At 35.8% G+C, this 206260-nt stretch overlaps 15 protein-coding genes, 3 long non-coding RNA genes and 13 pseudogenes across 20 annotated transcripts; 14 read left to right on the top strand and 17 right to left on the bottom strand.

Moving 5' to 3' along the window:
- Positions 1-241: 241 nt before the first annotated feature.
- LOC120173054 lies at positions 242-17179 on the bottom strand. Of its 2 annotated transcripts, none has more exons than XM_039180347.1 (11): positions 17005-17179; positions 16523-16739; positions 16404-16445; positions 16272-16319; positions 15901-15930; positions 1949-2239; positions 1382-1603; positions 1268-1309; positions 1136-1183; positions 747-779; positions 242-640 (listed from the first exon to the last, which is right to left on the bottom strand). In XM_039180347.1, exons 2-11 carry the CDS (start codon positions 16649-16651, stop codon positions 593-595), a joined length of 933 nt encoding a protein of 310 aa, XP_039036278.1. In that variant the 5' UTR covers positions 16652-16739; positions 17005-17179; the 3' UTR covers positions 242-592. The 2 variants fall into 2 exon arrangements, with proteins under 2 accessions (XP_039036278.1, XP_039036279.1); XM_039180348.1 differs by having other exon boundaries at positions 1949-2194.
- A 2936-nt stretch (positions 17180-20115) lies between these two features.
- Positions 20116-22953, bottom strand: LOC120173048 (annotated as a pseudogene).
- Positions 22954-24428: 1475 nt separating this feature from the next.
- On the bottom strand, positions 24429-26049 carry LOC120173105 (60S ribosomal protein L24-like). The gene is made up of 5 exons (XM_039180385.1): positions 25953-26049; positions 25263-25338; positions 25073-25174; positions 24801-24949; positions 24429-24705 (listed from the first exon to the last, which is right to left on the bottom strand). Exons 1-5 carry the CDS (start codon positions 25961-25963, stop codon positions 24549-24551), a joined length of 495 nt encoding a protein of 164 aa, XP_039036316.1. The 5' UTR covers positions 25964-26049; the 3' UTR covers positions 24429-24548.
- A 9372-nt stretch (positions 26050-35421) lies between these two features.
- On the top strand, positions 35422-36673 carry LOC120173104 (probable sarcosine oxidase). The gene has a single exon (XM_039180384.1). It carries the CDS (start codon positions 35437-35439, stop codon positions 36670-36672), a length of 1236 nt encoding a protein of 411 aa, XP_039036315.1. The 5' UTR covers positions 35422-35436; the 3' UTR covers position 36673.
- LOC120173102 (disease resistance protein TAO1-like) lies at positions 36669-41001 on the bottom strand. The gene is made up of 6 exons (XM_039180383.1): positions 40929-41001; positions 40693-40848; positions 39294-39334; positions 38939-39179; positions 37977-38837; positions 36669-37886 (listed from the first exon to the last, which is right to left on the bottom strand). The coding sequence occupies exons 2-6, from the start codon at positions 40708-40710 to the stop codon at positions 37518-37520; spliced, it is 1530 nt and encodes a 509-aa protein (XP_039036314.1). The 5' UTR covers positions 40711-40848; positions 40929-41001; the 3' UTR covers positions 36669-37517.
- Positions 41002-42116: 1115 nt separating this feature from the next.
- On the bottom strand, positions 42117-44210 carry LOC120173036 (annotated as a pseudogene).
- A 1063-nt stretch (positions 44211-45273) lies between these two features.
- Positions 45274-47874, bottom strand: LOC120173064 (annotated as a pseudogene).
- A 1957-nt stretch (positions 47875-49831) lies between these two features.
- Positions 49832-53833, top strand: LOC120173193 (annotated as a pseudogene).
- A 6324-nt stretch (positions 53834-60157) lies between these two features.
- On the bottom strand, positions 60158-61139 carry LOC120173196. The gene is made up of 4 exons (XR_005521031.1): positions 61060-61139; positions 60730-60844; positions 60579-60651; positions 60158-60409 (listed from the first exon to the last, which is right to left on the bottom strand). It is a non-coding gene; the product is annotated as an uncharacterized LOC120173196 (long non-coding RNA).
- A 550-nt stretch (positions 61140-61689) lies between these two features.
- Positions 61690-62348, bottom strand: LOC120173195 (annotated as a pseudogene).
- A 574-nt stretch (positions 62349-62922) lies between these two features.
- LOC120173194 (phenylalanine ammonia-lyase-like) lies at positions 62923-65522 on the bottom strand. The gene is made up of 2 exons (XM_039180437.1): positions 64994-65522; positions 62923-64794 (listed from the first exon to the last, which is right to left on the bottom strand). The coding sequence occupies exons 1-2, from the start codon at positions 65395-65397 to the stop codon at positions 63045-63047; spliced, it is 2154 nt and encodes a 717-aa protein (XP_039036368.1). The 5' UTR covers positions 65398-65522; the 3' UTR covers positions 62923-63044.
- Positions 65523-70801: 5279 nt separating this feature from the next.
- Positions 70802-73184, bottom strand: LOC120173098. Its single transcript, XR_005521020.1, has 5 exons — positions 72986-73184; positions 72032-72145; positions 71802-71949; positions 71255-71374; positions 70802-71107 (listed from the first exon to the last, which is right to left on the bottom strand). It is a non-coding gene; the product is annotated as an uncharacterized LOC120173098 (long non-coding RNA).
- Positions 73185-75668: 2484 nt separating this feature from the next.
- Positions 75669-76427, top strand: LOC120173053 (annotated as a pseudogene).
- A 2248-nt stretch (positions 76428-78675) lies between these two features.
- LOC120173129 lies at positions 78676-88891 on the bottom strand (annotated as a pseudogene).
- On the top strand, positions 80963-81390 carry LOC120173137. The gene is made up of 2 exons (XR_005521029.1): positions 80963-81096; positions 81174-81390. It is a non-coding gene; the product is annotated as an uncharacterized LOC120173137 (long non-coding RNA).
- LOC120173130 (heat shock cognate 70 kDa protein 2-like) lies at positions 84496-115856 on the top strand. Its single transcript, XM_039180397.1, has 4 exons — positions 84496-84521; positions 100377-100386; positions 113267-113514; positions 114126-115856. Exons 3-4 carry the CDS (start codon positions 113301-113303, stop codon positions 115853-115855), a joined length of 1944 nt encoding a protein of 647 aa, XP_039036328.1. The 5' UTR covers positions 84496-84521; positions 100377-100386; positions 113267-113300; the 3' UTR covers position 115856.
- LOC120173145 (DEAD-box ATP-dependent RNA helicase 57-like) lies at positions 91566-93495 on the top strand. Its single transcript, XM_039180407.1, has 9 exons — positions 91566-91646; positions 91737-91854; positions 91945-91991; positions 92165-92256; positions 92348-92446; positions 92514-92521; positions 92618-92698; positions 92835-93012; positions 93303-93495. The coding sequence occupies exons 1-9, from the start codon at positions 91566-91568 to the stop codon at positions 93493-93495; spliced, it is 897 nt and encodes a 298-aa protein (XP_039036338.1).
- On the bottom strand, positions 101284-101985 carry LOC120173143. The gene has a single exon (XM_039180405.1). The coding sequence runs from the start codon at positions 101983-101985 to the stop codon at positions 101284-101286; it is 702 nt and encodes a 233-aa protein (XP_039036336.1).
- Positions 103824-104390, top strand: LOC120173135 (annotated as a pseudogene).
- LOC120173134 lies at positions 104775-106163 on the bottom strand. Its single transcript, XM_039180401.1, has 3 exons — positions 105627-106163; positions 105014-105494; positions 104775-104926 (listed from the first exon to the last, which is right to left on the bottom strand). The coding sequence occupies exons 1-2, from the start codon at positions 106050-106052 to the stop codon at positions 105105-105107; spliced, it is 816 nt and encodes a 271-aa protein (XP_039036332.1). The 5' UTR covers positions 106053-106163; the 3' UTR covers positions 104775-104926; positions 105014-105104.
- Positions 106305-107288, bottom strand: LOC120173136. The gene is made up of 3 exons (XM_039180402.1): positions 107098-107288; positions 106699-106733; positions 106305-106615 (listed from the first exon to the last, which is right to left on the bottom strand). The coding sequence occupies exons 1-3, from the start codon at positions 107102-107104 to the stop codon at positions 106352-106354; spliced, it is 306 nt and encodes a 101-aa protein (XP_039036333.1). The 5' UTR covers positions 107105-107288; the 3' UTR covers positions 106305-106351.
- Positions 108322-110723, bottom strand: LOC120173132 (annotated as a pseudogene).
- An 871-nt stretch (positions 115857-116727) lies between the features above and the next one.
- LOC120173131 (beta-glucuronosyltransferase GlcAT14C-like) lies at positions 116728-119381 on the top strand. 2 transcript variants are annotated; one of them, XM_039180400.1, is made up of 5 exons: positions 116728-117003; positions 117034-117338; positions 118011-118086; positions 118177-118292; positions 118796-119381. In XM_039180400.1, exons 1-5 carry the CDS (start codon positions 116795-116797, stop codon positions 119311-119313), a joined length of 1224 nt encoding a protein of 407 aa, XP_039036331.1. In that variant the 5' UTR covers positions 116728-116794; the 3' UTR covers positions 119314-119381. The 2 variants fall into 2 exon arrangements, with proteins under 2 accessions (XP_039036331.1, XP_039036330.1); XM_039180399.1 differs by having other exon boundaries at positions 116730-117338.
- Positions 119382-119639: 258 nt separating this feature from the next.
- Positions 119640-125690, top strand: LOC120173133 (annotated as a pseudogene).
- Positions 125691-127785: 2095 nt separating this feature from the next.
- On the top strand, positions 127786-130740 carry LOC120173142. The gene is made up of 4 exons (XM_039180404.1): positions 127786-128003; positions 128097-128191; positions 128278-129805; positions 129904-130740. Exons 1-4 carry the CDS (start codon positions 127844-127846, stop codon positions 130575-130577), a joined length of 2457 nt encoding a protein of 818 aa, XP_039036335.1. The 5' UTR covers positions 127786-127843; the 3' UTR covers positions 130578-130740.
- A 1707-nt stretch (positions 130741-132447) lies between these two features.
- LOC120173027 lies at positions 132448-135204 on the top strand (annotated as a pseudogene).
- A 227-nt stretch (positions 135205-135431) lies between these two features.
- Positions 135432-136640, bottom strand: LOC120173091. The gene is made up of 4 exons (XM_039180372.1): positions 136543-136640; positions 136311-136436; positions 135877-136209; positions 135432-135800 (listed from the first exon to the last, which is right to left on the bottom strand). Exons 1-4 carry the CDS (start codon positions 136633-136635, stop codon positions 135588-135590), a joined length of 765 nt encoding a protein of 254 aa, XP_039036303.1. The 5' UTR covers positions 136636-136640; the 3' UTR covers positions 135432-135587.
- Positions 136641-140951: 4311 nt separating this feature from the next.
- On the top strand, positions 140952-142131 carry LOC120173067 (zinc finger protein 10-like). The gene has a single exon (XM_039180354.1). The coding sequence runs from the start codon at positions 141211-141213 to the stop codon at positions 141976-141978; it is 768 nt and encodes a 255-aa protein (XP_039036285.1). The 5' UTR covers positions 140952-141210; the 3' UTR covers positions 141979-142131.
- A 2459-nt stretch (positions 142132-144590) lies between these two features.
- On the top strand, positions 144591-151133 carry LOC120173141 (annotated as a pseudogene).
- A 25556-nt stretch (positions 151134-176689) lies between these two features.
- On the bottom strand, positions 176690-181804 carry LOC120173063 (annotated as a pseudogene).
- Positions 181805-198530: 16726 nt separating this feature from the next.
- LOC120173128 lies at positions 198531-199705 on the top strand. The gene is made up of 5 exons (XM_039180396.1): positions 198531-198675; positions 198881-198959; positions 199215-199366; positions 199461-199521; positions 199594-199705. Exons 1-5 carry the CDS (start codon positions 198547-198549, stop codon positions 199608-199610), a joined length of 438 nt encoding a protein of 145 aa, XP_039036327.1. The 5' UTR covers positions 198531-198546; the 3' UTR covers positions 199611-199705.
- Positions 199706-206260: the final 6555 nt, after the last annotated feature.

Raw genomic sequence — 206260 nt, 5'->3', positions numbered from 1 at the left:
CTCTAGAACAGGTCTGCTTAAGGCAAATTTGGTATCCATTTTGGTCCAGAAATTTAAAGAGCATGATTCATTCGGTCCCAGTGTTCATAGAGATCTATATATGGATATCAGGACATGAACTACGGTGGAGCCTGAAGCTGCTACAAGTCCAAATATAACAAGATAGTTGTGCCTAGGAAGTTCGGTCATGGCAGTTTCTGGTTCTAGATTTTAGTAAGCGGTGTAAGTAATTGAAATCTGCTTCGAATAAGATACTAAAATCCATAAAAACACACCAATAAGATTACAATACAAATACGATTACAATACAACCCAATACACGAATAAGATTCGAATTACAGTCTTTTTTCTTTGAACAAAGGGCCTCGTTAAAAACCCCTTCTAAACCTATAAGGGGAAAAGAGTACCCAAAAGAAATTACGAATTAAAGAGTTCAGATACCGAAAACCACCACACATGCACTTAGGATAGAGAAACGTACGAGTTCAGATACCAAAATCCATAAACAACAGACAGAGGGAAGAAAATATGGAAACCAAGCCCCCGGCAATTTAGAGCGTAAATCAACCGGAGTTGATAAGCTTCCATGATCTTAATTTTGATCAAGTTCTTCGATATCAAATGGTAATACAGAAGCCAACTATAAAACAACAAACATGAAAACATGTCATCAAAACAATGATATATTAGTGCTATGTACACCGGAAATTATTAATAGTGTGTATGTATATATATATATATTGTACCTTTTCTCTTAGTTCCTCTGGGGTGGTGTGATCCTGAAATTTATGAGATAAATAAATAAATGATCAAGACGTAAGCGAAGGAAAGTCCAAGGTATGGATGGAGAACAAATTAATAGACACATTTGGATACAAGTATCAAATACGATTACGACTACATGTGAAAAAACTTCGAAAAAGTTGAACATACATGCTTCGGGAATGAATCATATTCATTATTCAACACTTGCACTCAAATTCAAGTAACAGCTGAAAATGACTTTCTAAAACGGATCTAAAACAGGGGAAAGATGATATGCTTTTAAAGTGATTTATAAACGAGAAATGTTCATCCTTTTTCAAGAATAATAGTACTACGTCGGTTAATATCAATGATTTAGGATCATGCATACCATGTTATCAATGAAGATTGGAACAAGGTTCTCTACTTTTTCCAGATCCTGAAAAGACAAGTTAGAAAGTTAAATTAGAGATTCAGGTCGTCAAATCTACCATGATAACTAGAATTGTCAACAATAGCGTACCCGGCATATTCGTTTTACCTCCTCCCTCGCGTTTTGCAATCTCTGAAAAACAAATTACAAAGTTAAGAGGTTTAGATGGAAATCGAACTTTTAGATCTATTTACACTAGCTTACCTGTAGGAAGCCTTCTAACCAATAGTGTGCATCCACCAACCTTTCCTTTGCCGCTTCTGCCGTTAAGCTATTGTTCTTGTAATCGTCCGCTTTCTTCCTCGTATATAGCTTAATTCCTTCACATTCAGCAATCATAGCTTTCACAACTCTCTCCAATTCTTCCGCTCTAGCTGTTGATGGCATGTTTTTGATGAGGTGTAATTCACCTAGCACGGCCAACACCTAAAAACATACAGACAGTGTCAATGCAAGGATTGAAGGTATTATTCCCTTCAAGAAAAGGCACTTCATGAGATAAGTATAGGTCCTTGCTTACAAAGACCATAGTTCAATCATGTCAATTACTAGTTGATAAACTTTAAGGTATTTTTCCCTTTGGAAGGGAGAACTGTCCTCACAGTAGTACCTAATAAGAAAAGGTGAGGGTAGAAATAACCCTTGCTTTATAAACAGAGTCCAATCCTTTCTAATTAATGGGGGAATTTTTACCGTCAACATATCTGTATATAATAAATAACAATTATGTGAATTGAATATGAAGTACTAAGTTCAGGTAAGAGAATTTACGCTCTCAATCCTTTTGAGGACTCGATCTGTCAAATTTTTCACACTTGTCTCCACAGATATCCCCTTGATATGCTCTTCATAACTCACTAGCACTGCTTTAATGGAAGGTGCTGATTTGCCGTTAACAATGGTCCTGCCCCTCGGCTGTTTCATTTTTCCTTTTCCTTTAGCTTTTGATGAGCCATCAGAAACTAATTCTCGGCCTCTTTTCTTGCTCCCACTCGGCATTGAGCCCAATGAGTTCACCTGGTTGTCACAGGGTGACAATTGCTGATTCACTCCATGTTGGTACTAAAATCCATAAAATCCATTAATAAGATTACAATACAAATACAAATACGATTACAATACAATAAAATCCATAAAATACACAAATAAGATTCTAATTAAAGAGTCTTTTTTACTTAAACAAAGGGCCTCGTTAAAAACCCTTTCTAAACCTATAGGGGAAAAAGAGTACCCAAAAGAAATTACGAATTAAAGAGTCTAGATACGGAAAACCACACACTTAGTGATACAATCCTATTCATGCATCTACTACTACTCTTCTTTGTTTCATCAAGCCACCCAAGGATGAAGGACAAGGGAGTTTTTGAATACACTATGCTATCATACATTATGTTATGCATTTTATGTTTAGGTTAATGATTATGTATGCTAACTATCATATTATGCATATTCACTAAGTATTTTAGCATGATAGTAGCCCCACATCCTTTTACTTAGCTTATACCATGCATATGCTATGTTACACATTCATTTCTAGCTCATTCTATGCATATACCATTTTTTTTTATAGGAATAGGAGGTCTCGTTAGGAACCTCCCTCATAGTTGACTCAGGATGACAACTAATTGAGGGAGGAAAAGAGCACCTCAGTATATTAATAAACCAGGATTACATAAGATACACCTAACATTCTGACCCTGAATAACACAGGATAGACATAACACTCTAACCCTCGAAAATAAAACATTACATTAATACAAATAGCGATGGGAAACAAAAACCCATCCGCCTAACCCAACATCAGCTAATTCCTGAAGTTCAACATTAAGCCTTCAACACTCAACCGATCCCCTGCTTAACTAACCTGTCGGCCTCCATATTGCAACTCCTAGAAACCCATCTAAGAACGACGCCCTTGGCAGTAGCAAAAACTCTAATTTCCTCCACCAATTGACTGAAAAGAGTAGGGGCAGTTTGCAGTTTTAAAATCCAATCCACTGCACATTTGCTATCACTTTCCAAAATAAGTCTCCCCTTATTGGCCCAATCGGAAGAAAAGAAGAAGACCAATCCTTTCATAATAGCTTTCAGTTCAGTCAGTATAGGGGGACCAGGCCCTACTGCAGAGGAAAAATTAGCTAAAGTGCAACTGAAGGAGTCTCTCAAAACCCCACCAATACCACCCTGCATCCCATCTCCCGTTACTGCCCCGTCAACATTGAGTTTGAACATATCCAATGGCGGTGGAGTCCAGCAAATAACCTTCTTAGTACTCATACTAGAGAGTAGTTTGTCCGCCCGTGTGGGATCTTCTACTAGAAGGTCAGTCTGAATCCGAACCCCAGGGTATTTAGCGAAGAACCATTTAGCCAATCTAAATCTAGTGATAAAGAACAGGACAGTAGAGTCACATTTGCCGTTTTCAAAAACAACCTGATTTCTAGCCTTCCAAATAGACCAAAAGATGACAGCCGGAATAAACCTCCAAATAATGGAATTATTCCTTAGGTTCGACCACGAGCACAAAATAGAAGAAGGGTCTTGAGGCAACACCGTAGAGATATTCCATAACCGTAGAAATTTGCTCCACAAATCCGAGGCAACAGTGCACGATAGGAACAGGTGTGCAATAGATTCATCCTGAGAATGACAAAAAGGACAAAGAAAATCCGAAATCTGAATTCCTCTTCTCTTCAATTCCACTCTCATTGCCACTTTCTGATGACAGATCTGCCATAAAAACGTTTGTACTCTAGGAGGTGCCAAACCATCCCAAACCCACTTCTTCCATTCAAAACTCCCTTCAGTCCTACCTTGTAACGACAATCTACATGATTTGACCTAGAAAATGCCATCCCCCTTTCCAGACCATCCCAAGAAGTCTTCCACACAATGTGACAGTGAAATCTTGTCAATCAATGACATAAAAGCGATCCACTTGTCCAATTCCCAATCACACAAATTTCTTCTAAGTTGAATATTCCAAACCCACACATCATCTTCATACTCACCAAAGTCAGACACCATCCCCCCTTTGTTCGTCGGCAAAGCAAAAATTCTCGGGAAAAGGCTTTTTAAAGGCAAATTAGAAATCCAAACATCATTCCAGAAAGCAATCGACCGCCCATTTCCAACATTGAACTTAGAATTTTGTCTCAAACAACCACCAATCTAATCATTCTTAGCATAGTTACTAAGGATACCTCTCCATATCCAAGAATCAGAAGGTGAATTCGCTTCTGAAATTGAAAGAGACATAGAGCTAACATTGTTTTTGCTGCAAATCAGATTCTTCCACAGACTATATTTTTCATTAGCAAATTTCCAAACCCATTTCCCAAGTAGGACCCTATTAATCAGCCTTAAGTCAAGTATTCCCAGACCACCCTCTTCAATTGGTTGACAAACCGAATTCCAATTCACCCAGTGGAGCATTTTTTATCAAGATCTTCACCCCAAAGGAAGTTGGCCATCAACGAGTTCAAGTTTTGAGACACTTTGTGAGGAATCTTGAAAATAGATAGAAAAAAAATGGGCAAGGATGAAAGTACTGATTTAACCAAAACAAGTCTGCCCGCCAACGACAGCGATTTGGCTTTCCACCCAGCTAATTTCTTATTAAAATTCTGGACAACCGGTTCCCACATACCTACTGAATTTTTCCTAGTTCCAATCGGTAAACCAAGATAAGACATTGGAAAAGACCCCACTCCACAGCTTGCTTTCCTAGCACAATCTTGAACCCTGTCAGCTTTCATATTAACCCCAAAAACAGAACACTTAGACAAGTTTAAGTGTAACCCAGACATAACACCGAAGACCCTCAATACTCTCCTAATATTTAGAATTTGCATTGGAGAATCTCTTCAGAAGAGGATTAAATCATCTGCAAACTGCAGGTGTGTCAACTGGAAGGAATTACCAACCCTCCCAATGCTGAACCCTTGAAACAGACCTATATCAGCAGTCTTAATCAACATAAGATTTAATAATTCCCCCACTAAATTGAATAGGAGAGGGGATAGGCTGCACCCTTGTCTCAACCCTTTGCTAATATTGAATTCCTCAGTAGGGGAACCATTAACTAACACCGAAATAGAGGCAGAGGAAACACAACATTTAATCCATGAGATCCATTTATCCCCAAAACCCATTACCTTCAAAATTCTGAATAATATAGGCCACTCAACCGAATCGTAGGCCCTACGGAAATCAGCTTTAAAGACAACTCCTTTTCTCCCTAGTTTTCTCCAATATTCGATTCCTTCATTTGCCAACAGAGCACAGTCTAACAATTGCCTGCCCGGAATAAATGCGATCTGTGATGGGCTTACCAAACCATAAATGACAGAGACTAACCTTTTCGAGAGTACTTTAGAAATAATCTTATAAAGACTGCCAACAAGACTAATAGGTCTGAAATCCTCAATTCCCTGTGGATTCACCTTCTTAGGAATTAACGTAATAAAGGAATGATTAACTCCATTTTCCCATATTTTCCCTCTGAAAATCTTGAACAAACTGCATGATAAGGTCCTTCAGTATAGTCCAGAATTTTTTAAAGAAACCCATAGTAAAGCCATTTGGACCAGGTGCCTTAGCATTGTCCGACTTAAATACAACATCCCACACTTCCTGTTCAGAAAAATCAGCCTCTAACCCAGCCTTTTGTTCCTCTGTCAATTTTGCAAAATTCAGGTTACATTCCTCCACCTCCAGAGATGTTATCTCATTATAATTGACTTTAAAATAATCAAAGATAGCTGCTCTAATCAACCTGGGATCAGAGATATCTATCCCAGCCACTTTCAAAGATGAAATAGCATTCATTCTGCTCCTATTAAGTGCACAAATGTGGTAAAATCTGGTATTTCTATCCAATTCCCCTATCCTGAGACTTTAGTTCCAAGTCATTTATCTTGTTTTCCATCTCTGATATCTGTTCTGAAATCCCCATATTGTTACTGTTTGGCCACTTTTTAATTGCTTTCTTTGTTCCTTGAAGAATACTCAACATACCCCTTCGTGCATTCTCCCTTTTTAAATCATACACAGCGTTTTGAACCAGCCCCTCAAACCCATCATCCTCTAGTAAATAGTTAAAAAACCGGAAAGGTTTAGGTCCCCAATTGTTGAGATCTTCTTCAAGTACTATAGGATTATGATCAGATAATGATTTCGGCAACAATTTCTGGATAACTTTTGGAAATACCTGAAAAAATGCACCACTTAATAGAAAACGATCTAATCTAATCCACGTGGAAGCTTCTCTATTATTGCACCAAGTAAATCTCCCTCCAACTAAAGGTAGATCCATCAGGTTTAGATGTAGGACAAAGTTGGAAAATAACTCCAATGAATGCCAATTCTGAGCAACTCCAATCTTCTCCTCGGGATCTAAATAAGCGTTGAAATCCCCCCCTAAGCATACAGGTAAATCAAGCTGTTGTGTAAAACACATAAGCTCTCTTAAAAACTCCTCTTTATCAGCCTCAACCGACGACCCATACACATTAATAACCACACAGTCGAAGTTAACACTCCTAAACTTTCCAAATAAAGCAATGAATCTATTGTGTTTAAACTCCCTGCTAACTTCAAACAGATTTTCATTCCACATACATATTAAACCCCTGGAGAACCAGTAGCTGGTTGAAAGCTAGAGCCTTTCAGGAAGTTACCCCCTAACTTCCTAAACAATCCCTTTTGGCATTTATTCAACTTAGTTTCCTGAAGAAACAGAATCATCGATTTGATATTCGAAACTAATCTAGCAACTGCTCTTGATTTTTCCCTTTTTCCCAGCCCCCTCATATTCCATGACATCAATTTGATTTGTGACATAATTACTACAAGCAACAAACCTTTAGTATCCTGCAAAAATCAGTCAAGAACTTCTAAGAGGCCCTCTTAGCTCCATCTTCAAGATCTCCTTTTCCAGAACATGATTACCCCCTTTGAAAGAGATCCCCAACATATCACAAACATCCCTAGTAGCAGCAGCCTCTAATCTAGCTTCGATAGATTTATTAGGGGACACAAAATTAACACTGATTTGATCCATATATTCCCTATCCAGACCTCTATCTAGTCTTTCATAAACTCGATCCTGGAAACAAAATGAAACTTCACCCTCCGAACCAGAACTACCAGACCAAGTTGGAACAATCCTTAGCTTCTTTTTCTTAAGAAAACCACTTTTTAGACCATAAGAAATAGACTCCTTGTTGGTGCTCCGCCTCTGGGAACCAGCCAGTATAAGAGGAATTTCAACCCTTTCCACCTCTGATCCCTCCTCAATGCCACCTCCTTTATCCCGAATTACTCTTTCCTCTACCCTATCCTCATTATTAAACTTATTCTGTAGACTGACGTTAGTATCACCAGCAAGCAAATTTGAGTTAAATTCAGGCGAAGCTCTATCCCGACCCAGCCTATTTGTGTCGACCATCACCGATTGCTGTAAGTCTCCTATTTCCTCCACCTGAGATTCTATAATTTTACCACAGCCCAGATGATTTAAAATGACAACAGGCCTAGCTGTTGATATTCTAATGGGCTCACTCAACTCCTCTGATTGGGCCTTATTATTATCATTAGAAAAATTACTCCTAATCCCAATACCCTGATAATTCCCTCTCAAATTCAAATCTTCTGCTGGAAAGTCTGACACCTTTACTCCACTAGGTTGACCTTCTCCCTCCTTCAACATTAAATTCTGACCCCCTTTGCTGCCTGCTACAGCTGTACTTACATCCCCTACTAACCATCTGTCTACACTGTCCCTAGTGTCCTCAGCTAGCAAGTCTGGTCTACCACCCCCAACAGAGCACCGGTCTTCTTCCTCCTCTGAAAATTCTTCATCTCTGAACATATCCTCACCGGCCACCGTTGATTTCCCTACTGAAAACTTTCCTGTTTAATAAAAACCGACCCCACATTAATTTTGACCTTGAAAGATCTCCCATACGAGCCCAAAATAACAGACTCCTGAACATCAAAGGGACTGGCCACCCTCAGCAAGGCCCTAGCCACCGCCATGTCCTCTCTTTTCACCGTCGAATCGTGGATACAGACTAGCTTCCCCCACCTTGATGCAAGTTTCTCCATAAAGAAAACATTCAAGCATAATAAGGGGATACCAACTAACTCAACCGAATAGAAAGCCATCGGTACCCCGTCATCATTCAAAAGGATATCAATCCAATCAAACCAGAAGGCCAATTCCTCTAATCTGCTCGACCACGCCTCTTTAAAATCTTCTCCCGAATCAAAGGTTAATATGCAAGAGTTCCATGCATAACCCCAACTAGCTCCCTTTACCTTGAACCCATCACTTGCCAATCCCTTCAGCACTAGCTCCAAATCAAACTGGGGTTTGACAATCCCAGTCAATGATCTCTTCACCCAATCCCTTTCATCAGGAGGAATATGCATCTCCCAAAGATTTCTCATTCCAGTATCTTTACAAGGGTGACCCTCCCTACCCTTTTCGTCCACCGGACCTATCCTCATCCCCTCCGACGAGGTTAAAGCAACCTTATAAGACCTATCATCCCTAAAACGACTGAAAGACTCAGATCCCACTTTACACCTCTGGTTCGCCCCCTTCATCGACTTATCTTCATTTTTTCTGGACTTTCTTCCACCCACTTGCATGGACCTCTGCCTCCGATATTTAGCTACACAGACCGAAACTTTATTCCTATCAATCCAAGTACCATTGACCTTCTCTATCGCCTTATTCATTCCATTCTCCTTCGCAAACTGAACGAACGCAAATGAATGATCTCTATAATTTGGCTTGTTAGAACTATTAGGAATATAAACTCTCAAAACACTCCCATGTTGGCTAAAAATTTCCTTTAATGTTCTCCAAGTGACTCTCTTGCTAAGATAATCTACAAACACCGTCCAATCTTCGCCGGAGGACGGACCTCCTAAGACTCTCTCTCTCATCGCTTAGACTTTTTTAGTAGTAGTCACTTTTGCCAACAACAAAGCAGTGCCGGAGCAACTGAAGTTGTCCTGTTGTATAGTCCTGTGCTACTATTCATATCTACACTTAGCTTATATCATGTTGATGGTGAGTTGTTGGTCGTGAAAAGACTCTTGAATACTGTTGTAGTTTGAGAGATTTAGAAAAGAACGTAGGAATGAGGTAATAGAAAAAGAGAGAATTTTAGAGAATAGAAAAGATACTTCATTCATAATCTGAGAATTCAATTACATCTCATCCAATCTTATTTAGTTACAGGGTTAAAAACGTAAATAGAAAAGGGTGCCAGCTGGCTGTCCTTGTAACAAAATATAACTGACTAATATTCTCTTCATTCATTTTGCAGGTACTTGGGCTATCTGACTTGGGTTGTTCTCTTTGTTCTGGGCTGAAGACTCAAGCTGCTCCATTTCAATTGATACAGGATATACAGGTTGATCTGCTTCAAGAGGTAAGTTCATCATTTCCCTTTTTCGATCTTCAATCCCTAATTCCCCTTTATCAATCCCCTCTCCTACCTTAATCCCTAACCCTTGACCTCCATTTCCTCCAATTTCTACTGCATCTCCACGCTCTTCTCCCCCAATTTCTACTGCATCTCCATGCTCTTCTCCCCAAACCATCACAGTACCCGCCGCTGGAAACGATCCTTGTCCCCAAGGATCAAAGCCTGGAAACTGACCTTTGAGTACTGTGTAATCCTCCCATGTATCACTATCTGCATCAAGGTTTTTCCATCGCACCGACAGCTGTTTGACAGGTTTGTTTTGTCGATTTATTATTCGTCTACCCAGAATCTTAGAAGGCTCTATCCGAATTTGACCCTCTTCGTCTATGGCAGGAAGCTCCGTTGAAGAAACGATTGAGTTACCCACGTGTTTCTTCAGAAGACTCACATGAAAAACCGGGTGTAAACGGGAGTTCTCAGGTAATTCCAGTTTATAAGCCACCTCACCAATTCTTTCAATAACTTTATAAGGTCCATAAAATCGTGTTGCTAACTTTAAATTCCTTCGCAGGGCAAGGGAAGTTTGTCTATACGGCTGTAATTTCAGGTAAACTGAATCTCCCACCTGAAAAGTTCTTTATGTTATGTTTTTATCTGCATGCTGCTTCATCCTATTACGAGCCTGTTCTAACTGAAACTTGACTAATTGCCTGATATCTTCTATGCTCTTCATTAATTCTGATATTGCTTGCACTGGACTGTCTGTTTGCCATACCATTGTAGGAGGCTTATAGCCATATAGAACTTCAAAAGGTGTTTTAGAGCAGTATGGTAGGTAGTATTATACCACCATTCAGCATGAGGCAACCACTTAGCCCACTTTTTAGGCTGGAAAAAACAAAGACCCCCTAGATATTGTTCTAAGCATTGGTTTACCCTTTCTGTCTGTCCATCAATCTCAGGATGGTAAGCAGTGCTAAATAAGGTCTGAGTCCCTAACTGCTTCATTAGCTCTCTCCAAAAGAGGCTAGTGAAAGTCTTATCCCTGTCTGAAATGGATATCTTAGGTTGACCATGCAATTATAGATCTGATCTAAGTATAATTTAGCCACCTCAGCTGCTGTATAAGGATGAGCTAATGCCAAAAAATGGCTATATTTAGTAAACTTATCAACCACTACAAAAATACAATTCTTTCTCAATGATGTAGGCAAACCCTCAATGAAGTCCATAGTAATCACTTCCCAAGCCTGTTGAGGAATAGGTAGGGGTTGTAATAGTCCAGGTTTGGCCACATGCTCCACCTTAGTCTGTTGACAGACTATACATGCTCTTACATAAGTAGCTACCATGGCCTTCAACCTAGGCCAATAAAAGTAAGACCTAATTCTTTGATAGGTAGCCTGACTTACAGAATGACCACCATAAGGTGAATCATGTAGTGGATGAAGTATATGTAATCTAAGAGACCCAGCAGTCCCAATATAAACTCTATCCTTATACCTAAGGATACCTCTGGAATACTTCCACTTAATATCAGCATTAGGATTAACAGATAATACTAAAATCCATTGCAGAGCTAAAGAATCTTCCTTATAACTTCCTTCCACATCTTGAACCCAACTAGGAATGATTAGTGTAGTACCCATAGCAAGAAACTGACCTTGATCTTCCCACTGCCTAGATAAGGAATCAACAACAATATTTGATTTGCCTTTCCTGTACTGAATACTGTAGTCCAGCCCCATTAACTTAGTCAATCCTTTCTTTTGAATGGCAATAGTCAGTTTCTGTTCCAATAGATATCTTAGTGATTCATGATCTGTTTTAATCACAAAAGATTTACTCTCTAAGTAATGCCTCCACTTAAAGACTGCCAAAAGTATAGCAAGATACTCTCTTTCATAAATAGAGAGTGTTGCATGTCTAGGACTTAGAGCCTTACTTAAATAGGCAATAGGCCTACCCTCTTGTGATAAGACTGCACCAATGCCCCCTGAACTGGAATCTGTCTCTAAATAAAAACTCTTACCAAAATCTGGTAAGGCTAAAACAGGAGCAACACACATAACCTTCTTCAACTCTTCAAAAGCAATTAAAGCTGCATCAGTCCACTTAAAACTGTCTTTTTTAAGCATCTGAGTTAGAGGCTTGCTGATTGAGCCATAATCCTTTATGAGCCATAATCCTTTATAAATCTTCTGTAATAACCTGTTAATCCCATAAATCCACGCAAAGACTTTAATGATTTAGGGACTGGCCAATTTCTCATGGCTTCTACCTTCTTAAATACTCCAGCAGCTGAAATAATATGACCCAAGTATTCAACTTAAGTCTGTCCAAAGAAGTATTTGGACAGCTTGGCAAAGAGCTGATTCTTTTGCAGTACTTCTAAAACCAGTTGTAAATGAGTAAGATGATCATTCATAGAAGTACTATAGACTAGTATATCATCAAAAAACACCAAAACAAATTTTCTAAGGAATGAACTAAATAATTCATTCATTAAGGCTTGAAATGTAGCAGGGGTATTAGTAAGCCCAAAAGGCATTACCTTAAATTCATAATGGCCTTGATGAGTTCTGAATGTTGTTTTGTATATGTCCTCATACTTAATTCTGATTTGCCAATACCCAGACCTTAGATCAATCTTTGAGAAATACACTGCTCCATGTAATTCATCTAATAGGTCTTCAACCACAGGTATAGGAAATTTATCCTTGATAATCATGCTATTTAATTTTCTGTAATCCACATAGAATCGCCAAGTACCATCCTTCTTTTTAATAAGAAGGCATGGAGAAGCAAATGGACTCCAGCTAGGCTGAATAATAGAGTTTGAAAGCATACTAGCAATTTGTTTTTCCACTTCCTCCTTCTGATTGTGTGGAAATCTATAAGGTCTCAAATTAATAGGAGTAGAATCATGCTTTAGAGGAATAGCATGGTCATGAGTCCTTGGAGGTGGTAAACCAGTAGGCTCAGCAAAAATAGATTGATACCTCTCTAAAAGAGGTTGAAGAGTTACTGGAATAGGTTTTGTTTCTTCAGACATAGTCAACAAAACCACATGTCCCAAGATAGATGAGTTTGAAGTTGTCATCTTTAATAAAGTAGCCCCTGAAATTTGTTGTAACAAATTAGATGGTTGTTGTCCCTGTATAGTAATATTTTCCCCTTGATGTTGAAAACTCAATGTCATCTGATTAAAATCCATTAAAATAGGACTGAATAATTTCATCCAATCCACCCCCATACCATATCACTACCACCTAGTTTCAGCAGTCTGAAATCATGTACAAAAGAATGCCCTTGCATTTGCCACTCCACCTTATTACACCTTGCTGAACTATAAAGTTGATGTCCATTGGCTACTGTAATGACCAAAGGATAAGGTGTACTTACATGTAAACCAGCATCAGCCCACTGTGGAGTCAGGAAACTGTGAGTACTCCCACTGTCAATCAAAATACTGAGTGGTTTACCTTGAATTGTTCCTTGAATCCTTAGTGTATTATGGCTAATGCAACCAGTAATAGCATTCATAGAGATTTCTAGACTCTCTTCTTCCTGCATCATTTGATCTGGTTCTATAGGTGCAGTGTCAGTAGGAACAGTAGAATACTCTTCAATCATCATATTTAAATTCCTTGTCTTACACTGATGCCTTGGCAGAAACTTCTCCCCACATTTGAAACAAAGATTGTTTTGTCTCCTATAATCCAAAAGGTTCTGTTTAGGGTTTGAAACTGTTGTGCTCTTGGTAATTACTGGCAATGAAACTGGTTTAGAATTAGTATTGGGGTTTGGGTAGGGTGGGTTTTTAAAAGAAGGTCTCCATCTTCTATTTTCAATGTCAACAGCTAACTCATAAAGTTTAGCTTGTTTGCATGCTTCAGGCAAATTTTTAGGATCTAAAGCCTTCACCCTGTTTTTAATATCCTCCCTGAGTCCACTGATAAAAAGTGACACAAAGAAATCCTCATTTAGTGTAGGATTTTGTAATAATATATAAGGTTGTAACTCCTCAAATTTTCTTGGTAAGCCTCAACAGTCCCCCTCTGAGTCAGCTTAGTAAATTCCTCTACTATATCAGAAAAAGACTTGTCACAAAATCTATGACAAAGATCTGCTTTAAATTCATGTCATGTGACATGGTGTTTCTGCATAATATACCCATCAAACCAAACCTCTGCTTTCCCAGTCAAGTACATAGTGGCTACTTCTACCCTCTGTTCTGTAGGAACATTACACAGAGAAAAATATTTAAGACATTTTTGAAGCCACCCCTAGGATTGACCCCTTCAAAGAATGGCAAATCAATTTTAGGCCTATGCCACATAGATCCTGAACTGATGAAAGAATTTTCTGGACCTTTTCTTTCTGTTTCAGACCCCAACAAAACATGTCTAGATTCATATTCTCACCTATCTGATTCCCATTTTTAAAGACCACACAATCATCAGGTTTAGCTTTTAATATCCCAGGTTCATCTGGTTTATAAGTAAATCTGGATTTGCCTTTTACCACTGTCACCAAAACAGGATTTTTCTCTCCATTTTTAGAACTTAGGAGTGTATACCTGATCCCCTGTAGACTGCTCTTGTTCACCATTTCTGCCAGTTAAGATCTTCAATATATCTTCCACATAACCGTGATTCGTGGTCATCCTTGCCTCCAGTGCCGTAATCCTGTTTTCCTGAGTCTCCCATCATTTAGGTGGATTAGTCTCATTTTAGCCTTGTTTCATCAGTGCAATAAGGTCTTCAATCTGTTTCTGAATCCCAGCTAAATCAGTTTCTGTCATAGATTGATTTTTCTTTGTCATGCCCTCAAAAATTTGCCAGAATCGTAGCTCTGAATACCAAATTGTTGTAGTTTGAGAGATTTAGAAAAGAACGTAGGAATGAGGTAATAGAAAAAGAGAGAATTTTAGAGAATAGAAAAGATACTTCATTCATAATCTGAGAATTCAATTACATCTCATCCAATCTTATTTAGTTACAAGGTTAAAAACGTAAATAGAAAAGGGTGCCAGCTGGTTGTCCTTGTAACAAAATATAACTGACTAATATTCTCTTCATTCATTTTGCAGGTACTTGGGCTATCTGACTTGGGTTGTTCTCTTTGTTCTGGGCTGAAGACTCAAGCTGCTCCATTTCAACTAATATAGGATATACGGGTTGATCTGCTACAAGAGGTAAGTTCATCATTTCCCTTTCTCGATCTTCAATCCCTAATTCCCCTTTATCAATCCCCTCTCCTGCCTTAATCCCTAACCCTTGACCTTCATTTCCCCCAATTTCTACTGCATCTCCACGCTCTTCTCCCCAAACCATCACAAATACAATGGTAAAATGTGCTTATAATTATAGAAGGTGGAAGTTGCACAAATGTGAAAGTGCCATCATGGTGGACAAGTTGGGTTTGGAAACTTTGAAGCATCCAATTCCGTACAAATTATAATGACTCAATGAAGGAGGCGAGTTGAACGTGACCAAACAAGTTCTAGTCCCATGTTCCATTAGAAGGTACAAGGATGAAGTGCTATGTGATGTGGTTCCTACGCACGCAAGTCATATTCTACTTAGGAGGCCAGACAATATGATAGGGAAACTATTCATCATTGCTATACCAACCAATACACATTCAAGCAAGAAGGACGCAAGGTTATCTTAGCACCATTATCGCCCAAAGAAGTGAAACATGATCAATTGCAAATGAAAAAGAGCCTTGAAGAAAGTTCAAACCGTTCCTAAATCAAAGGATGAAGAAACCACGAAGGCTAGAGGTGGTGAGATTAGAAGAGGACATGTAAACGCCATAAAACCTTGAGTGCAAACACGAGTGAATTGAGTGACATTCAAGTTACTTTGGGGTGTTTTTCTTTGAAACAAAGGGCCTCATTAAAAACCCCTTCTATTCTAAACCTATAAGGGGAAAAGAGTACTGAAAAGAAATTACAAATGAAAGAGTCCAGATACGGAAAACTACACAATTAGGATAGAGAAACGTATGAGTTCAGATATCAAAAACCATAAACATAAGACAGAGTCACAGAGGGAAGCAAATATGGAAACCAAATCCCTGGCAATTTAGAACGTAAATCAACCGGTGTTGATAAGCTTCCATGATCTTAATTTTGATCAAGTTCTTTGATTTCAAATGATATTAGAGAAGCCAGCAACAAACATGAAAACATGTCATCAAAACAATGATATATTAGTGCTATGTACACCAAAAATTATTAATAGTATATGTATATATATATCGTACCTTTTCTCTTAGATCCTCTGGGCTGTAATCCTGAAATTTACGAGATAAAAAATAAATGATCAAGACGCAAGAAAAGGAAAGTTTAAGGTATGAATGGAGAACAAATTAACAAACACATTTGGATATAAGTATCAAATATGACTACGACTACATGTGAATTTTTTTTGAAATGGTTGAACATACATGCTTCAGGAATGAATCCATATTCAACACTTGCACTCAAATTCAAGTAACAGCTGAAAATTACTTTCTAAAATGGATCTAGAACAGGGGGAAGCCGATATGCTTTTAATGTGATTTATAAACAAGAAATGTTCATATTTTTTCAAGAATAATAGTATTGTTAATATCAATGACAAGGAACAGCATACCATATTCTTAATGAAGACTTCATCAAGGTTCCTTGTGTTTTTCAGATCCTGAAACGCCAAGTTAAAAAGTTAAATTAGAGATTTAGGTCGTGAACTCTAACATGATAACCAGATTTGTCAACATTAGCGTACTTTGGAGATTTGTTTAACGTCCTCCCTTGAGTTTTCCAATCTCTGAAAAACAAAGTTCCAGAGTTAAATTAGAGGTTTAGATGGAAATCAAACTTTTAGATCTATGAACAGTAGCTTACTTGTAGGAAGCCATCTAACCAATTGTGTGCATTCACCAACCTCCCCTTTGCCACTTCTGGTAAGCTACCGTTGATATTTTTCGATATTTTCATTATATATAGCCTACATCCTTCAAATTCAGCTATCATAGCTTTCACAACTCTCTCCAATTTTTGGCTCTAGCTGTCAATGGCATCTTTTGAAGATGCGGTATAATTCATCTAGCACGGCCATCACCTAAAACATACAGACAGTGTCATGCAAGGATTGAAGGTATTATTCCCTTCAAGAAAAGGCACTTCATGAGAAAAGTTTAGGTCTTTGGTTACAAAGACCATAGTTCAATCATATCAATTACTAGTTGATAGACTTCAAGGTATTGTTCCCTTTGGAAGGGAGAACTGTCCTCACAGTTGTATCTAATAAGAAAAGGTGAGGGTAGAAATAACCCTTGCTTTATAAACAGAGTCCAATCCCTTCTAATTAATGTGGGAATTTTTACCGTCGGCATATATGATTCACTGTTAACGATGGTTCTCCGGCACGGGGATTGTTCCATTTTGCCTTTTCCTTTAGCATTTGATAAGTCATCAGAAACTAATTCCAGGCCACTTTTCTTGCTCCCACTCGGCATCGAGCTCAACGAGTTCACCTGGTAATCATTCGACAACAACATCGCTCCATGGTGGTCTCTTATGTTGTCTCCACTCGGCATCGGGATCAACTGGTTTCCTGGTTTTTCATCAGGCAGTTCTTGTGCTCGAAGTGACTGTACAAACTGGTTTACAGACAAAGCAGACACATTGTTGTTGTCGCTGTGCGGGTCAATGTCAGGGCTGCTGGTCATGGACCGGTCTGGGAAATTGAGCTTAGATTAGAGGAAATCATTGGGTATAAAACAGCCAAAAACACTAATGATTTTGCCCATTTGCAGCACAAAAATAGAAAGAAGCAAGTCAAGGACACTGAAATTTCTGTCAAACAATTAGACAAACTAACAAGATGATATGAAACAAGAAATCAGTAGTACTTATTGACACACACGCGCCCGCCCCCGCACGCACACGCGCACAAACACAAGCACATACACATACACATACACATACACATACACATACACATACATATATATATATATACACACACACGTGTAAACAGACGCAGGAAAGAACAAGGTTGCCTGCAAAAGGCCATACTTTCCTTGGCCATTGTGCCTTCTTCACTTACCATGTTGAAGGTTTGATCGATAACCAAAAAACGGAAGGTCGTCGAAATTATTCAAATCAGAGCCGCTCATCTTCTTGGACAGACTGGTAAATTAAAGGGAAATGACCAGCTTCAGAAGTGTAAAGAGAATGAAACGAAGGGATCTATTGACGAAGCATGGGTTTTAATTAAAGGGGAATTACCAGCGCGAGCTTACAAGTTTGGCTATATCATTTTTGTTTAAATTGATTTTATTTTAATATATTTAATATTGTAAATTTAAAAAAGTGTTATATATATATTAATATTATTTTAAATATTATGTAAAATTAAAAAATATTATTTTATAAAATCCTATTGAATCGCGATTGAATCCAGTTGAACCATGAATCAATACCTTCATCGGTTTAAGGTCCGATCCGATTTTAAAAACATTGCACTAAACTAGGCTTAACACCAAAGGCAATAATATAGGCTTAACACCAAACTAAGTGCCAAAAGTATATTATTTTTCTCAAATAGGTGGTTAAACTAATTTTTATTTCATTCAGGTGTCTAATCTTACAAACGCTATCCACTTAGGTGTTCGAGCCATTAACGGTATTAATTTCTCCCGTAAGTGACACGTTTCACAACTCGGTAATTTTAAAAATTTATTTAAAATTAAAAAATAAATTATATTTTTTTTTAAAGATAAAACATAAAATTTTTGAATAACACCAAAACTTTGAAAAACTTCACTTCAACCCCTAAACCTATGCCACCAACCATCCTTTCGTCGACGAAGCTCCACCTGACCTCATCTCTCCTTGGCGACCAAACCCCCATGAAATCATGACGATCAATAGTGATCGACGGTGAATTGATGTTTTATCTCACTAACCTAAGATGAAAATCGTGATCTCAAGCGATTTCGATGACAATCGAAGACAACTACAGTGGCTAGACTTGGAGGATGGTATGGACTACATCGGTAGTGGTGGTTGTGGCTGGAAAGGGCACCAGCGCGGACTAAAGTTAGGATTTTGAATTTTGGGATTGTATTATAATATAAGAAAAAATAGTTTTTTATATTTATCATACTATTATTTTAAAGAAATAAATTTCAAAATCACCAGATTGTGAGACGTGTCACTCAACGAGAGATTATAGAATATAAGTAATTGTACATTCGTTTTACTGTAAATTATATTTTAAAGTAATTTAATTATTAGTTCGATATAGAATGCAATATTTTAAATATTATTTTTAATTATTTAATTAAATATGATTTCATGCATATTATTTCAAAGTTAAAATTAAGCATGAACATCTTCTTAGTAGTTAAAGAATCATTGTTGTTTATAGAGGTCACGAGTTCGAGCAAGGTGATTGAACGTCCATTATCAAATGATTGATAATATTTTCGACGGATGCTACTTTGTAACTTCTAAATTTTAAAATATATTTATATAATTTAAAATAATTCAATAAATTTAGCTTATCGTATTTAAAATTTCTATCAATTTAATCCTTATTTTTTTTCTCAAAATAACTTGTTTTTTCTCCTTAAAAAGTTCAAAAATAATATATTACTTTCTCATTATTTGGAAATTCTCTCAATATATTATATAGTGTTGATTTATAAATAAAGCATTGTATTTATAGGATATCCACTTTCATGTTTTGTGTTTTTGAAACACTAAGAGATGATTTTGTCCGTCGTTTAATTAATCTTATCTTTTAATCATAAATTTTGTACACCAGTACAATGTAAAGATACAAATACAGATTTCTCACTTATATAATTAGTTAATATTCATTGATGATTTTTTTTTATAAATATATTTTGTTGTTCTATGTTATAATGCATTTATCTAACTACCACTTGACCCTATGTATACACTTGGTTCGATTGTATAGGGAAAAAATATTAAATAAACTTTTAAATATAAAAAGTTTTTTATTGAATTAGAATTAAATTTACATAATATAAGAGTGCGATCCTGATCGATTCAGATTAGTCAAGACGAAAACCTTAAGAACCGAGAGGACAACAAAAATAATAACCCTCCGATCCCCTCCTATAAATAGGTAAATTGATAGAAGAAAAAACACTTTATTTGTTATAAATTTCGGATACAATAGTAAGCTTGCTTATGACAACTTCCTACCCCTAAATCTAATCTACGAGTATTATCAGGGTATCACATTGTCTTCTTGTAAAACCGGTAATCAGCTTTGGGTAAAGTTGATACTACCTCTTATGCATTTAGGTACAATAAATATTGCCACCATACGAAATTACAGATTTCGATAAAGTTGGCATCGCAGGCGGAAAATTAAAAAACCTGGCCTCCGGATGTTGTTGGAAAATATGGACTGCAAAATCACACCGTTAGCACTGACAGATGTTATAGAGCACGGCGGCTGAACTACCGGGTACTACAGTAGCATTAACCATATCGGACCTAATAGCAATGGTCACAGCAACTGGAAATGAATCGGATCAGCTTATCCTTCCAGTTTGATCGATCAACGTACCAACTTGATCTCCACATAATGCTTTCGAGATGTTTCCAGGCTGAAGAAGATTAAAAACTGCAACTGTGCCAAAGTAAATTGATTTAATTCGTATGGGATCAATGTCCGGTGATGAAGAAAGAAACATAATCTTCGCTGTTCATCAAAGTTCAGAACATGGGAAACAAACATGAAGCAAGATTTCTGCAAGAATACCAACCAGGAATGCCATTTCTTCACAGAAGGTCAATGCCATCATGTCCATAGCTGTGGCGCCTCTCGAGACTAGATCTCGAAATGAGATGTGCTCAAATGTAGCATTGTTGTCCTGGAATGGCAGTCATAAACACCGTCTACATTCGTTCCTTTAATAACTGCCTCGGCTTGAACTGAAGAGAAATCAGTAGACACGTCAAATGTTGAGAAAAGAAAGAAAAATGTGTCATATAGTTTAAGAGATGAACTGTAGAAAACAGGAAGAGAGACGGTCATACTTTCCGAAGCTCGAAGCGCTGCAGCTGTGTCAGTAGAAAAGAGTGGATTTCCAGTGCCAGCACCAATGCCACCAAAAATTACAACTCTACCTTTTTCAAGATGACGTATGGCACGCTGCCGACTGTATGGTTCTGCAACTTCTTGCACAAAAAATGCCGTTTGCACACGGGTCTGAATACCCATCTTCAACGATGATTGCAGTAGTATAGAATTCATCATGGAAAATCTTGGAAAAAATTAAGCAGCCCGCGTGGGAGACAAACTCGTGTCTGATACTTGCACCTTAATCTAGCGATATGCAATTACAATCAGAGATATACATATACCACCCGAAACAGCCAAAAAGTATCGGCTTATGATCATGACCCGAGAACTATAAAACTATCAACCAGTTGCTTCAACATACAATATAATGACAACTATATATCAGAAAGCTTAGTCTTACAAGCCTCACCCAAGTTTTAAGTTTTATACTCTTCTATTATAGTTCAAAGTAAGCCAAATTTGGTATGGAATAAAAAAGAGTATCCCCCATCATGAGTCAAGCAGTGAACACATTACCCAATTGATATGCAGTACTTCTATCTAAACCTGTTGTGGTAACCCTGTGTCTCCGCAAAAGAAATTGCGACCTCCAACACGATTGCTACCTGAAAATCACCAAAAAGGAACGCTCTTAACAGATTGCAAACATATGCAGTCATAGAGATAAAGGAAGTAATGATTAGTGAATACCTCTACGCCAAGGCGGCATGCAATTGCAATTTCCCTAGCAATCAACATTCCTACTGATAATGAGAAAGAAAACATTTATGCGGGTGACAACAAAATTATCCAGTTCAAACTTTGTATAGCAAACTCATGGGCACCTTTGGGTCGATATTGAGAGGACCAGTTGCAAGCAAGAGCTGCACGCTAATTTTGAATACCACTCTGCGCCATTTAGGGCTTTTGGGTTTCAGGGTAATCTGTCCTACAGGGCTCGGTGTAGCTAAAGCATTTCTGCCAATCAAACAAAAGCAAAGCATCTATCGTTGTATAAAGAAAAAATACACTAAACACGACTTTAATCACAAACTAGGGCAGCAACACCATTGTAGACAGTCAAGAACTATCAAAGATAGATCGCTTCAGAGTTCGAATACAAATTCTGTGCAATGAACAATAAAATCAAACAGACTCTATTTCAACTGAAACAATCGAGAATATATTTGTTTCAAATGAACTCATAAAACAGTGAAACTGAGCACGTTTGCTCACATTTTTGGATTATTCATATGACAATGGATCTAATAATGGTTTAGCATTTGTTGGCAAACAAGTATAGGCAAAGATTTAAGAATAGAGTGCGGATTTGAAACTTTGGATATCCATTATCAGAATTCGCATTACTTATGCAGATGATTAACCTAATTATACATTCAGGTTAGCTTTACTTTTGCGGAACGAATTCGAATATCACATAATCATTTCAAGCTATTCCATGGCTACATTTGAAGCTAGTGAAACATCAGCAAATAATAATCAGAAGCGGAATGCCATCGAGATATACCTTTTGGATTGTCTACGGCAGTTCCAGGAGAAGCGCTACCCTCTTCATCAGCTACAGCCTTGCCGGCAGAGAATTTCCAACAATTTCTTCCATTTTCACAAACCAAGGCCAATTACTCGCCGTGATGCCGCCATCACTCATCCTGTGCCTCTCAAGCTTATACCTTTTCTTCAGATTATCAACCTTGTTCTTGCACTGCTCACACTCTTGCTCTGCTTCTCGCATCGCACGCTGACCGCGGCCGCCACCTCTTCCCAATCACGTCCTCTCAGATTCCCTCTGTCAGCTGCGCAGCTTATCCATAAGCCTCCAGCAAACATCCGATCGCGGCGTCGCTCCATTCTTCTCTGTCTTTCCGGTACTCCGCCGATGACGACTGCTTCGATCTCTTCAAAGCTCCGTCGTTTATCTCTTCCTGATCCCTCCTCTTCTCGATCCGCACATCAGACGGGGTACCGTTACTACTGTTGGTGGCGGTGTTACCGAAATTGGCCGGGAAAGCGGGGCGGAGTCATCGTCGGCGTTGTGACTATCGGGTGGTGGCGCATAAGAAGGGTGGTAGTGGTGACCGGGGTTAGTTTCGTGGTCGTCGATGAGGGAGAACTCGTCGTCAACTGAAGAGGCCATAGGCGGACGTTAGGGTTAAGGGAACGGTTGTCGAACGGAAGACGTTAGGGGATGGAGGGAGAAACGTGAGAGAGAGTAGAGGGATGGTTTGACGGAACTTGATGGGCCGTGACGGTTCCGTTAAGTAAACGATGGAAAGTAGGTAACGAATCGCAGGTGGGTGGGTCCGGTCGACGTCGGTTAAATTCGATAATTGACAAATTCGGGTTCAATATGGGCTTTTTTTTTTTAAGGCTAATACTCATATTCTCAACTGAAGAGGCCATAGGCGGACGTTAGGGTTAAGTGGAACGGTTGTCGAACGGAAGACGTTAGGGGATGGAGGAAGAAACGTTGCGGAGAGAGTCGAGGGATGATTTGACGGAACATGATGGGCCGTGACGGTTCCGTCAAGTAACGAGGGAAAGTAGGTAACGAATCCGCAGGTGGGTGGGTCCCGTGTGACGTATGGGTCGACGTCGGTTAAATTCCATAATGGACAAATTTGGGTTCAATATGGGCTTTTTTTTAAGGCTAATACTCATAAATTCTGCATAATTTACCGATGATAATTTGTCCAAATCTAACGTCTTTCAATTCGATCTAATAGAAACAATTTTTTATATATAAAAAATACGTCAAAATATATCAGAGATTCCGTAAAAATCAATATAATCCTTGTATTATTATTTTTAATGTGGCCCTCACCAACTTAAAAAATAAATTTAATATGTTTTTTTAACCAACGTTTTTTATCATTAATCGTTACGGTATTGACGTGACAATTCATTGTACTAATTTGACCGTCCACGATACTGACATGACAATCCATGATGATTGATAACATGACAAATGACATAACAGATAAATTAAATTGATAATTCAAATACGACAAATGCGTTGTCACGTCAGTACCATAAATCGTTATGTCAATACTATGAACTACAAAGTCAATACCGTAACGATTAACGACAGAAAACGTTGGTCAAAGAATCACGTTGAGTTCGTATTCTGAATTGGAGGGCTACATTGAGAGAGAAAAATAATACAAGCACTATATTGATTTTTTTTCAAAACTACATGAAACTTTAATACTTTTGCTTTAAAATATATATAAATTCAGGTTAAAAGTATCAAATTTTGTAAGAAGATAAAACTAAATTAAATTCGTGTTTAAGATAAAAAAATTAACCAATTCAAAATAATAATACAGTTTTCTTTTGTGAACTTAGACATAATTGATATAATATAATATTCTTTCTATTATTAAATTAGATTCTTATTTTATCAATAATAATAAATAATTTTATATTTATACTCAGTTAAATGCTAATTTTTATCTAAAAATAAAATTTCGCATGAAACCTCCCTAAAATCTCGTACTCTCGTTTTATTGTATCAAAAAATGAAATATTCAACATGTTGTCGATATGTTTTTTTTAATTAAAGAAATATTCAAAATCAAAGTTAAACAGACTATAGTGAACAATGAAAACTTTAATAAAAAATAATTATCCATAAAATCGCTTGATAACTTGACTTCAACACTGAGTTCACGATAAGCATAAGAGAAAAAACATAGCCAACATGACAATTCATACCATACAATAATGTCAATATAATGTCCGTTTGAGAATACTACTTATCTCTCGGGGCAGGGAAAAAAGAGTTAATAGCCTAGCATTTCAACGCTTTCCGCCACCGCCGCCGAGCTTGGGACCTTTTGGTGCACCACCCTTCGGAACATTACCCTTGCCCTGTGTCTTCTGTTGCTTCGCCGCTACTTCGGCCTTCTTCGCTTTCTTTTCGTCCTTAGTTTTCTTGATCCTTTCCTTGATTTCTCTGCACAACAGACGGTAATAAAGGTCGAAATATGGCAACGGCGAATATGAAAGAACAGATGAAATTTGTACGTCAAATGGAAAAACAACACACACCGGAGTGCAGCTTCCCGAGCAGCATCGCGGACTTCGGGTTTCTCGCTCCTCTTCTTCTGGATAACCTCTAAGGTGGCACCCACGATGGATCTGGAGTAAGGCTTCTTCGTGGTACGTCTCCTCTTCTTAACAGCCTCTTGAGCAATGTCCTACATGCAAGTACCCAATAGCAACCTTCTATTACAAATTTAATAAAACTTCTAAAGGTATATGATAGAAACACGACGAGAATCCGAAACATGGTTTTACTAGTAATCCAATATGACGCTCACCTTCTTATGTTGCTTCCTATACATGGCTGTCCATGTAAGTTTCGATGGCTTCAGGCGGTTGTGGAAGTACCTCTTGCATTTCGAGTTCGAAAAGAGGAAGACCTAAACAAATCGATGCAAAACACATTGTGTTAACCAGTGTCATAAAATAATATTGACCACTTCAATGCAGAATCCGATGGAACTTTACCTGAGAATCAGAACGAACAAATCTGATGCCTTTCCCCGGGTATATCTTGGCACCGCTAAACCGACAAAGCTCCGTCCTAACAAGCCGCCATAAATATAATAAGAGCAAAGTTTGGAAAATTCAAAATACAAAATTTTGGCACAATAAACGAATAACAGTAATTACAGAGAAACGTAATTTAAACCAAATCTTCATTTCAATCTATGTTGCTCCGTTCCTATTTTTGTTGATGCACCCAAGTTTCCGAACATTTTCCGGCAAGGATTCGATATTATTATCATCCAAAGGCTCTCCAAGTGAGAGGAAGAATTTAGGGAAAACAATAAGCATACCCAAACCAGCACATAGTATACTATTCAGCAAGCCAAACCAGACAAAGATCTATTTCATTAAGAAATTAATCGATTGCAGCATGCATTGGACTCTCGTTTTCGTTAATTCAGTGCTATTAACTTAATAAACTAGCCGAATCCAACATCACAGATACCAGATTCAAAATGAGAAGACTACGAAGACAAACTTTCAACACAAATTGGTTAACATGTAAATACATCCCAACAAAATCAAGAAGAAAAAGGCAACTCACATAAAGGAAAGGAAAATGAAAATGAAGGTAGATCCATTTTTTCAAATGGAGCAAACAATATATTCATCAAATCATGATTTATAAATAAATTTGATGGAGCTTACTTGAGAACCATGGCTGCTGCTCTGATATTTGTTCTTTTCACTGAGAAACCCTTGAAACCCTAGCAACGTTGTTATATATATATCGACATATATGAATCGGAACAAATTACTGAACGGGCCTTAAATCGGATCGTTTTTGCCCGTCTAAATGTTGACCTGGTAGCATGGATATGAGTTTTTTGGGCCAATAAGACAAAAGAAAATAATTATTTAACACATTATGACACTTTTAAGTTTATTCAAGGATTACGATAAATGTTACAGAATAAAAGAATTCATATTTTGATGTGATAAAATATAATAAAAATTATATTTTATTAAAATTTATTAAGTGATGAATTCCTATTATTTTGCAATATTTACTGTAGATTATAAAATAAAAGTGAACATACCCTTCTAGGGTAAATAATTTTTTTTTATCGTATGGAAAAAAAACCCATGGATATGGCCTTGAATTTCAGCTTTTGAAAATGATTTGTCCTGAAAATTCACAAAAGGTAAAAATGCATGAAAAGGTATTTGTATTTTTTAAAGAATTAATGTGAAATTAGTATTATATTTTCTTTTAATGTGGTGTTTTTTAACTCAGAAAATAAACTTAATATGGTCTTTTTATCAACGTTTTTTATTGTTAAATATTATGGTGCTGACAAGAAAGTTCATTGTGTTAATGTGACAGTCCACGGTGCAAGGGTGGATGTGCATGGCTCCGTAAGGGAGTCATTGCACACCTATTATTTTGAGAAACGTGTTAAATTTAGTTTAATTTGTTAATGGAGGTAGGAAAAAAATAAGGAAATTAGCATATCCAATTTTTTTAGAATATAATATTAAATTTTGGACCCCTATTTTTTAATTTCTAGATGGTTTATAACGTAGCGTATGACATGATAGATAAGCTAAATTGATAATTTAAACATGGTAGATGGACCGCCACATTAGCACCGTGAACATCATGTCAGTATCATGAACTGTCATGCCAATACCGTAATGATCAACAATGAAAAAACGTTGGTCAAAGGCTCATATTAGGTTTATTTTCTAAGTTAGAGGACCACGTTGGGAGAAAAGTATCTAATCTTTCATTTTTTTCAAAACCATACTTAAAATTTAGTTTTTATTTTATTTTAGTACCCCTACTAAAAATTTAACTTTAAATCAAAAAAATGATAGTTTAGGTGCAAAACGTGTCAAGTTTGGGTACTAAAATGAAACAAAAACTAAATATTATGTATGATTTGAAAAATTAAAAGTTTAGGTATTAAAATTGAACAAAACTTATAGTTTATGTACTACATGTGTAGTTTACCTAAACAATTATCCAAAACAACAAGCCAAGGCTTAAAGGGAACTATTTTTGGTAAAATTAGTTTTAAGTCCTTCTATTATAAGAACTACATCAATTTAGTCTCTCCTGTTAAATAGATCGATTTTATCTCTTCCTTATAGAAATTGGTTCAAATCCATCCTTCTTTATAAATCGATCGTAGAAAAATAAATTTAAATCAATCTTTATAAATGAACTAAATTGACCTCTTTAATGATAAGTGTACATAATTAATATGATTCTTGTAATAAAGGGGGTTTCTATATTTAATTTAAGTTTATGGAAATGGAATGTGTGAAAAAAATGAATTTTCTAAATCCATCATATTTTACTAAATTTTATTATAAATATTTTGCTAAATTACGCGTTTTGTACTCAAACTATCAATTTTGATCCGTTTTAGTACTTAATTTCGTACACTAGTTACATTATAAATATTTAAATTATGATTTATATTTTAAATTAGGGTTAAGTACACAAATAGTCCCCCGACTATAAAATACTATTTTATTAAGTCCTCCAACTATTAAAAGTTACAAAATGGTCACTCAACTTTTTATTATATTCCAAACTCGTCATTTTTCATTAAAAAATTGAAGGTATTTTGACCTGAATGTTAACATATTGATTGTGATATGATAAGATATGATCCAAAATCTTAAAGAACAACCATGTCCCAATCATCATGTTAACGTCTAACTTAGATAATCGTCAAATTTTTAACGAAAAAGTACGAGTTTGAAACATAATGAATAGTTAGGTAACCATTTTGTAACTTTTAATAGTCAATGACTTAATAAAACAACATTCTATAGTCGAATTATCATTTTATAACTTTTAATAGTCGAGAGATTTAATAGAGTAATATCATAGTTAGGGGATCATTTATGTACTTAACCATTTAAATTAATCTCTTAATTTTTAAATATTTTAATTCTATCTTTAAATTATAATCTCATTTTAAATTGTACCCTTGACTACTAATATTTCAAATTTGCTATTAAATTATGATCTTTTTTATATTGATCCTCAAAATTTTGAAATATTTAAATTTTATCCCTAATTTTGGATGATTTTGAGAATGTTACTAAAACAGCCAAAAGTTCATGATATCAATGATTAAACGTATGATTAAATTAACATCATTATTTAACAATATATTTTGATTGAATAATTCAGATCTAATTTATATATTAAGTACTACATAAACTTTTTATAAGGTAGCTCTCATAATAAAATTTTCTCCATTTATAATGTTATGATTCGAACTCTTGATTCTATTTAAAAATTTAGTGCCTTATTCTATCAATTCAGTTAATTGATATAATTTATTATATATTATAAATATATTTAAAATATTACACAATACGAATTAAGTTACCTAAGTGATTAATGAAATATTGTTATGGGCTCAATCTTAGATTTGAGTGCAAAGATGTTTAAACATTTATTGTAAGATGATTGAGAATCTTTTGAACAAATACTATCTTTTACTCTATTAATAAAAAAATAGGCTTTTGGGTCACTTTTACCCCTGTAGTAGACATAATTTATCATTTTTGTCCCTATCGTATTTGTGCATCAATTTAGCCCTCAAAGTTGTTTAATTGCATCAATTTTATACCCTACTTGTAACCCCCACAGACCGATAAGGGTAACCAGATCCGATCCGAGGTGTCACATTTGGGCCACCGGAGCGACCCACTGTAAAAATAACGAAAAATTTAAAACTTTTTACCAGAACAAGTAAACTTATAAAATCATTTGTCACTATTTAAAAATAAAACAGATTTTTGGACTCGTATATAAAACAAAATACAATTACATGTCCCCCTAATCACATGTATCATACTCTGCAAACGACGTCGGATGAACTCCCTTACTGATTTGATAGTTGTACTGGTACAATCTTTTAACCTGAAATGGTGAGTAATAGAGTGAGCTTCGAAAAGCTCAGTAATACAAAACTACCAGATGATGCTGATAAACGTGCAGATACAGATAAATATATATTTCCTTATTGTTTCTGAACATTTACTAAGTTCAGGAGATCAGAATAGGTTTTCTAGTGTGTTCCCGTAAAACCAGTATAGTTTTTTTTAAACATATATATATATACACCCCCATCCTTTCACAATCTATTTGTGTAGGTTCCCCGGAACCATACACCCCGCACAACCAGTGAGGCTCTGAGCACACAGCCGAGAAGCCTGCAGATAATCTTCCTCCAACAATAAACCCCCCAAATAAAACATTTATCCGTCGGTAACCAGAGATATCAGAAATCAAAACAGAATTCAGATCAGACATCAGAACAGAATCCATATCAGAAATCAGAACAAAATTCAGGTAATGTATCAGAACAGAATTCAAGTCGGAAATCAGATAAAATATTTATATGATTAGGGAACACACCATAGTTTACAGATATTATTCAGAGGTACTGGATAATCTTAACAGGTAAAGAAACATGAATCTTCAGTATACCGATAGGATATCGGAATTTAGAATCACTATTGGAATAGTTCAATAACTGACAGAATCATCAATTATTCAGAATAAGACTTGAGCTGATAGGGAAGAAATGAAGGTTCAGGATCTTTATAATCTATGTCGATTAATCAGTTTATCGAACAACTCCAGATGAGTAGCTCCCAGAAACACTACTTATCAACTCGTCAATTCATTAACTTTCCAGGGTATTTACTTTTTAATACCAAATATTATTATCCATAGATCATCTTCTGAGTCATCACTGAACAGATCTTAAGGAGACTAACAAATATTTCAATGTTCTTAATTTCATGTTCACGCTTTCACTATATCATGAACTGTGATGCTTAATTTGTAGTTCATGACCTATAAAAACATTACATCATGTATGTTCATTAACGTTTCCAGACTCATCCAAATCACTTACTTAATCCTTAGTCCTTGAGGTTACTTAGTTCATTTAGCATTCAAGTCCATTTCAACTACTTCGGGATTTTCCAGAGTAATTCAAACGTTCCTGAATTTCAGATACATGTTGTACTTCCGTTCCATTCAATTTGGTCTTCGTGGTTGATTTGTCGAATAAACGTCCAATTCTTAGTACTGAATGCGATCTAGAGATGAGCTGAGCTGAATACTTCCAAAATTTATCATCGAGCCAAACTTGAGAAGACGAATACGCATTCAAGTAATATCTATGTCATTCAGGTATTGACATAGCTTTAGGGTTGATATACTCACTTAAATTATTTTCCATTACTTTTTAAAAGTAGTCCAACACCTATGCTTATTTGGATTCCTTAATTAATCCAAGGCATTTACTTAGAATATGACACAAGGGTATTTTGGTGTTCATTTTTATTCCATTTATTTCAGAGCTCGAAGATATCCAATCATTCCTGAGCTTGGTGGTATTCTTGGGTCATTTCCATTATAGGGTTATTTTGGGTCATTTTACAGATCTACGGTATTTAAATCTTTTCCTTCCATCCGGTCTTATTATTTAATTCCAATTTATCATCTATTTCAGTCCCTTCAAACAATTCTGATAAAAGAGCACCCTCCGATAAATAGTTTTTCAGGTATTTACTCATAACTCGGATATTTTTAGGTCAAGTGCATTCTCATATTTTACAAACGGAATATCATAATTTTTTTGTATAAAGATAGGATCTTAACAATTAAATTCGTACTTAATCGAGTTAAGTACAAATCCTAAGAGTATTTTCTCATTCAGGGTTAACTCAGACTATTTTATCTCTCAAGGGCATTTTTGTAATTTCTTAACCAGATAATTTCGATATTAACTCTTAACGAAAATAATTATAATTTAAAGATCCAATGGTTAATTGCTTTCCCGAATATTCTCTGATCTTGAAATGATTCCTTCACAGACTTCTAGCATCTTGCTCAAACCCTATTGGGGTTAAAAACCGGTTATCCGCATTTCTTAAGCAAAACTAACATTTCTTATGCACATCAGTAATTTTTACCGGATCAATATGTCTTTTCAGAGTTATTAACCAACTTCCAGGGACAATTTTGTCATCTTACAACATAAGGGTATTTTCGTAATTTTACCCAACCAGAGTATTCTCATAATTTCTCATCTGAGTATCTTTCGTATTTAACCTTTGTTGATATAAAATATAAGCTACAAATCCAAGGTTCATTCATTTATCACTAATCACAAAACTTGTAATTTAATTATAACAATCTCTCAATCTCTTATAAAAGTCATCTGAACCATAATCAATTACTGAACCTTTTTACCGTATTCAGATCGAGTATAGAAATTAATCAACTTTACAAAAGTGACCAACATTATTTTATTCATGCATTTAGCAATATTCACATGTTCCATAAATCATAAAGAGATAGTAAAGTATTACCTCGATTTCTGTGCCATACTGATTGACCATATAATTTCCATTCGAGTGTCCTCGATCTTGAAATCAACTTTCAATATTTTCCTCATGATCCAGGCCATCAAAATTACTAACTCGTATCCAAATAATTTCCCTTGCCATAAAGATAGCTTATTAAAATTTAAATTAATAATCGAGGGACCTAATTGACAAAATTAGAATTTATGGGGTCAATTTAATACTTAGTTACCAAAGTTAGTGACCAAAATAATCTTATTAAAATCATTAAGCAATATTCATAACCATATGAAAACTAGGAGGTAAAGTTAAGTACTCACCAACTTTGGCGGACTTATGCTACGATTTACCCTTCATCCTTTATCACCATTTCCTAAACTCACGTGCTCTCTAATATTCCTACCTTTCTCACTTTCTTTTCTTCTTTCATGCATTTTTCCCCTTAACATAATGCTCTGAAGTAAAGCAAGAAAGCTTCACCGGTCCAGTAGAAATCAAACGCCGGTGACTACCGTGTCGGCCACCTCTCCGACCGTCGTTCGAAACACAAATACACTTCCTGAAGCACCTTATCTTCCTCTTCAAAAATATAACCTTCGTTTAGTTTGAAACTTTATAGATGGTTGTAGATCTACAAAAAACCCTTCAATTTTCTCTAAACAAAAGGCTTTTGTTCGCTGCTAGCAACAATTCGATGGTGCTAAGACCGAAAAATGTTGTTCCTCGCTTCTATTAAATGCTTCTCACCATTGGAATCTCCAAGACAAAGCCTTTAATGCCAAGAACAAAACTCTCGTCCTGTCTCCAGCGTTTATCTTCCTATTTATAGTATTTTACGCTGTTATGAGTCGATCGGTTTCTTGTTTACGATTTTATCGTACTGCTCACTAAGATCGATCGTCACTCGTCCTCTTCAGTGACCGATTAAAACTAAATGAACCACTTTGGCTATGGGCATGCTAGACAAGGGATGGCTCGGTGTTTTGATGGTCAACAAAAGTTATCCCTCTGGTGGCCGAAAACAAAGCTTGGTGAAGGATTGTTGCACCCATTGTTGGTGCTTTTGAGTACTGGTTTCGTCCCCCCAATGGAGAATATAATTTCATCCATCTATAGTTATAAAATAATTTTAATAGTTTAGTATAGCATAGTACCCTCCACTAGTTAACAAAGGCATGCTCCATTATTGTATAACACGTTTCAATTCCACTAAGCACTTGTTTATTATATTTTTTCATTATTATCATTAAAAGAGGGACAATATAATGCTTATATCTTTGAATTTTCAGGAATTTCAAAAATTACCATAAAATTTTGAGAATCATACAATTTGGTCTCTAAAAATTATTTACCCCAACTTCAGGGTGTGACATTACTTCTAACTTGAAACTCTAAATTATAAATTTTAAGTTGAGGTTTAAGATTTAGAGGTTGTGGGTCATGGTTTAGGGTTTATGGTTTAAAATTTTAAATTAGGGATGCAATATATAATGATACAATTAAACAAATTCAAAGATTAAATTGATGTGAAAATACGATAAGAACGAAAGTAATAAATTAGATCTACCACAATGGTAAAAACTACTTTTTCACCTAAAAAATATCATATATTGACTTTTTCAATCGAGACGGACATAATGATATATACAGTGTTAACGACAAACTGGCCAGCTATTATATATATATATAATAAGGATCACCGATCCTAGTATCAGAAAATCGCAGCCAAAAAGTTTGACTGAGGATAAAATAATGGTGAAAGATTGTTACAGAAATACCCAGAGCCGCCGCCATATTCTGGCATAAGGCGGCGGGGATCATGGATAAGGCCGTCTGCTGCCAGTGTTTGGTTTGTTTCCGAAGAAATTTGGGGCAGAATGCGGATCTGGGTCACATTTTTGGGGCCACATTTTGTGATACTCTACATTTCCGTCTCCTAGAAGGGCTTTGGATTTCATCACAATATACATATTGGCCCAATAGGTCAAACGAGAAAAAAATTTAATCTAATAGAATGAAAAATTATATTAAAATATTAAATTTCACGAGATCCACATATTTAAATCCATTAAAATATAATTTCAAGCAAATTCGTCAATTGGGCATAACGAGTTTTCTTAGTACTATAAAATTTGATGTAGAACTCGAAATATTTTTGGGTTGGACTTTTTTCCGCTTGACCTGTTGAGCCAATTTTACGGCGAGACGTTAATTTTTTAAATGTTTAATTTTTAAATAAAATAAATTAGACTAACGTTTTTTTACTGTTTACCGTTACGGTATTGATGTGATAGTTCACGGTACTGATATGATAGTATAGGGTTGAAGATTTACGCCCGGCCTCCGCATCTGTCTCAACACCCCTCGATTCGCCACCATCATCGACTGCGTCATTACGTCAGACCTCCGCATCTGTCTCCTCCACCTTCAATTCCCTGCAATCGAGTTGGAGAGTCACGTCAATACCGTAAACTGATACATCAATACTGTAACGATCAACGACAAAAACGTTGGTTAAAGGGTCACATTAGATTTATTTTCTAAGTTGGAGGATCACATTAAGAAGAAAAATTAACACGAGGACCACGTTGATTTTTCTTCAAAACCACATATACCTCTGATACCATTTTGCCTTCATTAATTGAAGTTTGATAATTACATATTCATATTTATTTTTCTATGTCTATGATAATAATAAGATGGGCCATTGAAGAAAGCGAAAGATCAAATTAATGATAGAATAGGATAAATGAAGGGAGACAGAATAGGATTAATTTGGGTCGGTAAAAATTATCCAAAGTTTATATACTTTAAAAAAAATAATGTAATACTCGTATTATTTTTTTCTCTCAATATAGTTCAACTCAAAAATAAACTTAATGTAGTATTTTGACCAACGTTTTTTTATCGTTGATCGTTACAGTGTTAACATGACAGTTTAATATACTAACGTGATAGTTCATGGTGTTGATGTGATAATCCAAATGATTGATAAGTGATAACGTGACAGTTGATCGTAATTGATAACTTAAACATGACATATAGATTGTTACATCAATACCATGAACCACCATGTCAGCACCGTGAACTAAGGATGGCAATTTTACTCGTATCCGACGGGTTCTGACCCAATCGGGTCTAATTTTTTTTTAAAAAAAATGGGTTCAGATCAGCTTCGACTGGAGGGTAAAAAACTCTCACCCGAGGATAATAATATAATTTTCTTTAAAATAAGTCGGGTCAAATTTATACTCTAAAAAATCGAGTCAGATTCATGTTGGATGGAAGATATATATTTTCACGACGAGTTGGATCGGATGTAAGATATAAAATTTTTCGATCAGATCAGATTAAAATAGATAGTACATATTTTCGAATCAAGTCGAGTTAACCAAAAAGTCAACCCTAACTTAATAGTTATCATCCTATCGTGAATTATAACATTAATACTAAGTTATCATATCTAATTAAAGTACACGTTGAACATATATTTTTTCTTCTAAAGTACAGGACCTGTAATATCTTTTTGGATCAGATATATAATGTGATCATTAACCTTTCAATTTTGGCAGTTTGTTATGGCATTGACATATATGAGCTTTCCGTATGTATTACGGAATATAGCAATCAAATGAGGAATAAAATATCAGAGCTGATGGCAATAATGAAATTTCCTACAGCACCTACTTGCTTACTATTATAAATGTCTGTCACTTCATGAAAATAATAATATCCACCCAAGCTGAAAGGAACTACTAAGACTTGTTGTCAGGCGGAGATGGGATATTCCGGTGACGAATTTGACGTTATTGTAGTAGGCGCCGGGATCATGGGGAGCTCCACGGCGTACCAGCTAGCCAAGAGAGGCCAGAAAACACTGCTTCTCGAGCAGTTTGACTTCCTGCACCACCGCGGTTCTTCCCACGGCGAGTCTCGAACCATACGAGCAACGTACTCCGAAGACTACTACTTCAGCCTGGTGATCGAGTCGTATCGGTTATGGGAGCTGGCTCAGACCGAAATCGGCTTCAGGGTGTACTTCAAGGCCCGACACTTGGACATGGGACCAGCCGATGCCAAGAGTTTGTTATCGGTCATCGCCTCGTGTCGGAAAAACGCCGTCCCGCACCAGGTTCTCAACCGCAGGCAAGTGGCCGAAAGATTCTCCGGCCGGATCGACATACCGGACGATTGGATAGGCGTGTCGTGTGAGCTCGGCGGTGTCATCAAGCCCACCAAGGCGGTGTCGATGTTTCAAATGCTTGCTCTGAAGAATGGTGCATTCCTTAGAGACAACATGCAAGTGATTAATATAGCCAAAGATGGAGACCGTGGAGTGACGGTAACCGCGAGCGGGGGCGAAAAGTTTCGCTGTAAAAAGTGTGTGGTGACCGCCGGTGCTTGGATGAGAAAGTTGGTTAAAACAGTCATTGGAATTGAACTGCCGATTCAACCATTGGAGACCAATGAATGCTACTGGAGGATAAAGGAAGGACACGAGGGAAAGTATGCAATCGGGACCGATTTCCCGACGTTCGTTAGCTATGGGCAGCCATACATATACGGCACACCATCGTTGGAGTATCCGGGGCTGATCAAAGCAGCGGTGCATGGGGGTTACCAATGTGACCCGGACAAAAGGTCATGGGGACCTGGACTTGTACCGGACACATTGAAGCAATGGATCGAGCAGAGGTTTAAAGGGTCAGTCGATTCGAGCAGCCCTGCCGCGACTCAACTGTGCGTGTACTCGATGACACCCGATGAAGATTTCGTGATAGATTTCCTGGGAGGGGAGTTTGGGAAAGATGTGGTGATTGGTGGTGGGTTTTCAGGCCATGGGTTCAAGATGTCACCTGCTGTGGGGAGGGTACTGGCTGATTTAGTGCTTACAGGAGAGGCAAAAGGCGTTGAGCTAAAGCACTTTAGGATAGCAAGATTCCAGGAGAATCCCAGAGGGAATATTAAAGATTATGAAGATCAAGTTGGGCTATTATTGAAAAGTACACTGTGAATTAGTAATATGTCTATCTCAACTTCATTTAATCTGTGAATTAGCTACCCCAAACTTGTTTTTGTATCACTTAATTTGATGTTCCAATGAATAATATGCAATTTTCATGGAATGACTTGCAGTGTTCTTTCTCTGGCACATGATAGACATCTATTTCCTCTCACAATCTGCAATGTTTTCCAGATTCCTCAGATTTCTCCCGGGTTTAACTTGTATCAAACAGATCAAATGGATCAATGAAAATCGCAGACACAGAAATGGGTAGACTGGGAAATCCGATCTTACTCGGGTCAGAGTCCTCCCAGCAGGGGTTGAATCAAAGAAAAGCATTGGAGCTTTGAAGATGGCATTGGTTAGACCAGAGAAGAAGGCTTTAGAAGCTATTAATCCCCAAAACATCTATGTCTACAGGTTTCATAGTTTGAAAACACAATTGTAGTACATGAATTATTATGGTTAAATCTTAGACCCTGCAATTAGACTAACCATATCTTAGAAGAGTTCCTCGAGTGACCTTGGTAGAGTCGAGTACCGAAAATTCTTTGTACTCAAAAGGAACAAGCCATTATTGATCATCCACAAGCTCTTCTTCGTCTGAGTCTTCATTGATAAGGGGACCGTTAGCCATCGATTCATCTCCGTCGGAGTCTTCATTGATATCTTCCAAATCTTTCTGATACACTATTCGAACCCCACATTTCTTCACCTTAACACATTTGGAACATTTATCAGATGTTATCGACAATTGAAGTTCATTGAATACCTGATTCGAGTAATCTGTTGTCGGTGAATCCTCAATTTCACTTTCACCACATTTGTCATCCGAATAAAATGGATATAATAAGTCACGCGGCCGGCAAGTAAGTATGATAAAAGTGGTCCTTTATTATGGGTTGGACATATTCTTTATTAAAAAACCAGCTTCTCCATATGACATGCTGAGGATTTTTAACCCAAGAAACAGATCCATCACAAGTAGCTTGTACAGATATTCTATGATGGATATCAAATTCACAAGTGAGTTCCTCATGCCTCGAAGCATCATCATCGACAAAAACGCAGGCGAAAGAAACTCCCATCCATTGACTATCATTTTGAATATTGTTAGGCAGTGGTATCTTGATTGACGAGTCAACGGCTTGATGGCTGAACCATTTTGGGATTTCACTTCCAGGCTTAACAGCATCAAACCCTTTTCTTGAAATTACATGTTGCTGCAAAATACAACTTATGTTACTTGGTGAGTAATACTAAAAATTATTCAAACAAGAGATTTCGTAAGTGCGAAAGAGAGATTAATCGACCTTTATATGTCTTCCCAGCAATGTATAAACATCGCTACTCTCAGCCAATCTATAGCAGTGAAGACCCCTTATCCGTGGTCCACCCACTGAATTGCATACCTTATTAGGAACTAGTTCTAGAGAAGAATAACCATCTATGTTTACACCTTCTGTACTTATAAACCCGGGAAAATGTTTAAGCTCCTTGCAATTTGACAATCCAAGATATTGAAGCTTGAAAAGTAGAAAAAAAGACAAAGGTGTGCTGACGAAATTGTTACCACTGAGATCAAGAGTTATCAAAGAGGATAGACAAAAAATATCACTGAGAATATCTCCTTGGCAAAGATTGCAGTCCTTTAGTTTCAAGCTAGTTAATGATGTCAAACCTGACAGTGAATGTAATATTAGAGGCAATGACTCCATACTTCTTTGGAAAACCTGGAAAAGAGAAGGTAGATTTGTTCCAAACTTAGATGATGATCCCTTGCACCCATTGAAAGACAGAGCCTTAAGATTTTTGAATCGGAAAATGAAGTATGGCGGTTTTGCAATGGCTGTTCCACTCAATTCAAGATCTTCCAGAGACTCTACTTGCTGCAAATTCTCAGGCAAATTTTCAACTTTATGACAACTAGAAAGATCAAGAGTTTTTAGAGAATTGCACCCTCCTATTTTGGTTGGAAGATTCCTAAGACTCTTGCAGCCTCTTAAGTTCAAAAGTTGAAGCCTCAAAAGAACTCCGATCGATGGATGAACATCTACTATTTTTATACAACCCTCCAATATCAAAATTTCCAGATTTGGGCTTGTTGTGAAGTCTGGTGTCTTGATCAGGTTTTGACAGCCTCTGAGGTTGAGCACTTTCAACTTGTACAAGAGCTGTTGAAAACGATGATGAATTAGAGATGAAAGAGAAAAGCTTGATCAAGAAACCAATCTGATAAAGCTAGAAAAGAACGATCGGGTGAATGAATCATTACAGTGTTTGCCTTCCATAGTTGTTCGATGCGACCGTATGGCAAGAGAAGAGCAACAAGGTTGTCGAGTTGGAAGCTTGGAGGCAAAAATCTTAAAGGATATCCTGTCCAATCTAAACGTCGTAGCTCACTAGAAAGATATTTGAGATCATCACAGTTTAAGAGGCAAAGGACTTTGAGCAATCTCAACTTCTTCATCTTCCACAAGGCATCCACATTCAAATTCAGCATCTTCTTCGATTCCCTGATATAGCCATAGGTAAAAGAACAAAAATTCGCTTCAAAAAGGACACCAAAGCAGTCCCTGGTAACAATATGAATATCATACATCAATACACGTGTATGTATGCTTTCCCACCTTTTATTGTCAATGATCATGCCTTCAATCCCTTCTGTAGCCTAAAAACAATCAAGAACAGAACATAAAAAAACACAAAATAGAAGGAATATGATCAAACTTGTGAAAATTTACATTTTTGTATATCATCTTGCCTTTAACATTATTATAGTCTTTCGGTTAAATATAGTAAAGCAATTTCTGTGGAATGACTTAAGTGTTTTTGGTTAGCACATCATAGACATCTTGTTCCTCCCACAATCTACAACGTTTTCCAGGTTCCTCAATACATTTTTCCCTAACAATTTTTCTTCCCATTTCTTGTAGCAGGTTATGCATCCACAATTTGTTGTCTTCATGAACTGTTAATTGAGACTTCTTAACAAGAACATCGATTCCGATATCCGGGAAAAACTCACAACCATCCAATACTTTGATTACAAAATCTTTCTCCTCCCCATTGAAGAAGCATGCTATGTCTAGAAATATATTCTTTTCCTTTTCTTCCAATCCATCAAAGCTTATTCGAAGCTTGTCGAGAATTTCTTTGTTAGAATCTTTTTCAAGCCTTTCGATTGCACTTCTCCATTGTGTTGCATCTCTTCCACACAAAAACGAACCCAAAACTTCAAGAGCTAAGGGAAGGCCACTCGCGTATTTTACAACATGTTTAGAGCTCAATGAAGACATTTTCTGGTATTGTCTCACTATCAAAAGCTTTCAAATTGAAAAGCCGAAGTGCATCATCGTCATTCAATGTTGTAGGCTTATACACATCATCGACTCGGTAAGATCTGAGCAAATGTTCATCTCTTGTTGTTCCAATGATTCTGCTTCCTAAACAGAACCAATTACGCCTTCCAACCAAGCATTTCAAGTGTTGTTCATTAACCACATCATCGATAACAACAAGAACCCTTTTGTGAGACAACCTGTGGCTAATTATGGCACTCCCTTCATGAACATTGAAAAAATGGAAACCTTCATCAGACAAGACCTGGAAAAGAAGTTGTTTCTGTAGAGAAACGAATCCGAGTTTTCCCGCAACTTCTCGAACATCAGCGATGAAGCCTTTACCTTCAAAATGAGATGACGTTTGGTCATAAACAACTCTTGCGAGTGTTGTTTTACCGATACCACCCATTCCGCATATTCCTATAATGCAGACATCATCTTCCCCGATCTCTATTTTCGAATACAACTCTTCCAAGTGTGAACTAATTTCAACAAACTCATCATGAACAATTGGATACTTTTGACATAATTTTGCGGATATTTTTCTAACAATGTCTGCAATAAACTCTGATTCATGCCTACAAAAGAAACAAAATTTAGTTCTTTTCCAACAATTAAACACATAAGATATATATAGATATAACTTGTGATCCAAGAAACAACAGTTTTGTAATCATTAAATCACCTGCCATTTAAATGCCATCCCTTGCTGTTTGCCACTTGAGTCAATGCATTTCGCCACCTTAAGATCTTGTCTTTATCTTCCTTGTATCTCTCTTAATGTTTGGCAAAAGCTTCCTCAACTTTCTCCTTCTGTTTTCTAAAATTAGATGGATCCACGCTGTAGAAAATTGGAAATACTTTTATTTCTTTTCTCGTTCTTTTGTTTAACAATCTCGGCAAGTTACTCCAGGCACCAACCTGAAAAGGCATAGGTTTCCGAGAAAACGATTACGGAGCACCACGATTGTTGGATGGCTCTGAAGAGTTACGGTGCAATCTCTTCACCGGCGTCCAGTTTTGAATCATCCCTGAAAGTTACAAGTCCACTCCGTTTTAGAGCATCATAGAGATGATCTGTGAAGTTTTTGCGGGTATCTTCGCCTCTAAAACTCAAGAAAACATTGTATTTCCTTGTAGGAATAGATGATGAGGATGACATGATTAAGTATGATAAGGAAACTATAAACAATCAAAGTATAGGAACAAAGAAAAAAACCTGAGCAAAACAGACCAATTTTCCAAGGAAACAAATTTGGGTTATAGACCAGAAATGATGTATTTGAGAAGGCTTCGTTCATCAGCAAGAAGCCGAGTTCGAAATAATATTGAATTGCTTTAGTGAATGAAATGAAAGAGGGAGACTTGTCAAGTAAACGTTGGATTCTATGCATGGTCACAATTATGAAGCACTACATTGACAATTACTGTTTAAATGATGAAACATCAAAACAAAGTCAAGAGTTGCCCAGTAATTTCTTTATGAAAAAAATGGGTTAACTTTCAGTTCAAGCCATGATCAAGATCAATCAGTGCCTACAGCTGGAAAAAAAAAGCATAATTAAACCTTCAAATATGGTCGAAACTCGAATCGAATTTGCACTTATATACCGAAGCTACTTCACAACAACTCACTGAGTAGAAATCAGAAATGAAAGATGCATAGCGTCTACCTTAGTTTCCTTGTAACTCAGTGCAGATTGGCAAAGAGCAGCAGCACGTCTACTTGCTATATAGCCTTCACAGTCACAGCTGCCTGGCCTTAGTAAGTTTGTTGCTTCTAATTTGCTTTGTAGTTGATCCCCGAACTATGACTATCATTTTAAATTAATCCTCAAATTTGTAAATTTTTTATTTTGCTATAAATCATCTATAAATTATCATGTTATCAATTGACGTCAATCATTCGGAATAGGATTATTTAATTTGATTCCGGTTGAAATTAAGCAATCTTATTCCGGATCGATGGATAATTTGAATTTGAATGCCATGATTCTTGTTTTTTAAATAAAAGTAAATATATTTTGCCTTATATTAAACCTAAAGTGTTATGAAATCTTTAGTTCAAATTGGTGAAGAAAACTCATAAAAGCTTCGATGTTATCATCCAATGTATCGGTCGTGACAGACTATTTCATGTGTACGGGCAGAACATAGCAAAAACAGTCACTCCTTGGTCTGTGCTGCATCGTCTTCATTGCAACAAAAACCCAAAATCCCGCCTATAAGCCCTTTTAGCTGCTCCCTCTTCTTTCAATAGCTTATAAAGCCGTTCGCGATCTATAAACGACTTATTCATGAGGTTGACGGCATCATCCATGAACTGCAATAACAGTAGTAAGTACATGAAATATTATCAGATGCATATACTTCACATCGATGGTCTTTTTGACCGATTGTTTGAGGGCTATGGACCTATGTTGCTCGGACTCTTCGTTTTCTCTTAAAGTATGCATGTCCAGTGTTCGTGATCAACACATGAATAGATATGACCTCCAAGGATCCTCTAAATAGATGAATTTAGAAAATATCTAACCTTACACGTGGAAGATACGTACCCGTATTTGACACTTACACCCGAGTATGATTATCATAGCTCGGGACAGCATTACAATCTAGAGGAACCCCATTTCCATCCAATCGACATCAATGTTAAAGACAAAAAAATACTATGAATCCCTTGGGCCTATTGGCTACAAAATAACACGTTTCTACTTCATCAAAAACATCTCCATCGCAATACTTAAAAGCTTTTCTTAATTATGTTGACTCATTTCGAATTGCAAATGCAACTACCCTGAAAATATGGTCATTAACATCATAAGTTCCTTATTACGGATGCAAGCGACACGATAAGTGGATCATTCCATGCGTGCTAGAAAGAGAACATAAAAAAATACAGATTTTTACCTTTCCAAGCAACTTTAGCTCTTTACCGACGGTTCCAAAAACTTTGCGTTAACTTCAATTGGCCACACCTGTCAATACCGAAAATAAGAAATAAATTTAAAAAAAAAACGTGTAGTAGGCAAGGTTTACACCCCAGAGATAAGCAAAGGAAGCTATTTGTAAAACAGATGCAATGCTTTGGGAAGACAAAGGAAGCAACAGTATCTAAGTTTCACTTTGAAGATGAAACGGCAAAGTATATCTTTCATGTTGTATTTCTGCGAAAATGCGCATTACTCCGGAAAATTACTTCAAAAGAAATTAACCATTAGACCAAACATCAAAATCACACGTTGTTATACCCTTCCAAAGGTTAAAAGTTTTAAAAAAAAAATTTAATCAAATGGTTAAATAGATACATCTAGAAAGACCTAATCACTAGAGGCTCCCAAAGCTAACTAGAAAGAGGAAGAGGACCATGAAACAGAGGGTTACAAATACAACATACAAACATGACACAAGTTTGTTTCGATAAAATCGAATGCAACAGTCAACAAGAGGTCTTCAACCGGTCTACCAGCATTCAAAATCTGCACAAACCCGAGATAAATCTCTTCATAGTAGAAGAAGATAATATGGAGTAAAATAAGTTGAACTTCCTGAAATATTTCATATCAAAATTCCAAACCAGAAGTCTCTTTAATTGTACTTAAGATACTAATGCTACTAGTTATAGCTTATGATAATAGACTGATAAAAAAAACTCCCATCTTGGCACTAAATTATCCCCGAAAAGAAGTAACATAAATCATATTTTCTCCAAAAGGAATGAAAACCAAAATACCTTAAGACCAAGTAATCTAATAGGTGTAATCTGGCCCGGCACGATGCATTCGGGTCCAGCTGCTTCCACAATAGCCTCTGTCGCTAACCCACTTCCTATAGGATCCCAGTGCTGCAAAAATCAGAACAAAAATATCAATTCATCATCATCTTCTTCTTTTTTTTAAAAGAAAATAAAATTGATTATAAAGGGATGACCTTCATGATGGCGATGCCATAATTGGAATTAGGGTTTTGACGTAGACGAATAACAGGGGAGTAGTGGATTCTAGGAATTGATTTTCCAGCTGAGGCCCGCCATGGCACATCCTTTTGCAACGAAGCTCCTCCTTTCTTCGACATGGTTTGGTTTTTAATTGTTTTAGTTAAGGATTGAAACGAATTCAACTCTGGGTTTTGAACGAATTCCTGATTGGAATTAAGATAATGATAAGAAATGAATGGAAATTAGTTCATTAGAGAGAAGCTGAGGAAATTGTTGCTCGTCTCACCTGGTTTTTAAACTGTGGTTTATCGAAGCTGTTTTTCTATTTAGGGTGAACCATAATGAAGGTCATTAAACTATAATGAAATAATTATTTTAATCACTACAATTTTAAACATTCTAAAATTATCATTAAATTTAGTAAAATCTTAAAATCTATTATATTTATTTTATATTTTTTCAAGAATTTAAAAATCAAAATAATTATTTAAATATGATTTAATAATCTCCATTATATTTATTTATTTTGTGAACATGAATGTGAATAGTATATCATCCCAAAATTTTCACTATTTTAACATATTATATATAATTATATATGTGTGTAAGTATATTAAAAGATGTATATATTTTAACATGAATGCAAAGGTTTCGGGTTCAAGTACTCTGAGTATTACGAGTGTGAGTATTTAATATCAAATGATTAATAGTTATATTTGAATAGATAATATCTTGTACTTACCTCAAATTAATATATATATATATATATTAATTCATGTTTAGATATGTGTCAAACATAAATGATAAACAAAGATAATTTTAATAAATATGAAAATAGCATAGGTTCAGGTTCGTCCATCAACAAGTGTGGCATGTGATACTTCACATGGCTTCAAAATTTGAAGAAGTCACGCTTTAGAAAAATATTATGATTCTAAGAACATTTAAAGGATGACATCTTTCAAATAATATCACAATCATAGAGTTGTTTTGTTTCTCTTAGTTTTATATGTTTGAAAAATATTATTTTATAGAAAACACTCGTAATACGATAATCTTTAATATTTTATAATTTAATCTTATTATAAAATATTTTCAGAGTTTTATTTTAAAAAAACTAGCATAGGACCTCTGTACTTTTTGAGAAGGGCGGCTTAGGTTATTATATACATTAACAAGGAAAATGTGTGTCAATTTTTAGTCTTTAAAGAATCATATCCTAAACTCTTGTTCCAATATGTAAATCAAACATAATTGAATTTGCAAAGAAGAAGAAAAAGATACAAGTTGTTCCTCAAGGATTAGCAGCCTGTAACTAACAAATTCCAGGCATTCTTAATTACCTTCCCCCCGCCGTCTCCGATCATCTTCTACGATCGAAATCCGACAAAAAGAATATATAAAATTCTGAAAAGAATAGTGACGAAGAGAAAAAGAAAACGTAGCATACCATCAAAACTGAGAAGGGAATAGCAGACTGCGAATCGTTTAGCCTCCTCCGCCTTTCTTAGCCGCCTCTTCTTCCAGCTTCTTCCATGCCATTTCACGCTGCTCTTCCATCTCGTCGGCTCTGGCCGCTTTCTCTTCGAGCTGCCTCTCGCACTCGTCGACTAACACGGGGTCCATTTCCGCGAACATCTTGCGCACATCGATGGTCAACCCGTGAACTTCTGGATTCCAATGACCTCGGATGTTCTTCTCCAACGCCTCGAACATGATCGGCAACACCACCTTCCGGTTCTGCGAGATTAATCCCACGATGTGCTCGCTGTTCCAGAAGAAAAGTGCTCGTTCCGCCACCTGCAACACAAAACCCTCACCTAGTAGGGCCACATTCAAACAAGCGTAGCTGGATGAAAACAAAATTAGACTCCACAAGAAAGAATTTCAATATTTCGATTCGACGTTAAAATATTTAACTCGATTTATAATTTTTAAATTTGATTTGATAAGAAAAAATTTAAATAAAATTTAAATTTTTAATAATTAATAATGCGTTTTCAAGAAATACATATGAAATATATATATATATTATATAAAATTATTTAAATTAAAATTTACTACTATAACATATAAATATTTGGGTAAAGTACACAAATGTTTTTCTGATTATAAAATATTATTTTATTAAGTTATTTGACTATTAAAAATTATAAAATGATCTTCTGATTATAGAATGTTGTTTTGTCAAGTCCTTCAACTATTAAAAGTTATAAAATAATCACTCGACTATTCATTATGTTCCAAACTCGTCCTTTTCTATTAAAAGATTTACGGTTGTTTAAGCTGGACGTTAACATGATGACTGAAATATGTTAATCGTTTGAAATTCTAAGAACAAATTTTATAATATCATAATCAATAGGTTAACACTCAGCTCAGAATATCGTCCAATTTTTAACAAAAGATATGAGTTTGGAACATAATAAATAGTCGAGTGACCGTTTTATAATTTTTAATAATCTATAGATTCAATAAAAAATCATTTTATAGTCTGAGAATCATTTCGTAACTTCTAATAATAGAGTAACTTAATAAAATAGTACCAAGAGTCAGATGAACATTTGTGTACTTTACCCTAAATATTTACTTAAATATAAATTTAAATAACTCTACAATTTTATAAATTTAATTTTAAAATATTTTAAATAAATTTTAAGTATAAAATATGATTCATCAACTTTATTAACGAAATTCTTAAGGTTATCGATTCCATCTAATACTCACCTTTAAACATATCTACAAAGATATTAACACAACGTTACCTGAAAATTGGGGCTATTAACACAACGTGCAACCCCGTCGGAAGAGAGGAACCGTACATCGCTGGAACTCGGCGAACTGCATGGCTTCGAGAACTTCCTCGAGTTCGCCGAGGAAGAGAACCTCCTTCTGACAATTAACCAATGGCCAATACTTCAGCAACCCTCTAACAACTACATCGGCCAGCTTATAATCCTTATCAACAAATTGGACGATACAATAAGATAACTGTTGATGATAAAGCGAGAGCTGCTTCAGCTTATGTAGAGGGATCAATGTTTTCGTGAGGAACAGCCTGTATTCTTCTTTGATCGGCACCGTGAAGCCATTGATGATACTTCCGAGGATCTCGAGAAGCTCACCGACGCCACAGTGCTCTCGGTTTCGTATATGAACCTATAGAATATGTTGTTTATGCCTTTCCTGATACACGGACGATGCACCACGAATTTACCGTAAATCCGATGGAGAACCATTTTTATGTACTCTCTTTCCCTCGAATCTTCGGAATCGAACAGATCGAGCAGCTTTAAGACGAAGGTGTGATCGATGTATCGCTTGGCGGACCTGGTTTCTGTATCGGAGGAGACGATGTACCTCAGGAGGAGCTCGTAAACGATCTGCAAATGCTGCCATGCCGGTTCCGAATAGTTCTCCTCGTCTTCGGGATCGCCGCCTTCCGGTCCGGTGGTCTCGTGATACCCCGGCGGAAGGGATCGGAAAATGTTGACTCTCACCATCTTGATCATCTCTCCGAGACACACGTCGGCGATCTTTCCCGTCCCGGACTGGATGAAATCGATGAGTTCCAGCAACGTCTGCCGCTTGATCTCCTTCTGCCGTACAGATTTCAAGGAGTCCGTGAAATCGAACTGGAAGCAACAAATCTGTAATTTCCGTAAGAACAGAGTCTGCCTCTCTGATTTGGGGACGTCTTTGAATAACGGCAGGGGTTCCACCTTCGTCATCGGAGGGAGGCTCGGTAGCGGGTCACGGGGGCTCGGTATTTGACCTGATCCGAGTGTACCGGATCCATTCACGGGTGCGTCCGTTTTAGTATGCTTCCGTTGTCCTCCTTTCCTGAAATTCTTAAACATTTTGGATTGGAAACAACTGAATCAATCAATCGGAATAGATGTTAAAATTCCGACACTAGTGATTCTTGAAGTTCCGATGACACTATCAATTCTCTATAACTAAGATTATTAAATTATAATCAAACAATGATGATGAGATTAAAAAGAAAAAAAATGAATTAACTTGTTTTATTTTTGTTTATTTTGACGTTGTCTTGATACACGTGGCTTAGAGCTAAGAATCGGCAAACTCCTGAGGCCACGATCGGGAGAATCAAATTTATTGGGTTAATTATGTTAGACGTCCTTTAATTATGATCCAAATTATTAATATGATTCAATGTTTTAATAGTTTGGGATAATGGACACATATCGCGTAGACGTAATTGCTCGAATTTAAAATCTCTATAAGAACAAATTTCTTTAACCATTAAGACTATTTGAAGGATTTGTTCTAAATTTTGATTAGTCGTGTTAAACAATATAAATAATTCTCCTTTAATTTTGTTTTTTATTATATTAGATTCAAATTATTATTTTTATTAAATTATGATGATTACAAAGTAGTATTTATTCTAAATACTCTCGATCATTTGATAATAGATGTTCAATTATTTATGTTGCGATCGTTGGTGCTCAAACTCAAAACTTTTAAAAATAACAATCATTCCTTCAATCATTTGAGCTTGCAGAGAAAAGGTGAGAGGAGCATCATTCTTTTTGCGCGACGACGAGAGGAAGAGGAGAGCCGAGTTTATTCTTAGACAAACTACATATTTATATTAAAGTTTAGGGTAAACTATAGAAATGGTGCATTAACTATAAAATGTTACTTTGTTGAGTCACCGACTATTAAAAGTTACAAAATAATCACTCGACTATTCATACGTTCAAAACTCATCATTTTATATTAAAATATTATGTTCGTTTGAGTTGGATGTTAATTTACTCACTTGGATATGATAAAAATATGATCCTATAACTGTTTGAGTTGTATTTTGTTAATTAAGTCTCTATTTATATTGTGTCGTTGAGTTAGTACTTGAAATAATGATTTCGAGTTAGTGCTTTAAAAGCAATGGTGATGCCAATAGACATCATTAAAATATGATTTTATCATATTCTAATTAGTAGATTAACGTCCATCTCAGACTCCCGTCAATTTTTTAACGAAAAATGACGAGTTTGGAACATATAAATAGTCATATAACAATTTGTTAACTTTTAATAGTCAAAGGACTAAACAAATAAGCATCCAATAATCAAATGATCACTTTATAATTTTTAATGGTCTAGTGATTCAACAAAGTAAAACTCTATAATCGGAGAACACTTGTATACTTTACCCTAGGGATGTGCAAAAAGATCGAATCGATCAATCTGATCCGTTGATTTTTTCTGAATTTTAGATACATTTAGCTTAATAAACAAGTAACCCACTAACCCATTAAAACTCTAACTCATTAAAACTCTAACTCAATAAAAATTAGAGTATTTAATTATTTATTGTGTGTAATAATTAAATAAATATATATATATATAATAGTAGAAGTATCAAATATATACCATTAAATCACAAAATTTAAAATTTTAAAATTAAATTTTTTGTCATATTAAATTTTATACCCGGATTCGGATATTTGATCAGAAAAATCAGATACTCGAATTTGAGATATTTGATTTTTTCGAATCAAATACAAATAACTATTTTAGATATCCGAAATTTTCAGATATCTAAATTTTCATATCAAATCAGATCTTATCTAATATCTAGTTTTGCACATCCTACTTTACCCTAAAGTTTATTGTATAACATATTTTTTTAAATATTTTAGTATCTAAATTTTTATTTAATTATTTAATTCTAAATAGTATTATGAAAAAAAAACCAATACTTCTCTTTCCGAACAAGGCACGGAGCTTCCTCTAGTTTCATCCTTAATAACAACTCTTCCTCCTTGTTTAAGTAACCCAACGCCCCCTTCTTCAGATCCCGCGCATTGTTCAAACACCCAAAGCCAATTTATTCTTTGTGCTTCTCTGTTCTTCGATCAACCAAAACTATGTCAAACCAAGCTGAATCATCCGACTCGTAAACACTCAGATCTCCTTTTCCCCCTTTTTCTTCAATGGGTTTGTTTTAGATTTCCATAATCTGATTTCGATTTTGTTTTTTCAGGAAAGGGACTAAGAGGGATTTCAGTACTGCGATCTGGAAAGAAAGAAGGCACCGAATCGGCTCGTTGTCGATGAGGCAGTCAACGATGATAACTCCGTTGTTGCTATTCATCCCAATACCATGGAAAAGCTCCAGCTGTTTCGCGGTGACACTATCCTCATCAAGGTTTCCATTTTAGGATTTGGGTTCTTTTGTTTTGTTTGTTTAATGGATATTTGTTTATGTTTGTCGTGGTTTCATGTGATTATTCTCACGGGCTTTCTATGTTGTTTTGAATTGATAATCGATTTGGGTCTCTCTTGCGCTAGGTTGGATTCATGATGAGAGTTTATTGTAGGTTGTTTTTGTTATTATTATTTGGTTAATGGAGATTTTTTATGCTAATTATTTGTTTTGTTTTAGATTTTGGGGTTTTGTTTGGCCAATTATGAGTCTCATTGGCTTTTTATGTTGTCTTGTAATTGACATCCGGATTGGGTTTCTCTTGCTGTAGATTGGAATTTTGATTATGTTGCTGGGTGGTCAATATTGTTTCTCTAGTTTGTGTTATTGGAATTGCAATTTTTTGTGTTTGAATTTAAGAAGTTCAATGTATTTAAGCTTATAAATAACTTGCAACCACTGTCGTTTATGTTTGATTTCGGTCCATAGGGAAAGAAGAGGAAAGATACTATCTGCATTGCTCTCGCCGATGAAACATGTGATGAACCGAAGATCAGAATGAATAAAGTTGTCAGGTCAAACTTGAGGGTTAGGCTCGGTGATGTTGTCTCTGTGCATCAGTGTCCTGATGTTAAGTATGGGAAAAGGGTGCACATCTTGCCCGTGGATGATACTATTGAAGGGGTCACTGGAAATCTCTTCGATGCTTACCTTAAACGTGAGTTTAGTCTTTATGCTTTATTCCCGACTTATATATGGATTTGTCTTTTGTGATTTATTAATGGTAGTTTTGGTGATCTCAGCAGTTAAAGGGTAAAATAGTTTCTTTGATTATTTTAATTGATCAAAGTCCATTGGTTCATTGAATAACATAAATTAGCCTACCAAGTGTGTTTTTTTCACATCATCGAGTACACTTGTATGCTGCGAAGGCAATTATTCTCGGCCTCAAGCATTTAAGGAGTTTGCCTTTCTTTCTCTTTATGTGTATGTATGATGTTAAAAGGTCATTTTATAAACTGCCTTTGTTGAGTGTTACTTTCTTTTCACTTGCTTTGTATCGATTGATCTATACATCCATGTGGACTCATATCATTACACATGCATCCTTGGTGACTCAATAATTAATCTTATTGAGGATTTGGTTTGATGTTAAATTACATATAATGTTTGACTGTAAATACTGATTACATTAGTTTTGCATTTACAGCATACTTTCTGGAAGCCTACCGCCCAGTGAGGAAGGGTGATTTCTTCCTTGCCAGAGGTGGAATGAGAAGTGTGGAATTCAAGGTTATTGAAACCGACCCTGCTGAGTACTGTGTAGTTGCACCAGACACAGAGATATTCTGTGAGGGAGAATCTGTTAAGAGGGAGGATGAGAATAGATTAGATGAGGTAGGTTATGATGATGTTGGTGGAGTGAGAAAACAGATGGCACAGATCCGTGAATTAGTGGAGCTTCCGTTGAGGCATCCACAGCTCTTTAAGTCGATTGGTGTGAAGCCACCTAAAGGAATTTTGCTTTACGGACCTCCTGGATCTGGAAAGACTTTGATTGCCCGTGCTGTTGCTAATGAAACCGGTGCTTTCTTTTTCTGCATCAATGGACCAGAGATCATGTCAAAATTAGCTGGAGAGAGTGAAAGCAATCTCAGAAAAGCATTTGAAGAAGCAGAGAAGAATGCACCATCCATTATCTTCATTGATGAAATTGATTCAATTGCTCCCAAACGAGAGAAGACAAATGGTGAAGTCGAGAGGAGGATTGTCTCTCAGCTCTTGACCCTGATGGATGGGCTTAAATCCCGTGCTCATGTTATTGTTATTGGAGCCACAAACCGTCCCAATAGCATTGATCCAGCTCTCAGAAGGTTTGGAAGATTCGATAGGGAGATTGATATTGGTGTCCCCGATGAAGTTGGCCGTCTTGAGGTGCTTCGTATCCACACAAAGAACATGAAGCTGGCTGAAGATGTAATGTCAAAAATCGTAACTTATTTTCTTTCCTCAAAGATCTTGTACCATTTTTTTCTGTCTAAACAAGTATTGAATCTAATTAAATTTCCCAACACAATGCAGGTTGATTTAGAAAAAATTTCAAAGGAAACCCATGGTTATGTCGGCGCTGATCTTGCAGCTCTCTGTACTGAGGCGGCATTACAGTGCATCCGAGAGAAGATGGATGTGATTGACTTGGAAGATGATTCAATAGACGCTGAGATATTAAACTCTATGGCAGTTTCAAATGAGCACTTTGCCACTGCTCTCGGAACAAGCAATCCATCGGCTCTGCGTGAAACAGTAATTATAATGAATATGTTTCGCTATCAATTATGATCTTTTCGGTTTAATTTGGTTATTAATATGTTTTTTCCTTTCACCTGATCAGGTTGTTGAAGTGCCCAATGTCAGTTGGGAAGATATCGGAGGTCTCGAGAATGTTAAAAGAGAGCTTCAAGAGGTAATACTGTTCACTGATTTTGGTTACTGCTTAGTTCACTGTCCTTTTTATCTTTTTCAAATTTCGTAAATACTGGGATTAATTTGTTGTGGCACGTAGACTGTTCAATATCCGGTGGAGCATCCTGAGAAGTTTGAGAAGTTTGGGATGTCGCCATCAAAGGGAGTATTATTCTATGGCCCTCCGGGATGTGGAAAAACTCTTCTGGCCAAAGCTATTGCCAATGAATGTCAGGCCAACTTCATTAGTGTCAAGGGTCCGGAGTTGCTTACAATGTGGTTTGGAGAGAGCGAGGCCAATGTCCGTGAAATTTTTGATAAGGCTCGCCAATCTGCTCCTTGTGTCCTCTTTTTTGATGAACTTGACTCGATTGCTACCCAGGTATGCTCAAGGTTTATTCATTTATCGGTTTCTGGCCTTTTGCCCACGGATTATTCTAGCAATGAATATATGCTTTGTGGTACACGGTGTTGGATTTTTTGTAAAATTCTTGATTCATACTTTTTGATGCAGAGAGGAAGCAGTGTCGGAGATGCAGGGGGTGCTGCTGATAGGGTTTTGAACCAGCTTCTTACGGAGATGGATGGCATGTCTGCCAAGAAAACTGTTTTCATCATCGGAGCCACCAATCGACCAGACATTATAGATCCTGCACTGTTGCGACCGGGTCGTCTTGATCAGTTGATCTATATCCCTCTCCCCGATGAGGATTCTCGCCATCAGATCTTTAAGGCTTGTTTGAGGAAATCACCGCTCGCAAAAGAGGTTGATCTCAGAGCTCTTGCCAAATATACTCAAGGCTTCAGTGGAGCTGATATTACCGAAATCTGTCAACGTGCATGTAAATATGCCATCAGAGAGAACATCGAGAAGGTACGGCAATGCGTGTTTCCTCCCGGTTTAATTTACTATTAGAATAAGATCGTAACATGGGATACCGTTGTGTTTTTCCAGGACATTGAGAGAGAGAGGAGAAGAAGTGAGAACCCTGAAGCTATGGAGGAAGACGTGGAGGACGAAGTGCCAGAAATCAAGGCGGCGCATTTCGAAGAATCAATGAAGTTTGCTCGAAGGAGCGTGAGCGATGCCGACATCCGCAAATACCAAGCATTTGCTCAAACATTGCAACAGTCGAGGGGATTCGGAAGTGAATTCAAGTTTGCCGAAACAGGTTCCAGGGCTGCAACATCCGATCCTTTTGCAACTTCGGCTGGTGGAGCTGATGAAGATGACCTTTACAGTTAATTTTTATATTTTTTCCAATTATGGCAAAGACCCTTTCTTAAACTTGCGATCTTTTATGCAATTGTTGAACAAAAGGGAGTCTTGCCTGGCTAATCCCTGGAGTTCAAAACAACAATTTTTTGACTTTATTTTATTTCCGGGACAAATTATCTATTTTATTTTATCATATGGCTTTAAGATTTTTAGTTCAGCAAGGCATGATTGCATTAATTATATAAAGTATCATTTAGAACAACATCACGTTGTATGAGAGGAGAGGCCACGTGTAACTTAATTAGCTAACGTCAGATGAATATTTATATTTCTTAATTTTTAGATTTAAATATTTAATAGAATCTTGTTTTTTTAATAATAAAACAATTTAATTCAATATTTGATCCTGATTTCCTGTGACTATCTATTCATCTCTCTACTTCAAATTTATATTAAAATATTAATGAATATTTAGTTAATTGAACAAGTCTATATTAATATGAACTGGAGTAGAGATGGAGATGATATTTTAGAAGATGATAGTTTAGAATCAAACAAGAGAGAGACAAAAGAAGTGACACATGGCAATCCAAGGTCCACCACTGATTTCTGTTACTGTTGTTAATGTCGAGTGATCAATTTATAACAAACGATAATATTAATAATTGATTTGTGACTTTTGAAACATCAGTGGTGAAAACGAAAATTTACTCAAACACTAGTAACCGTTTGCGTAGTTTACCCAAATAAAAAAAGCATTTACTTTGATATGGGTGGGAGTTATTGATTAGACAAAGCTACTTTATGTGAGACAAAGACATTTAGTGAAAATTAACATGTCTTAGGTTTGTCATCTCATACTATATAACATCACAACTATTCTCAATTTTGTCCGCTTTGACCCACTTTCATCATCCTTGTCTTCCACGCTTTATTTATTGTGATTATCATTGTCTAAATTTTTAGAATTTTATATAAAAATTTAAAATTATTATATTGTGACAAATGTCATTTAACAAGAAAAATTAATGTTGTTGATGGTTCGAACATTTAAATAAACAATTTATAATGTTAAACATCTAGATGAATCAAAAATATTATAAGTTTCTATTCGTAAATATATATATATATATATATATAGTTTGAATACTTATTTTATTCTTAAAGGCTTTTGTTGATGATCTTTATTTGAAGCAATAAATGTTAAATTTCATTTCACTTTATTTAGGTACATACACGTGCATTATATTTTCACATGAAATACGTTATGGAAAAAGTCAATTATAAGAAATAAACATGGGCAGCTGTTGTTATTGTCAACATGCCTGCCCGGGTACAAATTGTCAGATAATAATATGCACGTGTTGAGTCATCATTGGTCAATGCCCCCCTTTGCTATTTTAATTTTGAGATAATTGCATAGAATTCCCCCAAATTATGACTCATATTCTAGTTTAGTCTCTTGATGTTAAATCGTTTTATATTAGTCCCCAAGCTATGACCACATTTTGAATTAACCCCTAAGTTTTAAAATATTATGCACCAATACTCAAACTATCAGTTTTATTCTATTTTGATCCTTAGTTCTAAAATTTTAATATTTTTAATGGCGATCTTCTAAAAAAATTCTCAAACCTATAAAAAAATATAGATTAATTTTATTAGGTCACATGTTCAATTCATGCTACCTTCAAAAATAGATTATTTTTTGAAAAGGTTATGAGTTCAATTCTCGTGACCTTCGAAAACTAATAGAGTTAACAACATGATATCATAAGGATCAAGATAAAATAATATTTACAGTTTAAAATTTTTATTTTGGTCATGAAGGTTTAAAAAATCAATTTACTCATTGAACTTTCTAGTTGTTATTTTGGTCATTCTATTGTTAAATACTTAACAATGTTATGATTATATATTTGTCTCTTTAAAAAATATGAAAAACCCCAATTTTTTTTATGAAAAAACCCTAATTTCACATTCCATTTTAATTTCTCAACGATGGAACGTCTTCTTTCAAATCCTTACTATGGATAGGTGGAGAATGGGGAAGCAACATGTATATCTTGAGTTCACATTGATCGGATGGTGAAAATTATATATCAAAGTGATTTAGGGTTTCATGAGTGGTATATTTTAGGTTGAGTTTCACGAGTTTTAAAGTAAAATTGAAGAAAAATCTGAACTGATTGATTTGTAGGAGACGATGAAACGTTTGTTAAGATTTTGAGTGGTTAGAGAAGACAATGTCAAAATTTTAAAACTTTCATCTTTGGAATAATAAAAAAGAAAATGATGTGGATGTTATGTCAACAAAAAACAGATTATGTCTGAACGTGTGGCTGCCATGACACTTGTCCATTTTTAATCTAATGTTCGAGTGGTCACATATGAGCAACCCGAAAGTTCAGTGAGTACATTAAAAAAAAAGTTAAGTTAATGACTAAAATAAAAGTGAGAAAAATTGAATGATGATATTTATAATTTATCCAACAATTTAATGCTGAAAACAACGACAAAAAACAGTGTTCTCGTACCATGAAAATGTCCTAAATATCCTTCCGCATGCACTACAATAATGTGACGTTTGAAGTGGTAGCATGCTCTTTAGCAAGATCCTTTCCGTGAAAGGACCAGTATCACAGTTTGATCTCTCAGCTGAAAAATAAAAAAATAAAAAAATAAATTTCTGTAAATAAAGAAATATAAAATAAATTATATTTGTGACTGATAATAGCTTTTCTTTGTAATTACCCATTTTTTTATCATGCAATATTAATGAAATTATTATGAAATTGAATTTGGGGCTAATTTTTTGTTGATTATTCTCATTTTTTGTTTTTATTTTTGCACCTAAAATATATTACCCAACATAGAAAAATGATGAAATTTTTATTGAAGAAACCAATTTAAGGCATAATATAAGGACTATTTTTTGTTGTTTTATTAGTCCATGTAATGTAGTATTTGTAAATTGTGGATTTAATTTTTATATTTTAACTTTATCTTTTTTAGTTTTTATATTTATTAAAATTTTAAAATTTTGATCATGAACCAAAATAATGTTAAGTTTGTTAGGTTAAATTTTATTGCTAGTCCTTATATTATGTATAAGTTATAAATTTACTTTTTATCCTCCAATTTAATTATTTGAAGTCTAAGTAATTTAGTCATATTATTTTTATATTTTTGGGTCAAATTTGAAATTTCAAAATTTAAAAAGTAGTAACTAAATTGGAGCACATGAGCTAAAATCACAACTTATATGAACTATTAATAAAATTCGACATATTATTCAAAGTTGAACGCATGATTTTATATTAGGGTGTGAGAACTAAATTTAAAGGATACAAAATTCGATCATCAATAAAAAACAAAAAAATATCTAAATTATATTAGAACTTAATATTTTTTTAAAATATGACTGCATCCCGACATCCCTTGATTCATCCCGCTATTATCTATACATTATCAAATAATCAAATCATTTTATCGTTAAAATTAAATTACTTATATTTAAACGTAAGATATAAATCCAAATTCAAATATATAATTGATGCATGTACAAAAAAAAAAGGAAAAGAAAAGAAAAGAAAAAGATAAGTGTATTTTTTAAAATTTGTCTGTATATTTTTAAACCAGGTATAATCTATTTATCCATTTTCTTTAGAAGTCCCAATTTAAAGCGGATGTATTATATATACGCATGGTTAATGATTAAAAAAATTCTAATTAATGGGATTGGTCGAAGTGGTAAGCAGTTTGATATCACTTAAGTAAATCTCGAGATCGAGTCCTTGTATATACAGAAAATCCCCGTTGTGAGACTCATCCACCAAAACTAGGTGTATGATCTGGATCGGTTCGGATTAGTCAAGGCAAAACCTTGGAAACCGGAAGGAAAACAAAAAAAAAGATTATGAACATATACTACCTTTATGATAATCTCAGACTATTAAAAAAACCTTAAAAGTTGAAAGAGTAAGACTTAATTTGATTGAAACTTAAACTAACGGGGACCTATAATGTGATTAGACCAGAAATTTTAAACCAGTGCCCCTTCCACTCTCTACGTGGATCTGTCCCTGTATGTATATACATTCCTTACCTTTAGACTCAGTAACGAACACTACTTCATTTAACCTCACAACTAGAGATTATACATATGCATACATACATATATCTAAGAGTCGGAAGTTTCACGCCAGCAGACAAGCATAGCGATGCAACGGCGGAGGATGTAGAACTTGGCTCGCTGTGTCTTCACCAAATGGCTGCACTTTTTGCCGACGGATCTGCAAGCCTCGTCTGATCTGTACTTGTTATCCTCGCTAATATAACGTCTCGTCGGCGTCGCTATTTCTCTACTGTAGCCCATTGCTCCACCCACATTTGCCGCTAAAATAAGCTGCAAGCAAATATGAAAAAAGTGTTTTTTTTAATCCACGAGGGTTTAAGCCGTCATTTAAATAGAAGGTTGGAGATATTTTTTGAACTGTGGGGGAGATAGATAGAGACGGGTCTTTTAACTTTTACCCATCAATATATTTTGATTCAGAATGTTCATAGAATCTTTACAAGGGATAGAACCATATAGAGAGTAAATAAATTCTTGTACATATGTCTGTAAACGACCAGCCGAGTTAAATTATTGCTAAGTTCGACTCGAAAACTTAAAAATTGAGCTTGATTTGACTCGAACATTTACAAGCCTAAAATTTTTAAGTTCGACTCGAACTCGAAACCATGAATTAAAGTTCGAAAAAGCTCGAAATAAAATATCTTAAACTTGATTGAAACTCAAACTCGAACTTAAACATGAACCTTAAATACATGAAAATCTTATACTGCATTTTTTAAAATAACACATAAATGTTAATAGTATTAATAAGTTTTTTTAATAAAATAAAATCTTAATATATTATATTTTCGAGTTGCTCGCAAGTTTTTTTGAGTTGAGTATCAAGTAGTTTGCTTTGATTCGTTAACAACTCGAGTCGTGTCAAATTCATTCGAGTCGAGTATTTATTAAGTTTTGACCAAATCAATATCGAATAACTGATCACGATTGTTTCGTCCCACTTACAACCCTATTCTCCACGTTTATGAATGAAATAAAATGGTAGAGAGTACTTTGAGAATGTCATTGACCATGCAAAAGAGTGCTTTGTAGACATGCGGTGTTAGGTCTATTGAAAAGAAATGCAAAGTTTGAAGCTTTGATATTGTAAATGAAAAAAGGGTAAACTATGCAGATAGTCCCCTATGTTTAGAGTATGACCGAATTAGTCACTAATTTCAAAATTAAGGGAAAAAGATCATAATATTATCGATCCGTTCAGTTTTAGTCTCTCGGCCCATTAATTTCGTTAACCTCTTTTTGTTTAAATCCCTTTTGTTTAATTCTCTAACAAGGTTGAGGGACTAAAATCGAACAGGAGATAAGATTGATAATATTAGGGACCATTCCCCCTTAATTTTAAATTGGTGACCAAATTCGGTCAAACCGAAAACATAAGGGACCACATGAAAAAATGGATTGAGAAATAGTGGTATAATTCAATTTGAGTTTAAAAATATTTTTATTATCCTAAATGAGAAAAAAGGATAGATAAGGGGTCTAATTGTAGATTAAGCAACTTCATAACAGTAAATTACTACTTTCGAACAGATTTATGGGCCAGTAAAAAATTCGTAGCATCAAAACAGTGAAAAACAAATGGAATAAAATCTCTTATTTTGTTGGCTCATCATTGAATCAACAATTTACCTTTTTTACCAATCTCCAAGTTGACTCAATGAATGTTATAATAATGTATAATCATATGGGCTATGGATTTTTTATTCAAGGAACAACTTTTTAAAATATTAAAAATATAATATTGATGATATTTTTGTTAAAAAAAATAGTTGAAGACCAAAATAAGAGGCAAGTATTAGGTTGATGACTAATGGTGCAATTTACCGTTAAAAACCTTTCTTGATTTCAGTTGAAATTTGATAAATTTGAAAGGATTTTATGTATATTTCATACTTTATATTATATATTTGCAATTATTATTATTTCAATAATATCTAAATATGTATTAGACACAAATATTTTCAACCATTTAACAATAAACACTCAATCACTCTGCTACAGTCGTTAATACTAGTACCTGAGACCTCTAAAAATAATAATAATTCTTTTAACCACTGAGATAATTTGATTTGTGCAACTAACTATTCTTTTAAAAGATTATACTTTTTATGATCATATTCGGATACATTTAGGACATAAAAGAAAAATAAGAGACAGAGACGGGGAATGCTCATTTTTTCCAAGATATTCAAATCAATTGTCATTTAATGACTATATCTTCATTCCCATACTCGGATGCAAAATTCGAAATGGTACGAAGAAACAATATATAAGAGGTGGTCGGAGATTGCCTTAGTGAAATCAGCTGTTGCCGAAGAGCCGCCGAGGTCGGCGGTTCAATATTTTACCTCAGAAATTGTGCTACAAACGGCATTCTGAATACTTTCGGCCATGTCATGGAGATTCAAGTGTCGTAACATCGTAACCGCACTTGATAACAAAGCAGTAGGGTTTGCTAGATTCTGAAAAATATTCCGGCCGTGTAAATAATTAGCCAGTAACAACAGAAATATGGGTGTATGTGTATGCGTATGCAAATATTCTCAAGTGCTGCTTGTCCATGCAAGATGTATGACTCTAGAGAGAAATGAACAGGCAATTATAAGTCTTAAGATAGATTTGATGACAAACCTTTCTCGTGATAACCGGTGCTGAACCATGAACTGCTTCAGCAAGAGCTATTCCTCCCTCACCACTACTGCAACTGCTGTAAAAGTAAATGCTATTAAACCATATAGACGTTTGTTACATACGATTGTTAGGAAGGTTCGGTTTAGTTTACCTTGGTGTTAACTCATTCCCAAGCCACAGATCAATCCGGCACAAAGATCGCTCGTAATCTCACCATAGAGGTTAGGCATCACCAATACATCACAAAGTGCAGGATTCTTCACAAGCTGCAGTTGGAAAACTAGTTATAGTTCTAGATATCGGTTTCCGTTTCCATCAAAGATGATTTAGTAATTCGTTAGAAGTAGTTTCCCGGAAGTAGTACAGGCCGGAAAGTCGTGTCTATATGGTAGTTGATTAAAAATCCGACCACCCACCTCCGATCAAAAGTGGGATAAAAATGAAACCAATGTAATGTCTTATTGTAGGATATCTGTCATACCATCATACAACCATTGTCAATGACCACTTCCTCATACTTTATCTCCCGGTATTTCTCCGCAACCTCACGGCAACACTGCAAAACAAGTAAAACCAAAATTAATAAACAAGTACACGAAAAAATTACAAAAAACTAGGCATTTGAATCGACAACTTGAGGAAAAAGACTGCCGGTTTTCTGCATAATATTGGCTTTATGAATCGCAGAAACTCGTTCTCTTCCATGAGTCTTAGCATACTGAAAAGCATATTCGGCCACCCTCAAGCTTGCCTGCCGAGTGATAATCTTGAGACTTTCAACCATACCTCTCACCACCTAGCAACCAAACATAGGCTTAATATTCCATCGATAAAATTGCACATAAACTATAGATCGAACACAAACCTGCTTGACATTCGAGTCCACTTTGCTCGCCTTCGGTGTTTTCACGAATGGTGATGAGATTTACATCATTGTACCAAGTCTTATACACCGGGAGGCTATAACACGGCCTGACATTGGAATCATAGTACTAAATTTTGGTCACAACGTAACGTAACGGCTGTATCATAACGGTCTTTAAGATCATTGCAACTGCATCCGTAATCTAGAAACATTACTACTTCTGGGAAACAAAACACGATCACGACAACTGTTGCCTAACCTCTACAACTCCATCAATTGCATCCGCAATTTAGTACTATGATTGGCATAGAAATGAAGCTCTTTCTTTAGAGCCAGATTCAAAGACTATGAGCTTCACCGATGTTAGTAGCCATTGGACCTTTCAAGCCTTCACCATTCTTTCTTAGGGATTCTAAGCTTTCCCATGTTTGAAAACTCTGATTTCTTGGATCAATTTGGTCCCCAACATAATGTTCTTCCCATTCAATTGGTATTTCAGCTGTTCTAAAAACCTGAATCAATTAAAATCACTGAGTTTGTGCCTAAATCTAAAGCCTTTAAAAAAAAGCAATAGTTTAACTCTTAGGATTCAACTTCACTAATACAAGCATAGAGAAATAGGGACTTTCCGATTGAAAACTCGAAGCGAGCAAATTAAAGAAAAGTTAGAGAGATGGCGGAAACCTGTTTGACGGACTGCGCGATCTCGGGGCCGAAAGCGTCGCCGGGGAAGAGAGTGGCTCGGATGAGAACGGTGGAAAAAGAGAAAGCTCTGGTTAAGGAAAGTGGCAAGGTAGAGCTAGGGTTGGGTTGGGAAAGGATCTGATTGATTCGTTTCAGTAGCGGAGTTGCCATTGATGGTAGCTAGCTGAGTCTTTGAGTGCGTTTGAATAAAGACCAAAATTGTAAAGGGTAAAGTACACAAATGACCCTCCTACTATAAGATATTACTTTATTAAATCCCTTGATTATTAAAACTTACAAAATAGTCATTTGATAATAGAATGTTGCTTTATTGAATCCCTCTACTATTAAAAGTAACAAAATGATCACTCGACCATTCATTATGTTCTAAACTCGTCATTTTTTGTTAAAAAATTGACTATATTATGAGTTAAAAGTTAATCTACTAAATGTGATATGATAAAATCTAATCCCAGAATCTCGAACAACTATCTTATCTCAGTCATTATGTTAATATTCAACCTAGATAATCGTCAATTTTTAACAGAAGATGATAAATTTATAACATAATGAATAGTCGGGTGACTAATTTGTAACTTTTAATAGTCGAGAGACTTAACAAAACAACATTCTATCGTTGAAGAATCATTTATAACTTCTAATAGTTAAGGGACTTAATGAAGCAATACTCTATAGGCAGTTGAACATTTGTGTACTTTACCCAATTGTAAAACTAATCACTAAAAATCCTTAAACTAACGATTAGATTCTAATTAATCCCTAAACTTCAAAAAATTCCAACTGAAATCTCGATATTATCATTCGATTATTTTGAAGGTTATATTTTCACATGATCAACTTCTTTTACAAATAAACAATAACAAATTTACAAGGACCAAATTGAAAAGATTTTAAAACTAGCAGATCGGGAGAGGGGCACCATTCCATTCTTTAAGACATTCAAGCATAGGATCAATGATCTTCCCTTGGCACATAGCAACGAACACCTTATCAAATTCCTCACCAGGTGACTTCACTTTCTCCCCTGTTAGCAGCCCGGTTCCGAGCTCTTCCCTCACAAATTTATACAACGGATACGATCGGCAACCGACAATCTTGTTCAGTACCGCCGGGTTCCCGTCCTCGATCGAAACCCTCGAGTTCACGACCTCCTTTGGCAATACATCCTTTAATTCTTCTTCGAAAGCCTCTATCTTTTGGAATATTGATGTGCTCGTGTCGTTCTCATTGTCGCCGTTTCTCAATGCATGCTCGACGAGTACTTGCCGCAGCTTTTGCATCAATGGGTACGTAGCGCTGCAAGGGTCATCGATGTATGCAAAAACATATTCATGATCCACGGCTTTAAGTAAGTCCTTCTCGCAGAACCGCGAAGGATGAAGCTGGCCATTGGGGCCGGTCGTGAGGATCTTCTTAGCTACTTGGCTCACCGTGTTCTTCACCGTGTTCCTTAAGTTCTCTTCTAAATGCCTCAAATCAATAGCTTGGCAAAGGGCCACCAAAAACGTAGACGACATCAGCTTAAAGATTTCGATGGCTTCGGCGGTTTTCCGGGATGAAATTAGCCCCAAAGAGTTCACATATTGGTTGTGCTGCTCGGCACTTTGAACATGAGTCGTAACCGGATTACCCAAGTATTGGAGCTCGGAACAATAGGAAGCCATTGCAATTTCTGCACCCTTGAAACCATAATCGAGACTCGGGTTCGGACCACCAGAGAGGTTCGATGGGAGACCATTGTTGTAGAAATCATTAACCAGTTCCGAGAATTGGGCGAACATAAGCTTCCCTATAGCAGCAATAGCCAATCGAGCATTGTCCATCGAGACACCGATTGGGGTGCCTTGGAAGTTGCCACCATGTAAGGCCTTGTTCCTCGAAACATCGATCAGAGGGTTATCATTGACGGAGTTAATCTCTCTTTCGATCGATTTGGTTGCAAATCGGATCACTTCAACCTGTGGACCAAGCCATTGCGGAGAAGTCCGTAAGGCGTACCGATCTTGTTTCGGTTTCTGCAATGGATCCATTTCATGCAACTTCTTGGCTGATTTAACATAAGAGCTCCCTTCAAGGATATGTTCCATTATCGCAGCAGCCTCGATTTGTCCCGGATGATGCTTCAGTTTATGCGTCAAATGATCCGTAAACTCGGGTTTACCGTTCATTACTTCGGCAAAAATTGCAGACAAAACCTCAGACAAAACAGCAAGTATGTTAGCTTCAAAAAGAACCATGGAAGCCAAGCCAGAACCGACTGCAGTGCCATTGACAAGAGCCAGCCCTTCTTTAGGCTGCAACTCGAAGAAACCGGAATCAATACCGGCTACATGAAAGGCTTCCTCGGCATTAAGAGATTCTCCGTCAGGTCCGACGGCCTTGGAATTCAGCCTCCCGGTGAGCAATCCGGCAATGTAGGAAAGCGGAACGAGATCGCCGGATGCTGTAATGGTGCCACGAAGGGGCAAACATGGGGTGATGTTGCGGTTTAAAAGCTTAGTGATGGCTTCCAAAATCTCGAATCGAATACCAGAGTATCCCTGAAGGAGAGTGTTGATTCTAACGAGCATGGCTGCCCGAGTTGCTGAGTGAGGGAGCGTGTTGCATGACTCGGTTCCATTGCCGAAAATTCCAGCATTCAAGAACCTGCAGAGGAAGCACAAAAGTTTGCTCGAAATCACAAAACCCGTCGACCATAAGTTTTTTTTTTCTTTCTTTCATGCAGCAATGCTACGAGTTAAGAGCTGAATCAAAACGGGCGGTTCAGCTCAGTTTGAAACCAAAGTTGCATATTTGCATTGCTAATTAAGTATACGAAATTAAAAAGGAGTTCAATCTAACTCACCGAATCAACTCTTTTTGAAGCGCAGCGCCTTGTTTAGTTCTCCGATGAGAAGTGGCGCCAAATCCAGTGGTAACACCATAGCTATCAATACCTTTATTCATCCCGTCGAGCACCCAATCGGCGCTCGCCTTAACGCCGGCCCTCGCGTCGTCGGAAAGTTCAACCTTGACGCCAGAGTCACTCGAAGCTATTGCGGCGACCTGTGAAATCGTCAGCGTCTCACCGCCGAGCTTCACCGATGGCTTCCGATACTCGGCCACCATGCGTTTCACCTCGTCCAAATGACTCCCCTTCAGCGACTCCGCCGCGACGGCCCAGTTCAAAGGATCGGTGCCGCCTCCGTTGGAGGTGGCGGCGGTGCAAAAGCTCTCGGAAGAAGAACCGTTTTGAGCGATTGAAGCCATGTTAACAACAGGAATTGATTAAGAAATGAAGAATGATCCAACAAAAACAGATTTGTAAGCTGTTGAAATTATGAACGCTTGGTTTCAGAGGGGAAATGAGAAAGGATCAGCTCAAAGGAAGAATTTTTATTTTTGTTTTTGGATTTCGTTTAGCTACCTTCCTGGGGAGTAAGGAAGATAACAGCCGTTTAAATAGAGGAGATTAGATTAGAGGAAGGAGAAGGGATTCGTGGGAATAGGTAGGCAGAAGAATAAGTTAAATTTATTATTTAAAAATTAAACATATAATTAATAAATTTACGTAAAAATTATTTATCATTTTGTTATAATTCTTCGTCAATTAAATTTTACGGTAAAGTAAGTAAATAAATTCCAATTATAGGATATTGTTTAATTAAATCATTCTATTAAAAGATACAAATAAAAAATATTTCGACTATTCATTATGTTTTAAACTTATCATTTTCTGTTAAAATTTATGATTGTCTAAATTGAACATTAACACGATGACTAAAATATGATAGTCGTTTGAGATTCTAAGAGCATATTTTATCTTATCACAGTTAAAAGATTAACATTCAGCTTAAAATATCATCATTTTTAAACAGAAAATGACGAGTTTGAAACATAATAAATAGATGAGTAATCATTTTATAACTTTTAATAGTCGAGAGACTTAACAAAGCAACACTCTATAATCAGAAGATCATTTTGTAACTTTTAATAGTCGAGGGACTTAAGAAAATAATACCATGTAGTCGATGGATCATTTATATACTTTACCCTAAATTTTAAAAGATAAAAATAAAAATCATATTTAGAAAAATAAATATTTTTGATAGATTTAAAAAACGTCTCCATGTACTCATTTTTAATCACAATTTAACGAGGTTAAACAAAATTTTCAACTCTAATTTAAATCACAAATCTAATTTTTAATTACGTTGTATTTATCATAACTTATGAGCGTAATAAATATTATTATAATTAATTAAGATGAATATCAGTGATTAACTATTACAATTCAAAATCTGTTTTCGGAATTTTATAAATTTATTTTTTTTTTAAAAATTATAAATTCAAGTTCACCCCAACATAAGATATTGTATCCGTTAATGATTATACGAATATGAATAAGTAAACACAATTTTTTGGATGGATGTAGTTGGTGAGAATGAGTTGGACATATTACCATGCATGAATCGGTTGATGCTACGTTAAATATTTTACTCATAAGATAGAATTTTGCCAAATATGAAATGGTTTTCTCATATGCCACAAACTTGACCCAAAATGTCAATTTTGGACACATTTGGGACTTTTTTTTTAATATAAAAACATTTAGAACATGTTTTACAATAAAAACTGATTTCGAAATTTCTTTATTAGCGTTGGGTTGTTGAAACTTGAAACAGTCTTGTTGTTGTCAAACATTTAATATTCCTTAAATAAATATTTTAATGCCAAGTTGCATGTGTTTTAATGCATTAATTAATTAATGGATGTTGTAATTAATTTCTCTAAATCTTTTATATAAATAAAAACAAATTATTTTATTAAGAAGGTAAAATATTTAAAATTATATTAAAAAAATTATAATTATAAATGTAAACCAAACATATAATTTCAATATTTTTTTGTAATCATTTACGCAAACAAAATTGGTCATTAAAATCTTATAATGACCATATAAAGAAAAACTTTTAACACATCCAAAAAAATTCGAAAAAATATACACGAATAGATCTTATTGTATTGAAAAACAGGAGATTAAACTACTGAAAGACCATCGGCAACCGAAAATCTGAGTCAAGTGTCGTGAGAAACCTATTTACGAATGCAAACCGCCTATTCAAATCCAATACGACGATCTAAAGCAAGGAAGATTAACTTGATAACAAATTAAGACCATATTGATCACTATAGGTGACGTCAGATTCAACTCTTAAAAAATTAAGTTAATAAAATAGTCAAACGATCAATAAAAAAATAAAAAAATATGTCCAAAAAACATAAGAAAATGGGTCATAAAAGATAGTTATTAGAAATTAAAAAGATAAAAAAAATAAAGAATATTAATAATCGACAACCAACATTAAATTGATCGTTGTTCACAGTTAATCAGAGATAAAAAAAATGTAAAGGATTTTGAAAATTGGTTCATATTAGTGTTGTTATTTCAAGGTTACGAGTTTGAGTATGATTAAAAGTTGTAAAGGAGAAATCACGAAGCGATCGTAAATGTGTCAAACTCAAAGTCTAAAACATTGAAAGAATCAAAGAAGGTAGCAATATGTATTTGTTAAGCAAAAGTTAAATAATAGTTCAGGCCGCATACTCCACCTAACAACGTGGGTCGACAACCATAATTAATGTACCTACAAAATAGGGAAATTGGAACCAAAACAAATCGACCTTTTAACCTACTGTAGATTTTCCTTCGCTATTAAGCCGATTGAACAAGTGATCTGATCGGTATAATTATCGATTTGGTTCTTATGACGTTAATATTAATAAAATTGTATTGAACGGGACGATCTCTCGTCTTAAGGTATATATTATCATGGTGTTATATATATATATATATATATAGTATAGTATATGTATTATATTATATTATTATATTTATTATATATATTTATTTATTATTTTGATTTTATTTGTAGGTCCAAATCCAATCCAATTAAAAGTCCATCCCACAATCCAAAACCCAATCCAAAGTACAGATTTCTAGTAGCCCAACCATAATGGCGAGCCTGACCCAACAAGCCATGTAGAGGAGGTCCAACAAATGAGCTCGCCTGATCCAGCAGGTCGAATTTACCAAAAGGAGGTTCACATACACATTAAGGTTTCACCCTTAACTTTCGCGCCGCACAAATGAAGATCGTTAGATCAAGACGGAGATCAATGGCCAGGATCATAAGAGATAGGGTTTTTAAACCTTAAAATATCATCACAATGCAATCAATCTTGGGTCGTTGAATCTGCAATCAATCCAACAACCAAGATCAAATCCCAAAATGATTAACAGCACGTGAATACCATGTGTCGATGAAGACATCGAACAGAAGCAAACTCCATGCGATTTTCAAGCGATTTGATGAACCAAATCAACGCCAAAACACAAAACAAACCAGAATCAATGCCAAATCGAACCAAATCAATGGCCGAATCTCAAGGAACAAGCAACAATCAAATCGAAGCAAGAAATGACAAAATAGGAACAAACAAAAATAGAACCCATATTTCCCATGAATTTTGATGAGAGGGAAATATATCCCCAAATCTGAGCAAATAAAAAAAACAAGGGGAACAACCCCATATTTTTCGGCTAATCCATCACCTATTTCAGGGGAAGAAGCGATTCTCAAAGGCGCTATATAAAGCCTGTTAAACGAAGCATCAGGGGAAAAGCATCGGAAAAAAAAACCAAACATTAAGCTTACGAATACCCAAAGCTAATCATAAAAATCACGATGAGAGAAGAGAGAAAATTTAGCCTCGTCAGAGGAATGAGCGGTTGAAGAGACTCATCGGAAAAGGTAAAAAATCAAAAGGTTTTTTTAGATCTAGGCCGCGGGTTTCATTTTAAGGGTAAATTGTTTGTTGTTATCTTGTTTAAATCAACCTTGAATGTTTCTATATATTGTCTTTGAGAGGAAAGAAATAGGAGGGGTTTTGGTAATTTGCCGAAAGGAGAGGACAATATTTTGAGTTTTATCAAGAAAACCGTCCATTCTAAGGTTCATGTGATTAGGTTTGACAGAAATATGTATAGAAACTTGTGTATAGATTAGAGTTTAATCTAATTTAAATGACGGATTTTTATTTGATGCTCTTGTTTTTTTTTTATAGTAATTCGTTGCTTTTTATGAAATTGAAATGTTGATGCCCAGATCTTAAGTACTTAAAAAGTTCGCATATTATCTTTTTAATGTAATCGTTAGATATTATTTTATTAACCAATTAATTCAAATTAAATATTATAAAAATTCATTATAACAAGATGATTCCGATCAACACTAACATAAAACAAATCAATACAAATCCGTAACACAGAATCGAGTCTTATCATCCCTGAAATTACCTTATTAGAGTAAGAGAGGACAATTCCACTCCTTTTTAAACCCATTTTCTTTTAGGGTAAAGTATATAGGTGGTTCACGATTATAGGGTGTTGTTTTATTGAGTCTTTCGTCTATTAAAAGTTATGAAATAGTTCTTCGAGTATAGGGTGCTGCTTTGTTAAGCTCTCAACTATTAAAAGTTATAAAATTGTCCTTAATTATTCATATGTTCCAAACTCATCCTTTTATGTTAAAAATTTGACGATGGTATGAGCTGAACATTAACATGTTGATTGGGATACGATAATCTTTTGAGATTTGGGGATTATTTTTTATCGTATCTCAATCAACTAGTTAACATCCAACCCATGTTAAAAAAGGACGAGTTTGAAACATATGAATAATCAAGTGGCTATTTTATAACTTTTTAATAGTCAGAATACTCAACAAAGTATCGCCCTATAATCAAAGGAGCATTTGTGTACTTTACCCTTTCTTTGAATTCTTCAACAACTTCATACATCCATCAAACAACTTTAGTCATATGTATATATATAACATACAAGGAATGAACATCTATAGGTGAAACTTGTTGTACATAGTAAGGGTGTTTAAAAAATATTCGATTTGAATTATTTGACTCATTAACTTGTAGATTTGATTAAATAATTATAGAGTTATATCCAAATTTATTGATCGAGTACCTTATTTATTATTTTTCATGAGTTTCCACTACAGTAGAACTGGTCTATAACGGCGTTTTTTTGTCCTATAACGTTGTTTAAAAGCGCCGCTAAAAATGATGTCGACGCAAAAAAAAAAGCGCCGCAATAAACGCTGCTAATACAAACGCAACAACTTTTAATGACATTTTAGTATACAAACGCCGCAATAGGTTTGATATTTATAGGCGTTTTTCGCAACAAATTCACTATTTAGCAGTGTTTTTAGTCACAAACGTCACAACATATTTGATATTTAGCGGCGTTTCGATACAAACGCTACAATTGGTTGGTCATTTAGCGGTTTTTTTTCCTAAAAACGCCGCCAAATATGCACTCCGTTAGTGGCGTTTCCCCCCTAAAACGTGCTAATCGAAACTGATTTTCAACATATCTTCTTCCTATTTTGTATTACCCAAATTTAACCTGTAACAATATCAATAACCATCTTAAATTTAATTACGATTCGAATTAAGTAATAGTACATAAAAACATAAATAAATCAAAGTTTACAAACATCAAAGTTAAATATAATGTAGTTCAACATTTTTCAATAACATAAACAAAACATTAACCTAATAAAACACCTAGGATGATGAATTATTCGTTTGATTTTGCTGCTATCATCTGCTTCATAGCTTCAATTTGATTTTGAAGTTCTTCATATTTTTCTGAAATGTTGCTTCTCTCGCCGCTCTCATTGTTTCTCTCGCTTCAACTTCGGCTTTCATTTGAGCAATTTTTTCATCAACTTGACTCGCTGTTAGTTACAAAGAAATTGGATTTAGAATGATGATGCATAAAAGACACCTTAGCTTGTACAAATATAGGGCACCATCCTTCCCCAACAAGACATTTCTTTGTAACATTGAAATTCAACATATTCAGTGTATCATCCACAACTTTCTCCCTTCGTACCTAATTAAAACAAAACAGAAATCACAAGGGTCTTAGTTGATAATACTACAGCATCAAATTTATCCTACTTACAGGATTTTCATACGCTAGCTAAGTAGTTTATTTTCCCAGCAGAGGAAACAAATATACAAAACAAGGTGCACTCACTAGTACATCTAACCATGCTCATCCATTGTGTTAGATGGTATCCAATTGAAGTCGGAGCTTTATTTTGATGGCGAATCCGGCATCCAATGTGACCTCTAATTCAGAAAGACGTGACAAGACCTGTGACAAAAAAGCAAAATTTTAACCAGAAGAATACAGATTTCTATAATTCCGACTAATAACAAACATGTAAGAGACATTGATAGGCAAGTGAAAAGGTAAAAAGAGCCAAATTAATTTAAAGTTTGCATTTGCTCTTATATATTCCAGAACAAATTTTCAAAATCTTTGTTCTTGCCTATTCTCCGGAGAAAAAAAACTACAAACACTGTTTTCTCTACCTGCAACGATGAATAGAAATGGAAAATTGTAAAGTTGATATCAATAATGAATCAATGTAGCTAGCAAAAAGAAATACAATAAACCTCTATGGATGTAGACAATACAGATAAAGAACTTACCAAATAACACAACAACTTCCAAATGAAAAGATAACTGATATAAGATTTAGCAACACAATAGGTGATTATGAGTAGGAAAATGAAACCTTTTCAGCTGATAAAGGATCCATGATTTCTTCACCAGCCGGTGCCTGATTGAAAAGCACATTGCCTCTCGTAGCACGAAATAACATCCTCTCAAATCTAAGAGCCTTGGATTTAATCTCAACCCAGGTTGGTCTGCAGTCCCATTTCCTGTACGATGAATAATCATTTAGTAGATGGAACCATAAAATAGACTTGAAAAAAAGCAATTAATCATAGGGTCAACAACTACCTGTTCAATTAATGATGATGCCTCATCATAACTATGATTAGAGTGTACATTCTCACTTAATTTCCCTTCCTCAGCAACTGCATGGTTATTACTAGACACAAGAAAACTACCTGCCTGGATTTTGAGAAATATGTATCAGAAGGCATTCAATATTCAACACAAAAATTTGGTTAGCTAAATCTTTCATAAATGTGGTATCCAGAATGTAAACTGAAAAGAGTTAACACATATTTGACAAGCTTACATATAAATAGGATCATCAAAGAGCTTAATTTCTTGTAAACAGTGGCTTGAGTACAAACATGTTATGAAGTTTACAACTATGCACTGACACACAATGGCTTTAGAAATTCAACCATATGGTGGAATAATTAAGATTAAATGGCATATAATAGAGGAAGAAAAGAAAAACCTCAGATGACTGTTAGCAGTGAAGATGGGATAGAAATCATTAAAAAAATTGCAATAATGCTATGTTACTCTGGTAATTGTTTCCTGTTGAAGTACCTGTTTCCTATGGCCGATACACTAATAAGGAAAGAACTAGGGACAATTCCGACCTTCTCTATGGATGAGGAGGTTAACTGAAAGGATGGAAAGGGCCAGCAATAGGAGATAACAAAAACGTTGCCTTAGTCATTCTCCTCTCATGATTTAAAAGGAAGAGAGTAAGTAATAAAACTGATGCTCAATATGCACACAAAAAAAATTAAACCAACATTTGTTTATTCATCCCAACCATTCACTACAATCCGAAAGGGATCAAACACCAACAAGACATTTCTTTGTTTTATGCATCATCATTTAAGCTTGAATTTTCAGGGAAAAACACCAACAAACAACAGCAAGATTTAATTTCAAATCAGAATCCAATGAGTTTTTATGAAGGAAAAATAGGATTCTTCTTAGGGTTTTTATTAACATGGATTCCATGATAAGAGATTAAAAGTGTACCTGGATTTTGAGCCTTGAGGAGCGACTGGCAGTGTGACGGTGGTGACTGGCGGCGCGATGTTGGTGACTAGCGTGCCGATTTGATGAAGATGCTCGCTGAGGATGGAGGAAGAAAGGTTTAGGAAGAAACAAATTAGGAAGGGGAGGAGATTTATGTATCCCAAGGCGGTGTTGTAATAACAAAGGCCACTAACGTGCACCTCTACTGCAGCGATTCAACAACAAACGCCACTAAGTTTATTAAGACGTTTTAATAACAAACACCACTAAGGTTTGTCTCTATTATGGTGTTTTAGTAACAAACGCCACTAAGATACGGATCTATAATGGCATTTTATTGACAAACGTCGTTAATTTTGACATTCAATGGCATTTTTTGATAAAAAGTGCATTGTATGTGAAATTTTATTGGCGTTTGTACTATAAACGATGAGAAAAGCGTCGTTATAGACCCATTTTGCTGTAGTGTTCTCGGTCAACTATGGTTTACAAAATATCCTTTAACTAAGTCACAAAAAAAGATTCATGTACCATGTTACTTAGATTTGCGAGTATCCGAATTTTACGAGTACCCGATTATTATGGACCGGGGTATGGAACTGAATTCTAAAACAATAATCTCCGATACTAGTATTTCAAGTATTCGAAAAAGCTGATACTCATATATGAACACACCTGCCTGCAATCACTTTAAACTATCTAAATTTTAAGAAGTTAAATTCTAATTTTAGTACCATTATTGTGTTTAAATTTGAAATTTAGTATATATGTTTTAATTGAAATTGTTAATTGTGTTACTCATTTTGAGTAACGAATGATGTTATAAAAGTAGAGAAGTCAATTATGTCAAATAAAACAGGAGTTGATCTTAAATTCTTGTATAGTAAAAGGACTAAAACCAAAATTAAAACAGAAGTAAATCTTAGATTCGTGTATAGTAAAAGGACCAAAAAAATAATTTGACCCAATTTGGGGAAACATAGTATCGTTGCGAGTGGTGGAATTTGAACCCACGACCTTTCGGAGCAGAACTCGGCCATCTCAACATTTGTGATTTTGAAAGTCTTAATAATTTGTTGAAATATTTCAATGGGGGTTAAAATATGCTTAATTACCAAATTAAAGTAAATTTTGAGTAAATTGAAGGGTGACATTAACTACGGTTGGTTAGTAAAATATATGGAAATGATTTCTTATCATAAAACAATTGTAAATTATATAATGACCATTAATTTTTCAAACAATTACAAATTAGTCATTAAAATGATCAAACTGTTAAAAAATTATTATTCTTATCAAAATATTATAAAATAATCCCTAGTCTTAACAGAATTAATCAATATTTTACAACGTGCAATGATCGTTTTGTAACAATTCAATGAATGTAATAGTGCAATGATCATTTTGTAACAATTCAATGAATGTAATAATCATTTTGCAGCTTTTAAATTTTTTTAATAAAAAAAATCATTTTTAACATGTTAGAGTAGAGAGGAGAGTATAACTATATTATGAGGTTCAGAATAGGTTTGTTGGGGGGATAGAATTGAGTGGTGAAGTTTGTGTAAGGAAAAGACTTTGTTGTTTACAGAATGATTCTCGACTAGGATTAGGGTTTCATAATTTTGGAGTTTTAGTAATTTGAATTTGATCAGTTAAAGAGTTTACTCATCTAATTTCAGTCATTGAATAAGTGTTGATTAGATAAATATTAGTATGAGTTTGCCAGGATTAGGGATATGTATTTCATCTGGACTTATGAGTTAATGAGTTTTGATTTAACTTGAATTTATCTAACATGATCAAAATAATTTTTTATTTTAAAAATTTGAATTCGAGTAAGATCAAATTCAAAAGTAAGATGAAAATAATTAATTTGAACTAAATAATATTATAATTACTATTTATATATTTATAAATAATTATAATAAGATATTATTATTTTGCTTAATAAAAATAAAATTATATACAGGTCAAATTGAATTAGATGGAGTGTGAATTTCAACCTAAAAATTTGACTTGAATTTCAGGTTGAGCCACCTTTATAAACCTTTTGTCTTATTCGACATGTTATGACAAAAACGGGATTGCAGGCATTTTTGTCTTTACCTTTTGTGTTATTACATGTTTGCATGTATTAGTCTTAAGCAACAACCTTTACTTACACTTCTAATCATGAAAAGTGTTGTAATTTCAGTCATCACCTTTTGTTAATAGTCAATCCCCTTAACAAGACACAAGACATTCAACAAACTTTGCCACTTTAATCCCAAAATATATGAGGGTAAATCATTTAATGTATAAACTATTAATTTTGATTTATTTTAATATTTAAATTTAATTTTTTTTAAAAATTATATTTAAAGTTTAATTTTTATTTCATTTTAATACCATGATATTAAAAATTTAACATTTTAATACTTAAACTATCAGTTTTAATTCATTTTAATATCTAAATTTGTAAATTAGTTTTTGAAATAATAACAAAAGTTTATCCAAATCGAATCATTATCGAACTCAAGTTACATCTCAACAATTTCATATTGTTTTCTTTCTTTCTTGTAAAGCAATCTCCCCACATTAAATTGTACCTTTCCACCAAACATGTACATTAACAAACCATCTCCCATATATATATATATATATATATATCAGTCGAAGAAACAATAGCAAGGGGACAGGGAAGAGCCTGAAATGAGAAAGCAAATTGTGTATGCCCTTGTTTTCCTGATAGTCTTCTTCTTTTGTGATGAAACTTTAGCTCAAATAGCTCCGGCGCCGCCGGTAAAGGTGGACAACATCACTTCGATCCTCGAAAAAGGCGGTCAGTTCAACACTTTCATTAAGCTGCTACAAGCCACACAGGTGGCCGATCAACTAAACAACGAGCTGAGCACCCCCAACCCGAACGACGGGCTAACGATCTTCGCACCAAGCGACGACGCGTTCAGCGGACTCAAAACCGGGACGCTGAACTCGCTCTCCGACCGACAAAAACTCCACCTAATCCAGTTCCATATCCTCCCCACGTTGATGTCGACGTCGCAGTTCCAAACGGCGAGCAACCCTCTGCGCACTCAGGCGGTGATGTTAAGGGTGGGAAGTTTCCGCTCAACGTGACGGCGGCAGGGAACCAGGTTAATATAACGACCGGCGTGGTGAATGCGACGGTGGCGAACACCGTGTACTCCGATCGACGGATCGCGGTGTATCAAGTGGACCAGGTTCTTCTTCCGTTGCAGATATTCGGAACGACGCCGGTACCGGCGCCTGCACCGGATGTGCCGGACAAGGATGTTTTGGTTCCGACTCCGACTCCGAAAGCATCCAAGGGTGCTGACACTGATTCAGCTGGTGCAGTGTGCTTGGAATTCAGTTCCATGGCAATGGTTTCATTTGGATCTGCAGTTTTTGGGACAATTTTTTGGGGACTTTGAGGTTTGTTGTGTTTTTGGTATTTGCTGCATGGGATGCATGTGTTCTTTCGTTCTGTTTGTAATTTGAAGTCATTTCATATGATTAAATATTGATTCTTTGTAATACAATGCCTGCTCTTTATTTACTGATATTGAAGACGCAATGAAATAAGCATTGACCCGAGTTATAGAGATTCAGTATAGTTGAGGTACAACGAAATAAAGTATATATTACCGAAAACCAATTGATAACGAGACACTATATTTCTTGAATAAGGTCAGGTATTTAAACACTGAGCCTTTACGAATGAAGCAAAGGACATTGTATCTCTTTAAATTTGCGTGAAGGACACTGTCCAACTCCTATTCATCAAATTTCTTATATACTGCATGATGGTCGGCGATGCCAGCTCTTGCTTATTCCTCGAATACAGTCTGAATGTCTCTTGTTATATTCAATCCTTTACCTTCTTGTTGTTGGATATCTCGAAATAACCATCTAACTCAGTTGGTAGAGCACAAGGTTCTTAATCTTGAGGTTGTGGGATCGAGTTCCACGGAGGACATTTCATAATTTGGAGTATCTCACGGAAACCTAGCGTTGGGGGCAATCTACTATCTTATCTCCCCTTATTCCATTACATATGGGAACATGGTCAAACAAAATTCGAAAAGGTCAAATCTTTGATGATTCCATCATATATGATTGAGTTGCGGAAACTTCTAGATAAGTATCCTACATCTGAATTGAATTATTTCTAGTTAAAAATCTCTTTCTAATTACTCTGGCAAAGAAATATGGGATTATGCTTTTGGCGGCAACATCTTATGTGTCAAACATGCGTTAATCCTTCAAAAATCCTCATAATGATGTTAAGATATAAACGACTTAGTGACTAAAAAAACGAATTAAAAAATTTAAGTGTTATAATTTTAAAATTTAATGACTAAAACAGAATATGGTCAAAGTTTAACGATTAATAATATAATTTACTCTTTGAGAAAAAGACAATCATAAAACTAAGTATAATAAGGGGACTAAAATGACAATTCGGCCTTAATATTTATATCAAATTGGGAGGGAAAAAGTCGGTAAGGCGGTAAAAATAACAAATTCTGGAGCTCATCTATTTTTACCTTTCTCAAACTGGAAGTCTCGAACAGCCCGATGCTTCTCTTCCTTCCTCATCTTATCCTTTTGCGATTCTACAAATTCATAAAGGTTCGTTTATTTATCCAAATCTATCTCTGTTAGATGCTCGTTTTCCATCTTTTAAGAATTGTCTAGTGTCTGAATGGAATCGAGCTTTCCCTGATATGTTTCTGCGCATCGTTTGATTTAAAATGGAAGGTGCTTCACTTTTTTAATTCTTGGATTAGCTAACGTTTCTTTTTTTAATGTTTCCGTTTTAGTTGATTCGAGATTAGAGATATTTAGTAATCACGAGCAGGATTTTATTCAGGTTTAGCCAATTGTTTTGACTTTCGATTAGTAGATGTCTGAAGATGTTAGAAAATGGAGAAGTTGATGGAATTTTAAAGCGTCAATTCATTCATTCTTTCTTTTGAAGAACGTTATTGAATTTACAATTAAGGACTCCATGGTGTTAGTGATTGATTTTTGTTTCGTCATTTAGGAAAACTTATAGTTGGAGAATTTTATAAAGTGAGTCAAAGGCTGTAGTGATCAGCATCTTTGACCCACAAGGCCAAAATTGCAGTGAATGTGATATTCGATAATGTGATGAATAATTGTAAGCTATTTCAGTTTCCGGAGAATTCGTTCTTTCACTAAGAACGCTTAATTTCTAGGATTTTATCGTAAATCGGAGTTTATTTTATGGTTGGTTGTAAGGTAAATGTTAGCATCAGAAATTGTTTAATGTGATTTGAATTGATCCACTGGATCATCATGCAAATGGAATGCCTGTTTTTGATTTCCATGTGAAGTACAAATACATCAAATAATCAGGATATTGCTCATTTTCTTTAAGAAGATTCTCTCTCTCTCTCTCTCTTTTCTCTTTGATTTGTTTGAAATTACGATACTTTATAGTTTGCATAATCTCAACTGTTATTTTAGGGTTAACGGGTTTGCTTTGTTTCTACTTCATTCCTGTTTTTGCCACATTGCAATCACCCTGGCTTTATGAATCGTCTAGTAAGCACCGGCTATTTTTCTTTTAAACGTTTATTTCTTGTTATTTGTTAAGGTATTATTGTACATTGTAGAAAATTTTTATCAATGAGCACAGGACAGTTTTCTGAAGCTGATTTCTTAAAATTTTCTCTAAATTTGAGCATGAAACTAGGTAATTACAACCTTGTTAAACAGTACACAGTCCTACATGCCTTCTCATTATAGGTTATAGAAGGAATTTTACGTTTCCCTACAAGTCAAATCGGTGTTGTAAAATGCAAGTCCATTTCTTCATACACGGTTATTCGGTCAATGTTGACTTGTATGGATTTTATGAATGCTATCATTTACTCATCTTCTCCAGCAGCCTTGCCTTTTTCTTTGGTCAATCTGCTGGCTGGGAAATGTAATCTGGCCATTAGAGGACGGGGTCCTCGTGATTTCTGGTCAAATCCCCGTACACAAACATATCCTGCAATTTATCATCAGACATAATCTAAACAATTGAAGAATTTGTTATATGACTTGAATTCTATCAGAAATGACCGATCGTTTCCAAATTGTTCAGGAATTGGAAAACTAGGTGTAACTAGAGAAAAACAAAGAATTGGAATAAAAGAACAGGGTATGACAGGTATTCAATTGTTGAATGCTATGTTTGAGATAGTTTAGCTAATGTTTGCAATTTTGGTTAGTCAAAAATATTTTGAGTCTAGTCTATCTGATAGAGCTAACGCAATAGGTCTTCAATACTTACAAATGATAGTTAGGGGTCCAAGGGGAATATTTCAGGACAAAAGTGGGTGAGCCAGTTTGTTAATTATTTGATAACTATTTTGTCATGTTAATTGTTAAGCTAACTCATGAGTTGGTAACTCAAGGGATGACCTGTGCGTTGTTAACTTGTGGAAAATATCAAAGGGATTAGATTCTTGTGGAAGATAAAGGTTTGTGTTGCTAAAAGGGATAAATCGTGGTTGATGCAATATAAACTAGTTTGGTATCCATTTTGGTCCAGAAGCTGAAAGTGGCCTACAATGGCATGATAATTTATTCCCAGTGTTCATAGAGATCTTTATATGGGTAACAGGAAATGAACTATGATGGAGTTTGAAGCTGCTACAAGTCCAAATATAACAATATTTTTGTGCCGAGGAAGTTAAGTACTATTTGCATGGCAGTTTCTAGATCTAGATTTTATTAAGTGGTGTCAGGGAATGAACTTTATATGGATAACAGGCAATGAACTTATGTTTTGATGGAGTTTGAAGATGCTATAAGGCCAACTATAACAAAAATTTTGTGCCTAAGAAACTGGGTTCTACTTTTGTGTGTTTGCATGGCTGTTGCTAAATCTAGATCTTAGCACAGGTAGTGATTCTAAAGTGCTTTATCGTTCTTTTCAGCTTTCCTGTAATGAGATGTTATTCACTATTATGTTTAATAAGAAATCCCTAACGAGGAAGTTGTTCACTTTCTGAATATCTTTTAGGGCTTTACTCCTATGAACTAGTCCTTGGCAGTTGAGTTTGATTCCTTGAATTAGAAAAATTTTCTTAGGGAGTTGAGGTCAACTTAGAACTCACGGACTTGGCAACTTCTATCAACTCAAGAAAGTGCTGCCTATAAACATAATGATCTCTTTGTGATGCAATAAAAAGTTCAGTGCCATGGTATGATCGTTTCTTTTCTATGGCTAGATGAACACATGAACATGCTTTTATCTCAAGGCTATTCCTGTGTCCTTGATTCCCTTGGAACCAGGAATTCAAAGATGTCGAAGGGTTTATCAACTGTTGAATGTTTCTAAAAATTTCAAAGTTTGGAAGTTTTATGTACACCTAAAGTAGGATCAAGGTTGCTTATGGGTAGCTAATCAAATCAATGCAAACAGCTCGACATAAAATTACAATGGTTGATAATTCTCACCTCTCCAGAAGCAGTTTTGAATTCCCTCTGTTGTTAAGCCTGTTATCAGTGAACATAGTCATTTTTTTATCTTGGTAGATTTATCAGCACAATCCTTTCTATTGAAATCTTCTAACCTTTAAATATTGAAGGTATGGAGGTTCCAAAGTAGACCATTCTCCTGGCAGGTTCCATAGCCATTCCCTTGGAACAGCAATCGGGTTTAAACTAGAATCATGGTCAGCAAATACCTTCATAGAAATATTATTTTTTATCTTCGTTATTTCCTTAATAAAGAAGAAAACTATAAAGCTCAAAGGAACTAGTTCAACCAGAATGTTCAACTTACCTCGTTAACTTGGAAGTATGTGCCATTTAGGGGAAAGCTTCCTCTCATTGCTGTTCGACATGGTATCTATTTATGATGGGTTAGCATATAATATTCTGAATTAAGATCCTGAATGCAATATTTATTCATACTATTTAACAGGTCTATTTTATTACCAAAAGTGTTCCCCTGACAATATGCGATTCTGCTTCCCGAATACTGTTGCAAGAGAAACATGTCTCATCATCGCACAAGTTGCCATGCTCTTGGGAATTGCACCTTCTTTCGGGCACTTGAATGGAGTTTGCTGTTTCACCTGGTGTAAGCAAAATACTATGTCATCTCAAGAGGTTTAAGAGTTTATTATACCATGTTATTAAATGGTGTGCATACCAGGTGTCCATATGGCAAGAAGGTACTTGCACGGGTCATCAGGTTCTCTTTTATCCAACTGTAAGTTCACCGCAAGCAGCTTATATGAGAAAACACAGTTATAGAAATATGGAAAATATTCTTGTTCAAGTAGGTTGTCAAAAACAGCTAACCTCGTTTAGAAGAGGGTGTGAATCTGGAAGTTCATAGCTGTAGGATGGATTCAAGAAGTGGGGAAGGAGAAAAAAGGACAATTAGTATGAAATGACAATATTTCTGGTACCATTTTTAGCAGAACGTTTCTATTGTTGAAGGCTTTAGCATATTTAACTCTATTCATAGATTGGTTCATATAAGTACAATGGTATCATGACTATATTATAGTTTTAAACATTTTTGGACTTTTAAAAGTAGTTTAAGAGATAAGACTTGAATTTCTAACAGTTATAATTTAACCTCAACTCCAAACACTTATCTAGAACTAGTAATACTTATAGCAGATTTCATGAAATAGTTGACTTCAGTCTATGTTTCCAAGACTTCAGAGATATAGAAAGTGCCTACTTACACTTGGTGTTCTGTTCTTAGCCGGTTGACATTCTTAAGTTTGGGTGTTGGAATAGATGCAGCTTCTGCTGTTAAAGCAACTAAAGCCTTTGACATATCCCCTTCTTGAAGTTCCATGTTATTTTGCATATAATTCTGCAAAGTCTGGGTGAACTCTTCCATGTTAAGCTTGATTGTAGGAATTTCATCAGGGTCTTCAGAGAACATATCCTCAATGTCATTTTCTGCTACTTGTGTGCACTCAGGTTCTGGACTTGCTGGCTCTTCAATGATAGGGTTGCAATTATTAACCCCGGATACTGTTTGTAACTGTTGGTTCGCTTCTGACTGACAGTTCCTATCTGATAGTTCATTTGGTTGTGATAAGGGTAGAGCCAGTTGATCAATTGTTACAGCATGATTTGGATCAGATGTTCCATTTTTGGTAGCACTGACAATGCTTTTGTCCTCAGGTCCTGGCAGAGCAAGCCTTGCACTGCATTAATATTTTTATGGGTAAGTTAATTTGTCTCATGGAATGAATTTGGGGTTCTCTAAGTAGTCAGTGCTATTATCAGCAGAGCATGTTTAATGAAAATGACAAAATAGATAGGTTGACGATAGCCCTAGGGATGATAAATACTGCTTATCTAAGGACATCTTCCTGTCAAACTTAATCTCTGCATGATTTTATCAGCAGAGCATGCTAAAGGAAATAAATAGGTTGGCAATTGCCCTATTCATGGAACTGCAGCTTATTGAAAAACCCGCATATCTTGTGCTTGTCAAATTCTCATCTTTGTACGATGACTTTATATCTTGATTTCATATATTCAGTTGATTATTCGGCTTCCTAGGGCTTGATGTTTAGTCTAAATTTTAGGATGAGTACAGAAACTGTTCTAGTTGAATGCAGACTGACACAAGGGGATCTTGCAATACTGGAAGTACAATTAAAGTTAAATATTGAAATATTTTACAATCGAACCTTGCAAATGCACTGGCAAAATGTCTGCATTCTCCTCTCATTGGACATGCATTGCAGTTTGGTTTGCCTTTTGTACAGAAAACCTGCATTAATCTCAGACAATGTTTTTGCTGTCAGACTTAAGACAGTTGCTGGTCAGAAAAGGAAGTAAATTTCTGCATTTTGAGCACATATACAGCACACCTTTCCAAATGTGATCATCTGGTAATGTAGCTCATACCTGTTTAGTTGATAGTTTAATGAGTTAGCAAGCATGAAGCTCTATAATTTTTTTTTAATTTTTTTGGAAAAAATGTGTTTGCTCGAGTCAAGTAATAAAGTGAAGTGGCTCTTTACAATGTTCTTTGATCCAGCTTGCATAGTCGGGGCCATAGATATTTTTGGATAGATTCCAGGATGGGGTACCTAAGTAGGCAGAACAAATTCAACAGCTTTCTTGTAATTTTTTATGAATTTGTTGCTTGATAACTCATAATACTCACAGCTCTAGGAGATGCAATTGAAGGGACTCTGGCAGTGGTTGAAGGGGGACCCATCCCAATCTTACTGCTATGCGTCCAACATTTGTGTCAACCTGTCAAGCAAATACGGAAGTTGAACTCTGCTTTCTCTGCCATGGTTATTTACACAGTTGATTAACTTACTGGAAAAGCGAGATGGTGAAGTGTTAGAAGCCGCACACACTCTACACTTTTTAGCCCCAGTCCTCTTATACTTAGCAGGTACTCTCTACAACAAAGGAAAAAAATGTTTAAGCAACTTTCCATTTTGTTTAAAAGCATATAAAAAGGTTGACAAGTAATGTTCTTTGTTTTATATGCATGCAGCGTACTAATATGATACATGTCAAAATTGGTCTTGTGAATGCATTTAGGTACACTTTTTGGTCCCTTTGGCTTACTTTGCTTTGTCTGGCGGAACATCCCTCAGCCACTCCATGTTAATGCTTCCATGATCTCTAACCAGTCGGTTGAGGAAATCCTGTGTCCAACTCATTTACAATCAGCTGTTATGCATTATACTTACTGGTAAATTTGTTAACCTTACAATGTCATACTTTTTACCTTTATTCGCTGAGCAAGCACGTTATTCATCCCTCGTTCCTTAATTGTCTCAGCAATCTCATTAACTTCTGCATATCTCACTGCTTCCCAGTCCAGTGAATCCATTGTTTTCTCAGTACTTTCTCTTTTTCTTCCATTTGCTTCTGCCTGTTTTCTTAATCTATCCCAATCAAAATCATCCTTTTTCTCTTTCTTGACCTTTCTGCTTTCTGATTTTAATCCCCCAACCATCGAATTGAGCTCCTTATTAGATGAAGTGTCATGTATATGCAAATTTATATCTAAGGTTTCTTCTGAATGTTTTGACATATTTACATGCCTCAACATTTCTTTGTTTCGTGTATCGTCCAACGATTCCACAAGATTTATAGTGTCCTGATGCATCCCCTTCTGACAGTGTGAAACTGTCTTCTCATCTACTTGAATGTTGTTTGATTGATTATTTTCAAGGGAAGATTGTTGGGCCACCTGCACACACATGGTTTTGTCCTTTTGATCCATTGATTGACATGCAGATTCTTGTGTTGAGGGACTTTGCCTTTCTATCATGTTCTCTTCTTTTGTCTTAGAAGCCTCATACAATCTTGTTTCTTCTTTGAACATCTCAGAGTGCCCAGTTTCTCTGACTTTTGAGTTTAGACTAAGACATGGATGATAATTAGCTGATGGCATAAGGTCTTCCCCGTTGAAACTTGTAGGACCTTCCGAGTTGTCACAGTTTTCTCTCTGGTGATTCTGGGATTGACTTGTTTCTACCTTTGAGATCTCATTTGTAGACATGTTTTGATAACTGTAAACATCATGCAACCTGGCAGTTCCAACCATCTGTAAAAGCTTTACAAAAGAAGTAGATCTATTCAACACGTCAAACATAGGCCACTTAGTATGATCACCCGCTTCTGAGTTTCCCTCTGAGCATGATCCCGTTCTTTCAGTTTGAACCAATGAAAACTCCACAGAGGTTTCAGATGAAACCACAGAATTTTGAGATGAGAGGACATCATTTTCTTCTTCTTCTCCTTTGGAATATTCACTTTTTCCCCTGATAGTTTCCATATTCATTCTGTTTATAGTGAGTCAAATATGTGCTTAAACCACTTCCTGAAGAGTCCAGCAACTTACACTTCGGTTCATTTATTGAGCTTAACGTAGCAGTACTACTTCCAGACATTTCCTTGCTGTTGACTACCTCTTTTTCTTCAGAGTCTTGATACCCATCAACAATCATCGAACTTTGGTCTCCAACTGGTTGAATTGCTATACTGTCTTCTGGCTCCAAGATATAGAAATCTGCTCCGTTTACTAAGCTTGTTATCTCTTGATGATACTTGTCCTTGCCTTTTGATTTAAGAGGAAAACGAGCGGCAAGAGACATGAATGCAGAACTGTCAAAGGTTGAACAAAAATAGAATATTTCCTTTTACTTTTGTGGGTCATTAAAGGTTCTTAGGGGTCTTTAGCTTACCTAGAAAGATGGTCAGACACATTCTGAGTAAGAAAGACACCAACTACAGAGTCCAAGACTGATCCTTTCCATGGAGAGAAGCGTCTATCCCCTGCAGAAATGATATTGTACTCTCATGAAGGAAACAAAAGTAATAATTCAAGAAAGAGAGATAATGCCTTCTAAACTCTAATATATAAACATGAACAAGTTCACTGAGATACATGTCATGGCGGATCCCATTACATTTCGCTGTTTTACAGAAATAACTTTTGCAATTTATGTTTTTCTAGAGAAATTCCCCACCTTTGCTCCTCTGTTCCCTTTTTCTGATCACCTCTCTGTATAGAATACAATCCTTCTAGTTCTGTTTTTATAGGCATTGATAAGTGGGATAGAAAGGTTAAATAGTGTCTTTTATAGCAATAATATTTACTGGAACCTCATTTCATAGCATGATAAACACTATTATTCATTAAGATAATCTATCTAATTAAGTGTTTTCGCAAATGCTTGTAAAACATGTCCTCTAAGAGTGCTATCAAGGAAAATATTAGAACACTATGTTACCTTGTACAAGGTGCATGCGTGCAATAAATGAGTTTGCACGTCCACTGAATACTCTCCTTTCTTCTTCCCACCATTTTGCCTTCTCTTCATCAGTTCCATCAATACCTTCACTATTGATATTTTCTAAGAGAAGCTTCCAAACTCTACTTGTTTCTTCATCCAGGTTGACCTTAGGCCTTGGGCGTCGTTTTCTGGTTGGCATAAATGGTACAATGGTTCCATCTCTATAAACAAGTGCATTCTGCTCTTGGTATCTCATAATATAAGGGACAAGGGCATTCTGCTCTTGATATGCAATTGTGCTACCTTCGTTGTTAATGTCCAACTGGTTGAACTGTTCAAGAAGTGCATCAACAGAGAAAAACTGTTTCCATATTTCTTCTGGAGAGGAACCTGCATCAAGTTGATTATATGACTTAAAAGGCTTGGCAGATAGGGCAAATTACTCAAAGATTTAAAAAGTTTCTCAAAGAGATGAAGTTAGTACTTTGTTGAAATACCTAAAAGTTTGGAAGAAAACTGGTTTTGATTAGATGAGGCAAGTTTCTTGTGCATTTGTGCTTCACTCGTACCAGAAAATGCTGAATTTACAAAACAGTTTCTTTTCTTTGTTCGCTTTGTTTTTGCCAATTTTGCATGCATTTCCGTGGCAATGGCTTCTATGCTTGTATGAGACTTTCCTGTGTTTCCAACTTGTCTTATGTCATAATCAACAGGCGACTGACTGCTGCAGCCTTCTGGTGCAATTCCATTAAGTGAAGCCAAATCTCGAATCCATATGTTTCCTTTGGCTCTCTTTCTTTTTGGACTCTCTGTTTGATTTGGAGCTACGAGGCAATTAAAAGTTTGCAACTTATTCAGAGAAAAGTTTATTCCTGCTTCAAGTTTTGTTGAAACAACACCGTCGGTATTTAGTTCCCCCTTATCTTCCAGACGTGTGTATGCAGGAGTGAGATTTTCTGCAGCAGTGATGGATGATGATGCACTAGATGCGGCCAAATTTTGTTCTTTATCAGTTCTCTTTCTCCTGTGAATTTTTGGATATTGCATCCCTAGAATCATCTGGTATGCAGAAAAATTATTGTATTGACTCCCATATGAATTTACTGCACTGGTATGTGTTTGTTGAGTGGCTGCTGACTTATTTGCTTGTCCTCCCTCTGGTAGCAAGCTGCTTCTGTACTTAGTGTCAATCGGGCTTCTTGCTGGCAACTGAGCTTCGGATTCCAACACAGTTTGTTGGTTTACTTTTAGTCCATCATGGGCAGTGGCTTTATCTTTTCCTTCCTCATTATTGAGCTTCTGGGGATGAGTATTTCCTCTGCTATGGGCGGGAGTCTTCTTGGTTGGAACTGGTGTACCCGGTGCTTGATCTTCAGAAAAAGATGAGCAATCTTTCAGTGTTTGATTTACAGATTGGTTTAGTTCAAAGGCAATGCCTGTTTCTGTCTTTTTTGCTGTCACTTCAATTCTGCCAGAAAGCTGAATCATTGACTTTGATTGACTTCCTTCTTTCCACAGGTTTTCTGTCCCTGAACTAGAACTTAAATTACTGGCTGGCTTGCCTGCAGAAGTTTCATCTCTTCCTCGTCCTTCTGTGTCAAAATCTAAGACCCTTCTGCACGTTTTCTTAGTATGCTCGATGGTCTCTGGATGAGTAGTCCCCTTTCCACTTTCTTCTTGTGTGGGAACCATGGAGTCTTTGTTGAGTCCCTTTCTTCGCACATACTTCCTCTTTCCTGTTGGTTTCTCTGCATTTGCTTCTCCAGGGGGGGTTGATGTGTCCCTTTTTATTGTATTTTTTCGTACATATTTCCTCTTACCAGTTGGGGTTTCTTGAGGACCATCAGGCTTAGGAGTCACTGGCTTTCTAGGCTTTCTAGGTTTGCCCTCGGTAATTACCTTAGGCCTGTGCTTTCTGTTCCTTTGTTTCGGCTGCGGTATTGTAATCTCTAGTTCAGAAAGAAGGCTATCTCCATGTTCAGGATTCTGATTTTCCTTGCTCAGTATAGTTGTCAGGGATGACTCTGAAACAGGCATTTGGAGCTCTTTACTGCATGTAACTCCATCCACATCGACTCTAACATCAACCAGCTCATTTGCTTGCTCATCTATCTTCTCAGTTCTGATCTCTACATATAAATTTCCTATTTCTGAAACCTCTTTCGGTTCTGCTCTTGGGGCCTTTTCTGGTGTGATTGGGGCAAAATCAGAGATGCCCGTCGGAGAGAATGCTCCCCTCAACCCAGCAGGCAGATTAAAGTCATAACCGTATAGATTTTTCGGAGGAATGACATCTGTAAACAATGTAAGTTTAACCTCATTAATGTGATTTGACTACAAAATCCAAACTTTCAATATTTAATAACAAACAAGGCATTTAGTGTAGAAATTCTTGAAAAAAAGAATTGTTTGTTGAAGAAGTTACAGAAATGTTAAACATTTCCATTGTCATCCATCTTGCTAGACTTCCATTGTTAATTTGTTTATTTCGATTTCATATTTTCTCTCTAACACTATTTTTGACTCTCACACAACATATTGACAACTAGATGCTGTAATTGGAAATGAAAATAGCTTACATCGATGTTTTCTTGGCGTGCAATTGCCTTCAGTCCATGTTCTGTCTTGAGCTGAAAAATTTAAATGCACAGGAAAGAGTCCTGCAGAATCACATTCAGCATGGTGTCTTTCGATTCCCTCTGACGCTGCACTTGAAGATGCAGCAGATAGATCTGCAGAAGAAAAATTGGCGAGTGCAGTCAGGTTCAGGTGACATTGCCCAGGCACAGTAGTACCACCTGAAATACACTCACTCCCAACCGAAGCTGCCTTCAAATTGTAATCAATGCTTTCGTTCACTTCAACGAAACTATCGGAACATGCAATTACTCTATTTGTTTGAGATTCTTGAGCAAACCCAAAGGTGCATCTTTCGAGCTCCATACAATCTGCTCGAAACATCAGATTTTCCTCCATTCCAGCATGGTTCAGTGGTGGTTCTTGGCCTTGTTTGTTCATCCCGTTCACTCCTTGTTCAAGGTTTCAGCTATATTCCCTCACCGGAGAGGCAATTTGCTCGAGGTAATCTCCCTTTCACCGTTAACCTCATTTTATTGAACCTATTTCTGCCTGGTAAAATGAAAAAGTAATCAGCATATCTAATATAGGGCAGTAACAATAGTGTCTTGTTTGAGGTTTAAGCAGCACCTAAAAAACCCAGAATCCTTAAACCCCTATATATAATATATCTTTCAAGAAACAGCCCATTAAACTGATAGATCTCAAACAAATTTTCTAGAGCAAATGATTCACTGGCTATGAATTCTCTGTCTAGGGGATAAAAGATATCAGCAACAGAAAAAAGAAGAAATCTTAACAGATTCTTAGTGTAATCTGCATTTGATAGTTTTACTTAATATTTTTTTTGCTGGGTTATATATTTTTAACTTAAAAAATAAGAAAAAATCCAAACAAAAAAAATCCTTCGAAAATCTAAGAATTACCAGAAAAATGTTTTCACTGCTGGAGATCTGATTCAATTACTTGAAGCCTTTAAGAATTGAGAATAAATTCGTTCCTTGAAGTGAGAGAGAAAATAGGGGATGATAAAACCAGATAAGAGACCAGTTCATTTGTATAATATTAGGTACATAATAGCTTTGAAACTGATATCTCTTTTTCCCCGGTTGTTTACCGTTTTATTTCATGTTCTATTCTTTTAAATTTAAAATACGATAATAATATCAATCGAATTAAGACTCAATTGAAATTTTTTTAAAACATGATGTATAAACTGCCAGGGCTATAGATGTCATTTCAAGTTGAAAGTAATAAAATCTTGATTAAGAAACCCTTCTTCATTAAATGTGACCGAATGGGTAACGTGGATAAAGTTGGGTTCTTTGTTATTTGTGAAATTACACTCGTCTTTCATGTAATTTTATCCCTTAGTTGGATTCTTTGTTATTTGTGAAATTACACTCGTCTTTCATGTAATTTTATCCCTTTTATTTTTCCTTTTTCATTTTCCTGATAAGCCGAGACACTTGAAAGGAATAACATACGATGAATCACTGCTGCCATGCCAGCTAATTTTCTTATCGGGAGATTGACACCTGTTTTTACACATGGCTCTTCCTTGTCATGTGGTCTTGAAAATTTTCCATAATATATTTATTTGAGTCAACAAAACCTCATTTTTGAGTGTGGTTCTCTTCGTTTTGATCTTGTGGCTTTTATGTAAAGCACTAAAGCTTCTACTAAAAGTAATATATATATATATATATATTAGATAAAATTAATAACTTATTGAATCCCTATTAAAAAATAAATATAAATTTGGTATATTACATGTTGATAAGCAGTGAGGGTTAACGGGCCTTGGTCTGGTACCCGGAAGGAAGCAGGAGCATCGAGGTAACCTTGAACGAAGCTCGCAGCCTACTTGGCAAAGAGCACATACGTGGCAGCTGAAATGCGCCACAAAGTCACACCTCGGGGTTCAATTGATTGAATGTTAGAACACTCTTCGTAGTTGGAATGTTAAATATATTAGATGTAACATTTTAAGAACAACTGCATGAATTAATTGGTTTAAAACGGGGTTCAATTTATACCCCAGATATCCACATTTCCCTCTACATGAACAGTTTGCAGACGATGAAGAGATATAAATGTTAGGGTTCGAATCAGATCTTGTACTTTAGCGAGTTATTATATGAACTAATAGAATTAAGACTGTTTAATTTATAGGCACGAAACTAGAATTTAAAATCAGGAATTAAAATATAATTAACCATAAAATAAGAGGTAAAGTTCAAATGAACTAATAAAATTATTGATCAAAATATATACTTAAAACAAGCTTATTATTTTATTTAGTTAAGTTAGTGTATCTAAGGTAAAGTACGCAAATGGTCCCTCGGATATAGGGTATTACTTTATTTAGTCCATTGACTATTAAAAGTTATAAAATGATTTTCTAATTATAGAGTGTTGTTTTGTTAAGTTCTTTAATTATTCAAAGTTACAAAATGATCATTCGATTATTCATTATGTTCCAAACTTATTCCTTTTTGATAGAAAATGGACGATATTCTAAATGAATTAATTTGTTGATTGTGATATAATAAAACTTGTTCTCAAAATCTCAAAAGACTATTATATTTCTAATTATCATGTTAATGTTAAACAATTGTTAAATCTTTTTAACGAAAAAAGACGAGTTTGGAACATAATGAATAGTCAAGTTGTTGTTTTGTAACTTTTAATAATCGAAGGATTTAACAAAGCAACATTCTATAGTTAACTATTTTGTAATTTTTAATAGTTGAGGGATATAATAAAATAATATTCTATAATTGGATGACCATTTTTCTATTTTACCCTTGTATTTATTTTACACCTAAGTAAGTCTTTACTCTTTATTTGAAAACAAGTAATTCCTTATTTTAAAGGAAGTGTTTTTTTTGTGTTAAAGGGTTTAGGGTTTAGGTATACATTGACTAGATTAAAGCTAGAAGACTTATTTGGATATGTAAATCAAAGGTGAATAGGTGATGGACTTATCTGAATATAATTAAAAAAATTAGGGTACATTGTTGAAATATACAAAAATAACCCTCATTGTTAAAAAATACAAAAATAAAACATATCTAAAATTATTTCGCCCTTTTTTATGTACTTTTGCCGCCAAAACGAGAGATAATGTGCGAACTTAAATTGTTAAACCCCAAAACAAAAATAAAAACCCTCACTTCACCATAGCCGCCTTATTTGAAAGAGCTCTCACAGTTCCGATCATGGAAGACGGCGCTTCTTTCTTGTTCACCGGAACTAGCTTCAACAAAAAGAAGTACACCAGCGAGATCGCCCGGTTTAAGGTGTGTTTCTTCTTCACTTTTTTTCTTTCACAATTTTACTATGGAGTTCGGTTTGTATTCGAATATTTTATTCTCTTCGGTTTCGTTTAGGAGAAAAAAGAAACTGAAAACAAATTCGATTATTTGAGCTCGTTCGAACGTGCAAATCCAGATTCGGAGGAAGCTACGGTTTCTACCAAAAAACGAAAGCGTAAACAAGGAGCTTCCGGTATTTCTTTTCCTTTTACCTTTGCTTTTTTAGTTTATTAGCTGATATATTGAATCTCATATTCTGTTTTTTTTATTGATTGGAACATAGAAGCGGTGGAAGGATTTAATGTCTTTAAGAGTTCAATAAAAGCATCGGTATTAAGTAAAGTGAATAAAACAGATGAGGAAGAAGATATGATTTCCAAATAAAAGAAGAAATTAAACCGAAAATTGGAGGTTTGCTTCTAAAAATCCATGCATGAATCGCCTTTTTACGTAGTATCTTTGATATAGTTTTCATAATTTTGAATTTTTGATGTTGAGATTAGGCTGATTCGATTCTGCGGAAAAAGTATAATATTCATGTCTCTGGGAATAATGTTGCGACTCCACTGAAGAGTTTTGCGGAGTTAAGCTCAGTGTATGTGCTCCTCTGTATTCTTTTTAGAATATTAGTTGACATTGACCTTGTCTTTTGGTTGCATGAGTTGAGCTTTTCTTGAATTATGCAGATATGGATGTGAGTCTTACTTATTGCAGAATTTTGCTAAACTTGAATTTAAAGAGCCAACACCAATTCAACGGCAGGCTATCCCGATTCTCTTCTATCTGTATGTTCTTTTATTTACCTACTGCTACTTTTATTCTCTGCATTTTTAATTTTTTGTTGGCAATTAGGCTAAGCAGTAAAAATATCAGTATTTGGTTGTTTTTTCTTTATATATATTCAGTAAAGTCTCTTACTGGCTGAAAACTGAAACATTTTTTCATTGTTTGTGGAGGGCCGAGAATGCTTTGCTTGTGCTCCAACTGGATCTGGAAAAACCTTGGCTTTTGTATCACCCATGCTAATGAAACTCAAGGTATTTTTCCTTTGAGTACATTTTAGTAATTTTTTGCAAAAATCATTGCCAAGTTTTCTGATAAGTTTTCTTTTTCTATCAGCATGCGCCAACTGAAGGCATTAGAGCTTTCATTTTGTGTCCTACTCGTGAGTAGCTGCCCAGACAACCAGAGAGGGCAAAAAACTTGCAGAATACAATAAGTTTTATATCAAGTTATTGACTAAAAAACTCATAAGAAGTGGGGATTTATCAAAGCTGCACTGTGATATACTTATATCCACACCACTTCGCTTGCGTTCAGCTATCAAGAAAAAGAAACTTGATTTGAGCAGGTTTGGGTTATAAATTGTCTTGCCAGAACATTTATTTTCTCATTTTAGATTGTAGAGAGACCAATAGGATGAATATGTAGGTAAGTTGATCTTAAAAGCTCTTTCGACACTACTAATTTTTTGATTATTTCTGGTTTATTATAACTATTATTTGAATGTTTTTTAGTGCTCAACTATGCTTAGAACATTTTGTTTTTATCAGAATGGATAGAACAGTCTGAATGTTTCAAGGTTGAACATGAATTTTGAATCTAAGCTGCTTTCTTTATACAAATTTTATCTCTCTTCAGGGTTGAATATCTTGTCCTGGATGAGTCTGCCAAACTGTTTGAGCTTGGCTTGATAAAGCAGATTGATGCTGTGGTTAAAGCATGTTCCAATCCTTCAATAATATGCTCATTATTTAGTGCTACTTTACCTGATTCTGTTGAGGAACTTGCACGGACCATAATGCATGATGCTGTTCAAGTTATTATTGGCTGAAAGTAAGTACGCGATTATTATCTCCCAACAGTGAAGATGAATCCTCTTGATATACTTTAACTTTTTTATATTTATCCAGAATACAGCCTCTGATTCTGTTAATCAAAAGTTAGTTTTTGCTGGAACTGAATAAGGGAAACTCCTTGCACTGCGTCAGAGTTTTCAAGAGGTATGCCGCTTAAATGGATGTTGAGAAAGGTATTTCTCTTGCAATTATGATCACTTCCTATCATTCTGATGTTATACCATAGACAATCCACCTTATTTACCCTTAGAAATTGTGTTCGGTTGTTCATGGACTAGTTTCTGATGCATGGATGTGGGGATAAGGGTCCTTCAAATACATGGAAACCTAATAAAAGCCTAACCATACTGTCTTGTATACATGCCCGTTTATGACACTCACAAACGCCTTTGAGCAATATAAGTTGTACCAATATCCCTTATTTTATTTATTGCATTAGCAATATTTTGCTTGAAGTTGTGGAGGATATGAGCATAAAAAATCCATTTTCTTTTCTTGGTATCCATTTAGATGTTTTCCATCTGGAATGTCTTAACCATATTCTTGCTTTTGTATTCTAACTTGCTTGGCGGTAGAAATTGAATTCACCGGTTTTAATCTTTGTCCAAAGCAAAGAACGGGCGAAGGAACTGTATGAAGAGCTGAAATTTGATAATATTAGAGTTAGTGTCATCCATTCTGACTTATCTGAAATACAGGTAAGGGCTATTTCCTTGCTTATTAACTATGCTGGATTCGTTATTGTTTTGTTTTCCGCCTGCACCAACAAAAGAATTCTAATTTTTTAAATTTACTTGGTCCCGACATCTTATAATTTGAATGCAGCGTGAAAATGTTGATAATGACTTTCGGGCTGGCAAAACATGGGTTTTGATTGCCAGTGATGTCATTGTTGGTTTTTGGCAAAGTCCCACATTGGTTATGTATAAGAGGAGGGGAAATTCTTTTGTTATAAATAAAGCCATCATCCTCCTTAGTTAATCATCCCACAAATATAAGCCTTCTTCTATTTTAAAGGCTATTTGTATTCTTTATCTCTTTGTAATATTTCCTCTATTAGTGAAATATTTTGGTGTTCTCTTTTATGTCTATTTAATAGCTATTGTCGGGTATAGTTGTTGTCAATTATTGTCCTATTAAAATTATTTGTCTTGGTACTTCTGTCTAAGGAAAGTGGGTTTTAAGAGGGACCATTGTGACCCCTCCTCTTTCCTGGGAATCTACCTTGGGGTGATTTTTAGTACAATCGTTTTCACACTAGTCACTTAGATAATAGTTTTCAAGGTGAATTGTTCCCGAATTCCACAAAAATTGGTATCAACGCTCTTGGTTTATTTTAGTATGCTCTGTGGTTGCAGTTTAAGCTGATCTTCCACATCAGAAAAATTTCCTTGGGATAATTGACATTCCGCATTGGCAGCTATTAAATAGAATTTGTAGCAGAAATAGCAGACGCTTCTTCATCTTCAATTTTGGCAAGAAATGCTGTGACAAATGTTAGATTTGCAGTGGAGATTTTTGATGGCACCAGTCATTTCGGTATGTGGCAAAGCGAGATTCTAGATGCCCTATTTCAGCAGGGTCTAGACATTGCTATTGAAGGAGAGAAACCAGATGATGTTGAGGAGAAAGAATAGAAGAGGATCAATAGAATGACATGTGGTACTATTCGATCGTGTCTTTTTAGAGAGCAGAAGTATGTATTTTCTAAGGAAACTTCTGCAAGTAAATTGTGGAAGGCACTGGAGGAGAAATTTTTGAAGAAAAGCGGTCAGAACAAACTCTACATAAAAAAGAGATTGTTTCGCTTCAACTATGTACCAGGTACCACTATGAATGATCACATTACTAGCTTTAATCAGCTGGTGACTGATCTGATGAATATGGACGTGACTTTTGAAGATGAAGATCTGGCTCTGATGTTGATGGGATCACTTCTTGATGAGTTTGAGTATCTTGAAACTATTCTATTTCATGGGAAGGTTGATGTGTCTCTCAGTGAAATAATTGCTGCCTTATATAGTTATGAATTGAGAAAGAAAGACAAACAAGAAAACACAAGTGTCAAAGCAGAAGCTCTTGTTGTTAGAGGCCGTTCGAAGAGTCAGAATAAAGGAAGCAGAGGGAGATCGAAGTCAAAGTCCAAATTGAGCAAAGATAAATGTGCCTTTTGTCGAGAAAAAGGGCACTGAAGAAAGAATGTCCCAGGTAAAGAATAAAGGCAAACCTGAAAGGGGGAAGGCTGTCTCAGAATCAAATGTGGTTGAGTATGATGATGGAGATTCAGATTTCACATTCGCTGCTACGCCATCAACCAGCTGTTCCAGTTCATGGTTATTAGATTCAGCTTGTAGCCACCATATGACCCCCAATAGAAATGGTTCTTTGATTTTAAAGAACTAAAAGGTGGAATTGTCTACACATCAAATAATTCCCCTCTTGACACACTTGGATTGGTTCAATTCGCTTGAGGAATCAGATGGATCAATCAGAACCTTAACAGGTGTCCATTATGTACCAGATTTAATGAGAAATCTCATCTCTGTGGGAACCTTAGAGTCAAAAGGTTTAGAAGTGAGGGCAAAAGATGGGATTATGAGGATTATCTCTGGTGCACTGGTGATAATGAAGGGAATCCGAAAAAGAAACAATGTGTATTACTTTCTGGGTAGTACAATTGTTGGGACAGCAGCAGTGGCAGTTTCTACTGATGAACATGAGTCAGAAGCAACCATGTTATGGCATATGCTTTTGGGGCATGTTGGTGAAAAATCCTTGAAATTACTGATAGATCAAGGATTATTGAAGGGTGCTCGGGCTTGCAAATTAGCTTTTTGTGAGCATTGCATCAAAGAGAAGAAGACGAGGGTGAAATTTGGAACATCAATCCATGATACTAAAGGTATTTTGGATTATGTTCATTCAGATGTATGGGGCCTTCCAAGACAACTTCATTGGGAGGAACACACTATTATGTCACCTTTGTTGATGATTTTTCCCGGAGAGTTTGGGTGTATCCAATGAAGACAAAGGATGAGGATCTAGGATTTTTCCTTAAATGAAAAAAGATGATGGAGACTCAAACAGGCAGAAAAATCAAACGTCTCCGTACAAACAATGGTGGAGAGTACAAAAATGATCCATTTCTGAAAGTCTGTGAAGAGGAAGGTATTGTTAGGCACTTCACTGTCAGAGGTACACCACAACAGAATGGGGTGGCAGAGCGTATGAACCGGACATTAGTGGAGAAAGTTCGGTGTATGTTGTCTAATGTTGGGTTAGGCAAAGAATTTTGGGCTGAGGCTTTGGTCTATGCTTGTCACCTTGTCAACCGCTTACCATCGACTGCTATTGGTGGTAAAACACCATTAGAGAAATGGTTTGGAGTACCTGCTACAGATTATGATTCCTTACATGTATTTGGTTCCACTGCATACTACCATGTTAAGGAGTCAAAGCTGGATCCAAGAGCAAAGAAGGCGATCTTTATGGGGATCACCTCTGGTGTGAAAGGCTATCGTCTTTGGTATCCAGAAACAAAGAAAATAATCTTCAGCAGGGATGTTACCTTTGATGAATCTATCATGTTGAGAAATGTGACTTCAGAAAAATTGTAGCAGACAGATAGAACTCCCAAACAGGTGGAGTTTGAAGGAAGCAAATTTGTCCAACCAGTAAAGAAACTGATGTTGACTCTCCTATGGTAGAAGAAGAGTCAGATGAAGAAGAGGTTCAGACCCAAGAACCTCCACAACAACATGAATCAATTGCACTCAGAAAGGGAAAGAGGACCATTAGACAACCTGCTCATGCTGATATGGTCTCTTTTGCATCACCAATTGCAATTGATGACGTTCCTGCCACTTTTAATGAAGCAGTTCAAAGTTCAAAACATAAAAAGTGGAGGATCGCCATGAATGAAGAAATGCAATCCCTTCAAAAGAATCAGACGTGGAAACTAGCTAGTCTTCGAAGGGAAAGAAGGCAATTGGGTGCAAGTGGGTATATGCAAAGAAAGATGGATTTCCTGACAAGAATAACATCCGCTACAAAGCAAGATTGGTGCTAAAGGCTACGCTCAAACGGAGGAGTTGATTATAATGAAGTATTTTTCCAGTTGTAAAACATTCCTCCATCAGAATTTTGTTGGCTTTGGTAGCGCAGTTGGATTTGGAACTAGTTCAGATGGATGTAAAAACTGCATTTTACATGGAGACTTGGATGAGGAAATCTACATGACTCAGCCAGATGGATTCAAAGTTGCTGAAAAAAAGAGATGGTGTGCAAATTAGAAAAATCGCTGTACGGATTAAAGCAATCTCCAAGGCAGTGGTACAAGCGATTTGACAAGTTTATGATATGGCAGAAGTACACAAGAAGCAAATATGATCATTGTGTGTATTTACGCGAGCTAGAAGATGGATCCTATATATATCTTCTTCTTTATGTTGATGATATGCTGATAGCTTCTAGGAGTCAGACAGAAATTGCGAAACTAAAGACTCAATTGAACAGGGAGTTTGAGATGAAGATCTTGGTGAAGCGAAGAAGATTCTAGGCATGGAGATATCAAGGGATAAAAATTGGGGAGGCTTTGTTTGTCTCAAAGAATATCTGAGGAAGGTACTAAAACGTTTTGGCATAAATGAGATGTCAAAACCAGTTAGTACACCTCTTGCTCCTCATTTCAAGCTCGGTGCATCCATGTCACCTAAGGATGATGCAGAACGGGAATACATGTCAAAGGTTCCGTATGCAAGTGCTGTTGGTAGCTTGATGTATGCAATGGTGTGTACGAGACCCGATATTTCACAGGCAATTGGGTTGTGAGCAGGTATATGCATGATCCTGGAAAGGAGCATTGGCAAGCTGTGAAATGGATTCTGCGATATATTCTGAACACCGTAGATGTTGGTTTGGTCTTTCAGCAGGACAAACAAGATGGTCAGTGTGTATTTGGGTATTGTGATTCAGACTATGCAGGTGATTTGGACAAGCGTCGATCAACTACTGGTTATGTGTTTATATTTGCAAAGGCACCAGTCAGTTGGAAGTCCACCTTACAGTCAACAGTGGCTTTGTTACTACAGAGGCAGAGTATATGGCAGTTACAGAGGCTGTGAAGAGGCAATTTGGCTTCAAGGGTTGCTTGGTGAATTGGGAATGGAACAAAAGCACATCAAAGTGCACTGCGACAGTCAGAGTGCTATTCATTTAGCAAAGAACCAAGTTTACCATGCAAGGACGAAGCATATCTCTGTTCGATATCACTTTGTACGAGAGATTCTAGAAGAAGGTGGAGTCATAATCCAGAAGATTCGGACCACTGAGAATCCTGCTGATATGTTGACAAAAGGTGGTAACTGCGGTCAAGTTTAAACATTGTTTAGACTTGGTCAATATTGTTACAAATTAAAAGATTGTTTTTTAGAGATGTGTGTGGAATTTGCCAAGGTGGAGATTTGTTGGTTTTTGGCAAAGTCTCACATTGGTTGTTTATAAAGAGGAGGGGAAATTCTTTTGTTATAAATAAAGCCATCTTCCTCCTTAGTTAATCATCCCACAAATATAAGCCTTCTTCTATTTTAAAGGTTATTTGTATTCTTTCTCTTTTTATAATATTTCCTCTATTAGTGAAATATTTTGGTGTTCTCTTTTATGTCTATTTAATAGCTATTGTCGGGTATAGTTATTGTCAATTATTGTCCTATTAAAATTACTTGTCTTGGTAGTTCTGTCTAAGGAAAGTGGGTTTTAAGAGGGACCATTGTGACCCCTCCTCTTTCCTGGGAATCTACTTTAGGGTGATTTTTAGTACAATCGTTTTCACACTAGTCACCTAAATAATAGTTTTCAAGGTGAATTGTTATTGGTGGAAATTAACCCGAATTCTACAACAGTCATTGCCCGTGGTATGGATTTCAAGGGTGCCAATTGTGTGATTAATTACGATTTTCCAGTTCCGCTACTGCTTACATTCATTGAATCGGTATGTGCAGACCTTGCTTGTTAAACAGATGGAAATAGATTCTCTTTTTTGGTGTGGTTATTTTAACAAAGTTTAATTGATGTCTCAAATAGGTCGGTCCGGCAGAGCAGGGAGGACCGGAGAAGCTATTACTTTCCACACAGAAGATGATGTTCCGTTTTTGCGTAACATAGCTAATGTGATGTCAGCATCTGGCTGTGAGGTCCCATCTTGGATCATGGCTATGCGTAAGCTAAGGTGGAGGAAGCATCGGCCAAAACGAGAGTCGATTTTAACTATACGGGATAATGTGGAAGATTAAACGATTTGCAGGGAACAATTTGCGCCAGATTTTTCGTACTTTTATCGTGGAGCTCTTTATTTCATAACTTGTTTGATAGGATTTTTATCTGTTTGGTGTGCCAACCAGTGCGGTGAAGATTATTTATGCCTCGATCTAGACCAAACCAGTCCGGTGAAGAGTATTTATGCCTCGATCGAGACCAATCCAGTGCGGTGAAGAGTATTTATGCCTCGATCGAGACCAAAACGGCACTCGGATTTGTTAGGTCAGGAAAATGATTGTTGTAGGTTTTGGGGTAGGTTAAAGGCTTCCTTCCTGCTTAAAACTGGTCGGGTCGTACAGTTAATATATACGATACGCCTTCAAAAAAATTTGAGTTCGAAGTTTAAACTTAAATTCTTCCTTTGAAAATATAATATGCTTTATCTTATCAAACCAAGTAATTATAGTTGAATATTTTAATTATTGTACATAATAGATTATTTTCATGAATAACAGATTGAATCTGGATTTCTTTTCATGCTGATGGTCTCCTGGGTCTGAGGGTCATCAATTTAAAAATTAAATTAACTTGAAATGGTCTCTTAACTCGTTCAATTTTAATATCTAACCTTATTGATCTATTCGATTTTAGTCTCTTAGTGTTAACTCCGTTTGATTTTGGTCATTCGGTTATGTTTGGGATTCAAGTAAAAAAGACTTGAATAAAAGGAGTTAATGTTTGGGATTCAAGTAAAAAAGACTTGAATAAAAGGAGTTAACGAAAATCAATGGCTTATTTTTAATCGGCCAAACCCTAAACATAGGGACTTTTCGCGTGGTTTATTATTATTTTTAAATTTAACGGGTTTTAGAGTATTGTATTTACAAATAACGAATCCAAATGTTAAATTCATTTTATTTTCTAAGATTTAGGTAAGCTTATTTTTTCTCATATTCAAATTTGAATGTTTTAATTATCATCTACCATGATTATGGAGTAGGCTGCTTACGCATTCAAAAATCAAACTATTTCACTTTTTAAATTTTTTAATGAATATCCAGTTAATACATTAATTAATTAAAATTTAATATTTGGATTTTGAAAGGACTAGAATTCAAATTTTACAAAAATAAAAATGGAAGAAATCTAATTTATGATTATCCTTATAAAACACTCAAAATGCTTCTAATTAATCTCGTGAAAAAAATCTTAAACTGTTCATAATCCTGTCTAAATCGATTTAATAAATATTGTAATCGAGAATAATCATACCTAAAAGCATTTAAGACATTATTTTTAATATATTTATTAAATCTAAGACCCGCTAGATTTTGGCAATCTATAATATTTGGAGTGTGTGGCATTATATAAAATCACGAAGCATGGGAGCACAGCTCTTGCATTCAGAGCAATAAGCTCTTCGGAGCCTTCCAATGGATCTTTAGACAAACTCGCCACCGAATCGAGCCCGCCTTCACGTCGGCAACACCGAGCAACCCTTCCGGCAATTACTCGGCAAACAACAACGGCTTCCCTATATAAATCTTATTATTAACACCGCATTCCTTCGTAACTCTCCGATGTGCTCGTCGGCTATCGTTGCTTGACGCCACCGATTCTTCGCCCGCCGACCCGACCAGCCGGACCATTCTGCAAACCCCACAACTTTCCTTGCTACAAATCCTTGACAACTCATTGTTACCTAAGGAACAAGTAACAGTGGCACCATGGAACCTCAACAGTTCATTGCCATCAACAGCCAATTTCCGAGAAATATTTGCAGACTTGGATTTAGTAATCTCCATATACTCTTCAAACCTCTTGAGAACACCGATGTTATGATTGATCTTCAATATTTTCTCGATTTTGGGCCCGGCTTTACCGTCCCAACCAGAATCGAACATGGCTTCAACGACTCGAAAAGCCGGGTCCTTTTGGCAGAGGTTCGAAACCAGACACGAATCCGTTCTGCTCGTTGAAGGGACACGATTTAGGTGTGTTAATGTTGCGTTCATGTTGGAACAAGATGAAAAAACAAAGGTTTTAGGAAGTGAAGAACAGGTCCAAACATCCTTTTTGGTGTTGGATTTTGATGTATTTTCTCTTTGTGAGGGAGATGGTTTTGGTTTGGGTTTAAAGCATTTAATGGAGGAACTGGGATGACAGACCAGAGCAGCCATGGAAGCAGCCATTAAGATCTTTTCAGACATTTTTGTTTTCCTCTAAGAACACCATTTGCTTTGGTAGAGCGTATGCATATATATATTTGGAATACCCACGAAATCTGCAGAAACTTTAATGCATTGAATGTAAAAAAAATGGCATGAAACTTATATGTTTAATGGGAGATTATAATTGCTTGAATTTGATTTCATTCTGATTTGACTACAATTATAATTATTTAATTTATTACCAATTAATTTAATTTTGATATTATAATAATAGAGTAACTACATGATTAATCACTAATGTTTGTGTTTTATTCATTTTTTCTCACCGATTTCAAAAAAACATAATATCTAGTCATTTTTTTATTTAATTAATATATGATCACCATTCGATTGGAGAATTTATATATATTTTAATTTAATATATCTATTTTAATAAAGTTAGTCCTCCAACCAATGATGATACATGACACGACATGTGACACCAATGACATGTGAATCATTTGATTGGAGAATTAAATTTATTTTAATTTATTAAAAATATGATTAAGTTGAGAAAATATGTAAATAAAAAGGATCAAATATGTGATTATACCAAAATATTTAACGATAGTTAATTCTTGATGACCACGTCTTAATTAAACATAAACATAAGTGATCAATCATATAGTTAACCCTATAATAATTTAGTATAAAGGAAATCCTTTTAATCCAATCTACTTAAATATATCAAGATTTGAACACTAAACCTTCCAAGTTTTAAAATTTAAACATTATTAAATATTTTAAATCAAAATTTCTTATTAGTCAATATATTATAAATAAATTATAAATTTAATTCAGATCTCTTATAATTTTGTTATATTATCCTTTACAATTTAAATCATTTAAAAAAATTTAAATTTCAAAACCTATAAAAACAAAAATTGATTACATTAAAACACATAAATTATAAGCACAACTTAAGATTAATAACAGAGTTGGACTGTTTTAACATATATACTATAATAACTCTTAAAAGCCAAAACATCTAGAAATATTTAATTAATTGGTGTTACAAGTTAACCAAATATTTATTTAATAATAATAAATTTAAAAAATAATCTTTAAATGATAATAACTATTTTTATATAATTTTAAATAAAATAATTAAAATTAATCATTTAAATATAATTTTATATACTATTATTTCTTTAAAAGAACATGTTATCTTGTTATATATGCACCATGGGGTCTATGTTTAAGCTTCTTGAAGGTTTAAAGTTTTAGCACTTAGCGGCTGCTCCTTCCTGCTTAGAACTTCAATCCATAACGATCTCTCTCATTCTCAGCCAACATGGGGTATGTTTTCTTCGTAAATTTTTGCTTAAATCATAGCATTTCTTCTCTGTTGCTTAGCTTGTCTGTGTTTCTTTTTCCCTTTAAAGTGTTTAAGCTACTCCTGAAATGGTTTTTTCATGAGAATTGTTGGTTTTTTTAATCTGGGTTTTGGGTCTTTCAGTCCTTTGCTAATTATGTTCTTTTAGCTATGATGTAGATTTTGGTGCAAATAGTTATCCTATGGGTATTTTAATACTATGTTATTCGGACTTGGGTTTTGACAATCGTATGCAGGATATTTTCAATGTTTTCAAACTTGTTTTAATGTACTTGGAGGGTCATATACAGTAATATTCAAATGTGTTGGACACGAATAGTTCAAAGAGAAATTAGAGAACATGCGTCATTAAAGAAATCATTATTATTCGTAAAGGTCATGAGCTTGTCAAATGGTTGAGACTACTTAGAAAAAATACTACTTTGTAATCACTTTAGCTTAATAAAAAAGAAAAAAAAAAGAATAATAATATGGGTCATGCTTTATTTCAGGAAGACATGGAATGGGACCCGGACGTAAGCTGAGGACCCACTGAGGCAGCGGTAGGCTGACAAGGCATACAAGAAGTCCAACCTTGGAAATGAGTGGAAGAAGCCATTTGCTGGTTCTTCCCATGCCAATGGCGTTGTCCTTGAGAAGATGTAAGACTTTGGCTCTTTCTATTTCCTCTTCATTTTTACGTTAAACTCCGATCCAATTACTGTACTGATGGCTTCGAAACATGACAGAGGTATCGAGGCTAAGCAGCCGAACTCTGCCATTAGAAAATGTGCTAGAGTTCAATTGATTAAGAATGGAAAGAAGATTGCGGCGTTCGTACCAAATGATGGTTGCTTGAATTACATCGAAGAAAATGTGAGTGTTGATCAAACTCATGTAACTTTTAATTGTCATCCTTTTCCCTGCTTCTCTTCTGATGGTAATAAATGGCTTTAGGATGAGGTGTTGATTGCTGGATTCGGAAGAAAGGGTCGTGCCGTCGGTGATATTCCTGGTGTTAGATTCAAGGTTGTGAAGGTCTCTAGACTTTCACAGTTGGCACTCTTCAGAGGAGAAGCCAAGATCATAAGTTTGCTAGGCGACTCTTTATACTTCTTAAAACCGACATCGTTTTATTTCTCTGAAGCTTTTCCAGACAACGTTTTGTGTGCCTTCGGGATATCCTATCGAACTTATGAGGTCATCTTAATCGAAAAAGATTTTGGTACTTTTGCATGCTGTTTTCTCTTCTACATGCTGTATGGATTCTAGTATTTATTTTTTAGATCTGTTTATGTTTCTTCTAATCATAAAATATTATAAGAATTAATACCCATATATGAGGACATAGATACAACCATTCAGCCCTTTCAATACATTATACATCTTTAAAATGTTGAACATACTTGTTTCATCAACATACTAGTAGTATGTGATATTTATGCCCGGGTTCGAATAACTTGCAGTTTAGAACTCACAAATTTTCATAGGGGCTAGAATCTTCAACAAGTATATTTCGGAGAGGTTGTACCATAAAAACTCTGGGATGTCTCTCTTGAAGTGCATTGTTGATCCAAATGAGAACTTCAACTGGTATCCTTAAGCCGGAAGTAATTTCAGAAATCACTGTAGGAGTGCAAGATAAAAATCAGTTATGGGTTCTTTTGTAGTGTTCGAATTTATATCAGCAGCTGATATTCAGGAGTAGCTTACCAGTCGTATGATGCATTAGTGTTTTGTCTCAATTTTAGGAGCTTCTTTTGATGTGATAATGTATAGAACCTCAGACTCAGGAGATAGATCATCAGTGCTCTGGTACTGTAAGAGGAACGACCTTGGTATCTTTAATTCGAGAGCCATCCTTGCCTCCTATTTTCACAACGAGCTTTGGAAAATCTGAACCGAAGATTTTTTCTGCAGAACGAATACCCTGAGCCTTTGAGTAACTTTCTCTGCCAGTTTTTTGGGAGATTTTATTCTGAAGTTTAGGGGACATGCCAGAGCTTAGTTTAGGGTTTCTTGAAGCACTCTGTGCCTTTGTTGCAATAGTTGTTGATCTTTGAAGAGCTCTAGGAGATGCCTTGTTTGAGCCACCACTTGGGATAGTGCTTTTTTCTTCAATTTTAGGCATGCCAATAAGTACAACTGGGAGGGAGGGTACACTTCGAGTTCGATTGTGTCTGGATGACCGTACCTGCATTCATCACAATTTCTCATTGGTTATTGACCAGCAAAGCTAACTAGAGCTAAAAATTTGTTCATATATTAATTAGCTAAAAGTCAATTCCCATACGGTACAGAGAAATTTCTAGAAATACGAACTAACCCCATTGGAAAAGGCAAATTTTGGTGATGGAGGTCGAAGGCCTGAGGGTTTTATCTCAGCTGGATGAAGAAATCCGGTACTTCCATCTGAAGCTTTGCTTTCACTTTCATCCAGTGAACCAGTAACCTCATCACCATCTCCTAGTGAAGGCTGGTGAGTATGACTAGCACTTACAACATTAAACCTTTTATTAGCAGTAGAGGTTGGTGATGATAACGATCCCTCTGAGGACCATTCACCGGGTGAGCTACTAGCAAACGACTTACTGGAATGGGGCTTGGTAGGAGATTTCAACGTAGTTGAGAGTACCAAATGTCCTGTTCGACTTTTACCTTTGGCTGCACTTTTGGATGCATTGGTGGAAGTGTAACTGGAGGAAGATGAGTTAACTAAGCCGGAGTCATTATTTTGTCTAATCGTATCCATGGAAGAATTACAGGAAGATAGGGTAGAAGATCTGGAAGATCGTGGAGTCCTAGGCAAAATATTTCTTGAACCATCCGAAGGAGTCCTTGGTATTGTGGTCCCTCTACCTACAACAGATAAATGGAAATCAAACAGAAAATATGATCAAGAAAGTGAGATCCGTCCTAAACCGCCTCGACCACATCCTTGTTTCAAAGATCCTAATCTAAAGGTGTAATATGAATTACCCGTCGGACTTTTTGCACCCTTTTCCATTGTGAAATCCTTAGCACCCAAGGAAGCCCTCCTGGCCAGTACATTCAGTGGCTTACGAAGAGATGGAGTTGATACCGTTCTTCTACAAACAGTCTATAGGATTCGGTGTTTGTAAAACGAAAAATAAAATCAGAATCTGCAGTGATATAACTCATGTGGTAAAGAGTATTCAACAGAAGCAATAATTGAATGTTAATACGCAGAATACATGCCTGAGAAGTTTGTGGTCGGGCAGAAGCCTGTTTCATTGTCTTACCAGGATCTTTCGTTGCTATATTTGGCTTCTTAGGAGCGGCTTTCTGCTTCCCCTGAAACCGCAAAGCAATGTCATTGGAGAAACAAAACAAAGGGACTAAGAAATGAAACAGTGGTATCCATTTCTTGAATGTACCTTGTCGTGATTAGAGTATTCTAACTTCTTTGAAGCTGGAAAAAAAAAAGACTGGGCATTCAGTTTGAGATATTTCTTCGATCATGGCTAACAAGCTATAAAAAGAAGCATGTCATGGACGAATATGAACTAATTTAATATAATTCTATGTTATTTGGACTCGTGTATCATTTGTAGGAGTCATATCCTTGTATTAATGTTTGAGAATGCGTTGGATGCATGTATTTGAAGAAAAACGAATGGTACAACATAGATAAATGACGCATTGGGTGCATCAAATCACACATCTAAAGATGAATCAATATCCATTGAAATTATATTCTGTGGCATCAAAGCAAACCATTGGGTGCATCAGCATTAAAATAATGCAAGAGTCGAACAAAAACGAACTATACTTACGTGCCATAATCCGTGAATCTTTTGTTTCCAGTTCCCTTTTAACTGCATTGCCAGACACTCTGTTAGATTTCTGGATTGAAGCTCCAATATCCTCATCAAAATCAGCCTCGAGACGTTCTCGCTTCGAAGCTCCACACGAATCAGGAGATCTGTTCACATCCTTTTGACCGGAGAACTCCTCTGGCTCAAGAAAAGCTATAAAAACAGAATCAAAAGAGGAAATTCTAGAACTAGAAAGCGTTAATTAACCGCAAGTAAAAAATAAAAATCGATGAATTCATACCTGCACTACTAAAGAAAGAGCTATCCCATGTCATACTTTTGTGTAATTTTTTCCTTCCATTTCCCCTCGTCTCGTCTTCCTCCAATTCTCCATCTAACTTTCCATATTCATCAAAACAGCCTAATCAGATTTCTATAAAATACACAAAATCCAAAATTTTCAGGAAAATAAAAATAATTATTGATCAATGTGAAGCTTTATTGGAAAGTTTTTGCTAAAAAATGATCCATAGAAGTTGATGAAATATGAAAATTTTCCATGTTCTCAATGAATCGGAAGCTAAATATTGTGATAAACCGATTAAATTCCATTCCGTTCAGAATTTTTAAAAAATACATTATTGATCAATTTCAAGCATCATTGGGAAAAAATGTACAGAATGTAGAGAAATCAATGAAACATGAAAGTTGAAGAGCAGATGATGATGATAAATGGAAACCTGAGATAGTATCAAGGAAAGGAGTATCGATGAGGCAATCGTCTTCGGCCGTCACGTCGATTAGGCACAATCCTTTGATATCGAAATCGCTCTGTAACTCATAATCACACATATATTTTTTTAAATGAAGATTTAAAATTAACAAATCGAATCAAAGAATTTGATTATGGAGATGGAGAATTGGAGGAGAGACGAGAGAGAGGAGAAAATGGAAATTAATTTATTTTTGAATTTCGGGGAAATTATGCGGTTCAAAATTTAATTAACTAATTAAAGGATTAAGAAAATAATTAAGGAGAGCTGACCGTAACTTGTTAGTTTGCGGTGATTTATGTGATATTATGAGTTGGGTGTTCTGTTTTCATAAGTCCAAGTTTTCATACTTTCTTTAATGCATATGATTATACTTTGTACTCGTCATTCCATCTGAATTTAGGATCCGACTCAAAATTTGATCCCAAATAAAGACTAAACGATGAACATTTCAATAATATTCATCTGACCAACCAGTCTTGTTAAGTATTTCATGCTTTGTTCTCGTTTAAAATAAATAATCAAAAGGAAATAGAAATGCCACCACCAAAACAAAACTGAACAATCACTCGTCTAAAGCAGAAGACTAAATTCACTGAGACACGCCCAACCACTTAGAGAAGTTCTCAAACTCGGTGTAATCACTGTCGGAGATCATGGTTTGATACCATGCTTTGCCGGCCGACTTGATTGCCGACGCTTCCTCCTGAAAGGTACGAGACGAGGCAAAAGGAAGAAAAATGGGGTCAATAAACCAGCATGGAAATTGAGAAAAGATCAATCTCGCCCGAGAATGTAAACTAATGCAGGAACCAACATGAATCTTAGAAAGATGCAAACATTTGGCTTCATAATTTGAAAACCACCAATACGACTCTAGTGAGCAAGATTACCAAAGGGTGCCCATTTTAATTCACGTTGAGCCTCAACTCACGCTCAACATAAGGTGCAAAAACAGTGCCTAGTACTCATCTAGCCTACGACCAACTGAAATGGCTCAAATCAGGTAAACAAATAGAAAAAAACTAAGACTCCAACCACTTCCATTATCCGGCCAAAATCACATGAAAATATAACATGGAGAAGGAGATGATGCAGGGACACATGACTCAAAACCACACAGCTCGTATCGAGCCCAAAGTCATGCTCAACATAAGGTGGAAAAATCAATGCATAATACTCATGTAGCATAAGAATTACGAGCAATGTGCGTCAAATAAACAAGTTGCACAAAATAAGAGTCCTCTCACTGCCTACCATTCTCTCAACCAAACCACAACAAATGATAAACATGTACACCAAATGCAGAACAATCAGTCAATCAAAGAGGCGACTAAAGAACTTCTGCACAGCACGCAGAATAATCATCCACCACCAAATGCATGCAATATATGCCCATCATATGAATAGTTTCAACTTTCGAAGCATGATTTTAAACAGAGTTGCAGCAGCAATAGCACCTTATCGTAAAGTACATCAGTCAATCAAAGGCATACTAGGCAGTAAAAAGCAAAAATGGTTCCATTGGACATATAAATCAAACTCAAGACAAGCAAACAAAGCATCCAATGACATTAAGCATTAAATATAATTCTATAATGCATCAGCCTAACACAGAAAAGTGCAATTATCAATATTAAGAAATTGAAAAGCATGTCGGAAACAGAATCTGTATACCTTAGAAATAGGCTTCCTCTTCTTGTCAAGCTTCTCCTTCTTAGCCTTAACACGTTGTGCCTCAGCCAAAAGAGACATCCTTCTAGCAGTCTTCGCATAAGGGTTCAGCTTCAGCATAACATTCAAGTTTTTGAGTGGATTCTTCTTCATTGGTGCCCTCTTGACCTCCTTCTTGATCGGCTTAACGACCGACTGAACCTCATCAGAGTTAATTATCCTACCAAGGTCAGCATTCACCATTTTAGAGCGAGGCAAAACGTACCCTTTCTTCTTCTCTGAAGTCTTATCAAATGATCCGTAAATCGAGTCAAGCTTCTCGTAAGAAGATTGGTCCAAACAATGAACCTTCCAAGGTGTCCACCAGGAGCGAGTTTCAACAGATTAAGCCTCTCCACATTGACAACCTCGACACCAGGAATGTTTCTTAAGGCTTTAACGAGCTTTGCCCCTTCAGTTCCGTAAACAATCAATGGACCTTTACGGGAAATGTACCTCCGGTTCCTCATTTTCCCTTTTCCGGGTCGGATCCCTTGGCTATCCTTGAACTTTTCCACATCCGGATATGCTCCGACCTGCTTCAAAACCTTAATTGCAGCCGAGGTCTTCTCCACGCTCTCCACAGCGTCCGATATGACCAGAGGCATCTCAGGAACAGCTTCAATGCGGTGACCACGTGCAATACGAGAGAAGGAATAGCGGAGGCAGCGATGGCGGAGGCCACGGCGTACCTCTTCTGGTTAACGTTGATTTTCCGGTGCCAGCGGCGCCAGATCTTAGTAGGAGCAAAAATGCGGCCACCACGACACATGTTTCCGAAAGCACCTTGGCCGGCACGGTGAGTACCGCCACCAGGAACACGAGGGATACGCGAGACGGCACGTCCGGTACCCCAGGATTCAGCAGAGGTTTGGTGACCAGCACGCTTGGAGACGGCGTAGGGTTGGCGGCGGTTCTTGGAGATGTTGTCATGGACGAAGGTGACGATGTCGGGTCGGATCGAGGCTTTCATGACATCAGCGAGAGGGACAGTAGGGGTAGCGTCGGTAGCCATGTCGGATTCTATGGTTTGAACCGAAACCAGAGGTCGGGCGGCGGCGGCTGCCATTGTTAGGGTTTAGGTTGTGTGAGAAAGGTGAGGTGGGAAAATGTAGAATGCTATAAAGTGAGCACCAAGCAGCAGCTAGGGTTTTGAGGAGTGTGGATGTGTTAAGAAAACATGGTTGGCTTCGGGTTGTTTGGATAGAGAAACAACTCTATTTCATCAATGAATGGGCTAATCTGATGCTCAGCTTATGGGTTATGCATATGTCAATAAAACAACTGATATTGAGCCCATCTAAACTATAATCAATTTTTTTAAAGATAAATTACATGGTCCCTAGTTATCTCCTATTTTACTTACTGTATTTTATAGATTGAATCATTTTATTTACTCTACCGTTAACTCTAAGCTTGAGCTTAATTTATTACTGTAATATCCAAAAAATTTGATTAATAACTAAAACTCAATTTTTAAAAGATTAGTAGCCAAAGTAGAAAATTAGAAAAATTCAAAGACCAAAAAGGTAATTATTCCAAAATGAAATGTATTATGTAAATAAATAGTTCATCTTTAAGAATAGATTCTTTATGAAATTCACATTTCGATATGAAATTTGTGTAAAGAGCTACTAAGCGATAAAGTTTGGTAAAGTATTCGGATAATCAATCGAATCGAAAGTTTACAAAAATTTGAATAATGGTAGTATGGGGTTTGAAATATTATATTTATAATTTTAATCATTAGAATTTAACATGAAATAGTGAGATTAAGTGGATTTTCCATGTTAAAGCTGAATAATGGAAATTAAGTGACTAATTGAAATTTTGGAAAAGTGCAAGGGCTAAGATAAAAAATTAATCAAATAAATGTTGATATTTATATGATGATGTACGAATGATGATGAAAGCATGGAAAAATAATAAATATCAAGATTCATTAAGGGTAGAAATGATTTTTGGACTAAAATTAATTTTAATTAGAATTTAACAAGTGTACATTGATATTTTTGTAGAAAAATCAAGAAAACTACTTTTTCTCTCTATAAATTTCGTGCACCATAGATAAAAATAAGTAAGATATATTTTCTTCCTTTTTTTCTCTTCATTTTAGTCCTTTTTTACTTTGATTTTTGAAATAAGTTTTAAAATAGAAAAATGATCTATATCAAATTCTCTACCATTTGATATGAATATTACATGATTTATATGCTTGAATAAATGATTTTATTGCTAGAGTGGATGATGAATAAGTTAGATTTTGATTATTTATGGATATATGTTTGTGTTATTAATGTTATAAAATTGTTTTCAAGTTTAAATAATGATCAAAATTACTTAAATTTTTTTATATATTATTCAATCATGGTTAAGATTTCAAATAAAAGTCCAGTGTATAAAATTTGAGAGACAGTGGTATGCGAGGTGGAGTGTTATTGATAGAACATACAGAGGTACATTCATGTACAACATAGTTATTAGATACATTTATGTATTCTGGATCATGGGTACAGTGTTGTTGAACCCATGATCCAAATTCTGATTTTATTTTTCGTTTTACAAACACCGAATCCTATAGACTATTTGTAGAAGAACGGTATCAACTCCATCTATTCGTAAGCCACTAAATGTACTTATTTCTATCTACGGTGCACAAAATTTATATAGGGAGAATGAGTTTCTTGATTTTTCTACAAAAATATCTATGTACACTCGTTAAATTCTAAATTAAAATTAATTTAAAATGGGATTTTTCATGTCATGGGGTTGCTTAGTTCTCTTTTGGATGACTGAATCTAAACGAAGACCCTTGTCTCATATATATATTTGCTTAGTAAGAATTTTTCTGACCAGGTAAGGCATTGTCTTCCTTCTTGTTTAAGATAGGTATTTAATTCATTTGGTCAGCTTGCAATCTTTGTACCATATATTGATTATGGAGTTGAACTTATAAGTGAGATTAAGAAATTGTCATCCATCTTGGTTGTTTTTTTTTAAACATTAATAATAAATGAAGGGTTTTTAATTCTACTTATATAAAAAAACTTTTTGAATATATCAAATAATCACCATAATACTAAACATGGTGCATATTGTTTATAAGATTGGAATTTATATTCTTTTATTGGGCGTATAATGCAAATTATGAATGTATTGTTTATATAATTGATACATTATCATATAACATTTGAAAATTAAAAATAAATACAGAGAACTCTCAGTGTTAAAAAATTCCATCATCAATATACTATATAGCTTCTTTCTTCAAGTGAATGAAGTTTGATAATTATTAATTTCGAAAGGATTATATTATTATGACTTGAATACTAATTTAATGTATTAATATTTAATAATTTTGTTACTCTTAATCGGCATGATTAACAGTTTTTTATTTATTATATTACCAAGAGAAGAAGTCTTAGATTAGGACACTTTTTTCCTTCTAATTTCAATAGAATCTTCGTAATCGTGGACGGTGACGTCCAATGAGAAACAGCCTTAATAAAACTCGCCTTTCTTCAAAAAAAATCTGGGACCGTCAAAATAATGTCCAATATCGGACGGTTCCTAGAGTCCAGGGATCAGAACATTCTAGAAATTTGAAAAGCCTCTTTATAAAGCAACTCTTCTCAACCTTGGTCAGCCTCTTGAAACCCTAGCTGTTAGTACCTTTTTTCCTCCTACCTTCCCCTCTTTCGTTCTCTTTCGTATTCTTTTCGTCGACACAACGTAATGGCCGGTAAAGGAGAAGGTCCAGCTATCGGAATCGATCTCGGAACCACTTATTCTTGCGTTGGTGTTTGGCAACATGATCGTGTTGAGATCATCGCCAATGATCAAGGTAACAGGACGACGCCGTCTTATGTCGGTTTTACCGACACCGAGCGTTTGATAGGTGATGCAGCGAAGAACCAGGTCGCCATGAACCCCATCAATACCGTCTTCGGTAAGCTTGATCATGTTGTCTCTTTTTTCTGTTATTATGTTTAGTAAGGCTTATTTTTGTTTCACTAGTTGTTTAGATCTCGCATTTTTCAATCTATCTGGATTAGTTTTGGTTAGATCTATGCTAAGCTTAGCTTGTTTGTTGAAGTGAAAATATATGATCTGAACTTTATGAGCTACGATTGCTAAGATTTAATAATAAATGTTGTTGCTGGAGCTTAGTTTCTAGTTTAGATCTGAAGATCTTTCTATTTAAAGCTCCTTGAATGAGATTTACTTTTTGTTAGATCAGTTAGTGTCGTTTTCATTTTAATTATAACCAGTTTAGATCTGTTGACTTTGGTCAACAATGCATAAAATTGCAATGTACTTACAATGTTCTTTTTGCATAATATGCAAGTAAATAATCATAGCGTAGTCTAATTTTACTCTCTGCTATTTGTTAATATTTATTTTGGATCTACGTATGTTGTATTTTGTTACCTGGTGAAATTAAAATATTCTCTGCTGGGTGAATATTCATGTATATTAGATTGAACTTTTGTGGTTGATCTTCTGTGTATTTTTATCAGTTGAATTTGATATGAACTATTATATCTTTTGATTTTACAGATGCAAAGAGATTGATTGGACGTAGATTCAGTGATTCATCTGTTCAGAGTGATATGAAACTGTGGCCATTCAAGGTCATTGCTGGACCTGGTGACAAGCCAATGATTGTAGTCACTTACAAGGGTGAAGAGAAGCAATTTGCTGCTGAGGAGATCTCTTCAATGGTACTCATAAAGATGCGTGAAATTGCTGAGGCTTACCTTGGGTCTACAATTAAGAATGCTGTGGTTACCGTCCCTGCATACTTCAATGACTCTCAGCGTCAGGCAACAAAGGATGCTGGTGTCATTGCTGGTCTGAATGTCATGCGTATCATCAATGAACCCACAGCTGCAGCTATTGCTTATGGTCTTGACAAGAAGGCTACCAGTGTCGGCGAAAAGAATGTATTGATTTTTGATCTTGGTGGTGGTACTTTTGATGTCTCTCTTCTAACCATTGAAGAGGGTATTTTTGAAGTGAAAGCCACTGCTGGGGACACTCACCTTGGAGGTGAAGACTTTGATAACAGAATGGTGAACCACTTTGTTCAGGAGTTTAAGAGAAAGAACAAGAAGGATATCAGTGGTAATCCCAGAGCCCTTAGGAGGTTGAGAACTGCTTGTGAGAGGGCAAAGAGAACCTTGTCATCAACTGCTCAAACTACCATCGAGATTGACTCGTTGTACGAGGGTATCGACTTCTACTCAACCATTACCCGTGCCAGATTTGAGGAACTTAACATGGATCTATTCAGAAAGTGTATGGAACCAGTTGAGAAATGTTTAAGGGATGCCAAGATGGACAAGAGCACCGTCCATGATGTTGTTCTTGTTGGTGGTTCCACTAGAATTCCAAAGGTCCAGCAGCTGTTGCAGGATTTCTTCAACGGAAAGGAGCTATGCAAGAGCATCAACCCTGATGAGGCTGTTGCATATGGTGCTGCAGTCCAAGCTGCCATATTGAGCGGTGAGGGTAATGAGAAGGTGCAGGATCTCTTGCTCTTGGATGTCACACCCTTGTCTCTTGGTTTGGAAACTGCCGGTGGTGTTATGACAGTTTTGATTTCTAGGAACACCACAATTCCCACCAAGAAAGAGCAGGTGTTCTCTACCTACTCCGACAACCAGCCTGGTGTGCTGATCCAAGTCTATGAAGGAGAGAGAACAAGGACCAGAGACAACAACTTGCTTGGTAAATTTGAGCTCTCTGGCATTCCCCCAGCACCCAGGGGTGTTCCACAGATCACAGTGTGCTTTGACATTGATGCCAACGGTATCTTGAATGTGTCCGCTGAAGACAAAACCACTGGACAAAAGAGCAAGATCACCATTACCAATGACAAGGGTAGGCTCTCAAAGGATGAGATCGAAAAGATGGTTCAGGAGGCGGAGAAGTACAAATCTGAGGATGAAGAGCACAAGAAGAAGGTTGAGGCGAAGAACGCATTGGAAAACTATTCTTACAACATGAGGAACACAGTGAAAGATGAGAAGATTGGGGCCAAACTTTCCGGAGAAGATAAAAAGAAGATTGAAGATGCCCTTGAACAAGCCATCCAATGGTTGGACAGCAACCAACTTGCTGAGGCTGATGAATTCGAAGACAAGATGAAGGAGTTGGAGAGCATCTGCAACCCCATCATTGCAAAGATGTACCAGGGTGCTGGCGGTGACATGGGTGGTGGCATGGATGATGATGTCCCAGCCGGAGGAAGCGGTGCTGGCCCCAAGATCGAGGAAGTTGACTAAGTTTTTTCCTAAATCCTAGTTGTTGGCTGTTCAAGTTTTTTTTTGTCGTCGTTTATTTTAATCGGATTTTGGACATTTTGGGATTTTTGTTGCTCTTTGGGTACACTCTATCTGAAGATAGTTTTATTGATTTTTGTCGCTCTTTGGGTACACTATCGGATTTAAATGAACTTTTATATTAATCTATTTGGTTTCGATATCAATAGCCTGCAGCATGTGCATTTTGTTTGGTCAAAAAAGTCTCAATCTCAGTAACTTTCGTGCTTTGGTAGGTGGTGGGTGTGCTTCACATCTCAATGCCTTGACATCTTAACGTTCACTATTTTTCATTTTGTGTTGTTCAGTTATTGTATTGCTTTGAGCACACGTCTTTCACTACATCTCTCTTCATTTTGTAGTTTGGTGAGGATTGCTTAGGGATTGGGCTGTAAAGGGCGTCAGATGCACACTCGTTACTTAACTTCCACTTCAAGCCATTGGACACCATTAAATTTTGAATGATCCTTGATCATCAATAACAGTTCCTTCAAAACTTGGGAATATTTACAAATCCAACCACTCAAATCAAAAGACTGGTTATAAACATTCTATTTAAATTTAATTTTTAGTTATGTGTCTTTAAAAAAAATATCTGACAAAGTGTATCTTTATACAAATTTTATTTTAAAAAATACATGTAATATTTGGCAAGATACATGCTAAGATTAGTACGAGTAAATTTAAACATAATGATAAATTAGGCTAGAAAAAGAGTAGTGAAAAACTGGATAAGGCCACTTATTGAAATTAAATTTCAATTGTGTAAACTGCATGCAGAATAGGCTTTTGTTTAACAAGAACTAGTCACGCCGACACCAAATTGACGCCAACATTCTCAAAGTAGGTTAAAGCTCTGAGAACCCATCCTAAATCTCATCTCAGCTGTCCAAAAATCAATTAATGAAAAGATCTCACTTTCCTTATTCCGCTGATCGATCATGGCTTTTGTTGCCGCTATTTATAATATCAGCCATTTCACTCACTTTTCTCCTCGCATTAACTTCTACCCAGACTAAATCCACTTCTTCCCAATCCGATTTCTCTTTTCACCGCCCCGAATTCACCTTCTCCCAACGAGATCATGGCAAGCTACCCGAGTTACCCAGATTTGCTTACTTGATATCGGGGACGAAAGGGGATGCGCCACGTCTCAAGCGGCTGTTGCAGGCGGTTTATCATCCCAGGAATTACTACCTGCTCCACCTCGATCTGGATGCTTCGGATTCGGAGCGGCTGGATTTGGCCAAGTATGTGAAATCGGAGAGGGTGATTAGGGAGTTTGGGAATGTGATGGTGATCGGAAAAGCTGATTTGGTGACTTATAAAGGGCCTACTATCATTGCCAGCACGCTTCACGCGGTTGCCATTTTGTTGAAGAAAGCTAAAGACTGGGATTGGTTCGTCAACCTTAGCGCATCTGATTATCCCCTCATGAATCAAGATGGTAAGAAGCAAGAAGAAATTTTTGTTATATTCTGAGTTGGAAAATGTTGGTTTCTTCTGATTTTGCTGCCATTGGATGAATCCTTTTATGACTGGGTTATGGGTAATTTGGATATTTGTACAGCTAACTGTGTTAAGCTTAGGCACCGGGTCGAGAGAGATATAGTAATATTCTTGATAATTAAAGTAATGAGTTGCATTTTGTTAATGGAATTTTAGCACTGCTTGACGGTGATAGAGCATAAACCATGGTGCATCTGGTATCTTTTGTATGTATTTATTTTTATAATTATAGTGATAACAGTTGGGATGTACCAACATTGTTATGGTATATATTTGGTTATAATGTTTGCTTGAATTGGTTGTCAAAATGGTTAAAGCAAGCACTTGTAGTACCTGGATAAGTGCAAGTTTGTTTCAACTTTAGTTTTATGTTCTTTAACTGTGCTCTGGTCCGCTGACTGCTTTGCAGTTGACGAAACAGGCAATGACCGGCATAATTCCAGGTTGTGTTTTTCTGTTAATTAGCAACCACTTTCATCTGCAATTGCATTTGCTGCAATTCTCAAATTTGCCCTCGTTTTGGAGAAAAAATAATACAAATGTAGAGTTTGATAGGCCTAGGCATGGTCCAGTAGTCATGCTGCTGATTGCTTATTGTTTTTTGTTTCAGATATCGTGCACGTCTTTTCATACTTGCCTAGGGATCTCAACTTCCTTGAGCACACGAGTAGCATCGGCTGGAAAGAGTGAGCAGCCAATTCATGTTGTCCCCCTTAATATACGGTGTAGTCATCTACATAGCATTCTTTGAGTGTAACATTGTTTTGTGCTTGCAGATATCAAAGAGCAAGACCAATCATTATAGACCCAGGTTTATATCATTCGAAGAAATCAGGTGTATTTTGGGCTAAGGAGAAAAGATCATTGCCTGCTTCATTCAAGTTATTCATGGGTAACGTTTTTGTATATCTCATCGTTTTCTCTAAATTCTCGAATAAGTTGACCCTTAGTTATTTAGTCTACAGAAGCCTGCTGGTGTCTCTATGTGGTTTTCATTCGATTTAAGCAGATGCAGAGATGGTAAATGAATGATTTTACAGAAAATTTTGAGATTCTCAAATTTTAGTTTTCCCATTGAAGATTGGTATCTGGTTTTCATTAGACCATCTTAATATATACAAGAAAAAGTGAGGAATCGTTTTAGAACCGCTAGTTAGACATGTTCTTTAGACAGTTTTAAGATCTTTCTGCATCGTTGCATATCGATCCATAAGTTTCTGATGAAAGTAAATCACGGTTTTAAGTTTTGTTTAGCTATTTGTTATAGTCGATTAGTCAACAAAATTTGATTTCCATGCTTTGTATGTATCATCTTGTATCTGGAAATAGCATATTTAGTGTATGTATGAATTTCTATCCTATGTTTTATCATGAAATTTTTATATACATTTCCAGGATCTGAGTGGGTGGTTCTGACAAAACCGTTTCTTGAGTTCTGCATCTGGGGATGGGATAATCTTCCTCGCACGCTCCTTATGTACTACACGAACTTCCCTTCTTCTCAGGAAGGCTACTTCCACACCGTAGTCTGCAATCACAAAGACTACCAGAACACAACTGTAAATCATGACTTGCATTTTATAAGATGGGATAATCCTCCAAAGCAGCATCCAATGACCCTAACATTGGAACATTTTGACGACATGGTTCGGAGCGGAGCACCTTTTGCTCGGAAGTTTGCCGAGGACAATGATTCGACCCTCGATAAGATCGACAAGGAACTGTTGAGGAGATCAAATGGTCAGTTTACTCCAGGGGGTTGGTGTGTGGGTGGTTCTGGCTCGGGTAATGATCCTTGTGTGGTTTCCGGGGATTCAAATGCTGTTAAACCTGCTGTGAGTTCAAAGAGGCTTGAGAAACTATTGGTACAACTTCTTGATTCTGAAAATTTCAGATCAAAGCAGTGTAAATAGTTTTTTTTTATGTATTGCTTAATGTATCGAAATCATCATTTGATATTCGATATCAAGTGGGTCATTCATATATTCTTGCTTTTTTTTAATATTAATTAAACACACTTGACAATGCTCTAATTGAGCCCCCTTAAGCTTTTAGGTAGAATATTTTGATCACTATCGATCACTTGAGGACTTAATTAGAATATTTTGAAGTTTGAGGATCAATTCAAATTTTGGGTATAGTTTGAGAATGTATTATGCAATTAACTCAAGAAAAAAAGTAAAAGTATGCGAAAGGTTGACTAAGTGCTGTTGGACCAAAAAGTCCGGTTAGATTTGGTATGCCCCATCAAAAAACCGAATTAGCAACTCAACCAAATTGTAACACGTGGTCCCGCCATGGACTAATACGTAAACAGAAATAAAACCGAGGGGTATTTCAGAAATTCTGAAAATGTCGTTTGCTTGACGACAGATCTATTCATGGGAGGAAAAATAATTTAGCGGGAACACAATTCGTTTCTGTTCCTTTCAAAAGCTTCACATTTTTGTTTTTAGGGTTTTTCTCTGCTTTTAATCTGAGTGGAACTGATTGCACCTCAGGTTCGTATCGTCTGTGTTTTTATTTTCCTTTAATTTTTGAATTAAATGTTAATTATATATAATATTAGGGTTATTTTAGATTGAAATAATGTGAATAAGAATCATATGGGCAATTGAATTTCACAAAATTTCATAGATTTTAATCCGGAGTGTAACATCCCAATTTAAGGGCTAAATTTTAAAAATTATAAAGTATTGGATTTAATTGGTATTTTGGAAGAAATTGAGGATTAAATTATAAAATCATAAAGTTGATAGACCATTTTTAGAAATACACAAAGTTCAGTGACTAAACTCATGATTTACCTATTTTTTAGGATGAATTATAACCCATTTCTCCTATTTTCTGCAGAAATGTTTTATTTCTTCTTCCCCTCAACCCTCCTTTCACTCCAATCTACTCATCGCCCGACATCCGTTTGATAAGTCGAAATCATCATTGTGTTTGTTGTCGATCGATGAATAAAATCCCTCAAACTTTTCGTCGTGAATCGTCGTCGTTCGTCGTTAATTTCAGTTGGAAGTATCGTCGGTTTTAACTCGATTTCAGTTATTTTTTGTCGATTCACGACGATCCGACCATCCGTTTTCGACACCTTTCACACCATCGTGTTCCTTGCATCGTTCCGAGTCTACCAGTGTCCTCCGTTTCTCCGTCTTCGCCGGCGCGTGGAGGGGTGAGAAAGTCAAAGTTTTCGATGTTTCGGAATCGAGATCTCCGCCGTTCAAAATTGTGAAACGAGCTTGGTAAGTGTCTTAAAATGCCTTAAAAAAATTGTGTAGCGGTTGGAGGGATTATTAGGACTTTTGAAAAAAATAATAATAAATATGTTTTAAAAGATCTGTATATTTTTACTAGTTTTACGGGAACACACTAGATAACCTATTATAATCTCCTGAACTCAGTCATTCGAAATATTTATTTAAACTGAAAGCTCATTGTCTGTTACCATATGAAATATCAATAGGATCTCCACTCAACATAAAAAAAATCTGTAAATGTTTGGAAACAAATAGGAAATATATGTTTATATGTATCTGCACGTTTTCAGCATCATCTGATAGTTCTGTATTATTGAGATTTCCAAAGCTCACTCTATTGATACATCTATCAATATCAGCAAGGGAGTTCTTCCGACGTTGTTATCAGAGTATGATACATGTGATTAGTGGGCATGTAATTGTATTTTGTTTTATATACGAGTCTGAAAATCTATTTTATTTCTGCATACTGACAAATCATTTTATAAGTTATATGTTTTAATAAAAATTTTAAATTTTCTGCTATTTTTACAGTGGGTCACTCCGGAGGCACTAATGTGACACTCCAAATCGGATCAGGTTACCGGCATCGGTACGAGGGTTACACGGAGAATCTAAAAAGTTGTGTAAGTTTTATGGTTGACATATACCGAGTTAAGAATGTGAGCATTGGATTCTGAAGCATTACAGTCGGTGTGGACTAAAATTCAATGTTTTTAGCCAATTCTTGCGTAGACAGATTTGCATTTGCTTTGATAATTTTGGGTTAGCTTTGCTTTGTGGTAATAATTAGTGAGTGAATATGATGGACGACCCTCATTTAGAAGATAGACCTTATGGTGAGCAGAGTCCGGTTGCTACTCCAACAAATGATTCAACTTCTCATAGGATGACTCAATCAGCAGTCGAGCAAAACAGTGCGAGTGCTGGTCTTGTTGAAGGGTGATTTACAATGTTCATTTTAGTCCATTTCCGTTATATCTATTTTAATAACTATACATGTAAGAACTTGAACCAGTGATGAATATTCTGTTTTTTATGTTCATTTTTCTTCTAAATAACCAGTGCACCGAGGAAGAAGGTATCAAGTTCAAGAATGCTTGGTGGGGGGCTGCGCCAGTTCAGTGTTATGGTTTAGTGATTTTTTATATATCAAGTTAGGTTTAGTCTATTGTCCTTGGGAAATATAGGAAATTTTGTTGTGTTACCTTTTGCTGATCTCTAATTAGATTTAGAGGGCAATGTAAATACATTCTTATTTTTTTTGCTAGAACCACTGATGTCTTACTTTGGATTCCATGATCGTCTTGATTGAATTGAACATTCTTTTTTCCGTTTGTAAGAAATTGGAGAGTAAGGGGAGCACCACATATGCTGAGGTATGTTTCCGCACTAATATTTGCTTAGGTGATTAAGACCTCATAAGGAAGTCATGAGGTAAATTTATTTACATTTTAGGTAGCAATTATTTTTCTCTTCAGGATATATTAGGTTAATATTCTCATTTATGTAAATGTGAAAGATATTGTGAATCAAATGAGAATTTTGTTGAGAGTGAGAAGCTATATGTAATATAATATGTATGCATGTATATATGCTTTAAATTATATGTTCTGATAATGTGGTAACTTGGTCACTGTAGCTTTCTATGAACATGAGCATAGGGTTTCATGTTGCATTCTTAAAACTGGAATTGGGTCTTTAACGGAATATACCACTTGAGAAATTGTTTTGATGCTCTAGCATAGTAAGTATGATGTCTTACATGTTGCTTTGCTGAGAGAAGATTCTTTTCCTTCTTGATTAGAGTATCTTTCCTCAGTCAAGCATGAATCTCACAAGTTGAGTTGAGTTTTTAATGTTTTGCAGGTCGCAGATGAAATTACAGAAGAATTTGCCACCGCTCAGACTCATGCTGCAGGATCTTTGGATGAGGTTTAATTCCTGCCCAAGAATTTCGAGTTCTTATTCTTTAATCATCTGATGCTTGCCTCTTAAATGTAATGCAAAAACAAAAGAGCATTTTGGGTTTTTCAGTTCCATGAGAAGAATGTTCGGCGACGGGTGTATGATGCATTGAATGTGCTTATGGCAACGGATATTATCACGAGGGAGAAGAAAGAAATCAGGTGGAAGGGGATTTCTCCCACACAAACGAAGGATTTGGAAGAATTCAAGGTTTGTAATCTTCTGAGTTACTGGACGTAACAACATTTTTTTTGATAGAACATGTCACCATGGACACATGAATTCACAAGAGGAATTTTTTTTATGCTCGTAGGCAATGCATGTTCAATTAATGACAAATGTCTCAAGGAAAGCAGCTTATTCGAAAGATTTAGAAGAACAAGTAAGTTCTTGTTTTATTACATTTGGACACGATGTTGGCATCTATTGAAGACCTGCTTGTGCTCTAGTGTTGGAGAAAGAGAAACACTAAAGTACACACATGATTCACGAGCCATTTACAACAGTGCATAAATGATTTTTTTCTTCCTGTTTATTATTTTGGTTTGTTTTTGAAAGTGAGTTTATCAGCTACCTTCCATGCCTAATGTGTCGATGAAAAAACGAAAAAGATTGCAGGTCTCCAGACTATAATCAAACGGAACCAGCGGATGCTCACGAATAACACAGATCCTAAAGAAGGATTTACCTTGTCATTTATATTGGTTAAAGTAAGAGTATTTCTATCTTTGCAGCTGGTAAAAGTTTCATGTATTCTTTGTTCACTTTCTCCTCTATTTACAGACTAGCCCACATTCTACTGTTGAGATAGCTTGGTAGGTTGGTGCAGAAAGTATATCAAAATGAAAGAGTTGGCTGCTATTATGCACAAGGAAGGTATATTAGGTCCGAAAATTATGAGGTTAAGCGGGTTAGCTATTTTAATCATATTTGAAGATGAAGAAGAGAGTAGTGATTATACGCTAATAAATCAGATTGGGGCGTTGCAAAATTGTTTTGACAAAGTGGAAGTGTGGTCAGAAAATTTTCAGTGCAGCAGCCGTCGGGCATGGCTATCGTGCAAAGGGATCCCACCGTTTGTGTGGAGTCATCCCACCTTAAAAAATATTACAGACAAGTGGGGAGAACTTATCTCCATTGAGGAAGGAACCTTAAATCTCGGCTCGTTTGATAGGGCTTTGATTCAGTTTTTTACGAATTGCCAAGCTCGAGTGGAAGAAACCGTTGATTTGAAAGTCGGGGACCGGATCTTTACAGTACGTGTTTCTGAGTTTGAACCTTGTTTCAGTCCAGAATCTGTCTGGGTAGATTCGTCTTTGATGGACAAGGCAACTGCCTCCCCGTTAACCTTGGTGGGGGAGTCCGTTGGTGTCTCGCCAGTAAAGTCTCACGTGATGGAGGTATGTGCTGAGGAAGCACGTAGAAGGTGGACTTATCGGAGGAGAAGAATTCTGAGAGGTGTTCTGAGGAAGAAGACAATCTATTATGTTGTATGGGGAACAGAACTAGAGGCAACAACTTGTCGGGTGAGGACGAGGAGGAAAGGAACATAGGGGAGGAAATAATTATGGGTCTAAGGAATTTAGTTGCTGGTAAGGGGAAGGTTCAAACGAAAATCGAGGAAGTGGTGGAACACGAGATAATATTGGATCATGCGGAGAGAGAGGCAGAAGATGACAACAGGATTTGGTGTAAGAATGCATGTGCTAATGAGGGAATGAAGGATTATTTAATTCATTTGCCCATCAAAGGTGGTGCATGAAAATTGAGGGATGATTTATTCTCGCACAATTCCAGGCAGAACCAGAGAGAAAAGGACAATAATTTTAGCTCTCTCCAAACTTTTAAGAGAATTATTTGGCTCCCCAAAGAAAGACTAGTTACTGCCGAAGCAAGTATAATAAGAAGAAGGTGCATCGCGAGGAAGAATTGTCTGATCTTGAAGGCAGATTCCTTTATGATTATGACTTTCCAGCATTGGGGCAGAGCCAAAAGAAGGAAGCGACAAAATTCTTTCAGATCGGGAATGAATTGGGTTTAGAGTCTAGAGGCTCAGTAGTGGTTCTGATTTCGGAAAATTACAGCAGTGGAAGTTTTGGAAGGTGACTCGCTTATGATCATTGATTTTGAAGTTGGAGGTTCGGATGGTCTCCGACGACAAGACGAGCAATAAGTGGCAAAAAGGCGGATAGAGTGTTTTTGAAGCTTGCTTCTCTGCACTCTTATCATGTGGAAGCTCATGGCTTTTGTGTTAGATTTTGGATTCTATGGTTTGAGTCAGCTGTTTTATTTGGCTTCTATTTTAGTTGTTTTGTTTTGTGGTGTCTTTCGGGCCAAGTATAGGTTTTAAGTCTGGTCGGTCATATTAGAGGCTGTTGTTGTAGCTAAGTTGGATTAGGCTGAGTTAATGTTGTTGTTTAGGGTTGTTTTCGATTGTTTCTGGTGTTCTGTTTATGTTGGGGGTGGCCTCTGGATGTATCTTGTAATTTCTTATGTTTAATGAAATCTTAAGACACTCTTTTCCTCCTTCCGCTGATTAAGGAGCTTCTCTATAAATTCTTTTAATTAAGAAGGGGGATTTTAACGAAGCCTTCAATTCCTATATAAAAAAAAAGATTGAGATTTATGAGGATATGCAACTGGTGCACCTTGATTTTAACAGACAAGTAAACTTTATTTTACCATGGATATCATGTAACTTTCTTTTTTGTTTTATACTTTTGATTTTTTTACCATGGCAGTTTCATCTTTTTCTTATTGTTTCCGCTTGCATGATGTTGCTTATGTTCTGAAGCTAATGTATTGCTACCAACAACCTGAAGGTAGAGATCTCTCGCAAACTTCTTCAATCCATTCATCTTCAAGCTCTTGTATATCTGGAAGCAAACCGTTTTACTGGAATTCTGAAATGGACACCGTCAAACACGAGACATCTCAAAGATGAATAGAATCACTATAGCCCCTAACAAACACGTCTTTGGTACCTGTATATTGTCATTTCATTGAGAGAAAAAAGTACAGAATTATTTGCATCTCTTACGAGATCTCTTGATGTGTTTTTCAACATTGGAATGACTTGAGGGAGTTTCGTTTTTGTTCTGAGAACCTAGTGAATGAAATGCTGAAAATTGAGTAAAATGGTAGGGTTTTGCTCTTACTAGATTGTACATGAAGTATACTGACAATATCACTTTGAGAGCATATTATGGAAATTGTATTTATTAATAAAATAAATCATTTTAGACATTAAATTTAATTATTTAAGACTTAATAATCTCATTATCCCATGTACTTTGGTTTAGTTTCCATTTTATTATATATATATATATATATATATATGTTATATCTTGCACTTCATTTTGTTCCGGTTAGGGGCTGTTTGTTTTCTTCAGAATGATTAAGCGTTGAATGATTCAAATACTGAATGATTCACTCTTAATGGTTTGACTCTGAATGTGACATGCTGTTTGATAACTGGCTCTGAATGATTCAGAATGTACTTCTGTGCTGAATCATTCAGCACTGTTTTACTGAATCAGTCAGCACTGAATCATTCAGAGGTACGAAATAAACGCACTGAATGCTGAACGGTTTAACATTCAGAGCGGAATGGTTCTATTAAGAGGCAAACAAACAACCCCTTAATCTTATACTATAATTCTGTTGATTTTTTTTAATAAAAAATGTTCTCTTTCTTAACTCTCATTATTGTTATTTAATATACAGAAAGATTAAGTTAATTATAATTTTGGGTAAATTACGCATTTAGTACTTAAACTATCAGCTTAGGTCCATTTTAATACCTAAACTTTTAATTTTTCCAAAATCATCCCTAAAGTTTAGTTTTTTTTTTCACTTTAGTACCTAGTGGTTAAAAACTTAGCATGTTTAGTACCTAAACTATCAATTTTGGTTAGTTTTAGCACCTAAACTTTCATTTTTTCTCCAAAAATTAACGTTAAATTTTGAAAATGTACTAAAATGAAACAAAAATTAAACATTAGGTATAATTTTGAAAAAAAATGAAAGTTTAGATATTGAAACGAAAGTAAAACTTATAATTTAGATACTAAATACATAGTTTACCCTATAATTTTTTAATTTAAAAAATTTATTATTCTTAAACTTTAAATTTGAGGTAATTATGTAATTAAATGTGTTGTGACACATTTAAAGTTATAACCTTAAAGTCTTTTTAAACGTTATTAAGATTTAATCGATAATAATATATAATTTAAATTATAAAAGTTTTAATCATATTCTTTTATAAACTTTATGTGATTTTTTTTATTTTTTTACAAAATGTCACTCGACTATTCATTATGTTTCAAACTCGTCATTTTCTATTAAACTTTTGATGACAATCTAAGTTATACGTTAACGTGTTGACTGAGATATGATAAAATTTGATATCATAATCTCAAATGACTATCGTATCTCAGTCAACATCTTAATGTCAAACTCAGACGATCGTTAATTTTTTAACGAAAAAGGATGAGTTTGGAACATAATGAATAGTCGGATGACCATTTTGTAACTTTTAATAGTCGATGGACTCAACAACGTAACTCCCTATAGTCGGAGATATTTTATAACATTTAATAATTAAGGGACTAAATAAAATAATATCCTATATAGTCGAGGTAACATTCGGCTACTCTACCCTAAAAAAATAGACATGTAAGATCCCGACACCTCAGCCGTTGAGGTAAACAAAAGAAGAAATACAGACAGTAAGTTAGTTAGAATGGTTTGGGTGGCATGCAATGAAAGAAACATCCAAAAGTAGAAAAATGGAGAAGATTAAGAACCAGACAAAACTAAACTACTTACCCCCGACATAGGTGCTTCATTCCTTCCCTTTTATTTTCTTTTGTTTCCTTGTTTTTCTCTTTTACCCAAACATGCCAACACCCACTGTTAACGATTTCATAAACCATGACTGATGATCAAAGCAATGACTTGTTTTGTTTAATATGTGCTTCACTTGTCCAAAGGTATTATTGTTTTTGAGATGATGATGATGATGGTTGAGATTTGTTTTCTTTCCTAATGCTTGTTTGGTTGGCTGGAAAAGAAAAATAATAATAAAAACCCATAATTCATCTTGAAAGATTGCATGAAAACGGTTACAAAAATAAAAAAAAGGTTCAACAAGCTTGTGAATTTGTTGTTTAAGCAGGTCGGGAAACGCAAGTTAAATCAGCGAGCCATGGGGAAGAACAACATGCGAACCAACTCTAACATGTCCATCCCTCAAGGTCATCAGAATCACCCCAGTTGCATGTGGGGTATTTTTCATGTGCTTAAATACCATCACTGGAATCGCCGGTTTATCAAGAAGAGAATTTCTACCAAGAAGCAAGATGCAGGTAAGCTCCCGATCTGATCCGATCCGAACCCGAATTTCGTTTCTTTCGAACAAGCTTTCGCCTTTCATGGGAATGCTAACAAGCTTATCACAGGGCCTGAAAAACCAATGGATGAATCAGCAGGAGCCTCAAATAGAGGTGCTGATGATTCATCTAAACATAAGAAAGCTGAAGCAGCTAGCTCTAAGGTGAGTTGATGTATCCTACACGGTTATGTTCGATTTTTTTATTTTTTATTTTTATCATGTCCGATATGAATATGTATCTAATTCGAAACTTGCAGGTTGAAGGGAAGAAGAAAGCTCCCAGTACCGGATCTAAAAGCGTGACATCTCGATTGAAGGCACTGATAACCGATGAAGTGTCAAAAAGAAAGGGGCCAGGCAGCCATCACCGAAGTTCGACATACCCCATACCATCGAAATCGGATCCAGATAATCAAGTCGATCATCTCCCAGACATGGAACAATCTCAAGGGGGCTCCCTACGGTCCAACAAGAATAAAGGTATCTGGAACGAAAGCGGTTCCGATGATCAATATGCACCGAAAGCCTCAGAGGAACGCATTGCCAGTTACGAAACCGATGAAGAATGCAGTGCCCGGAACGGTTCGAGCAAAGAAGAAATCGACGAAAATACTAAGACTTTGATCGAGAGTGTCCTTTTCTCAGAGGGAGACCTTGATGGGAAAAGGAAAGCTTTACAAGAATTTAGTAAAGATAAAGATGGTCCCGGATATGAATCCAAGTATTTAATGGACGCTTTGGATATAATCAAGATGAACCAAGGGTTTTTGTTGACGGTTTTGCAGGACCCTGACTCGCCTTTTGCTCACCATATTCATAAACATCTGGCTATGAGTGCTCAAATGGGGATGCCACAATATGAGAGTTTCCCTTCGAGTGGTTCAACCAGCCGGGGAAACCAGAGCCCTGATGGAACCTGTAAAGGAAAGGAGGCCGATGTTTGTTCTAATGGAGGAAGTTCGGGTGATAGAGAGCCTGCAGATCATAATCTAAACCAAGCAAAGGCTCAAATAGCTGACATGTTGTCTTCAGATTCTTCGTCCCACGGCTCGAATCGATCTGAAGTAGCGAGAAATAGATTCAAAAGCCTTAGAGATAATCTAAGATCTGTAATCAAAGAGAGAAAGAAAGAGAGGCATAGGATTGCCATGGATGCTGTCCTTCACAAAATACCTCACCAGAAAGGATTTTCCAAGGACTTGACACCCGACATTGTTGATCATGTCAAGGACCCTGACAAGACTAAAAAGCTTTACTCTTCGTCTTTGTCCCGCAGGGGAAGTATGCGGCTCGAGCGAAGAACTTCTTTCAATGAGTCCATGGATAGATATGCACAACTGTTTAAACATAGTTTCAGTAAAGATGCTAAAGAAGAAAGAGTCACCAAAACTATACAACAAAGACGAGAAGAACCGATCGGTTCGCATAGTAGGAGCAAGAAGAAATACATGAGAAGAATCCTTTCATCTCCTGAGCTATATTCTTCTTCTTATAGCTGTGATGCATTTTCATTTTCTTCAGAAATGCCAACCCCAACCCACGTTGAATATAGCCCTTATGAACGAAAATACTTAGAATCAGAGGCTTTGGGTTATAGTTCAGAACTAGATCGCTTCGAAAAAACCGATGATGAACAGAAGAACTCGATGATCATATCAGACAATATTTCACATAGTGAACAAGACGGTAAGCCTGAAATCATTCCTCTTACAAAGCAGGAAGAACCAAGTTCTGATGGGCCAACAGACAGTTCTGCAGAGAGTTCAAAAGTACAAGGTATATGCCCTATTGAACCATATCGTTTGATCTTTTTGAACTGTTATATGCAAATAATACATTTCCCTTTATTATCTCAATGGAATGTTCATGGACAGAAACAGAGATAGAGACAAATCAAAGCTTCGAGCGTCCGAACCAAGAACTCGACATTTTACCCAATCTGCAACATGAATCAAAGAATATCCTTAAGGTGACCGGTGGAGGCATAATTGAGTTAGAGCAATTAGAGGCTTTAAAGAAGGATATAGAAACAATTGACAAACCCGAATTTGCATACGTGAAAGATGTGCTTGAACTATCAGGATTTAGTACGAGTGAGGCACTCGGTGCATGGCACGCAGAAAACCAGCCACTGGATCCCATGATGCTCGGGGAAATCAAAGGCTGCGTTAAGTGTGACCCGAATTGTTCGATGGAAGGAGAAGAAGTTGGTTACTGTAATCACCCACTTCTGTTCGATCTAACCAATGAGGTACTGGTAGATGTTTACGAAAGATCCTATAGTTACTACCCCAGAGTTTTATCTCCATTGTGCCACGTTCGTCCAATGCCGACCGGACGCCATGTGCTCGAGCAAGTGTGGGAAAGCATAAGCTGGTATTTGAGCTACAAAACCGGGTACGATAAACCATTGGATTATGTTGCCAGTAGAGATCTAATGGTAAATGATGGGTGGATGAATCTACAGGTCGATCATGAAAGCTTAGCGCTGGAGGTTGAAGAGCTTATTTTCAATGATCTTTTAGAGGAATTTTCTTCCTCAACTTGATCCCTCAGTATTAAAAAATTTTTGTAACTTGATTTGATCGTGTAATTACTACTTGCTTTACCCCAAACTTTGAATGAGATTAGGGAAATATATGGACATAGTTCTTGGTAATAACTATAAGAAACTAACCATACTCTGTTTTCATTAATATTACTTGGAAAACAATCAACCTGTTATAGTTGTAAGAATTCGATCTATTTTATATTCTATGATATTACCTCGAGACTTGATTTTTTTTTCTGATTCCCCTAAATTTAACATATATTCGAACATAAGTATGAGAATGTGAGCTTTTCTGCTATGTCAAAGTATGATATGGTGATCATTGTGCAAGGAAGTGAGTCTGTTTTCTAATGAATGAATGTAAAGCTCGTTTCTCTTTGCTTGAAGATGTTTGGATGATATGGAAATGATTTTGGTGCAATATTATACACTCCCAGAGGTATTGATGAGTGTGTTAAGCCCTTGATTAAGATCTATCAGTGAAGGTTTGCTCTCCTATTGAAGATAGCTTTCATGCGAAGAAGATGGAGGCTTTAAACTTTAAGTTATGGTGATGCTCTCCTAATCATCCAATGCTGTATATCACACAGCATATATGAATTGAGCACAGGGGTCTAATAGACAACACATAAACAAAGCCGATACAAACCGAGAGGAGGTGGGAATTTGATTTGATATCAGTTCAAGGACAGTTTCGTCGTCCCGGCAGAGCAACACGGTCCTTGTGTATTGCCTGCATCTAAGAGTTTGTACCATATAGGCATCTCCAATATCTCATACAAGGGGTTGTTGAAGATATCATTGGTGTAAAGCTCATATATGATATTCAGAGAGCCTCCATGTGCTGTGTTCCTGCAGGTTTACAAACCACAAATTTTTGGAATGCAGCATCTTCTGATATAGACGTCACTCAGTTTTCTCTGCACCATGTTTATTCTTTATGCTTTTAACCAAGCTGAGGGTGGCAAGATGGGGAAGATGTCTTGTGATAGTGCTTGCAATCATTTTTGGTCTGATATTAATAAGCTAAAGGATGTGTAATACACAGATATGTCCAACAAAGAATATTGTTTAATTTGCTTGGTCTCCTGGAATTTGAAAACCAGCAGGTAGAGGGGCTGCCATTCGTGCATTAAACAATGGCTGGGCTGCTGGACGGTTGGACTCCACAAAGAAAACCCTACCTCTTCTTTATCAAAGTTTATCCCAGTCCAGGCCTATTCAAGGCTCTCAAATCTCAATATTCCCAGAAATATATATTTCAATTCTATGGCGAAATCAAACGTTGAACTGTTTAAAGTTTGCACACACAAAAATTGTAATTTTTTCCTTACATTAAGCTAAATTTAATTATTTTTCCAAAATAATAAAAATACACTTACCCTATAATACTTAATGCATCCGCGACTGATTTCGAATCTTTAAAAATAAAGAAAACGATTCCCGTAGATATTTTGCATGAAAATTGTGGATAAAGCAAACACAAATGGGGTACATATTCCATTCCCAACTTTGCCCCACAACCCCATCTCTTAAACTATTTAATCTTTTCACTAGATTTGGTCAGCATTTGCAAAAAGGAGAGTGCATTCAACTTTATATGTACACACACACTTTCTTCTTCAATTCTAATCACTCTAACCCCCACAAGGACTGTAGTTTCTTCCTCAACACTCAATGGCATCTTCTTGAATGTACATAGAAAAAAAAGGTAACTTCTAATCTACAAAGTAAAGAATTAAGTTAAACTGTAATTTTATTTTCTATTTCACTCATTATACTTTAAATTTTTTTAATTTTTTCATTAAACTTAATAAATTAGGTTTTTTTACTACTTGATTTTTTTAATTTTTTCATTACACTTTCTTCTGCAACTATCTCTCCGTTTTTGTCTGCTTTGTGTCCCTCTCTTAAACTGGGTTTTCCCCGAGGTACGATATGTTGTTTTTCCTTTTTACATCAAAAGAAAGTGCCTTTTGATTCCCAAAGTTTTTCTTTGTTGTTATGTTGACCCTTTTAGCATTTAACTTCATTGTAGTTGTTGTTAGAACTTAGAACAGAGGTTTAGAGGTGACTCAAAAAGCTTTAAGCTTTGTTTAGCTTCTGGGATTGCATTTGTGTTTTTCAATACATGGTTATGGATCCAAGGTTAAAAGGGTTTCCAGATTCTGAATTGAGGAATCATCTAGCCATGTCCGTGTTTCAAAACCAGAACTTTGTTGGGGATCCCACGTACAGTAGTAGTTACATAGATCACAGCTTTCATGGATTTCAAGGCCACCAACCGGATCCAGTAACAAGTAATACGTCAACTTCGAGCCATGAAGAAGATTCAGCTGAAGACTGAATTTTCAGATTCAATTTTGAGATACATAAACCATATTTTGATGAAAGAAGATATGGAAGAGAAATTATGTATGCTTAGAGTCTTTGGATCTTCAAGCTGCTGAGAAATCATTTTATGATGTCCTTGGCAAGAAATATCCACCTTCCCCTCAACATAATAACTCTACTTTTGCTTGTGATAATGAGTGGATGCAAAATCTGGGTGATTTTGGTACCAATCAGGCACAAAGTGCTTATGTTTCTAGCATATCTCAATCATCGTATGACTCTTCCATGGCTAGCTTTGAGGGGATGTTGGAGTCACCAAATAGTACTCTCCAAGTGCCTGATTTTAACGGCGAGATTCTATCTATTTGGCAATTTCAGAAAGGGGTTGAAGAGGCAACTAAATTTATACCAACCAATGTGGATCTTTCTGGCAAATTTGAGGCTTATGATGTGGTGAAGGAAGAGAGCTCGGGTATCGGTTCAAAGGGGAGGAAGATTTCTCATAGAGATGTTGAAACCGAAGAAGAAAGGAGCAGCAAGCAAGCTGCTATTTCTGAAGAAACTACTGTGAGATCAGAGATGTTAGATATGGTATTGCATTGTACCTTCAACAGGCCACCATCGCCGTACACGGATCTCCATGAGTCGCTGCGTAATGGGACCGGTAAAAATGATAGGCAAAACGGTGGAAAAGGCCAAGGGAAGAAGCAAAATGGGAAAAAATAAGTGGTGGATTTGAGGACATGCTCATTCATTGTGCACAAGCTGTTGCAGTTGATGTGAGGAGTGGTGGGGCTGCAAATGAATTGCTAAAGCAAATCCGACAACATTCATCGCCTTTTGGAGATGGGAATCAACGGTTAGCTCATTACCTCGCCGATGCTGTTGAGGCGAGGTTGGCTGGTACGGGTAGCCAGATCTATAAAAGCCTTGTCAGTAAGAAAACTTCAGCTTTTGATATTATGAAAGCTTACCTTCTGTATGTTGCTGCATGCCCTTTTAGAAGGGTTTCTCATTTCATATGTAATAAGTCAATCGGTGTTGCATCAAGAAAATCAACGAAGCTTCATGTCATAGATTTTGGTATTCTTTATGGTTTTCAATGGCCTACTCTTATTGAGAGGCTTTCTTTGAGACCCGGAGGGCCTCCGAAACTTTGGTTTACCGGAATAGATTTCCCTCAACCCGGTTTCAGGCCGGCTGAGCGAGTTGAGGAAACAGGGAGGCGTTTAGCAGCTTATGCTGAAGAGTTCAAGGTGCCATTTCGGTACAAGACAATTGCAAAGAAATGGGAGAACGTTCAAGTCGAGGAACTCGGTATCGAGGAGGCTGAGTTTGTTATTGTTAACTGTCTGTATCGTGCTAAGAATTTTCTTGATGAAACAGTGGCAGTACATAGTCCAAGGAATATGGTTCTCAATTTGATTCACAAGATTAATCCAAATTTGTTCCTCCACGGGATTACGAATGGTGCCTTCAATGCTCCATTCTTTGTGACACGGTTCCGGGAGGCTTTGTTTCATTTCTCTTCGATGTTTGATATGCTCGACACAATTGTGCCCCGCGAGGATTGGGAGAGGATGGTGATTGAGAGAGAGATACTCGGGAGGGAGGCCTTGAATGCCATAGCTTGCGAGGGCTGGGAGAGAGTGGAGCGCCCAGAAACAGTCAAGCAGTGGCACGCACGTAATCTGAGGGCCGGGTTTCTGCAACAGCCGTTTGAATGTGGGATAGTCAAGGAAGCATTCAAGAGAGTCCGGACGTTCTACCACAAGGATTTCGTAATCGATGAAGATAACAAGTGGCTGGTGCAAGGTGGAAGGGCAGAATAATTTATGCCCTTTCTGCTTGGAAACCTGCATAAGGATATTGAATATAGCTTACTTTCAAGGCCTGCCTGTATTCATATTCTTGCTGTGTTGTAATGATCGGGTTCCAGGGCACCTCTTTCATGTCATCACTCGTACCAAGACGTGGTCGTTACCCCCCGCATTGGGGGTTAATGACAAGGAAGATGACACGAGAAATGTCCTGAAACCCGATCATTACCGTACATTACAAGCAGATGTGCACATAAGATCATGTGGACAACTGATTGCAATATATTACGGGTGCATGCTGCAAGAAGCAGATGAAGTAATTAGACCATCAACAACTTGGAGAATTGGGTCTTAGCTAACCTCTCAGGGTTCCATATATAGGCAACTTGACCAGGGAAAAAGATTGTAATATACAGATACGATTTCTGCAATTTTCTTTACATGCCATTTATGTACCTGTAAATCATCTGAAGGATAGATCCACTCCCATGTGCATCAAGCGTTGAATAAACAAAATTAGTAATCCAGACAGGCAAATGTGTAGAGTGATATATATTACAGGCAATGTCTCCATTATATGAGAGAAATGATTAAATTACATCATTAATCATGTATTATGTTGATATCGTGATTGATAAGTTCTTTAGATCGATTAAGACAACACTGATTATGCAATCCCAAACAGGAGGAGCATGAATTAACGTAGAAAATGAGAATTTTCCCTTTATTTATGGCCATATATAATGAAGATCAGAACAATACATCTACATCATATGAACATAGGAATGGGAACAATATGATCTCACTAGGCATTTTGATGCCATTTTTCGATTAATAGAAAACATAAGACGATCTAAGCTGTCACTGATGTTTCCACCGCAACTTGTCCGGCATAGTTGACTTCGGATTTCATCTCCCACAGCTCTGGCAACGCCTGCTTAATGTTGTGAATGCTTTCTAATGCATAATCTGCACCTCTTGGTCTCTGGGAAGAGCCGATCAGGACAGTGTGGAGACCAACATGTTTCCCAGCCTGGATGTTGCGGACACTATCGTCGAAGAACAACTGAAAACAGCAAAACATCAGTAGACTGGAATTATAACATAACCATGACAGATGAACAATATAGAGATAATCTCACTGTTCTCTGAGGGTTGACGTTGGCAATCTTGAGAGTTCGTTCGATGGCTGATTCTTGCGGCTTGCAGATGACGGGTGTCTTGGGCAATGTTACATCTGGCTTCGGATGAGTAAAATGGCCAATTATGTCGAAAATTTCAGGGCTGCTCCTGCTACGACCATCATCACTTGTAGCAGGTGACCCTAAGAATTCAATGTTGTCTTCGTCATCGGAAACCATGTTCTTATGGGTAGGGTTGAGTGTTTCGAAGCAGATAATCCCTTCGAAACAGTCTTCTAACCCGAGCTTGCTAAGGGCTTTAGCAGCATGGGCCCTGTCTGCATTTGTGAAGATCTAAATCAACAAAAGAAAACAACATAAGACCTTGTTAGGAGACGATTGAATAAAAACATGCTCAAAACTTGTCTAAGCATCGAGGTTAGTCAACTGCTTACAATTTTTCTAAGAGGCAAAGTCATCAACAGTCTCCTCAATTGAGGATCTGGTTTCAAGTTATCATAAGCGAGCTTTCCATGAACATAACTGTGGTATTCATCATAGTCAAAGTCATAACCAACAGCCTGCAAAGGAGAAAAGGGTGAGATTAACACGTAACATATATATATATATATATTTACTATAATTGTATGTAATGAAAAGGATGTTAAAAGGGTAAGTAGTAAATACCCTGAGGCCAGCCATTGTTGTCCCATAATTCTTGTACAAAAGATTGGACAATTCAACAATTTTGTCCTGTTGAATCCCCAGCTTCTCAACCATTTAATCTGCAAATGCCATTCATTTAACGTTTAGATTACAATGCAATCTTGATAGTAAAACAATGCAAATGTTTACCTTTAATGTTCTTTCCACATTTTCTTCCAATTCCAGAACTAAGGGGATAAAGGGTATCATCAAGATCTGCAGAATCCAAGAAAAAACGGTTATTAGATCCTTGTCAGATATTAGATTCATGTATTAACATGTTCTTGTCAACTATATCATGCTTACCAAAGAGAAGGCAGTCATATTTAGGCCTCTGGGTTAGCGTGTATTGATTCTCATATTCCATTTCCAGCAAAGAACCTTGAATCATCAATGAAATGAAGTTAATATCCAAATTCCAAACCAAAAGACAAAAACTTTAATTTTCAGCAAGAAAGGATCCATAAAAACTTACAAAGCTTCAAAAGCTAGAAGAGATGGTAGAATGAAGAGAGTGTAATGTGGTAGTCAATGAAGAACAACGAGCGAGGGAGGGGGGAAGAAGATGAGAGGGGAGATGGGTTTTTATAGGCAGAAACGGTTGTCATTTTAAAAATCAAATATTTTTTTACTCGTGTTGAAAACAACAGTATTTTACTATATTTTTGTTGTTACAGTCAATGAAGAAAAAAACAATCTTTAAAAGATGAAACAACCGAGTTAGCTGTCCAATTTGGACTCTATTTCACGTTCTTCTAGCCTTTGACTCCATTTTAAATGGTTCAAATTCATCCATCCTTTTTATTGTTCGAGTAAAATCCAGAATTGCCCAGAAATTCGCTTTAAAAGTTGAGTTTTTTGCGCTATATTTTATATCATTTTGACTAGCACATATATTAGATTTTTTTTGTTTACCTTATCTGATTCGAAAATTAAAATTCATCTATTCGATAAGAAAAATATACACATACCATATTCGTTCTTTTAAAATAAAATCCAAATAAGATCCGACCCTAAATAATATATTTATTAAAAAATATTTTTATTCAATGAAAATATGGATTTAATTGAAAAAATAATATATAGATGAGTATTATTATAATTATTCCTAAATATATAAAATATAATTACAATTTTTTATGTCAGTTCACATATTTTTAACCTAAATTTGAACTCAATTCAAATATAACTTTTAAAAAAACCCACATGACACAACCTTAATTTTTTTTGAAAAAAAGTTCAACCCAATTAAATTAAATCGGAAGCTGTCGAATTCGAGTCGTATGTCCATTCCTATATATAATTCTTATGTTACAAGTTGGACAAACTTTTTTTAGCTTCTTTTTTATTAAATGAAACTTGATTTCATGTCTTATTGTTACTTATTATACATTCGAAGAATTAATGAAGAAAATATAATAAAAAACTTTAGATTATTTTCTTTAGATTAATAAAAAACTTTTGATAGGGCCATTTTCAACTCTTTCCCTCAATTATTTCAACTTATTTAAAATTTAAAAAATACAATATATATCTAATTTAAATTAATCATTATAAAGTATGATTAGATGATCAATAAAAATATATTTAGAAATATTCATTATGATGAATATAAAGAATAAAAATAGATTAAAAGAACGACATACAATTTTTATTAATAAAAAAACTCGAAAAATAATTAATCTAAGGATGGAAGATATTTTGATAATAAAAGTATAAAAATAAAAATAAAATAATATAAATTAGAGTTTCGGTTAATCGAGATCGAAATAGAGGACCCAACACTAGATTGTGCAAGTCTAACCCAAAAAGCAACGCTGAAAAGCTCGTCCAATTCCACTTCATACTGGTAGCCCACAGGCCTCCCATGCTAAATAAATCATAAAGGAGCCCTACACTAAGACACCCACTCCCTCCATCCATCCCCGCTGATTTTCAGCTGACACACCATAGCTATCGTACGAAGGAGATAATGATAGCTTCTTTGTTTTTAATTTAATGGTTGAAAATCATAACTCAATTAACTTAGAGTTGGATATATATAAGTGAGAGGATAATGTCAATGTGGTGCTTGATTTTTGAAAACCATGTGACTAAAATGAACCTGCAAATAAAACTCTTGCTGGTGCTACCTCGCGAAGGCGACAGTAATTTGTGTGATGGCCACTGTTCGATGCTGAGTTTATCCCAACTCCATGGAATGCCAAACCTAAGATATCATCCGTTTGGTCCACAAGTTTATTGTTCTAACATCACAGCACCTAAATGGCGACAATTAATCAAGGTTTGCATACAGCCACTGGCAGATCTAAAATTCTTTTTGAAGGGTGACACACATCAATTATTGAAATCTTGACGCAAATAAAATTCTAACTATGTATCTTAACAGCTTCTTTTCTCATGTTACCTTACTTTGCATGTACCTCATCATCTAATGGCCTCAAAATCTCTATGAATCACAATTTGTTCATATCCTTCATGTAATAGAGAACACCAGAAGCAACATCCTTTATAATCCTGAATCTCTGGTCCCAACAATTTAGGATTGTTTTAGGGTTGTCATCAAACAAAAAAACTTATCTGAACTTCCATTATCCATTAAATCATAAACAAGAAGATCATCTCCTCGAAGCCATCCAATACTGGTTTGATGCATTGGAAACTCGCTTGACAGCAACTTCAGTGGAAGTCAAGCATGTATATCATGTATAAAAACTTGGATAAGCAATTTCCATGAACAATAACAACACTGAGTGACGACATACTTGGCATAGAGTGCATGTCTGAGAGAAGACAACAACAAACTATTCACTATTACACTTTTCAACATGGATCATTCATTGTCTTCACTTCCGTGCCGTGTTAGTTCATGTCATGGCAATAACACTAGTAATATACTATCTCTTTTACTAATAAACTTTAAAAAGAAATTCCCCCACCTCTCTTTTTTTCTCTTAACAAACAGTGGGGACAAATACGGCTAGTTTGGTTGATTTGTTTATCCACATCGACAATGATTTCCCAACCAAATTCCTTTCACATCTTAGTAATTTAACATTTGTTTTAAGACCAGTAGCTTTAAAATAAATAAATAAAAGTTCAGCCTTTAGCCTAAGAAGTAAGAAGATGAAATAACTTACAAGGAGTAAATATTAAAGGGTTGCATTATTGCATATCGACGTACTTGTCAAATTATAATGATTAATTAATTGGAACACTTTTTTTAACAATTAAGTTACTAGCTGTACCTAAAATTTGTAAAATAAAAACTGCTATTAATTAATTATTTTGTTCTTAAACAAGGGGGCTACTGTTATTATTGTATAATTATAATTTCTTAAAATCTTCATGTATATTTGCATTTGATTTCCTTCAATTCTAAAATCGATTTTGAAATTATGAAGTTGAAGATGAGGACAGTTTTTCGTGGTATCTTCAAAGAAAAAGACAATAATCTTTGTCGGGGAATTTAAAACTCAAACCCTACACTCATGTATATGTTTTTCTTGAAAGTACTTACTAAATATTTTCTTCAAATGATAATATTTTATAAGTTTTAGATAGGATTATACATCCTTTCTCACTTGCCTTATATTTTTGAACTAAAAGATTCTTTTAATTAATTAATCAATCAATATCACATGAATATATAACTTTTAAATTATAAGTAACCTCATTAGTTTGAAGGAGGGATCCTGAGTTCAAGTAGTTGAATCTAAAAGGTATGTGTATTATTAATGATTAATAAAGATTATGAATAAATACTACGTTATAATAACTTTATATTGACTCGTTGGTAGTTAGTTACTGGTGTTAACCAATATTTTACAAATTGAGTTGCGGGGTTTGTATAGGTTTAATTACAAATTTATAAGGCTTGTGATTTTGAATATCTACATGTTCAAATTGCACAATTTTTGCAAGATTAGGAGGTCGATAATAATTTTGTATGTTTGTTCATACAATATTTAAATTGCAACCAAGATATTGGATGATGAAAATACTATGAATTCATAGTAGAAGTAATATGGTAGCTGGTAATGACTAAATTGACATATTCTTAATATTTCTAGACAGTTATTTATAGTGTTATTTGGAAAGAGGTTCAATATTTAATTGTCAAAGATATTCTTGATCCTTCTTATCATAGAATATTGTTTTTAGTTTCATGTCTAAACCTCTTTATAATTTGAAAAAACAATAATCATAACTGTAATATTGAATGGGTTTAAAATGAAAAATATCCAAATCTAAATTTCTATACTCTTAGAACCCTTAGCTACCTAAGAAAATCTCAATAATGAAGATGGAAAATAAAGAAATGTGCAAAGATGGCATCTAAGCACTAATGTGCCATGTCTTTTGATTTCAGTCAGAGTCTCACAGTTTGTCTGTAAGCAGCTACATCACAGAAGTAACTCCACCATTCAGGACCCACACTTGTAATTTTCTAACACATTCTCCCCTTCACAAAGAAACAAACCATATTATAGCTACACGCAATTAAAATCATCAACAACTCCCTAAGCAATTCAGATCCTAATATGTAGTTCTTTTTAGCTTTGATATAAGCTCTCTTTCTCCAAAGTCCAACTATCCTCTCCTTGTTTGAAGTTATTGATTTGTGTGTGTTTTTAATCAAAGGGTGCAATGGAGCAAGCAGGGTATTGGATGTGGAGAAGGAGGAGATCGGATTGTTATTATGAATCATGGGAAGAGCAAGCTTTTGCAGAAGATGCAGGTGAGGCACTGGGAGGGTGCATATGGCCTCCGAGGTCTTATTCTTGCGGCTTCTGTGGGCGTGAGTTTAGATCGGCTCAAGCTCTTGGAGGTCACATGAATGTCCACAGGAGAGATAGAGCTCGGCTAAAGCAATCCCCGCCCACTGATCCCCAACATGATCACAATCCCTTGTTCTCACCTTTGGGTTTTCAGTGCCAGCCTGATCATGAGGTTTGTAACTTTGCTCATAACCCTAACCCTAATTCTCTCCCACCTAGTAAAAAGAATTGTCTTGAACAAACTTTAGTTCCTCCTTTATCTTCACCAATGGTCCAAGAAAGCCCCAACAAGTCCCCAAAGTCATGGTCAAACTCGGCAGCTGACAGATATCACCATTTCTCTCATCTGAGGGCTGATGACGGAGACAAGAGTCCAAGAATCCTAGAATCTGAATGTAGGGTTAAATCAGATTATGTCCAAACGACTGATTTGTCTTCAAGCTTGAGTCTAGTTGTTCGAGAAACACGCCCTACTACGTCTGGTAATAAACAAGACATCACCGTCGGCTGCAAGAGAAAGAGAACTGGTGATGATCATCATACGCCCACGAACTTACCCTTGTTCCTCAAGCCGATCTCAGCTGAGGACGACATAGATCTTGAACTAAGGCTTGGTCATCAACCCAAGGTAAGCTAGTTTTATCGCAAGACCATATATACTTTCAATCTGGTCTCCACAAATGATCACATATTTTCTGTGAGTGTAACCTCGTTTACATATCTCAAGACGTCTTTGCTTTGAGTTTGATGAATTACTCTTACAAGGTGTAACAAAAGTTGCATATAATTGGCAAAAAAAAAGAAAAGGGAAAGGATTAAAAATACTTTATATCATCTCCATGCATATGAATTTTTAGATAAACGCAAAGGAACAATGTAGGTTAAATCGATTGTTTGGTATGATATTTGTCCTACGTTTTTTACTTTGAAACTGAAGGTCAATTATAACTATGCCTGTCTTTTCCATACAAAGTTGCAGGCCTTGTTTGATTTTTTAGGGTTTGTCTTCATTGAAACAACACATGAATGTATATTAGCTTCAATGATCTATTCTGATTTGGATTACGACAATCTGCTGCATGTGGCAAGGGCATGGTTTGTGAATCAAAAGGTATATATACCAGATAGATATATCAGTTGAAAATTCAGTATTAGGATGGAATGTTTTTGATACATTTGTGAATGCAAATGTTAGACAGCTTGTGACAGAAGGGTTTGCCTGCAAAAGATAAAAAAACTGCATGGAACACCGTGATGACTGATAAGCTCTTTTCCCCATGTATACTTACTGACATTCCATTAGCAATTTACAAAACTAAACCCACAAAAACACAACACTTGTCTAAGATGATGAGATGGATATTTCTAACTCAAAGCCATATGAATAAGGTCAGATGCATGGCAACATGCCTTCCCTTTTACTCGTCTATTCTACTAGCTATTATATTATTTATCTTAAGATCTCACATCATTTGATCTACTTGTGCTCTTTCCTCTCTCTTTCTCCTCTTTATAATCCTTCCAAATTAGCCACCAAATCTGAGAATCATTACATTTAAGTATTACAAAATGATATTACAATGTGCTTTTTTTATTTATTTTTTAAATTATTGAAGAGAATATTATGCCACCGTAACCTATATCCGCTATCTAAGCATCTTTTGTTCCTTCTTCCATTATCTAATCTCTTAATACATACCCTTTCTTAATTTAAAAAAAAAATATTCCCAATGAGAATATAATAAAGTATAATCGAAATACCTACTGAAAATCTGGAGCTTGACTTTGGGATCGGTTTTAGAGGGGAAGCGTGGGGCTATAACTATAAAGCTAGGGTAATCAGTATACCAAAGGAATATAAAGTGATACAAAACAAATAAGTTTGCATCAAAGAGGAAGAGGATTGAAGGTTGTGTTAATGATATTCAGGGCCAGTGGGTTCTCTGTGTTTCTAACGATGCATATGACAGTGAAACTGAAAGGGAAAGAAAAACAGTACTAACAAAAAGAGATGGGTTTTGGTTTGGGTTGAAGGAAGTTGTATTAGTATATGGGTGTAAGAAGGGTTTTAAAGGTGATTTGTTGGGGGTTTTGTCTTCATATTGCTTAATAAATAACAACAAAGGGATGGGTGAGGGTCTCGTAAACTAACTAAATACATACAGCCTACAGGTGTTCAGTGTGTCAGACAAACGCAGAGCATAGCGGGCTTCAAATGTCGTTTATGTTCAGTGGTCAGAGAGAGAACACGCGTGAGTTGCTGTGTTTAGAGCATTTTTGTAATACCAAATTGTTGTTTAACAAAGGAAGAGAGAATATCGAGGAGCCATCTTTCAGTTCCACTTTCAGGTCACAACTTATACCTAACCATCATTTCCCTTCTCTCATCAACTTTTAAAATTCATCTTATCTACTTTTGTATTTAAAACCAATCGTATAATATTAAATTACAGTGTAACTATTTTCAAAGTTATCATGACACCTTAATCTTGTCTATAATTTAAAATCATAATTATTTTAAAAAACATATCATACTGTAATATCCGTAATTGTGATACCACATCCACTGTCGTATCCGCAACTACAATTTAATATTATACAATATTTTTTATTAACATTAAGGTAAAGAACTCAAATAATCTCCCGATTATAGGAAATTATTTTTATTAAGTTCATTGACTATTAAAATAGTATCTTGACTATTAAAAGTTATAAAATGATCGTCCACTATTCATTATGTTCTATACTAGTCATTTCCCGTTAAAAAAATTGGCAGTTGTTTATGCTAGACGTTAACATGATAATTGAGATATGATATCGTTTGAGATTTTGGGATCAACTTTTATCATATTACATTCAACAAATTAACGTTCAACTCATAATATCGTTCATTTTTAACAGAAAATGACGATTTTGTAATATAATGAATAGTCGGGTGACCATTTTGTAACTTTTAATAGTCGAGAGACTCAACAAAACAACGTTCTATAATCGAATAACCATTTTGTAATTTTTAATAACCTAGAGATTTAATAAAATAATAACCTATAATCGAGGGACCATTATAATTAATAATATGTAATATAATATTTTTATTAATAATATATATATATATATGATAAGTGGCATCATAACGAATAACTAAAAACAGTAAAGAGGAAAAACTAACTTGTCCCAAGGTGTTGACAGTTGTAAGCCGAAACATTTGGAAGTGCTGTGTTTGCGTCATCTCTCTTCTTTGGTAGAGAAATGGCAGATGATAGGATCAAATTCTTCCAGCTAAAATCCCTTCTGTCGGATTAGGAACATAGCATGATGTTCTCCAAAACACTGCCATTAAGTTTGGATATACACATTTTGATTGTGCTTCAGTGTATAGCAATAAGAAGGAGGTGATGTTTTCCTTTTACATAATTCTAAGGGAACGTTCTTACATGAACAGAACAGATTGTTTTATGTGTTTGTGTTTCAATTCAGATTGGTTCTGCTCTCAGATAAGTGTTTAATGAGGGTATGGCGATGTTGCGGAAGACGGCTATCGAATAAAGCAAAATCACAACTGATAATTTGAGAAAATAAAAATGAAGATAAAAGAGACACAAAATTTACGTGGAAAACCCCTAAATAATATAGGGTAAAAACCACGGGCAACGGTAGAAGAATTTCACTATGAGAAAATAGGAATTACAACTTCTCTCAATCCACTAAGGAGAAAACAATGATAATTCTCTCTTGATAAAAAGGAGAAAACAACTCTCAAGAAACTCTCTAAATTCTCTCTAGTAATGGAAGAAAGCTAGAATGCTTTGGGATGATTTTGAAGCTAAATGAGCTAGGGTATTTATAGTAGAAGATTTAAGAATTAATCTTGAAAATACCCTAAATTACATTGACTAAATGTGAGATTTTACTATGTCACTTTTCAACCATTATTAGTGCCAACTATGAACCATTATTGTTGCTAACTTACAATGCATTATACAACTATTATTAGTTGTATGACAACTAATAATTTTGCATGACAACTAATAATCTCCCACTTGAAGATTTGATTAGAATAATCATATCTTCACACCATTTTTTTCTACCTTGTACCTTCATGTTGCTTACGTTTCTGACAGGCCACAAGAGGATCAACACCAGGTAAATTTATTAGCGTTGATCGCCTTCGTCATGAAATCTACTATGTTGTCTTTTGTATGGATCTTCTGCATATTACCGTCCCTTCTTCCACCTTTTCACGAATTAAATGGTATTGAACTCGTATGTGCTTTGTCCTTGAATGAAATGCTGGATTCCTTGCTAGATGCAAGACGCTTTGACTATCATAAAACAGAGAGACATACTCTTGATTGTGCCCAAGCTCCTCCAATAGCATCTTCAACCAAATTACTTCTTTACTGGCTTGTGTAGCTGCTACATATTCTGATTCTATTATGGATGTAGCCACAATTGACTGCAATTTTGAAACCCAGCTTACAGCTCTACCAACAACTTTAAACACATATCCTGTAGTAGATTTTCTTTTATCCAAATCCCCTGCATAGTCAGAATCAACATACCCATTGATAAGTAAATTTGATCCTCTGTAATATAATGCAATATTTGAGGTCCCTTTGATGTATCTCAGGATCCTCTTTACTGTATTCCAATGCTCTTTGCCTGGATTCGCCATGTACCGACTAACCACTCCCACTGCTTGTGCAATGTCTGGTCTTGTGCATATCATAGCGAACATTAAACTTCCCACGGTTGATGCATATGGTACTCGAAACATCTCCATCCTCTCTTCTTCACTGCTAGGACTCATACTGGAGGATAATTTGAAGTTAATAGGAAGAGGGGTAGAAATTGGCTTACAATCTTGCATGTTGAATCGTGACAAGATCTTCTTCAAGTAATTCTTTTGTGAAAGCCAAATCTTCCTATTACTTCTGTCTCGTGAATTTGCATCCCTAGAATCTTGTTTGCTGATCCCAAGTCCTTCATTTAAAATTCCCTAGCCAGTTGTGCCTTCAATTCTTCAATATGATCTTTGTTGGGTCCTGCAACCAATATGTCATCCACATACAAGATCAATATAACAAAATTGTTATCACCAGACCTCTTGAAATAAGAACAAGGGTCTGCATTAAGTCTGTTGTATCCAAGGCACATAATGAAGGAATCAAATCTCTTATACCAACACCTCGGCGCCTGTTTTAAACCGTATAGAGATTTGTTCAACCTGCAAACCAAGTTCTTCTTTTCTTTTTCTTCAAAACCTTCAGGCTGGAGCATGTAAATCTCTTCTTCAAGATTTTCATGAAGAAAAGCTGTTTTAACATCTAGCTGCTCTAGATATAAATTCAATGTAGCACACATTGCCAAAACTACTCGAACTGTTGTTAGTTGAACCACAGGAGAAAATATTTCATTGAAATCAATACCTTCTTTTTGAGCATATCTTTTGACCACCAGTCTTGCACGATACCTCTCAACTTGATCGTCACCATTTCGCTTGATTTTGAAGACTCATTTGTTACCAATTGACTTCCTTCCTTGTGGTAGTGGCACAAGGTCCCATGTATTATTTTTATAAAGGGCTTCAATTTCTTGCATCACCATTATCCACAGTGAAACATCTGAGCTATTTATTGCCTCCTGGTATGTTGATGGCTCGTCGTCCTTTGTTAAAAGACAATATGAAATATTACCTTCTATAACATAATCTGAGTGCCAATTGGGACGTCTTCTCACACGATCTGATTGACGAGTTGTTGGAACTTCAGAACTCTCTGGTTCTTGTTCATCATGTGCTGGTTCTGCTTCAGAAGAATCTCATTGTTCAAACTCCTTTTCCACATGTATCTGTGTAGTCTCTGACTTTTCAGAGCTATCATTGTATTCTTTTCTGTGTAGCTTATCTTCTACAAAGATAACATCCCTGCTAATGATCACTTTGCGGGCAGTGGGATCCCACAAGCGATACCCATTTACTCCATTAGCATACCCCGAGAATTTGCATTTCCTAGATTTTGGATCCAACTTTGAAATTTCTTGGGCATTGTACATCACGTACACAATACTTCCAAATACATGGAGGTTTGAATAATCAGCTGGTTTACCAGTCCACATCTCCATTGATGTCTTCAGCTCTATTGCAGTTGATGGAGCTCAATTCACCAAATAACATGAGATATTGACTGCTTCTGCCCAAAATGATTTTTCTAGGCATGCATCCCTCAATATTGCTCTTTTTCTTTCTAACAATGTTCTGTTCATCCGCTCTGCCACTCCATTTTGTTGAGGAGTGTTTGCCACTGTGAACTGTCTTTTGATGCCTTCTTTCCTGCAAAAGTCATCAAATTCTTCACTTGTGTATTCTCCTCCATTATCTGTTCTGAAACACTTGATCTTATTTCCAGAATCAAGTTCCACCCGCACTTTGAAGTTTTTGAAAGTGGAAAACACATCTGACTTCTTCTTAATAGGGTACACCCAACATCTCCTGGAGTAGTCATCAATAAATGAGACAAAGTATTTTGCTCCGCCTAGGGATGTAACTGGTGCTTGCCATACATCAGAGTGAACCAATTCTAGAACACTTTTGGCTCTAGAATTTGAGGTGTTGAATTTCAACCGGTGCTGCTTACTTGTTATGCAATGCTCTCATAAAGGAAGTGATACCTTTGTTAAGCCTGGAAGTAGCTTTTTCTCCACAAGGACTTTCATTCCTTGTTCTGACATGTGTCCAAGTTTCTGATGCCATAGCATTTCAGAATCTGAACTACATGAGGTAACAGAGGCTTCTGCTTCTAGCAAAGTTTCTCCCTTCAGCATGTACAAGTTTGCAACTATCTTTTCACCTTTCAGCATCACAAGCGCTCCACGGAACACCTTCATGATTCCTTTCCGTGTTTCAATCTTACTTGCATTATTATCCAACAATCTGTAGGATAATAAATTTTTCTTTAGACCTTTCATGTGCTGCACATCTCGAACAACTTTAATTGTTCCATCATATATCTTTAATTTGATGGTTCCCACGCCAATGATCTCTAAGGCATGATCATTGCAACTATACACAGATCCTCATGAGATAGGTTAATAATGATGGAACCATTCTCTTCTTGAGGTCATGTGATATGTTGCTCCCGAATCAATGAACCATATGCCTGCATATCTCTTTCTACCTTCTACGGTGGTTGACGCTTCACAGCATAGAGCATCTCCATCATCTGAAGTGTTTGCAGTATTACCTTGTGGATTGGAGTTTTATTTATACTCCAACAATCCTTCTTTAAGTGACCCTTCTTTCTACAGTTGTAGCACTTTAAATTCTTCTTACTTCTCGACTTCGATCTACCATGTTTGTGACTGATGCTTTGGCCACGTTCTGTTTATCTCCCTCTCATCGTTGTCAACGCTTCTGCTTGTTACAGATTTACTTGTCTGTCTTTCTTGTTCTTGTGCCGATTTTCTTCTTATAGAACAGCAACTGCAACATCATCGAAGACTAGACTGGTGACATTACTGTTTGTCAAGTTGATGATGAGTTGATCATACAATCTGGTAGACTTTGAAGTAGAAGTTCAGTACGTTCTTGTTCTACTATTTTACAACTTAAGGATGTAAGCTGAGAAAATAAAGTGTTCAGTGTGTTTAAGTGCTCCATCACTGAAGTAGATTCTGACATCCGGAGAGTGTACAATTTCCTATTAAGGAAAATTTTATTGTGCAAAGATGTGCATCGTACAATTTGGTGAGATGATCCCATATCTCTTTAGCTGTCTTCTTCTCCTCGATGCTTGACAATACTTCATCTGCTAATGCTAGATGAAAGTTTGCCATAACATTCCCGTCCATTTCGATCCATTTGTTGTCGTCTGTGAAATCTACCGGTCTTTCACTGATAGCTGCTAGACAACCGTCTTTCCTTAGGATGACTTTCATTTTCAATTTCCACAATGAGAAATTTCTCCCATTAAATTTTTCAATATCAAATTTCGTTGCCATAGTTTCTATTACGGATTGCTCCCACTATTTCACTATCGTGAATAGTTCTTTAGAACCTTCAAAGAATGGGTAATACCTTCTTACTTTCTTATGTTGGAGGATCCACCTTTTGGTGGCAACCACAAAGACAATAAGCAGATATTACACACTTAAATCTGGCTCGGATACCAATTGTTGCGGAAGACGGCTATTGAATAAAGCAAAATCACAACTGATAATTTGAGAAAATAAAAATGAAGATAAAAGAGACACAAAATTTACGTGAAAAACCCCTAAATAATATAGGGTAAAAACCACGGGCAACGGTAGAAGAATTTCACTATGAGAAAATAGGAATTACAACTCCTCTCAATCTACCAAGGAGAAAACAATGATAATTCTCTCTTGATAAAAAGGAGAAAACAACTCTCAAGAAACTCTCTAAATTCTCTCTTAGTATTAGAAGAAAGCTAGAATGCTTTGGGATTGTTTTGAAGCTAAATGAGCTAGGGTATTTATAGTAGAAGCTTTAAGGACTAATCTTAAAAATACCCTAAATTACAATGACTAAATGTGAGATTTTGCCATGTCACTTTTCAACCATTATTAGTGCCAACTATGAACCATTATTGTTGCCAACTTACAATGCATTATGAACCATTATTATGCATTATACAACTATTATTAGTTGTATGACAACTAATAATTTTGCATGACAACTAATAGGTGAGACGTCAGGACATATGATATGGGAAAACTCTAGTAAAATGCTATAAAGGGTCCCTCTACTATGCTATAAAGATGTACCAAAGGCATTGAATAAAGCTTTGCAGGATTTGCAACTTGACTGTATTGATCTCTATCTGGTGTGTCTTAACACAACTTTTTTTCCTTTACTGCATGTACAATTTGTGTAAAAATAGGTTAAATTATTGTTGATAACTGTGATGAATATTGCAGATAAATTGGCCATTTAGTGCAAAATGGGGAGCTATGTTTGTTAAGGGAGAAAACCTTACGCAACTAGACATCCCTGCAATATGGAAGGCAATGGAGGCACTCTATGATTTCGGTGAGGCTAAGGCTATTGGAATGAGTGATTTCTCTGAAAAGAAGCGATGGGATCTATTGGAAGTAGCACGTATAACTCCTGCAATCAATCAGGTCGAACTTCACCCTGTACGGCAGCAGCCAAAGCTGCCTAAATTTTGTGATTCCAAGGGGATTCACTTGTTGGTACAAAACCGGCCACTGCCTCGTTTTTTATTTCATTTGCTACTAATTTATTTGATGGCAGGAATATTCATCATTGGGTTCCAAAAGGCGGAGAGAATGTGAGGAAGAAAATATTGGACAACCCTATCGTTAAATGGGTGGCACAGGAAGTAGAGAAGTCGGCGGCACAAGTAGTACTACGCTGGGGACTACAAATGGGACATAGCGTACTTCGGAAGAGCATAAGTGAGGCGAGGTTGAAGGAAAACCTTGATGTTCTTAACTGGTCCATACCTCAAGAGTTGCTTCCAAGGTTTTCTCTTATTGAACAGGCAAGTAGTAACTGTTTCATTTCTTTTGTTCTATATTGAATATTGTAAGGACAATAGAAATTCATCTGAACAAAACTTTCGATGATTCCTACATTGTTATGAGATTCAGGAGAAGTTAATAAAAGGCGAATCGTTTGTGCTCGACACCTATGGTGCATATAGGAATCTTGAACAACTCTAGGATGGTGAAATCTGAGCAGACATATACTGCAAGTGTTTAATAAAAAATTACTATCTTCAGAGCTTCTCTACCTGATCATGTAAAATTTTCTTCTGTAATCTTAACTCATCATAATAAGAATCCTTTATTCACCGAGGTTTAGTTCATTCGATTCATTCGATTATTATTCTACAGTGTTCTGTGCCAAGCTTGATCCAGACAAAAAAATCCGGGAACAAATCGCACAGACATACAAGCAGTTCTGCAGAGTAGTATATTACAAGATATAGCAGGCTGAAGACACTAGTTTTTTCATCCATTTGTTTTTTTTATTTTTTTTATTTTATTATATTATTATTATTATTAATATTATTATTAAATAATAAATAATTACAAATAATATTCCAGGCCCAAACCCGAAACCCAAATACAAAGCAAATTTGATCCAGGCCCAGACCCAATTACAACCCGGTCCAAACACCCAAACCGGCCCAAATGTATAACCCTAAATTCGTTTAGGATTTACATCTCAGTATCCAGCTGCCAACGCCATCAATTGTTGGATCTATAAAGATCTAACGACCCAGAGCTCTCCACCATGAAACCCTAGGGTATCATCACCCTAGGGACGACGCTGCCCGCCTCTCTGACACCTCGCTCCAGCCGTTGCCATGCTCCAATCGAAGGCTCCAGATATTCCAACACTAGCCGTCCACGTCCCAGCTATAGGGTGAGTCACCACTATAGTTTGGTGACTCACCAAAAAGAGCTCTATTATCCGGTCCGGGGCAAGCACCGTGGTAGCCTATAAAGCCACCATCGAACCTGCAAAGCGAAAAAAAGAACAAGACAACAAACACAACAACCAAAAACCACCAAATATCAAAACAAAAATTAAGAGAGGTTTACCAAGGAAGTTGCGCCATCGACAGAGTCTCCACGCGCCTCCACGTACCACTGTAGAAGTTGAAATGCCGAAGGTATTTCTTTAGATCTACGATAATACGAGGTTTTTTAGGGGAAACAGGGGTCGAAATCGGGCTTAGAATACTCGGATATATCATTTGAGAAAGTTTTGTATTTTTTGGCCACCAGCTGCGGTTGTCGGTGGTGGTGTCAACGGCGGCATACGATTTCCTACCTGAAGACCGGATTCCCTCCGGTGAGGGAATCCTAGAGAGAAGGGATAAAGTGATAACTTCTCTCATTTTAGAGAGAGAAGAAGAAAAGAAGAAATGAGAAGAATTGCCCGTAGGGCCTGCCATTTGGGGTTTATATACTCATTCTCAAATGATGTCGTTTTGAGGAGGGGTATATGCATAATTTAATAATGGGTAAACTATACATGTAACCATTATTATTTTGAAACTTTGCGTTATAGTCACTTAAATCAAATTATGAGCATTTTAATTCGATCTTTTAATTTATTTTCCTTATAATTTAGTTCATGCTATGCTTTTATATATTTTAGGTAAAATAACCTATTTAGCCACTGTAAATTTAATAATTAATATTTTAATCCTGAATAATTAATTAGGTTAAATTACATTGTTAACCATTATTTCTCATAATATTTCGAATTAGTATCCCTATTTTCAATATTTTATATTTTAATCCTATAATTTTAATTTTATTTGTTTTGATCATTATTCAATTGTAATTTATTTTTATTATTACTCTTTTATGTTCAATATATTTAATTTAATAATTATTTTATTTTATTTTATTTTTTAGTCATAAATATATAAATTAAATAATAATATATTTATTTTTTAATATTAAGAAAGAGGCTGTCTTAAAGTAACTAGACGGCCTTTTATGATATAAATATATATATATATATATATATATATATATATATATACACTTTAATTTATATTTTAATATTGAGAAAAATTATTATATTTTAATTAATATTTATTTATTTTTTTAATATTAAGAAAGAGGTTGTCTTAAAGTAACTAGATGCCATTTTCTGATATTTTCAAATAAATAAATATCTTATTTATAAAGACCTATATATATATATATATATATATATATATATATATATATATGTTTACTTTAATTTTATAATTATCATAGTAAATTTGAAATAACATGATTATAAATTAAATATATATTTGAATTCTTAAATTTCCAACAATAGAGACAATTTATAATTGATGGGTAATAATTTTGGGCGTTATAGGGGTGTTAATCATTCCTTAAACGTAACCGACCACGAATCCATTTTTATTACTAAAAAATAATGAATTTCTGGTTAGACGCATACTAGTTTATCTCTTAAAATGGTGTTTTCTTAAAAACTATCTTAAAATATGATTTTGAGGTATTCGACTTACCTAACCCAAAAAGGTCGATGGCGACTCCCAAAATATTTCTTTAATAAAAACCATTTATTTCATTCACATTACTTTCCCGCCAAGTAAAAATTCGTACCCGAGCGAAAACCGGATACGACAGCTTGGCGACTCCACTGGGGATTGGTCAAACCTAAATTAATTATAAATTGTCTCTATCAATTAGAAATTGAGAATTCATATTTATTTAATTTATAATTATTTTCTTTCAATTTTTTTATTATTTATTATTTATTATTTTCATAATATTTTTTATATATTCTTCTATATTAATGTTTTTATTTTATTTTCAGATATTAAATTTCATTCTTTATTTGTTTGTCAAAGGTTTGAAAATTTCTCCTCAGACACAATACGTGCATTGCATAAACATAAGCTCTATACTTGAGTTCTTTTCCTTTTTAAGTGAGAGTGAAAGCGACGTCTTCGTGAGAATTGATTCTCCGCGTCAGACCTAGCAAGTAGCTTTCGGGATTCATATGCTCTATGTCTTCGTGAGAATTTATTCTCCGTGTCAGGCATAGAGAAATGTGTCCCCTCGAATTGAACTCGATCCACTTAAGTCTGTAATGGACTAGGATTAAGGGTTTGGTAGCCCAAGGGGCACCAACAAGGACAATTCGAGTACCTTTACTCTTAGAACCGAAACCCTGTATATAATAAACCCTAGAAACCTCTTGATCTGAAACCATGCCGAAATTTTGTCCAAAATTGGTGTACACAAAGGAGAAATAAACTCTAACTTTTTCCTTTTAATTTATTTATTTATTTATTTCCCTTCTGAATAAATACATGTGAATTTAGAAATTATATGAATTAGGGATTATAGTATTATTTAAAGTATGCTATGTAGAAAGCATGTTTAAATAGAAATATTTGGGTAGACATTATTATTAACTTATATTTTTCCTTCTTTATTATTTGAACTAATTCATTTCATTTTTATGTTTTTCTTTTATTTTCGCTATTTGCATGGCATCATACATGATTGAAGGTATTGATCTTCGAGTTATTCGTCTTATTGGAAAATATTCATCAATGGATAAAAAGTATTCGAATCAAATATTTCCAAACTCAGAAGTAAGACAATGGTCTGAAGAATTGCAAAGACAAATGGGAGACAGTTTGCAGGATGATTATGTACCAGATTTAGCAGGTTATGCTATAGTTTCTCTCAAAAGAAATGACATTCAAGACCTGTGAGGCATTTGGGAGAATTGAGATTCAAATAAAAAGTTACAGTTTTACCAGTATTACGGAGACATTCCGTATTTGCTTTATGTTAAAGTTGATGATGAATTGCTCCGAGCCTGGATTCAATTCTGGAATCCAATATATAATTGCTTCACTTTCAATAAAGAGGATATGGTTCATACTATTGAAGAATATACAACTTTGCTATATATAGAGGGAGCTCAGGAGAATCGAATTTATTTGAGGTCAATCAAAACTCAACCTTTCAGATTTAAATCGACAAACATTGCAGGAGTACGAGAGGAATGGGTGGTAGCTCGTACAAAACAAAAGGCGAGGGTGAAGGAATTTCTTGGACCAATATAAAAAAAATCATTCAAAGTCATCCAGATGATAAAGTACGATTTGATCTCTTTGCTCTGGGTATATATGGTGTGGTCATCTTCCTGAAATCATTGGGATATATCGAAGCTGTAGTAGTAGATTTATTTGAACAACTACAAAAAAAGGTCAATCATGCTTCTGCAATTCTAGCAGAAACCTTTCAATCATTGAGCGCTTGTAGAAGGCTGGGAGTGGATGATTTTCGGTATACGCATAATTGTTATATGTCTGGATCCGTACCCATTTTTAGAGGACAGAAAAGGTCTCATACCGTCATTTTAGTACATACAACTTGCCTTTAAAAGAGTTTCTTGAGCAAGAATGGCCGAAAGAAGTCACGAAAGACATGTGGATGAATGCCATTCGAAATCTGCAAAACAACGACATCGTTTGGTGAGCCCCTTAGCAAATAAAAAGGGAGTTCCTTTACAAATGTAGTGACTACAACTGGGTGAAGCTGCTAGGCTTATGGGGAGAAATTGGATATACACCACTTCTAGCTATAAGGTAGCACGAGGGCCGTCAATTTATTGCAGTTACTGCTGGGTTACATTTGTCTGAATTTGCATTTCATGGCAACAATTACAAAAGAAACATCCTGGATTCCGTTAAATCTTGGAAAATAACTTTTTGTATTCGAGCCAAAGCAGTGAAAGTAATGTTAACCCTTGATTATGAGGAATGAAGGTCCGTTACGACAAATGAAAATATTCCTCTACCAGACCAACATGAGGATATCTCAATGGAAGATCGAATTCGGGTAGTCCCATCAGAGATAGAAATCCTAAGAGTTGAGTTTGAAGTAAAAAGAGAGGGTTGGTCGAAATAATTAGAGCAAATGCGATGAGATAAAGCTATGTGGGGCGTCGCCGTTGACTTTCATGCAGCACAGTGTGCAATGCTGAGGGAAAACAAAGAAAAAGTAGATGGTAAGTTAAAAACGTTAAAGAAGAATTACTATGAGCTACAAAAATCTCGAAGATCATCAGGATCGAGCAGAGTGACAATATAGATGACCAAAGAGTTTAACATTGAGAAACGTCGAGTTGAAGATTTGAAAGCAAAGAATAGCCATTTACCCAAGAGCCTTGAGAAATGGAAGCTGAAAATACAAGAACTTGAGGTTGACAAAAGGGAGCGAGTTATAAAGCATAAAGCCGAGAGACGCCAGATTATGGAGAAAATGAAGAAAGAAAATGATCGAGTTAAAGAATTATAAGATATGAAGAATGATATTCTCGAGGGATTTGAGGTCGAGAAGAACATCATGTTCAAGGGATTAGAAGCTGAAATGAACAATATGATTGCCAAACTCGAGGTTAGGGGGCAAAGAATTGAAGAGTTTGATGTTGAAAAGAAAAAATGGGATTTGGAGAGAAAGAACTTCAATACCAGACTCGAATCAGGGCAAGAGGTAGCCAACAATTGGGTGCAACGATGTAGAAACAAGAATGTCCAAATCCAGAAGCTTAATCAAAGGACACAAGAAACATGAACAAAACTTAAAGAAGATTTGGATCAGTGTCGAAACAAAAACACATAATTTAATGCCTACATATTGTAACTTAAAGAATCATTATTCCAAGAGATGGTTCGTCTAAGACCTAGTGATCTTAAAGAGAGTTATGAGGAGAATGCTTCACTACGAAGACGAATCCGAGATCTAGAAAGTACTCTGCACACTTGTCAGGTACGCATCAGAGAGTTAGAGCAAACTCTCGATGGAACTAATGAACAATGGCAAAATTCGACTGATTTCTATGAAGAAAGAAGTGAAGACAGAAGCAGCATGGTAGTCGAGGCCATGATACAAATGAGCGAAGTTGCCAGGTATATTGGGGAGTTAGCTATTAAAGCAAAGATTATCCAACATCACGTCGATCCAGTTTCTAAGTTTGGAAAAAGATGTCATGGTTGATCAATGAAATCATAGAGCTTAATAGGAAATTTATGTCGTATCTGTAGTTATGAACTATTATATGGAAAACTTTTGTATGCCGATGGAAATTATTTTATGACAGTTAAGTTTTTGGGATCAATACTTTTTGCATACATTCATTACTCATTGCATTATTTTATTTATGTATAATTTTAATATTTTACATTAAGATAAACATTCATTAAGTAAAATTCAAAAAAATAATATGAAAAAGATTTTCAATCGCAGCTATCCTGGCCAAACAAGAAACTCAACACAATTACGGGACTAGAAAAGCGACTAAGAGAATGGAAGATAAGATAGAACATCTCAAGGAACAATATAATAGAGAACAAGTAGAAATGAGAATGAAATTAGAGAAGATTGAGGCCAATATTGCAAATTCATAAGAAAATATGATGTAGAAAATAGAGGATATGCTCAAGAAGCAAGCTACTATTGGAAAAAGTCATGAAAATCATATATCTTCTGACCAGGAACCTATATATCCTCTAGGTTTCACACCAGAATCGGTTTATCATCCTAGTTTCACACCTTTGCACATCCATGCTCGCACTTCGGCACTTCAAGAGGCCAAACCTGATGAAAATCAACAAATGGATCCTACGTCTTCAAACAAAAATCCGCTTGTACCAGATGTGAAGATAAGAGAATTCAATGTTGAACATCTAATTCCAGATCTGAATGAGTTGGATGAGAAAGAAAAAGCCAATGAAGAATTGACTAGAGAGATCAAGAACTTTGAGGAAAGAATAAAATCCGTAGATGTAACTGAATCGTTCTATGGGTTTGACGCTAGTGAGTTAAGTTTGGTCCCGTACTTAATTCTCCCTATTAAGTTCAAAGTTCCTAAATTTGAAAGATATGATGGTATTATATGCCCTTCGTCCCATATTACCATGTTTTGCCACATAATTATCGGTCATGTAAAAGACAAGAAATTATTGATTCACTGCTTTCAAGACAGTTTGACAGGACCAGCCCCAAAGTGGTATACTCAATTAACTAAAGCTCATATTAGATCATGGAAAAATCTAGCAAAGACATTTCTAGAGAAATACCACCACGTTACTGACATGGTTCCTGATATATGGACTCTCCAAAATATGGAGAAAAAGAACAATGAAACATTTAGACAGTACGCTCAGAGATGGCGTGATACATCAACACAAGTTCAGCCACCACTGTCAGAAAAGGAAGCCACAGTGATGTTTGTCCACACCTTAAAGGCCCCATACTTAGGCCATTTAATGGAAAATACAACCAGAAATTTACTGATTTGGTCATTTCTGGAGAACTCATTAGAATGTCATAAAAATGGTAAGATCGAAGCAGGTGAGGGGTCTAGTTCCAAAAAAACCATGTATCAAAAGAAGGAGAGAGAAGTTAACAATGTGAATGCTTACAACAAGGATACCTCGAAAAGTGTCATGATAACCCAACCAAGGGTTAAGAAGGAGGAGACAAACATTAATCGAAATGAATCCAGAGGACCTCGCAAGGAAAATTAGAGGCATTCCTTTACACCATTACCAGTATCCTATACTAAGATCTATAATTCATTGTTAAAGGCAGATCTAATACGACCTTATCCTTTGATTCTTATGCAACCACCATTTCCTCCCTGATATGATGTAAAACCACACTATGATTACCATGACGGAATTACATGTCATTCTATTGAAAATTGTTTAGCATTAAAAAGGGTAATACAAAATTTGATTAATACTGGGAAATTGGAATTCAATTCACCAGTTACGTCAAATCATCCACAACCAAATCATGGAGATAAAAGGGTAAATGCAATCCAAGAAGAGGATAGAAGGAAAGCAAAGAATGATGTTTCTGAAATTAAATCTCCATTTGGTTGGGTATTTCAACAACTCTCCCAATCTGGTATAATTCAACAAGAATTCAAGCCAAAGCCTAATGAAGATGGAGATTATTATGAATATCTTCAAGAAAAGAGACATGGAATTCAACTATGCTTTGAATTTAGGAAATTAGTACAAAAGCTTATGGTCAATAAAGAGATAGAATTCTTTGAAGAAGAACCAGGAAAAAGAGAAGATGATGTTTGCGCATCAGAAGATTGTAAGCCCAGTTAGAGAACAAGTGAGCCTGTGGTTATCACCGTGAAACCATCTGCCATGAATCATGCACCAACAAAACCAAATATGGTTATCACAACCCTTTACCATTTCCGTATAAGGATACCCACAAGGTACCATGGAATTATACTGCCATTATTTCAAAGGTAAGAGGACCTATTTCTTTGAAAAAAGCAAAAGAAAAAGAGAACGCACATGGAGTGGATTTGACACCTGAAACAGTGAGTAAAGTAGGGTTTTTTACGAGAAGTGGGAGGTGTTACTCTCCAATACATCAAATATATCAGACAAAGCAAAAGCAAAAGGAAAAGCTACAGCGGTACCACAAAAAGTATTTAATGAAAAGGCCCCACCAATAATTAATGAGCCAGTAACAGAAGCACAAGCACAAGAGTTTTTGAAATTCTTGAAACATAGCGAGTATAGTGTGGTTGAGCAGCTACACAAACAACAAACATGAATTTCAATTATGGATTTGTTGATGAATTCAGAAGTACACCGAAATGCCTTGATGAAGGTGCTTAATCATACATTTATCCCTGAGGATATATCTCTAAACATGCTTGACAGGATTGTGGGGCATATAGCTGCTGATAACTACATAACATTCACTAATGATAAAATACCTGAAAGTGGAATGGGATCAGTGAAAGCTTTGAATATTACCACGCATTGTCATAGCCATGTTTTACCAGGAGTATTGATTGATAATGGATCTGCTCTCAACTTGATGCCATTGGTCACACTTCAAAGGATACCTATGGATAAATCACATATGAAGAAGTATCAGAATATAGTGAGAGAATTTGATGGTACTCAAAAGGAAGTAATGGGAAAAATGGAAATACCACTGTTGATAGGACCAATAGTGTATAATATCGACTTTGTGGTAATGTATATCCACCCTACATATAATTGTTTATTGGGTAGGCCATGGATTCATTCTGCAGGAGCTGTTTCTTCTTCGTTACATCAGAAACTGAAGTAATGCTCCATATATTGAAACAAATGATGATGCTCTCGAGTGTTCTTTCTGAGCTTTGGAGTTTATCAATACAACTTTTATTGCTTAAGGAAGTAAAATTCCACATCTTAGACTATATGATTACACTAAAATGGTTGTACGACTGACTTTAGGCATAGAAGCTAAAATTGGAAAAGGTTTGGGTAGAATCTTTAGGGAAGTTCAGTTCCTGTAGCGGTAAAGATGAAAAAAGATCGTTTTGGGCTTGGATTTAAGCCTAACTTTCAGCAAATGAGAAAAGAGATGAAAATAAGAGTGAAGATAGAAGAGCAAGACTGAAAGGAGAAGAAATTCCCATGGGACGTATGTCTTTCCTTCATTTGAAACTCACATTCAAATCTAGAGGAATAGTTAATGTGGAACAACAACTGGTTGAGGCTCTTCAAGAAGAAAAGTTGACGAAAGATAAAAGCATGGTTAAGGAAACTATGGAAGGATTGTTCATCAACATGATCACAAATGACTATAAGACTACCAAATACCTGGTTGGGATTCACCCTTATCTTCCTGGGGAAACACTTAACAATTGGACTGCTGAGGATCTCCCTGGAGGTTTTAGTATTAACTCAGAGTAATACCCAAAACCAACCTTTATGCTTTCAGCCCAAGAATATGAAAAGTTTTTGTTATATTGTAAGGACAATTATGTTAAGTTTACTTAATATTAAATATAATAAGTTTTCTTAAAATTCTCAAATGGCAATCATTCTTTATACTTCACATTTTTTACATTCATTATTTCTTATTCTTTATATTTATTTCATAAATTTACTATATCCTTTCGGAAATATGTACGACTTAAATTTGTACGTGTCACAATGTTAATAACATGATTATTACTGAATTTAATCCTGAGATAAATTTAGAGCGACCTATATGTTTGGAAGAAATCAATGAGTGTGAGGATGAGGTAGAATGTGATGTCCCTACCGAACTATTAAGACTAGTAGAAAAAGAAGATAAACAAATCTTACCTCACAAAGAAGAGATTGAGACTGTAAATCTGAAATCCAATAAAGAAATGAAAGAGGTGAAAATTGGTACTACTTTGTCAGCCCAGATAAAACAAGAATTGATAAATCTCCTCCAAGAGTTCAAAGATATCTTCACTTGGTCTTACCAAGATATGTCTGGTTTGAGTACGGATATAGTGGTGCACAAACTTCCGATCATTCCAGAATATAAACCTGTTTAACAAAAGCTCAAATGAATAAGGCCATAAATGTTGTTGAAAATTAAAGAAGAAGTGATGAAGCAGATTAATGCAAGTTTCCTACATGCAGCCAAATATCCAGAATGGGTAGCCAACATAGTTCCAGTACCAAAGAAGAATGGGAAAGTTCGAATGTTTGTAGATTACAGAGATCTTAATAGAGCTAGTCTGAAAGATAGATTTTTGTTACCTCATATATACACATTAGTGGACAATACTGTAGGACATGCATGGTTTTCCTTAATGGATAGCTTTTCAGACTATAATCAGATAAAAATGAATTATTAGTACATGGAAAAAACAACATTTGTAATCATGGGGGGCACTTTCTATTACAAAGTAATGTCATTTGGATTAAAAAATACAGGGGCAACATATCAGAGAGCAATGGAAACTCTGTTCCATGACATGATGCATAAAGAGATTGAAGTATATGTGGATGACATGATTGCCAAGTCCCAAACTGAAGAAGAACATATTCAAAATTTAAGAAAGCTTTTCCAAATATTGAGAAAATATCAATTAAAGCTCAACCCTGCTAAATGCACTTTTGGGGTAGCATCAGGGAAGCTTTTGGGATTTTTAGTCAGTCAAAAAGGAATCGAGATTGATCCATATAAAGTAAAAACAATTCAAGATCTTCCATCACCTAATACAAAAAAAGAGGTTCGAGGCTTTTTGGGGAGATTAAATTATATATATCGATTTATTTCTCAATTAACTGACAAATGTGATCCAGTGTTCAAGTTACTTCGAAAGAACAATCCTAAAGTCTGGAATGATGAATGTCAAGAAACTTTGGATATTATTAAAAAAATATTTATCCAATGCTCCCATTTTAGTATCACCAGTGCCTGATAGACCGTTAATTCTCTACTTAACTATCTTTGAAAATTCAAAATGATGTGTACTGGGACAACATGATGAGTCTGGAAGGAAAGAAAAAGCCATTTATTATCTGAGTAAGAAGTTTACTGATTGTGAAATTCGATATCCACCAATACAAAAATTATGTTGTGCCTAGGTATGGCTACTCGAAGACTCATGCAATACATGTTATATCATACTACTTGGCTGACATCCAGACTTGATCCCTTAAAGTTCTTGATGGAATCACCAACTTTGACAGAAAAAATGGCTAGATGGAAGATGTTATTATCTGAGTTTGATATCATATATGTCAACAAAAAGCAATAAAAGGAAGTGTCATAGCAGATTTTTTAGCCAGTCGTGTATCAGATAATTATCAGTCTCTGAGTTTTAATTTTCCAGATGAAGATTTGTTGTGCATATCCACGAATGAAGAAGTTAGAATAAATGATAAATCCTGGAAGATTTATTTTGATGGAGCCTCCAACATCTTGGAACGAGGAATTGGGGCAGTGATAATTTCTCCAGAAAATATCTACTATCATTTTACAAGCAGATTGGAGTTCTTTTGTACCAATAATATGGCATAATATGAAGCTTGTGTCATGGGGATTGAAGGCAGCCATAGAAAGCAAAATTAAATTTCTCAAGATATACGGAGATTCATCGTTGATGGTGTATCAACTACGAGGAGAGTGGGAAACGAAAGATCCAAAATTGTTGGAATATTGAGATTTTACCCTCAAATTAGTTAAAGAATTTGAAAGAGTTACCTTTAATTATCTCCCTCGAGAGGAAAATCCAATGGTATATGCTTTGGCTACATTAGCTGCTATGTTTCAAGCAAATAAAAAAGTTGATATGATGCCAATTAGAATGCAAGTATATCAAATTCTGGCACATTGCTACAGAGTGGAAGAAGAGGCAGATGGCAAGCCATGGTATTATGATATCTTGTAATATATGAAGTATCAAAGTTATCCACAAAATGCATCTGAGATTGATAAAAGAACACTAAGAAGAATGGTTGTTGGATACTTTCTTGATGGTGAGACTTTGTATAGAAGAAGCAATGATCAAATGCTATTGAGATGTGTAAATACTAGCGAAACAAGAAGCATCATTGAGGAAGTACATAGTGGGATATGTGGAACACATGCAAATGGTCTTTCTATGGCTAGGAAGATAATGAGATATAGGTATTCTTGCTACAATGCATACATATTGCATTGATTATGCAAAGAGATGTCATAAATGTCAGGTATATGCAAATAAGATTCATGCACCTCCATCACCCTTACATGTAATGACAACACATTGGCCATTTTCTATGTGGGGAATAGACGTAATTGGGGCAATCACACCAAAAGCTTCAAATGGACATTGTTTCATCCTAGTGGCAATCAACTATTTCACTACGTGGCAATCGACTATTTCACCAAGTGGGTTGAAGCTGCTTCATATGACAATATTAAGAGGTCTACAGTTTGCAAATTTATAAATAAAGAAATAATTTATCGATATGGTCTACCAGAGAGAATCATTACAGATAATGCTCTGAACCAGGGTTTCAAATCGCGATCACATTTTCGGTTATTTCGGATTTACCGTGATTATGGCCGTCGTGGGCCTATTACGACCGTCACGGGTAACTCAGACGGCGGCGAAACCTCTATATCGCGGCCGAAATCGTGATCGCAATCGTTTTTTAAAACCCTGCTCTGAACTTGAACAATAAAATGATGACTGAACTTTGCGCACAGTTTAAGATCAAGCATGCAAACTCAGTGACCTATCATCTAAAGATGAATGGGGCAGTTGAAGCTACAAATAAGAACATCAAGAGGATCATTACAAAGACTACTGAAACTTACAAAGATTGGAAAGAGAAGTTACCTTTTGCCTTATATGCATATCGAACTACTATGCGAACATCTACTGGGGCAACGCCTTTTTCTTTAGTCAATGGAATGAAAGCAGTCTTACCAATTGAAGTTGAGATCCCATCACTTCACATCTTGAATGAAATTGGATGAGGCTGAATGGGCTCAAACTCGATTTGATCAATTAAACCTTATTAATGAGAAAAGATTGAAAGCTATTTGCTATAGGTAGATGTATCATAAACGGATGATGAAGTCTCATGACAAAAAAGTACATCCGAGAGAATTCCAAGAGGGTGATCTAGTGCTGAAAAAGATCTTGCTTATACATAAAGATTTCCGTGGGAAATGGATGCCTAATTGGGAAGGGTCATATGTTGTAAAAAAAACCTTTTCCGGATGAGCGTTGATTTTGGCAAAAATAGATGGAAAAGTTCTGAGAAACCCAATAAACTCAGATTCTGTCAAGAAATATTATGCTTGAAGAATAAATTAAAAAGAAGAAAAAAATAGGGGAAAAAAGAAAAAAATAGAAAATAAAAAAGGAGGGTCAAGATAAAAACCCGCAAAGGGCGTCTTGCAACCAAATGAAGGATTTGAGTTGAAAACCTGAAAGGGCGGCTCAAATGCATGTTGCTATTAGGCATCTGACAATTAAACCCTCTCAAGAGTTTGATATTTTGGAAGGAACTTTACATCTACAAACATTCTGACAACGTTTGAGATCTTCCAAACATAAGCTTACCTCAGTGCTTTAAATTATATCTAGTTGATTAGTTTAGAAATACTTATGCTAATGATTTGTTGAGTCATTTGAATCTTTTTTTTTCTATATTTTTATCATTCATATGGTTGCCATGATTTTGAACAAATTTCCATATATTTATTAATAAATTCCAAGTTTATCTTTTCGAAATTCAATTTATTCTTTTATAAACATCTTATAAGTGGATTAACATAATTTTGAAATAAGAAAAAGATTTATGGCTATCACTTTATTTAATACTTTTGAACATTTGCAATCGTTGTTGAAAAGTGACGAGTGTAACACCCAACTCGTATCCGACCCGAATACGAGTCTGAGATGTCACATTGCCTTTTGAAAACAATGTTCTTACAAGATAATAAAACATTTGAACTCATTTTAAGAAAATACAATAATATTCTATTAAATTACGCTTCATTATAAAAATTTAAAAAAAAAACGTATTTATGAACAATACTATACGGTATGAACAGTACCATGAACAGTTAAAAATTTCAAATATAAATTGTGTATAGATGCACTATTACAGTACTTCGGCAAAATACGTATAAATTCATAAAAATCAAAGTTTTCGTTCGTATAAAATTACCATTTACATATACACATTTAAAACATTACAAAACTCAATCATATGATTTTACAAAACTGATTAAAACATATCGGATTTAAACCTTTATTTACATGCCAACCACTATCCTTATTACAAAATACATACTATACATTTCTTTTCTGATCTGATCTTTGAAAAGGAGAAACTGACCTGTCTTGCATAACTTTTACCAATCTTCCTCTTCTCGGAACCTACGCGTGAAACAATCACACGCTAAGTCATTGACCTAGTAAGGCATGAAAACATATGATATTACTCTACTCATATCAATGCATGAACAATTAATACCATCATATCATATAAAAAGCATATACCATTAACAATACTTATCAGTACTCATATTACTATCACTAATTCTTTTATATCATGTAAGCATATATTGAACCTTTCTACACTCACCATCGGGCATCCATGTTATTTAACAACAGAGAACACATAGTATCATTTCAAGTTATTTATTATCTTTAAAGATCATGTATTAGCCCATGTATACTTTTGAGAACTTAAGATATGTGAGTAAATTGAGGTTGTGCACCACTATGCTCTCACCACAGCTCGTATAAATATCCCGAAGAACCTATCCAGAGGTCATAAAGAACCTCGACAACTGTCCATATGTCCTGAAGAACCTAGGTAAACTGTCCATATGTTCCTTAGAACATAGGTATACGGTTCATCTATCCCGAAAGACATAGGTAATTCTGTCCATATGTTCCGTAGAGCATAGTTAAACCCCCCGACTCTTGGTATGCCAACTATACCACTAGCTCTCATATTACATAACATGGGCATTATCATTTATAACATTTCATATCACTTGTTCTTTCCCTTTTGTCACATACCACATGTATGTGTAAGCATATATTTCATATCATATAGCATATATTACATATTACATGTAATCACGTAGATTATTTCATACGGCTTATATCATTTCTCATTTGTTCATGTACATATGTCATATCTTATTCACATATGTTCATATATACATCACATAGCACATAGAATAACATATAAACTTATACATAAATCATTTCCATGCGATTCACATGTCACCTATCTCATTGCTTATATCTCTTAAGCACTTAATCACTTGTCTCATAATTTCATATAGTCACCTATCACTTATCACATGGTTTATATCTTATGATCATGTAATCATACCAAACATATTCAAACATACATGTATTCACATAAATTACATGTAGAAATGCACTTACTCTATAGACATATGTATGTATTCATTTTATTGCTCTTATGATCACATATAATAACATATACCTATTTTCATGTACTCATGCACATATAAGAATTTCATCAATTATATAACATTTGATGAGTCACTTCTTACCATAGTAACTATGTCATTGGCTCATCGCAAGCCAATGTATGTTCAATAACATACGTACATTTAAATTGCACTCACCTTAGTCTTACTTTAATTCGATCCTAACTCTTTGATTGTTCCTGAACTTGTTTAGGCTCAATATCTACATAAACATAATTTCTGACACAATTATCAAAAGTCTAAACCTTATAACTTGGTATTAATAACTTAGGCTAATTTAATGAACCAAAATTTCATTTTTCCTTTAGGGGTGTATCGATGCACTATGGGTGTATCGGTACACAAAATAGCTTCAAAATTCCCATGCATCGATGCCTACCTGTGTGCATTGATACACACTAAATAATTTTTGGAAATTTACCCTTGATGCATCGGTACATGTTGAATGTGTACCGAGAATTCCCATTTATGCACGTAAATTACTTCCTTCTAATTTTATTGTGTCATATTTCAACCCCTTTCATATCCTTAACTCACATACACATGCTTAAACTCATTTATATTCATTTATATCATCTTTAACCTCAAAATTCCATCTTTCATATGGAAATCAATAATCATACCAAATTTTCAAGATGCTCTAAATCCAATTCTATCACTTCATATCTCTTAATTAATTTGATGACAAGTCAAATTTAGTTTCAAATTCAACTTATCAACTCTTTTCCAAAAATTCACTTAAACCCCCATTTTCTTTAATCTTTCATAACTTCATCATCTTTTGATTTTAAGACAACTTAAGCTTTCCTTAAGCTTGATTATCATCTAATGATCATCAAAACCCAACCATAAAATCAATAAATAATTAACTAACAAATGAACTCACCTTTACCTTTGGGGGTTCACGGTGGAGGAGAAATAAAGAAGATGAAGAGAAGTTTTGGAGAGAATATCTCATTCATCTTATCCTTATATCCTTATCAATCCCATTTTTAATTAATTTCTAAGTCAAATGACCATTTTGCCCTTCACTTTTTAATAATTACTAACAACTTTCAGGAAATATCCCTACATAAATCATTGAACTATTCAACTATTTTACTTTTATCACCAAATTCTGAAATTTTATAATTTAGTCACTAACTCGGTATTGAGGATGTTACAAATCTCCTCTCCTTTTAAGAAAATTCGTCCTCAAATTTTTATTGTACATACCAATAAGAACATATCTTTTAATGTTCTTATGTTGCTTTCACAACTTTATCCCTTCGCAATTTATAATCAATGATTTGCCTTCAATTTCCAGAGAACCAAATCCATTTCTATCTTTTCTCTCCTTCGATTTTGCATTTTCTTTTATATTCCTAAAATCCATATAATGTCATTCATTATATAGATAGTAACCTTCATTCTCATCAGTCCATATCATAAATACATCTCTACTTACCTTATAACAATAACCAAACTCTTATTCCATTATCATTTGACCAATTACAAAATCTTAAATCTTATTCAAATGTGATTAAACATATACTTTACGGAATCAATCCTTTCACATCACCTTGCACAATTTTTGTATTTCTATATCGAACTTATCATCTAAAATTTCATATAACCTTTAACACATCTAATCCTTTATACTTCATCCTTTCATTTCTTTATTCTATTATTTCTTCAAAATCAAAATCTCCTTATACATAGGTCACATCTTTTAATTCATGTTCACATATTATTTTTCTATCACTTATATTCATCTCTAATTACTGATCTTTATCCCATCTTTATAACTTTAATAATCAGCTTTACTTATACAGAAACTTATTATTCACCATCTCTTGCACTTGTATTTTTCTTCCTCAAAGCTCCCTTTAAAACTTGTAAATACTATTCCCTTTGCCTTCATCATATCTATATAATCCAGATACATAATCATATTCAAATACATGTCATACTTAATTAACTCACTTTATTTTTTCTTCCAATCTTATAACTCTATCACCTTTACTATTACAATTAGTAAATATCAACTGTTCAATCAAGGGCACAAGCCCTAATCATCCAATCATACACCTTCTTCTTCGTCGAAATTTTCCTCCACGATATCGTACTTAACTTTTCAAACTCAAACTTTTACTTACACACAATATTATTCCTCTGTTTCAAAATCAAACATTGTAACTTCCTTTGTCTTATAAACTGATCACCAATATACTCATTCTTAAACTATTCTACAAACCCTTATCATATCCACACTCTTGCTTATATACAGTATTATCCCTTTGTTTCAAATCCATAACTCTGATTTCATTCATCTTATAAACGTATCACTGATGCACTAATTCTTGAACTCTTATACAATTTTAACCACATCATTTGATCTGTTAACGTTCTTATGGTGACATTTGTCCTCCATACTCTAGCTTGCCCATGTAGTAACGAAACTTCTCAATTTAACTTCTCCACTTTAGAGAAATGAAAACCTTATAACATTTTCTTCATATCATTTATCCCAAAGGTCTGTAACAACATAACCTTCCTCAAATTCACCCTTGAACTCGGGTGCTATTAACTCTTTTAACTATTTCAATACATTCATTCAATGAGTTAAAGAAATATAAAATTGAAAACACATCATAATATCATTCAACATCATGAAACATTCTCTAATCTTATAAAGACACTCCCTGAGGTGTTCGCTCTTCTCTCTACCTGGCCAGGGCAGGTGAATTGCTATTACTTCAGGTGTATCGCCTTTTGTTTCACTTTAGAAATTCTCATGATCAAACATCTAGTATAACATAACAATTTAACTCTATTAACAAGACAGTACACTCCTTACACTATTAGATCAAAAAAAATTCACTTTGTGTTGGCATGTATACTTTTTAAAACACTTTTAACTTCGTTTTAAGCCTAGAATCGGCTAAACCATAGCTCTCATACCATTAAATGTAACACCCCAACCCGTATCCGACCCGAATACGAGTCTGAGATTTCACATTACCTTTTTAAAATGATATTCTTACAAGATAACAAAACATTTGAACTCATTTTAAGAAAATACAATAATATTCTATTAAATTATGCTTCATTATAAAAATTTGAAAAATAATACGTATTTATGAACAATAATATACGGTATGAACAGTACCATGAACAGTGAAAATTTTCGAATATAAATTGTGTATAGATGCACTATTACAGTACTTCGGCAAAATACGTATAAATTCATAAAAATCGAAGTTTTCGTTCGTATAAAATTACCATTTACATATACACATTTAAAACATTACAAAACTGATTAAAACATATCGGATTTAAACCTTTATTTACATGCCAACCACTATCCTTATTACAAAATACATACTATACATTTCTTTTCTGATCTGATCTTTGGAAAGGAGAAACTGGCCTGTCTTGCATAACTTTTACCAATCTTCCTCTTCTCGGAACCTACGCGTGAAACAATCACACGCTAAGTCGTTGACTTAGTGAGGCATGAAAACATATGATATTACTCTACTCATATCAATGCATAAACAATTAATACTATCATATCATATAAAAGCATATACCATTAACAATACTTATCAGTACTCATATTACTATCACTAATTCCTTTATATCATGTAAGCATATACTGAACCTTTCTATACTCACCATCGGGCATCCATGTCATTTCACAACAGAGCACACATAGTATCATATCAAGTTATTTAATATCTTTAAAGATCATGTATTAACCCATGTATACTTTTGATAACTTAAGGTATTTAAGTACACTGAGGTTGTGCACCATTATGTTGTCACCACAACTCGTATAAATATCCCGAATGACCTATCCAGAGGTCATGAAGAACCTCGACAACTGTCCATAGGTCCCGAAGAACCTAGGTAAACTGTCTATATGTTCCTTAGAACATAGGTATACGGTTCATCTGTCCCGAAAGACATAGGTAATTCTGTCCATATGTTCCGTAGAGCATAGGTAAACCCTCGACTCTTGGTATGCCAACTATACCACTAGCTCTCATATTACATAACATGGGCATTATCATTTATAACATTTCATATAACTTGTTCTTTCTCTTTTGTCACATACCACATGTATGTGTAAGCATATATTTCATATCATATAGCATATATTACATATTACATGTAATCACGTAGATTATTTCATACGGCTTATATCATTTCTCATTTGTTCATGTACATATGTCATATCTTATTCACATATGTTCATATATACATCACATAGCACATAGAATAACATATAAACTTATACATAAATCATTTCCATGTGATTCACATGTCACCTATCTCATTGCTTATATCTCTTAAGCACTTAATCACTTGTCTCATAATTTCATATAGTCACCTATCACTTATCACATAGTTTATATCTTATGATCATGTAATCATACCAAACATATTCACACATACATGTATTCACATAAATCACATGTAGAAATGCACTTACTCTATAGACATATGCATGTATTCAGTTATTGCTCTTATGATCACATATAATAACATATATATATTTTCATGTACTCATGCACATATAAGAATTCCATCAATTATATAACATTTTAGGAGTCACTTCTTACCATAGTAACTCCGTCACTGGCTCATCGCAAGCCAATGTATGTTCAATAACATACGTACAATTAAATTGCACCCACCTTAGCCTTGCTTTGATTCGATCCTAACTCTTTGATTGTTCCGAAACTTGTTTAGGCTCAATATCTACATAAACATAATTTCTGAGACAATTATCAAAGCCTAAACCTTATAACTTGGTATTAATAACTTAGGCTAATTTAATGAACCAAAATTCCATTTTTCCTTTAGGGGTGTAATGATGCACTATGGGTGCATCGGTACACAAAATAGCTTCGAAATTCCCATGCATCGATGCCTACCTGTGTGCATCGATGCCTACCTGTGTGCATCGATGCCTACCTGTGTGCATCGATGCCTACCTGTGTGCATCGATGCCTACCTGTGTGCATCGATACACACTGAATAATTTCTGGAAATTTACACTTGATGCATCGGTACATGTTGAATGTGTACCGATGCACACTAGTCCAGAATTCTCATTTATGCACGTAAATTACTTCCTTCTAATTTAATTGTGCCATATTTCAACCCCTTTCATATCCTTAACTTACAAAAACATGCTTAAACTTATTTATATCCATTTATCTCATTTTTAACCTCAAAATTCCATCTTTTATATGGGAATCAATAATCATACCAAATTTTCAAGATGCTCTAAATCCAATTCTATCACTTCATATCTCTTAATTAATTTGATGACAAGTCAAATTTAGTTTCAAATTCAACTTATAAACTATTTTCCAAAAATTCACTTAAAACCCCATTTTCTTTAATCTTTCATAACTTCTTCATATTTTGATTTTAAGATAACTTAAGCTTTCCTTAAGCTTAGTTATCATCTAATGATCAAAACCCAACCATAAAATCAACAAATAATTAACTAACAAAGAAACTCACCTTTGCCTTTGGGGGTTCACGGTGGAGAAGAAAGAAAAAAGATGAAGAGAAGTTTTAGAGAAAATATCTCATTCATCTTATCCTTATATCCTTATCAATCCCATTTTTAATTAATTTCTAAGTCAAATGACCATTTTTCCCTTCACTTCATTTAATAATTACTAACAACTTTCAGGAAATATCCCCACATAAACTATTAAACTATTAAACTATTCTACTTTTATCACCAAATTCTGAAATTTTACAATTTAGTCATTAACCCGGTATTGAGGATGTTACAACAAGTTTTTACCATCATAGAGTCATTTGGAAGCAAGTAAAACAGAAAAGCAGAAAAGAAATTTTCAGCAAGGAGAAATAGATAGGATGCTTTGAATAAATATTTCTAATCAAAAAGAAAGACATGAATAATGAAAATGGTGAAACAGTGATAGTGGAGGAGCTTTAATGCTGGCAGTTAAAGCATTTCACTTATATTCCCACTGAGCTTTTTTCTTTAATGTCTTTATAACATCATACAAAAGCGTTGAACACTATGCAAAGACTTCATTGATTGAGAAATCTGGGCAGAAGCTACAGGAAATGATGAATGTGTTGTCAAATGTTTTACGAACATCTGTGTAGAAACCACAAGAAAGAATAAATGTATTGTCAAATGTGTTACGAACTAGTTATTATGGTGCTGAACCAATATTGCGATCATATGTTTCCATTTCTGGACCCAAGATGAAGTTTGTCTTCTTCAACCCCAAGGTTAAATAAAGATTTCTCTCCATAAGAAGGGAAATTAAAATTTTAACAACAAGAAACTAATGGAGCCAACTAAGGTTGAATGATAGGTTGTTAAATATCTTGACATGATATGGTTTGAATGGCTTTGTTCGAGATCCAATTAGATGTGGAGGCATGATGGGAATTAGGATAAATACTCATTATGATGTGTTTAAAGAGTCAAATCAGAACAGACGCTACTATCCTAATTAATCTCTGCTGAGTTTGACATATCTACATCTACATTCTTCAAAGATGATAGATTATCTTTTCAAAAGTGAAAGCTTTAATGGATTTCTACACAAGTCCAAGCAAAGAAAACTGGTGTTATCAAAGATAAAATGAGGCAACAATGTCATAATTCTGACTGCAGCAAGAACTTCGTGAATAAACATTTCTTCTGAGATTTTCATGTAAATGAAGCAAAGAGGATATAGAGTCGATGATTTGAGGTATTCGACTTATCTAACCCAAAAAGTCAATGGCGACTCCCAAAACAAACAACAACAACAACAAAACCCAATTCCCATATGTATGGGTAAGGGGGAGGTAGGGTAGTAGGCTACCCCCAACGCCAGGTTGAGTAACTTCCGTGGAAGACCTCCGGCAGTCAGAAATTAAAAATTTAGATAAAATGCAATGCATGTATAAATAAATACTAAATAGCTAAACGTATTCATATGCAGTCATTAAAATCATATATGCGTCTGTAACGGGAATTAATCCCTGCATAATATCCTGCGAAAGAATCTCTGCATATAGACATAAACATAGATAAGATCCTGCTAAATTTAAAAAGGAAACATGAAGAGAATGATACACAGAAGTAAACGTTAGTAAGCCCAGTTCTAATCCTTCATAAATACCAATAACAAAACGTATAAAAGTTAAGTCATGGAAAATACTACAAAGACATTAAAAGAGACAGATGTGATACCCCCTATAGATGTGACCCACACTACTCGACTACCCTAGTCTTTAGCCTCCATATTTCCTATCAGAGGTCATGTCTTCGGTAAGGGCTAAATCCCTCAATCAGATCTCAAGCGTCTTCCCTTTCGCCTTGGTCGTCCTTTCCTTCTGGCACCGTCGACTGTAATCGACTCTACCCTCCTTACCGCATCCGACGGTTAGTCGCTAAGGACATGCCCAAACCACGTAGTCTTCCCTCCCTCAATTTTTCGGAAACAGACCCACCCCCAAGGACATCCTAATAGCAGAGTTTGTCGTCATATCCCTCAGAGTCTTACCACATGTCCATCGAAGCATTCTCATTTCTGCAGCCTCATCCTCCTTACGTGATCCTTCTTGGTTGCCCAACATTCTGATCCATACAACAGCGCTGGTCTTATTGCCATTCTATAAAATTTTCCCTTAAGTTTTAGAGGGACCTTCTTGTCACACAGAACTCCAGTAGCGGCCCTCCACTTTAGCCATCCCGCCTTTATACGGTGTGTAACGTCATCATCTACACCCCCATCTTTATGTATCATAGACCCTAGGTACTTGAAACAATCCTTTGAGGGGAGAACGTGTCCTTCTATGCATACTTCTACATCTTCATCGTTTTGGTTCCCATTGAAGTTTGAACAAAATACTCTGTCTTTTCAATATTGATCCTTAACCTTTTTCTTCCAAAGCAGTCTTCCAGGTAGCCAGTCTACTTCAACTCAGATTTTGTTTCAGCAACTAAGACAATGTCGTCAGCGAAAAGCATACACCATGGTACACCGTCTGGTGTCGCACAATAGATGTCGTCCATGATCAAGGCGAAGATGTAAGGGCTAAGAGCCGACCCCTGGTGGAGTCCGATTTCCACCGGGAATGCCTCGGTGTCGCCAATGTAGTCCTGACGTAAGTAGTAGATCTACAGTACATATCACGAATCGCCCGGATATAAGCAGTTGGGATCCGTCTCGTTTCCAAAGTCTTCCAGATCGTATCGCGGGGGACACTATCATAAGCCTTCTCAAGGTCAATGAACGCCATGTGAAGATCTCTAGACTTTTCCCTATATTTCTCCATAAGCCGTCGAAGTAGATGAATCGCCTCCGTGGTAGACCTGCCTGGCATAAAGCCAAATTGGTTTTCGAAAACCTAGTAACTTGTCTCAACCTAGCCTCTATCACCCTTTCCCATAGCTTCATGGTATGGCTGAGGAGTTTACCTCTGTAGTTACCACAACGTTGGGGATCTCCTTTATTTTTATAGATTGGTATCACCGTAGACTCTCTCCACTCATCTGCATCTTGGCAGTCTCTAGAATAATATTAAAGATGTTGGTCAACCACTTAACTCCCTCTTCTCCTAGGGCCAACCACACAGTGATAGGAATTGATCAGGACCGACAGCTTTGTCCCTTCCCATCTTTCTAAGAGCCATTTTGACTTCCTCAAACCCAATCTACTTGTAGGCAGTCATTGGCCGTAGTATGATAGTCGGCTAAACCCATCAACGATACTATCTCTACATGGAGAGGCACCGTCATTAAATAAGCTAAAGAAGTAACTACCCCAAAACCCTCTTAATATCGTGATCTTTCGCTAAAAGAACACCATTGTTGTCCTTAATAAACCTAATGTTACCTAGATCCTTTTTCCTAATCTCCCTAGATTTTGCAAGTCTGAAGATGCCATTTTGTCCTTCCTTGGTGTCTAATCTCTTGTACATTTCCTCGTATGCCTTATCCTTGCTTTAGCTACCGTTTTCTTGGCTTCCCGCTTTGCCTCCTGGTATCTTTGTTTAGCTCTCGACCTTTCTTCGTCGTCATTGCATTGTAGAAACTCCTTGAAGCAAGTTTGTTTTATCTTCACCTTAGTTTGGACTTCGTCGTTCCACCACCACGATTCTTTATGTTCCTTGGCCTTCCCGTCGACAACCCAAGGGTATTTTGCCAAATCTCTGATGGAATTTGCCATATTTCCATAACATATCTGCATTTTTGAGTTTGTAGTTTCAAAACTTGTATTAGACAAAACCTTACTCCTAAAGTCATCAGTTGTCGCTCCATGTAAGTTCTTCCAGAGGATCCAGGTTTACCAAGTTAGCCCTATATGAGTGCCGTGGGGTACGCGATACACCAAAACCAACAATTTGTGTTGTGATGCACATGCCTCTTCAGGGAACACCTTACAGTCAATGCAAGCCCATCGTTCTTGATTTCTAATCAAGATGTAGTCGATTTGGGTACAATGTCCCCCGCTATGAAACGTAATCAAGTTCTCTCTCTTATTAAAGAAGGAGTTAGTGATCACCAAATCGTGAGCAGTAGCAAAATCAAGCAACGTACGCCCCCCATCGTTCCTGCTACCATAACCGAAACCCCCATGAACACCGTCATACCCGTCGGTTGCACTTCCTATATGGCCATTGAAGTCTCCCCCTATGAAAACTCTTTGGTCCTCCGGAATGCTCCTAAGTATATCATCTAACTGATCCCAGAAGCAACGTTTCTCCCCCTCCCCTAGGCCAACGTGTGTGGGGCGTACACTGAAAGGACATTCACTACTTCCTCTTCTATAATAACCTTAATCATCATGATCCTATCCCGGTATCTGCAAACTTCAACTACATTTTCCTTGTGCCTAGAGGATGGCGACTCCCAAAACATTTCTTTAATAAAAACCATTTATTTCATTCACATTACTTTCCTGCAAAGTAAAAATTCGTACTCGGACGAAAACCGGTTACGGCACAGGCTAATGGGGAGGATAAAGGAAAAGAAACAAAAACATTTCCTTTCATCTCTCAAGGTTGGAACAGATTATATATTATGTTTGCAGGGGAAGATCCTTGTGGCTGTAAACAACCCCTTCATCACCTGCCCACTCCCTCTCAAAATCCTACGTTTTTTAATAGCCATGTAGTTGTTAGAAGATATATGCAAGCATATGATTTAATCATAAACAAAATCAGGATAGAAATTCGCATACCATCGAGTTGTTAACAATCCTTCAACTCCAACCGGACCTTGTGCATGAATCCTGCTTGTACTTACTCCAACCTGTTAAAACTCATGCATCAAAATAGAAACAGTTCAGGAAATTGACAATGTTGTCCAACAAATGATATTTTGAGGGATTGATTACCTCAGCACCAAGTCCAAATCGTGCTCCATCACAAAACCGTGTGCTTGTGTTATGAAATACTGCAGCGCTGTATCAAAAACAGATAAAGAATTGTAATAACACCAACATCAACAATTTATTGCATCTATGCCCACAAACATGGTAAGCACTAAGCAGAAGAAAGAAGTAATTACTCTATGAATGACGTTAGGCCAGATGTAAGCATACCTGTCCACTGTGTGTAAAAACGTTTCAGCAACTTCAAGATCATCAGTGACAATGGCATCGGTGTGAGAACTGCAGAGCGAGCAAATTGCTTGGAATTCAGAGAAAGGCAGCTAACAACTCAGGCATAAATAAAGCAATGGAAAGCAAAAGAAAAAGAATTCCAGGAGACACGACATGCCTCCCATGCTGGTGTATGTGGCCAATAGCAGCCTCCACATCATCCACAATTTCAACTGTGCAAGCCAGTGAACTGTACTCATGATGTAATGATTGAGCCTCGGGAAGTTTTAACAAGGAACTCGCTCTTGGCCCACCATAAAGGGTAACACCTACAGCAAATAATGCCACAAAAGTTCAATAGCAGAACTTAGCAGCCTCGAACAGAATCATATACACAGATACAAATATGTTTTAACCTCGTGATTAAACAGAATAGGTTACATGATCATGTAAGAAGAACAATGCCATGAAAACCAACGAATCAATTGAATTAGCATATTAAGAAAACCGTAAAGTGATGTATAATTTGAAGCACTAGATTGGTTAGAAAGCCATTCAGATAAGCATACTTTCACGTCGGAGTTCTATAAGAAGTTTATTAAGCAAACCAGAACTTGACAAATCCTGGTGTACTCTAGTACACCATGGTTAAGAAACAGAAAGGCATATGCCTGAAATATGCAGCTACGGGAACAGAAGCAGATATTTATGTATAATGAAATTACCATATTGTTACATGCTGCTGGATAATCTATCTTTGCATCCAGAACAATTTTTTGGCCATGTCCATGTTAGCTGACTTGTCAACATAAACATGACAAACTCCATCTGCAATGAAAAGTTAAAAGTTCAGTTGAAACTTTAATTTATGGTGCGTCAAAGAGCCACAATATTTGTCTTACCAGCATGACCAAGAACAGGAATTTTCGTCGAAGTCTAAATTTGAGAAACAAGACTATTGATGCCTCTGGGGATCACAAGGTCTATCACATCATCAAGATGTGGCAACATAGAAAAACTTAAAAACTCTCTCATACCAAAGAGATGTAAGGAACTCAAAATCCTGCAATTCACCTTAAGCAAATCAGGAATATTCTCTCTTGAAGCAACAAGTCCTATAAGTTTGTCTCTCCAATGATCCTTGGTAAGACCGAAGTAATGATCTAACAATATAGAAAAAGAAATTATTTAAAGGGGAACAAAAGCAAGGCATATGCTCCAGAATAAGTATTTGCAAGAACCTAGAACCTTGTGCAAGATGCATTTGACCGCCTGGCTTCTTTGCCACCTTTAAGAAGTAGCCCGTTCCCAGTTCGAATGGCTAGTGAAGCTATCTGTTGAACCATTAAAGGAACAAAGGTAGTATTCAAGAAAAAACTTTAAACCCAGAGATATAACATAAAAGTAATATTCCAAAGCTAGACAACTCATAGATCACAAGAACTCTGTATGCAGTAATCAAATAGGGCAGCGTTGAAATTCAATATCCTATGTTCCGTCTAGCAAGAGAAACCAATGTTCTGGACTCTAAAGTATGACGAAGGAATGTGGCTAAGAAGAACAGGACTTCGCAAAAAGTCAAATAGTAGATGATGTCTCACTGGAATATGAGATAAAAGACGGTACTCAACCACAATGAACAAGACATGCTTATTGTACCTAGGATAAAAGCATCTTAACAACATCAATTACCAAGACTTGATTGGTAGTTATCCATAAAGATGCAAGAGAAATTGTCAATTGTTCACAAGAAATCATGAATTCTTGCATGAAAGTGAAATTTCACAGCACCTTGTAAGCTAAATGGACTGTTACCTGAACAATGGCATCATGTCTCGACTCAAATATAGTCAGCAGGACATGATGTTTTCTCTAAGACGAGTCCATCTGCGAGCTGCACCAAGTGCAGTCAAAGTAAATAGTTAAACCGGTGATGAGCAAAGCAAATCCACGAGCTACTTAGATATTTTTTTGAGGATTTCTAACCTCTGTTTTCTTTAGAATACAACCAATAGGCTCTTCCATGTCAGCAATAACACGAATAGATTTCGCAAGAGCAGAAATCTGTAAAACAGAAAAAAGTTACAAGAAACCTGAGGAATGCACTTAAGCAAAAGAATTAACAGAACAAACTTGGATATCAAAGGCAGAAACATATACAAAATTGAAAACTGGTTTATTTTCAATCACAAAAATCCAAGGTCAACAGATGCTTGCCTTCCCAGGCTTTAGGGCCAAGCGAGATACTAGTGCCTTCTCATATCCCTCAGCCTCGGCAGCAGAAACATCAGCAGCATTCTCAGCCAGAATCGAACTTTCATTGGTCTCTAGGGCATCAGCTACGTTCAGCAAAAGTTTCCTCCTATCTTCAGATTTCATTGTCTGTAATAACGATGATTTAGAAAAACATCCAAACTTAATTTCTTCAATGAATAACATTTACAGTAAAAGAGATCAATTATGGTGACTACTATAAGAAACAATGCTTCCTACCTGTAGATGTCTAGAACATTCCCATGCTGCAATTGCCATTTCACGTGCACCAACTTCTTTAACTTTAGTCCAGAGGTGTGCATCTTTATGAAATAGGGTACCAACAGACTTTCCTTGAAGTACCTTTATGATGTCAGTGACATAGCCACTTTAAAAGAAGTGAACAGAAAAATGAAGTTTATGACAAAAGAACTCGGTAATCAAAGAAACACATACCCTCGCAAATACGTGACAAAGGAAAACATGCAGAGGACTGGCTAATGATAACTCACCAGCAAGAACAAATTTTTTAAGAACATAAATAAGCTAGTTGAACTGTCTGGATTTATTAATAACATGGTTATCTGTAAATAAATAGGTTTGCGGAGTTGGATCGGGACATACCTAGTAATAACGACAGGGATGCCAGAAGAAGCGCCACAACTCTACCTAACCTGGACTTGTCACCGAATGTTATTTCTGCCTGATGCTTTTCTTGTACATATGTATGGATCAGCTTTGAGCCTGGGTCACTTGGTGGTCCACTGTAGAGACCCTCCACATCACTCAACAAAACAAGGAGATCAGCTTTTACTTCCAAAGCTAAGATACCCGCCAAACTGTCATTGTCCCAGAATATACCAGAAGAATTCTGAAACAATGCTTGCAATCAATTTGTCAGAGTCGAAATAAGCAGCCTGAAAGGGAGAATAGAACAAACTAATAAAAAAGGATGAAGCTTGAACTTGAAGGCCTTTTTGAAAAGGCTCTATTAATATGCCACATCACATGTGACCAGTGAAATTCCTGGTTATAAGAGAATCAAAAACAAAGAATGATTCAAACTATAGAGGGAAAGGATTTGTATTACCTCGTAAGGTGCTCTTCGAGTGCTGACTGCATCATTCTCATTAAAAACAGGAATGACTTTCAAAGCTAATAACGATTTCACTGTTTCAGAGAGTTGCGCTCTGAAGCTGTCATTCATAAAATCAGTCCCCGTTACAAGATGTTGTGAAGAAGTAACATCAAGCTGCATGAAGATTTGAGTTGCATATTAAACCAAGTGAAACATAAAGAAAAAGGATATCAATAGGCTCCCACATGCAAAATAAAAAATCAAGAAATCATGTTTTTTTCACCTAGCTAAACAAAGTGTCGTAAAGAGCAATTAAACTATTCTGGCCAACAGCAGCACAACCCTTGCCGTCAAGCTCAACTTGTGGTTTTTGAAGGTCAGCCAAGCTACAACGCAAAGATCAAATCTTTTCAATTCAAAGTTTCTGAAAAAGCAATAATTGTTCAGTGTTAACGACACCAAAAGGGGAAAAAATGAAAATGGGTTTTTAAAGGAATTGAACCTGCTATTAACCAATTTCCTGTATCTAAGCCTTTGACGGCCGAGACCAACAGCACCTGAAGAAACTAAAACAATCTCATAGCCTTGAGAGTTTAGTTCCTTAAGCTGCAAGCAACCAATCCTTACAAAAACAAAATTAACACTTCGATTAGCCACAAAATCCCCTTCCTAGAGAAACAATCCTACAATCGAAAGTCAAAAATCAAAATCCATCTTTCCCATTGTACCCTTGTCTTGTTAAATTATTAACCTGGGCACATAAAGCTCCAAGCCTATCCACTGCTAATCTCCCATCATGTCGAGTCACCACGGCTGTTCCCACCTTCGTAAATCAAAACCCATAAATCAAATTACTCCTTATTCAGAAACATAAAATCAAGACCACATTATCAACAAAACAAAATAAACAAGACAAAATTTAAGGTGGGAAAACAGAACCTTGACAATTAGACGCTTGACATCGTTCATAAAAGCTCGAGGAGGATCCATGGAGTGAGAACTGGAGTGACAGTGAGAGAAAGGGGGAGGGGAATATGCAAAGAGGATGAATGAGGCACGTCCAAGTAGCTTCGATTTCAATAATAAAGACTGCACCCAAACTTTAGGAGAATGATAACAGTGTAGTTTGTGTGTTGCTGCTGTCGTTACAACGTCGTGATTGGTCCGTGCGGAATTATGGCAGAAGAGGTCATGTTTCACATATAGATCAATGGAGAGAATTAAGACGATACAAATACTATAATTAAAATCCGTAACTTAGGAGAGATTTCCATTCTGTTATGACACGCGACACCATTTTCTTGGATGGATTCTGATATTTTCTTTATCCCAAAACTTTTGTTGATATTTTTTTTCATATGCAAGATTTTGTTGGCCTTTAAATTTCATCCAACAATCTGCAAAGATTGAATTACATGGAACTGACCTCCAACGATGTAGAAAAGAGAAGCGCCGTCGAAGAAAGGGAAACCAATTACCAAAAGCAGCACAACAAACGAAAAACAACATCATCAATCATCAAATGCTACTTTTATACATATTGCAGCCAGGGCTACAAGTCTAAATCCAAATGTTGTACCAATGATTCAAACTTATACTGCATATACATTTCTGACTGCAATTGGGTTCCTTCCACAAGTTGGGCCATACCCACACTATAATTTTTTTGGGCTAAACACATCCACAACCATTCAACTCTTATGGCCTAGGTAGTTGAGGGGATTATTATGGAAAAAAGAAATGATTATCCTCAAATTTACAAGTTTTAATTGTAGTAATTAGACTACATTAGTTCAACAATTCAAAATGGTAATAAAAAATTATTCATGTGACCCATGCAAAGCAAACAAGTTGATAATATGGTTAAATGTGTAGGATGGTGGTGGGTAGAAGGCACATGACTACCATGCTAGTCTTAGAAAGTGTTGTACCTTTAGCTTTGCTTTTTATCTTGTTTTGTTGTCTAAATATTGTTCTTATCTTGTGAATAGAAATATTAGTTTTAGCTTTTGCCGTTCTCTCTTTTATCCAATGCCATTACTTGGATAGGTGTTGCACTTTCATCCACAAGACTTTACTATTTTATTTTACTGATAAGAATTTATGAGAATCTTATCATAACCAACAGCAAGAATTGCCTTACTGGGTTGAGTCATTGTACTGATTTGGTTGTTCAAGTCTCGTGATGACGACTCAAAATGGGATTGCTCGGTGGAGAAACCTGTCAGGTTGCAGGAGGACGACACAGCATGTGGCGAAAAGTTGGACACTTGTATTGAAGGCTGATTCTCCTCCATTCATTACAGAGACTGATAAATTGTATGCTTCACTTTGGTTTTAATTGTCAAAAACACTATCGTAACTTATTTCAACTCTCAATGTTGGAAGAGACGTCTTAAAACCAATGACTTAAAACTCAAGGGAAAAAGGGGTCTTGGAGTTCCAGTACCATTAAGCTCCAAAAGAGTCTGAAAACACAAAAGGGTTAAGTACTCCATTTATACATGAATTATATTTGATTCTCACTTTCATACATAAAATTTAAAATTTCTCGATTAACTATATAATAATTTTTTATCGGATTCACTCATTTCCTTCATAAAAAGTGACCTATAACAAACAGACACGTGGAACTTAATAAAACATGTTTTTAATTTTTAAACAAATTATATCATTCATCATTCAACTATCTTCTCACTCTTATTTTAGTCACTAAAATGTATATATTTTTTAATTTATATATTTTTTTAATTTAATTGAAGAGAGGCAAGGCGGTGCTTACCAAAGAGCGCCGCCACTAAAGCTGGAAGTGCCGCCGAAGCCAGCGTGGAAGGGGATACACTGGCCGTCTTCTCCAACAAGCTGAGCAACCCCAATTCCTCGGCTTTAGAAAAAACGTCGAGTTTATCTATCGACAAAAGGGTGAGTCCAAGCTCCTTCGCCTTGAATAACAAACCCGGCAAGAGACGAATTTGAAATGATTCTTTTCATTTTTGTACTTCGGCAATGGCGGCTCCGGCAAGAGACGAAGCTCACGTGAAGAGTGTAGGGAATAGAGTTTTAAAGTAAATGTTTCTGAATTTGAACATTGTTTCAGTCCAACTTTTGTTTGGGAAGAATAGTCTTCGTTGGAGGGCAAAGAGTCAACGACCTCCATGCTAGCCATGGTGAGGGAGTTCGATTGTGTATCGCCAGAAAAAAGTATCTTCAAAGGCAAAAGAGGCTCAATAAGCAAATAGCTCTGCAGTAGCTTCATCGGAGTCAAATCGGAGCGATATTCTGATTAACAATTTGAATTAAATAATAGCACATTTCTAGGGCGTTTTTCCCAAAAACAATCACTGGTGACCGGTATATTTACTGATTTAACACCGGTTAAATTATATTTCTCGATCTAACACCTTTTGCAGTAAGACGCGCCCCCTGCAGCGTGCTACATGTTGATTTGGTGCCACGTGAGGTAAGGCGTGCCCCCTGCGACGCGCCTTATGCTGACATGGATTACACGTGGGTATAGAGAGGCCCCTGGGGTGCGCCTTACGCCACGTAGGGTATAGCGCGAGTTAGGACCGCACCTAACCATTATAATTATATATAGCGCGGGGCAGGTATCGCACCTTGTATAATCGTTACAACTTTTCTCGGCTATAAATACCCTTCTCCCCCGGGTTAAGTTCCTCACATCTCCTCACATCTCTTCTTTCAACTTATAAATTAATACAACAATTCCGTCAACGAATCAATAATTCTGAAAATTTTCTCGTATTTTATTCAGAAGTTCGTGCGATTTTTCGTTATAAGGTAATTTTGTGATAATTTTTTTTATATTTATTGTTTATTATGATTATTTGAAAAAATATTATACTAATTGTTGTCAATTAATTTCTGTATTTGTAAAATTAGAAAGCGGGAATATACGTCGAAATAGTTTTGCAGTACAAGTAATAATATAAAATTATATTATTTAAACTATTTACTTTTATGTGTAAAAATTTTATTCTTTTATATATTCGTTCATATATTATTTATTTAATCAGCATTGTTTCTGTTTTTTTTTTGCAGATATAATATTGCCGCACTTTTAAACTCAAAGAATGACGCGACTTTCAGCTATTGTTTATTATGATGGTGAAATTCGAGAAGATGAAACTGGCGTTGTTTTCGTATCAAATGAGCATGTTAAAATATCATTGAAGAGAAACATAACTCTTGAGGAGCTGATAATGAAGATTTCGAGGAAGATTCATGTTGGAAGTAGTAGAAGAATGTCGTCGTTGCAGTACAGATTTCCAACATCATTGTTGTCATTAACTTATACAGCATTTAAACTTTTGAACAATGATGATGTTGAAATGATGGTTGAAGCTCAAAGTAATTATTCAGATGCCGATATTAAGATGTATGCAAATTTTATTCAAGTGTGTGTCGTTCGGGTCAATCATTAAGCTCCCACTACGGGCTGACTAACAAGTTGACAGCCCGACGACAGTAATGTGTAATGATTTTAATGCCATAATGGGGAGACATTCATCCGCAACTCCTTACGATATGTACCGAGGTGGGTCGACGAACAATCCGTATGGCAACATCGCGTCCAGTTCAAGGGGAAGACATTCATCTGCAAATCCGTTTGACCTTAATATGGAAATGACATCGACACAATCATCTGTGCAGTTCCATTTGACACGATGGCTTCAAGCGTTAGGGGTAGGCATTCGACTGCGAGCTTTTTCGAACTGAATGTCGATATGCCTTCCAATTCAAGGGGAAGGCGTGCAAGTAGTAGGTTCTTCGACCTAAATGTGGAGAGCATGGAGGAACCATCATCTCCACCAGAAGAACCGCTTCGTGAGCTTGGTGCGGATAGTGCTGAGACTGGACTATTCATTCACCCAGAATCACCGCAATTCAACTCCGATGATGATGATGATGTGGATGAAGTTCCAGTAAATGTGACACAAACTGACCCTCCAGCACACATGTTTGAAGCTGATTATGGTGCAATGTATGGGCCATAATTTGCGGATATGCCTCATCTCGGTGACTATTGATATTACTCATCAATAAATAATGGTGAGTTATATTTAGGCATGGAGTTTTCAAGCAAAGAATAAGTGAGTGCTATAAAAAATTGCAATATACGTAATTTAGTTCAATCGCATAGCAGCCATTTCGTGAGTGAGGTCATTAATACGCGCGTTGGTTGCTTCATTGTTTGCACGCATCTCCCGAAGAATTTCTAATTGTTGAGCTCCCATTGTGGATAACTGGGACTCTATAGAAGAAAAGCGTGAATCCATGGTAGCGTATCAGAAATCGAATGTCTCCATAAAGGATTGAAAATATGGAGGCATTTGATGCGTTTGTTGTGCTTGCTCTTCGGGCTGCTCCTCGGGCTGCTCAGGCTCATCTTCGGCTTCATCGATGTCTCGCATTAATTGCTCAAGCTTGAGATCTTCGGCAGCTTCGGGTGGAGCTTGTGAAGAACTAGCTCCCGGAGTATTTGCAGAAGATCGAACCCATTCACCGGTTTCCTTATCCTTAATCCATCCCGCTCTTGTTAAGGAAAGAAGGTTAATTTGTTTCTTAAGGGGGGAAACGACATCTAGACCGACTCTAAGCCCAGTTTTGGAAAATATATTACTCAAAATGCAACCGTAAACTAGGGATAAACATAGTTTCTTGTTAGGAACGAGATTTACGGTTTCAACAATTTCAGCAAAAATAATCTGAGGTAGGTTAATTTTAATATTGTTTTCGAAACAATGTAACCACCAAAGATCTAAGGCTCTAAGAGTAGAATAACGACCACAGGGTGGTCGAAACCACCAAGAAATCATTAGATGAAGAAAACGTTCATGTAGGTCTAGGACACTCGCACTATCTCTTCTTTTATAACGAGATCCTAAAACCTGTTTTTTCATTTGAAATACCATCATTATCTAATCTGAATGTATTGGCTATGTAAGCCGAGTCAATATATAAGAATTGTTCTAGGAGGTAGGAACGAATTCATATGGTTTCGGTTTCAGTTTGGTTTTTAACACAAATGACATTAGAATAAAAAATACGAACAAGTTGATGGTAAACGATGGGTTCAAGGTCAAAGAGTTTATCAAATTTCCACTCTTGTAAAAGAGGAAGATATTTAAAATTGATAGCTAACATAGCTTGACGAGAAGGAATACGTTCTTCCCGAATTTTATAAGAGTTGAAATATTGATAATACCAAAAACGATGATTTCTAGGACCAGGATGATTGACACACGAATTTTGGATAGTCAAGTTAGGATCAATGGGTTAGGATTAGAAATTGGAATAGAAGGAGGATTTGGAGGTGGATTTGGTTGACGGTGTGAGCGACTAGATGATGACCTAGCACGTTTAGGATTGGACATGGTTTAGGAAATCGGAATAGAATGGATAACCTGCAATTTAAAACACATGTATGCAATTCAATCAATCCCAAAACTCAATTGAGTCCTCAATATTTCAAGGTTCTCTAAATCAATCCTAATGGGTAAAGTTTTTGAAAACTTTTGAAAAATACGGTTTTGATAAACAATATATGTATAGTTTTCATAACAACAACATAATTTAATCAAAACACAATAATTTGAAAATGAGCAATTTTTTTTAATTTCGAAAATTTTAAAACAAAATTTGGAAAATTCTTGTGTTTTTGATGAAATTGGTTGTAATATCTAGTTTCTAATCACTAAACAATCAATTCCCGATCTAAAGTTCATCCTATAACTAATTAAAACAAGTCCTATGTTCAAAATCAATAAAATAGGGAGTTTAGAAAATTTTACCTTGAAGGATGAGATTGAGTGGATTTTGATGTTGTTTGTACGATTTTAATGATGATTGCAAGTTTAGGAGATGATATTTGAAGTGAATTCCGATTAAAATCGATGATTTGAGGCAAGAATGGAGATAGAGAGAGAGTTGAGAGGGAACGGTGGAAGAGAGAAAAGGGTTTTGAACAAAAATAAGGGTTCTGCCCGTGTATAACCAGAACCCCAGGGGGTATCAATTCCCCTGTGGGGGGAATCGGTTCCCCTTCAAAGGGGGAATCGATTCCCTCTGCACCAAAATGCTAAAATCCGATTTTAAACACTCAAAATGCTAAATTAATTTCCTCTAGTGGTATTGGCAACTCATATATTGAAAATTAATCATGTTCAAACAATTAAATTAATCTTTAAATGATATTTGAACATAAAATTAATTTTTCATCAAGAATCATAAACTCCCCCTAACTAATATCAATGAATGCAATAAAAAATTACTAATATAAGCATTTTTCATTTATTCTTAAAAGTGCCAAAATTATTTTAAACACTAAGTGAAGATAGGTTGGTCAAACCTAATTCTCTCCTAAGTGTCCAAAATATTTCATTGTCTAAGGGTTTTGTAAAAATATCCCCTAATTGGTGCAAAGTATCAACAAATTCTAGAACTACATCTTCCTTAGTGACATGGTCTCTAATGAAGTGATGTCTTATTTCAATGTGCTTAGTTCTAGAGTGTTGGATGGGATTTTTAGTGAGACAAATAGCATTAGTATTGTCACACTTGATAGGAATGGTACCTACTTCAATTCCATTATCAAAAAGTTGTTGTTTCATCCATAAAACTTGTGCACAGCAACTACCAGCTGAAATGTATTCGGCTTCAGTGGTAGATAATGCAACACAATTTTGTTTCTTTGAAAACCAAGAAATTAGCATATTTCCAAGGAATTGGCAAGTACCAGAGGTGCTTTTTCTATCTAATTTGCATCCTATAATCCGCATCAGAAAAATCATGCAAGCTAAAGTTAGAGTCTCTAGGATACCAAAGTCCTAAACTAGGAGTGTCCTTAAGGTATCTAAAGATTCTCTTAACAGCTAGTAAATGTGATTCCTTAGGACATGATTGAAATCTAGCACATAAACAAACACTAAACATAATGACCGGTCTACTTGCAGTTAGATAAAGCAAAGAGCCAATCATTGACCTATATAATTTGACATCTACACATTTACCTCATTTATCTAAGTCAAGCTTTGTTGAAGAGCTCATTAGAGTGTCATGAGGTTTCCCATTTTCCAATCCAAACTTCTTGAGCATATCTTTGACGTACTTAGCTTGATTGATGAAGATGCCATCTTTTCTTTGCTTGATTTGGAGTCCCAAGAAAAATGAGAGCTCCCCCATCATGCTCATTTCGAATTCACTTTGCATTAGCTTAGAAAATTCTTGGCAAAGAACATCATTAGTAGAACCAAATATTATATCATCAACATAAATTTGAACTACTAATAAATCTTTACCTTTATGCTTTAGAAACAATGTAGTGTCAACCTTCCCTTTTGAAAAACCTTTTTCAATTAAAAAATTTAACAATCTTTCATACCAAGCTCTAGGAGCTTGTTTTAAGCCATAAAGAGCTTTTGTCAATTTAAGAACATGGCCTGGAAATTTTGAATCTTCAAAACCCGGAGGTTGTTCCACATACACTTCTTCCTTTATAAAACCATTTAAAAATGCACTTTTAACATCCATTTGATACAATTTAAATTCATGAAAACATGCAAATGCTAGTAACATTCTAATTGCTTCCATCCTAGCTACGGGAGCGTATGTTTCATCATAGTCTATGCCCTATTCTTGAGTATACCCTTGAGCAACAAGTCTAGCCTTGTTTCTTACTATATTACCACTCTCATCAAGCTTATTCCTAAATACCCATCTAGTACCTATAGTAGATTTATTACTAGGCCTTTCAACTATTGTCCATACTTTACTTCTCTCGAATTGATTTAACTTTTCTTGCATAGCCATAATCCAATGTTCATCATTTAATGATTCTTTAATATTCTTAGGCTCTATGCATGAGATAAATGCAACATAATTACAAATATTTCTAAGAGAAGATCGAGTTGTTACCCCTTTGGATGGATCACCTATAATTTCACCATCCTTGACATAGTTGTACTCTCTTGGATAAGATACTTCCCTTTCTTCAATGGTTAGATTCTCAAGAGGATCATGAGTTTCCTCATTTTTTGTTTCTTCCTTTGATGATGGTTCTCCAACGTCATGTATAACGACATTTGTATTTATAACACCTACATCATCATTCACACAAGAATCCTTCCTCGGAAGGGGATTATCATCGAAAACAACATGTATAGACTCTTCTACAACTAAAGTTCTTTTATTAAATACACGATAAGCTTTAGAATTTAAGGAATAACCCAGAAAAATTCCTTCATAACTTTTAGCATCAAATTTGCCAAGGTTTTCTTTACCGTTGTTTAAAACAAAACATTTACATCCAAAAGAATAAAAATAACTAATGTTAGGCTTTTTATTTTTGAAAATTTCATATGGAGTTTTCTTTAAAATTGGCCTAATCATTACTCGATTTACAATATAACAAGCGGTATTTGTGGCTTCCGCCCAAAAATATTTTGGCAAATTATTTTCACAAAGCATGGTTCTAGCCATTTCTTCTAAAGTTCGATTTTTCCTCTCAACAACTCCATTTTGTTGAGGGGTTCTAGGTGCTGAAAAATTATGGCTAATACCGTTAGAGTTACAAAATTTAGTAAATCCAAGATTTTTAAATTCAGTTCCATGATCACTCCTAACACTAGTTATAGAGTAACCTTTTTCATTTTGGATTACTTTTGAAAACGTGATGAATTGTTCTAATGCTTCATCTTTAGTACTTAAAAATAGAACCCAAGTATATCTAGAATAGTAATCTACCAAGACAAATGCATATTGTTTTCCACCCAAGCTAGTAGTTCTAGTTGGCCCAAAAAGATCTAAATGGATCAATTGTAAAACTCTACTAGTTGATACATCATTAATGGATTTAAAAGAAACTCGCTTTTGTTTTCCTTTAGCACAAGCATCACAGATTTTATCATTATCAAATTTAAGCTTAGGCAACCCTCTTACTAGGTCTCCTTGAATTAACCGTTGCAAAACACTCATACTAGCATGTCCTAGTCTCCTATGCCATAACCAACTATCATGTTCATCCTTAGCAACTAGGCATAAATTAGTCATATCAAAAGAATCTAAATGCACCATGTATATGTTTCCTATTCTATGACCAACAAGCATAATCCGATTAGATGCAATGTCAATGACTTTGCAACAATTAATTTCAAATAAGACATTGAATCTTTATCGCATAATTGACTAATACTCAATAGATTATGCTTTAATCCATTCACATATAAAACATTTTTAATTTGTATGGAAGATGTATTACCTATTGTACCAATACCTTCAATGTGACCTTTTGAATTGTCTCCAAAAGTCACTTCTCCTCCATTTTTGGCGTTAAGCTCAATGAACCGGCTTTTGTCTCCGGTCATGTGTCTTGAGCATCCACTATCAAGGTACCATGAATTTGAATTTGTTTCCCGTGCCTTGTAGCAATGCTTCTTTCCCTACAAACATAGATTAATTTTTGATTTTTGGTACCCAAATTCTTTTGGGTCTATATTCATTAGTTTCCAAAATCCCAGTCCCCTTAGGTATCCATTTGTGTAGGATATTTTTATATTTAGTAGTAATGAGTTCTTTAGGAACCCACATACTTCTAACGATTTTTCCATTAGAGGTTCTTTGGGGATCTCTATGATTGTAGTTTCTAAAACTTTTTCTAACAAAGTTGGATTTTGAATTTCCACCTTTTTCAAAATGTTTTGTTCCAATTTTATCAAAAGAAGTTTTAAGATCATCAATTTTCTTTTGATGATCATCATTGATCTTTGAAAGTAAATTTTGCAAATCTAAATTTTTCTTTTCAAACTCTTCTAGTTTGATTTGCAAATCTTTGATTTTACTTTCAAGATCGTTGTTGGTTTTGGATATGAGTTTGTTTTGATTTTTCAATTTTGAAACATCATTTTTATATTTTAAAAATAATTTCTCATAATCCGAAGCCAACCCATTATATTCCTTTAATAACTCATCATAGGATAAATCATCAAAATCGGATGAGTTAGAGGTTACCTTAGAATCTTCCCCAAATGCCATCAAGCACAAGTTAGCTACTTCTTGTTCCTCTTCATCGGAACTTTCTTCATCGCTCCATGAGCCCTGTGCTTATTCTTTGATTGACCATTTTTCTTCACTTGTGGGCAATCATATTTGACATGCCCTGGCTTTTTGCATTCGTAGCAAATGATTGGGTCATTCTCTTTCGGTTCATTTTTAAGGCCTTCATTTCATTGAATTTTCTTCCTTGATAAGGTCTCATCATTTTTCTGAACCGTTTGGCAAACAATGCCATTTCCTCGTCATCGTCATTTGAATCACTCTCATCTTTTGTTTTTCTTCTTCTCCTTCTCCTTTGGTGTCTCGTCAATCTTGTCGAGGTCCACCTCATCTTCGAGCATCATTTCATGAGTGAGGAGTGACCCAATTAGCTCTTCAAGAGTTAAGGACGTTAAGTCCTTAGACTCGATGATTGCCGTCTTCTTTGATTGCCACGATTTTGGGAGGGAGTAGACTAACTTCCTCACAAGCTTTTCATTTGAAATGATCTCTCCATATGATTTGAGACCATTGACAATCGTTGAAAATCTATCCATCATAGCTTTGATATCTTCATTTGGTTTCATCCTGAAACTTTCATAGCTATGCGTTAGAATACTAATTTTAGATTTCTTTACCTCATCGGTACCTTCATGAGTGACTTGAAGTTTGTCCCATATTTCTTTGGCGATTGTACACGATGAAACTCTTCCGTATTCATCTGGTCAAAGAGCACAAAAAATGATATGGATGGCTTTGGAGTTGAGCTGGAACATTATTGTCTCTCATTCACTCCACAACCTTGGATGAGTGAGAGGTTTGATGTATCCTTCTTCTACGGCATTCCATGCTCTCATGTCACTTGCTTGAATGAAGTACATCATTCTATTCTTCCAATAGGCATAGTTAGCTCCATTGAAGAAAGGATGCTTGTTGACGGGCATCGAATCGAGACCGGAGTCGAAGTTTGAAGCGGAGGCCATTGACGACTTTGATTATCGATATAACTCTTCCCGAATCGACTCAAGAGGCGATTAAACCTTCAAATGAGTTAGGCTCTGATGCCAATTGTTGAGTTAATCGATTGACTGAATCGGTCAAGAAGGGGTGAATTGGCAATAAAAAATTTGATGGAAGCTTTTGTAGAAAATTGAAAGAAATTTCACAACGATTTAGAGTGGTTTGACTTTATCAACCAAAGTCTACGTCCACTACCTTAGCTATCCACACTAAGGATTTTCCAATAAATTCACTAATTTGTTCTTTCTTTTGAGGCCAAAGAGATAACCTTACAACTCCCTCAAGAATATACCCCAATTCTTGAGAACACTCTTTTCTCAAAGAGAAATACAAATTTGCAAACTTACAAGAAAAACCTCACAAGGAAAATATGTTTGCACAATTCTAGAACAAAGAACACTCAAGAATAAATACAATTGAGCACAATAAGTGTTCTTGAAAGCAAAATGAATATTGAATGAAAAATAGGCTTGAAATGCTCAAACTTGAGGTTTGATGCTTTCTCTTTGATTCTCTCTTGATTCTAATTGCTTGATGTTTCTTGTTGTTGATCAATGACTTCTAAGCTTGCTTAAATACACCTTGAATCACTTCTGAACGTTGGGGATGATTAGAGAAATAATATAGCCGTTTTAGTGTGAAAACAATTAATAAAACAGTTTGGAGCGTGGGGGAATCGGTTCCCTATGTGTAAAATTCAAATATTTCGACCGTTATACAAGGGGAGAATCGGTACCCCTGGGGGGGAATCGGTTCCCTCTGAGCATACTGGAATTCTCGGAGCCAAACCATTCAGGGGGGAATCGGTACCCCCTTGGGGGGGAATCGGTTCCCTCTGAGCAATATGGAATTTTTGGCTTTGAAATGATTCGAAATACTTTGTAAAATTATTTTGAAATTTTTTTAAGATTAAAACTTAATTTTACACTTGAGTAAGGATTAAAAATGATCTTTAAAAGATTTGGAGTAATGTTTTGATATTCGAATAGTTATATTGAATATACTTAGAAAATCATTTGGAAAATCTTAAAATTCATTTAACTTAATTTGTTATATCGAAATATCAAAATATTTTCAACAATGGTGGATATCGATATGGACATATGACGACCAACTTGGCAGAGGCAATCAATTCAACTTTAAAGGGTGCATGTCACTTACCAGTAGCGGCTTTGGTAAAGACTATATATTTTCGTTTGGGGGCACTTTTTGTGAAGCTCGGGGGACAAGCTCAAACCTGGATGCAAGGCGGTCATGTCTATCACCCTAGATTAGTTGCAGATCTACAGAAAAAAATTTCTGCATCAAATGGAATGTCTGTAACAAGCTTCTTTAGAAGGCATGAAATGTTTCATGTCACAGAGTTGTTGCGACCTCTTCAAGGGATTGAAGCTGTGTCGTTAAGAGTAAATATAAGGGACAGAACGTGCGACTGCGGGTTTTTCAAGCTCTTAAGTATCCATGCTCTCATGTGATAGCAGCTTGCTCGCATACACGTCAAGACTATAACCATTTTTGGATCCCGTATAACTACTATCTGAAGTTTTTAAGGTATACGAATTTGAGTTTCCCCCATAGGTAATGATAAAGACCTTGATGAGGTTCAAGATTGGCTTCTGATTGTACCAAATCTGAGTTTATTGAGGAAGCGTGGTCATCCAAAATCCAATCAAATTCATTGCGATATGGATATTCGAGAAAGATCTAGACAAGACAGGAGATGTGGGCATTGCAAAAACCCAGGACACACTAGAAAAACATGTCCACTTCTGTTGCCATCAAGTAACAATTGATGAGGAAATGATGTATTTGTTTATCGAATTCTTGTACTGAAATACATTAAAAAAAGTCAAACAAATTTAACAAAATAAAGTAAGTATTAAAAGAGAAATAATAAAAAATTACAATTAAAAAGTCTAATAAACTAAATACAAATATAATAAAAACCAAAATCTATCGATGCCTGCGACGCGAATGTATTTTGCAGGGCGATGGTTGTCGGTCTCGAGGAGGATTTCTTCGTATCACTGGTTGTGACTCCTCGCTGTCATCATCACCACCATCATCATCGTCGTCGTCATCGTTTTCATCCTGAGTAGGTACATTAGGTTGATGAGGAGCTGATGACGATGAAGCACCTCCATAGAATAAGGACCCTGGAGGTGTATGACTGACTATCCCACCGGCCTGCGAAAATTGGGAAAACTCATAAAACCCAGACATCGCTGAGTGTGAAAACTGTACTGGAGGTGTCTGTACTGCGATCATGGGTGATGAGGCTGAACCCGCCAAATATCCAATATATAAACCCCAAGTCAGATCTGTAAACATAGACCCATAATAGCCTCCAGGAGGGGTCATCTGTGACGGCGGAGTCGGGGTCATAAAAGTAGGTGAAGGCGGCGACGACAGCATCTGGTAATGGAAAGGTGGTGGCGGCATCATATATGGTTGTGGTATGTAAGTCGCTGGATACGATGGCTACTGTGAAGGTCCTACTGGTGCAGCTGAGGATGAACTGGAAACACCTGCTCTACGTCCATGAGTCGGGGGACGATGGTGCTATGTCGGTGCCCCATTAATGTTGAACCACTCTCTATGGGAAAGGTGCCGATGTCGATCCTCCCACAACACGACCCACGCATGATGCCTCACCAGCTAATCTGTATATGTCTTGCCGCGTCTATATGTGCTATGCAACTCGTCCATATTGCGAGGTGCTTCCGGAATTGGTTGAAAACAACCAAATTGTCGGAGCAAGCGATCAGTGGAGTGCCACTCGACGGTCGCATAACAGATCAAGGGGACGGTCACATAACAGATCCAGGGGACCGTCGCCATCCAAATATCTGATGGTCCCCTCAACTCAGGTGGGATCACCGCTCTCACATCATCAGTAGAATATGGCACCCATTCAAACTAAAACAAATATATATAATTTTTATAAAAATAATAATCATATTATATAACTATAATCTAAAATTGATTTTTAAACATTAAAAGTCATACCAATGTGCCAGCTTTCTGATCGATTAACACCCTAATTTTTTCTAAATCATCAGGTAGCTCCTAATGATTTTTCCTATTAGTAGACCACCTATTCAAGAAAAATAATTTCTTATTCACTGTATAAAATTATTAATATACAAAATCAGTTTTATAATTACCTCAGGAGTAGCAGAAATACGAATGGGTTCTTGACAACGGCACATAAAAAGGGCAATCGATACCATGCCCAAGACTGCAGCAGCAGAAGACATCCGTAGATAGCATTACGCATGTAATCAATGGCTCGACACATCTCCCTGTACATGCAAACCAAAACTGTCGAGCCCCAACTGAGTGATCCGACCATATGAAAGTCACCAAGATGTTACAACCACATACAGTGAACTTAGTTGCGTGATTTGTCCGGCATCAGCAACCCTCCTATCAGCTGCAATATGTATGCCCGTGCATATTGTTTAACTTCATCGTCAGACGCGTCCTCGCTCAACTCCCAAAATTGGCATCTAACCAATTTAACGGTATCCGTCCACCGTTAAAATTTTTCGGGACACGTCCTAGACTAACCCGACACAAAGTAGTCCAAGAACCGGAAGCTATCCCTGATATCACACCTCTATCCACCGGAAGCCCCAGGTGCATAGAAACATCCTCAAGCGTGATCGTACACTCTCCGCACGGAAGATGAAATGTGTGGGTCTCCGGCAGAAATAAGGTCCGGTTCTATCTTACAGTGACCCTGATATCTACCTAGGTGACCGAATCCAGCCTCTACTAAATATGACATTACATGAGTAGGTATAACTAACTTAAGATTCCTAATAAAAGAATCTAATATACGGTCTGTCTCCTAAAATTTAAATAATTACACAAATTAATTTTTTAACTAATAATCATGCATTAAATAAATAAATAAATAAATTAAATTAAAACGTTAAAATGTTACCGTATCAGTAAAGTGTCGATATATGATTTCTATCCAACCAAAGTAGACCGCCTTCCATTTTATATCTACAAAAAAAAATTAATTAAATAAAATATTAAACAATTAAAATAATTAAATAAATTACTAAAAAATACTAAATATAATAAAATATATCTTAATAAGAGAATATAAGAGTATTTGAGAAGTTAAGAGAAGTTAAGAGGATTTGGTGTGATGAAAGTGATTAAGAATAATGATATTTATAGGGAGGGATGGGTGTGGACAGGTGGGGGTAGGATGGTAATTAAGGGTATAGCGCGCCGTAGGGGCCGCGCCTTTCTGACGCGTGTCAGAATCACAGGTAAGACGAAGCCCCTGCGGCGCGCTATACTCTTAATTACCATCTTATCCCCGCCATACTAACGTGTAATTCATGTCAGCATAAGGCGTATCGCAGGGGGCGTCTTACCCCATGTGGCGCCAAATCAACATATAACGCGCTGCAGGGGCGTCTTACTGCAAAGTGTGTTAGATCGAGAAATATAGTCTGACCGGTGTTAGATCGATAAATATACTGGTCACAAGTGATTTTTTTTTTTGAAAAACGACCATTTCTAGAGGAGATTGCAAAAGCTATTTTAGTTTTCGAGAATTGCAAGACCACTGCTACAAAAACAGAAAAGGTATGGATACTTGGAAGCGATCCATGAAAGATATTTGACAACTTTCAAAAGGAAAAGAATACCTCGTGTAAGAAGAAAGAAGAAGAAACAAGTGATTGTGGTGGAACTCTAAGAGCTGAAATGAATATCGAAATCGGATTCTGACATTTTAGCTAGAAGATCGATCTTGTTAAGGGAAGCAAAAAAATCTCTGAAGCTAGGCAAAACATTGGGGTTACACTTTCGAGGATCCGAAAAGGAATTAGTGCGAGAACTTGCTATGCTGAAAAGGTTGAATGGAGAGTCGATGGTGTTTTAACTAAGAATAAGCAGGGGAGTTATTAAAATATTAATAAAATAAATTTGAGTTATTAATAAAATATTAATAAAATAAATTTCAGTTATTAGTAGATATCATGTCATAAAAAATTAATAAAATAAACTTGAGTTATTAAAATAAGAGCAATTCTATAGTTTAATAATTAAATTAAAAAAATTAAATTTTAGTGACTAAAATAAAAGTGAGAAGATAATTGAGTGATGAATACTGTAATTTACCTAAAAAATTAAAAAACATATTTTTTAATGTGTTACATGTTATGGTTATAAGGTTCCACTTCACTTTTCGTGACAAATATGGATAAATCTTTTAACGGCAGAAAATATTATGTAGTTAATTGAAAATTTTTAAACTTTATGTATGAAACTGAAAATCAATTATATTTCAAATATAATGAGATAATTAACCCAACAGAAAAAGACCCGCCAGTTTAAGGAGTTGATCCGACAGGATAAAGGGATATGGTCATAAGTGGGGTAGGCTGTAGGCACCCCTTTAGGCCTCTAATAACTGGAACTGCCCTCCAAAGTAGCCAAGTCAAAATTGAATTCAATACGGAGAAGCTTCTTCGATTTTATTATGCATTAAATTGTATTAAATATTAATTTACTTTCCTTGTTTTATCCATCACATTGTGTATAAATATCGACTATTGCCAAGGCAGTATTCATCTTAACTCGTTGGAAAGGTTGGGACTCGCACACAATTACTGCTTTGCTTCACGTGGCATATCTCTATCTTTGCGCAACTGCGCGTCGGTTAGTATCTATTATAAAAATAACTACCGGCAACACATACCCGGATCTTCACGTGTCTTTTAAATCTTCTTTAATGTTGCCTACTATTTTCTTCTTGTTTTCTCTTCTGTGTTATCATTCTTGACGGTGCTTCCTTTTAAATATACATCTTTCTTGAGTACTAAGAAAAGATTATTGTGATTGTGTAAAGACAATGGAATGGAGCAAAGAAGTAGGATCCTCGTCTTCTTCTTCTTCATTGACTTCAGAGCTCTTCGGTTCAAAAGACTTGCCTTCATCTTCCTCTGGGATTTTCGGCTCTATATTTGCTCATCCATCTAAGGTATTATTTTCATGTTATATCCCATGGAGTTTCCAAGTTTAGATTTGGTTGAGAGCATTGCAAAATTGGGATTGTGGGTACGCAACTGATGGAAACGTAAACAATTAGACTCTCTGTGAACGCCATTGTTGTTTGAAAAAACTTTAAGTTTTGACAGCCTTTTCTTGTTACAATATTGATGTTTCCATCTTTGTCTCGAACATAGGTATTAGGGAGGGTGTCTCTGCATCCTGATTCAATGACCGATGGGCAGGATAATCCGAACACAAAGCCTGGAGCCTCTGGTTTGTATTGTACATCGCTCATACCATTACCGGATTTTATACTGAATTTACAATAAATTATATGTATTAGTTGTTTGTATTCTGTAACGTTTATTGGTTTATCTTATAGCACTCTTGTGATGTGAAGTATGGATAGCAGTAGTAGCCCCCAATTTCTTTGTAGCTCAAGATTCTATACCTGCTCAATTTACTGTCCGGAGAATTCTCTCTAAATTGATTTAGGACTGCCAGGTAATTCTTCCAAAGGACATGAAGGTGAAAATCCAAACACCTGGAATAGAGACACGAGTTCCAGATATCAGGAGCAAAAAGTACAACCATGTAATCTAAGTTCGTCGATCTACTACGGTGGGCAAGATATATACTATCTTCCCAATAGTAGCCAGGGCCCTGGATTTAACTCCATGGTGAGTAACTACATCAAGTTGTATTCGGATCTATGTACTTCGATCTACCTTTTGATTTAGGATTCAGCTAACATGTTTGCATAACACTTTCTAGTATAAGAAGGATGGTGGAGAAGAGGATTCAGGGATGGCATCAAGAGGAAACTGGTGGCAAGGTACAGTATCACTGTCCATTGGGGCTATTCTGAACCCGAACTCGAAGATTGATATCTTTGTTGTTTCTGCAGAGTCTCTCTATTACTAAGAGCTTGCTTGCCAATCAGAATACTTATTATAAAGGTACCTAGGAAGATATATACAGACAACAATTTAATCTGTCTCTGGTTATATATATTGGGCATGAATTATTTCAAAAGTTGCAGGCAGCTGGGTCGTTCATACTCTATCGAGCCATACAGATATAGTTATTTGGTCTCCCTTCTTCATTGTAAAGGATGATTCAACTTTTTCTTTACAAAGGATTCATATATGTTTAAGACTTGCAAGTGACTGCGTATTATTATGTTGAAGAATTTTGATATCAGTTTGAGTTTCCAGATTTTCCATTTAAGGAAGTGTATAAGCTGTAAAGCAAACATTAATGATATATATGTATATATTAAACATAAATTTTCAAAATAAAAAAATAGAGCAAAACGGAGCATCGAGATCATGACTGACCTCCACACTTGTAGCCAACCAGGCAGTTTGTTATGTCGCATCGTTTGTTGATTGTTGGAGAGCATAACAGCACAAAGACAGCTCGGATTTTGATCGGCGGGGACCGGAGCTTTCTCATCTTGTGTTGCCTCAGAACATGTGATCAGCTTCAATATCAGGGGATGATTTCCTCTGCTGCATCAACCCCCACAATGGTCACAAGCACAATCAATCCCACAACATATCTTGGGCCGTAATGATGTGCTTATAGGTTTGCTTTACGTTTTGAGTTCAACAGGTAACCTTGGACTTACCGTCCGGTATTTATTCTCCACCGTGGTCGATGAAGCCCAAAGATACTGTTGTTGATGCTGCCGTCATCATAATTAAAGCTTTTGGATCTCAACAAGTGTCATGCATGGATTAGGGAGGTGGGTGTGCGATTGTGGAGCGTGGAACAACGGATTAATCAACATGTTTATGCTTATCCAAGTTATAATTAACATACTCCCTAAAGCTTTTGGCCAATACGAAACTATATTGTGAAAACTGTCATTATCATGCACTAGAAAAACAGAGAGAGCCACACCTAATTATTTGTTGATACTGATTGCCATTTCTAATGATTGTACCAAGTTTTGGTAGCAAAATTTGATCCTCGACTCCATTTTGCATCATTTGGGATGTACCCCACCATTACTGCAGCTAATGTTTTCTATTTGGATCAGCAGGTTCGGTCAAGTGGTTGATATTTGTGTCTGCTTTGGATAGTAAAAGTGGTAGAGATGCAAATGCCTAATGGTCGGATAAAATAATGAAGACAGTCCCAAGATAAAAAGGAAATGACATGATTCAGACACACGTATTGTTCCCCGGTAATCAAGGTGACATGTTCCTCGATAATATTCACACTCGATACTCTTTGGGTATGTTATCCAACAGCTAATGGTTTGTTTGTAGTGAGGGTGACACCATTTGTCTCGAAAAAACTGCCAGATGTTACACCGAAACCCAAAGCTGATACTGCAACAGGCTTTATCTCACCCAAATTGGGATCCATTTATAACATAGAGTTTAATGGACCAAATATTTAAATAAATTCAAATGCAAAGGAATATTGAGTGCCATTTAATTTCCTCCTGGATTGCCAAGTGGATAACTGCATAGCCTAGATACGACAAATGTCTGGTATGCTTGTGACTGAATCATCGACGTTTACTGTGTACAAATTCATCTGGTCTCCCACACCATGTTAGTGGCCAATGGCAGTCCGGCGTATTCATAAGCTTCCCCTTTACGCGATTGGAACACTGGCAACCGCTCTTTCTCACTCTACAAATACAAATCTTCCCTACAGTTGCTAGTATTGCTTAATATCTTTTTTATTTTTCGCATTGGCAGGGCTACGCGTATGTACTCCGCCTTCTTGCCTTCCCTAATCCTCTGCTTTAAATCTAAACCAGCTAACAATCGCCTCTCTTATTTTTCATTTCACTCTTCAGCTTTCTTTCTCATGGACAAGGTTTTAGACGACGCTGAGTGTTGCCTTCCGCCTCACTTTCTACCCCACCATGACTTTCTCGTGGACAAGAAAGATGAGCTTGCTGCTTCCAAGCCTTTCTTTCCCTATGATTTTCATTCGGATCTTAACTCTCTGCTGGGTTCTACTGAAACACGGAGTGGCGAAGAAGATTTCCTCGCTGGGTTAACTCCTCAAATGGCTCACTCTACTCTCCTAGACGACCATGCCTTTGTCTCTCATCACTCCAAGGTTGGTTAAACAACTTAACACCACTTCTTCTCCAAAATTTTTAATAATAAGCCATTATTCCTTGTTCTAATTTCATTTGGTGTTTTGATTTCTAGGCTTGGGTCTATTCCAGTTCGCCTCAATCTCGAGTTTCATCAACGCCGGGAACGTTGAATCTGCTGCATTCGGCGAGGGGGGAAGTCCAAAGGATGCGATTGCATAAAGAATATTACGGTGATTTCAACAATAGAGGCCTCCTGGTTGCACCACCAAGAAAATCTTCGTCTCTGGCTTTTACTCTCCTCACCGCAAGTTGCAGGCTATTGAAGTAAAATAAGCCTAAAAAAAGAGCTTAAAATAGCTTTGTTAAGGTTTCCCCCCTCCGCCATGGTATTAATCTGGTTATTTTCTTTTTGTATTGCAGCTTCAGCAACTGAAGCAACATCATCTGATGAAACAACAGAACTCGTCGGCTTCGGGAGGATATAAGAAGAACCACCACTTGCAAAACAAAAGGGAGGAACAGTAAAGATAATAGGACTTCTCCAGCTGCATGCACCCCTCTGCAGCAGCAACGACATCCTCAGAACGGGTCGGGTATGTGGGCTGTTTTCTTGGGCAATACAATTGGTAAAAGACAATGTGCTGGAACGGGTGTTTTCTTGCCCCGCAGTATTAGTAGTACCCCTGCTGAATCCAGCAAGAAGACAAGTACATACCCATTTCATTTTAAATGTATTTATCCCTTAGGCTTTTCCAGATCTAATCACTTATTTTTAATCTTTGTTATTTTGACAGCTTGCCCTGCTGTTTTGCTTCCAGCTAGAGTGCTTCAGGCCCTGAATTTGAACCTTGATGAGATTGGCGCTCGACCAATTCTTCATCCTGGGTTTAACACAAGTTTTACTGCGGATAGTGGTAAACAATCTAGTTTTGATTTTCAAATTTAAATTACTTTCTAGGTATGGCTTGTTTCTTTGTTGACTGCTTTCTAATTGTAGATGTTGCTTTGAGTCTTGGAAGTGGTGGCCGGTGGGGGTAAGAAGCAACGCAACTTTAGGCCACGACAAGTTATCAGCAATGAAGTCCGATTACCACAAGAGTGGCTAAATTGACTGGAATTTTAAGGTTTAGAAGAAAGTAGAATAGGGTATTAGTAGTATAGATGATGATGATGATGGATTAGGTTTTTAGATGGAAATCAATAATTCTAGTTTCCTCCATTTGGTTGGGTTCAAGGCTTTGTGATCTCGATCTGGGAATAAGTTTCGAATGTTGTTGAAAGTGAAAATGTTAAGGAGGAAACGTCGGAGGTTCTAGTACGATTTTCTCGTTTTAGTCCAGTCCACCACAATCAGAGTCACATGGGACAATCGTCATTGTACATATGAATTATAACCATTATATTAAAGCGGCATTACGCGAAGGTTGTCTTTTGCCGATGACTCATCCACTTTGGATCACATATAAAAGTGACATTGTATCTGCATAGAAAGACCCATATGTTAGTCGTCAGGAAGAGTTTCGTAAATATTATTTTCATATTCTTAAAACTTTTGACTTATCGAAATAATTATGTAACGTTTAATTTATTGTAATTCTAGTTTATTTATCAAAGAATGTTTTAATATTTATTTTTTATACATGTATGTATAATTAATCTTTTGGTGTTTTAATAAAAAAAATGAAAAACAAATATAATCATTATACTAATTTTTTGGTAGGTTTAGTAAAAGAATTGATATATTTAGATTAATTTTTATTTTATTCATAGTTTGATTTTTTTAATGAGTTAATTATAAAATAAGTGTCAAAATTATATCATTTTTCATGAATGAATGATTAAAATATTTTTTACAGCATTCGGTCCGTAACGGCCTTTAAAAACCTTTGTTAAAGGACATGTGTCGCATTTAGGTAATTTTTTAAAATTTTTATTTAAATTAATAAACATAATATTATATATTATATTAAAAAACTCATTTTTTAGAAATTATAAAGAAAGTCTTAAAATTCTAAAATAGCTTATTCCAATCCCATTAACAGCCATCACCTACTATGTTACTGTTGTTGCCATTGAACCACCAATCCATCGTCGAGCATCATAATATCTTCGTCGTTCGACAACACATTGTCATTTCCCTTCTCCGACGTTCATTTGTGTGCCCAAACATTTGCTCAACAACCTTTGTCGTTCCTCCCATGCCAATGACTGCATCAACAACCCCTCGCTGTCGTTTCCCTCTCTAAACACAACTAAATAATCTAATAAATTTGAGATTATGGTAAGAGATTTGGAGATTAAGGTTAGGGCTTTATGTTTAGGAATTTAGGGGGATTGGGATAACGATAGGAGAGATGGTTGGCGATGGAGGATCGATGATTGGTGGACATCCGTTTGACCATGTCAAAGGCGGCCAGTGGTGACTGGTGACGATTGGTGTGTGGTTGGAATAATGGATTTTAGGGTTTAAGGATTCTTTTTGTAATTTCAAAAAATTTGGATTTTTTAAATTAATAATTTTTATGTTTTTAATTTGAATAAAAATTTTAAAATTATCTAAATTTGACATTTGTCCTTTAACGGAGATTTTTAACTGATATTACGGATCGAATAATTAAAATGATAACGTTTGTAACATTAAGCACCAAGATGAATCGAAAAATACTTTAGATATATATTCATAAAAAAGATATAATTTAAGCATTTATTTTATATTTAAGCCTTTTTTTTAAATGTCATTTTCCCTAATTTAATCGATGTTTTAAAAAAATTTTGTTCATTCCTTCGCTCATAGTACTAAAATCATGTAAGAAGATAAAATGTAGAAATGCAAGGAAGAAAAGAAAAAAAATGGTTGTCCCTTTTTCTCATATATATGGGGTAAGGGGAGGTAAGATAGTAGGCTACCCCTAACACCAGGTTGAGAGCAACTTCGTAAGAGACCTCTGAATTATGAAATATCCTTCGTGAAACTCGATCCTACGACCTCAAAGTTAAGAACCTTGTGCTATATCAACTGAACTGAATGATCATTTCTAAAAGCAAGGAAGAAAAGAATTAGTGTTTATTGTGAATCTCTTTATTGTGAATCTCTCTCGACCCCTCGCTTTCACTCTCGCAGTAATAGTAGTTGTGGTGAAGTTCCCCTTTTGTCTTTGAGTGAAAAATGAATTTTTTATTTTAATTATATAAAAAAGGATTTTTCATAACATAAATTTGTTTTTGAATACTGTCACAGTTCTCAACTGTCTCCGTGTTCATCTCGCGTCGTTAAACACCGAATTATTAAAACCAAAAACAAAATCATAAACAACCTTAAAGCTTCTAGCTTTCCCTTCCTTTTACATTCTTTTCGTTTATATCGAACCCAAACTAAGCCTTTTAGCTCTTCCCTCTCTTTCTTTCATTGTCTTCCTTGTTTTCTCGATCTTGATCGTGGTGATCGCTTGAAGAATCTATAAAAGCGGTTGCATTTTCAGTTGTGGTTGCAAGTTAAGATTTTGTGTTAGCTCAGAACATTGAGTGGCTTTTAATTTTAAACAATGTTGAACTTAACCGCCGGGTTTTGAAGTGACATGGAACTGGTCGTAATACGACAACAAGATGACGATTTACATTGGTCGCGAAGCTTCAAAGAGGGGGGGTGTTCTTTATTTCCCATTCGAGAAATGGGAAATTGCTTGGGGAATTTGATTTGATATCTGGGTTTTATTCTTCTAGTTATGGAAGAGAATTTGTGCGGAGACTACAGAGATCAATCTTCTTCTAGACAATTTGGAATACGTTCTTGCCGGTCTTATTTTTCAGGTTTCATTTTGTTTTCATCCTTATTCGAATTAAACCCGGGGTTTTTATTATCAACATCTAGTTCATTGGAATAGTTTCTAACGTTGCTTTCTTCCTCAATAAAGAAAAGGAAAATAAAACTTATTCAGCAGTGGATGTGTGGTGGGAAAGCAAGCATTTTTTAATGGAAATGTTTGTTTTGATGAAAAGTAGGATCTGGTGGACTGTAGTGATCATGGTTTATTATACTTGGAGAAATAAAGCTTATGCTTTTAGCATAAGATAAATCTCTATCATGGTTCATACAGATAAAACTGCTTTAGCAATGACCTAAAAAGAGTGTTTAAGCACTAGTATGTTACCTTAAATTGCTTCTCAAAAGTTTTTTCGGGTCATCCAAACTTGTTTAGTGTTTACCTCTTCCAAATTTGAAGTATGCTTAATTTATGATCATTTTAGAAATTAGAGCTTGAAATTTAGTTGGCTGTTGCTTTTGTTTTGTGTCTTAAATGTGCATTTACTCTCTGCAGTACATCCATGGTCTAGCTGCCCATGGAATTAATTATTTACACCGGCCAGGGCCAACACTTCAGGATCTTGGATACTTTCTTCTTCCGGTAAGAATAAGTTTCTTTTGTTTTTGCTCTTTTGTTTTATCTAGTATGAGTATTATTTAGTTAAATGAATTCTTTTTTTTGTTTTTGTTTTATGTAAA

This window comes from Hibiscus syriacus, unplaced genomic scaffold, assembly GCF_006381635.1.
Source record: "Hibiscus syriacus cultivar Baekdansim isolate YM2019G1 unplaced genomic scaffold, ASM638163v2 tig00111941_pilon, whole genome shotgun sequence".
NCBI lineage: Eukaryota > Viridiplantae > Streptophyta > Magnoliopsida > Malvales > Malvaceae > Hibiscus > Hibiscus syriacus.
Note: the sequence above shows the minus strand (reverse complement) of the source record. Positions and strands in the feature narration are given on the sequence as shown.

Coding starts and splice junctions, on each gene's coding strand:
- LOC120173067 (XM_039180354.1), top strand. CDS start 141,211: ATGGAGCAAGCAGGGTATTGGATGTGGAGAAGGAGGAGATCGGATTGT.
- LOC120173104 (XM_039180384.1), top strand. CDS start 35,437: ATGGGATATTCCGGTGACGAATTTGACGTTATTGTAGTAGGCGCCGGG.
- LOC120173142 (XM_039180404.1), top strand. CDS start 127,844: ATGGGGAAGAACAACATGCGAACCAACTCTAACATGTCCATCCCTCAA. Junction 128,004..128,096: donor TACCAAGAAGCAAGATGCAG/GTAAGCTCCCGA, acceptor AGCTTATCACAG/GGCCTGAAAAACCAATGGAT. Junction 129,806..129,903: donor AGAGAGTTCAAAAGTACAAG/GTATATGCCCTA, acceptor GTTCATGGACAG/AAACAGAGATAGAGACAAAT.
- LOC120173134 (XM_039180401.1), bottom strand. CDS start 106,052: ATGGATACGATTAGACAAAATAATGACTCCGGCTTAGTTAACTCATCT. Junction 105,495..105,626: donor AATTTGCCTTTTCCAATGGG/GTTAGTTCGTAT, acceptor TGATGAATGCAG/GTACGGTCATCCAGACACAA.
- LOC120173145 (XM_039180407.1), top strand. CDS start 91,566: ATGGAAGACGGCGCTTCTTTCTTGTTCACCGGAACTAGCTTCAACAAA. Junction 91,855..91,944: donor GCGTAAACAAGGAGCTTCCG/GTATTTCTTTTC, acceptor ATTGGAACATAG/AAGCGGTGGAAGGATTTAAT. Junction 92,257..92,347: donor TTTGCGGAGTTAAGCTCAGT/GTATGTGCTCCT, acceptor TGAATTATGCAG/ATATGGATGTGAGTCTTACT.
- LOC120173131 (XM_039180399.1), top strand. CDS start 116,795: ATGAAAAGATCTCACTTTCCTTATTCCGCTGATCGATCATGGCTTTTG. Junction 118,087..118,176: donor AGTAGCATCGGCTGGAAAGA/GTGAGCAGCCAA, acceptor TTGTGCTTGCAG/ATATCAAAGAGCAAGACCAA. Junction 118,293..118,795: donor TTCATTCAAGTTATTCATGG/GTAACGTTTTTG, acceptor ATACATTTCCAG/GATCTGAGTGGGTGGTTCTG.
- LOC120173091 (XM_039180372.1), bottom strand. CDS start 136,635: ATGGTTGAGAAGCTGGGGATTCAACAGGACAAAATTGTTGAATTGTCC. Junction 136,437..136,542: donor CAACAATGGCTGGCCTCAGG/GTATTTACTACT, acceptor TCTCCTTTGCAG/GCTGTTGGTTATGACTTTGA. Junction 135,801..135,876: donor ACGTCAACCCTCAGAGAACA/GTGAGATTATCT, acceptor TGCTGTTTTCAG/TTGTTCTTCGACGATAGTGT.
- LOC120173194 (XM_039180437.1), bottom strand. CDS start 65,397: ATGGCTTCAATCGCTCAAAACGGTTCTTCTTCCGAGAGCTTTTGCACC. Junction 64,795..64,993: donor CTTCAAAAAGAGTTGATTCG/GTGAGTTAGATT, acceptor CTTCCTCTGCAG/GTTCTTGAATGCTGGAATTT.
- LOC120173143 (XM_039180405.1), bottom strand. CDS start 101,985: ATGTCTGAAAAGATCTTAATGGCTGCTTCCATGGCTGCTCTGGTCTGT.
- LOC120173136 (XM_039180402.1), bottom strand. Junction 106,616..106,698: donor AATACTCTAATCACGACAAG/GTACATTCAAGA, acceptor TTGCGGTTTCAG/GGGAAGCAGAAAGCCGCTCC.
- LOC120173128 (XM_039180396.1), top strand. CDS start 198,547: ATGGAATGGAGCAAAGAAGTAGGATCCTCGTCTTCTTCTTCTTCATTG. Junction 198,960..199,214: donor CACAAAGCCTGGAGCCTCTG/GTTTGTATTGTA, acceptor AAGGACATGAAG/GTGAAAATCCAAACACCTGG. Junction 199,367..199,460: donor GCCCTGGATTTAACTCCATG/GTGAGTAACTAC, acceptor AACACTTTCTAG/TATAAGAAGGATGGTGGAGA.
- LOC120173130 (XM_039180397.1), top strand. CDS start 113,301: ATGGCCGGTAAAGGAGAAGGTCCAGCTATCGGAATCGATCTCGGAACC. Junction 113,515..114,125: donor CCCCATCAATACCGTCTTCG/GTAAGCTTGATC, acceptor TTGATTTTACAG/ATGCAAAGAGATTGATTGGA.
- LOC120173102 (XM_039180383.1), bottom strand. Junction 38,838..38,938: donor AACTATGGAAGGCAAACACT/GTAATGATTCAT, acceptor CGTTTTCAACAG/CTCTTGTACAAGTTGAAAGT. Junction 37,887..37,976: donor TGCTGGGAAGACATATAAAG/GTCGATTAATCT, acceptor TGTATTTTGCAG/CAACATGTAATTTCAAGAAA.
- LOC120173105 (XM_039180385.1), bottom strand. Junction 24,950..25,072: donor ATAGGAAGCAACATAAGAAG/GTGAGCGTCATA, acceptor ACTTGCATGTAG/GACATTGCTCAAGAGGCTGT. Junction 24,706..24,800: donor GCTCGGGAAGCTGCACTCCG/GTGTGTGTTGTT, acceptor TCTGTTGTGCAG/AGAAATCAAGGAAAGGATCA.
- LOC120173054 (XM_039180347.1), bottom strand. CDS start 16,651: ATGATAGCTGAATTTGAAGGATGTAGGCTATATATAATGAAAATATCG. Junction 16,446..16,522: donor GGTTAGATGGCTTCCTACAA/GTAAGCTACTGT, acceptor TTTGTTTTTCAG/AGATTGGAAAACTCAAGGGA. Junction 780..1,135: donor CAATCTTCATTGATAACATG/GTATGCATGATC, acceptor CATAAATTTCAG/GATCACACCACCCCAGAGGA.